This window comes from Triturus cristatus, chromosome 5_2, assembly GCF_964204655.1.
Source record: "Triturus cristatus chromosome 5_2, aTriCri1.1, whole genome shotgun sequence".
Classification (NCBI taxonomy): Eukaryota; Metazoa; Chordata; class Amphibia; order Caudata; family Salamandridae; genus Triturus; species Triturus cristatus.
The window spans coordinates 841,490,152-841,778,509 of NC_140588.1; the positions used below are offsets into that span (position 1 = coordinate 841,490,152).

Below are 288,358 nucleotides of genomic sequence, written 5' to 3' on the forward strand. Positions count from 1 at the left end.
GGTAGCCAGTCTACTAACGAGCAGCGATGTTGAAGAAATGTCATTACCACAAAGTAGTACACAATCAAGTTCAACGCAGGTGCAAACTCAGCAGCCGCAACAAGAACAGCAGCAGCCGCAACAAGAACAGCAGCATCCGCAACAAGAACAGCAGCAGCCACAACAGCCCACCATAGTAGTTGTTGCTCCTGTCGTAGGGGCATTTCAGGAAATCGAGCTTCCTGTAGACAAAGTGGAGCAAATTCAAACCACTGTTTCAGAAGATCTATTGTCTTCCAGACCACCAGGAAGGAAAAGGAGGCTTAGTCCATCATCTTCTTCTTCAAGCCCCGCTTCTGATGATCGTGATGCCACTTGGGTCACACCAGCTCAGTCTGAGAGTGATATACGCCACAAGACAATGCTTCTGAAAAGGAAGGTCCCAGAAGAACTTAGAGTTATGGAGGTAGATGTAGAAGAGGGGGGTGATGATGATGATGTTGATGAAGACGAGCCAGTCATCACGCACATTACTCCCGCCCCAAAGGGATTGGAGACCAACATTCTCACCCTATCCAGAAAGGCTGCTACTGAGCGGGATGTAGCACGGATATCACCAACACAGCTTAAACCACCACTACCTCCAGCTGCCATATTTTCCATGGCCCGGCAGGGACCTACATCCAGCTCAACCATCTCAGTAGGTAGTGGTAGTAAAAGTCACAGTCTAGGTGCACAGGGTCACATTTCAAGCACACCCTCCAGTTCATCTGGTATTGAAAGTGGCACATCCAGCAGTGCCAGAAAGTTCTCCTCCCCAGTTTGGGACTTTTTTTCTGTTAGCACCAAGGAGGAGAACGTTGCTATATGCTCAATTTGTCGTCAAGGTGTTCGGCGTGGTAAGCTTGATACAAACTATGGTACCGGAGGACAAGCAAGTCATCTCAGAATACACCACACTTTCGTGTGGGAGAATCACCTACTTCAGTTAAAAGAGAGTAGAAAAACTCAACTCATTGAAGTTGGTCAGGAAGAATCAGGGAGTGATATTATTGCTGTGGAAGGTGAAGAAGAGGGAGGCATTTCTAGCCCTGTCCCCAGTAGTGCAGTGGTATCGCCCACATCCTCCTCAATAACATCAGAGTGGCACCGCAGTAAGAGTCATACTCTGAGTCAGGCTGAGACACCAAGGCGACCGAGTACCGCAATGAGACAATCTGTGTCGTTGAGCCTAAGTGGGTTAATGAAAACAGCACCACAAAGGAAAGTAATCCAGCCTACCATTGAGAGCATGTTTAGGTTGGAGGGGCAGTTCCAACGCAACCACCCAATGGCACGGTTGTACAATGCGAAGCTGGCTAAAATGTTAGCGTGGACCTTCTTCCTTTTTCATTTGTGGAAGGGGTGGGTTTCCTTGAATTTGTGTCTGCCATCTGCCCTAAATGGAAGGTTCCCAGCCGGTCATATTTCGCAAGAATTGCTGTTCCGGCACTACATCATGGTGTGCTGGAATTGGTTGGACAAGCTTTGCAGCAGAGTGCTGTTCACAATATCCACCTGACAACAGACATGTGGACCAGTTGCCAAGCCACAGATTACATGTGCATCACTGCACACTGGATCTCTTTTGTGGGGGTTAGAGATAAGCTAGCTGCACGAGGTGCTGTTGACACAGCTTCGATTTTTGAAGGTACTCGGAAACATGTAACTGTAGCCATGTCCGCCATGGAGAAATCTCATACGGCTGAAAACATTTTACACGAGTTTCGCAACAAGATTTTTGAATGGGTGCGGCCAAGAGGGCTTGGTATTGGTTTTGTTGCCACAGACAATGGCAGTAATGTACTCAAGGCCATGGCACTTGGTTCCTATTTCAGGGTTCCGTGTTTGGCGCACTGCATAAACATTATAGTTCAAGACTTTCTGAAAAAAGAACCCATAGTCAGCAATTTACTGGCCATCTGCCGAAGAATATGCACTCATTTCAGCCATTCTTTTAAAGCTCGGAAGCAGCTGAGGATCCTCCAACGTGAACATAGAATGCCAGTCAAGGCACTCATCCAGGAGGTGGCAACACGCTGGAACTCCACGATTACATGCTTGATCATCTGTATGAGCAGTACAGGTCACTCCATGAATATGCCTGGAAAAGAAAAGGGGATGCTACTGTTAAAGGCATGAACCTTGAGATGGAGCAATGGAGCCTAATTAAATGCCTGACTGAGATGCCTTGTCCTTTTGAGGTCTTCACACGTGAAGTCAGCAAGGAGGACTGTACAATGGGCCAAGCTATCCCATTATTGCAAATGCTAGAGCATCAGCTGAATAATGTGTCTGAATCATACAAAGGTGTAGAGGACAAAAGGGAAGCTCATGACTTGGTGGAGAGCTTATCCCGTCGCTGAGCTGAAAATGTAAGGATACAAAATAAAATTTTGTCACAAGAACATTACATTTGTGCTACAATTCTGGATCCACGTGCAAAATTTGGACTGAAGACATTCTTTGCTTTTTCCGAGATTGATGTTGCCCGCTACAAAACTTGCATAGCTGAAGCGGCCAGTAAGTTGGAAAACGAACGGCTGCTAATTAAAAGCCTGCAAGATCAACCCACAAGAAGTACTGCAGCAGGCCATGCAGGATCAAGTGCAACTTCGTCGGCTGAGGGCAGTGCATTTGGGTCACAAGACTCACCATCACTATCGACCACAGCAACAATAACTGGATCAGTAGGCGGAGTACAATCATTACACGATTGGTATGTAAAGTTAGGCATTAATAAGCACAGTGCTGATGCACAGAGAAAAGAGCCCGAAACCTTACCAGCAGCAACCCTGAACATTGAGCAGATGGTCCAGGCCTATCTGGACAACCCAACAGAGGTGTACATTGATCAAAACCCATTTCAGTATTGGTATAGGAAAAGGTCTGAATGGCCACAGCTCAGCAGGCTGGCGATAAGCTATCTGGCTTGCCCTGTCGCAAGTGTTTCTTCCAAACGTGTTTTCAGTGCTGCTGGTTCCATTGTAACATTGAGAAGGACAAGTCTATCGCCAAAAAACGTGGAGAGGTTAACAATGATCAAAATGAATCAGCACTTCATACCACCGAATTACACAATACATGAAGCAATGGAGTAAGATGAGGACAGCGGCTCAGGTGACGGAAGTATTGTGTCACATGATTACCTACTACTGGCTGAACCCCCAGAGTTTGAGGACGAGCTATACTTCCCTGACAATTAGGCTTGCACTTACTGTCTTCCTCCCTTTTTTCCTCCTTTGTATGTGTGTCTGTCGTTCCGGTTACAAACTTGTGAATCACAACAAATCCATTACCACCGTCTTCTACTCTTCTAATTTAATATACAAGTTTCAGGTGTCTGCAATTTGACAGTACAGTCCTCTGAATCCAGCTCCTCCGCTCCATCATACTGAATCTCCTGCTCAATTCCATTTTCCTCATGAATGATGATTGGATGATGGTAAATAATACAACAACAAATTCAAACTTTCCTAGTCCTTCCAAAAGAAGAGGACCTTGAATCAGATGACTACTATAGCTATCCTCCTTTCAGAGCCGAGAGAGACTGGCCATTAACTGAAAATAAGATGGAACAGGTAATGATTGATGCCATGCATTGGGCGCAGAGTCACAGACTGAATGATTTAGATTTTGTTGTGTTTGTTGTGCATGAATTTATGTAATTGTGCACTGCCACTAATCAACTTTCTACAGAACACACTAAACTTAACTCAAGGTAAATTCAATTTTCCCCTTCTTGCACATATTACATTTGTACTTCTCCTACAGCTAGGTGATACATTGCTTTTAATTCAATACAGGAAGGGGACTCACTCAATCTGCGCAATGTGTATGATTGACACAACAGCACCGTCCATCATGATGATGGCAAAATAGACGGCCCGTTAACTTAGTATGAGAAGGAACAGGTAATGACAATTAATGGCATGCATTGGACACCTGACTCTGAGCGTTTGGTCTTTGTGTTTTCAATGTTTGTTTGTTGTGCACAAAGTGAAGTCAAAGTGCACTATTAATCTATCTTTCTGTACACACTAAAGAATGACTCAAGTCAGTAATATTTCTACTCTTGTTGTGTAATAAAAATTTTACTTATACTGCAGGCCGATCTTCACAGTCAGTCAGTAAAAGTATCGGAGATGATGATGAAGTCAGGAGGACGTTTCATGAGTGGCATCAAACGTAAAAGCCTAAAGGTAAACACGTCCACAACAACCACAGCAGACCCAAATGTCTGTGTAGAAGTGGAATAGAGTGTAGCGGTGGGATAACTGCGGTGCATTGATTTTACTAACTTAAACTGTAAAATGCTATGTTTGGAATGGATAATGTGCTTTGCGTTTGTCCAACTCTTTAAAAAAAAAAAAGTACTCTAAAGTCTTAACGTAGGATGTGCTACTGCTAAGCACTGTGGGCCTGCTCTCTCCTGTTATTGTTGAAGGTCAATGCTGGAAACAGACTAGAGTAGAGATGATGCATACATGCCACCTCAGAAAGTGTTCTTGTTGCACTACACCATAACTTGTGCATTTGTTTCAACTTTGTTTCTCAATATCCCCTTTGGTTTTCCATCTACAATTACAGGCCGGGCCTTGCCCTATACTTTGGAAAACATTACAAGGCACACTTACCTTACCAATAAATCAAAAAAAATGTTCCAGCCGGGCAGTGGCGAGTGGTGAGGCGACACACCCAAGATTGATGGACGAGAGGAGCAAGAGGAATACCGAGATGCAAATCCAGTCCACATTTTTTACCAGGATAACACAGTAACAGTATCCACTTTCATCTTCTTTTAAATAATTTCATTAATATTTTGTATACAATCTTTACAACAGTGTGTTCTTGGAGTTGTTATTATCATCATTAGGTTTGCTCTGTGTTTACGATTCTTCCCTACCAATATTTAAAATTTCTATTTGCTATCTGTAAAAGTATTAAGGCCGGAACAACAGAACAAGAACTAGAAGTGTATGTAATCCGGGTCTCTCATCATCATGCATGCATTTCCTTTTTCTCCCTTAACATATGGATATGGTAGTCTTCAATGATTGTCGTTTGTTTATCCATGCATACTGTTTTTCTATGTCAAACCTTTCCCAAAAACCCACTCCCCATCCATTCAACAAACCCTAACCCTCTTCACCCGGGCTGTGTGACTTATTGTCGAGGTGTGACTAAATTAAATGTACACCAATACTTCATCACACACTTGCTGGGGCGGATGTGGCGAAAGCAACACTACTTCAATTTCAAGGTAGAGCGATGATCTTCTTCTGCTTGCCCAGTTGCCCACCCATGAGTAGAATATTTCAGAGGTTATTTTATTTAACAAAGGAACATATACCTCAGCATGAATTGCCACCATTGATTGGATTTGTTTGTTGTCATTCCTCATATACAGCACTAACTGTTAGGCTGTAGGCCTAGTCAAGTGACTCGACACAACTATAGTTTGTAACTCTGTCTAGTAGGCTATCCCAACCACCAATATGTTTTGTTGTCAAAACTTTGAGCATATTATTGTTGCTCGGTAAGTTCTGTACTGTACTTCTTTCTACTACTCCTCTAACAGTCTCTGAAAGGCGATTGACTGTCTCCTTTTCTTTTTTTGCAAATGCTGCCGCCCTGCCAGTTTCTACTACTACTACTATACTACCACCACCACCACCCCAATCATGGCATGTATGAAAAAGGAAACCATCTTCACCATGCAGCCATTGCTGTGCCACAGTTGGACATAAACATCAAACACCGGTAAGAGTGAAGTTTGGGGGAGGCAGAATTAATAATGGACATGTTGTCAATGATTTCATTTTCACACACCAGTCCAGATAAAGAATGCATAGACTAGAGGACAGACTGAAAGTACTAGAAGGACAAGTCAATGAGTGAGGTGTGTCGCATCTATCTGTTTGTCTCTTATACAGTCAGCCAATTATTTAAATCAAACACAGGCTATGGGCGGCCATGCACCAGCAAGGGAACAGTGTGATGTAAAACAGTTACCCCACCTACAAAACATTAACAACATTGCATGTAACATAGAAAAATATATTTAATTTACCCTAACAAAAATAAACTAAACCCACAAAAGCTGACCCACCCCCCTCCCTAACCCCAACCAATGTCCATAGGAGAAAAAGTCCGTAACGGCCAAACAAGTTCCCACTCACCCACCCAAACAAGTATTAAAAAAAGGGCAGAACAAGATGACAGGGACTAAGGTGTGGGGAGGGACTCAAGGAGGACACGCATCTGGCCCTCTAAACGGGCGACGCGGCGTCTGAGTGCGCGGCAGTTGCAGCCACAGTGGGGGGGGGCACCGGAGATGGCACTACGGTGACAGCGGGCAGCCGCCAGACGGTGGCGCCGTACCGCTGGAGGGAGGGCGGTGGCTGGGGCCCAGGGCACTGGAGGAGGCTTGAAGAATTGCTGCCGCAGTCTCCTCCTCCTCCTCCTCGGCTAAGACCACCAGCCGCCGGTATTCCCGCTGGATTGCCTCCAGCTTCCAGCGCTGTGCCTTGGCGGCCAACTCCTTGCGGATTAGTTTAGGAGTAGCTGTGTATCAAAAAGAAAAAAACAAGACAATTGTAAAATATACTCTTAGAAAAACAGTAAGACAAGTTAATTATTTATACACATAGTGGCATGGTAGAATAGCACTATAAAGCACAGTAGTACATAACATTTTAAATCTCGCCCGTCCTTCTTACTTCCACCCGTCTTTCACTTTTTAGTTGAACAGTGAGTGCACCAGGTGCTCTTCTCCATAAAACTTTCAAAGCGGAGTTGAAATCAGATAGATGAGGCCATTGGTTACTCAATACTCCTGCTCCTATGCCAATTAAAGGGGATTCTAGTCTTCTAGTTCACTCTTCAAACGTCCCCAACAACTCATACTTACGTACGACATCGGATGGCGGGCAGACTTTGTCCGCCCGCCATCCTCACGCTAAAAAGGGTGGGAGTCCCGTGGGGACAATTAATTTGGATGATGGGCCCGGCACAGTGGCGGGCGCATCCTGTTTTTTTTACATTCTGGTTGGCGTTACCGAAAGCAATGCTAAAAATACATGTTGTGCTGCTTTTCCAAGCACAAAATGATGGGCTCCGCACGGAGCCTGTCACGTTTTGCTTTGAAAGGCAGAGGGGATACCATAGCATAGGTAGGTAGGACCCTCCATGGGGGCCCCCAAGCATACTCTGCAATGTCTGCATGCCTTTCCGTGGCGGACGGCAATGCCGCCACGCAAAGGCATTCCAAAATGCAGATTATATGGCTGGTGGTGTGTTCAGAGAGACACCACCGCCATATTGAACCCTTTTCCGCCTGGTCGACATGTGGGGGGTCTGAATATTTTCTACAGGGATGGCGGGAGGTTTGCCCCTGCGGTGTCGGCAGTGAATACCACCGGCCCGGTGGGGGCAATATGCCCGCCATCCTAATGGGGCCCTAAGTCGCAACTGTACAGAATACATATACATACAGTACACCCTTGCAGTGAGTGTACTGTCAAGTTCAACAATGGTTAAGGATTATGAATCTAACTAACCACCGCCCGCCACTGGTGCTGCCACTCCCCCTAGCGCTCCGTTGCTATCTGCAGCAACTGCCGCATCCTCGCCCTCCGCGTCACCTTCGCTGGCCCCGGCAATGGTGGTCGGTAGTGCGCCTAGAAAGCATTACACATTTATTAGGCGCCACATACATCACTAGTACAAATCAGGTAGTAGTAGAGTAGACACTAATAGTTATATATGATCATTGTAGCCTTTGCTTAATTAGCCCTAGCCATGCTACCATTTTACCTTTGTGTCTTTTATTTTTGCACATGTGACGTTACCTTGCAGCTTCTTGTATAAGACACCTTTGAGCCCACATGACCTGCCTCACACTGCTACTGTCTAGTCTACGCGCTGCGTACAAGCGGTCAACAAAAACATTAACAAGCCACTTTTTTTAGGAAGTACTAGTGTACTGTTGGTCCATATTGCTTATCCATAAATGCTACATTTTGTGGCACGGCTGAGAAATGCTTGTAAGTTGCAATATACTAACGCACACCATTTCAGTTTTTCGCATTACAGACGGAAGAATCCCTTCTACGAACCAGAGCTTCTGAATGATGCAACAACTACCAGTACTAGGTTCTTCTAAGGTGAGGGGTCCCTTCACTCACATCTTCATTTATAAGTTTATATAAACTAAATTCCTAGGGGATGGTGGTGCTGCCTTCCACCACTTTTCAATTATCGTGATTTAATTCCCAACTGTATAAGTGTAACAATGTATATTGTTTTAATGTTATTGATTTTCCGGTTGCTGCTTTTTTTTAATAAAACAATGTAAAGAGCTTTGTTCTTAATTCAAAATAAAAAAATTGAACGTACATAGACTTGGTGGTATTTGGTGTGGGCTAAGTTACACGAGTGAGCAAATTAAAGTAAGGGTGTGCATGTGCATTGCTTCCACGACTGAGAGGTTGGGAGTGTTATGTTCTGGGTTGTCTACTTGTTGGGCATCTTGGGGGAAGGGTTCAGAGACCTAATAGTTATGACAAGACAGTACTATAGTCGAGCAGTGAAATATTGGTGGGTGCTGAATTTCTGATTGAGGTGTGTGAGGAAGGTCCAACCTACCATCACCCACATCCTATTTTCTGGTGCAAATGTCTGTGTATGTGCAAGATCCCTACAACAGTAGTAGTATGTCCTATAGGCTATCATATCAAAATAGTAATAAATCTGGTTGGGCTTTTGTTGCTGTGAATTTTCAAAGCCTCAAGATTAACAAAGACTCAAGATCAATAAGAGTAGAAGTAGTACAAGATGACGACCCAAAGGATTGGACTCAATGGCTCGAGCTACTGGTGAATATGAGTTTTATATTACAACCTTTCACATAAAGAGTGGCACTGGCCAACTGGGCAAGACTAGCTACTACAGTACAGACAGACTGATATTATTAGTAGTAGTAGTAGTACTGAGAGTCATCATAGCGGAGGAAGTGATAAGATTTTTGAAACCGTACAGATCGAAGGATAATTGTTGGTAAAAAAATAGCATTTGGAAACAAACAATAGTTCGTGAAAAATATGGGGCAGTAAAAGTTATGGAATAAGAAATATTATTAAAAACAAGAAGACTTACTGGGGCCAGCAGAGGAGCCCTCATTGGTTTCCTCCTGGTGCTGTTCGGACTGTTCTCCCGCCGAACCCCCACTCCCTGTCTGTCTTCCCCTGGGTGCTGAATGATGAACAGGAAAGATATAAGAAAGAGACAAACATTGATGGATGGTGTCAAACAAATACAATATTTTTCAACAACGGTCAAAAAATACTTATGTAAACAACAATTGCAATAACTAAATTGACCGATCTTATCTGTTCAACAAGTAATATCGGGGGATTCGCAGATCGACTACTTAAGTTAATATTTATCAACAGTAATCCAGTCTTCCATTCGGATTCCAGAATACTAAGTTACAACTAAGCCTAAGTACGACGTACCACCCAACCTAGCCCACCTATTCCAGGCATGCCAATTGTACATTAAGTATGCATTTCCACTTTATTCCTCAACAATGCATAGGGTCAAATCATGGAGGACACATGACTACATTTTTTGTATACACCAAATTTTGGGTTGATTGATTGATGCTGATGTTCTGCTAGTGCTAAGCAAATTACCACCACTCATTGAACAAACTAGAAAAGGTTCTAAACTTCTAATAAAGACTGCCGTACTAGCAGCACGTCACGTAACTGAGGGGGCATCAAGCATACCACTAACAAATTAGAAGCTCATACAAAGTACCCAAACCTAAGTATCAATCCGCACCTATCTGTGACAGGACAAAGTAAGGAATGGACTAGAGTCACTGTAGCATTACGTAACTTAATTTCTCTAAAATAAACTCGTAAAGAATCACGCTAAGCAAGCGCAAACGCAAAGTTGCAAACAAGTAAGATTAGTAGTAGCGCAGAAGAGCACCATTTGTCATAATCACAGAAGACTTTTGAACGTAATTAACCTGGAATGTAGGCAGCAACATTCTAGCTGGTTGGAAGAAAAAAAAGATATTTGCAATATATAACACAGAGCAGAAGAACAGATACAAAGTTGTAATAATTAAATAGGTACTCACCAAGCCCCGGGACCTCCACTCCTAGCAGGTCCAGCAGGTCCTGCTCACGGTCCAGGATGTCGGACCACCGGTGCGTGAGCTGCGCCTGGGTGCGCCGGACCCCAGAGAAGCCCGACACTGCCCAGCGTACCTTCCCCCACCGCTGCCGACGCTCCCGGAGGCCGTACCCGGACCCAGGCCTGCCACCTGCTGCCAGGGTTGAGGGGAGGTGGCGCTGCACAAAGAAAATTAGTGCAGCCAACTTCACCTCCCCAAATAAGGCCCGTGCCTGCGCCCCTTGTGGGCGCCGCCTTCCGCAAGGAAGGCGGTCGCGGCTCTGGCTGCGTCATCCACCAGCCCTACCCTTAGACATGGTTCTGGGGTAAGAAAAGGTAGTAAAATTAAAGAAGTAAAGGAAATAAATAATAGCAGGCAATAGAAAGAAAAAAAGTCGCTAAAAAACAAAAAAAGGAGACAAAAACCAAAAGTATAGAAGCTGGAAAATAGTAAGATAAATAACAAATAAGAAAGATAAAAAAAAAAAGTGGGTTTAAACCAAGGATTGAAAAGATTTGGAGAGGATTGAAAAACAGGCCCCAGAACCATGCCCATTGCGACCACCTGCGCACGTTCGCGCAATATGTTCTCCCCGAGCAAGCAAAAAGCAACGCGATGAAGTAAAAGCGGTCGCGAACAGGAAATATCGACCGCGAACGGGTGCGAACATGCATTGCGCGACCCGGAACAGGAAGTAAGCATCGTGAGAGGGCGGGACAAGTGAAAACAAGATGGCCACGCCCGTGAGCAACCGCATGGGTAAGTTGGCGGCCCGCGATCACGCAAAAAATACCGCGAACAGGCGGGAAAAAAACTTCCGCGTCTTCGTGATATTTCCGGCGTGTTTGCGGAGATTTTTAGAATTTTCGCGATAAATTGCGAAAGTTAATTTCGCAAATTCCGCCCACCCCTAATTAATATATACATGTAATATTAGTCAAGAGGTTTTCATCTTGCATATCTTCCGTATAGTTCTGCCAGCTTTGTGCTCTCATTATTGTCTCATTTCAGAAGGATAATAGTAGGATATTTTAGATATTACTGTGACAGATGTTTGTTTAGTAGCCTCATCAGCAATGGCAAGCATTAACAACTGACGTGTGGATTCCAACGATCACCAGCACAAAGAAGGACTCCATTACACACAGGGACCCCAAATGAACAAATGTGTCTGATATGAAGCTAGCTATCGACAGAATGGAATACCTTGAACACCGCACCCGGCACCTTCATAAGTGAGCATTTGCTATCCAAACGTCACTTGTAAGATGTTGACTTGAAAGATCTGGACTGTTTATAAATCAATGTTTACTCTTAGACACTGATACTGATGTTAATTAATTTGCCTCCCAAAGTGTGAACTTGTGACTTTACCTCCAAGCCAGGGCAGAAGAGTGGTGAGAAGGTTAGTAGCTAAAAATGAAAGAAAAGGATGACAGGTCTGCAGAGAGTGTCTTCAGTGGCAACATGTAGTGCTAAGGAAGCTGAGGGGCACCATGCAGGGGATGGGGGCTCAAGGGGAACAGTAATATATCATACCGGGGTCAATCTTGAAAAAAATCAAGGGTAGCAAAAAAGGTCTGTCTCGCCCTCCTTTCGAAATAATCAGATATTACATAAATGAAAGGTGAATCATTGATCCAAGGCAGGTCAGTGTTTTTACATTTAAAGCTACCACATGAAGCCCCAAGGATTAAGGTAGGGTGAACAAACTGTGAGGTTCCTGGAATGGTTGGGTCCTATATATTAAAGGTCTTGGCTTAAACATATACCATAAAATTCCCGTAGAGTGACACTTACTCACACATTTACATAGAACCACAACTGCCACGCGCACACGTGATCATTCATCTGAGAGCTTTGCAGAGAGGCCAAGGATTGGATGCCGAAGTATTCTGGACACTACCTATATCTAATTTCCTGTTTTCATAATGACTCAACATTCCACAGATTCCCGGACCCAGCCTTCCGTTAAAGCCCACAGCCACAATGGGAGTGGGACATGCACTGGCAAAACTCAGCAGAGAAGAAGGTTGGTGCCTCTACGAGGACACTGACATCTCTTAGGCCATGAGACATTTAACATACATTCAAATCCTGGCACACAAAGTGATCACAGTGTGTCACTTACTCTAGTACCAAAAGACTGGTGGATGGTTTGGGGCCACTATAGTGGAGGAGTAATGAAGGGTTAATCAGTCTGGAGCATCACGCACAGTGGCAAGGTTCTTTTCACAGCTGCCCGGAACAATGCAGCTATCAGTCTGCACTTGGCCTTTGACCTAAAATCGTTTATGACTGATTCTCAGGTGTTGATGAAAAAAATACATTCTTAAAACCCGTACTAAGGAGGTGTTTCAAGCCAACTCAGCACACTCCTCCTTGCTCTCTTGAGCACTTCTTTAACCTCACGCTTGATCATCTGCACGGTGATGTTGGTCATGTCTAGCGCCGGGCACTCCTCCTCTTCTCACCCCTCCTGCTCACGAGGGCATGGTTGCTGCTGCTCGCCCCATGCCCGGTGATTGTGTGGGGGCCTGGTGCAGTCAGCGTTTTAAATAGTTCCATAATGAAGAGAATGCAGCAGATAGTGTATTATTTATTTTCTGAATTTCCAAACTCGGGTTCTTAAATGAGCCTCTACAGTCAAAAATTACCCCCAAGTACTTATACTCGGACACAGTTTTTAAAGCTGGCCCTTCTGTATAGAATGTTGGTGGTGAAGCTCTTCCCCTTGATTCGAGGATGGTTGTCATCTTACTAAGATTACCTCTTAGCCCATGATCCGCAGCATACTGAGCGGTTGTGTTGATGAAACACTGAAGACCAACCTTAGTAGAACTAACAAAAACAACAGTGTCAGCATACAACAAGTGTGAAGCATTACAAGCAGCCACCATAGGTGAATGGGAGTTGAACTTATTTAAGGCAGAAAAAGCTCAGCAACATACAACTTAAATAAAAGCGGAGCCAGTACACAGACTTGTTTTAGGCCATTTCTTGTTGGAAATATTTTGGAAATTGTTTTACCCTTACCCAACCTGATTCTTGTCCAGGTATCTGTGTACTGCAATTACATAGCTCTTAGGAGAAGAGGCGGAATTCCCCAGCGTAGACTCTCTGTACCGCATGAAAAATTGAATGAAAATCGACATAGCACAGGTGTACATTTAAAGAGCGGTACCTGCCTCTTCAATTAATGAGGCCAGCATCTGGATGTTGGTAGTTGTGCAAATTCCCTTAATGAACCCGGTCTGGTGCTTTGGGACCAATGAACTAGTATCAGCCCAGTCTGTTAGTTCTGCTAGCATACATTTTGCAAAATATTTTGCCTCTCTATCCATTAAAGCCATCAACATACCGTTGGAAGGTAAGGTGGTTTGACCAGCTTTATAAACTGGGGCTAACAAAGACATATGCCAGCTATCTGGAATTTCTTGATTAGTGAGGACATACTCAAATAAGGTGACTAAATTATCTGTCTAAAATTGCAAATTGTGCTTGAAAATGGTCAGGTGGAAATTCATTAGTGTCAGGGGCACCATCCCAGTGGCTCCTAGAAATTATTTTCTCCACTCCTAACAAGATTGCTTAGAGTGAGGCATGCCCTTCAAGTTTTAAAAAGCTGCCTTTTGAGCACCCTTTGTTTATTCTGCAGCCCAAACCTATAAAACCTGAAGACTTATCTATGGTGCACACACTTGGTGGGCAGAACGGATCACAAACCTTTGAAAGAGATTTTGACTGAAAGTGCATTGGTGCAGTAGCAAGTAGAATTTGCAGGTGGATAATTTCATTGCAAGAATTCAATTTTAAGGTGGAATACATACCCAGAACTCTGAAAAGTGACAGATTACTTATCAAGATTAATGAATGTGAAAATGCAGGGAGTGGAGGAACCCATTGAGGAACATTTGAGGGAATTGGATGAGTTTGAAGTGTGTGAAGTCACAGAGGGGAGTATAGGTTGTGGGGATTGGATAGATCAAGTGACAAAAAGAGGTGTTGACACAAGTAACAGAACACATTGAGAAAGTATGGGGTGAATGTAAGAAGTTGACTCCATCATGCAGGGGATATTGAGAGGTCAGGAATATGTTAGCAACACATTATGGATTGATGTGGTGAGGCACTAAACTGGTTCCACCTGTGGAGCTGTGGGGTAGGTTGATGAAACTGGCACATCAGGGACACCTGGGCATCAGCAAGATCAGAGAGAAGTTAAGACTCCATTTTTGGTGGCCTGGCCTAAATAAACAGGTTGAAATTGAAATCAAAGAGTTCATGGATTGCAAAGGCAAAGGACATGACCGCCGGTGATAATAAAAGAAACTCAGAGACTGTGAGAGCAAGTAGCCCTAGACATTTCAAATAAACTAATTTTAACACATTGAGGAGCCAAGTTACGTCATTATATTTTTTCATTTACTTTTCAGATGCCTTTTGTTGTGTGAAAGATTACTAATTATGCCCCTTCGGTTTGTAGGGCTAGTGGGCTTGAGTGACTTTCCACATTTACCCAACTTGTACATTTCTCATACTATATTAACAATCCTTCTCATAGTACATCTAATGGGGTTTGGTGCTTTTCCTAGGACATTTTGAAGGTCTGTGAGTCAAAAGAACCCTTGAGGGACATTTTAAGGGTGGACAGCGGTGGCCGCTCCGTTAGGGCATTGGAGCGCCGCCCCACTGCTTTCTCGCAGTGCGAGAAGCTGAAAATAAAATGGTATTTTAAATACCATTTTATTTTCTGCTTCTCGTGCTGCGAGAAAGCAGAAGGCATGGATATGCCTGATTGTGGGTGGGTGAGAGGGTATGCCTGGTTGAGGGCGGGCAAGTGGGCGGGTCGGGGAGAAGTGGCTTGCACTACTCTGAGTGCCCTGACTTCTTGGTCGGCCCTGGGGCCGACCAAAGCAGTCATGCGCACTCTACATTTTCTATACGTAGGCTGCATGCAGCCTACATAGAGAAAATGGCCTGCCTACAGGTGCCCGGTCAGGTGCCGCCCGCGACTCTGCACCAATCACAACGCTGCCATTGCAGCGTTGTGATTGGCTACAGGAGGGGAGGGAGCATACCTGTGCCTGTTCAAGGAGCAGAGGCGGCGCGGGACGGGATCTGTCAGGTAGGTTTTATTTATCTTCATCTTAACCCTGTGCGACCCCCCCCTCCCTCCCTTCTACAAGTTTGCGAGCCGGGACTAAATGGCACACTTCATACTTACAGCGCTACATACATATAAAAAAACTTCTACAGCAAGCGCTATAAAAACGAGTTATATTTTATATGTTTATTGTAGGCCAGGACCGCTGTGTCTGTAACTGAGTGTGGCCATCTGTTTGTGTCGGGGAGAGGAGGTGGCACAAGTAGCTGGCCGTCTGTGCTACTAAGGGATGACCTCATTGGGACGAGTGGTTTGTTTGGAAGATATTTAAATGGCAATTAACTCTGATGTACACCCAGCAGTCCCGCTGCTTTACACTTTTAGTGGCACCGTAGGTTCGGTGTTCGCCAATCGCCACACTCCCTTGATTGGCTCTCAGGGCAGGAAGCTGCTTCTCAGCAGGAGACTGTGCAGATAACACATAGATCCTGAACGGCTGCTGCGAGCAGACATGGGAAAACACACTTATGGGGCGCTCCACTGCAATTACACCAACTTCCTTTTAGACCAGCAGTGACAAGTAATCAAAGCATACTTCTGGGCACCGAGGCTGCACTTTTTGTGTCAGAGCATTCAGTAATTCCATTCACATAGCGCTTAAGTCCACATAATTAACAGCATGGACAATGTTGCTAAGTACATAGGATGTGTGATGGGAGGGCTTGCATTGCATTTGGAGTGAAAGAAGGCCGTCATCCTTTTCCTATTTCTGTTCAGGAAATGTGGCATTTTTATTGGGTGAAATGTGCCTAATTTGAGACTCCTTCCCTAGGTGGTGCACAGCAGCAGCATCATGTCACAATTGATGTGGTTGTACTTGTGTGTGTCTCCGCCATGGTGTGGTGCTGCCGTTGTTGCTGGCCTCATTTATACTGCATAAAAATAGCCTTGTGTTCAGTGAAAGAAAGTTTAAGCCTTACCACTTTCAAATGTCACCAGCCGCCACTGAGGGTGGAATGTTAAGATTTAGTTTACAAGAAGCAGCCGCTGTAGCAAATGGATTTGGATATGTATTACAAGATTGACAGTTTGTAATACACAACCCTCTGTGAATTTAAAAAACATATTTCAACACAGGATGTTATTAGAATTAATTCGTTTTCCTACTTCGCTAAATTGACATCATTTCTGCAAAGTATGAATTTATATTCAGAGCACGCCTAGCCCTGCACAGACTTTCTTGCCCCAGCATCATAATACGTTTAGATACTGAAATGACGAAAGCACACTGTGAAGCGTCACGATTGCTGTTTGTTTTATTAGCATTAAAGGCAATTACACCTTGATACAAGTATTGGTAAGATATGATTAGAATGTCCAGATGCGTTATCTAGATCAAAGTTTTTTATGACTGTAAGCAGATATTTGAGGTAAGTGACAGTCGACGAGAGAGACGAAGAACATGGATTAAGTACCACCCAGGGATACGGTGGCAATGGCACTCCAATGATTCAACTGCATCTTCGATTAGATTTCAGTTATTTGACTAGACAACATTTTAAAGTCAAAGCTGTAAAATGAAAATCTGACAATCTTCAGAAAATTAGAAAGATCATAAACACAGGAGCCTCGATTATGAGTCTTCTTCTGGACTCTGCCTTCTGCCCTTAACTTTGGAGTGCGCATTTTTTTAAATCAATTGTGACTATACAACCTCTCTTTCTTTACATGCAATAAGGAAAAATGTTGCTTTCATATCTATTACAGCGTACAGTGATTCCTCAACGCGAGGTTTAATCTCTAGCAATTTAATTGCATAGCCAGCATCACTTATAGTTTTTCTCAAAAACTCTTCTTCAAAGCTTAATGTTGTAAACTTGAATGATTCAACCATGTGAAAGGTGCATCCAAACACTCCAGTCATTAAAAGGTGGCCTCCTACTCGCAAAAGTGATGACATATTTTTCAGACCGGTGCAGTAGGCGTCCTTGTTGAGGAAAGTCGTTTCCAAACAGTATTCCGTGAGCAGGCAATCGGCTTGAGGAAAGACGTGTGGGGCTAAAGGGTCACTTTTACAGACATCGTGCTCCACAGTATGTTTGATTTTTCTTCTCAACCTCTCTTGAATTTCCATCCAATTGTCACTAAAAATATATATACAGGAAACAATAAATGTATAGCCCATGTTACATCCAAAACCACTTATACTTTCACAAACGTTGACACAGAAATCGAAAATGCGTGAGAAATAAACTAAGTGAGAGTACTATATTCTGTAAGACCGTCTGCAAAGGTTCGGGCCATGCAGGCTTGCGACCTGTGCAGGCATGACTTGCTGCTCTTGATAGTTTACATTTGTTGCTCTGGAGCACAAACATACAGGGCTCTTGACCTCCACTCTAGATAGCTGATCAGACCCTCAAAGCCCATATCCGCATTTGTAGGGGACACAGTGCTACAAATTGCATCGATGATTAGATTGTTTGGTGAAGACTTCATACCAAAAATTAAATAGCAGGAATGAAAGTGTACTGCATTTAGGACATGTCACCCTTATGCACAAATATCCTAAAACATCTTGAACTCTGACCTCTGCAAATGTTTGAAAATCGTTTTATTGCAACCTACAGGATGATATAAGTCTCTCACATGGGAACATATATTATGGACATAAAAACATGTTACAGCTGTATGGTTTTGTGAGGAATTTTCACCAGGATCTGGAGCATCTAATTTTAGGGTCACATTTATCAATCTTTTGAACACAGAATTGCTAATGTTTCTTCACTCTCATTATCCCAGATAATTAAACCTGATCTACTGTGGCTACCTTTCACTTTATATCTCTCTTTGCATACACCTATATGTTAGTTACTATATTATTTTATTATATATATGTATATGTATATATAGATACATATTGAAAGCGTCCTTTCCGCCGAAATGCCGAAGGCGGAAACCACATATATATATGGAGAACCTCACATACACTCCAACAAATCCTTCGGGCACAAAAACGAGCGTGGACCCGATAATTCGCTCTTTGATTTTTTCAGTTTATTGCCATCTAGGCCGCCATGACGCGCTTCGGTCGTACAACGACATTGATCACATGACACAGCCCAGACTGTGCTACCAATATATATATATATTTTTTGTTTCTTTTTTCTCTCTTCTCTCTCCCTTTTCTCTTCTTCTTCCCTCCCTCTTTCGTACTCCATAGTTTTACAACATAATATGATATATATTTATCGACTAGTATCGCTTTTTTTTCTGTAAATTACTTGACTATGTTCTATTTCTCTCTACTGGTTCTTATTTAATATCAATATTGTATTGATGTTATTTTCTCTAAAACTCCCCAAAAAAGTATTCAACAAAAAATATATATATTTATCAATCTTTCAAGCATTACAGTGCAGCAAGACACCTTGCTGTGCTGTGCTGTGTGAAAGTGTGAGAGCAGGAATACGCCATATCAATCCTGCTCTCTCACTGCACTGGTGCACTTGTTGGTGCCTACCGGCAATGAAGGCACCCTTGCTCCATTGCAGGATTATTTTTGTGCAGCAATCATTCCTCTTTCTAAATGGGTTGGAGAATGCAGCATACAATGAAAGATGAAACAACAATGAGAAAAATATATATATTTCCTTCTTGCACCTCCCCATGGAAGGTGTAACATTTAGAAGCATTCCCAGGTTTAATAGTCTTGGTAAATATGGGAATGCACCAAAATCCATGGATGAATGCATGTAATCACCCAGGCTCCTCTCATGGAATGCCTTTCCAGGTCATAGTAACTCAATGCAGTGACCTGGCTGCCTTGCATTACTCCAGATTCACCAAGTCATACAGGGCCACGCAATGTAACTCTCATTCTAGGTTTTGCATCGCCCTGCATCACCTTGCGTGGTGCAAGGGTATCACAAAACATTGACAAATATGCCCCTTATCCTTTACTGACCAGTATTCCTAGTTAATGTTGTTTTTGTACCACCTCTGTCTCAAAGCTTTTGTTACTATTGCCCTCCATTTGGAAAAAAATATGTTCTGCCAAACAAATCCTGGCATTCCAAACGTAGCTGGGATGAAAAGTCAAATATTCCTCTTTGTGGATACGATTTGACGACTTAATAGACAACCAAAATTAATGTGCTTACACATAAACCAATTCAAACAGTTGAGAATGTCATAGCTAAATCTGGAAGGTCTTAGAAAATCCTAGTGTTGTTTCACTAACATAAGCATTATGTTAATGGTATTGTAGTGCTTAAACTCTAAAACACAACATGCATCACTATTTTTAACAAAATATTGTTCTATAATTTACACTGATCAAAATCAGTGATTCCATTCAACAGCTCAGCGCTCGGACATTGGGTAATCCAGGGATTTTATACCAGAGATTTCAGATACACAGATGTCACTGTGCCAATATATTTGCACCCTTTGCTTCTGAGGGCCAAACATTCCACCCAGCCCCACCATGTGATTCAGTCCTTTTTTGATGATTGGGTCACTGCACACTTAACACTTTTTTCCACAAAGGGTATCTAAGCCAAATTTGTGTCCTTTTGCCACCCAGGTCAAAGGTGTTTACCTTTTTCCCCACAGTAAGAATCTAAGGGAAGTGTAATCAAGATTTCTGGACAGAACAGAGAAACAAGGCAAAGAATAGCAACATTTTATTTTTAATCATTGCAGACAAGTACCGTGCATGAAAGCATGTTTTTTTTCTAAGTATAAATGTGATCATCAAAAGGTTTTCTATGCTCAGAATACCATCTCCCCAGCTTTCAGGAACAGACACAAGGTCTTATTTAGGGGTTAGTGACTGGATTAAATTCCATTGTCGTGTAGACCCTATCGGACGACTCGATTATGGCCAGGACAGGACTCCATTTTACCATAAGTCTGATTTTAAAATAGCAGACTTTACCTTCCTAGGTTTTAAAACATGGTGGTCGTTACCTCCCTGAGGAAATGTATAAAGGTCATATCCTTTTGAATCGTAAATGTGTCATATGCCTTTGACCCTAATGCAGTGTGATAACCTCCCTATAGTTACACAAATAAGAATTCCTTATGTGACAGCACTCTGGGACAAGTATCTTTTCCAAGATAAAATAACAGCTATAGCCCAAACAGTGTAATTTGTATTGACATATTTTTACCATATAAGTATTTTTATAAACAAAGAAGACATATGCCATAGCATACAATGCAGAATAATGATATTGACATTGTTTTCAGAATTGTAAGCATAAAAACAAGGTAACATAAACGTAATAACCACCTTGTTGCACTATTCCACACCTGCGTCTTGACTGCCACCACATCACCCACTCCAATGAATGAATGTCATCCCTATGTAGTTTGTCCCTCACCCTACAGGCCTGCATGATTACCCCAGTACCGATGCATCAGCAGGACTGGATCCAGGTAGAGTCCCCGATAGTCCGCCCATCTCTTCCAGATCTTGGGATGTTTATGCGGGCATCCCCTGGCCTTAAGTATTGAAATCTACAATCCCATACAAAAGTTAAGACCATTCTTCCATGCTGACTGAGAAGGTGGGACCAATGCTTTCCATAACCTTGCAATGTCCCTTTTAGCCAATGTCATCCCCAACAACAACAAATGTCTTTTATACATATTACCCCCAACACCCTCCATGATGTGTAGGATTAACAATATTGGTGAGGAGTAGAGCTCACACCCCAACACTTCTGCGAGACAAGCCAGAACCCCTCGCCAGAATCTTGTGAGTACTGCGCAATGCCAAATCGTGTGTATGAGGGATCCTTCCTCCCGACCACATCGTAATCATATCGGGCATGACACTAGACCCACCCTCCATAGCCTGATGTAGTTCACCCGGTGCAAGTATTTTATTGGATGAGACGCAGACAAGTCACTATCACTGCCACCCTAGGGGAGACCAATGCCTCCATCCAATCATCCCCATCCAGTGGGCCAAGATCACTCTCCCATGCTTCTCTAAGTTTGTCTAACATAGTAGAGGTATTTGTCACCAGGGACTGATAGATTTTTGTAATTTTGTGATCTTGTAGATCTCCCATAAATTCCTTGGCTTCAATAGGGCTAAATTCAGGGAGAGCCTCTAACCCTACAATGCCAGGAGAAATGGCATGCCTAAATTGGAGGTATTTATAAAATTGAGTTTTTTACATCTGATACTCTTGCTGGAGGTCTTGGAAGGATTTCAGGATGGAACCTGACATCACATCCCCTAATGAAGAGATTCCTATATTGTCCCACCCACGAAACCCAGGTAGAGCAGCCGGTTGTGGCAGACACCCATTGTGCCACAGTGGGGTTTCCCCGGTCAGCTTGTCCCACCAACCCATCTTACGGAGGGACTGTTTCCACACCTGGAATACCACCCTCATGGCCAGTGGTAGAGAGTTGCACAGGGGTGCCGAGTACAAAATGGTATGATGAGTGGTGTCCCAATGCATCTCCTCTCCACTCATATGCGGGGCCTGTCCTATCTCCATACCACCATTAGTTCAGTATCAGCAAGGGCGATGCCATATAGCACAATTGGACATCTGACGTAGCCAACCCCCCACAGTACGTCAACTGAAAGCAGGTCCGAACTGCCATAGATAGAGAGGGGCATGTGTGACCAAACTTTTATCTCCTCACGTACCCGCGCCCATATCGGAATGATATTTTAGTTGCATGATACGTTTGGCAAGTCCGACAGGAAGACTCCCAGATATTTCACCCCTCCGTAGTTACTTGCACTGCCGAGGCCCAAGGCCCCAATCCTGGGTAGATTTATCGGGATTCATGAAAAGACCTGAAGACTCCCCAAAAATGTGCACAATATGGAACAGCCTCGGTCCCATCTTGTTGATGTCCGTTAAAAAGAATAAGACATCATTGGCATATAATGCAATGCAGTTCGAGAGCCCATGTGCCCACTCAAAACCTGTCACCTGTGCATCTCTCCGCAACCACGCCACTAGGGGCTCCATTGCCAAGGCAAAAAGATATAGTGCCCCTTCCAATAGAAAATGTAAAGGAAGTGGATCCCGCAACGCGCACCGACGCTGTAAGGTCTGTATACAACAATTTAAGATATGACAAAGAGTGCAGGCCCATATTAAGGCAATCTAGGAGCGCAAACAGGTATACCCAACTAAGGGAGTCAAATGTCCCATCCATATCTGCCAGCAACGTAAGCACGGCGGATATTATGGCACCTTGCTCTCTGGGGATAAAACCGGCCTGGTCAGGATGGACCAAGTTAGTTATATGAGATTGAAGGCGATTGGCCAATGCTTTGGCCAATACTTTTGCCTCAACATTCAACAATGACATAGGACGATACGAAACGTGTTGGTCTGGGGGTCGGTCTGGTTTATGAAACATGACCACTTCTGCATGTCTGCAGTCTTGCGAAAGGCAACCTTGTTCTCTCGCTTCCTCAACCACTCTTAGAAAATGGGGCCCCAATTTAGGGAAGTACTTCTTAAAAAACTCGCACAGGAAACCATTGGGACCCGGCGCCTTCTCCAAATTCAAGTCCCCCAGCGCTGTGCTCAGCTCCTCCTCGGTAAGCGGGCGATCCAGCTCCACAAGCACCTCACCGAGAGGGCCTGGGGTGGTAAATTGTCTATAAAGCGGCATGTCATGCCTTCCTGTAAAAGTTCCTTAGGAGTATATAACTCTGCAAAATAACTTGCGAAGCTCTCTGCAATTAGAGAGGGGTCCCTGAGAACCCTTCAATTTGGGCCCAGTATGCTGGGAAGAACCTCGGGGTGTAAAGATCCCTGACACAGTCTATGGAGTAGTTTACTGGACTTGTCGCCCCACTGGTAAATCCTACTGCGGGACGCCAACCACACCAACCGGGCTTCATCCATCAGGAGGTCAGCAAGAGTCTGCCGTGCCAGCACCAGCTGTTGGCGCACCAGACTCCCCCTTCCTCCCTACCATTCCGCTCAAGTTCCATTATGTGGGCCTCTGACCTCAGAAGCGACTCCCTCCGAGCTTGACGTGCTGCTGCGCAAAATTATAAATTGTCTCCCCGTATGGCTGGCTTCATCGCCTCCCACAGGGGTTCAGCCTCTGCTATCGACCCAACATTGATGTCTAAGTATTGCTAGATTGCCTGCCCTGTGTGTTCCCTATATTTCTCATCCTGCAGATTCCAGGGGAAAAGACGCCATAGGAAGGGTTGTTCCACAGGACCCAGCTGTACCATAAGAACGACTGGGGAATGATCTGACAAACCTCTTCGGAGGATCTCTACAGCCCTCTCCCTACTGGCAGCCCCTGATGGCACGAATATATAATCCACTCGGGAGTATGAGTCATGTACCGTCGAAATATAATTGTAACCCTGCTCTTGGCCATGAAGCCACCGCCAGGGATCCGCCCAGCCCAAGCCTATCACCAGGGAGTTCAGTTTGGTAGCGTAATGAACATTGGAGTATCCCCCTGGTCTCCATCTATCTTTGGCCATATCCATCACATTATTCAAGTCCCGCCCTATCATCGCCAACCCGTCCGGTATATTAGCTCACAGAGTTGTAAGGTGCTCATCAAGCACCCAGGGCAATGGCGGGGGGCATACGCACATCCCAATACTAGCTGCTCCTCATAGATAGTGCCCCTGATGAAGACGTACCTCCACTGGGTGTCTGTCCATGCTCGAGAGTGTTTGTAAGGGCTAAAACAACTTGGACTTTCATGTTTAAGCATTGGCGCACTGGATTCACTTCAGGCATAGGTGGATGAGCAAGTCAGACCCTGTAGAACTAAGCCTATAGCCACAGTTTAGGCAACACCACTAGGGTGGTAGAAGATTTTTTGTCCTCACATAACTGGACAAAGTTAGAGTGTGGTGTACTGTATTGGTTTGTATTCACCACTACCACAAAGATTTATACAAAGCCATTAAAATGTGTTGTGTGTCCATCTATGCTCTACTGATTCCTACGCCAAATTTTTAAATGTTATTTCTTTTCTTTCTCTTCTGAAATCAACCTCCTAAAGCAATGGACAAAACACAATTTAGTTGTTTTAATGGAGTGGGGGTATTTTTCTTTGTCTCTAGTGGTGAAGGTCAGTAAAAAAGCATCTATCTGCCCACTAACTAGTTCAGGCAGTTCAATTGCTTACCTCCGACGGCCTGCATCTACCGAAACAAGTTTTATGCTTAAAAATTTAAAGTAAAGCAAACACAAGGAGATGATGGTTGGAGCGCTAAAACCTTTCATACACTCACCCCCAGTCACTATTATATCTGGGTTGAATCCAACATCATCCTTTAGCTCACTTTGCCACCCCAGTTCAGACCCAGCCATATGCAAATCAGACTTGACTCTGTTCCTCATGAGAGCAAAGCAGCCTGAACTGCCAAGCCAGGTCTTCCTGGGACTGGAAACAAGAATCCTGAGACCGTTTTTGGGGTGATACCCACCACCAGCCAGGCTAGCATGAATCTGGTGGGAAAGTGAGCAAGGGTCCACATCTGGGCAAACCCTGCCAACTAAGGGTGAACGCGGAGCACAGATTCTTTTTAGACACTCCACCCAGTCACTATGAAATCTGGGCTGAATTCAACATCATTCTTTAGCTCACTTTGACACCCCAGGTCAGGAAGGAACAGGTTCAAGATTGTAGACCAGGGATCCAGTGAGCAGTGCTTCTTCTCCTTGTAGTTTCAGGCTGGGATCTGAGTAGCTGGGCAGCTCTTTAATTTTTAACCATTGGTCCTGGGCGTCAAGCAGAAGGGCAATACTGACCAATGAGATGCAGGGTGACACCCTCAGGTTTCACCACTTCCTCCAAAGTGTGGCATATTCTTGGCCCAGAAAGCAAGCACTATTCTTCCAAAATCAAAAATGGAGAAACTCTCTCCTGGAGGTTAAGATCTGGCTAAGCAAGCCTCTTTTCTCATCTAATTATTGGTGCTGTGGCAACAAATGATGGATAGAATGCTGAATGAGTCATTCATCCCAGTAAAGTTATTTGGGTTAAATCTATTGTTCTATTGCTCACTCCGCCACCCCAGTTAGGACCCAGCCATATGCAAGTCAGTCTTGACCTTGTTCCTCATGGGAACAGTCCATCCCAAACTGACAAACCGAGTCCTCCCTGGACTAGAAACAAGCATCCTGGGACCTGTTTCGGGGTGACACCCTTCATCAGCCAGGCCAGCTTGAATGCAGTTGCACAATAAGCAAGGGACCCACGTCTGAGCATACCCATCCCACCTAGGGCAAAAAGTATTGCAGCAACAAATGATAGTCAGAATGTTGAATCAATCAAACATTCGCCCCCAGTCAAGAGATCTGGGTTAAATCCATTGTTGTTTTGATCACTACGCCACGCCAGTTTGGACCCAGCCATATGCAAATCAGTCGTGCCGTGTCCCTCATGAGAACAGTCCTGCCCGAACTGCAAAGCTGGGTCCTCCCTCGACCAGAAACAAGCATCCTGGGACCAGTTTCTGGGTAACACCCCTCATCAGCCAGGCTAGCTTAAATCCAGTGGCAAGCAAAAGAAACACATCTGGGCATACCCAGCCCACTTAGGGCAAAAAGTGCTGCAGCAACAAATGATGGGCTGAATAAATCATTCACCCCCAGTCAAGAGATCTGGGTTAAATGTATTGTTCTTTTGCTCATTATGCCACCCACGTGTGGACCCAGTCATATGCAAATCAGTCTTGACCCTGTTCCTCACCCAATTACTGGGGCTTCTGCCTTGCTCTGAGGGTAGAATCTGGGTGTGAATCTGTGTCCAGTCCTAACTGTCATTCCCTCCATGAAGATCACTTTAGCTACCCAGTCCACTTTCTGCCTTTTGCTCTACAATTTGCACATTTCCTCCCACCAGGGGCTTCTTTCGTCCCAGAGCAGGCCACTTTACACCTCATTAGGAAAGATTGGCTCATCCTGGCAGAGACTGGCCAATCAGAGGAGGGCTACTGGAAGGCTGGATTTTAGCTCATCAGAAAAGCAAGTTCTATACCGTCTTTTCTGTGATAGTTATAATAAATCTAACAGTGGTAAGTTGTTGGAGTCATTTTAAGTATCATTTTGATACTTCAAATAATATTTTTAGCTCATGTCTTTCTAAAGTTATGCTTTAATAAAGTATTCCCATGTTAGCATATGAAGCTATTGAACTACAATGGGGAAACAGAATTGGCAAGTTTTCCTCCACCACAGGATATAAAACATCTTTTATAATTTACCTGCTTATAGTTACAAATCACCCTACCCCTGGGGCACCTAGAGGAGAGCAAAAACAACAGTTGATGGACAGAATGCAGAGCAATGTCATACATTCACCCCAGTACAGAGATCTGGGCCTAAATCCATCGTTTTTTTGCTCACCATGACATTCCAGTTTGAACCCAGCCATATGCAAATCAGTCTTGACCCTGTGCCTAATGGGAACAGTCCAGCCCGAACTGCCAAGCCAAGTCCTCCCTGGACTGGATCAAGCATCCTAGGACCGGTTTCGGGGTTTCACCCCTCTTCAGCCAGGATAGCTTTATTCCAGTGGCATGGAGAGCATGGGACTCACGTCTGAGCATACCCGTCCCACTCGGGGTGACAAATGCAAAAACAACAGTTGATGGACAGAATGCAGAACAATGTCATACATTCACCCCAGAACAGAGATCTGGGCCTAAATCCATCAGCCAATCAGAGGAGGGCTACTGGAAGGCTGGATTTTAGCTCATCAGAAAAACAAGTTCTATACCGTCTTTTCTGTGATAGTTATAATAAATCTAACAGTGGTAAGTTGTTGGAGTCATTTTAAGTATCTTTTTGATACTTCAAATAATATTTTTAGCTCATTTCTTTCTAAAGTTATGCTTTAATAAAGTATTCCCATGTTAGCATATGAAGCTATTGAACTACAATGGGGAAACAGAATTGGCAAGTTTTCCTCCACCACGGGATATAAAACATATTTTATAATGTACCTGCTTATAGTTACAAAGCACCCTACCCCTGGGGCACGTAGAGGAGACTCAGGGGTGACTTATATGTGAAACAAGTTTTAGACTTTTGAAGTACCTTTAATTTCAAAGTCAAATTTGCATATAATTTACTTTTAAAAGCAGCCTGCAAGGCAAAGACTGGCTTTAAAAATGATGGCAAGCACTTAAGTGCATTAAATATACTGGGTCTCTAAACCTTCATGCCCTACCATATACTATGGGCTTACATGCACGTTGTCATTCCAATTTAAATTTCACCTAATTACATATAGCTTTTAAAGAGAACTCTGACCCCGGGTCTGGTTAGCAAAGCCCAGGGCACAATCAGAGTCAGTTACCACCCGTTTCAATCTAAAAGGGGGGTGATCAGGGCAAAGGATGACTTTCTCACATGTACAAAATGCTGATTCTTTAAATGTTGGTACAAGGGTATTAGAAACTGTTATTCCGTATAGAGTTTGTATCTCCTGAGTTTGCATAAAAAAATGATTTTCTTTACTTTGTGTGTACTTATTACTATCATGGATTCAGGTTGTGATATTGCTCTGGTATATCCGAGTATTGTAGAAGAGGATTGACAAGGTAATGTTTCACTTACCTACTGGTTATCTTCATTACTCTGAATACCCTTCTTCTCGTACTTACGACTCTTCCCCCTTTTACCTTTCTTCAACATATATTTCCCTATATACTTGGGAAAGCGCAGGAAGGGTTGTGGGCTCCATTTCCTTTTATTACTACTTTGGAAGGAGGGATATGGAGATAAGAAAAGGAGTAGCTTTACTTCATATCTTTTTTGATTGGCTTCAGCTTTGTTATGTGTTGCCAAGGGGGAGACGTAAACATCTCAAGTTGTGAATATTGGTACAAGGAGAAGGGTATTCGGAGTAATGAAGATTTCTGGTTAGTAATTTAATGATTCCTGTCTATAGTCTCCGCCCTCGTGTTACTTGCTGCCACTCTACTCCGTGCTCGTGCCCGCCAGCAAGACATCAACTTTGTGTCAGCTTACCGGCCAGCTTACTTTAACTGCCTTAGACTTTTTTTTGGACTAGAGGCCCAGACCCCCAATTGAATCTGCATTGCCTGCAACACCTACTTTTGCAACTTCAGCCCCTTCAGCTTATGAGGTAGGGCAGCCCAGTGCACATGCAGCAGCCTACGCAAAACCTGCATGCACTCTATGCAGTCTCCTAGCTACTGAGTCAGCCTACCCTGGAACTTCTGGGTTGGGCAGGTATGCAGAGAAGTGTGAGAGCAGTGGAGGTTGTGGTGCTGATGTTGCGCAGGGTCTCGCTGTATTCTTCTTGGTGCGGTGCTCTGCTGCATAGGGAACTGCAATAGTGTGCAAGAGAGGCTCAAAAGCATTTGCTATTACCGCCATCAAGTTAAATAACAGCAACGTTGAGTGAAGTGTGGTATGTGAAGCAGAATACTAGTAGCATTTGATTTAAAATATTCATGAAGGATCATCAAAACCTATGGAAATTAAAAATATCCCCCAGTTGTAAAGTAATAAAGCGAAGAAGCTTAGAGCATTGACCAATATCCATACAATAGGAAGAAATGTAAAAAAAGACAAGAATATTAAGGAAGAGTGACTGTTGCGAGAGTAAAGATAAAATCGTGCTATCATAATTTGACCTCTTAAACTTAAAATCAGGTTAAAACAAAAAATGCAAATCTCTGAATTGATCCTGTTTGCTACAGACGTTCACATGTTGCTTGTCTCTTCAAGTAATTGCCTCAAGAGATATTAAACACGTAGGATGTGTCTCCAATCTAGAAGGAAAAGAGGTTTCATGAGCAGAGCTTTAATCCGTTGTTGTAAGAAAAAAGAATTCGCAGTGCCAAAAATGACCTAACAGTTCAAGGGATAAGATTAGCATCAGATGAAGGGTTGGTCAGAGGTAAAGAAACTACATTTTAAAATAACCTTTGCGGGGCTAACCTATAACCAAATCAAACTGTCCTTCAATGATGGAGTGTGGGGAAACCAAAGGTGAGGTAGGGATTAGTAGAGGCATCTTACAAGTAACCATTCAACAAACTAATTAGTGTATTTAGTTCTATGGGCCACATGTTGCACCATCATAAAAAATGTGGACTATACCGCCAAGAAGTGGCAGCACAGTAAACATCGTTGGACAGAGCTGTCTGTCTGTGCCTGATCCTCGCGTGTGTGCATGCTTTTCCCACAAACATGCACCCGATGGACTCTGTGAAATTCAAAACACCAAGCTTCACTGTGTTTCGCCTCACTGACCAAAGATGGCGGGGGAAAGTGAGGCACAGTCGATGGCTCCAGGTGCGTGCTTGCATGGTTGTACCAAACATTATTGCACAGTATGCATTCCAGGGCCGGTCTTGCTGGAACTTCACGCAACCCCCAGGAAGCGGTGAGGGGGCACGCACAATGACTGCGCAGCAGCCGTCAGCAACCTTGCTGATCAATCCAAATGGAAAAGGTCAAAATTGTGTGAGGAAAAACAAATACCAACACTCACCACGGATATATATTTCTGAATGAATCACAGTACAGTGCAAAGCACTTCCAGGACTCACACACATGGTTGACTGCTCACCCGCTGTGATGATGTAAGTGTGGTGGGAAGTTCTGCGATATCCTTTCCTGGAAGTCCACTTGGCAGGTAGGGGTGGGCGGAATTTGCAAAATTCACTTTTGCAAACAATCGCGAAAATGTTAAAAATCTCTGCAAACACGTGGAAATATCGCGAAGACGCGGACGTTTTTTTCCCGCCCGTTCGCAGTATTTTCTGCGTGATCATGGCTCGCCAACTTACCCATGCAGTTGCTCACGGGCGCGGCCATCTTGTTTTCACTTGTCCAGCCTGCCCGCGTTCGATATGACGTGCCCGCGTCCTCACGCTCTCGCGGTGGAGAATGACATGCTCGAGATCTCAATCATCTCATACTCTCGCGGTGCATGATTGCGAGAAGAAAGACGTGATCGCGCGACGAATAACGTGATCGCGCGACAAATGACGTTAATGCAGGCGCGAGGCAGCGCAAATGGCTACCAACAATCCAACATCTCGTGGAGAACGCGACCGGATCGGGAAAACTTATTGGCGAATGCGGGGATTCAGGTAAGGCGATCGCGCGCACGCGAGAATGTATTTTTTTACAGCACGAGCAAGAAAAAAATTTCCGGTAAGATGCGGATTGCGGAAATTTTGACATTTTTGCTCTCTCCGCGGAACGCGAGAATGTCAAATTATCGCAATTTCCATGAGCGGAACGGAATTTTCGCCCAGGCCACTTGGCAGGACCCTTGTGTTGTGGAAATGAGCGTCAAGTTGTGCTGGGGCATTTCACAGGTGAAACGCGGTCCTTTACTGCTTCGACTGACTGCCGTCTGAAGTCACAGTTCAACATAATATCCATGCTGGCCTGTCATCCCTTATTTGCAGCATTTCACGGCGATAGGCACACCTGGGTAAAGTATTTCGTACAATCAAGGAGTTAGTCAGCAGATCATATCCGTTTAAGGGTTATTGCTTATTTTAAAGTATGGTGTAGTTACTTGTGTAATGCTTCATTTCTTTTATTTACAGTTGGTAATTCTATAGTTGTTGCTGGATACTACCATTGGACATTGTATACACGGTGTTGTAAAGATCTTACTTACTCTGTTTCAGTCAGGATGTTCTACCTACAGTTTTTGTGTCATTTTCTTGTACACAAGTTTCGCGCGCGTGGGAATTATTACAGAAATTTCTATTATGTTTTGGGATTTCCTGAGGCAGTGTGATCTTCCACCTGTACGCAAATTCTTCTTCTAATTTTCACTTATTAGTATGCAAGTTTTTCTGTGCGTGAGAATTTTTTCTGTGATTCTGCTGTGTTAGAAAGTTTCCGTGACAGTGTGAAATCCTACCGGTGGGCACTCTTGTGCATAGAATGTTTCACCTATCTATTGTCACATTGGTTCCATTCGTCTCTGTTAGTGATATGCACGTTTTCCTGTGCATGGGAATTTTACTGTGGTTCTGCTCCATTAAAAGTCTTCTGGTTTTTCTGGTTACACTATGTTTTCCTACTTGTGCGAAAGGTCCTTATTCATAGAATCTTCACCTATTTATTGTCACGTTGGATTTATTTTGATGATTTGTTGATACACTAGTGGGCTGTATTTCATCCATTCATTGCATTTACACTAGATGCCCTTTCTTCAGGGATGACGTGTTGGGTGTAAGCCACCCATTTATTGCATTTACATTAGATGCCCTTTTTTCAGGGACGAAGTGTTGGGTGTAAGCCCCCCATTCATTGCATTTACATTAGCTGCCCTTTCTTCAGGGATGAAGTGTTGGGTCTAAGTCACCCATTCATTGCATTTACATTAGATGATCTTTCTTCAGGGATAACGTGTTGGGTTTAAGCCCCCCATTCATTGCATTTACATTAGATGCCCTTTCTTCAGGGATGAAGTGTTGGGTGTAAGCCACCCATTCATTGCATTTACATTAGATGCCCTTTCTTCAGGTATGACGTGTTGGGTTTAAGGCACCCATTTATTGCTTGTACACTAGATGCCCTCTCCAAGGTATGATGTGTGGGGTGTAGGCCACCCATTGCTTCCTTTTTAGCTTTAGTGGTTTTCGTTTTGGGTGTGAGAGTAGGAGAGTCCTGTGTGGTGTATTGCACTCAGGAGTACCTTGTTTTGTGTTTGATGTTGTGTAAAGGTCACACCTGTGCCAACAGTGGAATGGCCCAACATTCAAAAGGAAAATTCTCTGCCTCTCTGAGCATCTTTTCTCCCGCTAAGGTGAAAGCCCTTTTAGGCAAAATGTAATACATGGATGACCTTTATGTCATGACTAGGCTGTAAACATAGTTTATTTCACAGAAATAAATTCCCACAGTGGGGATCTTATGACTGGTTCACTACCTACTGAGTGAGGTATATCAATAAGCAAAGGCAACAATATGTACAGGGACTGGTGACAGAACTTAAGGTATGTGGTATTAGTATATGGCAAACCCAACCGAAGGCTGTACAAGGTCTAAGGTAATAAATAAAAATAGTATTAATATTACTATTATTATTATTATTAGTAGTAGTAGTAGAGGTAGTATTAGTATTATTATTAGTATTATTAATTACAATTATAATATTAATAATCATACTTGTTATTGTGATTATTATCGTTATTATTATGATTGCTGTTATTATTATTATTATTACCAAAAGGCTGTACAAGGTCCAAGGTGGGAAGTAAAGCTTGGTTCTCAGATTAGAGTTTGATGTTTACTTCATCATGATATGCTGCCCCTTTTTCTTCGGCTCTTTCCTAAATAGAAGCCCTCTACCTGAAATTCCGATATGAGATCCTCCAGATCAAAGCAGTCACAGCTAAGTGGTCATGCCACCCAAGAGTAGGGCCAGAAACCAAATGTCCCCATGTCTGCTAGACTCAGAGGAAGACATTGCACACATATTATTCTGCCCAGCATAGGCCAGCCTCAGAAGGAAATGGATACAGCCTCTGTGTGTGAGACTGATGATTAGGAAACACCTTGAGGCTTTATGAATACTAAAAACTGATAGCTCACAAGCAATTTTCTTAGAAGTCAGCAGATTCTTACTTGGGGTGGGCTATCTACTGAAAAAGAGAGGGTTGAAGCTCTAATTCCTGTACTTCACATATGCATACTAACTTAGAGCAACTTATGTACATTTCATTGACAAACTGCCCATACTGTGATGATGATTAACTTTCAATCATTTGATGAAATAGGTTTACATGTTCTATCATAACAAATTGCTTGGGCTGTTTTAACCGCTCACTATGCACACGCACTTTGCCGAATCCCCATATAAACTCTGATAGAGAAGACAGGATAGTGAATTTTAAATCCAATGGAACTGCTCCTATGTAACTCTACTAAAACAAACTCATTTGGTTGATGTGACTGCTTAACATGCACATGCACTTTATGTAACCCATCTGCAAATATGGATGGCGAAGATAGACTTAAAACATGACATCCCTGACAAAAGTCTTGCACATAATATTCTATAACACATGCATAATTGATCTACTGAATTGAAAATGTTCTTATGTAATCCCGATGTCTTACTGCATTTTAATGTGTTTTATTGCAAATACTATTTCTATGATCCTTTATGGTTTTTTAACCGAAATAAAGATGGTTTGAAATTGAATTGAAATAGAAGCAGGGGTGGGTTCTTGCTGATAGATACTGGGATGTTGTTCCGGATCTAGTGTGCTTAAACTGAGAAGTTCTGTTGCCTTGTTGTTTTCCTTTTCTATATCTCTTTCTCCCCACTATGATTGTATCCTGTCTGTGGTGTGGAATGAGCCAATGGGCCTAGTGAGCTTGTCAGCAAGATACATCAAGGTGCTGGTCATGGCTTTGTAGATGATTTAGCTCATTTTGAAGATGGTGCAGACTGGCAAGGGTAGAGGGAGGTGTTCCACAAGGGTACAAGTGATGGTCCATTATCTTCAGGCAATTTATTAAGCATTGTTCGAAATTGTCTGCTTTTTTGTGGTTAGTGCCATTGTATATGGACTGATGCTGCGTTTTTCTATGACTGTGCACTGGGACACTGCTAACAATGCCCCAGTGCATCTGCCCTAACCCCTAAAACATTGTAAAATTGGCTGACTCATAATTGACATATTAATCTTTCCTATAAGAACATAGTATATGGCGCCAAAAATATACCCATGGCATTGGAAAGTTAAATGTCACTTATGAAACACAGCACTACCTTCTCATCCACTGGTGTGACCAGGCAAATATTACTCCAGGCCTGCTACAGCAACCTGTCAGCGGTAGTTTAAAACTGCAACCTTTCAAAATAAACCATTATTTTGACAGGGGAAAAATGTCCTTTTTAAATATTAATGTCAACCCATGTAGGCCTTGTAACCCATAAGGCAGCATCGAAAAGCGAATATCCCTGAAGAAAGGCAAGCTGACCCATAAAAAAAATAAGGAAAATATCCTAAAAATGAATTCTGGTATCTATAGATTGATTCCAGACAGAATATGATTTAACCACTATTGTTAACTTTCATTAAAAGCCCAACTCAATGTTACAATTGGAGTTTTAATAAATTCTAAGGAAATCTAACATTTAGAAAAATAACTTTTAACCTGCCTGAAGCTCCTCAAGGCTAATTTGCATTTATTCTTCGGTGGTAGCCGGGTGAGTGCTTACCTTTGATGAGGTGTGAAATCTGCTCCTGAAGCAGAGACTATGGCTTGGGAGGTGTTGCTCTTCCCCTGGCAAGAAGACCAGTTGGGTTATACCCAAAACTACATTTATTTCAAAAGGGCCTTCCCTGTCACAAGTAAATGGTAAGTGACACCTGGAAAGGCCCCAGCATTTGCCTGCCAGTCTGGCAGGAGATAAACCCAGTTGAGAAATTGCTGCTTCTGGAACTAGTTTTAACTGACTGAGTAGGAGGGCTTTGTCATTACCCTAACTGCAATTCTAGAAGGACAAACAAGCTTGTTTTGACGGGAGAGGGATTTCGCAATCTTGGATTTAGAGAGTAATGGGCACTGTGGCACTGTTTACAGTAGGGAAAAGGGTAACATTTCAGTAAATAGGGCAAGGTTACCTCTAAGAACTTTCAATCCATTGTTTACGGAGGTCCCAGGAGTTACCCTCACCTACTAGCTAGTGCCACTCATAAATGTATCATCTCCAGGAACCCTCATCTGAACACTTTGTGGACAGGTGGAAGAACAGCAGAGGAGATGACCTGAGTCTGTGACCAGGGAGGAGCCTTGAAGGACTGGACCTCTGTCTACTTGAAGCCAGGACAAAGAAATTCACTTCATATATCAGTTGACTGATCATCTGTGAGACTAAAGGGCTACTAATAGCTGCAATTCTGAATTTCCCAGCTGATCAGTACAAACTGGACATAACCATGACCCTGATGGTGTCCTCTGCTGAGGTGCATCAGGACCCCCAAGTGCTGATCCTGAGGTCTTGGGTCCATTGGCTGTCTTACTGTACTGTTTCCACCACTTCTGAAAACTTGGGACTAGGGCTCCAAAGCATTGGGACAAACATTCTCAGCCTATTTACCAAGATGCTCCCTCAATGGGCTAAGAAATCAGGTCTCTCCCATTCTGAAGTTCTATGCAGCAATACATCTGATTCACTGATCCATTGTTTAGAAGACATCCAGCCACGTTGAACTTAATGTTGGATAGAGGCGCAGCTTTTTTCCAATGGATAGTATCCGATCTCCAAACAAAGACAAGTAAAAAGCTAAAAATCTTGACAGTGAACAGTTGTGAAAGGTTTTCAACCAGTGCAAGGAGTTCGCTGGACATTACATTTTAATTTCTCCCGCTCAGAGCTTGTCCCAACAAAACCAATGGTTTCAGCGGTACCTCACCAAATTACCATTTGACTTTGTGATTTCTTAACACTTCTGACTAGGCCAGACCTAGTTGGTGTATGCAACCTGGCTGGGCACCATCAGGGGCGCCATCAAATTGCACCTAAGTCCCTGTCTACCACGACCATTGAATTCTATTGGTGCTTTGTGCTTTTGGTTGCTGTTTTACTTAAATCTATAAAAAAATAATTTCTGCTCATTGGATTTTTTCCAATTGTTTGTCAATTTGTTCATTCTATTGAATTCTAGTTTTATATGGTGTTGTGTTTTTTTACTTTTTAACTGTTTTGGTTTCAAGTTTTGACCTTGTTTCCATCAGCAGTATGCATGCCGGGCTAGGAAGTTTAGTCTTCTAATGCTAAAATGGAAGTTCCCATTATGGAAAGCAAATTTGGTTAAAGATGTTCCACAATGAAAGGGCAGAAAGAGCTTAATTTGCGTTGAAAAAAAGTCCTTACTGCCCAAAAAATTCCTAAAGATGCTTCTGTTGCCACATAATTCTGGGGTTGCTGAATTCCACAACTCTGTAGTCTTGATGAAACTCATTGCATCTTTTGTACACCACAATGCACTTCATGTTTCTTTGCCTAAAACTTGCAGGTTTTTTCTATCCCTCTTACTACTGCCTTCTCTCTTCCCTAACTCTGTTTCACACTTTAAGTCAAAACCGATGATCTAATATACGTCCTTGTACCCAAAATTAAATCCAAGTGCACGACCCCGGCAACCAGTGTCACATTTTAAGTACTGTTTTCAGTAAATATAATGGGCCTTATAGTAAAACAGTGTCCCTGCAGCTATGGTCCGATTGCTGGGAACTTGGTGGTCCGACCGCAGTGTTACGATTTGGGTAGATTGCTATTGCAAAGACTGCAGCTGCACCACCAACACCACGAGCACACCACAGGTCATGGTTGTGGAAAAGCAGCTGCATATAGGACTGAGGAGTTTAACTGCTGTCTGTATTATGAATTGGATTTTTGACAAGCTGACTGTGGCGGTGGGACTGTGTGGTGGGCTGGCCCCACGTGTTCAGGAAAGAATCAAGACATAGCTGAGTTGAGTTTCATGTAGTATATTAAGTCCTTTGGAAGTATTTACAGCAAGCCCCACCAGGAGCAGCCCACTAGCTGCTCAGCCCATCTTCCAACTGACAACACTCACACCAGACACCAAAGCATTCTACATATCTCACTTCCACTCACATTCTACACAGAACAACCACACTGGCTGAGCAGCTAGTTACAAGGTGAAAGGGAACATAAAGACATAACCTGAGGATACTACATTATCCTCTTCCTCTCGAACTGAAAAACAAATAAAGCCATAACAAAAATGAAATACAACTATACACAGGAGTATACAATGAAGATAAATGTCCATGAACCATAGGATGAATAGAAGAACCACATCACATAAGAGAAAACAGACAGCTCCATGAACCCTAGGATGAATAGAGGAACCACATCACATAAGGGAAAACAGACAACCAAAGGAGGAAAGAAGAATGATAGGATAAAACACACTTACACCATCCTCCTCCTTTAAAAGAGAACAAAAAGCGAAAAAGAAAATAGTGTATGAACAGCTCACATATACCAAGTGAGCAACAACCACATTGAAAGTACAGAGAGAAACGTACCCCAAGACTAAAACACTGTGGGCGGACAGCACCCAAGAAAGTACTCCCCATGTAAGAAAACTGTGGGGAAGGAAACCATGACCCAACACGCCAACCCTCATGTGAGGGACTCATGCTAAAAGAAGTGTAACAACTAGTGTAGTGTGACACTAACACCCAAAAACAGATGCAACCCGAGAAAACAACACACGTGCAGCACAGAGTGGCAAACTAACATACACAATAGCAAAGTGAGGCGCAGTGTGGCTTACACACTAAACACAGCAAGGTGATGCGCGGGGCGGCTTACACACTGAACACAAGGTGAGGCGCAGGGCTACTTACACAAAAAAACTACAACATGACGTTAAAACGTGTAAGTGGGACTAGCACCCAAAAACACACACCCAAAAGAAAGGATGTGCATCAAACCCACATAGTGTAAGGGTTGATGTAAAAACAGAGTTGTCCAACACATGGATTCTAACACCTAGTGTCATATGGGACTAACACCCAAAGACATGTACAGCACAAGAAAACAACACAGGTGCAGCACAGTCAGTTGAAAGTCAGTTGAAACTAAAGCTTTGGGGTGCACACTTATCCCTTTCCTGTCTTTCCAGAAAAAGTTTGATGTGGACCCCTTTCTCCAGGCCCCTCCTTCACAGCAGCATCTTCACTCAGAGGAATACAACAGTGCTTGTGACGATCTACAGGTAATTCCTTTTTGCACCATATAGCCATTGTTTGGACTGCCCACATAGGGGCTGGACTGAGGCAAGGCGTAGGCCGTATTTTTTCACATGTATCATGCATATGTGTGCATTGGACACATGCAGTCTAAATGCTCACACAGGAATCAAGAAATATGGAAATGTAATCACCACTGCCTCAATATCTCCACAACCATACCGCGGGCACATCAGTAAACTCGTAATATGGCGGTCGGAAGACCACTGGCACTGCGGTCTTCTATAGACCGCATCTGCAGCGTTCAAGCGGCCCGACTGTCAAACTCGTAAAAAAGCCCAATGTCTCAGTCTACCATGCATCTGTGGTATTTAGAGGCAGATTGTCCCCAGTTGTAATGGGAAAAGTAAATTTGTAAGTACCAGTATGTTAATATTAATAGCAGAATGGGGTAACATGTAACATGAAACATCACAACTTTTTATTGGGTTCTTTGGAGATTATGGTGTAAGGTCGTTTACCTTAATGTTGAACTTTAAAGTCAGCTCCACAATATTGACTAATAGCGTTTTGTCCATGTAAATAGAAGAGTAGTTAAGAATAATACATCTCTATGTCTCTATGTATGCTTTCCGTGACTACATGTTGTTTGTCAATACAATAAAGTCAATATATTTGCAGGTCAAAATTGTAATTATATGACATGCCTAACTCAGTAAAATAATCTTCTAACCTGTTTGTGACAGTTGCATAAATAGAGTAGCCCTTGTGGGTCTTTCCATTTTTACACATGTGCCTCCAGAGGTAATGAACTCCCAAGTACCCATCCTTCACTGGCAACAAAGCAGTGATGTCTGGGGGATTTTAAAAGTGGTGAGGTGGGACTTTTAGAGACATCTGTAATAAGCGAGTGCAGAGACCAACCCTGACAAAATACTGGAATATGGGGAGAAAGTTTGAAAGAAATGCATACAAATGGTAGAAAGGTTGGACTTGGTCAGAAAATAGGTCAAGAACCAAAATAAAAGTAGCCCCCATTAGTAAATTAGATAGCTTTAAAAGTGGCCCATGTTTGCAAATTGGGGCAGTTTTGAGTTTGTAAAGACATGATGTGTAAGTCTTTTGCAAGGTATAGAAGAATGCATGCATCTATTTGAGCCTGATTGCCCTGTAGGCCAGTCCAACCTGGATTGGTGGATTTTACTTCATACAATTCAATTCAATATTACTTTATTTCGATTTAGTTTTATAAATCATAAAAAGCATACAATAAAAAACAGTCAATAAAATTGGGATTCTTTTTAAATGATATAAGAAGAAGTAAAATTATTCCCAAGATAAAAAGAGGAGTGCTCTAGATTACAAGAGCTTTCAGTAAGCATAGCTATAAAATTTAAAAGTTACACAGTTGTAGAATTATATGAGGTCGATGGCTCTCTTGTCCAAGATCTTTCGGTGATAAAGAATAGATTTAAAAAAACTGACTACTGTGAATGTCAGTAAGATTCCTTCCAACATCTGCAAGAAAAGGAATGCTGGGCGACATTGCCTATGTCCAGTACTCCTCAGAATGGGAACAAGTAGTTTTTTCCTACTTTCTGTAAAAAATTTGCAGAAAAGAATAGTATGTATGGTTGATTGAGCTGACATGTGGCCACAAGGGCAAACTGGTAAGGTTTTGGCCCAGTTGTTCTGAACTGGGAAAGCTATTATTCGGTGAATAATATTCATCCTGAGTCTTACCAATAGATAGCGCTCATGGTTTGTCATGTTTAGGGTAAGGTATGGCTGCAGAGTTGGTACCAATTGGATCATTAGGCTATGAGTGACAGATGGTTTGCTAACTTCACTCAATAGTCTCATCTCCTCCAGGTGGGCAAGTGCTTTGTTTTTTAGGAACTTTCTCGGCACCTCAGATATTGACGAGGGATTGTAGAAATACTTGTCCCAGCCAAAATCATGGAGGAAGGTTGCAATATATCTCAGCCACTTAGACCTATGAACGTTATCCAGGGTTAGACAGTCCAACAGGAGTGATTGAGAAAGGGTAGCTTTATCTGACGTCCATATTTTGCGCCATAGCAAGAGAGGCTCCACTTTAGCTAGGTCCATCAGGTGTACGAGACCCAGTTCTAAGTGGCAAGCGAAGGTACCCATACTTCCCGGGACTGAAAGAAGAGACCTCAAAAAACAGTTTTCGAATTTCTGAATAGTATCTAGATTCACGAAGCCCCATAAACCAGCCCCATACAAAGCCACTGATAAACATTTGGCTTTGTAAATCTGGATGATTTCAATTGGGGCTCTATTGCCCAGTTTCCTGGTAAAGTTGAGGAGGGCTGTAACTGTTCTCAGGAAGAGTAGTCTTCTGGCTTCCACTGCCGCTTTCCATGATAATTTATGGTCCATTGTTATGCCCAAGTATGAGTATGTAAGGGTAGTGGCTATCTTTTGATTGTTCAAATAGATACCCCTCATTTTGTTTGCGTTTGTACGGGACGAGCTTGACCTCATAACAAAGGTTTTAGTTATGTTTATCCTGAGGTCAAGGCTTGCCATGAATGTGGAGTATCTATTCAAATTTTTTTGTAATTCGCATGGGGTGCGTGCCAGTATTACCGAGTCATCTGCATAGAGTAGTGCAGGTATTGGGCGTTTACCTATCATTGGGAGATCCTGGGAACCCTTCAGCATCTCTTTTTCCAGTGCATTGGTGTACAGTGTGAAAAGAAGAGGGGCAAGGACGCATCCTTGTCTGGCTCCCTTTTCTACTGGGAATGAGTCCGTCAGCTCCCCCCCACCCCATAACGAACTCGAGCAGAGGCTTTGGCATAAAGTTCCCTGACATATATAAGTAAATTCAAAGGGACCCCCATGTCAGCCAGTATTACCCATAATTTGGAGTGGGAAACACAGTCAAACGCGGCTGACAAGTCCACGTAGACCATGTATAAGTCTCCCTTTTTAATATGGACATATTTGTCAATCAGGAGAGAAAGGTTTAGAGCCTGCTCTGTTGTACCCAAGCCCTGGCGAAACCCGTATTGTATGTCAGAAATAATCCTGCCTTCATCAGCCCAATCTTGTAGTTGTTCTAGGATGACTCTCCCTGCCATCTTGCCCAGGGAGTCTAATAAAGAGATTGGGCGATAGCAGGATACTGAGTCCCGATCACCTTTCTTAAAGATGGGGACTAATATGGATTTTGACCAAGATGGTAATAAACCCATCTTGCAGGTTGCGTTCAGGACTCTGGTTAAGATGGGGATCCAGAGTTCCATTTGATCTTTAAATAAGTCAATAGGAACTCCGTCTGGGCCCGGTGCCTTCCCATTCTTGCTTGCATTCAAGGCCGAAGCGATCTGCTCCAAACAAAAATGTAGATCAAGAGGGTAATTTGAGGAAGATTCATTTGAGATGTTGGGATTCAGGGTGTATGAGTCCAAGTGTTCAGGTAACTCCTTATCTATCGAAAAAATGTTAGAAAAGTGGAGGACCCAATCTTTTTCCTCAATTGCTACATCTAGCTTAGCGTGATGTGTGTTGTCATTTAAGAAAGGAGACTTTACTACTTGCCAGAAAGCTGTCATGTTTTTTTGAGAACAGGTATCGTGCAATTGTTCCCAAAGCTGAGTTTTTAATTCTTTTTTCCTAATTCTTAAGGCTTGGTTATAAGCTTTCCTAAGTATTGATATCTCGTGTGGTGACCTTGTAGTTTTTCTCAGTGCCGTTTTTAAGTTGGAATATGCGGCTGTACAATCATGGTTGAACCAGCCTTTTTGTTTGTTTGAGGCGTTTTTTCTTTCCACCCACAATGCTTCGTTGATTGCCACAACAATCAATTCGAAGCTTGCAATGACCTCTGAGTTGGTAGAGTGTGGGTTGAGACAAGTCATGATAGATGAATTAGCTTTTACAATCACTTGTTTAGTCACCTCCATAGGCACTACGTTCCCCCATTTGAGGGCATAGCCATTCAATCTAGATAGTGCTAGGCTGTTTTGTGATAGGATGGTTCCCATACCTCTCTTTGGTTTATGAGCCAGAGAAAGAGAGATGCTAAGAGGATAGTGGTCACTGAGCAGGACTAAATGTCTGGTGAAAACTGCCTTTGCGGTCCTCTCAGTGTTTGAAACCAGGATGTAATCTATGGTTGTTAAACATCCTCTCCCGTGAAATGTAGGAGCCAGGATTTGATTTTTTCCATATCTGGCGTTTGCCTGAACCAAATCTAGATCGAATAAGGATTCGTTTAAGTAGTTGCCCAGGGTTGAGTGTCTTAAGTGAGATATTGGATTATCAAATTCATCCACTATACCGCATATGTTTTCATTTCCATTTAGATGGCATGGACCTAGATTGAAATCCCCCCCCCAGATAATCACCGCGTCACTTATTTTCCTCGTTATTCTAGATTTTAGTGTGGATCGCATCTGAGATACCACAATGAGTGTTTGGGCCTCGGGGAGGTTATTATAAAAGTTCACTATAATGAAACTGTCCCCATCATTTAAAGTCAGCCTGAGAATCTGGGCGTTTGGGTCAAGGCTCATGGGGACTACTTTTTTTATATTTAGGAGGTTTGAAATATAAGTTGTTAAACCTCCTTTCGCTCTACCTGAGGTAGAGGGTAGAGCGGAAGAAAAAAAAGTTTTATAACCTGCCATGTGTATTGGTTCGACAGTCCAGGTCTCTCGGAGTGCCAGGATATCAAATCTTGGAGCAAAGTCCATCCATATGTCGTTTTTAGCCTTAGTACGTTGGCCTGCTATATTCCAATAGAGGAATGTTATGCAAGGTTTTGTCTCATGTCCTAGGCATGTCTGAGGGATGAGAGTATAAGATAATTTGGAATTCTGTTCTATATTTAGAATGGGTTGAGTTTTATCCAAGGTTATATGATTATATGATGAATCTATGGATACTGAAGAGGTTTGAACATGCGTTAAGTTGGCATCCTGGGGCATGTACATGTCGGGATTAACAATAGGATTGTCCTCCGTGTTACTGGATGGCACCTTTCGAGGTCTATCAGAATTAGTAATTTCTGCCCCATATAACTTCAGTCAGTCCACTCCTTCTAGGTCTGTAAGTTCAGCATATCGATTATAAAGAGGTAAAGAATAATCGTCCTGTTTACGGCGAGAGGGATACAAACGATACTTCAGAGGTTGGGAAGAAGACCTTGGGTGACCTGATGTATAATGGGGTGGGGTAACGAAAGGTTTTCAGTGTAAATAAGATGGTGTAATGTGGTGGTTGTGGTTCTCTATGAGAGGCCTAGTTGTATTAATCCTATGTTGGTAAGAATAGTTATAATGGTCTCTTTGGTGTAGCAGAGGGGGTCTTGGACAGCATTCTGAGTATTGTGGGATGTACATATCACAATTGCTTTGTCGGTTGTATGGGGGCCTAAGATAGGGATCCTGACGCTGTGGCAAGGGACTTATATGCCTATCCTGATTTTGGGTTAGTAAACTTATATTGTTTTTAACGGGAAAATGTGCTCTAGGATAAAAATAGGTCAGGTCATGTACTTTTATTGAGTTAAAAAATATAAAAGGGGAGTAGCTTAGAATGTGTCTTACAGCTCTTTTGTCTCTAAAGTTGATTGTTATAATGTCACCCATGATATCTTTTTTCCTTCTTCCCAATCAGGAGAGACGCCTAACAAAAAGTATTTCCCCATTCATCTCCGGGGGAAGAGGACATTTTTGTCCGAGCCAAAATATAACTTTATTTTTTAGTTGGGAGTGTTCTTCTCTTTTCCCATCCTCTAGGGGGGGGACTCCAGTTAAGACCACCACCAGAGGGACAGCTTCTGGAGGAAGGTCTACATTACAGTTTGGTAGGGCAGGTAACCTTGCCAAATCTTCAAACTCAGAATTTGTTTCAGTGATTTGCTTCGAGTTTAATTGGATTTTGGGTTTCGGGACCACCTCTAGCTCGTTGTCTTTAAGGGGTACATTATTGCTTATCTTTCGGGAGGGCAGCGTGTGCTGAGGATTTAGTTTTGGCGGAGTAGTCGCTGTAGTTGGTAAGATCATTGAAGGGACTGGTAAAGGCTTTACTAGATCCTTGGTTTCCTTTTTGATCTCCTCAATTGTTTTTTCTAAATTCCCCAGTTGACGAGCTATGACTTTTAATTTTTCTGTTAGTGGTAATATGAGTGATCTAATCATTATCCCAAAATTCTCTAATAGTACGTGGTTTGATGTTTCAGTTTGGGGATTGTGCACATCTAATGTAGGAACTTTTAATGTAGAACTACTTGTTTTAGTAGTTATTGTATTACTTTTGGTCTTAGATTTTTTTAATAGGAGGGCCTTCTTTTTCCTTTTTTTTGATATGTGGTCTTGTGGTCGGGGGGTTACCAAGATCCTAGGTTCGTTTCGCTGTATTTGTGCTGGAGATAGCGAGTCAGTCCTCGAGACATCTTTTTCAAGTAAGGTATTATTCAAGAGGGGGGATGAAATATAAATATCGTCATTGACTAGATCTGGGGGAGGAGTTATATCTCTAAGAAGTAAGGGTGTGCCATCTCCAAAGGAAGCTTCAAAACCATCTCTTTCATAAGGCGTAATACATTGTAAAGAGGTCACTTCCTGTGAGGGAAGATCGAGTAAGCGATTGTTTTTCGCGTATTCCACGGACCGACGTCTCTCAGCCCGTAGGTCCTCTAGAGCTATGACCTTATCTATTTCTATAGTTGGTCTAGTGACAAAGTTGTCCAAAGTCCCTCGTTTAGCAACTCCTCTCCTAAGAGGCTTGTCTTTCAAAGCAGACAAACTCATATTGGGTATTATCTATAGTGCGTCTGCTACTACAGCAAAGGAACCAGTACATACACTGTCAATGATGTATAACAACTATAACACGTGCAATAACGTATAGGAGTATTTTTGTCCGCCAGTCCACTTACGAATCAATGTGGACGCTGAGAGGTGCAGGTATAATCCTTTACACGTCAAAAGAGCCGTGGCCCAGTCCAGTCTCCGTGGTCCTCTGAGGGCCCGCCCTTTGCCCGGCCTTAGCCCGCGCGTGGCCCCGCGACGCGGGGAGTGTGAGCAGTTCAAGTAGCGCCTCCAGGCGCGAGGCTCCGCCTATCTGCTTCCGGGGTGGAAGTGAGGGAGTCTGGGAATTGTGGTCTCGCCTCCGCACAGTGGCCGCAAGGATGGGAATGGCGGCGGCGGGAGGGAGTCCAGGCAGGCAGAGACACACTCAGGTAGGAGGTTTGGTAATCACAGGAGACCAGTCCATTCAAGAACAATGTGAAGCCCGCTCCACCGGGAGTGTGAGCAGTTCAAGTAGCGCCTCCAGGCGCGAGGCTCCGCCTATCTGCTTCCGGGGTGGAAGTGAGGGAGTCTGAGAATTGTGGTCTCGCCTCCGCACAGCGGCCGCGAGGATGGGAATGGCGGCGGCGGGAGGGAGTCCAGGCAGGCAGAGACACACTCAGGTAGGAGGTTTGGTAATCACAGGAGACCAGTCCATTCAAGAACATTTATACAAACTTTTTGTAAATGAAATGAGATCCAAACAGGGCATTTCACAACACAGGTGTCAAGAAAACATAGGAAGAACGTTGTTCTGCTGATCCTCTCAGTCCCTGTGTGGGTTGAATGTGTGGGTTGAATGTAGTACTGAATAGTGCCTTGATGCATGTTGTATATATACTCTGTGCCTCTGTGTTTAGTAAGAATGTCTGATTTTGTGACATTCTTCCTGCTCCTGTTTATCTGGAAGGTTGCACTGTGTGATGTTGTAATGCATATGAAGTTCTTCTGTTCACTTTAATCTGCTGTTGGATGGTTGGCTTACATTCTCTCTCAAATCCCCAACGCCACTTCAATTACAAGCAGCACAGCAGTTATGTAGCATACATTCAATAGGTACAACTGCATTCAAGGAATAAGGGCACCCACCCCCTATGTTGGTAATTGTAGGTAAGTGCCCGTGATTATCCGCTAACTTTCTGGCAGACACCTGATGCCAAATTGACTGAATGTGTGCTGGAATCCAGCTAACCAGGCCCCAGGACCAGTGTTGCTTCCCAAACTGTACCTTGGTATCCACACTTGGCACACCCTGGCCACAGGGTTGCCCCTTATAAAAGGTATCATGGGTACCAAAGGCACTGGGGCCAGGGAAGGTGTCTAATGGCTGGAACACCTATTGTGCCACCCGTAGAGACCATGCATGAACACACACACACACTGCCATTGCAGGCTGCATGTTTCGATACAAAGAAAAGTAAAGAGTCAACATGGCACACATCCCTGTGTGCCATGCATGTAACGCACTGCCTGTGGCCTAGGTAAGTCACCCCTCGAGCAGGGTGCCCTAGACCACAGGTGAGGGTACAGTTGCATGAGCACTGGAGCCCTACAGTGTCTAAGTCCATTATTAGACATTGTAAGTGCAGTAAAGCCATAAAGATTATATGGTCTGGGAGTTGATCATTACAAACTCAACAACTCCATAATGGCTTTACTGGAACCCGGTAAGTTTGGTAGCACACTTCTCAGCACATTAAACCCACACTGATGCCAGTGTGGAGTTTAATGTAAAATACACTCAGAGGGCGTCTTAGAGATGCCCCCTGAAAAACTGCCCTGGTGTGGTTCCTGAATGGATACATGCCATTTGTCACAACCATACTGGTTTCTGGACCCCTGGATAGAGGGCCTCTGGTCTCTGGGTCCAGAAACAAAGCCCATCTTGGGAACAGTTGTCATTTCTCCTCCCCCAGGATGGGCTGGGTCCACAAAGGAGTAGCTTCATAGGTCTGCAGCCTATGTTAGCTGACCCTGCCTTTTCCTGCCCCCAGCAACTGGCACTCATTGGTTCTGACCCCCACTTTAGGTGGGAGAATCAGTGGAAAAGCCAAGGTAGGGATAGAGGTGTGCCAACCTTTGCTAACCCCACCCCTCAGATGGGGGTGGCGAGGTAAAGCACACATCTTAGTCTCCTCCATCTTAAAGATGAGGAGATCCAGCCAACCAGAGACAGGCTTATCCCCCCCACTGGAGGGTAGCATAATAGGGGGTGTACTCACCCTAAGGAAGGGACCTATTGGTCCCAGCCTGCACACCCCAGCAACACCCCTAAATGTAGTATTTAGGGGTGACACTGAACCTTGCCTCCTCAGAATGAAGAAGAACAAAGAAGAAGGACCGAAGAGCTGTGCTAAAAGAGGAAGAAGAGGACGACTACTGCTTTGCTCCCGCTCTAAAGGCCTGTCCTGACTTCTACCTGCACCCTGTGAAACCTCAATGTGTCCAACAGCCAGCATCCACCCAGAACTCAGAGGACCTACCCTGCCCTCCAAAACAGACTCTGTCTCCCGTGAGCACCGGGTTTGCTCAACTTAGGGACCCGGATGCAGGCAGCTCTGCGGTTTTGCACCACTCTGCACTCGATGCCCATGGCCTGAGTTCAAGTGGCCCAACACCACAAGAGGGTCTCCCCAGCAAGCCTGACCTGGGATAGGTTGACCCTGACCTGCCCCGAGCTTCAACCTTAGGTTTAAATCCTCTACATGACGGGACCTCCCGAACGCAACCCGAGCTGCTAAGAACACCAGACGCCTAAAGACACCACTGCACCCGATGCCTCACGGCATTGGGTGGCCCAACTGACAGTGTCATGGCATACCTCAACCCTCCAACTTACCTCTCTTACCAGTGGTAACCCTCAGGAATCCTCGTTGACTGAGCCTACAGCACTTCTTTCGAACAGGAGATCTCCATTCAAACCAACAGGGCTCCTGACGTCTTCTTGGCATCTGGCATCCAGCTGCCTCTGTGACACTGGTGTTGCAGCCCTTTTGCTGAAAGTTGGCATACAATAACAGAATATCGAATAAAAAATAGCAATTGACTCAAATATCGAGCTAAAAATATTGTGGGAGGGTGCGTGGCCAAGATGGCGACTCGATAAGATATGCTGCTCATCCTCTCCTGCTAGCTGCCTGACAAAGCACCGACGCTCTGCTGTATAGAGCAACTGGAGATCACACAACAGAGTCCCACTGAGGTTGCAGAGGCAGCGGTACCTGCGGAGGACGGAATTGCCAGCAATCTTCTCTTAAAGCGCTGCTAATAGCAGAGTGGCGAGGGAAGGCCGCGGCCTGCAGCTGCGTAGGCCTGGCCTCGTAGCAGGGACTGTCGTGCGACTTATGCCAGGGCTCCCGGCAGCAGACCGGGACTCTGAAGCTCATGACTGGAGGCGATAACTGAAGACTGATGCAGCCATGTCACCCAGCCGCTGGTACCCCCGACAAGCATGCTGCCCATGACGGTGCGGCGGACCCGCCATCTTGGGTGAAGCCTAGGGACCAGCAACTGAGGTAGGACCCGGCCGGCGGCGCCACCCACCTGAACTTCGCTGCTGCCACCCGGATCACAGGCAAGTGTCCGCGCGGCGGGGGAAAGCCGCAGTGTATATCGGCACTGAGAGCTGCGGGGAGGGGTATGGCTGCCGATGCGGGGAACGCGGAGCCTCGCAGCATCGAGTCCCGCAAAGAGAAAAAGCTGTGCACACGGCTGGTGACACAGTGCCATTTCTGGGGGCGTGGTGGTCTGCGCTGCAGCGCCCCTGAGACTTGTTGGCTTCATGAGGGGCCACCTGTGGGGACTGTGCATATCCTTGACGGAGCTAGTTGCACCGGTTCCAGACCCCCATTGGGACCGAAGGCCGTGAGGGCTTGGCGACATGTTGTTGGAAACGGCCCGGCGCACCTTGAGGGACTGCGGTCACCGGCCCCCCAGAAGACACACTCTCAATCCCGAGGAGCACGTGGAGACCTAGAGTCTCGCCGCCATAGTACCTTGCTGCCAACGGGAGCTGTGTGTGAGACCTGGCACTCTACCGCTAGAGTGAGTCTCAGGACAACTAGAAGCTGGACGCTGTTGTGCAAAGTTGTACAGCGGACTTTCACTCCAAAGGCCCCCCACCAGCGCAAGACGTGGGGCTCCTGGATGCCTGCTACGGCCTCTCGCCCACACATAGCATGTCCACCTCCCGCAGTAGGAAGGACAAAACCCTCAAGGACCTCTTTGCAAAGGCCCAAAGCGACCAGAAAACTGGAGATACTCCACTGAGCTCGGAGGCGGCCAAATCCATGGGTGCTGAAGGAGGGGAAACGATCACCAAGGCCTACCTTGAATCCCTGTTTGTGACCCTGCGGGAAGATCTGAAAACACTTAAGCAGGACCTCACGGCAGAAATCAAAGAGGTCCGCAGAGACATGGGCGGCATCGGCGAAAGGGTCGTTGAACTGGAGGAAAAGGCTGACAGGCGAGAGGTCGAATCTACAACAAGAAGTTATCCGCATCCACGAACAGCAAGTGGACCTTCAGTCCAACCTTGAGGACTTAGAAAACCACTCTCGATGCCACAATATTAGGTTCCGAGGGGATAAAGCCAATGAAGAGGCGGACAACATCTTCAAATATGCCAGAGAGCTATTCAATCATGTTCTGGGAAACCCGCACGACACGGACATAGCACTAGACAATGCGCACAGGGTGGGACCACTGTGTCAGGGCAAGGCTCCACCGTCCGACATCTTAGTCTGTGTGAAAGATTTTCGAACCAAAGAAGAGATCCTGCGGAAGGCGCGGCAGATGCATCCATTGACATTCTGTGGCCAGACCCCAGACCTGTACCAGGACCTAGCCGCTCTGACACTTCACAAATGAAGGATCTTTCGAACAGTTACCTCATACCTTCACCAACGCTACATCGCATACAGTTGGGGCCACCCGTTTCGCTTGATTTTTCGCATGGATGGCAAACTGTTTCAGCTCCGTTCTCTCGCGGAGGCCTGCCACCTTCTAGGAATACATCCCCCGGCAGACGAGAACAGTGATGAAGGCCCCACACCCGGCACGGATGACTCTAAGCCCTGATGGAAGCAACAGGGCGGGCGACCCTGGCTCAAAAGACCGAATACAGACGAAATTTCCAAAGGCCAGAAAGCAGCGGTGGAGACATTGCCGGCAGAGCTAGCAAAGACAGTCTGGTTGACTTTATCATAATGCACCTAAGTTTCTTGATGGGTCCGCATATGCAAGGTGAGCCTAGCGGGAGGGGGAGGGGACGTCACAGGCCACGACATGTTCCTCATGGAAAGTTCGCTCCGATCATCGGAAGATGATGGACTACAACACGTCTTTTGTTGTTTTTCTAGTTCACTTTTGCCTCTCTTTGTGGGTTTAATTACGGAAATTTTTGGGGAATACTTTGTTGGGTTTCTGGGGTTCCTTGTCCACCCGTTTCTTTTAGATTACATAGGTCCATGCAACCATGGCGCTTCAGCTTCACTTCCCACCACACGCCCCTGTAGTACCAGACCCCAGATCTTGCGCATGCTCGCAGCCTCTCCGAACCCCTAAATGCCTTCTACTACGCTTAAAGTGCTTACCTGGAACGTGCGGGTCCCTAATAACCCTGTGAAATGTAAAGCAGTCCTGTCATGTTTAGAAAATGCAAATGCAGTTATTTGCTTACTACAGGAGACGTGCCTCCTTGCTAGAGACTGCCATTGCCTCAGGTCCCACAGGTTCCCGACTCAACTGTTCTCCTCAGGCCCCACTGAATCAGCTGGCGTAGCCATTTTAGTTGCCCAGAGGTCCGATGGGTAGGTCCTACATAAAGAAGCCGTAATCAAGGGTAGATTGCTCCCTTATTGATTTGCACTGGTACAGCCTGACAGTCACCGTTGGCTCCGTGTACGCCCCCAATGAAGGGCAAGAGCAATTTTTACACACAGTCCTCACTTTAGCAACAGCCACGACGGACCACAGAATCTCTTGGGGGGCGACCTGAACTTAGTTTTCGATAACACCAGGGACAGATCAGGCCAACGTACTACTCAGACAGGGGCGCTGTCGGCGGAGGGGTTAGCCCGCTTTTACGATCTGGGCCTGCGGGACTTGAGGCGCAGCTTTCACCCCCTTAGTCGGGAATACTCCTATTATTCCAATGGACTATCTGCTGGCCTCTGCACCCATACAGGCAATGGCGACAGGGGTGGAGATGGGGGTCGCCTCCCTCTCCGACCACGTGCCAGTCATCGCCACCCTCACCCTCCCACCCACACAACTACCCGCGTGGACGTGGTGACTCCGAGACACCCTTTGACACCAGGTAGGGGTGGTCGACCATATACGACGCTCCATAACTGACTACATCTCCCATAATGCTAATGAGGATACTACTCTCGCTACTCAGTGGGCAGCACTCAAAGCAGTCATAAGGGGGGAATTGATAGCTCTCTCAGCAGCAGAGAACGCAGAGCGCAGGCGCAAGAGGGATGAACTCACCCACAAAAACAGGGAGTTAGAGCAAATGCACCAACGGACGGCAGCACCGCGGGTCTGGCGCCAACTAAAATCCAAGCGGCAGCAACTCGCAGCATTAGACCAAGACAGAGCGGAATTCGCAGCACTTCGGCTACGTCATGCCTACTACAAGGGAGGAGACAGATGCAGACGCCTTCTCACCCAAAAACTGCGTGAGACCCGGCAGAGTGTCCGGGAGATCCAAGGAGGAGATGGTAGGTGAGTCTCGGAGGACCCGGAGATTGCTGAGGCGTTCCGGGAATTTTATGCCCGCCTTTACGCTGTGCGCCGCTGCCTAATTCAGATGGGGCCACCTTCCTTGCGTCTGTGGACCTGCCAGCTCTGACCAGAGCTCAAGCTGACCACCTCGACAGAGACTTTAGGGATGAGGAGGTTGTCGCTGCCATCGCATGCCTCAAACTGGCTAAGGCCCCCGGGCCAAATGGCTTCTCCGCCATTTTTTATAAGACATTTTGTGCCCAGGTTGCACTGCTCCTTACTCAGCTTTTTAATTCATTCGCTGAACCCAGAGCGATCCCTGGAGATATGCTAGAAGCCTCCATAGTAGTTATACCCAAACCAGGGAAAGATAAGACCACTTGCGGGGCCTATCGCCCCATTTCCCTTCTTAATGTTGATCTTAAATTGTACACAGGGATCCTAGCTGCCCGCCTTGTGCCCTACATGCCTGGCCTCATAGACTCGGACCAGGCGGGCTTTATCCCGGAGCGCCAACCTTCAGACAACATGAAACGGGCCTTACACCTCATTGAGAAAGCCATGCGCACACAGGGTGAATACACGATGCTCACTATCGATGCCAAGAAGGCCTTTGATAGGTTCCATTGGCCCTATCTGGAGAAAGTTCTAGCAAGGGTGAGGTTAGGAGAAAGGTTCCGCACATGCATCTTGAATTGCTATAAGTTCCCCACAGCTAGAGTCCGCGTGAATGGTCACACCTCCTCCCGCTTCCCTATAGAAAGGGGCACAAAGCAAGGGTACCCCCTGTCACCCCTTCTTTTCGTGTTCTCTATGGAACCCCTAGCCCAAAGGATCTGCCACAATCCATCGATTGCTGGGATTAAATTTGGCGGTTATACCCACAAGATAAGTCTCTACGCGGATGACGTCCTGATCTCATTGTCCAACCCCAAAATTGCACTGCCAGCTTGTCTAGCAGATCTTGAGACCTTTACATGAGCCTCGGGGTTTAGGGTAAACATGGACAAGTCAGTAGCCCTAGACGTCTCCCTAGCACACTCTACCCACACACACTTACAGGGCCTCCACCCCATTCAATGGGTGAACGACACAATTTCATATTTAGGGATCCAGCTAGCTCCTTCCCTGACGGACATCGTATCGGCTAATTACGCACACCTGAGACAGAAGATCTGCGGGGAGCTTGGCCAGTGGAAACACTATCCTCTCTCCTGGCTTGGCAAAATAGCAGCGGTCAAAATGACCATCCTACCCAAAATCCTCTACCTATTCCGGACTATACCTCTCCGACCGCCCCAAGGGTGGATACGCCAAACGCAATCTGACCTGACACAATTCATATGGAATGGCCACAAACCGCGACTCAAGCAGACATTGTCGTAGCTCCCACCGGAGGAGGGGGGACTTGGGATTCCTGACCTTCGGCTGTATTACCAGGTGGCCAAATTGCGTCATCTAGTCGAGTGGAGTCGATGAGAGTCAGAAAAGCATTGGCTCTTCCAGGACCAGGCAGTGGCAGCCAGACCTTTGCAAGACATCCCCTTCCTCCGGAGGTGACACGGACCTCCCAATTTATACGCATCTCACATCACTCGAGCTACCCTTGAAGCGTGGGATCATACTAACATTAAACACGCTCTCACTATGTTCCCCTCCCCGCTCACACCACTGTTAGACAACCCTGACTTTCAACCCGGGACAGACGCGGTAGCCTTTGCAAACTGGAGAGCCTCGGGTGCCGCTCTCTATGCCATATGTTTGATGCGGATGGGGTTATACCGTTCCAGCAACTCAAGCAGGACTACGGACTGCCTGAAACTGAACGGCTCCGCTATCTCCAGATACGGCATTGGGCGCTTCATACCCAGGTTAAACCGGATGCTAGCAGACACCTTTCTGCCTACGAGAGGTGGCTCATTACCCGCACATTAGACAAAAAATTGATTTCAGATCTGTACAAAATGCTACAAGCCATGAAGGTACATATGTATAACCCTGGTCGAGCGAGATGGGATAAAGAACTAGGGAGAGCATTGAATCACAAAGAAGGGGAAGGGGTGTACTATAGGGCTCGTCACTCAGCATATCACATGGGGCTGATGGACACTCTTAAAAAATTAGTTACCTACTGGTACTATACCCCAGAGCGCCTTCATTTAATAGATCTCACTCAAGGAGCGACGTGCTGGAGGGGCTGTGGAGCTGTGGGTACCCTAGTACACTTGCTATGGGAATGCGTACATCTGCAGTCGTACTGGAATCAGGTCCTGGACGAAGTGGATAAACACTTCGACAAAGAAATACCACGCTTCCCGGCGTATGTTCTCATGGGCCTTCCAAATCCCTTGACCTACCCGCTACAATCCCATAGAGGCCGCTTGATGGCGATTGCTCTAGGCTCTGTAATTCAAAACTTACTTACCACTGGCGCTCCCCCACATACCGACTTTTACAGGCTGGCTATACCGCCTGTGGCATGTCTTGGGAATTGGGAAATTGACTTTGACAATGGCAGGGAAAGGATCCATGTACTCTAAGCTATGGCAGTCTTTCCTGTCTCTTCTAGCTTCCGAATTTAGGGAGGTCACATGTCCCAGATATCTTCGGCTGTTGTGCCTTTCTGCCCCACAGCAGACCGAACAGGAACATATGGGCTCTACTGAGGGGACCCACTTTCATTTGGTGGACAAGGGACAGGGGTGGTGGGTGGAGGGGGGGTAGGGGGGTTTCATAAGGTTCCTTTTATGGTTCTGTATGCAATGTCTCATGATATTTTGATATGCCGTTGATGAGCAGTAGGTGGCCAGTCAGGCTCTATGTTAAGAAAGTGACTATATCAAACAGCGGTTGAAGTATTGCTGAACCTTTTTGTATGTTGAAAATTCAATAAAGAGATCTAAAGCAAAAATATTGTGGGTCAGAAATATTGAGAGACTTTCGAGGTCAAGAATATCGAATTTAGGTAAGTAATATCAATGTTAAAAATATGAAAGTGTAAAATATTATTTACCGGGCCGGCGGTGGCAATCGTTCCGCCATCACAATGAGATTTACCCACCGCCATATTAGGATTGCGGTGGGTATCGCGGCAGACGCAAAGTCCGTCTGCCGTTTTCCATGCTGTGATGCCACCATGGAAAGGCTGGCGGGGATTGGGTTTGGGTGTCCGTTGCAAGCCCCCCTTGTTTGGCGGGGTGTCGCTGCACTGGGGGTACCCATGGTACCCCCCTGCATTTCCAGTCACCAAGTGGCAGGCACTGCATGGTGCCTGCCACGCGGTGCAGGGAAATGCGGTGCAAGCACTTTCTACATTGCGGACGGCACTGCGGCCAACAGCACCGCATGCAATGTTGAAAGCCCAGGATGCGGGCACATCCTAATTGCAGTGGTGGGACCGCCGAATGTCTGGCGGGTGGTCCCAATCACCGCTAAGGTGGTGGGCAGACCTAGTTCGCCCGCCATCGTAATCAGCCCCACAGTTATTAAAAATATACATTTTTTATTAATGTTATGTATTTTAGTACATATTTTATATGTATGTGATGGATTTTTTTTGTATAAGATTTGTATTTTGAATATATGTGTTAAATCTGTAGTAAATATATGTGTTAAATCTGTAGTAGGTATACATTTTTGTAAGTATTTTGTATTTAATTAATTATTATGTAGTTGTTAATTAATGTTAGTTATTTGATGTTTATGTTATGTAATTGTTTATTTTTGTGTGTTGTTTTTACTTGTAAAGGGGTAAAAGGTGGGTATTAAATGCATTTTTTTTAAAGTTGATTATTTGATGTTAATAGTAATAGTTTTTCTTTTAAAAATAATATTTCATTGTGTGTTATTATTCTATAGTTTAATTTAGGTGTGTGTTGTGGATATTATAGTGGTAAAGAATCTGTATTCAACTAATGTTTATTCTTTTTTTAATAGTAGCATTTTTTTTATTGATTATTAATTATGTTCATTATGGAAGTAAATTTAATATAAAATGTTGAAGTGCTTTGTTATTGGTGTGGGGTTATAAGGTAGGAAATAAAATAAATACATTTATTTTTTAAATAATATTTTTGATTGTTAATATTTGCTACTATTAAACAATTCTTGTTTATTAATATATTTATTACTTTATATTATATATTATTTGTAGGTTTTTGTTATATGTAATTAATATTATAATACGTGTTCTTTTTATATGTTTAATTTAATGAATTTTATATTATTAAAATATATATATATATTTTTTCCTACTGTTGCACTCACTGGAGTGGGAATAGTAATTTTTACCCCTCCGCTATCTAACACTTTCCCTACTGTTGCATTCACTGGAGTATGAATAGTAATTTATGACATTCCGCTATTCAACCCTTTCCCTACTGTTGCACTCCTGGAGTGGGAATAGAAATTTTTACCCCTCCGCTTTCCAACATTTTCCCTACTGTTACACTCACTAGAGTTGGAATAGTAAATTGAATTACTCCGCTGTCCAACACTTACCCTACTTTTGCACTCACTGCAGTGGGAATAGTAATTTTTAACCCTCCACTATTCAACAATTTCCCTGCTGTTGCATTCACTGGAGTGGGAATAGTAATTTTTGCTCCTCCGCTATCCAACCTTTTCCCTCCTGTTGCACTCACTGGAGTGGGAATAGTAATTTTTACCCCTCCACTAACCAAAATGTTCCCTTTTGTTGCACTCACTGGAGTTGGAATAGTAAATTGAATTATGCTGCTATCCAACACTTACACTACTTTTGCACTCACAGTAGTAGGAATAGTAATTTCTACACCTCCGCAATTCAACACTTTACCTACTGTTGCACTCTTTGGAGTGGGAATAGTAATTTTTTCCATCCGCTATCCAACACTTTCCCTACTGTTGCTATCACTGGAGTGGGAATAGTAAGTTTTTACCACTCCGCTACCTAACACTTTTCCTACTGTTGCACTCACTGGAGTTATTGGAGTGGGGTTATAAGGTAGGAAATAAAATAAATACATTTATTTTTTAAATAATATTTTTGATTGTTAATATTTGCTACTATTAAACAATTCTTGTTTATTAATATATTTATTACTTTATATTATATATTATTTGTAGGTTTTTGTTATATGTAATTAATATTATAATACGTGTTCTTTTTATATGTTTAATTTAATGAATTTTATATTATTAAAATATATATATATATTTTTTCCTACTGTTGCACTCACTGGAGTGGGAATAGTAATTTTTACCCCTCCGCTATCTAACACTTTCCCTACTGTTGCATTCACTGGAGTATGAATAGTAATTTATGACATTCCGCTATTCAACCCTTTCCCTACTGTTGCACTCCTGGAGTGGGAATAGAAATTTTTACCCCTCCGCTTTCCAACATTTTCCCTACTGTTACACTCACTAGAGTTGGAATAGTAAATTGAATTACTCCGCTGTCCAACACTTACCCTACTTTTGCACTCACTGCAGTGGGAATAGTAATTTTTAACCCTCCACTATTCAACAATTTCCCTGCTGTTGCATTCACTGGAGTGGGAATAGTAATTTTTGCTCCTCCGCTATCCAACCTTTTCCCTCCTGTTGCACTCACTGGAGTGGGAATAGTAATTTTTACCCCTCCACTAACCAAAATGTTCCCTTTTGTTGCACTCACTGGAGTTGGAATAGTAAATTTAATTATGCTGCTATCCAACACTTACACTACTTTAGCACTCACAGTAGTAGGAATAGTAATTTCTACACCTCCGCAATTCAACACTTTACCTACTGTTGCACTCTTTGGAGTGGGAATAGTAATTTTTTCCATCCGCTATCCAACACTTTCCCTACTGTTGCTATCACTTGAGTGGGAATAGTAAGTTTTTACCACTCCGCTACCTAACACTTTTCCTACTGTTGCACTCACTGGAGTTATTGGTGTGGGGTTATAAGGTAGGAAATAAAATAAATACATTTATTTTTTAAATAATATTTTTGATTGTTAATATTTGCTACTATTAAACAATTCTTGTTTATTAATATATTTATTACTTTATATTATATATTATTTGTAGGTTTTTGTTATATGTAATTAATATTATAATACGTGTTCTTTTTATATGTTTAATTTAATGAATTTTATATTATTAAAATATATATGTATATTTCTTCCTACTGTTGCACTCACTGGAGTGGGAATAGTAATTTTTACCCCTCCGCTATCTAACACTTTCCCTACTGTTGCATTCACTGGAGTATGAATAGTAATTTATGACATTCCGCTATTCAACCCTTTCCCTACTGTTGCACTCCTGGAGTGGGAATAGAAATTTTTACCCCTCCGCTTTCCAACATTTTCCCTACTGTTACACTCACTAGAGTTGGAATAGTAAATTGAATTACTCCGCTGTCCAACACTTACCCTACTTTTGCACTCACTGCAGTGGGAATAGTAATTTTTAACCCTCCACTATTCAACAATTTCCCTGCTGTTGCATTCACTGGAGTGGGAATAGTAATTTTTGCTCCTCCGCTATCCAACCTTTTCCCTCCTGTTGCACTCACTGGAGTGGGAATAGTAATTTTTACCCCTCCACTAACCAAAATGTTCCCTTTTGTTGCACTCACTGGAGTTGGAATAGTAAATTTAATTATGCTGCTATCCAACACTTACACTACTTTTGCACTCACAGTAGTAGGAATAGTAATTTCTACACCTCCGCAATTCAACACTTTACCTACTGTTGCACTCTTTGGAGTGGGAATAGTAATTTTTTCCATCCGCTATCCAACACTTTCCCTACTGTTGCTATCACTGGAGTGGGAATAGTAAGTTTTTACCACTCCGCTACCTAACACTTTTCCTACTGTTGCACTCACTGGAGTTGGAATAGTAAATTTAATTATTCCGCTATCCAACCCTTTACCTACTATTGCACTTATTGTATTGAAACCTGCTCTCGCTTCAATGAAGCAAAGACGATTGCTTTTCCACATGGGGAGCAGCATGTTAGCTGCTCCCCATGTGGAAAAGCAATGCCGGCTCCTGCAGGAAGCGGGGAGCCGGCTGGGACCGTGGGGGGATTGGGACCCTCCCACGATCCCCAACGAGATGGCCAGGCCCTGGGGGATGGGGTCCCCGGCGCCAGTAGTGGCCCGGGAGGGGGGCCACGTGGCCCCCCTCCTGAAAATAAATAAATACATCTCCCGGGGCCAAAAGGGGACACAGGAGGGGGTCAAGGCAAAAACAAAACAAAAAAAAAAGGCCATGCCCCAGGGGATGGGGTCTCCGGGGCAAATTATGGCCTCGGGAGGGGGGCCACGCGGCTCCCTTCCCAATTTTTTTTTTTTATATAAAAAAAATACAGATTGGGGGCAGGCCCTGGGGGTTGGGGTCCCCAGGGCCAAAAAATAAGAAAAAAAGGGGGGCTACACAGCCGCCCTTCTTAAAAAAGAAACATTTTAAAAACAACGGGATGGGGAGGAGGCCACGCCCCCTCCTTTCATCACTCTGCAAATGTACCCGCTGGTAGCCCACCAGGAACCTCCAGTATGCGCCAGGGGCTACGTTGCAGAGAGGTGTAATGAGGCCATGCCCCTTTTTACACCTCTCTGCAACGCAGCTCCCTGGCACATACTGGAGGTACCTGGTGGGTTAGTTGGCCGCCAGGGGACCTCAGGATTCAGGGGGACTTAATCCCCCAACTTAAAACACCCCACGGGGCGCGTTTGCACAGTGGTGAAGGTAGGGGGCGGGGCCTGAGGTGATATCTGTGCAAACACGCACTGTGGTGCGTTTTAAGTTGGGGAATTAATTCCTCTTCAATCCTGAGGGTCCCTGGGGACCCAACTAGCCCACCAGGTACCTCCAGTAAGCGCCACGGAGCTGTGTTGCAGAGTGTTGTAAAAAGGGGCGTGGCCTCTGAATACCTCTCTGCAATGCAGCTCCCTGGCGCATACTGGAGGTACCTGGTGGGCTAGTTGGCCCCCGGGGGACCTCAGGATTGAAGAGGATTAATTCCCCAACTTAAAACGTGCCACAGGGCGTGTTTGCACACGTCACCTCAGGTCCTGGTGCCTGGCAACGTACAGGCGTGGACGTGCGCAGATGGGCTTGCCTTAGGCGCGCCTTCGGCATGCCAGCGGCGCGCTCACTGCGCGCGTCTGAGCAGGCATGCTGATTAAGTAGAGGTTCGCGGGGAAAGGGCCCGCCTCCGCCGCCACCGGGAAGTGCGTCACCCTCAGGAGGCCGGACAGTGGTCTGAGAATGCCCTCCACTCAACTGGCACAAGCCGTGGTGGACCGGGTCTAAGACCAGGGTGCAAGTGCAGGGGAGTAGAGAAAATCACGGGGGCAGCGAGAAATGCCAGTAAGATCAGAATTTTCTTAGATGGCACATTAAAATCGGAACAGTGAATGTTTAATCGCACCCACAATAAAAAGGGAGTGGTCGCTCGTGGCCAGCCACCCAACGACTATACTGAGTGTTGCATGCCTCCGTAAATCTTTGTCCCACGGGGTCCTAGGTGCTTGGGCCCACAGCACTTTACAGTAGGCACTATATGTTTAAAAGTGTTTGGTGTGCACAAACACACAGGACTTAAAATGCAATGCAGTTGTTGGGGTTCTAATTAGACTTTTTGCTGCCCGACGGAACACTTTTTAGCAACCTTAAAATAACAAAACATTGATTAGAAAACCAGTGTGTTTCCAAACCTATAATATGACGTTTGCATGCAGCTCCCTGAAACGGTTCATAGATCACTCAGCTATATTAGGACTGTCACTTATAAAATGCAAGTAAGAAAGGGATATCTGACAAAAGCAGTGACTCTTTGAGCTATCTACTTAAAATGCAAATCAGTGATCTGCATGTTACATGATGCGTTTTGAAGCATATAGTTTAATTTGCTATGATACTTCAGAGTCAAAACTGTGACTAGACAAAACGCAGATCTTTTCAGCATGTGCATTAACTCCCCGTTTTAGCCCCAGAAGATAGAAAACATCTCTGCAACAGATGCCTTAATGTCATTAAATATTTTTCGATGCTCCCTGTTTACATTCTCATTTGAAACTTGATGTCGATTGATGTGGGAGAGTTTACAAAAAGAAAAAAAATATATGTATACACTGACCATCGGGCTTTGCTTTTTAAGACTACGCCCCTTGTAACTCCACCCCCCTTTCTGCTGCCCCACCATGAACGTCAATGTATAGGATCCACTGTATTTATTTTTCCATTTCCAGTGTATATATTTGCAGTGGCTATAGAAAACCAGCCCTTTTAATGGCTTTCGTGTGATTTACCTGCCTGACTAGTTCTGCCTCTTTTACATTGTATTTATACGATATAGAAGAATATATGTTAAGCAACAAGTGAAGATAACAGACACATTAAATACATGTAATGCATAAAATAAGTCTGTCCTGCCACCTGTCGGTAAGAGCCAGTGCAGACAATGCTTTGTTGTAAAATCTGCCACGCCCACTTTTGCCACAAGATTTACTCCTGATGAAGGCCTAGTTCTTCCCATCCAGGCAGGAGATCAGGAGTCAGCAGGGCAGCTCAGCAAGGCAAGACCACAGCAAGTCAGAGTCCAGAAAATCAGTAGTCCAGCAGAGTGGCAGTCCTTTCCGCAGCACAGCAGTTCTTCATCCTGGCAGAGTAGTCACAGGTCTGGAAGTGTACTAAGGTCATGGTGTCAGAGGGACAGTACGTATATACAGGAGTGCCTTTGAAGTAGTTGAGACTTTAGAGAAAAGCTTTGAAACGCACATAGTCCCAACCCTTTTTTGCCTGGCTCCAGACTCACTACACAGGGTATGCAATCCTTTTTCTGGGAACAGGAGGCAGTCCCTTTCAAGTGTAAGTTTTAGCTCCTCCCTCCTATCCTGCTCAGGATTGCCTATGTGCATGCAGAGGACCACTCAGTCACACCTACCCTTCCTTTGTGTTTGGCTGTCTGGAGGGAATGCAGGAAGCCATCTGTCACTCACCTCAGACTGGCACAAAGCACCAAGTAGCTAAAGTTGATGAATGCTAACTTTTTAAAAGTATTTATTAGGACAGTGCAATCTATTATACCCACAAGTTACTAGGTACTGTTCTACAAAATAAAGTGGAGGATTTACTTCCACTCACCTTAATCTTCATGATGGGCAGGCAAATGATCTAATAACATCAGTGCATCATTCATGTATAACAAATGACGTAATGACGAAAACACTAATACCTAATTTTTTCATTAATATTCCATCATTTAGTTACAAATTATATCCCTATAACATTATATCTATTATACATGATTCTAGTACAGCAGCACCTAAATGGTTTAACTGGGTTCAATGAGTGCTGACAGGCCTCTTTTGGATGTCTGTTAGCTTGTCAGCTCCGTTGTTGAATAACGTATTACTGTAGGTTTACCTGGTTCCAAACAGGCAGGGGTCCAGGCCCCTGTCCCTGGTCTGGTGCGGACAGGTGCAAACGGGCTTGCCTTTGGCGTGCTGGTGGCCCGCGCTGCACGCATCATTATGCCAACCGCCATTAAATAAAGGGATCACAAAAATATCCCCCAATATACTTATAGTGGTAAATACAAAAATACCCCCAAAAAATATCGTTTGACACTAATATTGAGAACATATATACAATAATATTGTTTTTAAATTATATATATATATATACACATACATATATATATATATATATATATATATATATTCACTGAAAAAACCATGGGTTTCACACACGTTATAGTTAGGAATTAGCATTTAAAAAACCTTAGAAATTCAATGAAAAAACCAAAGGTTTCACACATGTTATAGTTAGCTGGACATTTCACTCGTAAAAAACCATTGAAATTCCCCCGTTATAGTTAGTTCAGCTAACTATAACTCGCGCGCCCGCAATGCACTACTGATGACGTCACATATTACATCACTCATGACATGGTCACTGACATCACTCATGACATCACTGATGACATCTCAAATGACATCACTGATGACATCACTGATGACATCATCCAGTGATTGTGTGTTTTTATGAAAATTATTATTTTTTTTATATTTATGTATATCTCAAGGTCAAAGGAAGAATAAATGGGTATATAAGTGTCTAAATGGATACTTTTTTTTGGATTTTTTTTTGTGTAACTGACTGTTTAAGTGTATCATAGTGAATACATGGCTTACTGAGTAATCTTTAAATATTTAAATATCTGTATCAGTTTCTTACTTTGTGTATAAGTGGCTGCATGGGTTGGTGAGTGGCTACATGAGTGTCTATATAGGTTATTAGTTGGTTTTTTATCACTATGAGTGTCTGAGTTTCTGTATGGTTCGGTGGGGGGTATTACTTAGTGCATAGGTGCATGAATGAGTGACTCACTGTTTGTATGTGTTGAATACAGCATGTGTGCAGGACTGTATGGGTGGATGAGTGTGTGCATGGGTGTGTTAGTGAGTGAATGACTGTCTCAATAGTGTCTTTATGAGTAACTACATATGTTTTAAACTAGTATATGTGACTATTGGTGTATATAAGTGAGTATATGTGAGAGTGAGAGATTGGAAGAGTTCCTGTATGAATAAGTATGTGTTTCTATAAGTGATTGTTTAAAAGAGTAAGTATATGTAAGTTTCTGTAGAAGTAAGTGTGGTGGTGTGTGTATAACTGTATATGCAAGTAAATGGATGATTGATTCTTTATTAGCATGAGTGACTATGTGTGTGAGTTACTCTATGGATGAGTGGCATTGTGTAACGGGATGTACAGGTGTATGAGTACATATGATGAGTGAGTACATGTATGAGTGACTGTAGAGGACTGTTGGTGAATTACTGTATGTGTATGTGGTTCTTAGAATTACTGAATAGGTTGTTGTAACTGATATTGATATGTTCATTATTTTGAACATTTTAGTTTCTATTTTTGAATGTGTGTTTCAATGGTTATATTAGGGGGAGAGGAGGTCTGCCACTCTATCACAAGGACGATGTCATCAGTGATGTCATCAGTGATGTCATTTGAGATGTCATCAGTGATGTCATGAGTGATGTCAGTGACCATGTCATGAGTGATGTAATATGTGACGTCATCAGTAGTGCATTGCGGGCGCGCGAGTTATAGTTAGCTGAACTAACTATAACGGGGGAATTTCAATGGTTTTTTACGAGTGAAATGTCCAGCTAACTATAACATGTGTGAAACCTTTGGTTTTTTCATTGAATATATATATATATATATATATATATATATATATATATATATATATATATATATATATATATGTTTATATATACATATATATATATATATATATATATATATATTCACTGAAAAAACCATAGGTTTCACACACGTTATAGTTAGGAATTAGCATTTAAAAAACCTTAGAAATTTAGTGAAAAAACCATAGGTTTCACACATGTTATAGTTAGCTGGACATTTTACTCGTAAAAAACCAATGAAATTGCCCCGTTATAGTTAGTTCAGCTAACTATAACTCGCGCGCCCGCAATGCACTGCTGATGACGTCACATATTACATCACTCATGACATGGTCAGTGACATCACTCATGACATCACTGATGACATCTCAAATGACATCACTGATGACATCACTGATGACATCATCCAGTGAATGTGTGTTATTCTGAAAATTAAATATGTTTTATATATGTATATCTCATGGACGATGGAAGAATAAATGGGTATATAAGTGTCTAAATGGATGATTTGTTTTTGAAAAATTGATTGTGTAACTGACTGATTAAGTGTATCATAGTGAATACATGGCTTAGTGAGTAATGTTTAAATATGTAAATATCTGTATCAGTCTCTCACTTTGTGTTTAAGTGGCTGCTTGGGTTGGTGAGTAGCTACATGGGTGCCTATTTAGGTTATTAGTTGTTTTTTTGAGTATCAGTCTGAGTGTCTGCATGGTTCGGTGGGGGGTATTACGTAGTGCATCGGTGCATGAATGAGTGACTCACTGTTTGTATGTGTTGAACACAGCATGTGTGCAGGACTGTATGGGTGGATGAGTGTGTGTATGGGTGTGTTAGTGAGTGAATGACTGTCTCAATAGTGTCTTCAGGAGTAACTACATACGTTTTAAACTAGTATATGTGACTATTGGTGTATATATGTGAGTATATGTGAAAGTGAGAGATTGAAAGAGTTCCTGTATGAATAAGTATGTGTTTCTATAAGTGATTGTTTAAAAGACTAAGTATGTGTAAGTTTCCGTAGAAGTAAGTGTGGTGGTGTGTGAATAACTGTATATGCAAGTAAATGTATGTTTGATTCTTTATTAGCATGAGTGACTATGTGTGTGAGTAACTCTATGGATGAGTGGCATTGTGTAACAGGATGTATAGATGTATGAGTACATATGATGAGTGAGTACATGTATGAGTGACTGTATAGGACTGTTGGTGAATGAGTGGATGTGTATGTGGATCTTAGAATTACTGAAGAGGTTGTTGTAACTGGTATTGGTATGTCCATTGTTTTGAAATTTTTAGTCTCTATTTTTGAATGTGTGTATCAAAGCTTATATTAAGGTGAGAGGAGGTCTGCCACTCTATCACAAGGATGATGTCATCAGTGATGTCATCAGTGATGTCATTTGAGATGTCATCAGTGATGTCATGAGTGATGTCACTGACCATGTCATGAGTGATGTAATATGTGACGTCATCAGCAGTGCATTGCGGGCGCGCGAGTTATAGTTAGCTGAACTAACTATAACGGGGCAATTTCATTGGTTTTTTACGAGTAAAATGTCCAGCTAACTATAACATGTGTGAAACCTATGGTTTTTTCACTAAATTTCTAAGGTTTTTTAAATGCTAATTCCTAACTATAACGTGTGTGAAACCTATGGTTTTTTCAGTGAATTTCTAAGGTTTTTTAAATGCTAATTCCTAACTATAACGTGTGTGAAACCCATGGTTTTTTCAGTGAATTTGCAAGGTTTTTTAAATGCTAATTCCTAACTATAACGTGTGTGAAACCCATGGTTTTTTCAGTGAATTTGCAAGGTTTTTTAAATGCTATTTTTTTTTTATATTCTTCATTTTTTTCAAACATATTTTTATTTTAATTTTCTTATCTTTTATAAAGACTATGCTTTAATTTTTAAAATCCTTAAATATTTTTTTTATATATATTTTTTAAAATAAACATGTAAAATTTATTTCCAGATTTTTTTTTTTTTTTTTTTTTTTTATAGTACGCGTACCGTAAGCTCACGGTAAGCGTACGGTTTACGCAACGTCCGTAATCTATCTACGCTGCTTGCGTATAGTTACGCACTTTGCGTAGCCGCGCGTACTGCGCGTGGGACGCGTGCGCGCTTACGCAACACGCGCACGTTACGCGGAAGTGCCGGGAAATGACTGTTATGCGCATGTGCGCAAGCGCGTGTCTTTTTTACGCGCACGCGTACTTTTTGCCGTAAGCGCACCGTAAGCGTACCGTAAGCGTACGGTAGGTCATGTGATCTTGAAACACAACTTTTGATTGGTTGAAACTACTTTCAGTTCTAGAACTCTCCTACACCACACCCATTCCCCTCATTTCTGCTTGTGATCCCTTGGGAGAAGGAGCTGGTTTGTCTTTGGGATACGATGGCAGAACAGCAGAGCTCTTCTGAGAGTGAGGCTAGCACCAGCAGCACTGTCTTGAGGCAGAGAACGAGGAAAGTAAAACCTTCTTATGTTTGGGATTATTTTACTTTTCCAGAAGGCCAGCAAAAGGTGAATGCACCCTTAGTTACTTGCAAGCTGTGTAAGCGTGTACTTTCTAGAGGTAATCCTGACAGGAAGTATTCCTTTGGGAATCACACCATGATGAGGCACCTCAAGGATGTACACAAAAGGACACATGCTCAACTTTTTGGAGGTAACTCTTCAGAAAGACGAGCCAGTACATCCACAGCAGCTCAGCCTGGACCATCACCTGCAGAGCTTACTCCTTCTTCTGCAGCTCAGGTGAGCCCTTCATCTGTGGGGGGAGAATCTCCTTTTGCTGGCCCTCTGGAAATGAACCCTCGATTTCGGAAGGTTGATATTCATTGCACATTTTGTAAAGCTCTAATTTGTTATAGGGAGACCAGTGTTTCCCTAGTGAATAACAAAATAGATCAGCACATTTGTAGCTTTGAATGATTTTCCCATGGTTCCTTTCCTCTGTCCCTGCATGAACACAACGGTTCTTTTAAGAGCCAACCTTATCTTTCATCTTTTTTTTACATTTTTTTTAAAAAACTTTTTTTTTTTTTTTTACCGTACGCGTACGGTAAGCGTACCTTTTTTTTATTTTTTAAAAAAAAACACTAAAAATCATTTATCTCATTACAAAGTCCTTGAGAGACTACAATTTTTATTTTTAACTTACCATACTCACTAAAAAAAATATTTATTCATTTGTTTTTTTAAAAAATAGTTTTTAAAATGGTTGTAGTTTACGAAAATTTTCTATATCGATCTGAAAAAAAAGAAAAAAGTATTAATATTTTTAAAACATTTTATAATACAGTACACATATTTACATTTTTTCCCAAAAAATATTTTTGCCTTATTTTTGCTGTTTTCAGAATATATTGCATTTCACTATAAATTGTGAAAGCAATTGCATTCATCATTTTACAGCGGGCAAAAAAAAATAACAATCTCAAAGATTGTATTAAAAAAGCCCAGAATCTCTTCTCACTTAAACTTATCATTACAGAAATGCATATTATTCTTAAAAAATGTCATCTAAAAACAATACTTTTTTCTTTAAAATACCGTCTGATATTTTTGTTTCAGAAGTACATTCACAATAATATATCTCAAATAACTCCAAAATACATCTGATTTTATTTCCTTTAGGCCAAATAGTATTTTTTATTCTTTCCCTGGAATAAATTTCCAAGGGAAAACCATTAAAATTCTAAAGTTTAATCTGTCCAGATCTCACCGATTCTCTGTAACATTTTGGTTCACGAAAATTTTTCGAATAATTTATTTAGTCCACAATAGAATTGCTTACTTTTCCACATGGCCAAATAGTAATTTTTGAAATTATTTTTGAAAAAATTTCCAGTGGCAGTCCAATAACATTCCAAAATTTAAAATGTGCAGAAGTTACCGATAATCTCTAAATTATTGGTTTTTCAAAATTGCATTAAAAATTTAAAAAGTCCACATTACAATTGGTTATCTTTCCTTTAGGCCAAATGATAATTTTAAAAATCTTTTTTCTACAAAATTGCAATGGTAATCCTGTAAAATGGTAAAATTATTTTGTCCAGATCTTGCCAAGTCTCTCTAAAATTTAGGTTTCAGGAAGATTAGATAGGAATTTGCTAAATCAAAAGGCAAACGTTGTTTGAAAATCAATTGGGAATCATTACACAGTGTCCATCCTTTTTCACATTTTAGATAAACTGTGTAATGTCCAGAAGTAACAGTAGGTCCATCATGGAAAATTATTGCAACAGTTACAAAAGTTTTTCCTGAAATTGATAATTGCTGTCCTGTAAACTTCTTTATTAAAGTATCCAATTTTGATCCATCAGCTCTACATCGTTGCATCATTAAAATTACATACTGTCCGTATTCCCTTAAAATTAATGTTGATAACATGTCAGAATTACACTCACCACATTTCATGCTATGATTAGCATCTTTAACTAAGTTTGCAAAAGTGACTGTTTTACTCTCTGGCAATGTCAAATAAATAAACCTTTCATTATCAACAATAGAACCACTTATATTATAACAATTATCACAACTATGTTCCCATTTATAAGAGAGACCAAAAAAAATGTCAATGGGAACTCCTTCTTCTTCCACTACCTGAAGAAAATACATCAAAAATTCGTGAGCATCTTGCTGTTCATTTTGAGAAAACTGTGTTCGTCCTGAACATACATCTAAAAGTTTTCTAATATCAGTAGCACTTTCTATTTGAGTTTTATCTTTACTCAGCTTTTGAAAAAGGAGACTGAGCTCTGAACAGAATCTTTTTCCCTGATTTATTATTATCTGCTCTTGCAAACTTTCCAGATAAAAAGCAACATTCAGCACTACATTTGCGTAGCAGTTGACACCAGAGCTATTTTCAAAATGACATCCTACAACCTGTTCTTCATTTTCCTTATTCTTTTTGCTTGCAATTACATCACTCCTCTTTTTTTTCCTCTTCTCTACATCTTCATTACAGATATTCTCATTTCTCCTTTTACGAGAAACTACACGTTTCTCCAACACAGGATACTGACCTAAATGAGGAGCATAGCTTCTTCTTAATCTATTATACTCCTTTACACAGTTTGTATCAGCACTAACTTTTGAGTCATCGAAGTCTATCATGAATAAACCTGATAATGTTTTGACTCGTGACAAAGCAACATATGCCATACCTTCTTTGAACACACTAGATCCAATGTTCACAAATGCACAATCTACAGTCAATCCTTGAGACTTGTGAATAGTTACAGCATATGCTAGAGAAAACGGAAACTGCTTCCTACGTACATATAAGTCTTTCACAAGCATGAAACGAACTGAACAACGACAAATGTCTTTAACTTCCTCTATCTGATCAAATTTTATTTTTAACCATTCAATTCCATCTTTTTTCTGATAATTAATAAAACCCACAACTCTTCCCATCGCTCCATTTACTAAGCCTTTTTCAACATCCAAATTTCTCCTTAAAAACACTCTACAGTTCATGCAAACATATAGATTTTTTTCTAATCCTGCTGTTTTGGAGATGTTCTTCTCTAGTGAGTCCAATTTATTTTTCAGTTTGCCTGTTACTGTGACAGTAATTCTTCCATCCTCAATTTTGTCCACTGCTTCCAATTTCATGATCTCTTCCTTTTCCAATTTCAAAAGCTCCTCATTGAATATTGAGCATTCACGTAGAGTTGGCATTAAGCAGATGACACTTTTGTTTTCTGCAATGTTCTTGTATATCTTCTCTGCAACTATTTCTTCCTTTGGAAATAAATTATGTAGCAGCCGAGTCTGTAATGCTTTTTTGCCAGCTTCTGTGAGTAGTCCAATCCTGATATCTTTCAGAATACTTCCATATTCTTCATCGTTTGCTTGCCTCATATTAGTTGTAAGTTCCTTGTACTCAAAGAAGGACCAAATATTTGTATTACCGATGCTTCCCAATGACTTCTTCGTGTCTTCATGTGTCACAGTATTAAACACTGGTTGTCCTTTAACCGGAGTAAGTTGCAAAAGATCCCCAAAAACTATGACGTGTTTTCCACCAAATAACACGTCATAGTCTGTCTTCAAAATTTGCTGCATTCTTAAATGCACAAAGGCAAGCATTAAGTTTGATACCATGCTCACCTCATCAATAATGAGAACTTGCATCTTCTTCAATACTCTTGAAACTTCCAAGCATGCTTCTCCAGTTAGCTTGTTGAATTGTATTTTGTTCTCATGCTCCACTGGTAACATTAGCAAACGATGTAAGGTGATTCCTTTTATGTTATATGCTGCTAACCCAGTTGGAGCAGTAACCACACAAGACAAAGTAGAATCTGTTTTTTGCTGTAGGTAGCTTCTGATGACTTTAATTAGGAAACTTTTTCCAGTGCCAGCTTGTCCGCTTACATACATCCTGATTGGATGAAATGATGTGCATGAGCACTCTTTTTTTTCATGTAGAAATCCGTGATCAATTTTGTTTTTGATCTCTTCATAAATTTGTTGCTGCTCTTGATTCAGTTGTCTTTCCAAATTTTCTAAGTCTATAAATTCTTCTTGAGCTTGATTCATAGCCGTTTCCACTTCATTCATGGCTATTGATGCTTCATTTTCAACGATTGGTTGTCCTAGGGGATCTTGACTGTATGTTCCTGAACTTTGGCTGTCCTGAGAACTGTCTCTAGCAATTTCTGCTGCAATTGTAGTTTCCTGTTCAATTTCTTCATTTAACATTTGCAGATAAGTTGAGAATGTACTGCATTGTATGCTGTCTTTGCAAGCATTAAAAGAATCTTCATAGCTCTGGAATTCTCCCAGTAGTTCATCCTCTGAACGCCATGGTTTAAACAACTGTAAAAGAGCCAAGTAGTAAAATTCTTTCTTGTCGGTAGTGTCGCAACTCAGCTTCCGGTGATTTATCAAACTTCCTTTGGTTTGCTTCACCAAACATCCTTCTTCACCAACGACTTTATATTTTCCATTATTGATGTCTTCTGCAGCTTTCCGTGAATAAATGTAGTTCTGCAGCACTTCATAGAGACACATGTTCTCCAGATGATGACTTCTCTTGGGATAATATGTGTCCAACATGTTTGTTTTCAATATATCTGTACTTTCAGGTTCGAACTGTGCCAAATATTCAATTTCTCCAACAGATTTCAGTACCCGATTTCTCATTGCTGCAAGGCCTAAACTTGCCCAAATTATTCTTCTTGACTTCGAGTAGAGACTTGCAGAAGATAATCTATCTGAACATTCGTAGGATCCAATTTCTCGATGCGATAACATCTTCAAACTGAAACTGTACAGCTTCTTACTGACAGTCTTCTCGTGAGAAATCTCTTCCCACATTTCCTTCAATTCTGTTTTTTCTGATTTCGTAATGTAAGACGTTACATATCGAGCAACAGCAATGGAATTGTCAGCAACATACTGTATATCCATGTTAGCGTTCCACATGGATAAAATGACTGGGTTGTAGTCATTTATATTTTTTGATTCTTCTTTTCTTTTAAGGTTGTAGGTATTCTTAGGTGATTTTCTTGTGATAGTATGTCTCACAGCTGACATAAAACTGTTGACTCTTCCATTTGTAAGAACAGGTCTAGGAAATCCAAATCGACATTTAGTGTAGTATTTTTCTTTGCTCTTGTATTTCCGTCGACAGTATTTTCCACACCGATGACTTTGGAAACGTAGAACTTGCTCCTTTAACTTGTACTCTTCTGTGCTTTTAGGTATAGCACATGTTGCATATTCTTCAATGTAAGATAACACTGCTTCATCAGTATCTGTTCCAAACTTTGGGGCATCCTTGATCCACAGCAGCATATGAATATGAGGAGCACCTCTTGCCTGGTACTCTTTTCTCCAAAAGAAATCCACTACTTCTCCAAGGGGTGGATTTTTTTTATTGCAGATGAAGGACATCATAGCCTCAAATCTATGATTGAAATATCTGCAAACATTAACCGGATCCAATGAGCACAGTTCTCCTGCTGTCTTGTATTCGATGTTTTCAATGTTTGAATTGGCCTCTCGTAGAAAATCCAGTAAATCATCCCAAGCGTACTCGGCGCAGCTTAGGGTAAGGAACCATGTTGGTGTTCCTAAATTGCGTAACATGCATTTTAGTTCACCATGGCGTCGGTACCAATATTCATTTGTCCCACGCTGACAAGCCATCAGATTGATCAGTTGTGTTTCCAAATGATCATCTCGGTGCTGCACTTTCTCCATAAAATCCTTAGCAGACACATTTTGTAAATGTACTCCACTTTTTAAAATGTGATTTACTGCATAAGACAGTGCAGACAAGTCGCTTTCAAATAAAAGATGGAACAAATAAGGGATACTTTGTCGAAATCTGGGATCTTCAGCATATAGTCTTGTAGTCCGATACTCAGAAGCTGGAATCTGTTCCGGACGTTCATCGTATCGTCCTCCTTTTCCTTTAGGAAACAGCTGGGGAAAACATCGAGCTTCCAAGCTCTCCTCCCATACACTCACGGGATTTCCTTTTGCTTTCTTCATCTGAAAGAGATCAATATTGTCTCCCATAACTTCTTTCGAATGGAGAGGATGTATGCTAAAATGTTCATAAATTTCTTCTTCCTTTGACTTGTCCACTTTTTCAATTTGTCCACTTGGTGTTTCTGTATCTCCTTGTAAATCTTCTTCTTCTTCTTCTTCTACTATATAAATTGATTCATACCATTTGTTATTTTTTTTCAAATACAAATTTGCTCTTTGTACTTTCCGCACATCTACCAGCTCCTGCCAAATCTTCTTATTCTTTGTAGGTACACCATTAACCAGAATAATTAATGGTTCAGTTTCCAAAGTATCCGCATCAATAGTTTCCATATTTTTTTTCAAATCCAAGGGCAAATACACCACTCTACCTTTTAAACCTCTCAGTAAATCTGAAGGAGGTAATTTACCAGTTTTGGGCTCCATACGTACTATGGTCTGGAACGGATGAACACATTGAATGAGTATAGACTCATATGTATTTAATTCAGAAAGTTCAGCAGGAATAGCATCCAATTCTAAATTATTATGTACAGCTCTGGTCGGCATTCTATTTTCCTCTAACTTGTTGTAGCAGTATTTACAAATACGCTGATCTTCACCCAATTCAAAACAATTTTCAAGAAATATATATGTTGCAAAATCCATCCACTTATAATTATCTTCATTTTCACTCTTTCTGTAGAGATCAACATTCCTAGTTTGTTTTCTATAATGAGTTCTGCGGCAACAAATACAAGTAACATTTGGTCTTTCATTAGAGACTATTGCAAATTTTGTTATGTGATCATTAAATGTCTTACTTACACAAGGTTCTACATTCTCTTCCACTTCTGCCTCATTTACTGTGTCCTTCTCTGCACTGTTTTGTTCAGGACCAAAGTAACAAAACTGAATTTCATCAACAACCTTCTCTACATCTGATACCGTTCCTCGGAACAGAGCCCTATTCAATTCATTTAACTTTATTGCTGGACTTTTGGCAAAATACAACCGTCTCACAAACTTTCTCATTTCAGTATGATGAACAGCCAGCATCCTAAAATGATGGAAAACACTATTGCACACTTTTCTAGATAGACAAGCAAGAGAATGACCCTGCAAACCAGTATTCTCTCTCACTCTGCATGGATCCAGACTTTGAAGCACCTTAATCTTTTGTTTTACACTTTTTTTACTATATTCTCTTAGAAACTCTCGAAATCTGTCAATAGATTCCTGACGCACAGTGCAAATACTACTACAATTCCAAGTGTACACTGGGGCTTTAGGACGTCTCCCCATTGCCTCATCTGCCATCACTTGTACCTCATCTCTTGGAACCATTATCTCCTTCTCCATTATGCAACCATTTTTTACTTCGTATGAACGACCTCTGGTGTCAACTGCATGCAGCAAACTATTACTTTGAAAATAGCTCTCTTCATTAAAAAAAGGTTCACTACTTGAGCTATGCATCCACTTTCCTAAAAACACTTTACAAAAATTTGTTCTGTTCACTACTCTTTTGCTTTTGCTTTGTGATTTCAGTACATTAACCATTTTATCTAATGTACGCATCCTATTCAAAATTAATATGAATAGTTTCCTTTTTAATTCTAATGCCTTTGCTGCAATGGCTTCAATTTCTTTTTTTCTCTTATAATATTTAGCCTTTTGCTTATATTTCTTTATATCCTTTATCAAATTGGACATAACTCTTCTCTGAAACATTTTTCTACGTATCTCTTTAAATGCTGTTTTTCTGTTTATGTTAAACTTTTCAATTGCAGAAGGTATATTTGCATTAACTAAATCCTCAATTTTTTGCTGTTCTGTAGGTTTTGTTACATTTTTCCGAGAACAGACATTTTGTACATTTTTGTTTGTTTTCAATATTTTGTTTAAGAATTGTCTTTTTTGCTTACCAGAAGATTTTTTCTTTTTCCCAACATCAGCATCTTCTACTAACTTTGGTCCTCCAGTTGTCCTCAAATATAGTTTTTTTTTTAGCGTTTTTTGAACTCGAGATTTTGTAGGCATCTTAAATTTTGTTCACTGTTCTTCAGCAATACCTGCAAAAAAACTAAAAAAAAAATTCTTTATTGTATTTATATATATTACTACATTTCTTTTCACAATAGTCACAAAACGAAATTTCTTTGCCAATTTGAATGCACACAAACTCCTCTTTTTTTTTGGGCAAGTGAAAATCTGTATAACAAACTGTCACATTATGAAACCAAGCTGTTTTTTTTTCAGACCACCACCGTGTGTATTCTCTGTGACTGCCTACACTCCAGCAGGGGCAACCAGCCTTAGTGATGCTGAATGTATTTGCATTACAGACTTAAACCTGAAAACCCCACTCGCTTCTAATTACTGTGCATGACTATACATGGCAAGCACATGGGTGTGTGCTAAACCTCTGCTTCTTCCCCCAAAAATTCGCTCCTCTTTTCCATCTACTGCAACTGTGAAATCACCAGAGCAAGACGCAATACATTTCTGCCTATAATTCTTCTATGCACACAGAGTCATGTTTTCACATTAGTGCCAAAACGAAATTTCTTTGCCAATTTGAAAGCACACTTACTGCTCTTTTTTTTTTCGGGCCAAGTGAAAATCTCTTTTTACACTTTGAAATCACTTTTACAGACTGACACATTCTGAAACCTTTTTTTTTAAATTTATTTAAATGCACATGTCCAAGCTGTTTTTTTTTCAGACCACCACCGTGTGTATTCTCTGTGACTGCCTACACTCCAGCAGGGGCAACCAGCCTTAGTGATGCTGAATGTATTTGCATTACAGACTTAAACCTGAAAACCCCACTCGCTTCTAATTACTGTGCATGACTATACATGGCAAGCACATGGGTGTGTGCTAAACCTCTGCTTCTTCCCCCAAAAATTCGCTCCTCTTTTCCATCTACTGCAACTGTGAAATCACCAGAGCAAGACGCAATACATTTCTGCCTATAATTCTTCTATGCACACAGAGTCATGTTTTCACATTAGTGCCAAAACGAAATTTCTTTGCCAATTTGAAAGCACACTTACTGCTCTTTTTTTTTCGGGGGCAAGTGTATATCTCTTTTTTCAATTTGAAATCACTTTTACAGACTGACACATTCTGAAACCTTTTTTTTTAATTTATTTAAATGCTCATGTCCAAGCAGTTTTTTTTTCAGACCACCACCGTGTGCATTCTCTGTGACTGCCTACACTCCAGCAGGGGCAACCAGCCTTAGTGATGCTGAATGTATTTGCATTACAGACTTAAACCTGAAAACCCCACTCGCTTCTAATTACTGTGCATGACTATACATGGCAAGCACATGGGTGTGTGCTAAACCTCTGCTTCTTCCCCCAAAAATTCGCTCCTCTTTTCCATCTACTGCAACTGTGAAATCACCAGAGCAAGACGCAATACATTTCTGCCTATAATTCTTCTATGCACACAGAGTCATGTTTTCACATTAGTGCCAAAACGAAATTTCTTTGCCAATTTGAAAGCACACTTACTGCTCTTTTTTTTTCGGGGCCAAGTGAAAATCTCTTTTTACACTTTGAAATCACTTTTACAGACTGACACATTCTGAAACCTTTTTTTTTAATTTATTTAAATGCACATGTCCAAGCAGTTTTTTTTTCAGACCACCACCGTGTGCATTCTCTGTGACTGCCTACACTCCAGCAGGGGCAAACAGCCTTAGTGATGCTGAATGTATTTGCATTACAGACTTAAACCTGAAAACCCCACTCGCTTCTAATTACTGTGCATGACTATACATGGCAAGCACATGGGTGTGTGCTAAACCTCTGCTTCTTCCCCCAAAAATTCGCTCCTCTTTTCCATCTACTGCAACTGTGAAATCACCAGAGCAAGACGCAATACATTTCTGCCTATAATTCTTCTATGCACACAGAGTCATGTTTTCACATTAGTGCCAAAACGAAATTTCTTTGCCAATTTGAAAGCACACTTACTGCTCTTTTTTTTTCGGGGGCAAGTGTATATCTCTTTTTTCAATTTGAAATCACTTTTACAGACTGACACATTCTGAAACCTTTTTTTTTAAATTTATTTAAATGCACATGTCCAAGCAGTTTTTTTTTCAGACCACCACCGTGTGTATTCTCTGTGACTGCCTACACTCCAGCAGGGGCAAACAGCCTTAGTGATGCTGAATGTATTTGCATTACAGACTTAAACCTGAAAACCCCACTCGCTTCTAATTACTGTGCATGACTATACATGGCAAGCACATGGGTGTGTGCTAAACCTCTGCTTCTTCCCCCAAAAATTCGCTCCTCTTTTCCATCTACTGCAACTGTGAAATCACCAGAGCAAGACGCAATACATTTCTGCCTATAATTCTTCTATGCACACAGAGTCATGTTTTCACATTAGTGCCAAAACGAAATTTCTTTGCCAATTTGAAAGCACACTTACTGCTCTTTTTTTTTTCGGGCCAAGTGAAAATCTCTTTTTACACTTTGAAATCACTTTTACAGACTGACACATTCTGAAACCTTTTTTTTAAATTTATTTAAATGCACATGTCCAAGCAGTTTTTTTTTCAGACCACCACCGTGTGTATTCTCTGTGACTGCCTACACTCCAGCAGGGGCAAACAGCCTTAGTGATGCTGAATGTATTTGCATTACAGACTTAAACCTGAAAACCCCACTCGCTTCTAATTACTGTGCATGACTATACATGGCAAGCACATGGGTGTGTGCTAAACCTCTGCTTCTTCCCCCAAAAATTCGCTCCTCTTTTCCATCTACTGCAACTGTGAAATCACCAGAGCAAGACGCAATACATTTCTGCCTATAATTCTTCTATGCACACAGAGTCATGTTTTCACATTAGTGCCAAAACGAAATTTCTTTGCCAATTTGAAAGCACACTTACTGCTCTTTTTTTTTTCGGGCCAAGTGAAAATCTCTTTTTACACTTTGAAATCACTTTTACAGACTGACACATTCTGAAACCTTTTTTTTTAAATTTATTTAAATGCACATGTCCAAGCTGTTTTTTTTTCAGACCACCACCGTGTGTATTCTCTGTGACTGCCTACACTCCAGCAGGGGCAACCAGCCTTAGTGATGCTGAATGTATTTGCATTACAGACTTAAACCTGAAAACCCCACTCGCTTCTAATTACTGTGCATGACTATACATGGCAAGCACATGGGTGTGTGCTAAACCTCTGCTTCTTCCCCCAAAAATTCGCTCCTCTTTTCCATCTACTGCAACTGTGAAATCACCAGAGCAAGACGCAATACATTTCTGCCTATAATTCTTCTATGCACACAGAGTCATGTTTTCACATTAGTGCCAAAACGAAATTTCTTTGCCAATTTGAAAGCACACTTACTGCTCTTTTTTTTTCGGGGCCAAGTGAAAATCTCTTTTTACACTTTGAAATCACTTTTACAGACTGAAACATTCTGAAACCTTTTTTTTTAATTTATTTAAATGCACATGTCCAAGCAGTTTTTTTTTCAGACCACCACCGTGTGCATTCTCTGTGACTGCCTACACTCCAGCAGGGGCAAACAGCCTTAGTGATGCTGAATGTATTTGCATTACAGACTTAAACCTGAAAACCCCACTCGCTTCTAATTACTGTGCATGACTATACATGGCAAGCACATGGGTGTGTGCTAAACCTCTGCTTCTTCCCCCAAAAATTCGCTCCTCTTTTCCATCTACTGCAACTGTGAAATCACCAGAGCAAGACGCAATACATTTCTGCCTATAATTCTTCTATGCACACAGAGTCATGTTTTCACATTAGTGCCAAAACGAAATTTCTTTGCCAATTTGAAAGCACACTTACTGCTCTTTTTTTTTCGGGGGCAAGTGTATATCTCTTTTTTCAATTTGAAATCACTTTTACAGACTGACACATTCTGAAACCTTTTTTTTTAAATTTATTTAAATGCACATGTCCAAGCAGTTTTTTTTTCAGACCACCACCGTGTGTATTCTCTGTGACTGCCTACACTCCAGCAGGGGCAAACAGCCTTAGTGATGCTGAATGTATTTGCATTACAGACTTAAACCTGAAAACCCCACTCGCTTCTAATTACTGTGCATGACTATACATGGCAAGCACATGGGTGTGTGCTAAACCTCTGCTTCTTCCCCCAAAAATTCGCTCCTCTTTTCCATCTACTGCAACTGTGAAATCACCAGAGCAAGACGCAATACATTTCTGCCTATAATTCTTCTATGCACACAGAGTCATGTTTTCACATTAGTGCCAAAACGAAATTTCTTTGCCAATTTGAAAGCACACTTACTGCTCTTTTTTTTTTCGGGCCAAGTGAAAATCTCTTTTTACACTTTGAAATCACTTTTACAGACTGACACATTCTGAAACCTTTTTTTTTAATTTATTTAAATGCACATGTCCAAGCAGTTTTTTTTTCAGACCACCACCGTGTGTATTCTCTGTGACTGCCTACACTCCAGCAGGGGCAACCAGCCTTAGTGATGCTGAATGTATTTGCATTACAGACTTAAACCTGAAAACCCCACTCGCTTCTAATTACTGTGCATGACTATACATGGCAAGCACATGGGTGTGTGCTAAACCTCTGCTTCTTCCCCCAAAAATTCGCTCCTCTTTTCCATCTACTGCAACTGTGAAATCACCAGAGCAAGACGCAATACATTTCTGCCTATAATTCTTCTATGCACACAGAGTCATGTTTTCACATTAGTGCCAAAACGAAATTTCTTTGCCAATTTGAAAGCACACTTACTGCTCTTTTTTTTTCGGGGGCAAGTGTATATCTCTTTTTTCAATTTGAAATCACTTTTACAGACTGACACATTCTGAAACCTTTTTTTTTAATTTATTTAAATGCACATGTCCAAGCAGTTTTTTTTTCAGACCACCACCGTGTGCATTCTCTGTGACTGCCTACACTCCAGCAGGGGCAAACAGCCTTAGTGATGCTGAATGTATTTGCATTACAGACTTAAACCTGAAAACCCCACTCGCTTCTAATTACTGTGCATGACTATACATGGCAAGCACATGGGTGTGTGCTAAACCTCTGCTTCTTCCCCCAAAAATTCGCTCCTCTTTTCCATCTACTGCAACTGTGAAATCACCAGAGCAAGACGCAATACATTTCTGCCTATAATTCTTCTATGCACACAGAGTCATGTTTTCACATTAGTGCCAAAACGAAATTTCTTTGCCAATTTGAAAGCACACTTACTGCTCTTTTTTTTTCGGGGGCAAGTGTATATCTCTTTTTTCAATTTGAAATCACTTTTACAGACTGACACATTCTGAAACCTTTTTTTTTAAATTTATTTAAATGCACATGTCCAAGCAGTTTTTTTTTCAGACCACCACCGTGTGTATTCTCTGTGACTGCCTACACTCCAGCAGGGGCAACCAGCCTTAGTGATGCTGAATGTATTTGCATTACAGACTTAAACCTGAAAACCCCACTCGCTTCTAATTACTGTGCATGACTATACATGGCAAGCACATGGGTGTGTGCTAAACCTCTGCTTCTTCCCCCAAAAATTCGCTCCTCTTTTCCATCTACTGCAACTGTGAAATCACCAGAGCAAGACGCAATACATTTCTGCCTATAATTCTTCTATGCACACACAGTCATGTTTTCACATTAGTGCCAAAACGAAATTTCTTTGCCAATTTGAAAGCACACTTACTGCTCTTTTTTTTTCGGGCCAAGTGAAAATCTCTTTTACAGACTGACACATTATGAATCCACCATGTGTAACTACAACAAAAACAATTCCCATTTCTATTATTCATTTCTTAAGTTACCACATACATCCCCTCTCAAACTGTAAACTCACCTTTAAAATTAGTTAGTTGTGAAAGAAATGTGTCACTCAAACAGCAGATTATCAGAGCCAGGATCTCTGTTCTGTACACCTCTCTCCTCTCAGCAGAACCAGATAATGGCAAACTTTCCCTCTATTTTTCCACACATATACATGTAAGTTTCAAATCTCAGTGCTTCCCCCTTTTTTTCAAATGTAATGACACATTTCTATTGGTTGAAAACCAACCCTTTTCCAAAAGTACCCTGCCCCCAACTTGACTTCTGCCTAGTACCCTTCCCCCAACTTGACTTCTGCCTGCTACCATAGCAACAGCTCATGGAACACTGCTGTGTACAGTTAGGTCAGAAGTTCGACACACAATGTTTCAATTCCACAGAGCAAGAGTGCTTGACTTTTCAAACCTAACTGCAAATCCATAGTACTGTTCTTTGGTTACACATTTTTTTGTACCAATACAAAACATGCTTCTATTAATTTTCACATACAGCCTAGTTTTTTTTCTAGAATGGTATGAAACAGCCAATCAGTTCTTTTTGTTTTGTAAAAAATATGTATGCCTCCATTTCCAAACTGTCTTTCTTTTCATATTGCCATTCTACTGAAAGACACCTCCTGAGTGCATCCAGTTCTCCTTTGAAGATGTTCACAGTGTGGATTGTAGGGCACAGCTATGTCTTCTGGAGTGAAAAGTTTGCAGAGAAAACAGATATGGTGAGAGACCTTGCTTTGCCAAATGTAGACATTAAATGGATTGGTCAGAGAGGGTTAAAGTGGCACCAATTGATGCCATTGGTGAAATCCTTCATGCAAATCCAACACCCTGACCTCATAATAGTGCACTGTGGTGGCAATGACCTAGGCACTTTGACTGGGGTAGGTCTGGAAATGCTTATGAAGGACACCTTTGCACAACTGTTTACACTTTTCCCTAAAACTGCCTTTGTGTTTTCCAACATATGCCAAAGGCAAAAATGGAACTGGTCCAATCATTTCTGTCCACAGATTGACAAAGCAAGAAAGCACGTCAACAAATCTGTTTCTGCTTTCCTCCGTGACTATGGTATGGGTGCCATTTACCACAACAACTTGCGTTACGACATGCAAGACATTTATAGAGGAGATGGTGTGCACTTCAATGATGAAGGGAACAGAGTCTTCCTCTTGAACCTTAGACTCTGCATCGGTACTTACTTGTAGGTACCACTAAAAAAATGACTCCATAAACACAACAGCTCTTTTTAGAGCTCCCTAATTTCTAAACTCTTAAATCTGATTTTCATTTATTTATTTTTATTTTTTTTACCGTACGCTTACCGTGAGCTTACCGTACGCGTACCCCGTGATTTTTTTTAAAATCAATAAATGTTTTTTTTGTACTTTTCTGTCCATCTTTGTCCCCCTTACAATTGTTAGGGGGTCTGTAACTCTCCTCATTGCCCCCTTTCCTTGTTTTCACTCTTTTTTTTCAGAGTGAAATACACAAAATGGCGGCCGCCGCTTCCTGGTTTCGGCCGATTCGAATGTTTACTAAGATCTAAGAGCCAATCAGAATCGCGCTCGCGCACGCCACCGTACGCTTACCGTAAGCGTACGGTAAGCGTACCGTAAGCGGGCTTAGATATATATATTGATTTAAAGGCTATTTTCTCAGAATCTACTGAACAGATTTACACCAAACCTACAAAAGGCACTTCCTTGACCTAGGGACTACCTCTCTGCCAAATTTTGAGTAATTCTGTTCAGCCGTTCGGGCTGTAGCTCGTTCTAAAGGTCCTATGGAAAAATGCATGGGAAAAACGCGTTTTGGGACCCCCCTTTTATCTCAGCCCCCGCTTGACGGATCCCCCCGAGACTTTCAGGGTAGGAGCGGAGCGTAGCGCCCCACCTATTTTGAGAAATTCGCGAGGATTCGTCGACCGGCGCCAAAGTTATTCAAAATAGAATGTTGAGGTTTTCCTATGGAAACGTGGTCCTAACTATAACTACCTACTGGCGACCGCCAGTAGGTAATATATATATAAATATGTGTGTATGTGTAAAACTGTAAATAAAATATGTAAATTAAATATGCTTAAGATATATTTAAACATATATATATATATGAGTACAAACGTATTTAAACAGACACACATATCCATATATAAACATATAAAATATAAAACAATTACAAATAATAATAATCATAATATATATTTTTATGCACAATTTACAGAATTATCAAAGAATAAATAATTAATAATAATTAAATATTAATTATAATAAAACTACTTCCGACACTATAGCCTTACACAACCCACAACCCACTACGAGACTAAAAATACAATAAACATTTAAATTAAATTAAAAAACAACTGAAAATGTACAAACTATCTGACAACACATTTGCAATATTTATTCAAACAATTTTAAACATAGACAATTAAAACCTATACTAAAATACATAAAAATTAAACAAATATTATTATTTGTAAACTATATTAAGATTGATATTTTTAACATCAATATTAACAATATAAATATTTTTGTAAACAATGTTACCAAAATAGATATTTTTTACATCAACATTACTTACCTTGGAAAATCGCTGTTATAACCAACGATATTCCTGCATCACTCTATTTGTGGATTACAATATCAAACACCTGGGGCCATATTATCAAGAAAGGCTATAACATTATTGCCGCTTTAGCGGCAGGAAACTGCCGCTAAAGCGGCGATAAGGGGCTCGATAATATGCCCATGTGAATTCCAATAGAAACCCAGGTTTGATGTCCTTCACACCAGAACCTGGGCTTCTATTGGAATTATCAAGGGCATATTATCAAGCCCCTTATCGCCGCTTTAGCAGCAGTTTCCTGCCGCTAAAGTGGCGATAATGTTATCCCCATTCTTGATAATATGGCCCTTGATATGGCTCTGCACTACTCATTCCCGGTCTACTTAAGGCGGTGCAGGGCGCGGACGCGCAGCGGAAAGTTCTGAAAATTGGCCATTGGGTCAGTCAAGTTTTATGTCAGTCACTTTTGCTTGTTGTAACCATCACGCTTTATTTGCATCTTTTAAACAATTGTACATTTTAAATGTGTCGTCCGTATTGATCCCTCGGCAGCACTAACCAGTTTTTGGTAATCAGCCTCAGTCTCCGGTCCGACACGGCTTCTGCCGATTGAGCGGAGGGACGGAAATGTCTTCTACTTCATTTCTGGCAGCTTAGTCCGGAAACGCAGTCAGCGCTCTAGCCTCCGCACCATTCATTCCTGGTCTACTTAAGGCAGTGCAGTGTGTGGACGCGCGCAGCGGTGCACCGGCGGCGTGCCAAAGGCAAGCACATCTGCGGCCGTCCGTGCCAGGCTGCCGCCAGACCGTTGCCGGGAACACCTTTCACCCTGCATTCTCTTACAAATACTGGTGAGTGGTTTTGGAAATGGCAAGGCTATATTATACTAGCCAGGAACTTAAAAATGTTAACAAACTGCCTGAACTATTAGTTCCTCATGGAAGCACAGCTATTAGTAACACAAATGAAATTACATATCTATATAACTCTTTATCTGACAACTCATCTCAAGCACTCTGCAAATCGACCTATTTTAAAGCCCCTAAGCAATTAAAATCTATAGAAGCAATCTATTTTAATGCACGCTCCATCCCAAAACACACCGTGGAAATATGGAGTCTAATGGATTTGGAGTCACCAGATATCTGTTTTATATCAGAATCTTGGTTGCATGAACACTCTTGCAGAGATGTGGTAGTTTCCTTTCCTCCCCAATATAAAATAACCAGGGTAGATAGAAAAGGTAAAAGAGGAGGTGGTCTACTAATTGCCACGACTCCCAGTATGACCATCACCATTTTAAACTCAGTCAGCACAGAACAACTAGAAATATGTATTTTTAGAATCAATGGTTTATCCCAGGTCACCTGGAGAGAGGCCCTAGGACACAGACCTCCTGGCCCGAAAACTTATTTCACATATAAGCTACTAGAGAATATTGCCCCACAAGTGCTAGCCTCAGATCCCTTTCTCCTAATAGGAGATTTTAATTACCATGCGGGGATCTTATCTGATCCTGATACCAATCAGCTTATTACTGATATGAGATCTCTCGGACTTGTACAACTGGTGGATAGGCCCACCCACTCTGCTGGGCATACACTAGATCTAATATTCACAAATTCACCAATTGCTATGGTGGAACCTCCATCCCTACTATTATGGTCAGACCATGAACTTCTGAAATTTATCATCCCTGCCCAGAAAATTAAAAATGAATTAAAAAACAAATCAAAATGGAGAAGGTCATGGCAGAAAGTTACTTGCACCATCTTCTCTACCCATTTTAGCCTTCCACCCATATGCCAAGAAGATAACATTGATCTGGCCGCAACTTCTATTGAGGGGGCCATGACATCTGCATAAATAAAATTGCTCCCTTTACCAAAGTCAAATTCAAACCCAGAACTTCACCCTGGTTCACAGAACAACTGAAGATATTAAAACTTTCCTGTAGGACCGCGAAACGGAAATGGAGGAAAAACTAAAATCAAACTGATCGGGATAAATATAGAAGTATCCATCAGATCTACTTGGAAAGTATTAAACAAGCAACAAATCATTCCTCCAAAACCAAATAGAAAAAGCAGCAAACTCGAACAAGGAGCTATATAACATCTTAAAAGAGTTCACATCGCCCCCAGAACAATCATTGATCCCTATCTCACAGAACTGGGTGAACTCTCTTGCTGAATATTTTGACGACAAAATAAACATAACTCTTTTTCACCTCAAGAAGTTACTAATATTTCCCAAAATAATACTCCTACTCCCCCTAGTCCCTTTTCCACTCTGGAAGAATTTTCCCCATGTAATCTGGAAGATGTGTTTGGAGCCATGAACAAAATTATATCTGGCTCACCTGTGGATCCCATACCTCCGCGCTTCCTTCCAATAATAGCACCTATAATTCTCGACCGCTTGACAGACATATTCAATAACTCGCTGTCACTAGCTGTTGTCCCCAAAATATGGAAGGCCGCCAGAATCAGGCCTATTCTAAAAAAAACACAGCTGACCCAAATCTTCCAATAAACTATCGCCCTATCTCGCTCCTCCCTTACTTTGGGAAGATGGTCAACAGACAGCTCATCGCCCACTTAGAAAATCATGGTCTTCTGGACTTGTCACATTCCGGCTTTAGGGCCGCGCAGAGTACTGAAACAGCACTGGTAGGGGTCACCAAAAACATCAGGCTAGCATTGGACAGAGGACAGCCATCTATCCTCGTTCTGCTAGACCTATTGGCAGCCTTTGACACCATCACCCACAGCATTTTAAATCTAAGACTCTGGGAGATTGGTATCAGAGGGAAAGCCCTCAAATGACTGAGAAGCTATCTAACTGACCGAGTCACTGCTGTTCAGATTTACAACATTGTTTCCAGAAACAGACCCGTAAGGATGGGAGTACCTCAATGCTCTATTCTGAGCCCAACGCTCTTTAATTTTTATGTAACTCCGTTGGCCAAGGTGATCAGATCCTACGGCTTTGATGTTATGTCATATGCCGATGATACTCAGGTTCTGATCACTCTCGGCCCGGACCCTACTGACCCGACAATACGCTTTAAAAACTGTATGACCCACATCAATAGATGGATGAACTCAAACCATCTCCAACTAAATGGAGGAAAAACTGAAATAGTCCTTTTTGGCAAAGCACATGAATACTGGTCCAGTGACTGGTGGTCCCAAACTTTGGGACCCTGCCCAGAGCCAAAACAATTGGTCCAGAACTTAGGCATCCAAATAGACAATAAACTGTCTATGAAAGACCAGGTCAATCACTTGGTTGGTTCCTGTTTCGGCATCATGCGGAACCTAAGTAAAGTTTTTAAATGGCTACTGATTGAAGCTAAGAAACCATTAGTTCAAGGCCTGATCATTAACCACATGGACTATGGCAATGCTTTGCTGTCTTCTATAAACGTAGACCTTCTAACCAGGCGTCCTGCAGAATACGGCTGCTAGACTGGTCCCTCCAGGATCCTCTTAGGCCCCTAATTTAAAACTCATCCACTGGCTCCCTGTCAGAAAACGAACCCGCTTCAAGATTCTCTGCTTAACTCATAAAAACATTTGTGGCAATGATCCAGGTTACTGGAAGAAGAAACTCAGCTGGTATTGCCCATGCAGGGCTTTAAGATCCAGCAATAAATTTCTCCTAACTCCCATTAAAATCCGTGCAACCAGAATGGGAGGGAGATCTTTCTCTTTCCTTGCGCCTACTTTCTGCAACAAGTCGCCCCTGTACCTGTGCACTATCTCAAGTCACAATCACTTCCACAAGGAGCTAAAAACTTGGCTATTCGACTCCTAAATGGCTCTGTTTTAAACTAACATCTGAGCTTCTGCCAGCACCATGAGACCTTCGGGTGATATGCTTGCACTAAATAAATAGTCCTGATTTGATTTGATTTGATATTTCTGCATCTCAATATTTTTTCCTCGATGTTTGTCCAAATGCAAGGTACCAAATATACTGATGGATGCAGAACAAATCACAATGCAGCAAAAACAGATGCAATGCTGGTTTTGTTCTGGAAGACTCAGCACAGATGCTATGTAGACACCAGTGTCCCCCGCAGACCTGAGTCATACTTGTGATGCTGCTCACAGATATCCTCTGCAAGAAACGTTTTAATTGGTTAAAAGACTAGAGAGTGAACTGACACCATGCAGATGCTGAAAAGTTAATGCTACCAGGGAGTATTGGTGTGCCTACAGACCAACGGAATCAATATATATTAGTAACAGTTAATGACATTTGTTAAAACAATGTTATTAGCTTCACAATTGGAGATGTGTCTTTTGCATGCAGACACCATAGAAACTGCAGGATCTTCCCAACACACTCATGGCGGTAAGGCCACCCAACGTCATGCTGCAGCAAACTGGTTTCCTGTATTCATTAAATTACAATGATTTGATAAATGATCTCTCGCCGTGTATGTCATGCGAATTTGGTTTCCATGTAACATTGCCAAACCTAAGCAGATTGTTAGCCAATCAATTGATAATGCTGTAAATGCAACTGCAAGTGGGGGAGCAACGCATGTTGTACGGTTATGGTACCAAATAGCAAGATCCACCAAAATATGCATTTTTCAATATATTCACTCTTATGCCCTCATTACGAGTGACCACTTGGGAAAGGGTTATACGGTGAGATAATTATCACATAGTACACGTTGTGCTCGTTAAAATGATGCATACCTTCCAGAATCTGTTTTAACACACCGATTGGGCATGAGTTGCCTCATCTAAGGGCCTATTTCCCCGACACATTTCAGCAAGTTTGACCTTCCCTAATTTATCAGAGGAAAACTGAGAGTGTGATAATTGTCACACAACTTGTAATCAGAATTTAGCCTTGCACAAGTACTCAGGGCCTTGTGTGGTACAATACAGTAGGCTTTGTTATCAAAAACGGAACAATCTTATTTTAAAAACCAAAGTGTGAAGTCTTCACAACACGTGGTTTCCTGAATTTGTGATGTGCAACAAAAAATGTAATTCCAAAATTAAAATGAATTGGGGAAACGTGAGAAGATTTATGCCATAACTATCATTTCGTTCAAGCACACGTATCCATCCCCTACTTGTATTTTGTCTGGTTTGTCAAGTTATTGGCCATGATTTTTTAATAGTTTTAAACGGAAAGTTTTTACGTAGATTTAATTTCACTATTAATTATTTTAACGTAATAAACCCCTATGTGTAAGACAGCGCTTTGTTGATAGGGAAGGATGTATGCCATTTGCATGTATTATGTCTGTAGCCTTCCTTCTCTTGGAAACTAAGTGCCCCTTTGTACCACTTGACTCTCTCAGGGTAGTGAGGCAATGCAGGCCAAGACCTGATCAGGGGATGTGTTGTGTAATATCAACCAGTTCTAAAGCATACAACAAGCAACACTCCATAAATTATTGTTTACCCGGTGCTTAACCTAAAAAAAGGAAAATTACTTTACTACCCCTTCACTTCTCAATGGCATGAAATAATTTACCAATAATACATGATTGCAGGTGGAAATTCCCATGGCAACATCCTCCAACAGTTCATGCCTAGCATGCCCTGACCCTAAAACCATATTCTTCAAGCATAAACTCTGAGCACAACATAATATGGTGCACTCAGAACAAAGTGAGACATTCTGGCCTTGTCACTGTGCTATCTTAACAATGAAACAGAAACCTATAACCAAAATCTAAAGCATTAATATTGAGCCAAAGCAAGAAGATATAACCTTTCAATTACACCCAATGTAAGGTATCACAGACCATTGTGAAAATTATCATTTCAGCATTGAATATGAAGTGCTGTAAGTCTTTTTTCTACTTTTGCATTGTAACCAGGTAGCCTGTGGACCTCAAAATATATCTTTACACCCTAGAATAGTAAGCCTAGGGACCTAATTATGAGTTTGCCAAACTCATAATCAGGCCCTAGGACTAGAACTCCAAGAATGTCTCAAATAGTATTCTGGACCAATTATTTGACCTCTGGGATTTTCTTTTTCAAAGCAGCATAGCACACAAAGCTAAAGGTATTTCCTATTATTGTTTAATTTTTTATGCACGTTCAGGGCAGACATTTTCTCCCGGATGTCTGGCCACCAAGCACGCACGCACCCACAATGCACTTCCTTGGTGAAACTTGGGGAACCCACAGAGCACTCGTAGCCCCTGTCAGCTCCATGCACATGGCTCCCCTTCTATTTAGCCAATGCTGGAGCTGACTCAGTGGTCCCCATCCTGCGCTGATCACAGGTAGGAATCATCTTGCTGGGTGTGCTTCACCCCCAGACAGTGGCACAGAGTGGGGTAGCAACCATCATTGCTCTCTAGTTTCTTGCCTTCCCGGGGATCTACAGGATTCAGGAGCATGCTGAGGCTCATTTTGCTTCAGTCCTCTATAGTCACTGGGGTAATAGTGACCCTGGGGGCAGCCTCTCAGAAAAGCGAGGCAGCACTCAGGTTTCTCCGTGCAGTGCAGCAGTCTTCAGTCTCCAGGGCACAGGGTGCTCTCCATGGACAAAGGACTATTTAGAGCATGACAGTGATTGTTTTCTTGTCCTTTGGAACCGGTTCTAGGAGTTAATTTAAACTAGAACATGTATATTCAAGGTACACCACCCACTGGGCAATCGTTTTCATGGGTCTTGGCCCTGAGGCTTGAGTGTGGAGATAAAATGCATGCTGGAGCTGACTGGTCTCCTGGGGGACACAGCCTCTCTGTCCCTCAGATCAAAGGAAAGGGCCCAAACGAGTGGTGGGACCTCGATCTGGTTTGCACAGGGTAAGTTGTATTTTACTCCTAAAGGTGCAGTCCACTTACCAAAAGTAGTTTCTTTAGACCGCTTGGGCTGTAAAAGATTCAAATTTTCCATGAGTTTTTTCATTGCTTCCGTCCAGTGAAGGAGAGTTCAGAGCTTGCCTCCTGCCCTCTTATCTTCCTGTCAAGAATCATTCCTCTCTCTGGTTACTAGTGCTATCCTCAGCCAGGGTTATTCCGTAGGTGCATCCCACAGCCCTCAAGGCAGAATACCCTTCCTGCACACTGCAGGGCCCAGTACCTTCACAGCTTCCAGGGCACCTATCTGCTAGCCAGTACCAGGAGCCCCTCTTTGATGAGGGGTACCAAACTTAAGGCCCAATACTCAGATGTCTCCTGTGATACTATCTTTTCTAGGGTGGTACAGCATGGCCACCCCTCTACTGTGTTTAGGGGGCAAGGCCACTGAACTTGGAGAGGTAGACCCACAGAGTCTCTCAGCATTTCAGACAGAGTTCAGGAGTCTGTTGTCTTTCAGGATCCTGTAAAATCATAAATCATTTTCCCTTATCTACCCTGTGCACAGGTTTTTTAATTGGGGAGGACAGTTAGGAAAGAATGTATCTCTGACCAATCCTAGGGTGAGGCATGATCATTGCACCTTAATCTGATACACTCAATTTTAGAGAGCTCTAAAATGGTGATCTCAAGTTGTCTGTTGAAATACATTCCTGAAAGACTGGAGTTGCACCCTTAGGTTTCACAGCTGCTCCTAAGACTCCACATGACAGCCTCCCTTCGTATTGGCTCAGAAGATCTGGCTGCCCTCCTTTGTTCTCATTACGGTGAGTCATCTCAGATCTGGTACAGTGTGAAAAGGTCATTAGCATACAGATTTTCTCCCCACCCTTTTCTCTATCAGGAACAGGTCTAGTCTCTGCTAAATAGCGTTCTAGCTAGCAGAGTAATAATACTGACTCAGCATTGTGATCAAAATTCAGAGTCTGGTGTAGAGAAATATGAAAAACCTAAAGGGCCAAAAGGTGCACAGATGTAACATAAATATGCACTTGGACTCTTCAACATCTCCACAGCAACCTTACCGGGCATATGGAAACACACAGCCATCAGACACCTTCTAAATAAAGCCTCCGCCAACCCTAAAGATCTCAACAATTTTCATCAGATCTCCTTGTTCCACTTCCCTGCCAAAGTACTCACGAAAGTTATCACCCAGCATCTCTCCAAATTCCTGGAACAAAAGCACCTACTGGTCACATCACATTGAGGATTCTGTGCCAACCACAGCCCTGAGACTGTGCTGATCACCCCCACAGATGACATCAGACCACTCCTTGAGTGTGGAGAAACTGTGGCCCTGATACTCCTTGACCTCGACATGGCGTTTGACACGGTCTCCCACAACACCATCATTAACATACTGTGAGAGCCTGGCTCAGTATATGATGTACACTTATGTAAATCGACATCTTGCACTGACCCAGGCAAGCCGTATGGTGATTTTAGTGGTCTTAGATAACCTTAGAAGGCTCTTTAAGTGGTAGCTGTGGAGAGCAGCCTTCAGGCTTAGTCCAGAAGGAGTGTAAAACAGCTTGTTTTACCAGAATACAATCTTACAGGTATTGCTGGTTTGAGCTGGACTATGTATAGAGGGCCCCAAATGTGCCCTGCACGGAGACTATATGGCGCGGGCAAGCGTTCGCACCCTACCCCAATACACAAAGTCCTGTCTGGGATGTGGTCACATCTCCCTCTGATAGGATGCCTATTGCTCTGCCTTCCCGTGCTCAAGCTTGGCTCAGCAGCATGAGGTGAGAATCGTGTCTCTGGTTGGCAGCAGCCAAGTTGCGCTGTCCAGGTCTAGAAGACTGGCACCGGGAACACTGAGGGCCTTCACAGTGGTTTTAATCATAACTCCCACACTGTTTATGGTATGGGTGTATGATTCTAACATGTATGATACCAAACACGACAGGGTTTGTTACAGCCAATTTTGAGATGGTCTCATCGTAAAGCCGCGGTGCACCTTTATATATTATATGGCTGTCTCACTTACAACCCAGGAGAATAAAGTTGTCTGGCTTTTGGGGTGTCCTGCTCATGCAGGGGCACCCTCACACTTAGAAACAAGCACCCTGCCTTCAGGATTGATAAGGCCTGCTGTAGGGGTGACTTATAGGTTTTAAGTGCTGTGACCTTAGATATAGGGGAACCTATATCTTTTGTAACTAGTGCTAGCACTAGCTTACACAGGTTGCGATGGCAGGACTGTAGGGATAGTTTGAATGGTCTCCAATGGGTGACATAATACATGCTTCAGCCTATGGGGGACCTCTGGGGTACCTATGCCCTGGATAGCTTGGTACCATATACTAGGGACTGATAAGGGTACCCAGTATCCAATCTGGGATGTACCTAAGTACTTACTATAACATTTTAGGGGAGAAAACAGGGAGAAGGTGGGTGCCGATTTGCAGGATCCCAGTCAGGCTAGTCATAAACAGCATTACTTCAAGCAAAAATTGAGGGTAACCATAGCAGCAGATCCTACTTTCCTACATACTCTACAACACAGGCATACAGCCCTGATGCACACAGAGCATTCAACTGCCTCCCTTCACCTCTCTACCCAAAGGTGTCGCATGTGGCATAGCACAAGTATCATACCTCAGCCCCACCCTGTTCAACATCTATATGACCTCCCTTGCAGACGTTTTCAGATCCCAGTGTCTCACATAATCTCCTACACAAACAACACTTTATTTCGGCTATACAGCCATCAAAGCAGAATACATATTACAATCCATAAAATATAATTGATTATTCTTACAAAAGTGATGAAGTCAAGTAGAAATATTCAAAACATCAATGAATTAATAAAGAATAGTATAATGCATTCGTATTATAATATTGGCTATCGCCGCCTAATCTACCCAACCCCCCAAGATTGGCATACATAATTTTCAGAATATTTCAGGTCACCTTAGTGGGAATTATAAAAGTATTAAAACCTGTTTTAAAAAAAAAAAAAAAGATAAAAGGAAAACATTAAAATTGTGTTACCTAAACAAAAAGTTTATTGCAATTCTCTAGATGAGGCTATTTGGAAACATAGGACAGTTACTTTATTAGCGAGTAAGCAGCATCTAGTTATGCCCCAGCTCTTTCCCCTTTAAGATACCTCCACGTATGCACCACATCGCAAATGGAAATTTCGAGGTAGCAACTACAAGTAAAGGAAGTGTTTCATATTTAAGTAGCCTAAAGACCTCGACATGGTTTCTAAGCCCACGGTTCCTACAAAGTTGGAGGATCCACTTCGATCTGGGCCTAATATAAGCAGGACAAAAGAGCATTGCGTGGAGTTCTGTTTCTTCGGAGTCAGAGCAATCAGGGCAATCAGCCTTGGTTGCACCCTTCCATCTATTCGTAAATGCACGGAGCGGTAACGTGCCGTGCCTCAATTGTGAATACAATTTTTTAGCCATGAACGGTTGGATGCTATCCAGTGCCAATTCTAATTTGTACTGCTGCTTTAGGTCCAAAAACCTTGATGTCAGTCAGCATGAATTTGTGTTCTTTAAAAGCAAGGACTAGGGACTTTTTCGGGATACTGGGACATGTCTCTTCCAGAGTAAGCCACATATTTTCCCACCCCATAGAGTGGCATAGATTCCTAACATAAAACAGCTATGGTAAATTGGCTGCTCCCAGTATGGACATAACATCCCTCAATTCCTCCCTATAGCTGACCAACTCGGGCATGCTCCTTATGCGACGCCAAAAGAAGAGAGGACGCAGGGCAATTAAATCAGCTATAGGGCCAATACCCAGGTCCATCCTCAATGGGATTAGGGGCGTACTTCTTGGTGGTCCCAGCAACTGCCTGATAAAAATATTCTCTGTAACCAACAAAGTATAAGATGGACTATGTCCCCAGAGTTCAGCTCTGTATAAAGAGGCTCCCCTCACTTGGATTTTGCAGATTTCTGCTGGGGGACCAACCACTTTCTGGGTGCAGTTTTTGTGAACTTTCAATATACCACCCATTGACTGTGTTCATTTCAGATTGGCCTTATTAATTTGAGTCCCCCAATCCATTTTATCATTAAGTGTAATCCCCAGGTATTCAAATATAGATACTCTCTCTAGGGACCTACCCTTCATTTGGGGAAGCAGACAATTAATGGTTTTGGCGTGGAAAACCATATATTTAGTTTTCTGAACATTTATCCCAAAAATTCCTATTCCTGCATAATGCACTAAACTTATCCAATACACGCTGCATACCCATTGATGATTTAGACAGGAGCAGCGTGTCATCAGCAAACATTAAAGTCGGTATTTTATGATTAGCTAGTCTTGGTGAGTCTATATCCTTTATTGCCAAGAGGGTCTCGATTAAGCCATTTAAAAAGAGTGAAAAAAGGGTTGGCGCTAACACGCATCCCTGCCTTACCCCCTTCTCCACAGGAAAAGGAGCAGTCAATTCTCCTTTCTTACCGTATCTTACCCTCGCATACGTGCCTTTGTGTAGGAGCTTCAATAATTGGCAAAGGTAGACCGGTGCTCCTATATCATGGAGAAGACCCCATAACTGGTCACTCCGAACCATATCAAAGGCGGACTTAAGGTCCACGAAAGTTAAATAAAGGCTACCCCCATCCAAAGTTACTATTTTCCAGTGGCTAAATTGCAATCTAAAAATCTGATCGATGGTCGAGGTTTTAGACCTAAATCCTGCTTGTAGCGGGTTTAAAACATTCATCTCGTCCATCCAAGATTGCAATCGCCCCAGGAGAACACGAGCAAATATCTTTTGTGAAACATCAATAAGGCTTATTGGTCGATAATTTGCTGGGTTTAGTGGGGAGCCCTATTTAAAATTTGGGATAATTTCCGCACCAGCCCAAGTCGAAGGGAGTGCCATACCCTGAATGATAGCATTGAATAGTATCTGCAGATAAGGAGCCCACACCACCTGTTCGTTTCTGAACAGGTCACCAGGAATTCTGTCCAAGGCCGGTGCCTTATTAGAAAGTAATTTGCCCAGCGCCATGTTAACTTCCAAAATTGTACAAAGTGGAGGGTCGATATTTGGGGGAATTTGATCTATGTCTACTGACCCATGTACTACAGCTTCATCTAGAGGCATAGAATATAAAACTTTAAAATGTGATCTCCACGCTTCTTCCCCCAGATTTGGTTCAATGGCTGAGTTGCCATCGGAGTGGCCAGTTTTAACCAAATTCCAAAAGCCTCTCATATCTCTAGTGTCCAAAGCTATCTTAATTGCTTCCCATTTTCCTTTCTCCCAAGCTGCTTTTGCTTCAGGAATGGTATTTTTATAGTGAGACCTGTCAATTCTGGTACGGATAGGGTCCTTATTCTTAACCCCAAGTACTAGTGTACGTTTTGCTTCCCTACACGCTTTATTAAACCAAGGGTGTTTAGGTTTAGGATCGTAATTGTTATTATTTCCTTGATTATAAAAGAACTCTACCAACTTTAAAATCATGTCCCGATGATTCATATTTATCATCAACAAGGATTCCTGGCCTTGATGATTTTCGGACACACAAAAAGCAGTTTCTAAGTAAGGAATAGATTGTGTGTACAAAGAGGCCATTTATACATTAGATGTAGCAAAACTCCCCCAACGTACTCTTCTGCCCCCTTCTATTGCAATTAGGTTTGGGGGAGGTTGAATTAACAAACCCTGATCTCTCATGAGTTCGGGATAGGCTATCACAAGTACCAATGGATTGTGGTCACTTTCACATCGAGGATGGACCACAAAATCCTTGATTCTAGACCAATTCTCAACATCTACCAAAATATAATCAATTGTGGAAGCCTGCCCCAATTTATTAAAAGTTGGGTTTCCCAGACTGTCTGAGGAAAATCTACCATTACATGCCCTTAGCAAATAAGTAAGGGTAAGTGAAGTAACTTGAAGAACAAGCGGGGTCCACCCCCTTGTTGGGTAGATATTACAGTCCGGAATTGACCACACAGAGTCTTCTTCACATGTAATGTTAACATTTAAGCCATTAAGAGGTTCGAAGTGACAATTGAAATCCCCCCAACTATTGTATGGACAGATTCTGGTAAAGTAAGAAGAAAAGAGGCCAATGAATCTATAGTCTGTGAAATTTTCCCCAACCTCACTGGGCGAGAATATACATTGATAACAGCCAACTTAAATATATCATCAAAGGAAAGGAGAATGCACCGAATGTCCAGAGATTCCGTATCTAGAACTTTAATTGCACAACCCAAATGAGTAGCCACCCAGATGCAGAGGCCCCCTGAGGGTCTCCCTCTAGGCCCCTGCAAGGCTGGAATACAATATGCGGCGTATCCTATCCTATACAGTGGTTCAATGGACCACGTTTCTTGGAAGAGACAAAGCTCATGGGTGTCAATGTATTCCCCCCAATCAGGGAGTTCCAGCTTGGAAGTAAGACCTGCTATATTCCAAGATAGAACCCTTGTATTCTGCGGGTCTTTTATTTTATCAATCTGTATGTGCGGGGATTCCAACTCCTGCTGTAGCACCTGGCACAGAGTCCTCTCCCATTCCTGTTTTTTTCCCATGTTTTTAGCGGAGCACCCGAGCTTCCAAGGGCCACTGCAAGCTCAAGAGTATTCCTAAGAGGGTAGTCCCCAACCTCAGAACTATCACAATTTGGGGGCACAACTGGCTGGGTGTCTATATCTTCAATTAATACAACTGAAAGATCCAGTCAGTCGACTAGATCTAAACTGCTGTATTTATTACTGACTGGAATATTAAAGGACGGGATTGTTTCAGAATCTCTGCCCATATTTGTCACGTTACCAGTCTGGGCTCTCATTTCCCATTTTTTATAAACTCCTCCCATTCTTTCAATCAGGGGACTAGGGGGATATAAATAACCCAGAGAGACCGTCTGAATGCCGCTAATCTCCCCGAATTGACCCCAATTCAAAATATATTGGACCACCCTAGTGTCCCTAAAATTAATCAGGACACAATCCCCCAGAATATCTTTCCACCTCTGTCCCAGCCAACTAACCCGCCTAACGAATAGGATTTCACACTGTATTAGGGGTGGGAGCGGCCTATGTTTATTTAGCCAAAAAGTAACTTTATTTTTTAATTCTGAATGAGTCTCACCTCTACCTTTTTCTAACTCTGGTACTCCAGATAGAATGACAGTGTAGGGGGTCGAGGCCGGGGGTAGATTGATGCATGTCAGGCTAGGTTTTATTAAACTTCTATTGGAGTGCTGATTATTCCCAGGATCACTTCTACAATTACTGCAAAGATTTTGTTCCACTTGCGGTCCTAAGATTGTTGGCAAGGTCATAGGGTCACGGGCAAAGTCCTCCTCCTTAGATGCCCCATGATGTAACACAACTGGATCTACAGTTTGTTTAGTAGGGGGGCTAGGTTCCATTAAGATTTTAGAAGCTGGAAGGGCAGTGGAGGCAGGTACAATCGCGTGATTGCTTTGGTGTGTGGGAACCTGGTCAGAAATTTTAAAGTTATCCAAGTTGTTAGAAATACTAGCTATTTTACTCCCCCATATATCAACCAGCGATGTAATCTTCTCAATTTGGCTCTTAACCACCTCTAACTCAGATCGTACAAGGATTTCAAAGTGAGTTTTAAGTTCTTTAGCCAAATTTGAAGCTCACATTGGGGGCTCCACTGCAGCTAAGCTATTTCCACCAGTAGTATAGCCCTCTGTCTGGGTCTTTGATGTTATTCTCGATGGGCTATTCACTTGCTTCCCCCCTTTATGAGCTTTTTGTTTCTTCTGGCCACCTTTCCTGATTTCCCCCCGTGTCATGTTTATTTGAATTTCCAGAAAATACTTTTTCAGGTGAGGGCCTTAAATCAGGAGTGGTCGAAGGATTTGCTATTTGAGAGGAATCAAGATCTTCAATTTCCAAGGTTATTAGGGAGTTTGGAATCCTAGGCGTTAGAGACAGCCGTCTTTCAGTGCATTCTATCTCATTAGAGACCGCCCCAATTGCCTGCCGTAATATTTTATCAATGGCAGTCGGTTTCACAATGGGTGTATGCACAGTGGCTTTCTGACGAGTGTTAGGCCTTGTAGGTGGAGAAGTACTGTCTCCCATACTAAATTATAGCTATGCCTCCTTTGTATGGGAGTAGAACAAGAATGATTATTCAAGTGAGTCAAAATAACACACTCCCTACAGTTATATGAGTACTATAACCCAGACATTCACTCTTTCCAAAACCCCTCGGCAAAACTCCAAAGTTCAACAACAATAACCCGATGCCCAAACTTTTATCATGTAAACTCACGGAACCCAACTTATCAGGGGAATGGCCCGGCCCAGCCCAGCCTCGATAAGTCTCAGACGGGCTCAGACGGGCCCGCCCTTGGCCCAGGCTTCGCCCGCACTTCCCGTGCACGTCCCGCGCTGCGGGTGTAGAGGCTGCGCGTTATGCGCTGAGGTGGAGCGGGGTCTCCCCCTCGTCAACGAGTCCCAGAGCAGCTGTGCGAGGCCGCGTTGCACCCTGGGAGATGAAGTTCATAGGGGGGTTTGAACGGTCAAGCAGCGAGCAGCAGCAAAGGACATGTCCAGGAGAGATGTTGGCAGGTGTCAGAACCCGCAGCCAGATTCCACTCAAACACCGGTAGGAGTGCAGAAAGACAGTTACAGGGACCATATTACGAGCACAATTTGGAAAAACAGCATTTGTTCTTTTCTTAGTTTCTTTCTTCTTTTTAGCCAACAAGTGTTTAAGGGTGTACCCCACAACTTCTTCATGGCTGCGGCCAGTCACCTGCATGCATTTTGAGAGTCCCCGGGGGGGTGGCAGAGTAATCAAGCAGCCGAGTGCATCGAGCGGCAACAGCGGCCAAATCTAACTTCTGCGACACTATGACCAACTAAGCCATATTCATGGCAGACAACTGCCTCAAACTAAATTCTGACAAAACTGAAGTACTAATCTTGCTGGTGGCCTGCAGAACTCGGACCTAGCCCCCAACCGACAGACCATGCATGCAATCTCAGTATCATCCTCAACAACCAACTGACCATGAAACAACAAGTCAACACAGTTGCTTCCTTCCTCCAAGGGCAAGCTCATCAGAATCTTCAGATGGATCCCAACCAACACCAGAAAGTCTGTCACTCAGGCTTTCGTCACCAGGCACCTCGACTACGGCAAAACCCTCTAAACAGCATCTCTATCCAGCCCCTCAGATGACTCCTGGCCATACAGAATGTGCTTGCCAGACTAATCCTGAACCTCACCAAACAAACACATCATCCCTACCGGAGAGACCTCCACTGGCTGTCCATCCAGAAGAGATGCCAGTTTAAGATCCTCACAAATACCTATAGAGCCCTCCATGATCTAGGACAACGACTGAGCTTCCACAAACCCTCTTGACACCTGCACTCCTCTTCAATCGCCCTTGCACCCCGCATCCACGCAGCTGTGGCCTCTCCTTTTCCTACATCTCTGTAAAGACCTGGAACATCCTTCCACTCCAGCTCAAAACGGCCCCTTCGCTGACAGACTTCAAACAGAGACTCAAGACCTGACTCTTCAATGGAGACTCAGCTCCCAGATACGTCTAGGGGTGGCAGTGTTGCGCTTTACAAAATTCTGTTTGAGTAATTGATCATTGACTATAAAATTGGTGCTTTAACTGAAGCTCTTGGCCTAATTTTGGAAAAAACTATAACATTTAATAGGTCTAATAGTACTTCCATCATAGATTACATTTTATTGGAAGCCAAGCACTGGGATAAACTCAAAGATTTCCAGGTTGTACTAAGACAAGATAGTGATCATAATGCTCTGCTCCTGACGCTTAAGCCTGGCGCATTTGGTCTAACCAATCCAGAGCTAAACACAGTATTGTCTGTATTACCCCTTACTATATCCAATAATAAGAGAAGGGTTAAATGGGCAATGTGCCTGGAAGGAACGACACGTCTTGCTGAAATTTATCGGATTGCCATCCCGCTAATAAGTGAAATGGGGGGTCCCCTCTCTCCTAAGCAGGCTCCAGACATACATAGAAGGTTAATTACGAGCCTTGGGGAGATATTTTATCCTGTATTTAGGCCCAGGCAATCAAGGCCCAGAACACATCCTTGGTATGACCATGACTGTAAATGCGCAAAGAGGAATATGCTTGTAGCAATTAAATCTAAAGATGGACCTATTATTAAGGCATCTAGATTGCTGTACAAAAAGGAGTTGACCAGGGCTAAGAGTGAGTGGGAGGAATCCAAGTGGAATGATCTAAGAGACGCACTCCTTTCTAAGGATTCTAGGACTTTCTGGGCTATTGCCACCTCAGCATCGAGTGGCGAACGAGAGCTAGGGGTTCCAAACATCGCCCCTCTAGTTTGGGAGGCGCATTTTAAAGAACTATATGCAATTCCGGAGTCAAGGGCATTTCTGTGCCACGATCGGGACAATAGAGCATCTCCTGGGACCTTTGCAGCCTCAGACCCTACACCCGAATATAGCCAGCCTGGACCCTTGGCCCTTCGGACAGGGTTTAGTTTACCGGATCCTCAGGTTAGGACTGAGGGCAACTATCCAGATTCAATTACTTTTAAGGAGGTAGAATCTGTGATTGAGGGTTTGCCCCCAAACAGAGCCCCAGGACTCGATAAGCTCCCGGGGGACCTCTTCCGCTCTCAACCTAAAATTTGGGCCCCATATCTGACTGTTCTGTTTAATGCGGTTCTGACGGGTTCTGCATTGCCAGACACATGGCTAGGGGCTGAGATTGTACCGATCCTTAAGAAGGGTTGCCCACTAGCCCCATCCAATTATAGACCCATCAGCCTATTGGATTCCACTCAAAAATTGTTGGGCCAAATTTTATTGAACAGACTGCTAGACTGGATGGAGGCGAACAAAGTATTGACTCCCCTACAAGCTGGCTTTAGAGCCGGTATATCTACCTTGGACCAGATCTTTCGGCTCCAGGTCCTTTTTTGGAAAACAGCAAGAGTGGAGGGTGGCAGCCTCTACCTTGTTTTTGTGGACCTGCGGGCCGCATTTGATCTGGTCCCTAGGCAGAAACTTTGGATGGTACTGAAGGACTTTGGTCTCCCACCATACCTACTTGATGTGTTGATTCGCCTCCACACAGGGAACTTTGCACAGGTGAGGTGCAGGAAGAATGGGGAACTATCTGCACATTTCCCTGTAACTCGGGGGGTACGACAGGGCTGCGTATTGGCCCCTACATTATTCAGCCTGTACGTCAATGGATTGATTGACGAACTAAATGGTATTAAGGATACTGATGCCCCACGACTGGCTTCTGATCGGGTGCCCGCTTTGATGTTCGCGGACGACACATTGTTGTTATCCCGGACATCATCGGGCATCCAGCGGGTATTGGACGGGTCCGCGACCTTCTGTGCTTCGCGGCGATTGGAGATCAACTTGGGGAAAACCAGGTTTATGATCTTCAATCCCCCGAGGCACACATGCCCAAACCCTGTACTGGGGGGTGTCCCCTTGGAAAGAGTCAAGACCTTCACATACCTGGGGGTCACGCTTACTGAGAACTTTGCCTGGGATGCTCAAGTGGTAAAATCTTCTTTGAGGCTATCTCAGATATCGGGGGGTATTGGTAGACTTCACAGAACTTCTACTTTCAAACCTGTTACTGTGGTACTGTAAAATTTGGAACCACATTGGAGGCAGGCCCCTACCCTGCCGACTTTGGTATCAACAAACCGCAAATGACAAATGCGGTATGTACAAGTGTTTTCGTCATGTTTAACCAATGAATTCACCGTATATATATATAATACTACATATTGAACCCTCGGGTTCCATATTAGAACAGTAGCCATTTTTGTGATTGCCCTCACATAGGCTGTGCGCTAAGGCCATGCCTAGGCCTAAAGGACACGCACACCTTCTGTGACTTCTCTGTGACCTGTGCAAACTGACTCCACTGCCCGAGGTCAGCCCTGTCCGGCCGGTTCCTTTTACTGCGGCCAACTGGGATAAGCATCAGGGCCCGAGGCATCATAAATTCCTTCTTCCCACACGAACCCTGACTAATCTCTTTCACATCTGACTCTGTTTCCTACTTTATGGCTTGTTTTACGAGCAGGAGGTGCCCGTTTTATTGGGGTCTGCTGATATCTGATGAGGGTTCTGAGCCTTGCTGGGTTAAATGATTGAGGGCTGAACGAACTGAAATGTGGGATTGTCATCATGACTCTGCCTTTTCTTTGAAGCCAAAATATGTGAATAACCACTTGTAAAACAGGGGCGGTGTTGCCCAAAGCGGAATATTCTGTATAAAAGAGAAGACTGTTTTTTGTTCTAGAGACTGCCTCATTCAGTTGCTAAGGCTTCTGTGCGACGTAGTCTCACTCATTTGAGTTTAATAAAGATGTCTTTTCATATTTCAGCTTCTTTGCCAAGTTCTTTGTTATATTACTTGCGCCATGAAAATTTGAAGTACCGCAGTTGGCGCCCAACAGCGCGGCATCAATACAAGTGACTATCTGGAGGAGCGATCTTGTCAGAGGACAGAAATCTACTGGGGAGAACAGGACAGAAATCCACTAAGCAGGTACTCTGAGAACCGAGGTTCTGGGGGATTCTTTGTCTCTGCAGCCCAGTATATCTCTGATCTTTCTGACATTGACTCTCCAAAAGATGTCACTCCCGATTAGAACCCTTTTTGGCGTGAGTATTATAAAAGACGTTTGGTTATGTAGAACTTGACAGTTAGAATTTGGATAACCTTTTGATTAGTAAAAATAAGAATTAAGTATAAGTGGGTCGCTCCCAGTCCTTTGGTTCTTTGTCTTTGATTTAGTTATCGCAATTACCAAAGCCGAGGGGTTGGTTTCTTGGTTTGTTGATTTGGTCATTGCAATTACCATACCCAAGGGTCTCGCATATTTGCGAGTGTATTGGTAGAAATAAACCCTTGAAGTTTGAAGCTAGATTAGTGAGCTATAAGATGCCTGATCTTAGCAAGTTTGAAATGTAGCTTTGGAACTGTGAAATTTGTGTTGGCCAACTTTTGGTTTGTATAGGTTTGGATATGCGAATTGCAATTTGTGTAGGTAGGTAATGAGGAGATATTTCTCCATTTGGTTTAGTTGAACGGTGCACGTACGAAAAATACCTTAAGCACCATTTTGATTATAATACTTGCGTTTTCCGCAGTATTTTTGGCATGCCTGTTTGTAAGCTCACATGGAAAAATGTGTTGCTTTTTTGGAAGGTACCATAGTGTGGGAAATATCTGAATAGGTTAGATTTAAAAACATATTTCTTCCTTGGTGATTTTGTACCCCCAGGGAATTAAAATATGACATAATACAAAACAAGGATCCTTCGTTCTGCGCAGTTTTATGAATAAAGATATGCAGAACGATTTTGTTTGGTGTTCTGCTAGGCAAAGCTAGTGAATTGAGCGCATTCACTACTTCTTGGACATGCATCTGTCTGTTGGGCTGTTTATGCAGCCTTTTGGAACACTATTGAGAAGCGTTTCTTGTAAATATGACTTCCAGATAGTATTTTGGTTCAAGTTATAGTCTGTGAGCTGTTCTTTCTTTCTGTCCTGCGTATTGATTTGTAAGTCAACTGTGTGTTTAAATGTCTATGTGGTTTTCTCATTAGTGCAACTTCTGTAAGTAAATTGCGACGGCGCTATTTATGAAAAATGGCTAAAGCGTGCGGTACTGTATGTTTGACCCCTTTCTGTTTATGTCTGAAATGAGCTCAATATGTGTTTGTGGGTCTTCTGATGATTTCAGTCTGTTAAGCAAAATGTTGGTTAATTAATATTAAGAAGAGAAACTTAGAAAAAAAATACAGAAGTGAACCATGTGATGTGCTAAAATAGCTATATGGCGCTCTTTAATTTATAGAATGAGCAATTGTGCACATATACAAAACTGCCGTTAAATGCTTAAAGGATAAAATTAGAAAACACATTCAATAGACATGAATAAGGCCCCAAAAACGAAATTATCTATTTTTGCAAAAATAAAATAAATTTACAGCGTTTTCCTTAGATGCATTGTATTAGATGTTCACAGGCAAACTTTTCAGCTGCAGTATATTTGATAGGAATGTTCATTCAGCCAGCACCTTCCCAGTTGAACACGGGTGGAATTTTGCATAACCGTCCTTTTAAATGAAAGTGGCGCAAAAATGTGACTCGTTTCAAGTTGGGCTTATGCGCTTAGGCTTGTGAGTTAATGTGTCCAAAATGATAGGCAAGAGATGCAGCTTGTTTTTTATACATGGAATTATCACAAAAACGAATAATTGGGATTTTTTTAAAAAAAAGCAAATTATTAATCATGGAAAAATTATTAAAAAAAAAAAAATAAGTGTTTTTCATAATCGTTTTTTGATATTTATAAAGCTTAATACTCATACTATGACCTCCTAGCATTAAAATTTGATTTAAGTTGTGTTGCATCACTAAAATGACAAGCATTCGCGTGTACAATTTTCCCTTGGCGCAGGCGCAAACAAGCTCATTTTTATAAAGTATAAGTTATTATTTCCAATGCCTGACTCATGGGTTATGTAATAGACATTCTGGTAATGCATATTATGCAAGAAAATTGTAGGATATTCATTTTTTAATGCCTGAAATATCAAAGTCGAATTTGGGTAAAAACACTGTTTAAACTGCATTTTCTTTCATTCAGAGTACTTTTTAAAGTGTCTCAGGCTCCAGTAAATACATACATTTAGGTTTGATATATATTTACAGGTTGCGCCTTCTTATGATTCAATGAGTCAATATGCCAGTACAACGGCTCGTTTTAATATCAGGGTTGAAGGTTCTAACTTCAGCTGGGCCTACTGAGAAGTTCATTAATTTAAGGTTGATGAAATATGTACCATTGCATAGGATTGCAACAAGCATTTATTCTAAAAACTGGTATGTGTGTTATTAAGTTTTGTGAATTATTCACAGTACATGTAGTTTAAGAATCTGGGAATAGAGATAATTTTTTTTTAGCGCCTAAAAAGGAGAAATTATTTTCAAAATATAGTAAATTATTGCAAGTTAGGAGGAATTAGGAAGGCCTTCTGGCTTTGACAAATTCTGAGTGGCAGAAGCTGGGGGCTAGGAGAGATGCAGAGGCTGGCTCAAGTTACGCTGCTGCGATGCTATCTTTAGTTTTCCCGTAAACAATGGAGTAGGCTGCCACGTTGACATTTATGACCGTTTAAATTAGGGCCTTGCCTCTGTGGAATGCGGAATGACCTTGCTAAACGGGCCTCTGAAGGTGGGGTTTCTGGTTTCTCCATAAGATCATCAATAAAACTAAAGAACTTAATTCCAAAGGGAAAATATAGAAAAGGGGTTTCTTTGAAAGCCCAAACATCATGTTAAATGCTTTGCAGAACTGATACATTTGTGTCTCGCTCTAAAAAATAGAATGATGCCTGCTATTAGCTCTTATTTAACAGAAAACGAAGTGTTGCATTAAGTCTTAGACAGAAAATAAGATTCTAAAATGTTTAAGGCCACATGCCTAAGTGAGAACGTATTGCCAGTTAAGACTTCTTTTTCACAGTGGAAATTGTATGTGCCAAATTAATATGGAGTGTCATGTAACGATTTTTACTTTCAGAAAGGTAAAACTACGGTTGCTTGATGTTGCCAGGTAACTGACAAGAGGGTAACAGTTAAGTAATGGAAATTTATTTTTGTGTATTTGGTCCTATCATGAATTGTTCTTGCTGGTCCTGTACGTTAGAAGAGAGACAGTAAAGTTATATTTGACAGCAGATTTCTATTGCCTGGTGATCTACTGTCAAAAAGGAGGGTAAGGATTTTAAACCTGACAAATTAAACAGGCCCAAATATTGGGTTTTAGGCTGCAGGTTCACAGTGCATAAAAGTACATGACATGGTGTTGTGTGTCACCGCTTATTTACATATGCTATTGTTTTGTCTATGCTTTTTGTGCTTGATATAAAGCAAGTATATCTGATGGCTTGACGTTTTGTGCGTTTTTATTATTTTTTTATTATTATGCATGTTTTTGTTCTCTTTGTTGCTGCTTTTGATACTATTACAAGTTTACCTGTGTTGTGAGGGGATGGTCATGACGATGCCCATCGCTACGCAACAGTTGGTTGAACTTGTTCTGGTTACTAAATTCCACAGCTAATGATATTTCATGCTGTGAACATGAGAGACAACACTTCACCAGTGCATGTCTATTTGGCTATAATAGTATTGAAGGAAAATAAAAGAGATATACAGGATCGAAGTGTGTCACCTGTAGTTAGTCACGTTACTGCCCCTTCCCTTAAAGGAACAGGCAGCCTTATATTTATGTATCCTTGATTGGACCTAAGGATGAAATTATAGATCTGTGACTCAAGGTGGCCTAATTTCTATATTACATTAGTTTATGATGTTCTGTTTCCTAAGTAGCATTTGGCTCTTGTTCCTAAAAAGAAAAACCAGGTTTTCATTTTTTTTTCCTGAAGAAGGAACTGGAATATTACCTAGGAGTATCGTATATGGTGTAGTCACCAGCGGTAGAGTTAAAATTTGTGTAACTTTGGCCTTTTGTGTATCACCCGTACTCTTGGTGTTGTGTCACATGCCTGACTATCACCCAAGTAACTTATTGTTCTTCCTATAGATTTTTTTTTTCTTTTGTTGCTTCTCCCCTGACCAATGTCGCATCATGCTTAGTTATTGGGGATTTTAGTTGTGTCCTAGTTCCAATTCCCTTTTCCGTATTCCTTTCACCAGTCAGCCCATTTATTATTGTAGGTGTATTGTTCAGGTACACACTTCCAGACTGCATGTTTATGTATAATTCCCTTTTGCATGGCCAGACTGGTTTCCAAGAATTTTCCTTAGGCCTGCTTCAATGTTTTCCAGCTTGACTGTCAGGGTAGCGATAGACTGGTTAACTGACTCAATATTATAGTAAGACAAGTTTTCCATATCAATAGGAGATATCTTACGTTTACCCTTTTGAACATGACGAATTTTCAATGTCTATTTTTAATGTGGTTTTTACCCTTTGGCTCCCTGCTGCTTTAATTTTTGGTGGGATCAGATGTGTTCTAATCATGCAAATATCAGGACCCTCTAGTTCTTGTCTTTTGTTTGCATATTTGACTATTAGCCTGTGTATTGCATATTGCACCTGATGTGAAAGTTTTCTACATGCATATGATAATCTGTACCATGTGATTTCTCTATTGAGATGTTCTAGATAAGGAATTTAGGAACACCTAGATGTAATCATTGAGAAAAAATGTGTTTGCCCCGTTAGACAATGCCACCATATGTGAAGACATCCATTTAGATAGAATTCTCGTGTAGTTATCTGCCCTTAGATGATGGAGGCTCTCACACGGAAACCCAATTGAAAAGATTAGAGACACTGTTTTGCCTACTGTCTTTATATTTGTATTGCTTTTTGAGAATGACAGTATATTCTAGACCAAAATTGTCCCATGGCGTGTGGCCACTCCTTTGAAGATCACAGGCCGCCTGTTTGCAGTCCCCTTGTTATACAACGAACTGTTTAAAGCATCGCACCTGCTTCATCAGAAGGCGTTCAACATCAGAAAAGAAGGAGGAGCTGGTTTTGCCACAGAACCAGAATTTCAGTGCAAAAGAGCGCCTGTCATGTGCTGGTAACCTCTGACAGTGTGCAGTCTCTTGAGCCCCTTGGCCTGAGTTTTTGGCCACACCCCCCCCTTTCCTTTGCCCCAATGGAAGTGCAGTGCACCGGCAGATCCAAGATTGACAAAAGGCACTACATTCTGGTGCCCATGAAAGAGCAGCCTGAGCGTCCTCTGACACCGAATGATGATTGTTGGAGACTGAGAATGGTCCCGGGTCTGCACAAGATGATCTGTGCCCATGACCAATGAAGAGCATATTATTTGTAGTGTCTGCCGCAGAGGAGAGACACAGGTAGACTGCCTTGAGACATTGAGACTTTCGAGTGAGCTGTGGGTGTTTGCCAGGAGGGCACTCCAACTAAGCAGTACTTTTCTCTTGAAAGGCTTGAATGGAGAGGCCCATGCGAAAGAAAACAACAGAAGAAGATTTGATGGACAATAGAAGCCTGCCAGAGAGGCTTTTTGAATGGACTCTGGGCATAGTTGGTTTCACAAGAGGTTTCCGTGTGATTGTATAGACTAGGTGTTAGGAGACTGATTGTTTTTGCTGGCATTGTTTTAAAGTACTATTCTGTTTAGTAAAAGCAGAATAAAGTCAATTTTCTGTGGAAAGAGTATTTTCACCTCAGAGCATTGATGAGGGTCACCACTGTTTCACCTGAACATATAAAATGCATAGGAGCCCTAAAGATGTTAGTAGATAATTTTAGGATTTGCTTTTTGCTTAGGGTTGTAAAAAATTATTATTTCATTTGTAATAGTGGTCACTACTTTCTCCCGTTGCCTATATGTTCTTAATAACGTGTTTTCTAGTGTTTTTTTAAACATGACATTGTCATTTATGGGTGGGATTGTTTTTCTCTACTCAATTGACTTCTGCACCCGCTTGCATATGTCTTTTCCTACTACTGTTTCTTTGCACTCTTTTCACCTTTTAGCTGAACATGAGCAGGTTAAAAGATCAGAATTCGTAAGAAATTCTTTTGTACAGCTTCTGCATCAACAATAGTTAGTAGTGAACATCACTAATTGTTGGGTGTGTGATCTTATGCCACCCACTACAGATAAAGGTATTCCTTATTTTGTCCTGCCATATGAGGCCTATGTGCTACTACATGTGTAAGGAGACGTGTCCCGAGAGAGAGTTGCTAAGTAATAGGATGATGCTACAGCAACATCTTCATGACTTTATGAATATAGACCTGGACTGAGATTAGTATGTGTATAGTTATTGCCTATGTAAGGGCAAAAGGGGGGTCTGTGGTTCTGTAAAATTTGGAACCACATTGGAGGCAGGCCCCTACCCTGCCGACTTTGGTATCAACAAATCGCAAATGACAAATGCGGTATGTACAAGTGTTTTCGTCATGTTTAACCAATGAATTCACTGTATATATATATATAATACTACAAATTGAACACTCGGGTTCCATATTAGAACAGTAGCCATTTTTGTGATTGCCCTCACATAGGCTGTGTGCTAAGGCCATGCCTAGGCCTAAAGGACACGTACACCTTCTGTGACTTCTCTGTGACCTGTGCAAACTGACTCCACTGCCCGAGGTCAGCCCTGTCCGGCCGGTTCCTTTTACTGCGGCCAACTGGGATAAGCATCAGGGCCCGAGGCATCATAAATTCCTTCTTCCCACACGAACCCTGACTAATCTCTTTCACATCTGACTCTGTTTCCTACTTTATGGCTTGTTTTACGAGCAGGAGGTGCCCGTTTTATTGGGGTCTGCTGATATCTGATGAGGGTTCTGAGCCTTGCTGGGTTAAATGATTGAGGGCTGAACGAACTGAAATGTGGGATTGTCATCATGACTCTGCCTTTTCTTTGAAGCCAAAATATGTGAATAACCACTTGTAAAACAGGGGCGGTGTTGCCCAAAGCGGAATATTCTGTATAAAAGAGAAGACTGTTTTTTGTTCTAGAGACTGCCTCATTCAGTTGCTAAGGCTTCTGTGCGACGTAGTCTCACTCATTTGAGTTTAATAAAGATGTCTTTTCATATTTCAGCTTCTTTGCCAAGTTCTTTGTTATATTACTTGCGCCATGAAAATTTGAAGTACCGCAGTTGGCGCCCAACAGCGCGGCATCAATACAAGTGACTATCTGGAGGAGCGATCTTGTCAGAGGACAGAAATCTACTGGGGAGAACAGGACAGAAATCCACTAAGCAGGTACTCTGAGAACCGAGGTTCTGGGGGATTCTTTGTCTCTGCAGCCCAGTATATCTCTGATCTTTCTGACATTGACTCTCCAAAAGATGTCACTCCCGATTAGAACCCTTTTTGGCGTGAGTATTATAAAAGACGTTTGGTTATGTAGAACTTGACAGTTAGAATTTGGATAACCTTTTGATTAGTAAAAATAAGAATTAAGTATAAGTGGGTCGCTCCCAGTCCTTTGGTTCTTTGTCTTTGATTTAGTTATCGCAATTACCAAAGCCGAGGGGTTGGTTTCTTGGTTTGTTGATTTGGTCATTGCAATTACCATACCCAAGGGTCTCGCATATTTGCGAGTGTATTGGTAGAAATAAACCCTTGAAGTTTGAAGCTAGATTAGTGAGCTATAAGATGCCTGATCTTAGCAAGTTTGAAATGTAGCTTTGGAACTGTGAAATTTGTGTTGGCCAACTTTTGGTTTGTATAGGTTTGGATATGCGAATTGCAATTTGTGTAGGTAGGTAATGAGGAGATATTTCTCCATTTGGTTTAGTTGAACGGTGCACGTACGAAAAATACCTTAAGCACCATTTTGATTATAATACTTGCGTTTTCCGCAGTATTTTTGGCATGCCTGTTTGTAAGCTCACATGGAAAAATGTGTTGCTTTTTTGGAAGGTACCATAGTGTGGGAAATATCTGAATAGGTTAGATTTAAAAACATATTTCTTCCTTGGTGATTTTGTACCCCCAGGGAATTAAAATATGACATAATACAAAACAAGGATCCTTCGTTCTGCGCAGTTTTATGAATAAAGATATGCAGAACGATTTTGTTTGGTGTTCTGCTAGGCAAAGCTAGTGAATTGAGCGCATTCACTACTTCTTGGACATGCATCTGTCTGTTGGGCTGTTTATGCAGCCTTTTGGAACACTATTGAGAAGCGTTTCTTGTAAATATGACTTCCAGATAGTATTTTGGTTCAAGTTATAGTCTGTGAGCTGTTCTTTCTTTCTGTCCTGCGTATTGATTTGTAAGTCAACTGTGTGTTTAAATGTCTATGTGGTTTTCTCATTAGTGCAACTTCTGTAAGTAAATTGCGACGGCGCTATTTATGAAAAATGGCTAAAGCGTGCGGTACTGTATGTTTGACCCCTTTCTGTTTATGTCTGAAATGAGCTCAATATGTGTTTGTGGGTCTTCTGATGATTTCAGTCTGTTAAGCAAAATGTTGGTTAATTAATATTAAGAAGAGAAACTTAGAAAAAAAATACAGAAGTGAACCATGTGATGTGCTAAAATAGCTATATGGCGCTCTTTAATTTATAGAATGAGCAATTGTGCACATATACAAAACTGCCGTTAAATGCTTAAAGGATAAAATTAGAAAACACATTCAATAGACATGAATAAGGCCCCAAAAACGAAATTATCTATTTTTGCAAAAATAAAATAAATTTACAGCGTTTTCCTTAGATGCATTGTATTAGATGTTCACAGGCAAACTTTTCAGCTGCAGTATATTTGATAGGAATGTTCATTCAGCCAGCACCTTCCCAGTTGAACACGGGTGGAATTTTGCATAACCGTCCTTTTAAATGAAAGTGGCGCAAAAATGTGACTCGTTTCAAGTTGGGCTTATGCGCTTAGGCTTGTGAGTTAATGTGTCCAAAATGATAGGCAAGAGATGCAGCTTGTTTTTTATACATGGAATTATCACAAAAACGAATAATTGGGATTTTTTTTAAAAAAAGCAAATTATTAATCATGGAAAAATTATTAAAAAAAAAAAAATAAGTGTTTTTCATAATCGTTTTTTGATATTTATAAAGCTTAATACTCATACTATGACCTCCTAGCATTAAAATTTGATTTAAGTTGTGTTGCATCACTAAAATGACAAGCATTCGCGTGTACAATTTTCCCTTGGCGCAGGCGCAAACAAGCTCATTTTTATAAAGTATAAGTTATTATTTCCAATGCCTGACTCATGGGTTATGTAATAGACATTCTGGTAATGCATATTATGCAAGAAAATTGTAGGATATTCATTTTTTAATGCCTGAAATATCAAAGTCGAATTTGGGTAAAAACACTGTTTAAACTGCATTTTCTTTCATTCAGAGTACTTTTTAAAGTGTCTCAGGCTTCAGTAAATACATACATTTAGGTTTGATATATATTTACAGGTTGCGCCTTCTTATGATTCAATGAGTCAATATGCCAGTACAACGGCTCGTTTTAATATCAGGGTTGAAGGTTCTAACTTCAGCTGGGCCTACTGAGAAGTTCATTAATTTAAGGTTGATGAAATATGTACCATTGCATAGGATTGCAACAAGCATTTATTCTAAAAACTGGTATGTGTGTTATTAAGTTTTGTGAATTATTCACAGTACATGTAGTTTAAGAATCTGGGAATAGAGATAATTTTTTTTTAGCGCCTAAAAAGGAGAAATTATTTTCAAAATATAGTAAATTATTGCAAGTTAGGAGGAATTAGGAAGGCCTTCTGGCTTTGACAAATTCTGAGTGGCAGAAGCTGGGGGCTAGGAGAGATGCAGAGGCTGGCTCAAGTTACGCTGCTGCGATGCTATCTTTAGTTTTCCCGTAAACAATGGAGTAGGCTGCCACGTTGACATTTATGACCGTTTAAATTAGGGCCTTGCCTCTGTGGAATGCGGAATGACCTTGCTAAACGGGCCTCTGAAGGTGGGGTTTCTGGTTTCTCCATAAGATCATCAATAAAACTAAAGAACTTAATTCCAAAGGGAAAATATAGAAAAGGGGTTTCTTTGAAAGCCCAAACATCATGTTAAATGCTTTGCAGAACTGATACATTTGTGTCTCGCTCTAAAAAATAGAATGATGCCTGCTATTAGCTCTTATTTAACAGAAAACGAAGTGTTGCATTAAGTCTTAGACAGAAAATAAGATTCTAAAATGTTTAAGGCCACATGCCTAAGTGAGAACGTATTGCCAGTTAAGACTTCTTTTTCACAGTGGAAATTGTATGTGCCAAATTAATATGGAGTGTCATGTAACGATTTTTACTTTCAGAAAGGTAAAACTACGGTTGCTTGATGTTGCCAGGTAACTGACAAGAGGGTAACAGTTAAGTAATGGAAATTTATTTTTGTGTATTTGGTCCTATCATGAATTGTTCTTGCTGGTCCTGTACGTTAGAAGAGAGACAGTAAAGTTATATTTGACAGCAGATTTCTATTGCCTGGTGATCTACTGTCAAAAAGGAGGGTAAGGATTTTAAACCTGACAAATTAAACAGGCCCAAATATTGGGTTTTAGGCTGCAGGTTCACAGTGCATAAAAGTACATGACATGGTGTTGTGTGTCACCGCTTATTTACATATGCTATTGTTTTGTCTATGCTTTTTGTGCTTGATATAAAGCAAGTATATCTGATGGCTTGACGTTTTGTGCGTTTTTATTATTTTTTTATTATTATGCATGTTTTTGTTCTCTTTGTTGCTGCTTTTGATACTATTACAAGTTTACCTGTGTTGTGAGGGGATGGTCATGACGATGCCCATCGCTACGCAACAGTTGGTTGAACTTGTTCTGGTTACTAAATTCCACAGCTAATGATATTTCATGCTGTGAACATGAGAGACAACACTTCACCAGTGCATGTCTATTTGGCTATAATAGTATTGAAGGAAAATAAAAGAGATATACAGGATCGAAGTGTGTCACCTGTAGTTAGTCACGTTACTGCCCCTTCCCTTAAAGGAACAGGCAGCCTTATATTTATGTATCCTTGATTGGACCTAAGGATGAAATTATAGATCTGTGACTCAAGGTGGCCTAATTTCTATATTACATTAGTTTATGATGTTCTGTTTCCTAAGTAGCATTTGGCTCTTGTTCCTAAAAAGAAAAACCAGGTTTTCATTTTTTTTTCCTGAAGAAGGAACTGGAATATTACCTAGGAGTATCGTATATGGTGTAGTCACCAGCGGTAGAGTTAAAATTTGTGTAACTTTGGCCTTTTGTGTATCACCCGTACTCTTGGTGTTGTGTCACATGCCTGACTATCACCCAAGTAACTTATTGTTCTTCCTATAGATTTTTTTTTTCTTTTGTTGCTTCTCCCCTGACCAATGTCGCATCATGCTTAGTTATTGGGGATTTTAGTTGTGTCCTAGTTCCAATTCCCTTTTCCGTATTCCTTTCACCAGTCAGCCCATTTATTATTGTAGGTGTATTGTTCAGGTACACACTTCCAGACTGCATGTTTATGTATAATTCCCTTTTGCATGGCCAGACTGGTTTCCAAGAATTTTCCTTAGGCCTGCTTCAATGTTTTCCAGCTTGACTGTCAGGGTAGCGATAGACTGGTTAACTGACTCAATATTATAGTAAGACAAGTTTTCCATATCAATAGGAGATATCTTACGTTTACCCTTTTGAACATGACGAATTTTCAATGTCTATTTTTAATGTGGTTTTTACCCTTTGGCTCCCTGCTGCTTTAATTTTTGGTGGGATCAGATGTGTTCTAATCATGCAAATATCAGGACCCTCTAGTTCTTGTCTTTTGTTTGCATATTTGACTATTAGCCTGTGTATTGCATATTGCACCTGATGTGAAAGTTTTCTACATGCATATGATAATCTGTACCATGTGATTTCTCTATTGAGATGTTCTAGATAAGGAATTTAGGAACACCTAGATGTAATCATTGAGAAAAAATGTGTTTGCCCCGTTAGACAATGCCACCATATGTGAAGACATCCATTTAGATAGAATTCTCGTGTAGTTATCTGCCCTTAGATGATGGAGGCTCTCACACGGAAACCCAATTGAAAAGATTAGAGACACTGTTTTGCCTACTGTCTTTATATTTGTATTGCTTTTTGAGAATGACAGTATATTCTAGACCAAAATTGTCCCATGGCGTGTGGCCACTCCTTTGAAGATCACAGGCCGCCTGTTTGCAGTCCCCTTGTTATACAACGAACTGTTTAAAGCATCGCACCTGCTTCATCAGAAGGCGTTCAACATCAGAAAAGAAGGAGGAGCTGGTTTTGCCACAGAACCAGAATTTCAGTGCAAAAGAGCGCCTGTCATGTGCTGGTAACCTCTGACAGTGTGCAGTCTCTTGAGCCCCTTGGCCTGAGTTTTTGGCCACACCCCCCCCTTTCCTTTGCCCCAATGGAAGTGCAGTGCACCGGCAGATCCAAGATTGACAAAAGGCACTACATTCTGGTGCCCATGAAAGAGCAGCCTGAGCGTCCTCTGACACCGAATGATGATTGTTGGAGACTGAGAATGGTCCCGGGTCTGCACAAGATGATCTGTGCCCATGACCAATGAAGAGCATATTATTTGTAGTGTCTGCCGCAGAGGAGAGACACAGGTAGACTGCCTTGAGACATTGAGACTTTCGAGTGAGCTGTGGGTGTTTGCCAGGAGGGCACTCCAACTAAGCAGTACTTTTCTCATGAAAGGCTTGAATGGAGAGGCCCATGCGAAAGAAAACAACAGAAGAAGATTTGATGGACAATAGAAGCCTGCCAGAGAGGCTTTTTGAATGGACTCTGGGCATAGTTGGTTTCACAAGAGGTTTCCGTGTGATTGTATAGACTAGGTGTTAGGAGACTGATTGTTTTTGCTGGCATTGTTTTAAAGTACTATTCTGTTTAGTAAAAGCAGAATAAAGTCAATTTTCTGTGGAAAGAGTATTTTCACCTCAGAGCATTGATGAGGGTCACCACTGTTTCACCTGAACATATAAAATGCATAGGAGCCCTAAAGATGTTAGTAGATAATTTTAGGATTTGCTTTTTGCTTAGGGTTGTAAAAAATTATTATTTCATTTGTAATAGTGGTCACTACTTTCTCCCGTTGCCTATATGTTCTTAATAACGTGTTTTCTAGTGTTTTTTTAAACATGACATTGTCATTTATGGGTGGGATTGTTTTTCTCTACTCAATTGACTTCTGCACCCGCTTGCATATGTCTTTTCCTACTACTGTTTCTTTGCACTCTTTTCACCTTTTAGCTGAACATGAGCAGGTTAAAAGATCAGAATTCGTAAGAAATTCTTTTGTACAGCTTCTGCATCAACAATAGTTAGTAGTGAACATCACTAATTGTTGGGTGTGTGATCTTATGCCACCCACTACAGATAAAGGTATTCCTTATTTTGTCCTGCCATATGAGGCCTATGTGCTACTACATGTGTAAGGAGACGTGTCCCGAGAGAGAGTTGCTAAGTAATAGGATGATGCTACAGCAACATCTTCATGACTTTATGAATATAGACCTGGACTGAGATTAGTATGTGTATAGTTATTGCCTATGTAAGGGCAAAAGGGGGGTCTGTGGTTCTGTAAAATTTGGAACCACATTGGAGGCAGGCCCCTACCCTGCCGACTTTGGTATCAACAAATCGCAAATGACAAATGCGGTATGTACAAGTGTTTTCGTCATGTTTAACCAATGAATTCACTGTATATATATATATAATACTACAAATTGAACACTCGGGTTCCATATTAGAACAGTAGCCATTTTTGTGATTGCCCTCACATAGGCTGTGTGCTAAGGCCATGCCTAGGCCTAAAGGACACGTACACCTTCTGTGACTTCTCTGTGACCTGTGCAAACTGACTCCACTGCCCGAGGTCAGCCCTGTCCGGCCGGTTCCTTTTACTGCGGCCAACTGGGATAAGCATCAGGGCCCGAGGCATCATAAATTCCTTCTTCCCACACGAACCCTGACTAATCTCTTTCACATCTGACTCTGTTTCCTACTTTATGGCTTGTTTTACGAGCAGGAGGTGCCCGTTTTATTGGGGTCTGCTGATATCTGATGAGGGTTCTGAGCCTTGCTGGGTTAAATGATTGAGGGCTGAACGAACTGAAATGTGGGATTGTCATCATGACTCTGCCTTTTCTTTGAAGCCAAAATATGTGAATAACCACTTGTAAAACAGGGGCGGTGTTGCCCAAAGCAGAATATTCTGTATAAAAGAGAAGACTGTTTTTTGTTCTAGAGACTGCCTCATTCAGTTGCTAAGGCTTCTGTGCGACGTAGTCTCACTCATTTGAGTTTAATAAAGATGTCTTTTCATATTTCAGCTTCTTTGCCAAGTTCTTTGTTATATTACTTGCGCCATGAAAATTTGAAGTACCGCATTACCCCTGTATTAGAGATCTATAAAACCCAGGTTAGGTCCGCAGCATTGTACGCTGCAGAACTGTGGGGTCATACAAACACATCCAATCTTCGGAGGGTGGAACAAGCCTTCATGCGTGGTCTGGTTGGCCTCCCCCAGAGTACGCCTTAATACCATTACGCTTGGATATGGATTTGGTTCCCGTTAATGACTTGGCTGCTGCACGACCACTGCTCTTTTGGAGAAGGCTCTGGTCTGTTCCTGAGCTTGAATTCTTCAGAGCAGAATTTAGTGCAATCTGGGGGATGCTAAAGTGTAAGAATATTCCCTGGCTACTCCATATAAAGTCTTCCTTTTACCAAATCGGCCTGCCCCAACTTTGGGACACCCCGGATATTAGCTGTATGAGGACTCAAAGGACTGAGATATTGGCAGCTGTCAGACTTTTTAACTCTAATATAATAAGCTGCTCAACTTCTCTGGGCAGGTTGACCTCCGAGTTTCTATTGATGAAAACTGAATCTAAATTGGAAGTATTTCTGGATGTAGTACAGCCTCCACTGGCGAGAAAACTTTATACCCAGTTGAGATATGGTTGCCTCCCAATTGGGGTGTTTACATCAAGCTGGGGAAAATCGATCGAGGCCAACTGCCCAATATGCAAAACATGCAAAGAAGATGTTGTGCACATTTTGTTCTTTTGTCCAGCATACAGCACGACCCGAAAATGCTGGCTTTTCTCTTTGTGCAAAAAATTGGGCCTTAGAAAATGTGTACAAGCTCGCAGAATTCTAACCTACGATACCAACCCACTTATTGTCTATGCAGTTTCCCGTTTTCTATTTGCCATGTGGAGGAGAAGGATGAGTTTTATTAATTCATAGCAATGGCTATCAGTTTTTATTTTTCTATCAACTGATCATGATAACTCATTGTTTAATAATTGTCTTTTAAATTAACATTTTTCTATTTATGATCTTATTTTTGTACTTGTATATATTTTATTGTACTTTTATGGTCTTGCGACCGAAATAAAGTTAAAAAAAACAAACAAAAAAAAACAAACTATACTTTGTTGCAGATTTCACCCATAAGGTACCATACAGTATAGGATACACACTTTTGATTAAAGCACTACAGGTGAAGACTATAAATGCTGTACACACATAATGAGGAGTGCCATGGTCCCTGCTAATTCAAGAAGGGTCCTCTGTGCATTAGGCAGTCCTACTTGATCACTTCACATATGTCATATGCAATCAACCCAGAATATCTTTCCTCAGCTGCACAGCAGCAGACCTTGCTTTACAAAAACAAGCACTGGCAGCTATCACCCACAATCCATTTTAAAAGACCTTACAGCGAGTAATTTTTACTTATTGCAGAGGTCCAAAAAGCAGGTAGTCCAAAAGCAAAAAGCAGGAGGTTAAATAGATCACAACCAATTTTCCAAAACTATGCTTGTAAATTAATATTTTAATAACATACACACAGTACTGTATCTAATCTAAAAAAAATGCACAAATACTGCTACAAAAGAAGTGAATACGAGTAAATGGCCTTCTGGGCTGTCCTACTTAAAGACATTCAGTGACATTTTAAAAATGCTATGAACATTCTATCATTTTCATTATTGGTGTATAGTGCAACCAATCATACTAGTTAAAAGTGCACATTGATTCTATATTTAAATTGTACAGGCTATTCAAACCTTTACAGATCTAGGTTTATGTAACATGAATGATGAATTATGAGCGGTAAAAATATGGTAAGAAACGAAATCATATTCAAATAAAAGACAGAGGGGCAGATTTACAGGCCTCTTGCGACACTTTTATAAAGAGATCCGTCAGTTCATGTAAATCTGCTCCAATTTTAATACAGGGATAAAATATAGTCAACAATTTTTGTGAAGTAAAGAAAGATAGCTCATTTATATCCTCTAAACAAGGGATGGAATCTTCAAGTAGCACAACATACTATTATATTGCAACTTGCGATAGCTAAAAAATTACTTTATTCATACAATACCTGTCGCCTTCAAGTTTACAAGCAGATTTGAAAATATGTGTGTAATCATAAGCTCCAGGATAATTTTTCAGCCATTTCACGAGTTTTTGAAGGCAACGTTGGGAGTAAGTTGTTGCAATGATTTCCTTGAAGTATTTGCTGGCTGAAATGTACTGGTGAACTGTGGCATTGTTATTCATTCCTATGAGAAGATCTCCTTTAACGCCATCTGATTGAAAAGAATTGCAAAATAATTTGTTAGCTGAAAAAGCGGCTTTACAAAGAATAATATTGACACAGTCTACATTATAATCACAGGGTAGCACAATGTATGCATTAGCACACAGAGGGCCTGATTTAGATCTGGCAGACAGGGAACTTCGTCATTAAGGTGACGGATATCCCATCTGCTGAAATATAAATCCCCTTATGTCCTGTTAGGTTTATATTTAGGCGGGACGGATATTCATCATGGTTATGAAGGGTTACCCTGTCCATAAAGATCATTTTAGGGCCAGAGTTTTTAATCCAGTATATTTTAAGTAAAAATATTTTATTTTATATAAGAAAGTCTGAGCATAACTGGTGAATTTGCAAAACACAACATGCTTTTTCAGCGAAGTCAAATCAACATAACACTATACTGGGGTCCTTCAATATTAGCAAGATCCCTGTGTCACTTTGTGGAGCTGTTCCTACTCAGTGACTGCCCATCTATAATTAGAAAACGACTCTTGGAAAACCAATTGAGGTTAGAAATATGCCTACTACACCTCCTGACAAACACCATTCCAGAGTTAAATTTTCTATCAATACGTTACTCTAAAAGTTCCAGCCAGCATATCGTGGTGCTCATCGAGAGTACTCGTTCACTTACCTCATCCAATTTTAATCGAGAGTACTCGTTCACTTCCCTCACCCCATTTTATAAAATACCTGTGGGTCTTTTTACCAGAAATCTGCCAACAAGCCATTAATTCACAAAGGTCCATTTTGTCCAATGGTAGCCATTTCACACCTTGGAAAATTGATTGGCTATAGGGGAGGCAGCCTCTCAGGGCCAGTTTGTGGTGTGACCTTTTATCCGTCAGAGGTGCGAAACCAATATCAACATAATATACACAACATATGTTCCAGCATCTTTTTCCTTAAATACATTTTTTTTTTTTGATATATAATACAAAAGCATTAAAGTGATTTCTCTATCTCTATAATAAGGGCCTTATTACACGTACGGCGGTCTTCAGGACTGCTGTACTCGTGGTGGTGGTCTGACCGTCACCACCACTGCAGGTTCGCCTGCAGTATTTTGAGTACGCTGGTCAGACAACCAAAAGACTGCTTGCTCCACTGGGATCAAGGATACCGCTGCCCGGGCGGTCTGCAACAGGCCTCAGTATGCTGGTGGTGCAGATTCCAAAAAGAACCATTGATGGACAGAATGCAGAACGATGTCATACATTCACCTGAGTACAGAGACCTGGACTTAAATCCATTGTTTTTTTTTGTTCTCCATGCCATTCCAGTTTGGACCCAGCAGTATGCAAATCAGTCTTGTCCCTGCCCCAAATAAGGCAGTCCATCCTGAACTGCCAGGCCAAGTCCTCCCTGGACTTGAAACAAGCATCCTAGGACCGGTTTCAGGCTCTCAGCACTCATGAGTCATGATAGCTTGACTCCAGTGGCATGGAGAGCACGGGGTGGCAAATGCAAAAAGAACAATTGGTGGACAGAATGCAGATTCTGGCACAGCTGAGCATATTATTTCCTACATATCCATTGTGCTTTTCATGGTGGTGGGCCTGCCATGAAAAGGGTGGCGAACATGCAGGAAAGGGGGCCTTAACAGGGTCCCAGGTAGGATCTGGTCCTGGGTGTCTGGAACTGCACCCCCATTTCCTGCACGGTGTGGCATACAGGCCACATCATGTAGAAATGTGCTGCCGGAGCTGTTATGGCAGTAGTCTGCTGTTAAGGCTCTCCTATGAGCCTTGCACAGCCAATGCCATGAGATTGCAGGAGTAACGCCTGCCCACCCCTGATTACATTCAGAATCCGGTGGGGGGGGGTGCAGAACAGGCTTAGTGGTCCTCCTGTAGGCACGCTGTTGGCAGGCCGACAGTATAACCAGCAACCTTGCAATAAGGCTCTAAGTCAACACATGAACAAGATATAACCTTATGTAAAGCTTTTCTATGGAGAAATAGCACCACAGCATTCAACGTGAAATAGCCCTTTGAATCTTTTCACTGCAAAGGCATACCATACCCAAAAATTTGACATGAAGAAGTTCAATCATTTTGAACTTCTTTATTAAGATTAAAAGTAGGCTTTTCAGCATCAATCAAAGTTTTCTTTGGCATGTGCTTGTTGCAGCATTTCAAAACAACAATTCTTGTTTGCAAAGCCAGCCATATTGCTATTTTTTAGACTCACTCATGGAGGTGTATAAATCACACTAAAGAACAGATATGACGTCTGCTGTTCAACCTATGTGTGCATGATCTGGTGAAATGTGACCTTACCTGAAAGTCAGATTTTCCAGAATATATGACGTGATCCCGCAATCAATTACCCCGCATACCATCACCCCACATTTTTTACAACGCGGGTGCAATTACTCCGCAATACCATCTCCCCGCAAACTTTTACCTCGCATATGACTTTACCACGCATGCCATTACAACGCAAATGCATGCGTGGTGAAGGCATAAACTTAGTAAGTAGCGGTCGCCAGTAGATAGTTATAGTTAGGACCGAGTTCCCATAGGAAATCTGAAAATTCTATTTTGAATAACTTTGGCGCCGGTTGACTTATCTTCGTGAAATTTTCAAAACTAATGGGGTGCTCCGCTCAGCTCCTACCCTGAAAGTCTCGGGGTGATTCGTCAAGCGGGGGCTGAGAAAAAAGGGGGGTCCCAAAATGCGTTTTCCCCATGCATTTTCCCATAGGACCTTTAGTCGAAGGTACAGCCCAAACGGCTGAACAGAATTACTTGAAATTTGGCAAAGAGGTAGTGCTAAAGTCAGGAGTGTGCCTTTTTGCTTAAATGGTGTAAATCCGTTCAGTAGTTCCTGAGAAAATCAAAAGTAAAATCATATATATCTGGGCGGAGCCTAACCACACATCTCATCGTGAGATCTGATTGGCTGTCAGCACTTCATCCAAGAAGTGTTGGCAGCCATCTTGGGACCAATATACATTATAGCACCTCATTAAAAAGCATTGCAGTTAATAGAAGGTTTTAAGACTTTAGTTACATTATAAATCATTTGTTGATGGTACCATACTCATTTTAGGAATTGTGGTGTGTTCTAATGTGATTTTACCATGTGAAAAAGCCTTGTGCTGTGATATCATGAATCATGTTTGAGAGAAAACTATGTTCTCATGCTTTTCCCACAGAGGTTTGGAAGGTGATCTATAAGCCTACTGAGAGCATATTTTCTGTAAATTCACATTATCTTTCTCAGTCACGTGAGAATGAAGTCTGACATTCTCAGTAAAACATGTACATCCAACAAGGGCAGAGACTGTCAGTTGATTCCTTTGTGTTCTACTGCAGCTTCCCAGAGTGTTCTAAAGAACAACTAGAGCGCTAATAGTCCTACTTATAACAAACGTATGGCACACCTGAAGCCATCTTGGTTGGAATAAAGTGGTAATTCTTAAAACATTTAATTTAAAAAGGAACAAAATGAGGGGGTTCATTTTGCCATAGAAAGTATGATTAGTGCTGCAGAAAGAAAAATTAGGGCACATTTTGAGTGACTTCTCAAATCCTCTTCTATTTCATTAAAAAATTCTGACATGCAGACTGAAACATGCACTTTCAATACCAGCAGCAGACTTCCCTGGTGAGCAGTAGCTTTACTACAGTGATCTAATAAGCAACTAGAGGGCTAACATTCTGAATTTATGGCAAATTTGTGACACATCTGAATGCCTTCTTGATGGAATCAAAGTAAAAAACTGAAAGTATTTCCTACTGAGGAGACTGTAGTAAATGAGGAAATTAGGAAACATCATAACAAATAAGTCTCCCAAAATGGCCAACAGAGACAGTTGTCAGTTTTAAAGCTTTATTCGACATTTGTCATAAAAGCATTCCCCTATCCCTAATACAATAAATACTATATATAAAAATACATATTAAACATGGAATGTCGAGTTAATAGATAATAAAAATACAAGTACTTCAATTTGTCAAATTTCTTAAAATATAGATTTTTCTATAAATAAAATACAATAATTCATATGGGAGAGTGCAAGATTGAGAATATACATAATTTCATTACGATACGATTGCCATAAGTGAACGAGTACGAATTGACCATGACCAGGCCAAAAATTTTGCTACCCCAACCACAAACAATATGGAACAATCTGTTTCAAGTATCCTTAGGGCTGCGGATTGGCTACGGGTTCCCAAACTAGAGCACACAGGTTTTAACCATTTGCGTCTGGGGGACGAATACAATGGGCAACAGAACAAAAGATGGGAAATGTGCTCAATTTGTTCTTTACAGTGGTGGCAATGTTCATCCCATACTGGGGACCAGCGCTTCTTAAACGCATTCACCGGGAGTGTACCTATGCGAAATTGAAAATAAAGTTTTCTATCAAAGGGTTTTTCAATGATATCCCAAAAAATTTCGCAAGAAGGGTACATTTTTATGTCCAAGAAGCGAGATGTTAGGCTTGTACTTGTGACGTCACTAAACATTGTAAAATATACCATTTCCCAATATAGGTCTTTCAGCTTTGCCTTCGTAGGAAAGCAGGTTACGTCTTTGGTATCCCATAGATGATTCAAATTCATTTTTATAAGGAGTCCCCGGAGCTCCCTTAACCATGGGATAGTATGGAAACGGTCGAATTTAATAACGTCCGTCAGTGCCGCAGCATAATGGCTCAATTCTGGGGTCACCATAATCCGTCTCCAATATAGAAGAGGGCGTAGCCTCGCTATGTCCTCTATTCCTTTTCTTCCCATATCCAATTTTAGTGGGATTATGGGTGTGCTTTGGGGGACCATCACAATACCTCGTAAAAACCTGTTTTCTGCTCGGCCCAGTTCTCTCAAATTAGAAAACCCCCATAGTTCAGAACCATATAAACAAGCCCCTAGTACTTTCATAGAATATGTTTCCAACACACAATTTACTGGCTTTGTCAGTGAGGAGCGATGTTTTAGGGTAATTGCGCCTGCTAGCTGCCTAAACTTCAGCAAAGTTGTGGTTATGTGTGGCTTCCAACTCATTTTTCCTTGGAGAGTGATGCCTAGGTAAGAGAAAGAGTCCACCCTTTCTAGGGGTGTACCTTTATATTTTATTACACCTTTAAAGGTGGACTGCTGGTTGAGGCACATGAATTTTGTTTTGGAGGTGTTCAGTTCAAGGCCCCTCTCGTCGCAAAATATACCAAATGCATCAACCACTTTTTGGAGCCCACTGGGAGTGCGGGAAAGTAGGAGCGTGTCATCTGCGAACATGAGGATAGGTACACGAGAGCCTGCGATTACTGGGGCGTCACTAGCAATCTTCTCTAGATGCTCAACAATGCCGTTTATATAAATTGAGAAGAGAGTCGGTGCTAGGACACACCCTTGCCTCACCCCACGTTCTACCGGAAAGGGATCAGTTACTTCTCCTTGCTTGCCCCACCTTATTCTTGCAAAATTATTTTCGTGGAGACGAACAAGGAGTGTGAGCAATTCCTGGCTTAAGCCCACGTCCGCCAAGGTCTGCCAAAGTTTCTCTCTGGGGACCAAGTCGAAAGCGGCTTTTAGGTCCACAAAAACTGCATACAATGTCCCCTTCTTTAGGGTAACATTTCTCCAGTAGATGGTTAAGAAGTGGAGGACTTGATCAACGCTGCTAGTTAGAGGACGAAATCCAGCTTGGTAAGATGACAAAATATTGCTTTCGTTGATCCATTGCTGCAGTTTATTTTGGACTAATCGGCCCATTAGTTTTTGTGCTGTATCAATCAAACTAATGGGTCTATAATTTTTGGCCAGGGTTCTATCACCTTTTTTAAATATGGGAATGATTTCGGCTCCCTTCCAAGAGGCAGGCACTTTCCCTCCCATTGCCACCGCATTAGCCAGCAATGCAAGGTATGTACACCAGGAATTACGATCCGATAAAAATATATCAGCCGGGATTCCGTCCATGCCTGGAGCTTTGCCCCCGGCCACACAATCCAGTACAATACTCACATCCTTTTCATCAAATATTGGGGATTTGTAAAAGACTTGTGGAGGCGGACAACCAATGGAAAATATGGGATTACAGGCATACTGTGGTTGGAAGTATTCCACCCAATTGCTTTTCGGAACATGGTTCATAGGATGGGGTGCTGTGCCACCCTTATCCCATTTTACTGTGGACCAAAAGCGCTTAGAATCCTTAGAGGCACACGCCTCCTTGAGTTCGCGCCAATAAACCTCATCCCAACGCTTCTTTGCCAATTTTTGGGCCTGTCTATACTGGTTTCTTGCCAACCTTACTGCTGCTGCATTTCCTGTTCTCAGTTCCACGCTAAGGTTGTCTCGTGATATCCTGCAACTCCTGTCATACCATCCTTTACTCTCTTGGACTTTTTTCTTTTTATTTGGGGCTGCTGTTTTAACAAAGAAACTTTGGATTTTTGAAAATAGTTTCTCGTGAGCAGCCATCATGTAGTCTGTAAAATCAGTCCTCCCATAATGGCACTTTATCTTAGATACCTCAGTCGCCACTAATTCCTTTAGAGTCTCTAAGTTGTCAACATCTTCCAAGAGCATACTCCACTTCAGGTGGCGAAGATTGTTTGAGCTTACAAGATCTTGCGTCACCATTTGGTTCCCTCTTGGGAGATCGGACATTTCATGGTAGGGATGGAGTGTCAGGCACAGTGGATTGTGATCACTTTCTATTTTGTCTTTCACTTCCATATCCACCAATTTATCCCAAGCCCTTACATCCAGTATTATATAATCTATTCTGCTGGCTGCTCGACCATTGTCGAATGTGTTTTTCCCCATTAAGTCAGAGGATGCCCGTCCATTTACTGCTCTAAGGCCTCTTGATAGACAAAGACTCTTCAGTTGGATTGCTACTGTGCTCCATTTTCTAATAACTGGGATATCCAGTTGGGGAATTCTCCACTTGGTATCCTCATCTTCGGCCAGTGTCCTATCCTCTTCGCCCAAAGGTTCGAAGGTGGTGTTAAAATCCCCGCCTATTATTACATGGGGAAGCACTGGTAGCATTTCAATATAATGCTCAAGGGTCGTTAGGGTCTCTGATGGTTTACCCCTGCCAACTCCCCTGGAGTAAAGATTGAACAGGGCTAGTTGTTGACCATTTTGCCAGCTAATGTCAAGAGCTAGGATATCATTAGAGGGTATGGACCTTCGTTTAACTGAGCAATTCAATGTTTGTCGTACCCAAATTAACAGGCCCCCAGAGTGTCGACCCACTCGGTTTCTTATGGCTGGGACATAAAAGTTCAGATATCCTTGTCGGAAAATTGGGGTAAGCGCCCAAGTTTCTTGCAACATTATTATATCGTACAGGTCGATAAAATCGACCCAATCTGGGATATTTAGCTTGTTTGCAATGCCAGCTATATTCCAAGAAATAATAGATAATGGCAATATGTCCAGTTGATGCTGGATCTGGTCAATGGCAGAAGTGTATATACGATCTTCAGGTTCTATACCTGGCACTAGGTCACTATTCAATATTGGTGGATTCTCAATTGCCTCTAGTGTTCTTTTTTGTCCCATCCAGACTCCACTTAGATCCTCTTGGGAGGGAGTGGGAGATGTCTTAGAGGCCGGGGTCAATTCATCTAGTACAGGCTCAATAAAAATCAGTGACCTATCATGTCCCTGGTGCAGCTGGAGTTCAGGGGCGACAGGAAGAACACATGCGAGTCAATCACACTCGTTTAGGTCAGATAGCACGGAGTAGTGATTATCCAACCTCAACCCCCACTCGCTTGATGGGTCAGTCCTGGCCCTTCTATTTCCCACAACTGTCCACTTTGTTCTTAATGTGCTAGGTTTAGCTATTAGTCCTCTTCTACTATAGAAGAAATCCAGTGTCAGTGGTATTATTTCTGCTGTTCTAAGTTGTGGAGGGAAGATGTTCCGTAGGACATCAGGTAGAGCTTCAGGACCCTTAAAACTCAAAACCACACAATCCCCTTGAAATTTCTTTGCCTTAGTGCCTATCCACTTAACCCTTCTTGCTGTGAGCAGATCATCAGATAGTTTTACCTTACCCCAAGGGGATATGTGCATATTATTGGTAAGCCACTGCAAAGCCTTATTTCGTAGGGAGTCCGAGGACTCGGTCTGCCCTGTTTTCAACGTTGGTGTGTTTGCGAGTACTAGGATCATGGGGGAGGCTTCAACAATTAATTCAACTGGGCCAGTTTCTGGATTAAGAGTCTCAGTGATAGTATTGCCTACTGGTTGTGCTGTTTCTAATGTTGGGGCAGTATTAGGAGTCTCACCATGTCCAGAGCAGGCTTGATGAATATGGTCAGATGGAATTTGTAGGCCTGTATTTGTAGTACCCCCAAGTGATTTCCCTGCAGCATCTATGTGTTCAAATTTGGATATTATTAGGTTTGATATTTCCCCCATCCCCTCATTGGTTTTTCTTAGGAGGGTCTCTAGTTTATTAACTTTATTAGCTAATTGGTCTACTTTTGATATAAGAGGTTTCATTAGCCCTGATAACTTAGACTCCAGTGCTCCCAACAGAGACAAAAGAGCCCAAATGTAGCCCAAATATCACCCAGATGTATCCCAAGTATAGCCCAATGACAGAATGTCCCAGAGTGTTCTAACGAACAACTAGAGCGCTAACAGTCTTACTTATGACAAAAGTATGGCACACCTGAAGCCATCTTGAATGGGATAAAGGGGTAACACTTAAAACATTTAATTTACAAAGGAACACAATGAGGGGATTCATTTTGCCATAGAAATTATGATTAGTGCTGCAGAAAGAAAAATTAGGGCACATTTTGACTTCTCAAATCCTCTTTTATGTCATAAAAAAATTCTGACATGCAGACTGAAACATGCACTTTGAATACCAGCAGCAGACTTCCCTGGTGAGCAGTAGTTTTACTACAGTGATCTAATGAGCAACTAGAGTGCTAACATTCAGAATTTATGGCAAATGTGTGACACATCTGAATGCCTTCTTGATGGAACCAAAATAAAAAACTGAAAGTATTCCCACTGAGGAGACTGCAGTAAATGAGGAAATTAGGAAACTTCATAACAAATAAATCTCCCAAGATGGCCACCAGAGACAAAAGAGCCCAAATGTAGCCCAAATATCACCCAGATGTAGCCCAAGTATAGCCTAATGACAGAATGTCTCAGAGTGTTCTTAAGAACAAGTAGAGCGCTTACTGTCTTACTTATGACAAAAGTATGGCACACCTGAAGCCATTTTGATTTAAATAAACTGGTAACACTTAAAACATTTAATTTAAAAAGGAACACAATGAGGGGGTTCATTTTGCCATAGAAATTATGATTAGTGCTGAAGAAAGAAAAATTAGGGCACATTTTGAGTGACTTCTCAAATCATCTTCTATTTCATTAAAAAATTCTGATATGCAGACTGAAACATGCACTTTTAATACCAGCAGCATACTTCCGTGGTGAGCAGTAGCTTTACTACAGTGATCTAATTAGCAACTAGAGTGCTAACATTCAGAATTTATGGCAAATATGTGACATATCTGAATACTTTCTTGATGGAATCAAAGTAAAAAACTGAAAGCATTTCCTACTGAGGAGACTGCAGTAAATGAGGAAATTAGGAAACTTCATAACAAATAAATCTCCCAAGATGGCCACCAGACACAAAAGAGCCTAAATGTAGCACAAATATCACCCAGATGTAGCCCACATGTAGCCCAATGACAGAAGTGTGCAAAACACTTATTTTTTGTGTATTTGCAGTTTTATATAGTGCAGACTTGTCAGGTATTGGAATGCTTTACATGAGCATTGGTTACATTGCTGGAGCAGGGTTTTCTGTTCAAACCCGAACATCAGCTTATATTTTTGTATGTCATAATTAAAATTACTAAAGAATAATTACTAGATATTAATTTTGTCGAGTTTTCTGACTAATCAACCTTACTAATGAAAGAATTACACGTGGGAATGCAATTGTATGGCTTAATTAATACGTGAACTAAGTTGGTGAGCTAATTAATAAAATATGTGTGGCTAAAGTGCTATTTGTTATGTGTTTGCGCTCTAAATAATATGCTTTAATGCTTCTTTATGTCGCAAATGGCTAGATAATTACATACACATAAGGGTATTAGTGGGAATTAACACTGTAAAATCATTACGATGTAGTAACGTTGTTTTGTGTTTCTTTTAATTAAGATTGCCCTTTCTGGCCTATTGGAAAATGGCCGATATTTACAGCCTGCATTTGGGTAGATGAAATACGAAGAGAGGCCTCGCTGAATATGGTTGAAAACCTGACCTCGGCCTCTGTCTGTGTTAAAAGTTTCCGTGAGGACAGCAGCTCTGGGCTCATCGCCAGCTATCCTTTGAAGAGAACAGTTGCCACAATGAACATTTTGATAAACTTGCGGTGGCTTCACTACAACTCCGGAGAAGAGCATCCATGAATGTTGCAGATTTAGTTTGTGCTTCCTTCTTCCGTGTTTTTATTTTTGTGATATTCGAGAGCAGAGATTTTTTCTAAATGTTGCGAGCCAACATCCTTTCCTGCTCGCTCTGCTCAACGGACGTTTAGAGCTTGTTTGTAACTTTTAATGTGTAAGTTTTAGTATAAATATTGTTAGACTAGAGAGGGTCTAAGGCCACTTCTTCCCGAACTTATGCTCGAGAGGATCGATGCTGATTGAGAGGACGGCGACACGGGAGACTTTACTGAGAGACCTGTCCTGACCTAATTACGACATTTAGTTAGAATAGGTAACTATGAGAATAATGATTTTGCTATTGAATGAATTTCATTTGAATTAATTTAGATAAAATAACCTTTGTTTGAATTCCAGTGTCGGGTGGTTATTTCTTTGTCAATTTATTGAGATCTCAAATGTGTGTTTATTGTTTAAATCATGACTCAAGACAAATCAATTAGGTTGCATTGACCTCAGTTTAGAGGCAGATTGATTTAGGAGTTCTCTCGTATATTTAGTGTGGATAGAGAAATAGAATGAATGTTGGTGTGATGGGCCCTAGCGTATGATGAGTGTATGTGCGTGTGACTGTGGAATTACTCTGTCCATGGAAGTAGGGAGAATTTATAAGCTCCGATCTGCAGCAGTTTCCTGGTAGCAGTATGATGGTTTTGATTATTGTCTTGATCTAATAGATTGCTTGTACATAGGCTTTTGGATTTATTGATTTATTGATTTATGTTGATATATGTTCTAACATTATATGTTGAAGTCGTCGTATTGAGTTATATGTAGTGTGTACGGCTTCTGGAACGTAGGGAGCTGGTGACGGTTCCGTAGTAGGGCAGAGGGAAGTGAGTGCTGCTCTCGGGAAAGACGGGATTGTTGGCCCTGTATGTATGCAGGGAAAAACGTGTGACAATTGAAGTTGCGCGTCGCATTGTCTGGGTTCGGAATCAGTGACATTGCCGTGTGTTACTACTAGAGATATATTTTCTGTATAAGAGGAGTGTGTATGGTGGCAAAGGTTATCTGTGAAACTCTGGTCTTAAGTCCCAGGGATCCGTAAGGTTCGCCGTTAAAGCTTACTGCTGGAGAAGTAATAGATATTCTCTGAGCTTGTTTGAAGGACTGGGCAGAGGTAAGTGCTGCTTGGTTAACGTGTGTTATAATTCTGTAGTAGGACAGATTGTTTGCTGTTCTCGGGAAAGGCAGGATTCTGTGTAGATGTGCTACATTTTCTGGTATGAAAGTGTGTGAATGTATGGACATTTAGTTAATTGTGAAACTCTTAGGAGCATTCCGGGAGGAAACAGTTAATGGATGCATGTTAGAAGGGCAGAGTAGAGGGATGTGCTACTGTGTCAACGAAAGTAATAATTCCGTGCTAGAGCAGAGGTAAGCGCTGTTCTAGAGAAAATCGGGATTCTTGTGGGAAAGGTCTTTACTATTCTGTGGTTAGCGAAACAGACAATGGAGATGTTTATATGTTGTAACTAATAGATTTTGTAGAATCTGAAACAGAGTCTACTGAGAAGGCTTTGTAAAGGAGGGGTAGACGAGTGACAGGAGACAGGAGTAGAAGCGACTGCAGCGACTACTGACGTCAGAAAGACCGCGCTGTGATTGGACAGTGGGTTAGAACAGTGCTCGCGCTGTGATTGGTGCGTTGGTGTGAGCCGCTCCGGGATTGGAAGGAGAACAGGGTGACGTAGACGCTCCGGGATTGGTGCGTTAGTGTGAGTCGCGCTGTTATTGGACAAAAGATCGTACACTTGCGGAAAGGACTAGAGGGTTGTAGTAAAGGCGAAAATGTATTACCAAACGGAGGAAAAGAAGAAGAAATCCTTGTTCGGTAAAATTAAAAAGTGGTTCGACAAGGATAAGGACATAATGACTAGAGAAGGTGAATTGCTACCTCCGACAAGAACTCCTGCATCCTTCATGGTTGCGAAATATGGGTATCATACCTGTATCTGGTTAGACAATTGGGCTAAGTACACTAAAGAAGATGGTGTTTTAGCATTTCCGGAACATGGTTCATTTAATCTGGCCGTGTTGAGAAACTTACGGGAAAAGATGATGTGTCTAGAGCCTAGACCAAGGCCGACACAGTTTGAGGCATTGGTAGAATGGGAAGATGAGGTGCATGAGCGAGAAAAGCAGAGGAGTGGAGGCAATTATAGGTATATTTTTGGGAGGAAATATGATCGTGAAACTCATCATGATCGAATGAGGAGATGGCGAGATGCTAGTATGTCAGAGGGACTGTATCCTATGAGAACTGTTGAGAAAATGGAAGAGAGGGGAGGTACGGAAAAGGTACCTGGTGCAGAATTGAGGAGGTATGGGGCTAATGATTATGAGGACGAAGTCTTGGATGACATGATTTACAAGAGACCACCTCCATATAGACCAGAACCAGAGGTGAGAACACCAGATGCTACTCCCATAAGAGATACTTTGCGAATTGTTAAAACAGAAATTGCGACACCTGATCTGAAAAGTGGTAGCTCTTTCACAGAAAGGGAAAAAGAGAGAGAGCGAGAGAGAGAAAATGCAGTCGGGAATGAGAAAACAAGGGAATTAGCCAGAACCACATCTGAGTTGACTGAGAGAATTAGGGAATTGACAAAGAATCTAGAAGCTGTTACAGTTCCTGTAACCATAGGTCCGGTTATGCCTATTTTTGATAAGCAAAGAATGGGTGAAAATGGCTTTGACAGTTCCCTATGTAGGAAATGGTTTGGTTGGTTCTTTGGAAGAGTCAGGAATGATGACGGGAGAAAATCATTTGAGACAGTTGAGACATGACACATGTAGTGGAGAGTCAAATGTACAGCCTAATTCAGGATTGAATACTGGTTGTCTAGGAGGATCAATTTTGGAACCACAGAGGATGGCAGAGAAAGCTGGTACAGTGAAAAGGTCTACAGAAATAACGGCTGAGGATTTGAATGATTGGTTGAAAGTTCTCCAAAAGAAGGATAAAGAGTCTCAGGCAATTGATGTAGCTAGGTTGCGCATAGAACTGGAGGAAATCATTGCGGGAACAATTCCTACAGAAATGTTGAAAAATCATCATGATGGTGAGTTGTTATTCATGTGCAAGAGTATTACATGGAGGGCTAAGAGTACATATGACAGGTTAAGAGGAATAGCGAGTGAAATGGGAGTTGACATGGACAAGGTAAAAGCTTTACAGAAGTCTTACAGAGTGGATTTTTCGGATAAGGACATCGAGAATCTGAATGATGTTGGCAGAACAGGGCAGATTAAGGAAATGATTTCCTTATTGCGAAAATGGGGTGATGTGGAAAAGTGGAAGGATAGATGGTACAAGAAAAGAGAAGATTCCGTGGACAGGACTTACTCAGCATTTCCTATGAGAGAAAAAGAAAAAACAGTGGATACTTATCCTATGAGAGAGATTCCTGGAGGAGGATATGTACATGTCCCATGGACTAGACAGGATATTTTGTCATTTACGAATGATTTCCCTCGATTGAGAGAAAAGCCCGTCGAGTGATATAGGCAGGTAGATAGGTTTGTGAAATTGTCAAATTTGGATTGACCTGAATAGTCTGTTTGATATAATTGTTCCAGCAGACTTGTGGGCAGAGTGTAAAATAGTTGTAGATTGGCCTGCTAAAGAATACCCGAGGGATCAGAGAACAGGAGCTCCAGACCCGGAGGTTATGAGAAAATATGAACAGGTTATTGTGTTTCTGAAGAATAAAGTACCCCCTAAGGAGACAGATTGGGTTAAGATAGAACACATCAGGAAGCAAAAGAATCAGTTCATGCTTTCTATGAAAGGCTGATACTGGCTTTTAAACAGTTCAGTGGAGATGAACACCTGGGTGATAAGGATTTGAGTCATTTTGTATACAGATTTGTATATGGCTTGAGACCTGAAATCAGTGAAATGAATCGTGAGCACACAGTTGATTGGCAGAGTAAGAAGATTGATGAGATCTTGAGACATGCGAAATACTTCAGTGATGAAATTGAGGCAAAGCAAAGAAAGCTGAAGGAGAAAGCAATGTGGGCACAGGTGAAAGTTGCAGAAAGACAAGAAGCACAGCTGGTTGAACAAGCAAATAATCCAGGAAATAGGCCTAGATATGGTACAGGAAAAGGAAAGGGGAATTTAGAAGAGGCCAAAAAGAAGTTCCCGTGTCACAACTGTGGACAATTGGGGCATTGGAGATCCGAGTGTACGAATCCACCATTAGTGAGTAATGAGAATAAATCATTGAATCAACAGGTGCAGAACGAGGGGTGTAATCATCAGCAGCAACAGCAGAAGGTTGTCAAACAGCAGCATCAGGAGCCAAAACCGCCCTTGCCGCAGAATAGAGGGTCCCAGAAATATAACCAGGACTCAGGATTCTACAATGATGAGCGGGTAAACAAACCGAGACGTTCAAACCCAGTACAGCAATACTGGTTAAAGAATGAGGGGAGTGAGTCTGAAGGGGACTATTGACGGTGCCGAAGAGAGGAGGAAGAGTGCATACTTGGAGCAACTCTAGAAATAGACCAGGCAGGACCATTTGTAGATGGGAAAATAAATGGGGAAAGTGTTACTTTTTTGGTAGACACAGGAGCGACGAGATAAACTGTCAGGTCAGCAGATATAAGAAATCTTCCTCTCTCGGACGAAGCAATCCAAGTGGTTGGTGTAGCTAATACAAAGATTAAGACACATCTTACTGAACCAGTAAGGGTAAGAATAGGGAAATTTTCAGATATGCACAGGTTTGTGGTGTGCGACACCAGTCCAGTGAACTTGTTAGGTAGGGACTTATTGTGTAAAATGAATTGCACAATTTTTTGTACTCCGGATGGAATAGCTTTTGAGACACCAGATGAGGATGTCTTATACAGGATGACTCTCGATAATAGAGAAAGTGAGATTGTTGGAACATATGCTGTGTTTAATCCAGATGATTTGCCTCAAGAGTTGAGAAACACAGTAAAAGCAGCAGTTTGGGATTTTACTGGAGAAGATGTGGGATTGATGAATAATGTAGATCCAGTAAAGATTACAGTGAAAGAGGGAATCACTTATCCTAATATCCCGCAGTACAGATTGACACCAGAGATAATTGAAGGAATAACACCTATAATAGATAAGATGATTCAGCAAGGTGTTTTGAGAGAGTTTCTGAGTAGCCCATGTAATTCACCAATAATGGGGCTGAAGAAACCTAATGGGAAGTTCAGGATTGTACAAGATTTGAGAAAGGTTAACAAAATTGTGGTATCATGCTGTCCCATTGTGCCAAATCCATCAGTGATTTTGTATCAGATCCCTCATGATGCTGAATGGTACACAGTAATTGATTTGTGTCATGCTTTCTTTTCAATTCCATTGCATCATGACAGCCAGCCGATTTTTGCATTTTGGTTTGGACAGCGTATTTTGGCATGGTGCCGTATCCCACAGGGGTATACAGAGAGTCCTTCAATTTTCAATCAGTTGTTGAAAAAGTCTTTGGAGAGTTTGATCATGCCTGAAAGCTCAGTACTAGTACAGTATATAGATGACCTACTTGTGGCATCGAAGACACGTGAGGCTTGTGAGGTAGATACCATAGCTTTACTGAATCATCTGGCAGATGGAGGGTTAAAGGTATCTCCAGCCAAATTGCAATTTTGTAAGAAAGAAGTACATTATCTTGGTCACAATATTGAGAAAGGTTTGAGAAAAGTGACCAATGACAGGATCAAAATTATCAGAGGAATGAGAGCCCCAATGACCCAGAGAGAAGTGAGAATGTTTCTGGGAATGGTGGGTTATTGTCGTCAGTGGATAAGTAATTTTTCCTTGATAGCAAAGCCACTGATTAAATTGACCAAAAGTGAAGTGAAAGACCCATTGGAATTGAATGCAGAACAAATGGCAGCATTCGAAGAATTAAAGAGCAGATTATGTGAAGCTCCTGCTCTGGGAATGCCAGACTATGAGAAGGAGTTCGAACTGTACTGTAGTGAGAGAAATGGATGTGCACTTTCAGTGTTAATCCAGAAACATGGACGTCTGAGGAGGCCAATTGCATATTATAATCAACACTTCACCCAGTAGCTGTTGGTTTGCCAGGTTGCCTGAAAGCAGTAGCTGCTACATGCAGAAGTTTGGAACAGAGTGAGGGTATAATAATGGGATATCCTGTACGGGTATTCGTACCTCATGATGTGGCAATTCTTTTGACGAGAAGCAGAACTCAATATATGTCACATAGTCGGCTGACTAAATATGAGAAAATCATTCTGGGAGCATCAAATGTGACTCTTGAGAGATGTGCGAATGTGAATCCAGCGACACTGTTGCCAGATGCTGAAAATGTGAATGTGAGAGATGATGTTGATCATGATTGTTTGGATGTGCTTGATTACTGCACAAAACCGAGACAGACATAAGAGATCTGCCACTGTCTGAGAGTGATCATGTGTTGTTTATGGATGGATCATGTCTGAGAACAGAGGAAGGTGTGCTGAGTGCAGCATATGCGGTGTGCAAGGTTTCAGAAGTTATGGAAGCTTCGTCTTTGAAAGGAGTTAGATCTGCTCAAGTAGCTGAATTGGTGGCATTGACAAAAGCCTGCAAGATTGGGAAGAATTTGAGAGTGACTGTGATGACTGATAGTCAGTACGGATTTGGAGTGGTTCATGATTTTGGCCAGCTCTGGCTACAAAGAGGTTTCTTGACGTCGAGTGGAACTCCTATAAAGAATGCTGAAGTGATTGGGAAATTGCGTGAGGCGATACAGCTGCCTAAAGAACTAGCAGTTGTAAAATGTGCTGGACAGGGAGATGATTTTGTTACTCTTGGTAATCGCTTTGCAAATGACATCGCACAGTATTGTGCAAAGAACAATCATTCGATTAACAAGGGAAGAGAAAAGGAAATGTCTTTTTGTTCTGTGATGTTTACTAATGTCCTGGAAACCTGGGATGAGGTGAAACCGTTGCAGGATGAAGTAGGAGATGAGGAAATGAGAGATTGGATCAAAGCAGGGTGTGCTCCAAGGGAAAAAGATCATGTTTGGATCTATAGAGATGGAAGACCAGTTATGCCAAATTCCATGTTGTCAACAATGGCAAGAATGTATAATGGCCAGGGACACCTGGGGAGGGACGCTATGATTAGGTCTTTTAAACAGATCTGGTACAATGCAAAGTTCAGGCTGATTGCAGAGAGCATCTGTCAAAGATGTTTGATTTGTCAGCAATTCAATACTGGAAAGAAAACAGTGGTGAGCCTAGGAACAATAGGCAGAGAAGGAGGTCCTTTTACCAGAATGCAAATAGATTTCATTGAAATGCCACAGGTCAATAGATTGAGGTATGTTCTAGTGGTAGTCTGTTTGTTCTCAAGGTGGGTGGAAGCCTATCCGACTAGGAGAAATGATGGAATAACAGTGGCCAAGTTACTGTTGAGAGAATTGATTCCTAGGTACGGGTTCCCAGTGACAATTGAGTCAGACAGAGGGGGACACTTCTACAATGAGCTCATGGGTTTAATTTGTGAAGCATTGAGCATACAGCAGAAGGTACATTGTGCATACAGGCCAGAGGCTTCTGGTGTTGTTGAGCAGATGAACGGCACAATCAAAAACAGAATCGGTAAGATGTGTTTAGCCACTGGAATGAAATGGCCTGATGTCTTGCCTCTAGTACTAATGACTATTAGATCTACTCCAGACAGAACTATAGGGATGAGTCCACATGAAATATTGATGGGGCGAGCAATGAGACATGCATTCGTGCCTGTCAACAAGTTGATGACAATAACTGATGACATGATTTTGGATTACTGTAAAGGCCTGGCTGACGCAGTTCATTATGTGTTTCACCAGGTTGGAGAAGACGCCACTACACTTGAAAAGAAGCAAGCCCATGATCTGAGTCCAGGGGACTGGGTGAGAATAAAAGTGCACAGAAGAAGAAATTGCTTGGTTCCAAGGTGGGGAAGGCCAAGACAAGTCATCCTGACTACAACGACTGCTGTGAAGTGTGCTGGAGTGAAGAATTGGGTTCATGCAAGTCATACTCTGAGAGTTCCAAACCCAAAGGATGGGACTGGGAAGGAGTACTTTGAAGAGTCAGATTCCAGTGATGATGATGACACTGAAACAGTGAGAAGAAAAAAGAATCCTGAAAGGGGGGAAAGAGAGTCAGAAAGAGAGTCAGGTGATTCTTTTTTCTTACCAAGAGAGGCTTCAAGAGGAGCTTTGAGAACCTCAGGAGAAAGTTCAGATTCTGGAAGGGTGCCTGAAGTTTCGACAAGCAGTGAAAAAGAGAAAGAGAAAGAAAGAAAAGAAAAGAGTAATTCCACAGAGACTACACCTGAGTCAAATGAAGAGATTGAGAATCCACCTGAGATTACTCCTGAAGAAGTAGGGTCAGAAGAAGATAGAGAGGGACAGATTGCGGAAGACCCCCGAGGAGGTGTAGGGAAGATACCTGATAAGCTAGGTGAAGGGACAAGTAGACAGCAAGAAGATTGCGTGTCGGAGATCCGAGGAGGGACAGTAGCAGGGAAATCTCAATCGGTGGAGAAGAAGTCTGTGGGAAAAGAGAAAATCGTTGATGAACCAGAGGCAAATGAGACAGAATCGGATGAGAGTGAGAATGAGAAACCAGATGGTCGAGTTCTGAGAAAGAGAACTTGGATTGGAGAAAGAAATAATAGAGAAGTGAAACAGAAAAGGAGTGTAAAGGGAGATCTTTGGCCTAACAAGATAAAGAGGCTGAGGTATCGACTGACACGAGCAAATTCATCGAAAGCTGAACAGGTGAATGAGGTGTCGTGTCAGAATCAAGCAAAAGAGGAAGAACAAAGGAAATCAAAGGAACCAGAGGAGATTAAGAGAATCAGAAAGCCCAACCAGAAGTATAGGTCACCGGAATGGACGTATGTGGCATTGTCTGAAGAAGAAGAGGCAGAAAGTCAAGGAAATCCAGAGGGGGCCTTACGGGAAGTGGTTGAGGAGGAGAAAACTGTTGGAGTCCTGAAAGTTATCTTGACTGACATTGGAGAAGAGTCAGATGCTCAGGATATTGAAGATCTGATACAGTTTGATGTTGCTGAAGAAGAAGTGAAAAGTGATGAAAATCCAAATTGAGTGAACTAGAGAAGTCACTTGGAGAAGAGTGAAGGAGAAGAAAACTAAAAATTAACTAGGGATTCAGTAGTGGAGTAGTAGAGGCTAAGTCAAAAGACACAGCTAAAGTAGTAAAATGGCTAACACAGAAAATAATCAAAATAGATGTACCTTCTTGAAAAGATGATGTAGAATGTGCTGCTGCTGTACAGGATTATTAATGCTATTATAGAGTGTGCTTGCTTTATTAGTTACTTTTAGAGTTACAATAGACACCTTTGGAATACAAACTGAGAATATGACTAATATAGGGAAGAGTCCACAGAAAGTAGTACCAACTAGAATTAGTAACATACACATACATAAGGATAGGTCGATTAATGATTTTTCTAGTAATGTTTTTTCAAAATTATTGTACGAATACGTAAAGACAATGGAAGTAAGGGATTGCTACGTCTGTATGCAATTGCCTGCATCCGTTTCAGAGGGAGTTACTTATCATCATCTTCCAGCTACGTATGGGATTTCATGTAGTGTGTTAAGTAGTGTTTTCTATTTGTTAGGGAAAATAGATTATGAGATGTCTAATAAGGATAACATTATTGGGCAATTGTCTATGAATAAGAAATTGAATCCTGCTAAAGAAGCTAACATTTTTGGTGAGATTTTTATTGAAACAGAAGAATTAACATTAGATTATATTTTTAGAAACAATTTAACTTGTAGTTTGAAAGAAGAAGAGAAAGCTTTCCTGGACATGGTAGAGAAAAGGAGAGTGAGCATGCATGAAAAGGCAGGAGGATATAAAATGAGTGAGACAGTGTGGGACATTGAGATGGGAAAGGAGTTGAAAAATGGGGCCAGTCCAACTTTGGCTTTAGATGCACCACAGAAGGGTAAACTATGCATTACTAGAAGGAAATCCCAATATGATAATTATTTTGTTGGAACTAGTGAGTGTCATGATACATACTTTACTGCAACGGGATGGGGATTCAAGGGAGGAGAAGATCCAGTTTTCCCGGGAGTGTATTATATTTGTGGGAATAAGGCTTAATACAGGTTGCCTGACCATTGGTATGGCACATGTTATGTTGGCCTGGTCTTTCCAAAGATTTTTCATATGGATAGAATAGAAGATGCAGAACAAATTAATTTACTAACACGCTTTAAGAGAGAAACTTGGTCAGAAATTGTAGGAGATGTCTTTGGAGCTTTGATTCCAGCAGTGGGAATTTCATTAAATGCATATGGAATCCGGAAGTTGTCAACAGTGGTGGATCGCTTATCGACAAGCACCGCTGGAGGGTTTCTATTGGTGAATACAGAGATGGTTGCCTTACGCGCCATGTCTATGCAAAATCGACTTGCCCTTGATATTCTATTGGCCAAGGAGGGTGGAGTCTGTGGAATGCTGAAAGTTCAACATTGTTGCACTTACATTCCTGATGAAAGTAAAGATCTAAAGGTCTATATCAAAAATATTACTGATTTGCGCGAAGAATTAGTACCACTGGAAGCTGAAAGTATCTGGACTAAAATGGCTAATAAGATAATTGCTGTTAAGAATTTTATTGCTAAGATAGGTAGTACCATTTTTGGTAAAATATTATTTCTGTTGACATGTGTGATTGTTGCTTTATTGATTCTTAGATTAGGGTGTTTATGTTGTAGAAATAGGAGGAGTAAAAAGAAATTAGTAAAAGAAAATACTGAAAAGAGACAAAAGAGGTCAAAAAGAGACCCACAAGAAATAGAATTAGAAGAATTTAGAGAGAGCATGTACTTAGAAACGAAAAGAGATGATGAAAGAGAAACTGGTGTGTAGCATTAATACAGAAAAGAAATTTGCATTTCTCCTAAGAAAGGGAATTACATTTTTTGGGTTGGGTTTTTGTGGTGATAATATATCACCAAAGGGGGGATTGCTGGAGCAGGGTTTTCTGTTCAAACCCGAACATCAGCTTATATTTTTGTATGTCATAATTAAAATTACTAAAGAATAATTACTAGATAATAATTTTGTCGAGTTTTCTGACTAATCAACCTTACTAATGAAAGAATTACACGTGGGAATGCAATTGTATGGCTTAATTAATACGTGAACTAAGTTGGTGAGCTAATTAATAAAATATGTTTGGCTAAAGTGCTATTTGTTATGTGTTTGCGCTCTAAATAATATGCTTTAATGCTTCTTTATGTCGCAAATGGCTAGATAATTACATACACATAAGGGTATTAGTGGGAATTAACACTGTAAAATCATTACGATGTAGTAACGTTGTTTTGTGTTTCTTTTAATTAAGATTGTCCTTTCTGGCCTATTGGAAAATGGCCGATATTTACAGCCTGCATTTGGGTAGATGAAATACGAAGAGAGGCCTCGCTGAATATGGTTGAAAACATGACCTCGGCCTCTGTCTGTGTTAAAATTTTCCGTGAGGACAGCAGCTCTGGGCTCATCGCCAGCTATCCTTGGAAGAGAACAGTTGCCACAATGAACATTTTGATAAACTTGCGGTGGCTTCACTATAACTCCGGAGAAGAGCATCCATGAATGTTGCAGATTTAGTTTGTGCTTTTATTTTTGTGATATTCGAGAGCGGAGGTTTTTTCTAAATGTTGCGAGCCAACATCCTTTCCTGCTCGCTCTGCTCAACGGACGTTTAGAGCTTGTTTGTAACTTTTAATGTGTAAGTTTTAGTATAAATATTGTTAGACTAGAGAGGGTCTAAGGCCACTTCTTCCTGAACTTATGCTCGAGAGGATCGATGCTGATTGAGAGGACGGCGACTCGGGAGACTTTACTGAGAGACCTGTCCTGACCTAATTACGACATTTAGTTAGAATAGGTAACTATGAGAATAATGATTTTGCTATTGAATGACTTTCATTTGAATTAATTTAGATAAAATAACCTTTGTTTGAATTCCAGTGTCGGGTGGTTATTTCTTTGTCAATTTATTGAGATCTCAAATGTGTTCTTATTGTTTAAATCATGACTCAAGACAAATCAATTAGGTTGCATTGACCTCAGTTTAGAGGCAGATTTATTTAGGAGTTCTCTCGTATATTTAGTGTGGATAGAGAAATAGAATGAATGTTGGTGTGATGGGCCCTAGCGTATGATGAGTGTATGTGCGTGTGACTGTGGAATTACTCTGTCCATGGAAGTAGGGAGAATTTATAAGCTCCGATCTGCAGCACAAGATCACACAAGATCAAATTCATTTTGGTTGTAGACATGGGGAGATTCAGTGATTTGACCACAATCACAGAATGTTGAGCTGAAGCAGAAACTCCAACCTGGTTCCCCAGTTGCAAAGTCTGCAACTCTGGAAGTAACACCACATCCTCTCGCCAAGGTGCATCATTTAATCAAGTGGTCAACTGGATAAAAAAACATAAAGATTACAAATAATTTAAAAGTTACTTGTCGCTATTTGAAAACTCAGAAAATATGTCCTCATTTTAGTTTTTAAGAGCACTAACCATAATTTTGATGCAAATAAGACCCTCTCATATATGTAATTTCTAAAGGAAATACTCTAGGTATTACAGTTTTGATTACATCAACATGACGTCAGGCGTTCCACACTTTTGTAATAAATATAGAATGTTAGCAATCTAGTTGTTAATTGGGATACTGTTGAGAGGCAGAGGCCAGGGGCACGGACTCTGAAAATTGAAGGCAGGTAGGAGAGTGCAGAGGCAACAATTTGACCACACTGAGCAGGCAGGAAGGGCAGTGGCAGCACAACAGACTATGGAGGGCAGTGGAAAGGGGGGCAGGGGCAACAAACCAACAATACAGGACTGGCAAGAGAGGCTCTGGCAATATAATAGACCATTGTGGGCAGAAGGAAGAGGCAGTGGTAGTACAACCATACATGCCAACAGACCCGTTTCAGCCAGGAAACGTCCAATGTTTTTAATCTCAAATGGGCTTTATTTGATCTGTCTCCTGTCTACAATCTCCTCTTTTTCAATGTAACTCAAAGGGGAAAATCAATACCCCAGTTTTTTTTCAAAATCTCCCTCTTACCAAGTTCAAAATGTTCGCAAGTATGGTACATTGAATCATGGTAGGCAGGAGGAATTGGGGTAGGGACATGGACTCGGATAACAGAGGACAGGAGGGACATGGAGAGGTGCACCAAACTGACCCTACAGGGCAGGCATCAGGGTTTGCAGCAGCACAATACACCACACAGCGCATGCGGGACGGGAGTGCAGCACAACAATCCATAGAAAACAATAGGGAGGGGACAGGACCATGCACATGGACAACAGAGAACAGATGGGAAAGAGGCAATGGTAGCTAGCTGACCATAATGGACAGACAGGAGAGAAAGCTGCAGCATCACAGACCATAAAGGGCAGGAGGGACGGATCAGGGGCATTACAATGGAACAGACAAGCCAGGAGGGAGGGAATAGGGGGTCTGCACATGGAAACAGAGGGCTGGGGGCAAGGTGGCAGGGCAGGAGCAGCAAGATGACCATGGAGGTCAGGCAGGATGGGCACTAGAAACAAGACACACCATGGAGAGCAACAATGAGACTATGGTGGCATACACACAGACCATGGAGGGAAGGTGGGAGGGGGTCAGGGGAAGCTAGCTGACCACACAGGGAAGGTGGGAGGGGCCATGGCAGCACAGAAGACCATGCATGGCAAGCGGGAGGGTTAGTGGCAGCACAATGGCTATGATGGGCAAGAAGGAGGGTGCAGGGGCATGACAAAAGGACCATGGAGGATAGAAGGGAGGGTCAGGACCTGGGCACAGACAAGAGAGTTCAGGGGAAGGGGCCTCACAACAGACCGCGCGGGGCAGGCAGGAGGAGCAGTTGCAGCACAACAGATCAGGGAGGGCAGAAGGGTCTGGCAGTAAAATGGACCATGGAGGACAGGAGGAAGGGGATAGGGGCATGGCATGTGGACAGGCAGGGTAGAGATTGCAGGGACTGGTTACAGTCATCTGACAATGCTAGGCAGGTGGGAGGGGAGTGGCAGCTCAACAGAACACTCAGAGTAGATAGGAGTGGCAGGTCCATGGAACATAGTGGGCAAAATGGATGGAGCAGGGGCATGCACAAAGACATCGGAGGGCAAGGGAAAGGAGAATAGGGGCAGCAAGCTAAGCACAGAGGCTAAGCAGGAGGTCAATGATGGGCCATAGAATTGGGCAATGGAGGGCAGGAGGAGTGGACTGGTACATCATGCTAAATGGAGGGCAGTGGCAGCACATCAGATCATGCATGGCAGGAGGGAGGAGGCTAGTCCATGGATTCAGACAACAGAGGATAGGGAGGAGGTGGATGGGGCAGCAAGCTAACTGTTCAGAGAAGGTGGGTATTAGGAACTTTATTGTTTTTAAAATGTGTGTCTGTGCGAACTACTTAAAATATGAACAAGTATGCAGCATAATCTCACTTTTATTCAGGAAGAAGAGGACGTTTGTGACTGTGACTCCGGGCTCACTTGGCAGAAACACCCCCATCGCAAAATGTAATGCCCGTGAAAAGGGTAGGTGGACGCAGTGGTATATAGAACATAGTCCTGAGAGCACGATTGAAAATGAAAACTAGATGTAGTATATAAACTATGCACCAAAAAGTGTGATATAAGATGAACCGGGGCGTGAAATATAATATGCAATACATTGTGCGCAATGACAGATTCATTGGAGAGCGCGAGATAGCACAGGCACTAGCGCGTGCTATGCGATATGCGCCTTGGAGTGTAATATGCACAGGGCAGTGTTGTGTAACATAACTAGTCTCTAAAGTTGTAATATAAAATATGTGCTGGGGAGTGTAACGTTGCATATGCGCTGTGACAAAGATATGGATCCCAGATTGTAATATGTATGGCATAGCGCTGTGCGTTATAACATACACATTGAGGAAGGCACATTAGATGGGGCAATATAACCCGTGCGAAGGCAAGTGTGGCATGACATATTCACGGGGTGGTGTTACAGTGCACATGGGCTAGAGAGTGTCATAGCATACGCACTAGCTGGTGGAATACAACACAGAGGTGTGAGGCAATCGGCGGGCACTGGTGGGTGTAACACAGCATTGGGCTCAGCCAGGAGCACGCAGTGACTCTCAAGTGAGGTTTGTCTCCTTTCCAGAGAGTAAAATAAAAAGTATTACACATCCGGCAGTGGATGTGTTTTTTATTAACCGTGAGGGGGGTTTCTTGCATAGTTTTGTCAAATTTTGTTGAATCCCCTTTGAATGGCTTGGTGTGCGTGTATATTAAATGTGCCCGTCAATAGCTACCCATGTTTGTATAAATAAACGACAAGGGTGTCTACTTGGAGAGTACCCACCGGCGGGGGCGCCGGGATTAGGCACGGTAGGGCGTCAGACACGTCAGAGCTTCACTAGCGGTGTAAATACATTCCATGTGGATTCATTCTATGCATAGTCGCCTTTTAACTAATATCACGCAAATCGTCATGGTGATAGGTACATACGGTTTATCCAGCATGTCCTAGGTGTTTCTATAAATATATATATTTTTAAAATAATAAAAAACAAAGGCCGGCCCCGGGGTGTTGGGGTCCCCGGATCCATAAGTGGCCTGAGGAGGGGGGCAACGCAGCCCCCTCCTAAAGAATTTTTTTTAAAAAAGGCCATGACCCGGGGGTTGGGGTCCCCGGGGCCGATTAAGGCCTTGGGAGGGCCAAATTAATTTTTTTCAACAAAAAAAATTAGGGTGCAGGCCCTTGGGGATGGGGTCCCCAGGGCCAGTAAATTAGAAAAAGAAGGGGGGGCCACACAGCCCTCCTTCTTAAGAAAATAAAATAAATAAAAGACCGACATCACGCTGGAGGCCACGCCCCTCCTTGCAGCACTCTGCAAACGCACCCCCTGGCCAGTTGTAAGTTGGGGAATTAATTCCCCTTCAATACTGAGGGTCCCTGAGGGCCAACTAGCCCAACAGGTATCTCCAGTGTGCGCCAGGGAGCTGTGTCGCAGACAGGTGTTCTGAGGCCACGCCCCTTTTTACACCTCTATGCAACGCAGCTCTGTGGCGCTTACTGGAGGTACCTAGTGGGCTAGTTTGACCCTAGGGACCCTTAGGATTCAAGGGGACTTAATCTCTCAACTTAGAACGGCCACAGGGCGCGTTTGCACAGTGGTGAAGGGAGGGGACGGGGCCTGAGGTGACGTGTGCAAACACGCCCTGTGGCGCGTTTTAAGTTGGGAAATAATTCCCTTTCAATCCTGAGGGACCCTGGGGGCCAACTAGCCCACCAGATGCTTCCAGTAAGTGCCACTCCTCTGCGTTGCAGAGAGGTGGTGCAGGCCATGCCCCTTTTTACACCTCTCTGCAATGGCGCTTACTGGACGTACCTAGTGGGCTATTTTGCCCCTAGGGATCCTCAGGATTCAAATGAACGTAATCTCCCAACTATAAACGGCCACAGGGCGTGCTTACACAGTGGTGAAGGGAGGGGACGGGGCCTGAGTTAACGTGTGCAAACAAGCCCTGTGGCACGTTTTAAGTTGGGGAAATAATTCCCCTTCAATCCTGAGGGACCCTGGGGGCCAACTAGCCCACCTTGTGCTTCCAGTAAGCACCATGCCGGTGCGTTGCAGAGAGGTGGTCTAGGCCGTGCCCCTTTTTACATCTCTCTGCAACGCAGCTCTGTGGTGCTTACTGGAGGTACCTAGTGGTCTAGTTGGACCCTAGGGACCCTCTGGATTCAAGGGCACTTAATCTCCCAACTTAAAACGGCCACAGGGCGTGTTTACACAGTGGGGAAGTGAGGGGACGGGGCCTGAGGTGACGTGTGCAAACACGCCCTGTGGCGCATATTAAGAGGTAGTTTTAATCCCCTGCCCTATTATATACTAGGGGCTTACAGAGGAGGTCATGCTGATCACAGGGGGACCCCAACGCATAGTGTTCCCTAGTGTATGTAGGTGTTTTCACTGTATTCTGAGTGTCTTTTAACATAGCACTGGCTCTAGGACTGGTTAGTCAGACTCAGTTACCACCAGTATCCGTCTGAAAAAGTTGAGGGTACAGGAGGATTTTGCAACAAGGCTTCTTTCTGCTCTTCTGTTTGTTCTTTCTGCACGTTATCCTTCTTCCTGCACTTTTCTTCGTCTTTAAGGACTTCTGTTGCTTCTTTCTGCATTTCTTTTTATTCTTTCTGAGCGTTTTTTCTTCTTTCTTCACATGTCCTATCTCTGTAGGCATAGTTAGAAATTAGCATTTAAAAAACATTTGAAATTCACTGAAAAAACCATAGGTTTCAGGCACGTTATAGTTCGGAATTAGCATTTAATAAACCTTAGAAATTCACTGAAAAAACCATAGGTTTCAGGGGCGTTATAGTTAGCTGGACTTTTCACTCGTACAAAACCATTGAAATTCCCCCGTTATAGTTAGTTCAGCTAACTATAACTCGCGCGCCCGCAAAGCACTGCTGATGACGTCACATATTACATCACTCATGACATGGTCAGTGACATCACTCATGCCCATCTGATGAAAAGCACTCTAACAGCAGCGAGAGGTCGCAGACCTTCGTTCAGTTCGAACGGCACCCGACATGCCGAATCCATTCACAGATGATCCATCATTCATACGCCTGACGCGTTTCGAAGTAGGTAACTTCTTTTTCAAAGGCAATGACGGTCAAAGAGGTGCTTGGTTTGACACCGACCAGGTTGTGAACGAGCCCGCCTGCTGAGGCCCATACAAGGGCTTTGAAGATTTTTCCGACAGATTTAATAATGTGCACCCATTCAGGGAAACTAATCAGTCTGCCACTACAAAGCCCAGGATGCTTTGCGTACACTCGCAAACGGAGCAGCCCTCCAGGGGGCGTTACCGTAATGGACTACTTAAGAAACTGGGCGGTGTCAAACCAAGTACCTCTTTGACCGTCATTGCCTTTGAAAAAGAAGTTACCTACTTCGAAACGCGTCAGGCGTATGAATGATGGATCAGCTGTGAATGGATTTGGCATGTCGGGTGCCGTTCGAACTTAACGAAGGTCTGCGACCTCTCGCTGCTGTTAGAGTGCTTTTCACCGGATGGGCAATCCTTGAGCATAACATATATATACATATATATATATATATTATATATATATATATATATATGTATATATATATTCACTGAAAAAACCAGAGGTTTCACACACGTTATAGTTAGCTGGACATTTTACTCGCAAAAAAACAATGAAATTCCCCCGTTATAGTTAGTTCAGCTAACTATAACTCGCGCGCCCGCAATCCACTGCTGATGACGTCACTCATTACATCACTCATGACATGGTCAGTGACATCACTGATGACATCACTGATGACATCTCAAATGACATCACTGATGACATCACTAATGACATCATCTAGTGAGTATGTGTTTTAGAAAAATTTGAATATGTTTAATATATATAGGGAAAGGCCTGTTTAAGAATGAGTGGGTGTACAAGTGTGTAAATGGATGATTTTCTGTGGTGCATAACATGATTCTTTAAGTTAGTCATTAAATGTATCTTACTGCAGACTAGTGAGTAAACGGTGTAAATGTATGTATGTGTCTGTATGTTGGTGTATAAGTGGCTGCATGGTTTTGAGAACAGCTATATGAGTGTCTATATGAGTTATTGACTGCTTGTGTGAGTATCTGTATGGGTTCATAAGTGTTTGTGTGGGTAGGATGTGTGTGACTCTGGATATAGATGTGTGAGTGGGTGATTCTATGGGTGCATGGTTTTAAGAGTGCATCTGTGTTGAACTGTATAGTTGGGTGAGTGTATGTATGGGTGTGTTAGGGATTGCATGTATATCTCAATGGTAGATGTGTGACTAACTACATATGTGAAAGGCAGTATATATGCGTGTAAGAGTATATAAGTGGGTATATGTAAGAGTGTGTGATTGTGAGAGTGGCTGTATGGATGAGTGTGTGCTTGCATAAATGATTGTATAAGAGCGTAAGAATGTGATACTATTTTTATGAGTAAGTGAACTTGAGTGTGTTTCACTGCCTAGGTGAGTAAATGGGAGTGTGATTATTTGCATGATTGAGTAAGTGTGAGAGCATCTCTATGGATGATTTGTAGTGTGTGAGTGTCTATTTATGTGTGTGTATAAATTCATATGACACTTTTGTATGAAGTGACTGTAAGTATGAGTGACTGTACAGGTGAGTGAGTGGAGGTGTATGTTGACCTAAGAGTTAATAATTGGGTATGTAGTTATCGGTATTGCAGTATGTATGGTTTTGAGAATAGAACTCTTAAATTTTTTGTCGGTGTTTCAAAGGTTATATTATTGTGTGAGAAGATGTGCTACTCTATCACACGGATGATGTCATCAGTGATGTCATCAGTGATGTCATTTGAGATGTCATCAGTGATGTCATCAGTGATGTCACTGACCATGTCATGAGTGATGTAATATGTGACGTCATCAGCAGTGGATTGCGGGCGCGCGAGTTATAGTTAGCTGAACTAACTATAACGGGTGAATTTCATTGGTTTTTTGCGAGTAAAATGTCCAGCTAACTATAACGTGTGTGAAACCTCTGGTTTTTTCAGTGAATTTGCAAGGTTTTTTAAATGCTAATTCCTAACTATAACGTGTGTGAAACCTATGGTTTTTTCAGTGAATTTCAATGGTTTTTTAAATGCTAATTTTTTTTTTTTTTTTTATATTTTTGAAATATTTCTTTTTAAAAAACTTCCATATGTATACATTTATATATTATCTGTATCCTTTTATTTGGTGTGGCTTTTTTTTTTAAAAGTTTTTTTTAATTTAAAGTTGAACAGCATAGTTAATATCTTCTATTAAGTTATGTCCACTTTTTTTTTTTTTATATAAATTCTTGGGGTGCGCGCTCAGAGTGCGCACCTAGTACATTTGCGTACATTTTTCAGGAATTCCGGCGTACGTTATTTACGTACGCATACATACGTATTACTGCGCGCCCGGAGCGCGCACCTAGTACGCATGCGTACGTACGCACGCTTACGTTCGTCGTACGTACTCCACGCGGTATACTTCCGTATACGCGTAGAGTACTCGCGCTGACGTTTACGCATACGCGCGTGCTGCGTATGCGCATTACGTACGCGCATAGTACATAAGCGCATGCGCGCATACGCGTTCGCGCATGCGTAATTGTACCGTGCGCGCATGGAGCTTGCTCGGTGCGCGCACGTCGGGATATGTGATGAATAAAACAACACTTCTAATTGGTTTTCATTACTTTCAGTTTCAGATTGTTTCAACACCACACCCAATCCCCTCTTGGCAAGTCATGTGATCCAGAAACATCACTTTTCATTGGTTCAAAGTACTTTCAGTTCCAGATTCTTCCAAAATCACACCCACCCCCCTCATTGTTAGTTCTGATTCCCTAGGAGAAGGAGCTAATCTGTGTGTTGAGATACAATGGCAGAGCAGCAGCCTCCTTCTGAGAGTGAGCAGGACACTCTTGAGAGACAGAGGCAGAGGAAGCAGAAAAACTCCTTTATATGGCAGTTTTTCACTTTTCCTGAGGGACAAAAGAAGGTGAATGCACCAAAGGTCACCTGCAAACTGTGTCAGTGCGTCTTGTCACGTGGGAATCCTAACAAGAAGTATTCTTTTAGTATTCATACTATGACAAGACACGTTGAGAAAATGCATCCAGTGACTTTTCGTCGAGCTTCTGGAGCAAACCCTCCACCTGCTCAACTGACGACATCTGCAGCAGCTCAGCCGAGCACATCTTCGGCAGCTCAGGCAAGCACTTCTTCTGCAGTGGTGCCTTCACCTTCTACCACACCTCTGGATAATCGTCCTTGGTTTTTGAGGATGAGTACTCACTGCATGGATTGTGGTCGTCTTATTACTTTGGGTGAGAGCAGTATTGATCTCATTCAAAGAAAATTTGAGGAGCATCCTTGCGAGAGGCCATAATTTTCTTATTTTTTTTTTTTTCGTTTTTCTCTTCCTCTGTCCCTACATTAACTCAAAGGCTCTTTTTAGAGCCACCTAAAATCAAAACACCACAACTTGTTTTTTACAATCTATTTCTTTTTTTTTTTTTTTTAGAGTGCGCGCACCCAGCGCGCACCCAATGGGTTTTATAAAAAAAAAAAAAAAAACATTTTTTTTCACCTTTACTAAACCATCAGGAACTCCTTGAGAAAGAGAAGGGAGTGGCAAAGTAATTAAAAAAGAGATGGTGTACATTTCACAGATGAACGTAAGACAGTTTTCCTATTAAACTTTAAACTCTGCATCAGTATTTATGTATAGGTACCCAAAAAACATAATAGCTCATTTTAGTGCTGCATTTGAATTGCCTGTATTTACAAGGAGAGGAAAAGACACACAGAGAGGCTTATCCTCTCCTTGTAAATATGGAGGAGCAGCCTGCGCCACTAGTACGTCAAGAAAATTGACGTAGTGGTGGCGCAGGTGGCTTGTAAATGTGCCCCAGAGATGTTAAGGAAATTAAGGGTGAAACAGAAACATCAAGAGTGACAGATACAGACACAGAGAGCAAACAACTGAGAAGGAGTAAGGCAGTTAAAAAGACTAAGACATGTGGATACAGAAAAAGAAACATGGATGACAAATTAGTGATGGAGGTAGTAAAGGTAGGGGAGTAGTATAGAAGGAGTGAGGAAGTTACAAAAGAGTAGTAAAGCAGGAAGAGAGAGTGAGAAGAGAAATGAGAAAAGTAGAGTAAGGACAGGTGAAGAAAAGGAAGCATGAAACGAAACCAGTGACACATACAGATATGTTAAACTTACCTGACCATCAAAATAAATAATTTAGAATTAAATGTTTTTATTTAATTGCAAAGATAACTGAATAACATCTTCTAAATTTTCTTTCTAGTTCTGTAAAAAAGAAAAAAAGTATTAATATTCAACAATACACTTTATTAAACAGTACATGTTTTTTCATATTTAGCAAAGCAATTTTTTGCCCTTTTTTTGCTGTTTTCAGAATGTTTTGATTTTCACTGAAAATAGTGAAATCAATTGTATTCATCATTTAACAGCGGGCAAAAAAAAAAACAATCTGAAAGATTGTTTAAAAAAGCCCCAAATGTATCCTCACTAAAACATACCTTAATAGAAATGTTAAAAACACCTTTTAAGAACAATAACAATTTCTAAAAAATAACGTCTGTAAACCTTGTTGCAAAAGAACATTTTCCAAAATAATATCTGTCAAAGAAGTCCACAATTGTTTGTTTTACCTTTCCTTACGGCCAAATGATAAGTTTAAAATCTCTTTTGAGCGAAATATCCAATTAAGATAAACTGTGTAATGACCAGAAGTTATAGAAGGCCCATCATGAAAAATTATTGCAACTGCAACAAAAAATTTTCCAGATATTGATAATTGTTGTCCTGTAAACTTCTTTATTAAAGTGTCCAGTTTTGTTCCATCAGCTCTACAACGTTGCATCATTAAAATTACATACTGTCCATATTTCTTTAAAAATAACGTTGATAACATGTCTGAGGAAGGATGTTTGGTGAAGCAAACAAAAGGAAGTTTGATAAATCACAGGAAGCTGAGTTGCGACACTACTGACAAAAAGGAATTTTACTACTTGGCTCTTTTACAGCTGTTTAAACCATGGCGTACAGAGGATGAACTACTGGGAGAATTTCAAAGCTATGAAGATTCATTTAATGCTTGCAAAGACAGCATACAATGCAGTACATTCACAACTTATCTGCAAATGTTAAATGAAGAAATTGAACAGGAAACTACAATTGCAGCAGAAGTAGCTAGAGACAGTTCTCAAGACAGCCAAAGTTCAGGAACACTCAGTCAAGATCCCCTAGGACAACTAATCATTGAAAATGAAGCATCAATAGCCATGAATGAAGTGGAAACGGCTATGAATCAAGCTCAAGAAGAATTTATAGACTTACAAAATTTGGAAAGACAACTGAATGAAGAGCAGCAACAAATTTATGAAGAGATCAGAAGCAAAATTGATCACGGATTTCTACATGAAAAAAAAGAGTGCTCATGCACATCATTTCATCCAATCAGGATGTATGTAAGCGGACAAGCTGGAACTGGAAAACGTTTCCTAATAAAAGTCATCAGAAGCTACCTACAGCAAAAAACGGATTCTACTTTGTCTTGTGTGGTTACTGCTCCAACTGGGTTAGCAGCATATAACATAAAAGGAATCACCTTACATCGTTTGCTAATGTTACCAGTGGAGCATGAGAACAAAATACAATACAACAAGCTAACTGGAGAAGCATGCTTGGAAGTTTCAAGAGTATTGAAGAAGATGCAAGTTCTCATTATTGATGAGGTGAGCATGGTATCAAACTTAATGATTGCCTTTGTGCATTTAAGAATGCAGCAAATTCTAAGGACAGACTATGACGTGTTATTTGGTGGAAAACATGTCATAGTTTTTGGGGACCTTCTACAACTTACTCCAGTTAAAGGACAACCAGTGTTTAATACTGTGACACATGAAGACACAAAGAAGTCATTGGGAAGCATCGGTAATGCAAATATTTGGTCCTTCTTTGAGTACAAGGAACTTACTACTAATATGAGGCAAGCAAACGATGAAGAATATTGAAGTATTCTGAAAGATATCAGAATTGGACTACTCACAGAAGTTGGCAAAAAAGCATTACAGAGTCGGCTGCTACATAATTTATTTCCAAAGGAAGAAATAGTTGTAGAGAAGATATACAAGAACATTGCAGAAAAGAAAAGTGTCATCTGCTTAATGCCAACTCTACGTGAATGCTCACTATTTAATGAGGAGCTTTTGAAATTGGAAAAAAAAAGATATCAGGAAATTGGAAGCAGTGGACAAAATTGAGGATGGAAGAATTACTATCACATTAACAGGCACACTGAAAAATAAATTGGATTCACTAGAGAAGAACATTTCCAAAACAGCTGGATTAGAAAAAAATCTATATGTTTGCATGAACTGTAGAGTATTTTTAAGGAGAAATTTGGATGTTGAAAAAGGTTTAGTTAATGGAGCTATGGGAACAGTTGTGGGTTTTATTAATTATCAGAAAAAAGATGGAATTGAATGTTTAAAAATAAAATTTGATCAGATAGAAGAAGTTAAAGACTATTGTCGTTGTTCAGTTCGTTTCATGCTTGTGAAAGACTTATATGTACGTAGGAAGCAGTTTCCGTTTTCTCTAGCATATGCTGTAACTATTCACAAGTCTCAAGGATTGACTGTAGATTGTGCTTTTGTGAACATTGGTTCAACTGTGTTCAAAGAAGGTATGGCTTATGTAGCTTTGTCACGAGTGAAAACATTATCTGGTTTATTTATGATAGACTTTGATGACTCAAAAGTTAGTGCTGATACAAATTGTGTAAAGGAGTATAATAGATTAAGAAGAACCTATGCTCCTCATTTAGGTCAGTATCCTGTGTTGGAGAAACGTGTAGTTTCTCGTAAAAGGAGAAATGAGAATATCTGTAATGAAGATGTAGAGAGGAGGAAAAAAAAGAGGAGTGATGTAATTGCAAGCAAAAAGAAAAAGGAAAATGAAGAAGAGGTTGTAGGATGTCATTTTGAAAATAGCTCTGGTGTCAACTGCTACGCTAATGTAGTGCTGAATGTTGCATTTTATCTGGAAAGTGTGCAAGAGCAGATAATAGTAAATCAGAGAAAAAGATTCTGTTCTGAGTTGAGTCTCCTTTTTCAAAAGCTGAGTAATGATAAAACTCAAATAGAAAGTGCTACTGAAATTAGAAAACTTTTAGATGTATGTTCAGGACGAACACAGTTTTCTCAAAATGTACAGCAAGACGCACAGGAATTCTTGATGTTTTTTCTTCAGGTACTGGAAGAAGAAGGGGTTCCCATTCAAAATATGTTTGGTGTCTCTTATAAATTGGAACATAGTTGTGAAAACTGTTACAATACATGTGGCTCTAATGTTGATTCTGAAAGGTTTATTTATTTAACATTGCCAGAAAGTAAAACAGTCACTTTTGCTAAATTAGTTAAAGATGCTAATCATAGCATGGAATGCGGTGAGTGTCAATCTGAAATGTTTTCAACGTTAATTTTAAAGGAATACGGACAGTATGTAATTTTAATGATGCAACGATGTAGAGCTGATGGTTCAAAATTGGATACTTTAATAAAGAAGTTTACAGGACAGCAATTATCAATTTCAGGAAAAACTTTTGTAACAGTTGCAATAATTTTCCATGAAGGACCTACTGTTACTTCTGGACATTACACAGTTTATCTTAAATGTGAAAAAGGCTGGACACTGTGTAATGATTCCCAATTGATTTTCAAGCAATGTTTGCCTTTTGATTTAGCAAATTCCTATCTAATCTTCCTGAAACCTAAATTTTAGAGAGACTTGGCAAGATCTGTACAAAACAATTTTACCATTTTATTGGATTACCATTGGAATTTTCAAAAAAAATGATTTTACAAATTATCATTTGGCCTAATGGAAAGGTAACCAATTGTAATGTGGACTTTTTAAATTTTTAAAGAAACTTTGGAAAACCAAAAATTTAGACAAAATCGGTAACATCTGCACAATTTAAATTTTGGAATGTTATTGGATTGCCATTGGAAATTTATTCGAAAAAGATTTTTAAAATTACTATTTGGCCATGAGGAAAGGTAATCAATTGTATTGTGGACTTATTTAATTATTAATTCATCTTTTTCGGAAACCAAAATGTTACAGAGAATCGGTGAGATCTGTACAATTTAAACTTTAGAATTTTATTGGATTAACATTGAAAATTTAATCAAAAAAGGATTTTAAAATTACTATTTGGCCTAAAGGAAATAGAACCAGATGTATTGTGGAGTTATTTGAGATATATTTTTGTGATTATACTTCTGAAACAAAAATGTCAGACGGTATTTTAAAGAAATAAGTATTGATATTAGATGATATTTTTTAAGAATATTATGCATTTCTATAATGTTATGTTTAAGTAAAAAGAGATTCTGGGCTTTTTTAAAACAATCTTTGAGATTGTTATTTTTTTTTTGCCCGCTGTTAAATGATGAATGCAATTGCTTTCACAATTTATAGTGAAATGCAATATATTCTGAAAACAGCAAAAAAAAGGCAAACATTTTTTGGGGAAAATATGTAAATATGTGTACTGTATTATAAAATGTTTTATTAAATATTAATACTTTTTTCTTTTTTTTCAGATTGAGATAGAACATTTTCGAAAACTTGAACCATTTTTAAAGCAATTAAAATTAAATTTAAATTAATAAATAATTTTTTGAGTGGGTATGGTAAGTCAAAAATGTCATGGTCCCTTTTTTCCACTTCTCCACAATCACATTTTCAGTTTATCATTGTAGTCTCTCAAGGACCTTGTAATGTGATAATTGATTTTTAGTGTTTTTAAAAAAAAAAAAAAAATTACGCGTACCGTACGCGTACGGTAAAAAAAAAATAAAAAAAAGTTTAAAAAAAAATTTAAAAAAAAGTTGAAAGGTAAGGTTGGCTCTTAAAAGAGCCGTTGTGTTCATGCAGGGACAGAGGAAAGAAAGAATGGGAATATTAGTCGTTACGACAAATGTGGTGATCTATTAAATTGTTCACTAGGGCAACACTGGTCTCCCTATGACAAATTAGATCATGACAAGTGGCGCACTGAACTAAAACCCTCGCAAACCGATGGTTGATTTCCAGAGGACGAGAAAAAGGAGATGCTCCCCCCACAGATGAAGGGCTCAGCTGACCTGCCGAAGATGGACTCGGCCCTGCAGATGATGGACCAGGCTGAGCTGCTGTGGATGTGCTTGGTTGACTTACTGAAGGGTTACCTTCAGTATGTCGAGCAAATGTCCTACCGTGCACATCTTGAAGGTGTCTCAACATGGTGTGATTCCCGAAGGAATACTTCTTGTTGGGATTCCCTCTTGAAAGTACACGGCCACAAAGCTTACAAGTCACTAAGGGTGCATTTACCTTTTTCTTGCCCTCTGGAAAAGAAAAATACTCCCATATGAAAGAGCTCTTTTGTTTCCTCCTTCTCTGCCTCAAGGTAGTGCTGCTAGCCTCACTCTCAGAAGAGTTCTGCTGTTCTGCCATCGTATCACAAAGACAACTCAGCTCCTTCTCCTAAGGGATCACAAGCAGAAATGAGGGGAATGGGTGTGGTGAGAGTTCTAGAACTGAAAGTAGTTTCAACCAATCAAAAGTTGTGTTTCATGATCACATGACCCACCGTGCGCGTACGTTACGCTTAGGGAGCGCTTACGGTAAAAGTACGCATGCGCGTAAAAAAGACACGCGCACGCGCGCATGCGCAAAACAGGCACGTCCCTTCACTTCCGCGTAACATGCGCGTGCAGCGTACGCGTTACGCGCTGTGCGCGCGTGACGTACATCTACGCAAATTGCGTAAATGAACGCAAACAGCGTAGAAATCTAACGTTATGAAAGCACGATGTGTGCTTACCGTACGCGCACGTTAAAAAAATAATTTAAAAAAAAAAAAAAAGGGGAAAAAAACCAATATGTTATACTAATAAATCTTACCTGTTTAGTTTAAAAAAATGGTTAAAAAAAAAATATATTGTAGAATTTTTAAAATTTAACCATAGTCTTTAAAAAAGGATAGAAAATTAAAATAAAAATATGTTAAAAAAATTGAAACAAAATAAGAATTAGCATTTAAAAAACCTTGCAAATTTACTGAAAAAACCATGGGTTTCACACACGCTATAGTTAGGAATTAGCATTTAAAAAACCTTGCAAATTCACTGAAAAAACCATGGGTTTCACACACGTTATAGTTAGGAATTAGCATTTAAAAAACCTTAGAAATTCAATGAAAAAACCTAAGGTTTCACACATGTTATAGTTAGCTGGACATTTCACTCGTAAAAAACCAATGAAATTCCCCCGTTATAGTTAGTTCAGCTAACTATAACTCGCGCGCCCGCAATGCACTACTGATGACGTCACATATTACATCACTCATGACATGGTCACTGACATCACTGATGACATCATCCAGTGAATGTGTGTTTTTCTGAAAATTAAATATGTTTTATATATGTATATCTCAAGGTCAATGGAAGAATAAATGGGTATATAAGTGTCTAAATGGATGCTTTGTTTTTGAAAAAATTATTGTGTAACTGACTGATTAAGTGTATCATAGTGAATACATGGCTTACTGAGTAATGTTTAAATATGAAAATATCTGTATCAGTCTCTCACTTTGTGTATAAGTGACTGCATGGGTTGGTGAGTAGCTTCATGGGTGTCTATATAGGTTATTAGTTGTTTTTTTGAGTATCAGTCTGAGTGTCTGTATGGTTCAGTGGGGGGTATTATGTAGTGCATAGGTGCATGAATGAGTGATTCACTCTTTGTATGTGTTGAAGACAGCATGTGTGCAGGACTGTATGGGTGGATGAGTGTGTGAATGGGTGTGTTAGTGAGTGAATGACTGTCTCAATAGTGTCTTTATGAGTAACTACATATGTTTTAAACTAGTATATGTGACTATTGGTGTATATAAGTGAGTATATGTGAGAGTGAGAGATTGAAAGAGTTCCTGTATGAATAAGTATGTGTTTCTATAAGTGATTGTTTATAAGCCTAAGTATGTGTAAGTGTCCGTAGAAGTAAGTGTGGTGGTGTGTGTATAACTGTATAAGCTAATAAATGTATGTTTGTTTCTTTATTAGCATGAGTGAGTATGTGTGAGTAACTCTATGGATGAGTGGCATTGTGTAACAGGATGTATAGTATTGTATTGTATTGTATTGTCATTTATATAGCGCGGTTGCTGCCCAAGGGCGTCCAAGCGCTGAAACATCAGACAGAACTGAATATGGCGGAAGGGTTTTAAAGTTCGGTGGACCTCGCAAACAAGTAGGTTTTCAATTGTTTGCGGAAGGAGAGTAGGTTTGAATTAGTCCGGAGGTATAAAGGGAGTGAGTTCCACATCTTAGAGGCGTTTAAGGAGAACATCCTGCCTCCGGACCTAGCTCTCCTGACTCTGGGTACCACAGCCAGGAAGGCCTCCGTAGATCTAAGGTTTCTGTTAGGGTGGTATTGCGTGATTAGATTATCGATGATGGCTGGGCCCGACTTCCAGAAAGCCCGGTGGGCAATACAGAGAGCCTTGAATGCCACTCTTTGTCTCACTGGAAGCCAGTGTAGACTGTTCATTGCAGGTTTTGCTGACTGAGTCCGCGGAATCTGTAACAGGGTGCGGGCCGCACAGTTTTGTACCACCTGTAACTTACGCAGGGTCTTCTCTGGGGCTCCAACATACAGGGCATTGTTCGAGTCTAGCCGGGATAGAATCAGGCCCTGTATTGCCACTTGTTTAGCATCCATTGGTAGGAGAGGGAGAACTTTCCTTAATGTTCTTAGTAGGCCAAAGCATGTGGCAGATAGTTTGGTGGCCTGAGTGGAGAAGGAAAGGGTTTTGTCAAGCCAAACTCCTAGGCTTTTTACGCTGTCCTTGGGAGTTGGGGGTGTACCCAAACAGGAAGGCCAGAGGGGGATGAGAGACACTGGGGATGCTGAGCCCAGGAGCATGAGCTCAGTTTTGTCTCCATTAAGTTTTAAGGAGGAGAGTGTCATCCACTCCTTAACATCCTCGAGACATTTCAGCAGACCTCCTGACGATTGTTTGGTACCCTCTTGTGCCAATGAGACCACTAGCTGGGTATCGTCGGCATACGATACAATTTTAATACCGTGTGGTTTGACGATCCCAGCCAGTGGCCCCATGTATACATTAAACAACGCAGGGCTCAATGAGGAGCCCTGCGGTACTCCACAGATCAGCGATTTACTGGGTGATAGTGAATCTCCGTCAAAGATCTGGAAAGATCTGTTGTTAAGGAAAGACTCAAACCATCTCAAAGCATCGCCTGTGACACCAATGTTGCACAGGCGGTTCAACAAGGTGGCGTGGCTCACCGTGTCGAAAGCCGCGCTTAGATCAAGGAGGATCACTGCCACTGATCCTCCCTGATCTAATATCTTTCGCGACTCTTCGATAATTGTAAGCAAGGCTGTTTCAGTGCCGTGCTTAGGCCTAAAACCTGTCTGGGTTAGGTCCAGGAGCAGATTGTTTTCCAGAAATTGTACTAGTTGGATATTTATGTGCTTCTCCAGCACCTTACTTACCCAGGGGAGTAAGGAGATTGGGCGGTAGCTAGAATGGTCTTCTGGATTGAGGGTGGGTTTTTTTAGCAACGCCCAAACCATGGCTCTCTTCCATCCGGTGGGTACAGTGCAGGAGGCGATGGAAGAGTTGAGTAGATCTAGTACCACGGGAAGTATAGAATGGCTAGCCTGGAGTAGTGTCTCCGGAGGGGCCGGGTCACAGGGGGAGCCAGATTTAACTAGCCGTGCCAGTTTTTGAAGGGTGTCCAGGTCTAGTAGAGAGAAGCGTTCCAGAGTAGACTGGTCTGAGGGGGGGGCAGTGCTCAAAAGAGCATGGTTGGAAGTTCCTAAGTTATTGGCTACTGTCGGAAAGGAAGAGTATATTTGAGAGACTTTGTTCTGAAAGAAATCTGCTAACTCGTTACACTGTTCCGGCGTTTTTGTCAGGAGAGGGGCAGTGTTTCCTTTGGTGCAATTTTTTACTATATGGAAAATCTCCTTGGGTTTTGAATTGGCTGCTGTAATTTTGTCAGCAAAGTTAGAGGCCTGCGCCGCCCTGATCCCATTTCTATAGGTTTTGATTGCCTCTTTATATTGGGATTTTTTTTCAGGGTGGAAATCAAGTCGCCAGGCTCTCTCTTTTTTTCCTACATATGATGAGTGAGTGCATGTATGAGTGACTGTATAGGACTGTTGGTGAATGAGTGGATGTGTATTTGGTTCTTAGAATTACTTAAGAGGTTCTTGTAACTGGTATTGGTATGTCCATTGTTTTGAAAATTTCAGTCTCTATTTTTGAATGTGTGTATCAAAGGTTATATTAGGGGAAGAGGAGGTCTGCCACTCTATCACAAGGATGATGTCATCAGTGATGTCATCAGTGATGTCATTTGAGATGTCATCAGTGATGTCATGAGTGATGTCAGTGACCATGTCATGAGTGATGTATATGTGACGTCATCAGTAGTGCATTGCGGGCGCGCGAGTTATAGTTAGCTGAACTAACTATAACGGGGGAATTTCATTGTTTTTTTATGAGTGAAATGTCCAGCTAACTATAACATGTGTGAAACCTTTGGTTTTTTCATTGAATATATATATATATATATGTATGCCTATATAATATATCTACTTATATGTATGAATATGTTTATATATATATATATATATATATATATATATATATATATATATATATATATATTATCTACTGGCAGTCGCCAGTAAATAGTTATAGTTAGGACCATGTTTCCATAGGAAATCTGAAAATTCTATTTTGAATAACTTTGGCGCCGGTTGACCAATCCTTGCGAAATTTTCAAAACTAATGGGGCGCTCCGTTCAGCTCCTACCCTGAAAGTCTCGGGGTGAATCGTCAAGCGGGGGCCAAGAAAAAAGGGGGGTCCCAAAACGCGTTTTCCCAATGCATTTTCCCATAGGACCTTTAGACACAGCTACAGCCCGAACGGCTGAACAGAATTACTTGAAATTTGGCCGAGAGGTAGCCATAAGGTCAAGGAAGTGCCTTTTGCAGGTCTGGTTTAAATCTGTTCAGTATTTCTTGAGAAAATAGCATTTAAAAGCATATCAATATCTATACGCGCGTACCGTGCGCGCACTGAGCAAGCCCTGTGCGCGCACCCTGCCGTGCGCGAGCGTAATTCTGATTGGTTGTTACATGTTAGTAAACATTCGAATCGGTCGAAATCAGGAAGTGTCGGCCGCCATTTTGTCTGTTGCACTAAAAAGGAAAGTGGAGACCGTGAAGAGGGGGCAGGGTAGGGAGTTGTAGACCCCCTAGTCATTGTCAGGGGGGCACAGTAGGACCACGAAGGGCAAAAAAAAGATTTAAATTTTTTAAAAAACATCGCGAGGTACGCGCACTCTACGCGTACCCGAAAAAACCTAAAAAACATAACGAGGTGCGCGCACCCAGCGCGCACCCGAAAAAAAACATTATAAAAAAAAGTAATAAAAATCACTTTGAAGTGTTTCGATATTAGGTGGCTCTAAAGAGCCCTTGTGTTCATTGAGTGTTTTTCGGTACCTACAAGTAAGTACCGATGCAGAGTCTAAAGTTCAAGAGGAAGACTCTGTTCCCTTCATCATTGAAATGTACACCATCTCCTCTATAAATGTCTTGCATGTTGTAACGCAAGTTGTTGTGGTGTATAGAACCCATACCATAGTCTCTGAGGAAAGCAGAAACAGACTTATTGACGTGCTTTCTTGCTTTGTCAATCTGTGGACAAAATTGGTTGGACCAGTTCCACTTTTGCCTTTGGCATATGTTAGAATATACAAAGGCAGGTTGAGGAAAAAGCGACATCAATTGCACAAAGGTGAACTTAATAAGCATTTCCACACCTAACCCAGTTAAAGTGCCTAGGTCATTTTCACCACAGTGCACAATAATAAGGTTAGGCTGTGGGAGATGTAGAAAGGTTTTCACCAAAGGCATTCATTGGTGCCACTTTAACCCTCTCTGACCAATCCATTTAATGTCTACATTTGGCAAAGCAAGGTCTCTCACCATACCTCTTTTTTCTGCAAATTTTTCACTCCAGAAGACATAGCTATGACCTACGATCCACACTGTGAACATGTTTCAAGGAGATCTGGATGCACTCAGAAGGTGTCTTTCAGTAGAATGGCAATATGAAAAGAAACACAGTTGGAAAATGGAGGCATACATACTTTATTTTGATAAAAAGAACTCATTGGCTGATTTAAACCATTTTACAGTTAAAACTAGGCTGTATGTTTAAATTTTTAAAAGCATGTTTTGGATTGGTACAGAAAAATGTGTTCCCACTGAACATTACTTTGGATTTGCTGTTAGGTTTGAAAAGTCAAGCACTCTTGCTGTTTTGATTTGAAACAATGTCTGCTGAACTTCTGACCTCTCTGCTCACACCAGTGTTCCATGAGCTGTTGCTATGGTAGCAGGCAGAAGTCATGTTGGGGGAAGGGATGATTTGCAAAGGGGTTGAAAGTTGCAACCAATAGAAATGTGTGATTCCATTTGAAAAAATGTGGGAAGGACTGTGATTTTACATTAACATGTATATGTGGGAAAAAAGAGAGGGGAAAATTGCCATTTACTGGTTCTGCAGAGAGGAGAGAGGTGTAGAGCTCTGAGATTCTGGCTCTGATAATCTGCTGTTTGAGTCCCACATTTCTTTCTCAGCTAATTAATTTTAAAGGTGAGTTATGAGTTTGAGAGGGGAAGTATGTGGTGTATTTTGATATAAATAATAGAATTCTCATTCTTGTTTTTAAGTTGTGTTTTACATTTTGTGATTTAGGAGAAATGTAACTGTCTAGAACTAGTAAGATATTATGGAGTATGTCTTCACTGTAAGTTAAGGTGTAGTGGTATTAGTGAGGAATATTGTTTTGTGAATAGAATGACATCATGAGTCTGTCCGCACACAGGATTTTTTTACAGAGATTTAATTTGTGTTGCTTTTGTTCTGTTAGCCTTGCACTCGCAGAAAAGGGGTAGTTTGTTATGTTAAAGTGTGATGGTTAGTATTCAGCAGAAATCATTTACTGATCAGTGAGAGGTGAATGCAAACACATTTGAAAATACTATGGTACATTTTCCTACCACTTTAAAAGTTGTGTTTAACATTGTATGTAAAGGAAGATATTTAAGTGGCTTGAACATGTTATATATTATGGAGTATGACTTCATTATAAGTTAATGTGTACTGGTATCACTCAGGAATACTGTTTTCTACCTAGAATCATACCATGAGACAGTGAGCACATAGGAAATGTAAAGAGAGTTTTCATTCTGGTTGGTCTTGCTCTATTACCCTTGCACTCGCAGGAAAGGGGCAGCTTGTTTTTTTGTAACACTCTAGTCTAATCAGTCACCCTGTAACACATGGTCATGGTCTCAAGGAGCTGTTAGGACATGTGCTCCTTTCTGCCTGTCTAAACTAGAAGGAACATGTGTCAGTCTGTTACAGTAATTATCACTTGCTCTACCCCAGTAGTAAATGTGCTTTCAAATTGCCAAAGGAAATATCGCTTTCTGTCTAGAATGAGAGCATGAGTCTGTGTGCATACAGGAATTGTTGTTAGCGTTTTAATTTGTGTTGCTGTTGATCAGAAAAACTTGCACATTCAGGAAAGGCTCAGCTTGTTTTCTTCCAATGTGTTGGTTAGCAATCAGCAGAAACCAGTATCTCAAAAATGTGATGCAAATGCAAACACGTTTGAAAATAGCATGGTAGATTATTCATCAATTCTTGCAATGGCTGAGGTGGTTCCTACATGTTGAAAACTCCAATTAACCCTTACCACACATGTACTCTTACACACATGTCTGTACTCTTCATGCAGTTGTGGGAGACTCTATGCAGATGTCTGTTGCAGCTGACAATACACAGTCTCCAGAAACACACTCTTTGCACACACGCAGCAGCTTCTGCTACACTCCCATGTGTATTAGTCAGCTCTGTGTGCTGTTTCAGATAGCAGTGTGTAACGCAAACAGATTCAAAATCACCAAGGCTCATTTCCTTTGCTCTAGTCTAAGCAGTCACCCTGTAACACATGGTCATGGTCTCAAGGAGCTGTTAGGACATGTGCTCCTTTCTGTCTGTCTAAACTAGAAGGAACATGTGTCAGTCTGTTACAGTAATTATCACTTGCTCTACCCCAGTAGTAAATGTGCTTTCAAATTGCCAAAGGAAATATCGCTTTCTGCCTAGAATCAGACCATGAGTCTGTGTGGACACAGGAATCGTTGTCAGAGACTTAATTCATGTTTCTTCTATTTTGTAAGAGTTTGACTCGTAGCAAAGGATCAGCTCCTGTGATAGGATTTGAAAAGTTTTTTTAAAAAAAATGTAATGAATTTAAATTACATAAAGGTATTTTTTTTTAGTTTTTTGCAGGTATTGGTGAGTGTTAGAACCGGCGGTCTCTAGTTGGCAGAGGTATACACTTCTGACAAATAGGGGCCAACCAACTCTAGTCAGGGCAAGGGGATTACACACTCAGATAACCCCTGCTACCCCCTTGGTAGCTTGGCAGAGCAGACAGGCTTATCTCAGAGGCAGTGTGTTAAGCATTTATGACCACATACAGTAATAGAGTGAATACACTACAGATGGACACGACACAGAAGTTATTATAAAAATAGTATTTTTATATAAGGCTTAGCACAAGACCAAATAACGACAAAAATATACCACAGTCTTAATAATACTCTTTGGAAGGAAAAATAATAGTTCAAATAAGGTTTCTTCTTGGCAAATAGTTCTTTAGCAACGTATTCTTCTGAGCACAGTCTTTGGCAACAATGTAACCCCCACAGGAGTCACACGACGTCGAGTCTACAAGATTCCCAAGGTTCGGCGTCGACCGCGAGGAGCGCTACGTCAAGCCTGGAGTCGCAACAGACCCCACAAGTACAGTACCTTGAGAAACGAAGAAAACGATGATCCACGGCGTCGAGATGTCGGCGTCGAGGTCGGCGTCGATCGTGCCTCGGAGTCGGGCCAATCCACAGCGGCGTCGAGGGATGTCGGGCCGGAGCAGCGCTCACGGCGTCGAGACGGGCGTCGAGTCGATGCAATCAGCAGCGGCGTCGGGACGGGGTCGCTTGGAGGCAGAGCCGATACTCACTCCTCACTGGCGTCGATACCGGCGTCGAGACGGGGTCACTTGGAGCCGGGGCCGATACCCACTGCTCACTGGCGTTGCTGCTGGCGTCGAGACTGCAGATTTTCCCTTGTGTACTGGAAACAACACTTTCCAGCAATTCAGCAATTCCGTAGATGGTGAAGTCCTTTGGCCCTGTGACTTCAACAGGAGACTGGCACTCTTCCAGTCCTTGGAGATTTTCTAGCAAGTGTTCAGAGAGTACACACCAAGTTCCTCTCTCCTTGTTCCTTGGCAAAAATAAAGAAGCAGCTTTCAGGTTCCTCCACAGCAAAACAGCACTCTGGCAGAAAGGGGAGGCAAGTCCTTAGATCAGCAGGCTTCTTGTCCTTGGTACAGGTTTCCTTGTCAGAAGTGATCTGAGTTCTTGGTTCAGGGGTCCTTCTCTTATACCCCTTTTTCCCTTTGTTCCCTTTGTCCAAGCAGGGAGATTCCCACCATCTCAGGTTTGTTGTGGGTGTTGCTAGGCAGAGGCACCTGGCCTATTCACTGAGCAGGGCAGAGTCCTCAGCCGCCCAGCAGGAGGCGGAGCCAGTATTGTCACTGGTAGGAGCAGGGCTATCAGTCGCCCAGCAGGAGGCGGGGCCAGTATTGTGTCAGGCAGGGCAGGCTACTCTTCCCTCACTCTACGTGTAAACGCCCCATTCACCCCACACTGACTCACTCAGACCTCTGGAGCCACTCAGCCCCTGACACACACACCAAACCAGCAGAGACCGGTAGATAGTTGGACAAGAAAATAGCCACTTTCTAAAAGTGCTATTTTCAAACATAGAATTTAAAAACCATCCATCCTAAAGGGTGTGTTATTAAATTCTGAGTTCAGGGATACTAAACTCGACTTGCTACCATGCTCCCTGAGTCAGATAGATTATAATGGAGTTAATAATCAGTCTGCCCAGTCTGGCCTATTGGAGGCAGGTAGCCCTTCAATAGTGAAAAACGAAAATGGCTGTAATTCACTATTAGGTCATGCCACACACATCAGGGCATGACCTACCTTTTACCAACAATGCACCCTGCCCTAGGGCCTACCATAGAGGTGTCTGAAATGTGGCAAAGGGAAGGTTTAGAGACTGGTAAGTAGGTTTCCTTACCAAGTCGACATGGCAGTCAGGGACTGCACGCAGGCGCCGCGGTGGCAGGCCTGAGACACATTTTGCACGCTGCTTCTGTGGGTGGCACAACCAGTGCTGCAAGCCCACCAGCAGCAGTTAACTTACACGCCCTTGGCACGCGCAGTGCACTACACTAGGGTCTGAACAGTAAGTCAACCAAGCCAATCATGGTAACACCAATCAACGTAACAATTTAGCATAGGGAGCACTTGCACTGTGGCACTGATCAGCAGTGGCACAGTGCCCAAAGCAATAATCCAGCAAAAACATCGTAAACAGAGGAGGCAAACAGAAAAAAATGGAGGAGAGACTCATGCCAATGATGCCAGGTCTAACACGTGTCCCCTCCAGCTGAAATGTGGGGAGAACTACCCTTCACCCAGGGAGTCCTCATCACTAAGGCGGAAAAATCTGGACAGACCATCAGCATTGGCGTGATCTGTACCAGGGCGGTGTTCCACCGTAAAGTCCATCCCCTGTAGGGAAATGGACCACCTCAACAGCTTTGGGTTCTCACCCCTCATCTGCATTAACCATCTGAGGGGCCTGTGGTCCGTCTGAACCCGGAAGTGAGACCCAAACAAGTAGGGTCTTAGCTTCTTCAGCGCCCAGACCACAGCAAATGCCTCACGCTCTATCGCACTCCACCTTTGTTCCCTGGGAAGTAACCTCCGGCTGATGAAGGCTACAGGTAAGTCTCGGCCCTCCTCATTCATCTGTGCTAGAACAGCCCCCACACCATGCTCTGAAGCGTCCGTCTGGACAATGAATTCTTTTGAAAAGTCGGGTGCCTGGAGGACCGGTGCTGTACACATTGCAGTTTTCAGGGTGTCAAAGGCTTTCTGACAGGCGTCAGTCCAGATCACAAGTCTCGGCTGCTTCCTGGAAGTCAGCGAGGTCAAGGGGTGCACAATGTTGCCATACCCCTTGACGAACCTCCTGTAGTAACCCGTGAGACCCAAGAAGGCTCTCACCTGAGTCTGGGTTTTGGGCGGTTCCCAAGCCAGGATGGTATCTATCTTGGGTTGCAGGGGGGCCACCTTGCCGCTCCCTACTTGGTGCCCCAAGTACACCACTGAACCCTGCCCAATCTGGCACTTACTAGCCTTGATTGTGAGGCCTGCTCTGCGCAGGGCCAACAACACTTCCTGGAGGTGGCGCAAGTGTTCCTCCCAGCTGGCGCTGAACACTGCTATATCGTCCAGGTAGGCGGCGCTGAAATCTTCCAGCCCGGCCAATACCTGGTTAACCAACCTCTGGAATGTGGCAGGGGCATTCTTCATCCCAAAGGGCATCACACGGAACTGGTAGTGCCCATCTGGTGTGGAGAATGCAGACCTCTCTTTTGCCCCATCAGTCAAGGCGATCTGCCAGTACCCAGACGTTAGATCAAACGTACTAAGGTACCGGGCAGCCCCCAACCGATCGATGAGCTCATCAGCTCTGGGGATGGGGTGCGCGTCAGTCTTGGTGACCGAATTGAGTCCTCGGTAATCCACACAGAACCGAAGTTCTGGTGAAGCACCAGGTGCTGCAGCCTTTGGGACCAAGACCACTGGGCTGGCCCAAGGACTGCTAGAGGACTCAACCACCCCTAAGGCAAACATCTTGGAGACCTCCTCCTTGATGTATGCTCTGACCTTGTCAGTCACCCTGTAGGCCTTGTGCCTCACAGGAGTGCTGTCCCCGGTGTCCACATCATGGACACACCACTGAGTGACACCAGGGATTAAGGAGAACAGATCAGGGAATTGTACCAACAGATGGCGACAATCTTGCTGCTGCTCAGGGGTCAGTGTGTCAGAGAGGACAACACCATCCACTGACCCATCTTTTTCTTTTGCACACAGGAGGTCAGGAAGAGGCTCACTCTCCTCCTCCATCCCAGCATCTGTGGCAAGGAGCATGCCCACTTCGGACCTTTCTAAGTGGGGCTTTAACCGGTTGACATGCAGGACCCTTAAGGGGTTCCTGGGAGATTTCAAGTCCACCAAGTAGGTGACATCGCTCTTCTTCTCCACAACCTCAAATGGTCCAGTCCACCTGTCCTTGAGCGCACAAGGTTCCACAGGGGCCATGACCCAAACTTTCTGACCAGGTTGAAGCTCAACCAGAGTGGCATTCTGATCGTACCACCGCTTCATCTCTTCCTGGCTGGCCTCCAGATTTGCCTGAGCAAGATCTCTGAAGCGCCGAGTCTGGTTCCTAAAGGCCAGCATGTAACTATATACATCCTGGGGAGGTTTCCTGGGAGATTGCTCCCAGCCTTCTTTGACCAGACTCAAAGGTCCTCTTACCGGGTGACCATACAGGAGCTCAAAGGGGCTGAACCCTAGAGACTTCTGTGGCACCTCACGGTAAGCAAACAGCAGGCATGGCAAGAGGACGTCCCATTTACGCCTCATTGGTTCTTCAAGACCCATGATCATGCCTTTTAGGGTCCGGTTGAATCTCTCAACCAGCCCATTACCTTGAGGGTGGTAAGGAGTGGTAAACTTGTAGGTTACCCCACACTCCTTCCACAGAGACTTCATATAATTCGAAATGAAGTTGGTGCCTCGGTCTGACACCACCTCTCTGGGGAACCCCATGCGGGAGAAAACACCCATCAGTGCCCGTCCCACCACGGGGGCCGTCACTGTTCGGAGAGGGATGGCTTCCGGGTACCGGGTGGCATGGTCCACCAAGACCAGGATAAACCTGTTGCCCATGGCTGTCTTGGGGTCCAGTGGCCCCACAATGTCAATTCCCACTCGCTCAAAGGGGGTACTGACGACGGGAAAAGGTTGGAGGGGAGCCTTCTGCTTCCGCCCACTTTTCCCACTTGCCTGGCAAGTCTGACAGGTCCTACAATGGATATCTGAATCCCTTCTCATCTGAGGCCAATAAAAATGGGTGACAAGCCTGTCATAGGTCTTGTCCTGCCCCAGATGTCCAGCTAACGGAACGTCATGAGCCAACCCCAGTAGGAAGGCTCTGAAGCGCTGGGGTACCACCAGCACACGGGCTGACCCAGGTTCAGCAGCCTTAGGCTCGCTATACAGGAGGTCGTTCTCCCAGTAGACCCAATGTGATCCTGACTGATCACCTGTCGTTTGGGCTGAGGCCTGCTGCCTCATACCCACAAGAGAAGGGCACACTTTCTGCTCAGCACAAAATTCCTCCCTGGAGGGACCACCATCCTGCTGCCAATGGGTCAGCTCGGGCAGGTCTCCCAGTTCGGCCACTTGTTCTCCTGTCGGTTCCAGGGCATCCCCCTCAGGGTCTGCTCCCTCCTGGACCGCGGGAACGATGGGGGACGGTTTCCCGCGCCCCCTGCCCCTTCTCTTCACGGTTGGGACCTGGGCCATACTTTCAGGCTCCAGGGCCCCATCAACACCCTTACTGACTGACATGGACCGGGTGGTCGCACACACCCACTCAGGCAGACCCAACATTTCCAGATGCGCTTTTCTCTCCACCTTAGCCCAAGGGGAGTCCTCCAAATCATTGCCCAAGAGACAATCAACAGGCATGGCGGGCCTCACAGCAACCTGAAGAGTACCTGAGACCCCCCCCCACTCAAAAGGAACTTGAGCTACCTCACACTTACTCTGTGAGTTGTCAGCAGCTACAACGGGGTAGAATGCATGAGGGATCACCTGCTCTCTGGACACCAAGTGACACTTGACAGCTGTCACACTCGCTCCGGTGTCTCTGAGAGCTTCCACCCTATGGCCATTAATGGTCACCCACTGCCTATATTTCTTAGTGTTACTAGGCAGAGGGGTTGGAGGGACCATTTCCACGTCTCCTAAAGAGACCAGGGACATTTCTGCGGGACCCCACCCACCGGGGGCACCCATCTCCTCCCCTCCCAGGGCTACACTCGCTACCTGACGAGGGGGTGCACGCGGCGGTGCATTCGAATCCTTCATGGGACACTGGGGATCATAATAACGGTGTCCCACCTGCTTACAGGCATAGCAGGTCATGGGGCCCCTGTGAACAGGTTTACCTGTCGGGGCCTCTGGTTTCTTTACAGGGGGAGGCTGGGAACCCTTCCCTTGGTTCCCTTGGGGACTACTTTGGGGCCCTTTCTGAAACTCCCTCTGTTTACCCCTGTCCCCCCCACTCTTCTGCTGGGGACCCTGCCCACCCTTGGCTGAGTCTCCCACTGGACCCTTGTGGACCCTGGTACTGACCCAGCGGTCCGCCTCCTCAGCCAGTTTTCTAGGGTTAGATAGCTTGCTGTCAACAAGGTGCTGGCGTAGCTCTGGAAAACAGTTATTAGACAAGTGCTCCCAAGCAAACAAATCATAAAGAGCATCATAACTATCAACCTTGCTACCCTTTATCCAACCATCCATGGTTCTGCAGAAAAAAGACACATATTCAACCCACGTAGTACCAGGCAACTTCTTACATTCTCTAAAGGTTTGTCTGTACTTTTCTGGAGTTAAGCCATATCTCAGCATTAAAGCATCTTTCATATGAGTATAAGACATCCTATCCTCAGCAGGAAGGCTCAACAAGGTATCTCTCCCCTCGTTTGTAAAGCGGCTCCACAACCCTGTTCCCCAATCCTTCTCAGGGACCCGGTGGGCCAACAATGCTAACTCATATGCTTTAAACCATTGGCTAATATCTTCATTCTTACTGTAATCCTTGATCACATCTTTCGGAAAATAAAACCTACTTTCTGCAGGCACAGATGGAGTGCTGCCACCAGAGGGATTCAACTCTAAACTCTTAGTTTTAAGCTCCATCTCCCTCACCATCTTCTCACGTTCAAACGCTAATTTCTCTCTCTCAAAATCTAATCTTTTGCTCTCCATTTCAGCTTCTCTCTTGCTTCTTGCATTCTCTAATTCCAACTGCCCTCCTAATTTAAGTTTCGCCATTTCCAACTTGTACCCCCTCTCCTTCTCCCTGTCTTCTAATTCTTCGGGGGAAAGGCTCCTAGAGGACGCACTACTGCCTGGAGATGACACTGGCCCACCTGTGGGCTCTTCCTCTTCCTCTTCTTCTTCCTCTTCCGGTACCACCACCGGATCAGAGGGATTTCTGGCCTCTAACCAGGCCTTCAGCGCTTTGAGGAAGCCCTCTTTCTTGGAGACACCTGTGGTAGGAACTTTAAACTGCTTGCAAAATCCTTTTAGATCTTTTAGCGTGTAGGAATCTATCTTCTCCTTATCGAATTCCCCCACAACATTCTCCACAGGTGTAGTAGCTCCGGCATTCTCCATGGTCAAAACTGGCAGTGTTTAAGAAAATAAGCTCCAGGAAAGCGGAGAACAAAAATAGAATATCCTACCAAACAGACTGTGGCTGCGTTATGGTCTGCTTTCACTATGTAGCGTACACTAATCACTGCACATGAGTCATAAATGCAAAGTTCAAATCCTCACCGCTGACCACCAATGTTAGAACCGGCGGTCTCTAGTTGGCAGAGGTATACACTTCTGACAAATAGGGGCCAACCAACTCTAGTCAGGGCAAGGGGATTACACACTCAGATAACCCCTGCTACCCCCTTGGTAGCTTGGCAGAGCAGACAGGCTTATCTCAGAGGCAGTGTGTTAAGCATTTATGACCACATACAGTAATAGAGTGAATACACTACAGATGGACACGACACAGAAGTTATTATAAAAATAGTATTTTTATATAAGGCTTAGCACAAGACCAAATAACGACAAAAATATACCACAGTCTTAATAATACTCTTTGGAAGGAAAAATAATAGTTCAAATAAGGTTTCTTCTTGGCAAATAGTTCTTTAGCAACGTATTCTTCTGAGCACAGTCTTTGGCAACAATGTAACCCCCACAGGAGTCACACGACGTCGAGTCTACAAGATTCCCAAGGTTCGGCGTCGACCGCGAGGAGCGCTACGTCAAGCCTGGAGTCGCAACAGACCCCACAAGTACAGTACCTTGAGAAACGAAGAAAACGATGATCCACGGCGTCGAGATGTCGGCGTCGAGGTCGGCGTCGATCGTGCCTCGGAGTCGGGCCAATCCACAGCGGCGTCGAGGGATGTCGGGCCGGAGCAGCGCTCACGGCGTCGAGACGGGCGTCGAGTCGATGCAATCAGCAGCGGCGTCGGGACGGGGTCGCTTGGAGGCAGAGCCGATACTCACTCCTCACTGGCGTCGATACCGGCGTCGAGACGGGGTCACTTGGAGCCGGGGCCGATACCCACTGCTCACTGGCGTTGCTGCTGGCGTCGAGACTGCAGATTTTCCCTTGTGTACTGGAAACAACACTTTCCAGCAATTCAGCAATTCCGTAGATGGTGAAGTCCTTTGGCCCTGTGACTTCAACAGGAGACTGGCACTCTTCCAGTCCTTGGAGATTTTCTAGCAAGTGTTCAGAGAGTACACACCAAGTTCCTCTCTCCTTGTTCCTTGGCAAAAATAAAGAAGCAGCTTTCAGGTTCCTCCACAGCAAAACAGCACTCTGGCAGAAAGGGGAGGCAAGTCCTTAGATCAGCAGGCTTCTTGTCCTTGGTACAGGTTTCCTTGTCAGAAGTGATCTGAGTTCTTGGTTCAGGGGTCCTTCTCTTATACCCCTTTTTCCCTTTGTTCCCTTTGTCCAAGCAGGGAGATTCCCACCATCTCAGGTTTGTTGTGGGTGTTGCTAGGCAGAGGCACCTGGCCTATTCACTGAGCAGGGCAGAGTCCTCAGCCGCCCAGCAGGAGGCGGAGCCAGTATTGTCACTGGTAGGAGCAGGGCTATCAGTCGCCCAGCAGGAGGCGGGGCCAGTATTGTGTCAGGCAGGGCAGGCTACTCTTCCCTCACTCTACGTGTAAACGCCCCATTCACCCCACACTGACTCACTCAGACCTCTGGAGCCACTCAGCCCCTGACACACACACCAAACCAGCAGAGACCGGTAGATAGTTGGACAAGAAAATAGCCACTTTCTAAAAGTGCTATTTTCAAACATAGAATTTAAAAACCATCCATCCTAAAGGGTGTGTTATTAAATTCTGAGTTCAGGGATACTAAACTCGACTTGCTACCATGCTCCCTGAGTCAGATAGATTATAATGGAGTTAATAATCAGTCTGCCCAGTCTGGCCTATTGGAGGCAGGTAGCCCTTCAATAGTGAAAAACGAAAATGGCTGTAATTCACTATTAGGTCATGCCACACACATCAGGGCATGACCTACCTTTTACCAACAATGCACCCTGCCCTAGGGCCTACCATAGAGGTGTCTGAAATGTGGCAAAGGGAAGGTTTAGAGACTGGTAAGTAGGTTTCCTTACCAAGTCGACATGGCAGTCAGGGACTGCACGCAGGCGCCGCGGTGGCAGGCCTGAGACACATTTTGCACGCTGCTTCTGTGGGTGGCACAACCAGTGCTGCAAGCCCACCAGCAGCAGTTAACTTACACGCCCTTGGCACGCGCAGTGCACTACACTAGGGTCTGAACAGTAAGTCAACCAAGCCAATCATGGTAACACCAATCAACGTAACAATTTAGCATAGGGAGCACTTGCACTGTGGCACTGATCAGCAGTGGCACAGTGCCCAAAGCAATAATCCAGCAAAAACATCGTAAACAGAGGAGGCAAACAGAAAAAAATGGAGGAGAGACTCATGCCAATGATGCCAGGTCTAACAGTGAGCAACAGTGAAAAAATATAAAGATGCCTATAAAGTCAAGAAAAACAAAAGAAAAGAAACAACAACTATATTTGAAGACGACTGATAAAAAAAAATAGGAGGCGAAGCACGTGTTGGAAAACAGAAAAAGTCTTCTGGTAAGCAAACTAAAGATTTTTTTTAAAAATAAAAACAAAACAACAACAGAGTCGACATAAGATAGTGCAGACAAGTCGCTTTCAAATAAAAGATGGAACAAATAAGGAATACTTTGTCGAAATCTGGGATCTTTTGCATATAGTCTTGTAGTCCGATACTCAGAAGCTGGAATCTGTTTTGGACGTTCATCGTATCGTCCTCCTTTTCCTTTAGGAAACAGCTGGGGAAAACATCGAGCTTCCAAGCTCTCCTCCTATACACTCACGGAAGTTCCTTTTGCTTTCCTCATCTGAAACAGATCAATATTGTCTCCCATAACTTCTTTTGAATGGAGAGGATGTATGCTAAAATGTTCATAAATTTCTTCTTCCTTTGACTTGTCCACTTTTTCAATTTGTCCAGTTGGTGTTTCTGTGTCTTCTTGTAAATCTTCTTCTTCTTCTTCTATATAAATTGATTCATACCATTTGTTATTCCTTTTCAAATACAAATTTGCTCTTTGTACTTTCCGTACATCTACCAGCTCCTGCCAAATCTTCTTATTCTTTGTAGGTACACCATTAACCAGAATAACTAATGGTTCAGTTTCCAAAGTATCTGTATCAATAGTTTCCATATTTTTTTTCAAATCCAAGGGCAAATACACCACTCTACCTTTTAAACCTCTCAGTAAATCTGAAGGAGGTAATTTACCAGTTTTGGGCTCCATACGTACTATGGTCTGGAACGGATGAACACATTGAATAAGTATAGACTCATATGTATTTAATTCAGAAAGTTCGGCAGGAATAGCATCCAATTCTAAATTATTATGTACAGCTCTGGTTGGCATTCTATTTTCCTCTAACTTGTTGTAACAGTATTTACAAATACGCTGATCTTCACCCAATTCAAAACAACTTTCAAGAAATATATATGTGGCAAAATCCTTCCACTTATAATTATCTTCATTTTCACTCTTTCTGTAGAGATCAACATTCCTAGTTTGTTTTCTATAATGAGTTCTGCGGCAAAAAATACAAGTTATATTTGGTCTTTCATTAGAGATTATTGCAAATTTTGTTATGTGATCATTAAATGTTTTACTTACAGAGGGTTCTACATTCTCTTCCACTTCTTCCTCATTTACTGTGTCCTTTTCTGCACTGTCATGTCAAAGTAACAAAACTGAATTTCATCAACAACCTTCTCTACATCTGATACCGATCCACGAAACAGAGCCCTATTCAATTCATCTAACTTTATTGCTGGACTTTTAGCAAAATGCAACCGTCTCACAAACGTTCTCATTTCAGTATGATGAACAGCCAGCATCCTAAAATGATGGAAAACACTATTACACACTTTTCTAGATAGACAAGCCAGAGAATGACCCTGCAAACCAGTATTCTCTCTCACTCTGCATGGATCTAGACTTTGAAGCACCTTAATCTTCTGTTTTACACTTTTTTTACTATATTCTCTTAGAAACTCACGAAATTTATCAATAGATTCCTGACGCACATTGCAAATACTACTACAATTCCAAGTGTACACTGGGGCTTTAGGACGTCTCCCCATAGCCTCATCCGCCATCACTTGTACCTCATCTCTTGGAACCATTATCTCCTTCTCCATTATGCAACCATTTTTCACTTCATAAGCACGACCTCTGGTGTCAACTGCATGCAGCAAACTATTACTTTGAAAATAACTCTCTTCATTAAAAAAAGGTTCACTACTTGAACTATGCATCCATTTTCCTAAAAACACTTAACAAAAGTTTGTTCTTTTCACTACTCTTTTCCTTTTGCTTTGTGATTTCAGTACATTAACCATTTTATCTAATGTACGCATCCCATTCAAAATTAAAATGAATAGTTTCCTTTTTAATTCTAATGCCTTTGCTGCAATGGCTTCAATTTCTTTTTTTCTCTTGTAATATTTTGCCTTTTTCTTATATTTCTTCACATCCTTTATCAAATTGGACATAACTTCTCTGAAACATTTTTCTACGTATCTCTTTAAACGCTGTTTTTCTGTTTAAGTTAATCTTTGTTATTGCAGAAGGTATATTTGCATTAACTAAATTCTCAATTTTTTCCTGTTCTTTTCTATTGAAAACATTCTTTCCAGTACAGACATTTTGTACATTTTTCCTTTTTTTGAAGATGTTCTTTAAAAAATCTTTTGTCTGCTTACCAGAAGACTTTATCTTTTTCCCAACATGAGCATCTCCAACTAACTTAGGTCCTCCAGTTGTCTTCAAATATAGTTTTTTTTGTGGTTTTTCGTTACTCTGGATTTTGTAGGCATCTTAAATTTTGTTCACTGCTCTTCAGCAATACCTGAAAAAAACTAAAAAAAAATTCCTTTTTTATATTTAAATATATTACTACATTTTTTATGATCTTTTCAAATCTTAAAATACTAAGTACCCCTTTCCTAGAAGTGAAAACCACAACAACACATTCACACATTAAATATCTAAAAACAATTCCTGTGTGCACACAGAGTCATGCTTTGAAATTAGGCAAAAAACGAAATTTCTTTGCCAATTGGAAAGCACACATTCTACTACTTTTTTGGCAAGTAATAAGTACTTTTACAGTCTGACACATTTTGAATCCACTTTTCAGATTCTGATAAAAGCACATGTCCAAACTGCTTTTTGAGACCAGCACCATGTGTAACCTGGGTGACTGACTACACTCCAGCAAGGGCAACCAGCCTTAGTGATGCTGAATGTATTTGCATTACTGACTGCAACCTCAAACCCCACTCGGTTGTGAATACTGTGCATGATTCCACAGGATAAGCAGCTGGGTGTGTGCTAAGAGTCTGCTTCTGCATAACAAAAATAGCTCCCCCTTTCCATCTAATGCAAATGTAAAATCACCAGAGCAATACCAAACAGATTTCTGAGACCAGCAACATGTGTAACCTGGGTGACTGAATACACTCCAGCAAGGGCAACCAGCCTTACTGATGCTCAATGTATTTGCATTACTGACTGCAACCTCAAACCCTAAAAGTATTCCTCATATATACCACTACACCTTAATTTATGGTGAAAACATAGTCCATATTATTTTACATGTTTTTATTTGCATTATTAAGTGCAACCTCAAACCCCACTCAGTTATGAATACTGTGCATAATTCCACAGGATAAGCAGCTGGGTGTGTGCTAAAAGTCTGCTTCTGCATAAAAAAATAGCTCCCCCTTTCCTACTAATGCAACTGTAAAATTACCAGAGCATAACGCAATAAATCTCTGCCTGTAATTCCTCTTTGCACACAGAGTCATGTTTTCATATTAGTCTGAAAACGTAATTTCTTTGCCAATTTGAAACCACACTTACTACTCTTTTTTTTGGCAAGTGATAAATACTTTTACAGTCTGACACATTTTAAATCCACTTTTCAGATTCTTAAAAAAGCACATGTCCAAACTGCTTTTTCAGACCAGCAACATGTGTAACCTGGGTAACTGACTACACTCCAGCAAGGGCAACCAGCCTTAGTGATGCTGAATGTATTTGCATTACTGACTGCAATCTCAAACCCCACTCGGTTGTGAATACTGTGCATGATTCCACAGGATAAGCAGCTGGCTGTGTGCTAAGAGTCTGCTTCTGCACAAAAAAATAGCTCCCCCTTTACATCTAATGCAAATGTAAAATCACCAGAGCAATACGCAATAAATCTCTGCCTGTAATTCCTCTTTGCACACAGAGTCATGTTTTCATATTAGTCAAAAAACAAAATTTCTTTGCCAATTTGAAAGCACACTTACTACTCTTTTTTTTGGCAAATGATAAGTACTTCTACAGTCTGACACATTATGAATCCACTTTTCAGATTCTTAAAAAAGCACATGTCCAAACAACATTTTCAGACCAGCAACATGTGTAACCTGGGTGACTGAGTACACTCCAGCAAGGGCAACCAGCCTTAGTGAAGCTGAATGTATTTGCATTACTGACTGCAACCTCAAACCCCACTCGGTTGTGAATACTGTGCATGATTCCATAGGATAAGCAGCTGGTTGTGTGCTAAGAGTCTGCTTCTGCATAAAAAAATAACACCCCCTTTCCATCTAATGCAAATGTAAAATCACCAGAGCAATACCAAACAGCTTTCTGAGACCAGCAACATGTGTAACCTGGGTGACTGACTACACTCCAGCAAGGGCAACCAGCATTAGTGATGCTGAATGTATTTGCATTACTAAGTGCAACCTCAAACCCCACTCGGTTGTGAATACTGTGCATGATTCCACAGGATAAGCAGCTGGGTGTGTGCTAAAAGTCTGCTTCTGCATAAAAAAATAGCTCCCCCTTAACATCTAATGCAAATGTTAAATCACCAGAGCATAACGCAATACATCTCTGCCTGTAATTCCTCTTTGCACACAGAGTCATGTTTTCATATTAGTCTGAAAACGTAATTTCTTTGCCAATTTGAAACCACACTTACTACTCTTTTTTTTGGCAAGTGATAAATACTTTTACAGTCTGACACATTTTAAATCCACTTTTCAGATTCTTAAAAAAGCACATGTCCAAACTGCTTTTTCAGACCAGCAACATGTGTAACCTGGGTGACTGACTACACTCCAGCAAGGGCAACCAGCCTTAGTGATGCTGAATGTATTTGCATTACTAAGTGCAACCTCAAACCCCACTTGGTTGTGAATACTGTTCATGATTCCACAGGATAAGCAGCTGGGTGTGTGCTAAGAGTCTGCTTCTACATAAAAAAAATGCTCCCCCTTTACATCTAATGCAAATGTAAAATCACCAGAGCAATACGCAATAAATCTCTGCCTGTAATTCCTATTTGCACATAGAGTCATGTTTTCATATTAGTCACAAAACGAAATTTCTTTGCCAATTTGAAAGCACACTTACTACTCTTTTTTTAGGCAAGTGATAAATACATTTACAGTCTGACACATTTTAAATCCACTTTTCAGATTCTTAAAAAAGCACATGTCCAAACAACATTTTCAGACCAGCAACATGTGTAACCTGGGTGACTGACTACACTCCAGCAAGGGCAACCAGCCTTAGTGATGCTGAATGTATTTGCATTACTGACTGAAACCTCAAACCCCACTCGGTTGTGATTACTATGCATGATTCCACAGGATATGCAGCTGGCTGTGTGCTAAGAGTCTGCTTCTGCAGAAAAAAATACCTCCCCCTTTCCATCTAATGCAAATGTAAAATCACCAGAGCAATACCAAACAGCTTTCTGAGACCAACAACATGTGTAGCTTGGGTGACTGACTACACTCCAGCAAGGGCAACCAGCCTTAGTGATGCTGAATGTATTTGCATTACTGACTGCAACCTCAAACCCCACTCGGTTGTGAATACTGTGCATTATTCCACAGGATAAGCAGCTGGCTGTGTGCTAAGAGTCTGCTTCTGCACAAAAAAATAGCTCCCCCTTTCCATCTAATGCAAATGTAAAATCACCAGAGCAATACGCAATAAATCTCTGCCTGTAATTCCTATTTGCACATAGAGTCATGTTTTCATATTAGTCAAAAAACAAAATTTCTTTGCCAATTTCAAAGCACACTTACTACTCTTTTTTTTGGCAAGTGATAAGTACTTTTACAGTCTAACACATTATGAATCCACTTTTCAGATTCTTAAAAAAGCACATGTCCAAACAACATTTTCAGACCAGCAACATGTGTAACCTGGGTGACTGACTACACTCCAGCAAGGGCAACCAGCCTTAGTGATGCTGAATGTATTTGCATTACTGACTGAAACCTCAAACCCCACTCGGTTGTGAATACTATGCATGATTCCACAGGATATGCAGCTGGCTGTGTGCTAAGAGTCTGCTTCTGCAGAAAAAAATACCTCCCCCTTTCCATCTAATGCAAATGTAAAATCACCAGAGCAATACCAAACAGCTTTCTGAGACCAACAACATGTGTAGCTTGGGTGACTGACTACTAAGGGTGGGCGTAGTTCGCAAAGTAGCACTTCGCGAAGCTACGCAAAGTGAAGTTCGCACTACGCGAGCTACGCGTAGCACTTCGCGAACTGCGAAGTAACATGTTCGCACTGTGCAAGATGTTGTTTTCAATGATTGCACAGTGCGGACAAGCAACCGGCACTGTGCAATCATTGAAAATGGCATCTTGCACAGTGCGAGCTGTAGTTTTCTGCTGCTCGAGTAGATTTTTCCTCGAGCTGCAGCTTTCTCAACGCGAACTGGTAGTTTCTCATCGCGAGCGGTCGCGAGCATACGCGACCCCTCGCAATGAGAAACCTGACCTTCTCGCGTTGGGAATCTCGCCGGGAGGTTTATTTTCCATGCTCGCGATCGCGAACAAGGAAAAAGTCTCGCCAGGATGTCATTTTGCTTGCTCGCGGTCGCCAACTTGACGTTGAGGACCGCGAGCAAGCAAAAAATGACCGCAGCACTACGCAACACTACGCTACGCGTGTTCGCACTGTGCTACGTGCAGTTCGCGTAGTGCGAAGTAGCGCGAACTTCGCAAACTACGCGAGCGTAGCGTAGTGCTTCGCCCAGGCCTACTGACTACACTCCAGCAAGGGCAACCAGCCTTACTGATGCTGAATGTATTTGCATTACTGAGTGCAACCTCAAACCCTTAAAGTATTCCTTATTTATACCAGTACACCTTAATTTATCGTGAAAACATAGTCCATATTATTTTACATGTTCCTCACATTTAAATTTCTCCCAAAACAGAAAATGATAAACACAAGTTCAACAAAAGGAATTCCAATTCTATTATTAATTTCTTAATTTACCATATACATCCCCTCTCAAACTCTAAACTCACCTTTAAAATTAGTTAGTTGTGAAAGAAATGTGGCACTCAAACAGCAGATTATCAGAGCCAGGATCTCTGTTCTGTACACCTCTCTCCTCTCAGCAGAACCAGATAATGGCAAACTTTCCCTCTCTTTTTCCACACATATACATGTAAGTTTCAAATCTCAGTGCTTCCCCCTTTTTTTCAAATGTAATCACACATTTCTATTGGTTGAAAACCAACCCTTTTCCAAAAGTACCCTTCCCCCAGCTTGACTTCTGCCTAGTACCCTTCCCCCAACTTGACTTCTGCCTGCTACCATAGCAACAGCTCTTGAAACACTGCTGTGCAGAGTTAGGTCAGAAGTTCACCAAACAATGTTTCATTTCCAAAGAGCAGAAGTGCTTGACTTTTCAAACCTAACAGCAAATCCATAGTACTGTTCTTTGGTAACACATTTTTCTGTACCAATACAAAACATGCTTCTATAAATTTACACATACAGCCTAGTTTTTATTCTAGAATGGTATGAAACAGCCAATTAGTTTAAAAAAAATAAATAAATATGTATGCCTCCATTTCCAAACTGTCTTTCATTTCTTTTTACCATTCTACTGAATTACACCTCCTGAGTGCATCCAGTTCTCCTTTGAAGATGTTCACAGTGTGGATTGTAGGGCACAGCTATGTCTTCTGGAGTGAAAAGTATGCAGAGAAAACAGGTATGGTGAGAGACCTTGCTTTGCCAAATGTAGACATTAAATGGATTGGTCAGAGAGGGTTAAAGTGGCACCAATTGATGCCATTGGTGAAATCCTTCATGCAAATCCAACACCCTGACCTCATAATTGTGCACTGTGGTGGCAATAACCTAGGCACTTTGACTGGGGTAGGTCTGGAAATGCTTATGAAGGAGACCTTTGCACAACTGTTTTCACTTTTCCCTAAAGCTGCCTTTGTGTTTTCTAACATATGCCAAAGGCAAAAATGGAACTGGTCCAATCATTTCTGTCCACAGATTGACAAAGCAAGAAAGCACGTCAACAAATCTGTTTCTGCTTTCCTGCGAGACTATGGTATGGGTTCCATTTACCACAACAACTTGCGTTACGACATGCAAGACATTTATAGAGGAGATAGTGTGCACTTCAATGATGAAGGGAACAGAGTCTTCCTCTTGAACCTTAGACTCTGCATCGGTACTTACTTGTAGGCACCAATAAAAAATCACTTCATAAACACAACGGCTCTTTTTAGAGCCCCCTAATATCTAAACGCTTAAATCTGCATTTCATTTCTTTTTTTTCTTTTTTTTTTACCGTACGCGTACGGTGAGCTTACCGTACGCGTACCCCGCGATTTTTTTTAAAATTAATAAATGTTTTTTTTGTACTTTTCTGTCCTTCTTTGACCCCCTTTTAAATGTTATGGGGTCTGTAACTCTATTCCTTGCCCCCTTTTCAAGTTATCACCCTTTTTTTCCTGAGTGAAACACACAAAATGGCGGCCGCCGCTTCCTGGTTTCGACCGATTCGAATGTTTACTAAGATCTAAGAGCCAATCAGAATCGCGCTCGCGCACGTCACCGTACGCGTACGGTAAGCGCACCGTAAGCGCACCGTAAGCTGGCTCAGATATATATATTGATTTAAAGGCTATTTTCTCAGAATCTACTGAACAGATTTACACCAAACCTACAAAAGGCACTTCCTTGACCTGAGGACTACCTCTCTGCCAAATTTCATTAAATTCTGTTCAGCCGTTCGGGCTGTAGCTCTGTCTAAAGGTCCTATGGAAAAATGCATGGGAAAAACGCGTTTTGGGACCCCCCTTTTATCCCAGCCCCCGCTTTACGAATCCCCCCGAGACTTTCAGGGTAGGAGCGGAGCTCAACGTCTCACCTATTTTGAAAATTTCGCGAGGATTCGTCGACCGGCGCCAAAGTTCTTCAAAATAGAATGTTGCGGATTTCCTATAGTAAGAGGGTCCTAACTATAACTACCTACTGGCGACCGCCAGTAGGTAATATATATATTTTAAATATATTAAAAGGAATTATTTCTTTAAATAGTTATATTCTGCTTGCTGCAGGTTTCGTGTGGATATATATATATATATATTTTACCTACTGGCAGTCGCCAGCAGGTAGTTATAGTTAGGACCTATTATCCATAGGAAATTCGTAACTTTTTTTTCCAAATAACTTTGGCGCCAGATGACAAATCTTCGCGAAATTTTCAAAACTGGTGGGGCGCTCCGGTCAGCTCCTATCCTGAAAGTTTGGGGGTGATTTGTTAAGCGGGGCTGAGAAAAAAGGGGGGTCTCAAACATGTTTTCTCTATGTTATTTCGCATAGGAAATTTTGGAACAGGCTACAGCCTGAACTGCTAAACGGAATTACACCAAATTTTGCAAAAGGGTAGACCTTGGCTCAAAAAGAGACCTTTTTTTTAAATGGTGTAAATCCGTTCAGTAGTTCCTGAGAAAATCAAAAAATAGAGGTCAAAAAATCAATTTCTCAAAGGAAACTTCAGACACAGTTATAGCGAAAACTGCTAAATGGAATTACACCAAATTTGCCCAAAAAGTACTGCTTGGCGCAGAAAGCGACCTTCTTAAAAATGGTTTAAATCCGTTCAGTAGTTTTTGAGATATTAAAGTAAAAATAAATAGAGATATGTGGGCAGAGCCTAACCAACAGCACAAGCTTGGCTCTTAGTGGCTGCCAGCACTTCATACCAGGAAGTGTTGGCAGCCATCTTGGGCCTCGCATCAAGTGAAAATGAATATAATTGCCACCAACAGCAGCAGTTGGGATTAATTTGCTGCTGATATTAGCTTGTTCCTGTTAGCTCCTCCATGTAACCCAGGGCCGTTTCTACCATTAGGCTTTATGCAGTCAGCTGTAGTTTTCCAATCCGAGCGCAGGCAGGGCTGACTAAGCAGCCGTCCTCCTCCCGCTTTGAGACCCCAAGACTAACCAGAGCAGGCTGCTCTTCACAGCGGAGCAACCAGCATCAGTATTGTGTGGTTTTATAGTATTTCTGAGGAGCTCTCTGCACGCTGGAAGGCTCCTCGACTTGGACTAGCGACCCCTTTTCCCGTCCTTCCCACCCCAAAACCAACACTAGGAGGAAGAAGAAGGAGTGGCAGATGAAGAAACACGAGAGAGAGTACTAATTTCGTGTGCATCTATTTCAGGTTGAAGATGCAGAGAACTCTAGAGGGCAAAGGGTAATATGCACTACTTCATGGACAAGGGCGGCAGCAACAGCTCTGCGGGATAGAATGTTCGGGGACACGGGGTACTGAGGGTGGTAAAGTGACGGTGGCGGTATATTGACAGGTCCCCTACTGAGGTGGGTGGTATACCGAGGGCAAGGGTGTGCAATGTGCTTTGTATCAAGGGCGAGCTCGGCCAAATGGAATGTAAGGAGTATGATGTATAGAGAGGGTCGTTCAGCAAGGGGGGCGGAACACTAAAGGTGGTATACGGAGGGTGGTATACTGGGTAAGTGTATTCCGAGGGGGCGGTATACCGAGAGAATCGTGGAGCATCTTCCTTACAAGGTTATGAGTATAACAAGAGGCGCTATACTAAAGGCTGTATAGTGAGTGAGGGTGTAGTAAGGAGTGTAACGAGGCACGGTTTAAGAGGGCATGGCATTCATGCGAGGTAACTATGAAGCCGAGCAGTGAGGAGCAGTATATATAGAGGCAGCATTGCAGTGGTCTCGTTTAGCGATGTATACTATATATACAACAGTGCTGCTCCGAGAGACAGTACACGAAGTGTGTACTGAGAAGCATTATATAGCAGAAGGGTGCCGTTCGCGGTTGCTTGAAGGGGCGGTTTGCTGAGGGACCGTTACCTATATGCTGGATTGGATAGGCTACATTGGGCACGGACTTCACCAGTGACATGAGAAGGCACAGCAGAGTGGAGGGCATCTGGGGACGTTAGCGGCGGTGTCCGGTGACAGGAGGTGTGGGGGGTTGGGGGCTGGGCAGAGAGAGCCCTGGCAAGGACTGGGAGCTATAGAATGCGAGAGGGTCCATTTGGCTGAATCCCCTGTATTTTCTGTAGTGCTGTATGCGTTTGACGGCGGCTACAAGGCGTTTGTGCCTCATATTTCACATTCCCATGTAAGGGAGAGGACCAAGGCATAGTCACCGAGTGCTGTCACCACCGAGAAGAGACAGCAATCAGTGACTGAACACCGTCTCTCTAGACCGCCGGCCCTTCAGTGCAGTTAACATATCTTTTTAGAGCCCACCATTCACACGGTGAGACAGCGTATTTCTTATTAGACTGCCCCCAATTTACACTGGTCTCGAACAGTCTAATGTAATTTTATTTTAAGGCAGTGGCGCCAGTACATCAGTCAGCACCGTCCCTTTAAGGTCTGCTCAATCGGTACTCTGCCATTCCCCCCCCCACCACCCTCGAAGCAGTCTATGAGACATCTGGATCTGTTTAATCTCACTTGCTCACTCAGGATCTGACTTAATTCAAAGATGCTGATCTCTCTTCACACCCTACGGTCATCAAGCTACAGACTCATCTCGCCTTAAACTTAGCTTCATTCTTTCATTGAAACAAACAAGTCTCGTTCACCAGTACCAAGCGTGTGAGTGGGTCTTCAAAAGCAGGGCTAAAGAGCACCAGCAGGGACGTGGGCTTTCCCGGCTGGACAAGTGGATTACCCACTGGGCTCCATCGCCAGAGGGTTGGGTGTGGGTAAGGTGTTGCTTGAAGAGGGCAGTATCTTCATTGCTTCTGAGGTGCAACAAAGAGGGCGGGAGCTTGCCGGGTGTGGGTGAAGATAGAGTTGCTCATCCCAGTGTATGAAGAGCACACGTGGTGTCATGTCTTTTCCCTGCATTTGTTGGCATTCAGCTTCTTGATGTTACTCCTGTGAGTGGCTTTTAGCTCCCTGAAATCTTTCCAAACGTGCGTGAGGGTGCTCGAGTTTACCACTTCATGAGTAATACCCATCGTTGAGGAGGGTAGGTGTGTTGGTACTCTGACCGAGGGAATTCTGCCACACTTCTAAGGACCCATGACCAGTGGAGAAGTGGTATAAAGGGCGGCCTATAGGGCTTCGGTGTGAGGTGGCTGTCAACATTCAGCTTCCCTCATCAAGGGGTTGCTGTGTGAACATCTTTTGGGCACCTGGGGTTGGAGAGAGAGGCCATAGGCACTTGTGACTGTACAAGGCATTGGATGATAGATGCCAATTCCCCGCTGCTCTTAAAACCCGTTGCCACTCGCCCCTGTAGATGACTTGCCGGATGCCCCTGCCTGAAGAGGCAGACACTGACCACCTCACCTGTGCAGCAGGTCTCTCAGCCCCCAGGCCCATCCAAGGCCCAACCAGACCGACGCTGCTCCCCTTCACAGCACAGCTCACCCACTCAGAGAACACACCTACAACTCCCTCCCTCCCCTCACCCAGACCCTTGGACATACAGGCACTGGTGATTAGCACAGCACATGGCCCGTCCTACCCACAGTGCACTGCAGACAGTCATTTTCCGAGCAGGTGTGCACCGCCATTGTGTGCGAGGTGCCTATATGTAATACCCGGGCATTATAGCGTTAAGTAGAAATCCCACCACTAAATGTGTTGTTGCATGGGCTGGTCCGTCTGCCCCTATGTCTGCTAATTCTACCGATACATCAAAGGCTTGAACGACCCGGGTCCTAGTACCCACCCAACTTTAACGTGCCAGAGGTATCTGCCATCTGCACCATTGAGCCCTTCTTACACCACGGTCCCTGCCCCCGCCACTGACCGCTGTCAGAGAAAATAACCTGATGCTCCAGTCCAACCATTCCAAACTCACCTCACCAGCACCTCCCTAGTGGCACCAGAGAGTGCTAGGTGCATGCAGGATGCACCCCTGACACCTGCCTGCAATAATGCGCACTGCTTGCGCAACTGACCCCCTCACTGCTGTCCCATTCGCCTCCCCACTTGAGGGTTGCCTGCTGTTCTCACCGCCGGTGCACCTCCCCTCGGTGCTGTTCATACGGTCATTTGTTCATAACTGCCTTTAAACTCGAGGTTGCGGATGACAGGCCCGGGCTGGAGGCGAGGCCACGACTGAGTGAGTTGTATCCAGAAGTACAGCGGCAATTTTACAGGAGTTTCTTTTAGGGGGAAGAGAGCCGGGGGAGAAATGCAGTGTACACTATAATCCACCACATCCCTAGGTAAGAGTTAGGGCCCCAGGCCCTCATGCAGTTGCATAAATGACAAGGATAGATAGTAATCATGTCTGGAACTGGCCCAGGACACGTGCGCCTGGCCCCTTCCAATAGCAGGGTCACCTGACCAGTGATACCTGTGATGGATTGGTGTGGGGTGACTCACTCCGGTGAGCGTGGAAGCGAGGAGTGGCTGGTGGAAACACATTATTTTACAAACACTAGACGGTGGTCAGCCAGTCACCACACCCTCTTGCAAGGGTGCCGTTCACTACACCCTTTTGGAAGGGTGCAGTGGGAGGTGAGGTGGTGCCCACCCCTCCCTCTTCCTCCGATGCAGTCACGGCTCCTCTATCCTCAGTCGCGTGGCATGTGCACTCTGGGCAGACTCTGTCCGCACCTCGCCGAGATGTCTACTGTTTTGGCACGTCAGAGGCTGCGCCTGTTCCAAGGCCCTGCTGAAAGAAGCCTATGATGATATGAGATGACATATCACAGAGTGGAGTCTGGGCTGTGAGAGTTTAAGGCACAGTCTGATACCCAGAGGCCTGGCAGACAGTGGGGAAATGGTCAAATGTTGTTTCTCCACATGCTGGTGACGAGAGGCTGGAAGAGGCCGGGTGGGGTCAGTCACTCCTCAGTGATGCCTGATTTGTGACGGACCATGCTAAGGACTCTGCCTCAGCCGTTTCAGAATTATCTAGATTTTCTTTATATACCGTTCTGGAACTCCCTACGCCCATCTACAATGCTGCTTATAAACCTGGGTGGGCAACAGACTGCTCACAGAGAGCCCCCCCATGTAGTCGTTGTATAGGCACACAAGCCCATAATCCTTTTTACCCCATGAATAGAGAGGTCTGGGAGCTGCAGTCACCCAGCAACCTGATCCCATGAGCCCCGCCACATATTTCTTGCCCCCAGTCAGTGCGAAGTGACAAATGCACGGACTGTTTGGAAGCGAAAGCCCCGGGGGGCGATATGTCATGCTACATAAAATCACAGCCAAGGCCAGGCTCTTCTCACGTCTGTGCTTTCGGGTTCCGGGGAATTAATGTACTGTTCTGCAGAATTTATGGTCAGGGAGCGATTGAGTCGAATGAGGGGTTTAGGCCTTGTGCGATGTGCTTAATGGGGGTGGGGACTCACGTAATTCCACTACAGATTTAAGCATTCTTATAAGATGTGGTTATGTGTTTTACGGATATTTCACAACGGCAGGATGTGGCCTTCGGGCAGCTTTACAGCACTCTGAGACACTCAGTACCTGCGCTGCCTACTGTTTTCAAGCTGGGGGTGAGTACGAAGTTTTGAAAAAGATGAGGGCATCTGTACACAGGTGTGCGTGAGCTCCATGCCGGGGCCATTGCACTCCCTCCATGAATGCACGAGTGCCATCCATGTATGAAGGCCTGGCTGTGGAATCATTCATTAATTCATTGTTTTATGGCCTTATTGTTATTTGTAGTTGTGCTGCCATGACCAGTAACACTGAAATTAAAGTGCATGACATTGTGGTGGGATGACGGGCTTAGCAAGTCACACATTGTCCTTAAAAGTAAATCATGACACAATTAAAACTAATCCTGTGCACTCTGTGGTTGAAGTTAGCAGTCTCAGCCAGGTCTTGATAGAATACTGGGTTTTTTGTGCTCCTGAATGTCAACAAGTATTTATTTAACTACTTTTCAATATAAAGCTATTACTGAAATAAACAGAAAGTTTTTTTTCTGTAGACAAATAGGGAATTTATGCAATAGGTGTCATATAGACCTTGGCAGCGGTGTAAGTCCTCCGAAAACAGGCTATAAGTGCCAGTGGTAGAACTTTATTTTTTAACTTTACAAGCCCAGAGGCTGAGCCATGGGAATTCTAGAGCCCTAACGAGAAGCCTTGAACCTAGAACTGTGAGAAGTTCCAAACATGACATGCACCAGGAAGAAGGCAGCTGGGGCCTGTGTACATAGAGGCAGCTCTCATAGTGGGTGCAGTTTGCTCATAATATTTTAATTTCTCCCTTTCGTTTTATTATATAAACAAACCAGTGTACTGATAGGTCGGATGGTATAATGCCCACTAGCACAGAGTAGTACAATGACCTGCCTAATGAATGGCCTTATAAGACAGGGAGCTATTTGTGACACCCTTCGATTGCTGGGAGCGCAGGGATGGTGTCCTAAAAGGGACTGCAGACCTCCATCTCAGCGTATCTTTCTGAGAATAGAAAACCTTTTTAAAAGCAGCCCCTGCACCTTAATAACTTTAATTATGCATTCCAATATTTTTAAAGATAATAGTCACCATACCGTAGCTACCACTCCTTTTAGGGTCAAAAGTTTGTGAATTGTACCGCTATATATATATATGGAAATGTTATCTTCTTCATGACAAACTTTTTTTAAATTTATGTTATTAAACATGTTTCCTAGGCTTTTGCAATATGCGTATTCAAATTGTTTTTATACATTTTTTTACCTTTTCCTGTAAGAGAGAAAAGGTTTTGAAATAAAAAGAAATGTTCCCATGTGGGAAGACATAAATGGAGAAAAGGCCCCTAGACCACTGTCTCTTGCCTCTGAGACCGCTCACCACCATTCCAGAAGGGGAGGCTGTCCTCCTTCGCAAAGCAGTTACCCCTCTGTATGAGGGAATAGGACACTTTACAATGCAAACATTTACAACGAGGCATTTACAACACCATTTTTACATCCCAACATCTTTTACACAAAGGATTTTCCAACGCATGCCATCACAACGCATTTTTAGAAACTACATTTACAACACATTCCATTACAACGCATATCACTACAACGCATACCATTACATCCCATAATACTTTTGGGGTAACTGCGGGGTAAGTTTTGGATAGTGTAAGGGTAAAATTGCTATTCCCACTCCAGTGAGTGCAATAGTAGGGTAAGTATTGGATAGTGTAGGGGTAACATTTACTATTGCCACTCCAGTGAGTGCAACAGTAGGGTAAGTGTTGGATAGTGTAGGGTTAAAAACTTACTATTCTACTATTCCCATGTACCCCCAAACCCATACCCACCCTAAAACTTAAAAAAAATCCATCACTTACCTTTGAGTGTGTTGTAAAGGCATGTGTTGTAATGGCATGCCCCCTGGTGCATTATAAGTTGGAAAATTAATTCCCCTTGAATACTGAGGGTCCCTGGGGGGCAACTAGCCCACCAGGTACCTCCAGTATACACCAGGGCGCTCCGTTGCAGAGAGGTGGGCCAGGCCATGCCCCCTTTTAACCTCTCTGCAATGCAGCTCTGTGGCGCTTACTGGAGGTACCTGGTTGGCTAGTTAGTTAGACCCCAGGGACCGTCAGGATTCAAGGGGACTAAATTCCCCAACTGAAAACGGCCACAGGGTGTGTTTGCACACATAGCGTGTTTTAAGAGGTACTTTTAATCCTCCTGCCCTATTATGTACTAGGGCCTTAAAGAGGAGGTCATGCTAATCACAGGGGTACCCCAACGAATAGTGTTCCCTAGTGTATGTAGGTGTTTTCACTGTAGTCTTTTAGCATAGCACTGGCTCTAGGCCTGGTTAGTCAGAGTTAGTTACCACCAGTACCCGTCTGAAAAAGTTGTGGGCACAGGATGATTTTGCAACAAGGCCTCTTTCTGCTCCTCTGTTGGTTCTTTCTGCACATGTCTTGCTTCTTCCTGCACTTTTCCATCTTTGTGGACTTCTGTTGCTTCGTTCTGCAATTCTTTTGCTTCTTTCTGTGCGTTTTTTCTTCTTTCTTCATATGTCCTACCTCTGTAGGCATAGTTAGAAACTAGCATTTGAAAAACCTTTGAAATTCACTGAAAAAAACATAGGTTTCAGGCACGTTATAGTTAGAAATTAGCATTTAAAAAAACCTTTGAAAATCACTGAAAAAAACATAGGTTTCAGGCATGTTATAGTTAGAAATTACCATTTAGAAAACCTTAGAAATTCACTGAAAAAACCATAGGTTTCCGGGATGTTATAGTTAGAAATTAGCATTTAAAAAACCATAGAAATTCACTGAAAATACCATAGGTTTCAGGGGCGTTATAGGTAGTTGTACATTTCACTCATACAAAACCCGTGAAATTCCCCCGTTATGGTTAGTTCAGCTAACTATAACTCGCGCCCCCGCAATGCACTGCTGATGACGTCTCATATTACATCACTCATGACATGGTCAGGGACATCACTGATGACATCACTGATGACATCTCAAATGACATCACTGATGACATCACTGATGATAGCATCCATGTGATAATTTGATGCATCTTCTAACACCCTAATATAACCTTTGATACACCCACTCTAAATTACAGACTGCCATTCTCAAACCCATAGACACTCCAACACCAATAACTACATACCCCCTCACAGATTCTTAGGTCTACACATACATCCACTCACTCACTCGTACTGTCACTCATACTTACAGTCACTCAGTACAGGACTATCATATGCACTCATACACCTATATAGACACTCACATGCCACCACTCATCCATAGAGGTACTCAGGCACCTAGTCAGTCATGCAAATAATTAATCACACTCCCATTTATTCACCTATACAGTTATACACACACCAGCTCACTTACTCATACAAATACTAGCACATTCTTAAGCTCTTTTACAATCACTGATACAAGCACACACTCATCCATACAGCCACTCTCACAATCACACACTCTCACTTATAGCCATTTATGTACTCAATCACACATATATACTGCTTTTCACATATGTAGTTACTCACACATATACCACTGAGATATACATTCACTCACTAACACACCCATACACACACTCAACCACCCATACAATCCATCACAGATGCACTCTTTATACCATGCACACAGTGAATCACCCACTCACACATCTATTCAGAGTCCCACACACCCACCCACACAAACACTCAGGCACCCATACAGATACTCAGACAACAAATCAATAACCCGTGTAGACACTCATGTAGCTATTCACAAACCCATGCAGTCGCTTACACACCAACAGACACACGGATACAGACATTCACTCAGTTTACTCACTAACCCATGCATTCAGAAAGATACGTTTAATCACTCACTTATAGAGTCAGTCACGCACCTACTAAATCAACCATTCAGACACTTATACACCCACTCATTCGTCAATACTCCTTTCCCTATATATATTAAACATATTTAAACTTTACAGAAACACAGTCACTGGATGATGTCATGAGTGATATCAGTGATGTCATTTGAGATGTCATGAGTGATGTAATATGTGACGTTATCAGCAGTGCATTGCGGGGGCGCAAGTTATAGTTTGCTGAACTAACTAACACGGGGGAATTTCACGGGTTTTGTACGAGTGAAATATCCAACTAACTATAATGCCCCTGAAACCTATGTTTTTTTCAGTGAATTTCTATGGTTTTTTAAATGCTAATTTCTAACTATAACATCCCTGAAACCTATGTTTTGTTCAGTCAATATCTATATATATATATATATAGAGAGAGAGAGTGATAGATAGATAGATAGATAATTTTTAATTTTTTTAAATTACACTTGGCACCCTAAAAACGAACCCACCCTGATCCTTCAAAATTCCCCTGCACCCCAAAATCCCAACCCACCCTTACCCCTAAAAATACACCTGTACTCCAAAACCCAAACAAATCCTGAACCCTAAAAATACACCAAAACCCAATCCTATCCGACCACTAAAAATATCCCTGCACCCCAAAACCTAAACCCACCCTGACCCCTAAAAATATCCCTGCACCCCAAAACCTAAACCCACCCTGACCCCTAAAAATACCCCAGCACCCCAAAACCACCATAAACCCTAACCTCCCTGAACCCAAAAATACCTCCTGCACCCCAAAACCCAAACCCACACTAAACCCTAAAAATGCCCCTTTACCCCAAAACCTTAATACCCCTAAACCCTAAAAATATCTCCTGCTCCCCGAAACCCAAACTCACCCTGAACCCTAAAAATATCTCCTTCACCGCAAAACCCAAACCCACCCTAAACCCTAAAAATGCCCCTGTACCCCAAAACCTTAATACCCCCTAAAGCCTAGAAATTCCTCAGTAACCCAAACCCACAATGAATCCTAAAAATATCTCCTTTACCCCCAAACCCACCCTAAACCCTAAAAATGGCCCGTACCCCAAAACCTTAATCCCCCTAATCCATAAAAATACCTCAGCACCCCAAAACCCAAACCCACCTTGATCCCTAAAAATATCTCCAGCACCCCAAACTCACCCTGAACCCTAAAAATATCTCTTTCATCCCAAAACCCAAACCCACCCTAAACAATAAAAATGCCCCTGTACCCCAAAACCTTAATACCCCCTAAACCCTGAAAATACCTCAGCACCCCAAAACCCAAACCCACCCTGAACCCTAAAAATATCTCCTTTACCCCAAAACCCAAACCCACCATAAACCCTAAACATGCCCCTGTACCCCAAAACCTAAATACTCCCTAAACCTTAAAAATAACCAAGCACCCCAAAACCCAATCCCACCCTATACCCTAAAATTACACTGTGCACCCCATAACCCAACCCCACCCTTAACCCTTAAAATACCCCTTAACCCCAAAATGTATACCCCTACACCCCAAAACCAAACCATATACTTACCTTAAACTTAAATATAAAAAAACATATGATTTTACTATTCATGCATTTACAACGAACTTCATTGTAAACGCATGCATGGTAAAAGCATATAAAATGTAATGCCATGCGTTATAATGGTATTGCGGGGTAAAGGTACTTGATTTATCATGACGCATGTAACAAATCTTTATTTAATGTAACACAACATCATAGCACATTTTGAAGAACTATAACATAGTATTTGATTAATGCATTTATAAACAAGAAACACGCGTTACAAAGCGACTAGCTTTTACCACATGGTTGTAACAACATGTGGATCTTTACCACGAATAGCCGTTACCGCGCATGGTTTTACAATGCATATGCCTTTACTACTCATGTCTTTACAACATATTAACATTGTAAAGATATGAATGGTAAGGTGATATGCATGGTACTGGTGGTAAGGGCTTATGCTGTAGTAAAGGCACCATTGTGGTAAAGGCTATTGACATTGTTAGAGGAGCGAAGAGACTCTTCCGCTTCCCCTTTTGGATAAACATGACCTGCGCCACACATCAGCCTTCAGGAGCTGCTTGCCTCATCATGAGGTAAGTGGGATTGTAAAGAGGGGCGTGGGACTGTGACGTTTCTGGGACGGCGCCATTGCGGGTCCGTGTTTAGGGCTCTTGGCTGGGTGTTGATTTTTTAGGGCAAGGAGCCAGGGTGAGGGTTGTGTCAGGGGCCGGTTTTAGAATTTAGGGCTGGGGCCTGGTTTTTCTTTCTTAGGGCTAGGGACCAAGGGGGTGCACCAGGATCAGGTTTTAGGGATCAGGGCTGGTTTGGGGTATTTTTTTAAAGGACTAGGGGCCAGAGGGGTATTGCGCCAGGGTCCCATTTTAGGACTCAGGGCAGGGGCCGGGTTTTGTGGGGGACCTGGGTATAAGGAAGGGTTGCACCCGAGGCCTCTTTTTGGGCTCGGGCTGGGATCATGGAAAAACGTAACTACGCATATGTCTTTAACATTCGCACTTCAACAATAAAATGTGTTGTAAAAGCATGCGTGGTAAAGGCATAATCATTGTTAAAATATGCGTGGTAAAGGTATTAGCTTTGCAACAGCTCTGTTGAAATGGCAGGTGTTACAACACCAAGGATTATATTAGAGGGGCAGACCTCCAGACATTTCAAGGTGTCAACCTCTGTTGGAAAGTGGATTAGTAGTAGTGGCAAATATGCATCTACCACTGGTAATAATGCCACTAACACAATATAGGTTTTAGAATAGGTCTCAGAACAGTATTCCTATGCTCAACCTTGGGAAATTGGCTGTGAGCAGTCAGGCTTAACCTCAAAGACAGTTATGTAAAGCATTTAAAAACACAAATTCAGTAAATAATTAATACACAACACATAATAAAAATCAAACACCAATTTACAAAAACAAAATATTTTTATCTTTACAAATGACAAGAAGAACAAAAAACTCCAATGTAGGGAACCAGAGATATGAATTTTGAAAGATTTTGCACAGTATAGCACATAGAAGCCTATATCGCCTATTGGGACATCTGCACACGCTAGATCGAGACAAAGTCAAAGTATAAGGTCGACCCTGATGGAGCCCTGGGCGACTACCCCTCACGGATCGTCTTGGTCAAAGTTTTACCTTCTGATGTAGACATGTTTCTGGAACTTTTCTTCTCGGGATCCTTCAAAGCTCTCAGCCAGGTCGATTTCTGTGAGGGTTCGCCGGCTTGCTTTACAACGAGCTCCCGGTAAAACTTATGGAAGTCTGACCTCCGGAGCTTTCTAGCAGGATGAACCAGAGATCCAATATGGCTAGCGGTTGAAGGCGGGCAGCATGACTCTCATGGTGGGTCCAGGTCACCTTTTCTACATACGGACTTAGAAACTTTTATGGAGATTTTTCACCTGCGGTACCTTGATGCTCTTCACCAAGCCGGATTTGGTGGGGGTTCACCAACTTGGGTTTTGACCAACTCCCAGTCAAAATCTGGAAGTTGGACCTCTGGAGCTTTTCAGGGGGACGAACGTGGAGGACAGGCCAGCTCACGGTTGAGGTTCGCCGGCTTGACTGGCCAGGTCGAGTCCGTCCACTTACAGAGCTTTTTTCAAAGGTGCTACAAAGTTCTTAAAACTTCTGGAACTTCTTCCTGGAATTGCTTTGAGGGACCCAATGTGTCCAAAACTTACTCCTAGGGTCTGGTAGCTCCAAGATAGTCCTCGAAAGTTTGAGACTTCAATTCACACAGTCCACTTAGACAAAACCCTTACAAATCCACTGGTAGTACTCCAGGCTGGGAATTCTTCGGTGGTGATCGTCCAGGTGTACTCTGTTAACATGTAGCTTGCAAGGAATCTACTCATTTAGTCCTTTTGAAGCAGATTTGATCCCCAGGGCTGTAGTTCCAGATTATGCTAACACAACAACAAATGTCGAGCAGGAGGGTCCTAGGGAAGTTTAAAGACCTGCAAAGGATTATATACCCAAATGGTATCAGACAAAAAACAAGTACAAAATCCTTGGGTCTATTTTGTGCAGAATATTGGTGAATACAAGTATTGTAAGCCACAGACTATAACACACAGACCTAGCTGTGGGAAATTCCCTTTTCAGGACGAAATCCCTCACTCACCAAAGATGACATGCTTCATCATATGGAAATCTCCTCTCAAAGGAAAAACCTTGTTCTTTTGAGGGATACAACCCGCTCTCTGAGAGGGAGGAGCTCAGGGATGTTTTAAATTTCTACTTTCTTAGGATATTCTAAATCCACATGTGATGAGCAAAATAGTGTGAGTGAGGGCGCAGCACAAAGAAAATACTAAATGTGCAAGAAGTGCAAATAAAATTAGCTAGTGGGTGCAGAATATGCGTTTTATTCGGGAGCACCCTCTGCCAGGATCAAAAACAGTGCACCAGCGACATGGATTTAAGTCGTAGTGGTATGGTGGAATGTAGTGGTCAACATGTTTCAGCCTAAAATGTCGGGCGAGGTTTTCTTCACGACCTTTCTCGATGCTGCTGCTACAGTGCTCAAGTGAATAAACAAAAAAAGATATAAGAACCAGAATCGTTCATGGTCCAACTGCTCTGGAAGGTGAATTTACCTAATGGAAACAGAACCATTTAATCAAATCTGTGCAACCTGTGGGAAGGTAGTATAACTAATGGCTTCAATCTACCATAAGTTAAAAAATGGAAACAAGAGAAACTCTTACCGGCTTTTGCTGGGCAAGGAACACCACCTCAACCTGGCAACAGCTCAGGATGGGGGCACCGATCTAGAGGAAGAACAATAGTGGTGCAACTGTTATTTATACAGAATGTACTACCCATAGTCATTTAGCAGTGTGCCTAAATCATAAAAACTAGGGCATTAATAAGGTACTAGGAGCAAACAATGAAGGAAAACCTGATGGAGTACATAGACTGTGCCAGGCGTCTAGCGTTAGTTGCATATCAATGATTAGATTAGGGTGTAGTTAATGCCCTTGGTCAGACAAGTCAATTCACTCTGACACACGGAGCGCATGCTGCATATGCGCAGCTTAGTATGTATACTTCTATTGTCTCCTATACGTACTTCAAAGGCAATCTCTAAGATTGCACACACAAGACTGAGGAACACTTGACATAGGTCGTGATAATGTACAGGGGTTGTGATGAATCGCACTTCCCTTGTACTTTCAAGGCATTTGTTGTGCTGTTCTGACACTCAAACTACAGATCCCAGCATGCCCAGCACGTGAGGCACATGCGCAACTTTGGACATGTTTCTGAAATTCAACTAATTCCTGCTGGATGTATGAAATAGAGATTAAGCAACAAGACAAAGGAACACTCGACATGGGTCGTGATATTGTACAGGGGTTGTGATGACTGGCACTTCCCTTGTTCTTTTGAAGCATTGGCAGTGCCGTTCTGAAACTCAAACTACAGATCCCAGTATGCCCAACACGTGAGGTGCATGCGCGACTTTCTACATGTTCCCGATATTTAACTTATTTCTGATGGATATATTTAATACTTCTTAGATGGCCGAAACTTAATTATAATTGATTGTGCACTAAAGAGCCTGATAATAATAGCCTACCTACGGTATATAATGTTGTTTTCCTGACACTCCGTTCAGCAATGGCACATGCGCGGGGAACTAGCACCAGTTCACCAGCGCCTGCGCGCTATCGTTTGAAGCAAGGGTTCCCCACACCTGTTTTTGATCTAGATCTGGGCACTACAAAAGCGAGCACTCTGGCCACAGACACTCGCCTCCGGTTGCAGGCTCATTCTGAGCACAGGGTATCGACGGAGAGGTGAGTGTCGTGGCGGGGCTCTGCCCCATTGAACTTGGTGGCTTTTGATTGTAAGTTTTGCCACTCCATTTAAGATTATAATATTCATGTCTCCCCATGTCTTTGCATGGTCTCAATTAGTAAAGGGTTGAAGCGATAATGGATTCTCTTATGGTCGCTTACTCTTTGGCCTGGCAGGTCTGTTACTTTGCCTTGGCAAAGTGTAAATTGCTAGATGTTCCATACTTTTTACACCACATGTGCAGCCCGATTGTATATGCACACGTGTGAGGTTCTAATCATTGAGATACAACTAACGCTAGACGCCTGGCACAGCCTATGTACTCCATCAGGTTTTCCTTCATTTTTTGCTCCTAGTTCCTTATGACTACCCTAGTTTTTATGATTTAGGCACACTGCTAATAGATTTTGAGTAGTACATACTGTATAAATAACAGTTGCACCACTATTCTTCTTCCCTCTAGAGCGGTGCCCCCAACCTGAGCTGTCGCCAGGTTGAGGTGGAGTTCCTTGCCCAGCAAAAGCAGGTAAGTGTTTCTCTTGTTCCCATTTTTTCACTTATAGTAGATTGAAGCTATTAGTTATACTACCTGCCCACAGGTTGCACAACTTTGATTAAATGGTTCTGTTTCCATTAGGTAAATTCACCTTCCGGAGTAGTTGGACCATGAACGATTCTGGTTCTTGTATCATTTTTTTGTTAATTCACTTGAGTACTGTAGCAGCAGCATCCGTATAGGTCCTGAAGAAAGTCTCGCTCGACTCAGGGGCATTTTAGGCTGAAACATGTTGACCACTACCTTCCACCATACCACTGCAGCTTAAATCCATTTCGCGGGTGCATTGTTTTTAATCCTGGCAGAGGGTGCTCCCGAATAAAACGTATATTCTGCGCCCACTAGCTCGTTTTATTTGCACTTCTTGCACATTTTGTATTTTCTTTGCACTGCGCCCTCGCTCACGCTAGGTTGCTCATCACATGTGGATTTAGAATATCCTCAGAAAGTAGAAATCTAAAACATCCCTGAGTTCCTCCCTCTCAGAGAGGGGGTTGTAGCCCTCAAAGGAAATAGGTTTTTCCTTTGAGAGGAGAATCCCATATGATGAAGCATGTCACCTTTGGTGAGTGAGGGATTTCATCCTGAAAAGGGAATTTCCCACAGCTAGGTCTGTGTTTTATAGTCTGTGGCTTACAAATCTTGTATTCACCAATATTCTGCACGAAATAGACCTAAGGATTTTGTACGTGTTTTTTGTTCCAGATTGTGCAACAGGCACAGTTACTCAGAGTGCAGGGCCTGGTTGGTGCAAATCAATCTTCCAGCATGGACAATTCTTCTTCCTTTAAACTCAAGCAGCAGATCTGAGCGGCACCGCCCCTCTCAGATACTTATTCAGTGTTCTCTGGGGTCACACCAAAGGGCACTCCTGTCCACTGAGGTGCAGGTCAACACCCCAGAGCATGACCATTTCCTCCAAAGTGTGGCACAATGGTCTCCCAGAAGGCACTATTCTCCAGAATTCAATATGGCTGAAGTCTCAGCAGGGAGGCAAGAGCTGGCTAAACCAACCTCTGGCTCATCTCTATCGACTCCCTCCCCCAGGCATCCGCACATTCCTTCCTTAAGCCTGCCATCTGGCTGGGTTCGGAGGGTAGGGGAGTTAATTAAACTGGTTTCTTCTGCTTGTCTCCTCCTTCATTGAAGATCATTTTTAACCCCTCCCCCTTGCTCCATCATTCCTATGCAGCAGAACCCTCTCTTCCCAGAATGACTCTTTGATCCCCAGAGCTACTTATCACCTCATCAACTCAGCCTGGCTAATCCACTTAACTCTGACCAATCAGGGCAGATCACTAGAAGTATGAATTTCGGCTTACAGACAAGAAAGTCTTATAACTTCTTGTCTGTACATTTTAGGATACATTTAAGAATAGCATATTGTTGGATTTATCAATACCATTCTAGTGGTAGGCCTTGAATGATATATGTTTCCTGGTGGGAATTATTAATTAATAACTTCTTGCTATGTTAACCTATGTGGCTGGAGATCGGCAATAGGGAAAATGACGTGGGCAATTTCTCCAACACCAGGACTTATAAAACATCTTTTGTAAGGAGCCTGCCTATATCTACAGGACCCTTCTCCCCTGTAACACCTAAGGGAGACTTTAGGGATTCAGAATATGTAAAAGTATTGCAGATCTTCACTCCACAGTGCTCTTGGCACAAAAGTTGATTTTGGGAAGCACCTTGCTACACTGGGTGAAGTGAAATGTACAATTTCACTATCTCCAAGGCATATAAAACCAATTTTATAGGGGTCCTCCTTACAAGTACCTGACCTCCCACTACTGGAACATCTAGGAGAAACCCTGGGGGTACATAATATGCCAAGAAATATTGTAGTTTATTAATTTCTAAGTGTCCCAAACATGAAAGTCGAGTCTGGTCACATATATACATGTTAAAAGCAGTACTGCAACATATGGCTGCTTTTAAACTGAACTCAGGCCTCAGGAGTGCTGCTGGCCTCTAAACTGCCATACCCTAATATATACGAGGGACTTACAGACAGTTTTGAGCCCTTTGCCCTATTATGTACCAGGGCCTTAAAGGGGACGCCATGCCACTCATAGGGTTACCCTAAACCATAATGTACCCTAGTGTATGTAGGTATTTTCACTGTATTCTAAGTGTGTTTACAGCATATCACTGGCCGTGGGCCTGGTTAGGAAGAGCTCCGGGAAAGTTAAAGTCAGTTACCACCAGCACTCTCAGCAGAAAATGTGAGTGCCCAGGGCACAGGATGACTTTGCAACATATCCCCCCACAAATGAAAGGTGATGGGTTCTGAACCTACACCCTGGTTATCCACATCAGCTAAGTGGAAAAACCTTGAAAGTCTATCAGCATTGGCATGAGCAACCCTAGGTATGTGTTCCACTGTAAAGTCCATTCCCTGTAGGGAAAAAGACCACCTTAACAGCTTTGGATTCTCCCCTCTCATCTGCATGAGCCATTTGAGGTGCCTGTGGGCAGTTTGAACACGAAAGTGAGGCCCAAGCAAATATGGTCTCAACTTTTTCATGGACCAAACCACAGCAAAAGCCTCTCTCTCAATAGCACTCCAGCCCTCTTCTCTGGGAAGAATTTGCCTGCTAATAAAGGCAACTGGCTGATCAAGGCCATATTAATTTAACTGTTACAGCACTGCCCCATTCCCTTATTCTGAATCATCTGTTTGAACCATACCTTCGTTGGTGTAGTTAGTGGTCAGCAGCACTGGTGCTAAACACATAGCAGCTTTCAGAGTGTTTGGGGCCTCTTCTTAGAAGTCAGTTTTGTTAGGTGCCACACAATGATCCCATAATTTTGAACAAACCTTGTATAGTACTCAGTCAGTCCAAGAAATGCCCTGACCTGAGTGACAGGAGTTGTACAATCCAAACTAGTTTGAATTTTGGCCTAGAGAGGCTGTTAATGGCCTCCACCCATCAAGCGGCCCAGGTACACCACAGAACTCTGCCCTATTTGGCACGTATTTGCCTTTATATTCAGGCCTGCCTTCTGCATTACTTGAAGCACTTCCCTCATTTGGCTTAAGTGCCCCCCCAGGTAGAACTGTATACAGCTATATCATCCAGATAACCTGCACTGAACTGCTCTAACCCAAACAAGACCCTGTTCACCATCCTTTGGAAGGTGACAGATGTATTCTGTAAGCCAAAGGGCATTTCCTTGAATGTGTTACTGAGCTCACCAGCTCTATGTATAGGGTGAGCATCAGTATTTGTGACTGCAACCAGTCCTCTGTAGTCCACAGAGAACCTTAACTCTTTTGGTCCCCTCGGGGATTAGGTTTGGCTCCAGCACCACTGGACTGGCCCATAGACTGTCAGGCAGTTAAATTACCCCAAACTACTGCATTTCAGCTACCTCTGCCTTAAAGCTGGCTCTGGTTAGATAACCTGTACAGTTTGTTTTTGGCAGGTAGGCTGTCAACAGTATCAATGTGGTTTGAAGATAACAGGCCAGCAAACTGCTCTAGCACCTGCTTACAGTCCCTGTGCTGCTGTTCTGTCAATTTGTGAAGGAGTATAACCCCCTCCACTGACCCACCTTGCACATTATAGGAGAGGAGGTCAGGCACTGGCTCAGTTTCCTCCTCCACTCATCAGTGACCAGTAACATGGTCATATCTGCCCTGTGATGGTGGGGTTTTAATTTGTTTGAATGCAGGGTCCTATGAGGCAAACCAGGTAGGTAACCCCACCCTTCTTTTCTAAGATAGGAGAGGGCCCACTCCATTTGTTATGGAGGACCATGGTAGCCACGGTGTCCAACAACCACCCAAAATGTCCTGGAATATAGTCATGAAGAACAAAAGAGAATGCCAATGCTGACGGTTGTTTATACTGCTTGACTGTAGAAGAAAAATAGAACAACTACGTCTTAACTAATTAATAGTATTTTATTCAGACTTGATCTAATTTTTTATCATACAAAATGGATAATTTTCTGAAAATATACTGGTCTGGACAAACAATAAAGATTCAAATAGTAAATAAAGAAAGAAGAATGTAACAACAAATGGCAGTTCATATATTTGCACCAGTAAAATACACACTACATTCTTCTTTCTTTATTTACTATTTGAATCTTTATTGTTTGTCCAGACCAGTATATTTTCAGAAAAGTATCCATTTTGTATGATAAAAAATTAGATCAAGTCTGAATAAAATACTATTAATTAGTAAAGACGTAGTTGTTCTATTTTTCTTCTACAGTCAAGCAGAATAAACAACCGTCAGCATTGGCATCCTCTTTTGTTCTTCAGGTTTATAGGCTCAGCCTTGCTGACTAGAGCCACACCCATTCTTGTTCTTAGTACTGGAATATAGTCAGGCATAGTAGCTTTCTGATCATACCAGTTCTTCTTGAGCTCCTGGCTAGCCTCCAGTTGCCTGCTTGCCTTGTACATGTACTCTACCATTCCAGACCTCAGGCCTAGCACATAATCAAGCACATTGTCCTTTGCTTCTTTAAGAGGCTTCTCCAAAGACTATCTCAGCAGGCACAATGGCCCCTTCACAGGGTGTCCAAACAACAACTCAAACGAACTAAAACCAACCCCTTTTTGTGGAACCTACATGTATGCAAATAGTAGGCATAGGAGGAGAACACCCCATCTCCTCCTGAGTTTCTCAGACAACCCATTGATCATACCCATCTGGGCCCTGTTAAATCTCTCCACCATACCATTTGTCTAAACTGCCATGCCCTATTATATACTAGGGACTTAAAGGTAGTTTTGATCCCTGTGTTCTATTATGTACTAGGGCCTTATAGGTTTGGTCATGCGAATCATAGGAGTACCCTAACCCGTAGTGTACCCTAGTGCATGTAGGTATTTTCCATGTATTCTAAGTGTGTTTTCAGCATAGCACTGGCCCTGGGCCTGGTTAAGCAGAGTCCAGCAACAGTCAGATTCAGTTCCCACCAGAACCTGGCAGAACAAAATGGGGGAGCCCAGGGCACAGGATGACTTTGCAGCAACCTTTAATGATCCTTACATTCGAAAGCTCAATCAACGGCAGGCATATATATTTTTATTTTAAGGATTGGGTGGATGCAGACCCATCTGTTTCATAGTTTTGGCATATGGGACAGCAGAGAGGAGGGATAACACAATTTATTCTGTCCTCCATGTGTAGCAGAAAGACTGCCTATTACCTTGAGGATGTTGTTGCAGTGCAGTGCCAATATGGGAAAACCATGCACCATATTATGTTTCTCTCTTTTGTTCTGGTAGGTGTTTTGACCCTGGGATAGAAAGCTAGATGTAAATTCCCCAGTGTGGGGAATTGGGAAAAGGAATTGGGTAAGTTGCTGGATCATATTGGCATCAACCCCCTCCCCCTCACAGCACCAGACAGTATTTGAGGGGGAACACAAGGAGATGCTAGACGGATTGCTGAAACTTTTCTACACTCACCCCCAGTCACTGACCTGGGATGAATCCATCATCATTCTTTAGCTCACTTTGTCACCCCACTTAAGAGCCAGCAATATTTAAATCAATCTTGACCCTGTTCCTCATGGGAAAAGTCCACTCCGATTGGCCAAGCCATGTCTTCCCTGGACCTGAAACAAGCATCCTGGAACCGGTTTCGGGGTAACCCACCTTATCAGCCAGGCTAGCTTGAATCCAGTGGCAAAGTGAGCAAGGGACCCATGTCTGAGTATAACCTGCCAACCTAGGACTAATAAAGCAAAAACAAAGAGAAGCTGGGCGGAGCGCTGAAATGTTTCAGACACTCACCCCCGGTCACAGATTTGGGTTGAATCCATCATCATTCTTTACCTCACTTCGCCACCCTGGTTCAGAGCAAGCCATATGCAAATCAGTCTTGACCCTGTTCCTCATGGGAGCAGTAAAGCCTGCGCTGCAAAGAAACGTCTAGCCTGGACCAGAAAATGCATCCTGGGATTGATTTTGTGGTAACATCCCTCATCAGCCAGGCTAGCTTGAATATAGTGGCAAAGAAAGCAAGGGACCCACGCCTGGGCATACCCTGCCAACTTAGGGCAAACAAAGCAAACGCAAGAAATGCTGGACGGAGCAATGAAACTTTTCGGACACTCACCTCATGTCACAGATATAGGTTGAATCCATCATCATTCTTTAACTGACTTCGCCACCCCAGTTCAGACCCAGCCATATGCAAATTGGTCTTGACCCTGTTGCTCATGGGAACAGTCCAGCCCGAACTGCCAAGCAAGGTCTTCCTGGGACCAGAAACAAGCATCGTGGGACCGGTTTGGGGGGAGGCAAAATAACAGACGTATAGTCAAATTTATAGCTAAAGCAACCCCAATATTATGGTGTCATGGATGTATGCATGTTTTCTTTAGGTGTGGTAGTGAGTCAGATAATTTACTGTAGTGCTAATATACAAAATTACAGATACATTAAATGAGATTAAGCAGAATTTTTCAAGAAATGTAAACCTGGTTTAGCTCTATTTCCTTAGCAAAGAATGCACCCTTTCATCTAGAATAGACCTGAAGATGCATTTTGAACTAAGAATATAGTGCTAAATTCAACAGAACATCAACAGCAGCAGCCATCAGCCACTCACGCTCACTAAATTTGTTATTTCTGTGCTTCTGCAGTAGGATTTGTTTTGTGCCAAATGACTCACAACTATGCAAACATGGAATTTCAAATAATGTATCATCAAAAAAGTAATGCAACATTACTGAAATTCACTGATTACTCCAGTCAAAATTTCTCCCAGGCCTATTTTTCTTACCAAAAATCCCCTGCAAACCTAAAAGTATGGGTCAAAAATATGTTTTTTTCCATATTTATGTAACATTGGGACTTCAGGCCAGTGGCTGAAAGCCTACCATCTTATGTTTTGACACTTCTCTCTCATTGAAATGCTGTGTGGATGGACCTAACAATGCTGCAGGATCCTAAAAAAATGATATCCATATGAGACATCATTGACACTATGTTGACTTCACATGCTCCTGGATGTGACTGGTTCCTATTGTGGGTGATTGAGTGAGCCACTCAAGCAGGGTACCTTATTAATTGGGAGAATGGTGGAAATGTGGGATATAGGAAAATTGTGTAACCCCTATAGATTCCAGAGCATTCCCTCATACAAGTTGGACTCCTTCACTAGTTTGATGTCTGCAGGGTATTCTGTGTAATACAACATAGTGCGATTCACAAAAGTCTAAACACTCTGGACTCATCTGGTTGTCTAGTTTTCAGAAATGCTGGATTTGTTCATTTGCCAACTAAGACTAGGCCCAAATACTGCAACTATCTTGCTCACCAGAATGGATGAACTTGAAAGAGAAAATGTTAATGTTTCTTTGTGTGTTTAGGGACTTTCCTGTTACAGGTGATTGGCCAACACATACATGGGGGTACTGTTTTGTACTGGGATAGGTTTGAGAATGTTGGGTGGTAGGACTTTTTTGGATCTCTTTAGGTTCCAGAACTTTCCTTCCACAAAATGAGAAAAATCGAAGATTTGTATCCAAAGTTTGGTTCTTGAAGGATATTCTATGTAAGAAAACAGAGTATCATTCAACCAAGTCACACCACCCTTGGCTCTGCTTTGGCTTGGCTTTGGCTAAGCTTCAGAAATGTGCGAGTTTGGTAGATTTCACAGGCTGCAAGCCAAACCCAAGCATAAATACTTCAGATACCTACTTCACTAGAATGGATAAAATTGAAAGTACAATCTTGACCTTTCCTTGTGCTGTTTGGGGCCATTTCTGTTGCAGGTGATAGGCCCAACCACACAAGTAGAGTGGTGCCATTTGAGCCCTGGAACTTGGAAGTACCCATATTATCATGATAAGTTTGGGAACACTGGGACACAAGACTTTTGTGGATCCTTTTTGGATGTAGCCCAGTGTGTAAGAAAGAAGACTTGTTGCAAAATGCCTTCTGATTCGCTTGATATATTTAGAAACCACAATTTCAAACTGGAACAAATGACTACTCTTCCTAAACTCATCATCTTGGGTACATTTTCAAAAAAATACGTTTCCTTCATCTGGATTATGGTCTGGATTGACAGTGCTGCTGTTGCCAGACCTGTTTTTGTGAGAAAACTCACATGTTAGGAGCCAGAAGTACATGTTTTGATTGGGCAGAACTTCTGTGTTTCCACATAAATAATGCTTCCATGCCACATAGATGTGATCATTTAGTTTATAGATCCAGCTGCCTGAGGTTGAAACTTTAAGGGCACACTTTGGATTTCTAGTTCTGGATGGAACTGTCACCTCACCTTTTAACATATTTGAATATTATTCTACAGTTTTTTTCTTTCACACAGTGCATTTGCATTCACATAGTATTTACTTGTAATACTTCTCATTATCATGCAACATTCTTTAAAAGCCCTACAGGTTACTGAATCAAAACTTGAGTTTGAAGGGGTGTGTTTAGGGTGCCCCTTCCTAATACTGATTGACATTGGTATGCATGAATGTTTTGCTACCAAATTCTGGTTGCAAAACATTAATTTTTTAAGACACCTTATGGGTGGTGGTAACCATTTACAAATATGAAGGGGTCCCCAATGAACTTCTTCACCTCTGTAAATGTTAATACAAATATTTTTTTAAAGCACAGACCACTACCTACTCTTTAAACAATTAAACTTTAACATTTCATTTTTTTCTGTTCCTTTAAGGAAGAAAGGCTGTATTAAAAAGTAATTACAGACATGGTGGTCTGCTGACCCCAGCAGGCCACCAACCCTGTGATGGCTGCAATTCCTAATGGGTCACAAACTGCAATCTACCTCATTAATATTCATGAAGTAGGTCTATTGCGACCCCATTTAGAATCACTATTTCCAGCTTTTAGGCTTATGTACAATAGAAATTGCTATTTCCTAATTGGGATTCTCAAAGAATCGCAATTTGGAAATCGCTATCCCTAAATTCTGTATAATGGACCGTGGTGCCTGTAGCTAATTTCCTGGGTCACTTGACTAGGTGTAGCTGGCAGTTGGTCTTTATGTATTGCTGCCAGACAGTGAGACAAAGTGGTAATAGGTGTTGCCAGGATGCGCCATTCCTGACTTGATGAGGGGGAGGAGCTGTAATGTACCACATTCGCGCATTACAATGGCTCAGCCTGAGCACATTTACAAAGGGTTTGACACTAGTCTTGTGTGCCTCCAGATATGCTGAGTACTGAGGAAATTCCAAACATCTTTGTGGTGGAAACATCCAGACCTTCTCTTATTTCAAAGCTGGAACCAGGTATAAATATTAGACCTTCAGTCCCAACTCTTCAGTACACCTCTGGACCTGTGGAAGACTCTGAAGGACTACTCTGCTGCTCCGCAAGAAGGAGTGCTACTTTGCTGCCCTACTGCCCTGCAGACAGAGTGACAAGGACTGGATCTGCATCTTGAAACCAGGACCACTATAGTAACTCCAAGGGCTAGTTGGCTGGCCTCAGGGACAGAAAAGGCTCAAACCACCTTGAACCCATCACCTGGATTTTGCCTGATGTGAGTCTTGCCCTTCGCCCCCCCCCCAAGGGCGCCATTCAAGTCTTGGAATCTTGTAACTAGTCCCCTTAACACGGATGCAAACCCCAAAAACCTTGGAGGCATCTGCGTGCTACTTAATTTTAACAATCCATCAGTATCATGATCCCTTTTGTTTCAACTTCATAGAACTCCACCTAAGAGCACCCAATTCATAGCACTCCCTTTTGCACCCTTTTACATAGCTCCCTGTCAAATGGGTTTAGAGCCAACACTATACCCTATACCCTAGGGAAGATGAAGAAAACTCTACCCTCCTGGGTAATCCAGGTCTACCCTTGTGAATAGATTCACCCCTCTTTCAGGCATGGATCCCTGTGACTAACTACCTTTACGGTCCTATCTCATTGGACATCTTACCGCCTGAAACCCAAGAACTTCCTAGGACTGATAAACGGGGGATAGGGCAGGCCAGCACACAAGTTTTAGCATCTTTGAATGTGGCGGGCATAACTAACAAGCTGGGCGATAAAGAATGGGTAAAAATCTGGCAGGAATAGTACTTAATCTCCCTGCAGGAAACCTAATTTTGTAAGCGGTTACCATTCTTTTCAAACAAGTGCAACTCCGTCACTCTCAGGAAGGTCCAAGGGGGGTCTATTAACACTAATCTCAAATACGCCGTCCATTAAACCAAAGAAGTTTGTAGAAAAGAGCCCGATTTTTCACTTTCTCTCCCTCGAGTTGGTTAACCAAGGTTCTTGGTTTTGAATAAACTTCTACAATAATAACTTTGGGCCTAATATGCACCTGGCCGTAGATGAGATAAACAGGGAATTGGAGGAGGTATTAAAGAAAAAAAATATAAAAGAACCCATACACATCATCTGGTTGGGATATTTTATTATCCACCTTTGTAAGTTTAACCTAGAGAATGTATGCAGCCTTGAGGACCTTTTGGGTAATCCGATTTATCACTGTTCCCATTCTATTTATGGTAACATGCTTAATTGGACCCTCTCGGCCAGGAACATGGTGATTCTGAATAAGTACTCCTCCTCCTCGGATGCCCTATTAAAATCCTTCTGTCAATGATCATGAAACAACTATAGATTTTATCCGGTTTCAAATCGCCTTTTCAATAGCTGTATCCGTGTTGACGCCCAATTCACGACCTTGTGTGATTGCGCTATTGTATCTTGTGAGCTAGGGTCCACCCACAGAGAAGTGGTAGCCAACGGGAAATAGGTCCTCCATTATTAGCAAGGATGAATGGTTATCAATTAAAGTGGGCCAAAATTGACAAACCTAAACATTTCTTTGAAACAGTTAGTAACTCCCTTGATAGCATTGAAAACTGTTTGGATTTAAATATTTCCCCCAATGTACTGGTATTAGGTTTCGCTGAACTATTAGAACAGATAAAAAGGGTGCTAACACGGTATAAGTCCGAAAAATCCCAAAGGGCTAAGGGCTGGTTTGACTCACCCTGTTCAAAGTCGAGGAAGGCCCTGGTAGAAGCACTGTGGTTACAACCCAGAGATGCAACACTAATTGCCTTTCTGCGTAGCAGGTATAAATTGGCAGGAAGATCTAGGGAGAGGACAACAAGGGAGGCGATCTGGGCCAGATTAGAGCATGCCTCAGTAACGGGAAATAGCAAAGAGTTTTGGAAGACAATAAACGCGCCCTACTTTAAGACTCAAAGTGATCTTACTATAGACACCTATGTAGTGAAGATAATTGGGTGGCACAATATTTAAGTATTATTTCTCCTACTATGTCCCTCCCCACCTCACCTGATCCAACAGGCACTACCCTTCAAGAAAAGTTAGTATTCTCTCTTGTAGAGGTGAAGTGTGGACTGGAAAAGCGCCGGGCCCGACCCGGGTCCCAATAGATTTTTTTCGGGAGATGCAAGAATGGTGGGTGCCCCTCTTGGCAAAAGTTTTTAATAAGATTGCGCTAATAGGCCCTCCACCCTCATGGAAGACGGACGTAATTGTGCCATTTTATAAAAAGGGCGATAAGGAAAATTCTAAAAATGACAGACCTTTTTCCATTTATCCCTTATAGACACAACAGGCAAACTGATGGGTTGCCTCCTCCTGACTAGGCTTGAGTTTTGGGCATAAGAAAAGAACCTTTTAATGCAGACCCAGTATGGATTCTAACAGGGGAAGGGCACTGTTGACCAGTGACTGAACCTCTCGCTCATCATAGACAAATATACCAGAGCTAAGGGTGGGAAACTCTATCTCGCTTTTATGGATTTAGCCACATCATTTGACTGTGTGTCCCACACAAAGCTCTGGGATATTATGGTAGAGATGGAAATTGACCAGCCCCTTATTGGTTTTATTCGCCAACTATATTCCTTTTTTTCTTTTTTTAAGTTGGGGTAGTGTACATATACTGCTTGGCTTTTATTTATTTATTTTTATTTTTTTATTTTTTATATTTTTAAATTTTATTTAAATCAGCATTGATAATTTCATCCTTACAATCAAAGAACATTTATCATTACATAAACAATATACAACAAAAAAACAAGGATAGAGCAGTCAGACCCAGTTAATTATTGGGGCCCAAAGTGCAAACCCAAATTCCTTTTTTCTTCTACCTTTAAGTTTATACATAGCAATTTCCAAATTATATAGGGATAGTAATTTAGCCTTCCAAGTAAAAAAAGACGGTACATCCGGACTAAGCCATTAGGAGGTGATACATAAACGAAAGATGGACATACATAGAAACAAAAACCCCTTCTCGGGGTTGAGCGTTTTCTGATATTTACCCCAAACTCATATCCAAATAGCACTAATTGAGGTGTAATGTCAACAGAGACTCCAAGACCTAAGTTCAAAAAGCATTTTACCTCATTTAACAGGGGGGCTAGTACCAGACAGTCAAAGAGCATATGCACCAGATCGGCTGCCCTCAGAGCGCATCTAGGACAAACATCCCCCCGTTTGGTTCCCCATTTAGCTATCTTCGCTGGGGAGTAGTATAGATCAAAAATAGCCATATAACATTGGCTTTTGAAGCTGCCTGAAAAAAGAACAGTGTCAGCTAAATTCAGTACTAATTGTAAATCAACACCTACTATCCCCAGCCTTCTATCCCAGCGTTGCTCAAAGTAAACAAGGTCATCCTGTTGGGTTGTGGTTATAATTTTGGAAATTTGAGAGATCTTACATCGTCCCCTTATACATTCCAAGATCAGGTTCTTTTCCAAGCTAATCTGGCCTCTTAAAACACGTTTATCTAAGAAGCTCCGAATTTGGAGATGTTTAAAAAAATCCGAGCGTTGCAGCCCGAACTTCTCTTGAAGTTCACAAAAGGACATCAATTGATTATTTAAGAAGAGGTCCCCAATAGTTCTAATCCCCTGAGTATTCCATCTCCGCATAGTTGAATCACAAAAAATTATGGGGAGTTTCCCTACTATTCCTAGAGGCATATAGCGATTATATTCCTTTAAGGTAAAATGTTTACGGATTTTACACCAAACTACAGCGGCAGCCCCAAAAACCTTAAAACGGGTTCTTTTGTAGTAACTGGGCTCGAAAAATTTAGAGAATAAATACCTAGCTTCAGGCCCCATAATAAGTTCGTATATAGAGGGAGAAGCAGCAGGATCTATATACGCCTGGGTACCAAAAAACAAGATCCCCATGTGCTGGAGCATCGCCTCCCAATAATAGAACTGAAATTGGGGAATATTTAGTCCCCCCCTAGCTCTTGGTACATTAAGTTTTTTGAAAGCTCTTCTTGTCCTCTTATATCCCCATATAAAACGAGAACACATTCTTTCTATCCTCATAAAAATTGAATTGGGAAGCAGAAGTGGAATCGTGCGAAATAGATAAAGGAACTTCGGAAAAACAACCATCTTAATAACGTTGCACCTACCATATAAAGATAAGTGTAAATAATCCAGGTTTTCTAAAATTTTATTGGATGTGGTTAGAATTGGGTCAAAGTCTAAATTAACAATAGTCTGGACCTTCGTAGCAATTTTAACACCCAAATAGAGAGCCTCTGTAACTGTATTAACACCTGTAAGAACATCAGTACCAGTAAAGAGAACTTGTGTCTTGTGTAAATTCAGTTTGTAGCCTGACACAGCACCAAATTCCGATGTCAAAATTTCAATGCGTCTCATCGCTTTAACCACATCCGCCGTAACGACAGCCACATCGTCTGCATAGGCTAGAACTTTAATAGATTCTTGCTTGGGTTTAACTGAAACGATCTCTGGATCAGTCTCGATTTTAATCAACAGAGGCTCAATATAAAGAGCAAAGAGAAGGGGGGAGCAAGGGCAGCCCTGCCGAGTGCCCCTATATACCTTAAACTCCCCAGAATACTTCCCAGAAATATGAATTGTGGCAGCAGGGCAGATATAAAGGGCTTGCACTGCTTTAATAAAGGAAGGTGGGAAGCCCTTCCAATGGAGAACTGCCCATAAAAATTCCCAGGAGACCCTGTCGAATGCCTTCTCGGCATCCAACAGAGCCACCCCTATTGAAGCTTCGGAAACCTGGGCCCAATCCAAAAGGGATATTATTCTGCGAACATGATCGGTAGTACCTCTACCCGCTACAAACCCGTGCTGGCGTTGTGAGACTAAAAGTGCTATAACCTTCCCTAATCTTCTAGCAATGATCTTAGAAAAAATCTTACTGTCTGAGTTGATTAAAGTGATTGGTCGATATGAGGCCGGTTCAAGCGCATCCTTCCCTGTCTTAGACCATGAATCAGGTACTATACCATTAAATGCCTGCTGGAATAATGATAATAGCGAATTCCGAAGTTCAGCCTGAAAGAGAATATAAAACTCCAAAGGGATCATGTCTGGCCCCATTGCTTTGCCCCGGGGTAAAAATGCCATCGCCAATTTGATTTCCTCCCAAGTTATGGGGGTGGAAAAAATCTCCTTCTGAGCCGAACCTAAGCCTACAGAAGGGGTTCCCCCCAGGTAATCCCTCGGATCTATAGTGTTTTCGTTCACATATAATTTCTAGTAAAAATTTTTGAATACCTCGCGAACACCAGCCTCCGACTCTTGTAGTGACCCGTCTATGTCTTTAATTTTATCGATCTTGCTTTGCATCTGTTTTTGGCGTAGTCTATTGGCCAATACCTTCCCCACCTGTTCCCCGTATTCAAAGCATTCCCTTCGAAAAGTCTGGTATTTAGCTGCCGATTCATCGGCATATTGCTTAAAAATTAAAGATCTCTGTTTAGCAAGATTATTTTGTGATACAGAGACATCCAACCTATTTTTAATCTTCTGGGCTAACTCGCATTCCATTAAACTTAGCTCTAAAATACGTTGTTCAAATTTGTGTCTCAGAATATTGCGCCTCTGTATCACAAATCTCAGAGTTTCCCCCCTTATACCGGCCTTAAAAGTATCCCAAACAACTATGTCTGAAGCCGAGTTTTTATTAACTAAAAAGAAACCTGGGATCCAAGACTTAATATGATCCCGATATTCCTCATCTGCTAATAGCTTCCTATCAAAGGTTAAGAAGATCATACATTTCGGGTTCATCCAAGTTAGGCCCATATATAGTACATATAGTTAATACCTCCATATTGCCAAACAATGCCTCAATAATCACCCACCTACCTCTTTTATCCTCCTTATATTTCTTACAGGACAAAACCCCCATTTTACAAAGAATTGCCACACCCCTAGTGTTTGAAGACTGTTTTGAACATGCAATTATCTCCATCCCCATTCTTTTAAGCCACGCTCTATTGGCCCAGGCAATATGCGTCTCCTGTAGGCAGAGTATGTCCCAGGAGAGACCTCTAGCAATATTTGCCAGAACCTGCCTTTTTTTTAAATCATTCAGACCACATATATTTAGAGTACATAATGATAGTGTTTTCATTTTATGCTTTCACATTTTACTTTTAAGCCATTGAACCTGCTACAAATGTAGGCCTTACCACATAACAATTAGACATCACTATTTTACTACTTTTTCCATAAGAGATAACCTTTTGATTCAGATAAAATAGCACTAAAACAAACATCAATGCTGATTTTTCTTTACACCCCCATCACCACCCCTTACACAACCCCCCAACACCACCCCAACCCCCACCCCATCCTGTTTCCCCCCTCCCAACCCTACCCATGAAGCACAGGGACAATGGTCCCAATAAATGATGAGTTGAGCTGCCCACCTTTCCCCCCCCCCCGCGGCCCCTATGTCACATTAGGAATGAAGCCAATCCAGTCCTATCTTATCGTATATCAGCCACAAAAAAAAAGGAAAAAAAAAACAACGTTTTACATCTCAGTCAATCATGTTCAATATCCCTGAAGGATAATAGAGCCAGATACAATTTAAACTTCCATAAGTCCTGGATTCACAGTCCATAGAGAGGAAAAGAAAAAAGAATGAACTATAACTTATACAAAAATTCCTTAGCAGTACATTCTTCCGTGAACACTGATGACCGTCCCTTAACAACAACTTTGAGCTTGGCCGGATTTTGTAAAAAAACCTGTGCTCTTTTTCCTGAAACCTCTCGCTCATCATAGACAAATATACCAGAGCTAAGGGTGGGAAACTCTATCTCGCTTTTATGGATTTATCCACATCATTTGACTGCGTGTCCCACACAAAGCTCAGGGATATTATGGTAGAGATGGAAATTGACCAGCCCCTTATTAATTTTATTCGCCAACTATATTCCAACGCCTCTGCCTCTGTCCGGCATGGGAAGAAGGGGGAGTGCACCCGTCCTTTTAAGATGTTAAGATGGGTACGGCAAGGTTGCGTCCTCGCACCATTTCTTTTCTCAATCTATACAAATGGTGCAGAGGAGGCCCTGGCAGGCGCAACCTTGGATGTCCCTGAATTTGACTCTCATCAACTTCCCATTTTGACATATGCTGATTATGCCGTATTGATTTCTAGAACAGGTTTGGGTCTTCAACGTCTCATAACAGCAAATGCAGTTTACAAGTATACGTTGGACCTAAAAGTTAACCAGGCAAAGTCTTTTATAATAATTGCAGGGGCAAGGAAAAAAGACAAAATACCATACTTCCAGATGGACTCACAAAAACGGTGGTCAACTCCTTCCCAGATATACTTTTCGATAAAGATCAAACATGGACACAGCTGGTTGAAGGAAGTGTCATCGCCATGGAGAAGTGTTTAGGGGCCTTAAAATCATTTTCTGCAGGTTGAGCGCAAGACTATTTGGCCCTATAAAAAAGATCTATCACACCAAGGCAGTATCGGCTGCAACCTATGGGGCAGGCGTATGGGGTATGGCGCTCATTGAACCACTTCAAATAATTAAAAATAACTTTTTCAAATCACTAACTTCTCTTCCACAATCTTATTCAAATCATGTCTTGCATTTAGACTTGGCCCTTCCACACATTACTGATTCAATCTGCTTGGCCCCGCTCCTGCTGTGGCTATCGATCTGGCGCAGGGATACTGTCCCCCTAAACCAAAAGATTATAAGGGACACCCTAAAATTGGAGAATCATACCAAGATCAGATGGCTGAATTACGTTGAGTGAGGACTTACCGCCTTAGGCTTAATAGACCTTTTAAAGGATCCAACGACATGTAAAAAGTTTACAAGGCAGAAGCTGGTTGAGACCTTTAAGCTGATGGCCAAATATAATCGCAAAGAGACAAATTATGGCTTGCAGATTGTTCAGATGTACCAATAAATACACCCAATGGTAGAGGGATACTTATTTTATTTAGCTGTGGTCCCATTCTCACAACATAAGTTTATCCTTCTGAAATTTCGTTTGAATCTGATACCGTTGATGCTAGGGAGAAGATTCAAGCCCTCCGACCTGTCCTTGTGCCATTGTGATCTTAAATCACCTCAAAATGACTTGCATTTGGTATTATTCTGTACTTTGTATACTCAAGAAAGAAAGAAAAAGATTCTAAAGAAGCACAATTTCTGACTATGCTGGGTTGCACTATATTTTTTAAAATCTTTGCCCTTGCCCAATCCATTTTTCTGTTTTTCTGTAGCATCCTTTTTATGGGCATGCATGTGGAAAAGGAAATATGCAGATCGTTAATGAATTAAGAGGATGTTTTTATTGTTCATCTTGTTAAATTATGTCATAACTTCTATTGTTAACGCTTATTTTTATGAAGCTAAGTGCACATTTATTTGGGCATGCTCTATGAATTTCACTGGGTTCGTTTTTTTTTTACAATTTGAATTATGATTGGATGTGATCTCTGTATCACTGTTTTGCATGCACTTTTATGATCTGAATTAAGAAAGATTGAATAAAGTTTTCTGAATGATTGAAGTGGATTACTCAGAATAATTTGTTATCATTCAATTTTCTTTTTGTGGTCCATTGGCAAATAACTGTAGTTTTTTATCAGTTGTGTAATGTGTTAGAATGATTGCTATTTGATGTCGGTCAGGCATGTATGATTTGAGTGAATGGTAGTTTGAGGGAGTTGGTTTAGGGGTTATTGTGCTTCTGAGGTTTCTTTAAGAACTGTTTGCACATCAATGATTATATTTTACCCTGTATGTTTCTCTTTGTATATAAATTGTATACAAATGAATATTTGATTACAGGCTACTAGGTTATTTAAAAAATGAATGGACAATAAAAAATGCCATCCTCTATCCAGAGAAAAAAGGATTTATTATGAGTACAATACCCTGGGCTGTTTTTGTCATGCTTTCGACATTTATATAGATTGTCATAAATATAATCTACAAATTGTGTTACCTGGCAGGTTTTTGTCTGTTTTTGTTGACCGGCAGCTTGACACAGACCCTGGCATTACAGCCATGTAGCTCCTCGGAGCCACTGCTGTGCGGCACAGTTCTCACTGTAGGACCTTGCACTGCTTGCCATCTTGTTGCACAATGCCGCCACAAACAGGACCTCACATCACAGCCTGCACTTAAAGTACTTTGTTCAATGGTCCTAACTTGGTCACTGTATCCGGTCCACGCTCCATAGTGTTTGGCCTGAACTTGTAACTTTGTCTCCAGTGCAACTAGATAACTAGAGATGCCATTGTGTGCTTTTAAACATTGTTTTAGCTTTGATAGTAAACAGTGGATATCTCTGGTTCTATCGAATGGATTTTCTGTCATTTTGGTCTCAAATAATTTAATATATTTTGCTCTATCTTTCTAAATTGGTGGGATTTCTCTTGTGTTGTGTTTTCACTTTATTACTGTTTGATCTGCTGCATGAATACTCTACACATTGTCTCTAAGTCAAGCCTTGCTGTTTCTGCCAGGCTACCAGAGGTTTAAACACAGGTAAATGTAGGGTTTGCTTGTGTTTCACCCTGACAGAGATTGTGGTTGTGTTTGAGTAGGTCTTTACCGCCTCAACCAGCATCCCAATTTCCAACACCGAGGCAGTGATTTTAAATGATGATGTAGGAGTTTTCAATATGGTACAGAATAGGAAGGGGGAACACGTGGAGTACCAGAAGCAGTATAAGAGGAACCATAAATATGTTAAAGATATCAGGTGGTAGCCGGTGATGAATGTAAGCCCTGGAGAAATTACAGGAGAGGTGAAGGAATCTAATTTCCATTGAACAGTGTGATCCCTCATAGAAGAGGAACAACAAAAACACAGTATATAACAACTGCTCTTAGAATCTATATTGTGTGAAGCACTGAATCCAGGATTTAAAATCACATAGTGTTCGAGGGGAAGGAGACAGATGAGACATATTGACAGCAAGTTTACAGGAGTTCTGGCAAATATCTTGCAACAGATGCCACAAGGGCTGCCTCATTGTTCAGAGGTTTGCTCCAGCTGGAAGATCTATGTTGATTCTGGAAACTATTACGAGGCACCTTAAGTTTTTAAAATCACTCTTTATTGTTCTACATTTTTTCATAACACGTGCATATCTTTTGTGAAATTACTTGTGCCATGTCATGCGGAATTCAGAGCATTTATTACATATAAAAAACAACTACTTGCAAGCAAGTGGTGCCCAGGTTCAACGGTCACAGTATTAGGTATCATGTGTTGGGGATCTAACCACACCCGTTACCATGAGAGATGAAGGGGCACAACACAGAGGAACATTCTAGGGCTTCCCTGCCCATAAAATAGTCTCCTGTACCGCGATGTACCTCATATGTTGAGACTGTGATGACAAAGCATCATGGTGTTCCCTACTCTACATTTTATTTGCAAGCTCTCGGAGAAATATGTGTTAATGTCTAGTCCGATTCTGCAATGTTTTCTGCGGTTCCCCATGGAATGAATTGAATTAAATGAAAAGGGATTTAAAAAGCACTCTTAACCCACAGTATTTAGGGCGCTGAACCTATGGAATTCCAAAGCCTTATCCAGAATCCCCCCGAAAAGGAAAAAGAAGGATACAGCCCTAAGCTACAAAAAACAGAAAAAAAAGTAAATGAAGGACCAACTAATCTAATGAATTCAGAAGTATAAGCCTAAAATGTGAAGAACCAGGTTTTTAAATGTTTGCAAAAGGAGATGGAGTCAGTATTAGCATTGAATTTAGGCAAGGCATGTTTTGCAACTGCCACAGAAAGGGACTGAGCGCCCCATCTTACCTTTCCGAATGTCAGAACTAGAACTTTCTTGCAAAGGTTGATCTCAATTGCCTGGCCAGGCTGAACCAATAAACGGTTACCCTGATTGCTAATGCTCCCTTATCAAGATGCACTTTATTCAATGTCTTGAAGATCACATACATTCCAATTGGCAGCCAGTGAAGATTTGGACGACCTTCTTTCACAAAAAGATGTTGAAGGATGTTGAGGATGAGCCATGCAGTTGCATTTTGCACCATCTGAAGTTTGATCAGCGAGTAGCTATTGATATTCAGATACAAGGCATTGCAATAGCCTAGATGTGAGGTGAACAACATGATAACCACTCAGGAATAAAAGGAAAGAAAAGGAAAGAAATTAAGAGAAGTATACAATAATACACCAACTTTTTTGACAGAATCCACAGGGTAGGGACCACATACCTCTGGCTACCAATGTTCTGATCAGGTAGAATGCTGGGCTTCAAAGACCATCTCTTTGGTTTTATCAGCATTTAGCTTAAGGAAGTTCTCCTCCATCCAGTGACTCACCCCCAGCATACAGTGTATACAACTTTCAGCTGTTTTAAAAAGATTATCAGTGAAGCACACAATGATCTGAAAACCTAGAAACCAAACCAAACCATAGCTCCAGATTACTTAGTCATAATTTTAATGATGATGTACGCTCTGCACTATCCAACCCACAGCGATTCTTGTTTTAGGTAGCACACATTCTATTAATCTAATTGTATTATTATATTTCTACTGCCTTGATATTAATCCTACTAAGCAGCACTCTGGGCTGAACATCACTCTAAGAACTGCTATGCCAACCATAGTATTGACTATTAATTTCAAGTATTCCTTGATCTGTGTGCAATAATAGACAAAGGGCCCGATTCACAAAGGTAAAGTGAGGAGAAAGTCTTCTTTACGACTTTCGGCATTAACAAAGTAGTCACTGAAAGTCATAAAGTTCAATTTTAGGTATTCACAAAGGGCATTTATGAGTAGTACAGCATGTACATGGTACACAAGTGGAAAAGTGCACATCACAGAGGTCCAGCGAATAAAGAACTAGACTGCTAACCTAGCATTCAGAATGCATCATCTATGGGCGCCATCATGAATGCGGATTTTTACTTTGTATAACGTGTGTAGATTGGGTTGGCACCAGTAAACTCTGCAACAGGGCGGGTGTGGAAATTTTGCCTAACTCCACACTCCAAGTGGAGCTTAGAGTGGAAAAACTCAACAAACTCTGCAGACAGAGAGGAGTTTACAAATCACCTTGAAATATAAGGAAAGTGTAAGGCTTGGCAAAATGGGTTATTTTGCCAAGTTGAGTTGGTGGTTTAAAACTGCATTCAGGCTGCAATGGCAAACCTGGGACACGTTTTATGGGGCTACTAAAATGGGTGGCACAATGAGTGTTGCAGGCTCAGTAATAGAATTTAATTAACAGACCCTGGGTATATGGTGTACCACTTTACTAGGGAAATACATTAAATGTGCCAATCAGGTGTAAGCCAATTCTACCATGTGTAAAGATGAGAGTACAAGCACTTTAGTGTTGGGTGACAGGAAATGTGCATAAAGTCTTAAAGCCAACAAAAATACATTTGGCATATTACGAGTGTGAGGGCAAAAATGGTTAAAAGAAGACCAGCCTAAGGCTGACAGGTCTAATACGTGTTCCCCGCAGCTTAAAGTGAGTACAACCACCCTAACGTCTGGGAGTTCTCTTCACTAAGGCAAATAAACCTGCGCATATCAGGATTGGAGTGGTCGGAGCCAGGACGGTGTTCTTAATGACTTACTGGCCCTAAATGCACATGTTATAAGCTCCATGGCAATGGAAAACATCAGTAGTGATAATGGGCACACCTTTACGTCATCTCCACCAATTCCCCAGCATTGGGAGTCTGTGCATCCAGTGTGTACTTGCTGTGGTGCTTGTACATAGGGAGACTATCTAGTTCTGTTTTTTCATGGACCAACATGCTCTTTTTTAAGACCTGCAAACATGTAGGACCAATATATGGCAACAAAGACCTTCCCAGTGTCCTGTGATACCACTACTGATATCAGCTCTGTTCGAACTGTCATCCTTAGGGTGTATACCCCCAAACCTTTTGCTTTTGACCGACACGTTTTGCTGAATCTTTTTGTTGGCCATAGGATTCGGAGCCCTGCTCATCAGTGCTAAAGAGCATGTGTTTCTTACCTAAACATGTGTGTGAATGGTATATAAAGATTGGCATATTTAATGTACCTATATGTCTCTTTTAACGTAATATTGCATATACCCAGGGCCAGTAAGTTAAATGTTACTAGTGGGCTTGCAGTACTAATTATGCCACCCACAGAAGTAGTCTTTCAAACCTGCCTCAGGCCTGCCATTACAATGCGTGTGAATGCTTAGAATTACTTTTGCCTAATAAAAGCATTTATGTATTTCCAGTTGTTGGTGCCTTATTTTCTCTTTTTTAAATTATTCACACATGATACCTGTATATGTATTATTATTCTTTTTTTCTTTAAGTTTTGTAAAGTGTTGCATGTCTTCTTTCAATTTATTCATAGAACAGAAAGAGATCAAGAAGTTAAGAATGTTACTCAAGGGCAATGGTCATTTGAGCCTCAGCATCGAGGGTGAACCTTTTATAGTGTTTTTAGGTCTCGCCTGAGCCAGCGCTTTAGTGCTGCTCTGGCGAGAGCTATAGAAAACGGGGATTTGGAAGTGCAAACGAGTGCTTTTCAGGCCCCCAACTACAGTGCATGTGCGCCGGGCGCGCGCACCATTTGGCAGCCTGCGTGTACATTTTGCGGGCGCTTTGATGTTCTCAGTGAGCCGCGCGGCCACTGAGAACATCAAAGCGCCCGCGAAAGTGCACACCATTTGCCAGCCTGTGCCTCTCTCCCCTTAGACAGCGCGACCTACCCCCTCCCTTATCCCACTTCTTGTCTTCAATTAAAGACCAGATAAAACATGGCAAGAACGTACGAGATATCGTTCGGCAGAGAAGCGCGGAGGTATTTACAAGTGGGGGTTGAGCAACTATCATTTGAGTAAGACTTGAGCAGGTCTCAAAATTGAGCTCGTTTTGTGGAGAACAACAGTCCGTCCGATTTACAAGAATGTCACTATTGCTAAACTAACATTATGTCACTTTACCTGCAGTGTGTTTTACAAGGCCACCTCTCCTTCTGTGCGAGTTAATGGAGTCAGACAAACCTACTAATTAGTGTATGTACAGTATCTTCTTAAAACGCTTATACCGTGTCTCTTTTTATAAAGTATGATAAAACAAGTATGCCGCATCTGTCTGTTAAGATACTCAGTGAATATGCTTCAATAGCCCATTTGGGATGTATGGTTGTGTGATTCATCTACTCTAAGAAAGGCCTCAGTTTTAAGAAACGTTCACAAAGATGGGGCGTTCATTTCAGCAGCGATATTACTTATTCCTAAATTTCACACTTCAGTCTGTGTGTTTTATGATGATACACATCAATCACAGACTAACTGGCACTTATTATCAAAGCCACTGGAATTTACGCTGCAGTTGAGGACCAAATTATAAGGCAAGGTGAATAAATTATCCAGTAACAGGCAAATTATGCGGCATAATGCGGCAGAGTCTACACTACTTTGTGATTTTAAGCCACATTGATATTGTCGGGTAAAGACGTTTCACGTCATTAGTACCACTTTTACGCATGGCTGCAGGAGTCGGCCACCTGAATATGACTTATGAATCTTTGAAAGGTGTCTGCCACCGTGCAGTCCCATGTGAGGTGTTATTTTAAGAAACCTGCGAATCGTTTTAGCTAGGAACAGAAATGTTTAAATCTGCTAATTATGTAGCAGATGGTGTTTTGTGTGGCAAGTGCATCAAATTTATAATTATGCATGAAATTTCAGAGCCGCAGAATTGCATAATTCCAGTCATCCTGCTTCTCCTAGTCCATTTCCGGTTATGTCCACAAGTAATGCACCTACAACCTCTGCTTACTTCCTTTCACAGTTCCCTTGGATTTATTTCTCTTAGAGTTACTGTTTTCCTTCATGAATCAGGTGGAAAGTGTTGGAAACTGATGGCATGTATCAAGCATCTGTCTGTTAAGATACTCAGTGAATATGCTTCAATAGCCCGTTTGGGATGTATGGTTGTGTGATTCATCTACTCTAAGAAAGGCCTCAGTTTTAAGAAACGTTCACAAAGATGAACTGCATCGACCTTTTTTCCCAAAGCCAGCTACTTTAGGCAACCAATGTGAATGTGTGTGTATATGTGTTTTAACGTGTGTGTGTTACAAATAACTATTATTTTTTCACCACTCAGTCACAAGTGAGGTGCACCTGAACTACTAGAAAAATATATCACGGCTGATGTGCCAAATAATGTAGTTCCGCGTTATGGTGATGTGTTTAAAAAGTCAAACAACATTAATACAAATAATGGTGTTGTTTATTATATGCTTCTTTATTCTTACAGATACCCATTGGGTTTTTGAGACTACAAGGGGCCATTGCCCCTCTTTTCTGACCTGCAAAATTGTGCATGTTGGTTTTTGAGAAAATAGGCATACAATATATATAAACAAGCATTTGCAATGCAATAGGTCTCGCATTTGCGAGAGTTTGAGCTATTAGCATTGTAAATGACAGTGCCTTTTATTTATGTTTTAAAAAAAAAAAACTTAAATAAAAAGCATTGTCATTTACAATGCCAATAGCTCAAACTCGTATAAATGCGAGACCTATTGCATTGCAAATGCTTGTTAAATCACTATGCCTTTTTTCAAGTTTTACAAAAACTGATTGAGATGAAATTATTCTGTCAGAGGCATTTTCTCCTCAAAACACTTTTACTTGTTGGTATCACTCAATATACCCAAAAAGACATTTTGTGTAATTTACATAACTGTTGATAGTTTTCCTAAAATTGTGCAAAAGTGTGCTGTAGAAAAGTACATTCTTCACACATTCCCTGTAACGGTTGCTGTCGAATTTGTGCTCTCGGTAACATAATTTACTGCAGTTAGTGTTGTGAGGAATACATGTGTTGCTGCTCAATAGTTTCTGCCAATCTCCTCAGGTCGCTCCTGTTCAAGTTAAGCTATCAGTAAAATAATGGTGCTGTCATAACATATTTCTGCCCCTGGTTAATGCGAGTGACATTATGTTAGAGTGCTGCTCAGTGCGTATTTATTGCCATCATGATGATGCTTAATGAGTCAGTGTTTACCAAGATTCTCAGTGAGGCGTACAAGTGACATCAGAGTGCAGAATAAAAGAGGTGTTGACAGTACATAATATTGCTGAGGTCCACTAGATTTTCCTAGTAGATACAGCTACTGCTATATGTTTCCCGCCTGTAACACAAGGGGGCTCTCAGTAAATGTTGCAAGTTTCATCAGAGTAATATAAACTAGTAGTTTTCAGAAGCACTGCTGAACACTGGATGCTGTAAGTTACAAAACAAATAGTTCAGTAAAAAAACAACAGTACTGGATATTGGCAATAGAGAGGGAAGAGCAAAAGTGGCAGGTACCTCACTGATGGGGGAATTTTTACATTTTTAAAGTAGCGCATGGGTTAGAGATGTACTTGGACCTAATCCCAGTCTGGTTAGATAGGAAACAATATCATCAATTTAGAGTAGGGACTCTCCCTTTAAAGTATTTTACTGTAAAATGGTCAAGCTCTGATACTGGTAACTGCTGACGAGGCGGAGACTGTGCCACATGTGCTCTTTTCATGCCCGGCCTATTCCCAGCTTTGCTAGGCTTGGCTGGCACCTGTATGCAGACTAATGCGAACTTTGTGTCACCGCTCTGCCTCGAGGATACTAAGGGCCTCATTTATGAGAAGTGTTGCATCGCTGCGACAAAGCAGTGCTGCAACACTTCTCAGTGTGCCCTCCTTGCGACACGATGGATGGGACATATTTACTGTATGACTCATCATGTCGCAAGGAATTCCAGATACGTCAGCAAAACTGACGCATTGCTGGAGTTGTGTCGGAAGCGTAATGCAACTCCAGCAATGCAGGGGGAGGGCTATGATTATAGCACTGCATCACCCTTATGCCTCCTATTGGGCAGGCAGAAGGATTTGACACAATGGCGTGCTAGAAATGGCGCACCAAAATCTTATAGATTTCAATGCACCACTTCTACGAGGCTTCAATACGGGGAACACCCACCCTGCTTACATTATACCTGACGCAGGTATAATGTAGGACAGGGGTCTACAAAGTGATACATCTGCCTAGATGCATCACTTTGTAAATAGGGTGCAACATGGTGCATCTTTACTCCGCCAGTGCGTCACAAAAAGTGACGCACCGCGGCAAAAAAGTGTTGCAAGGGCTCTTAAATAAGCCCCTAAGAATGGATCCTCCTGCACTGTATTTCTTGGCGGGATGTTGACAAAAAGAAGACTTGCTATCAAATGATGATGATGTTCCTTATTAATTAATTGTCAAAAGCTGATATTATCAATTTGCTATTGCTTTGAACTGTATATAATTATGTGTATAAATATAACATGTTGTTTATTAACTGCAGTGATGGAAACCTTTTATGGCTTTGCCTAAATAAAGTGTTTTTTAACTGAACTGAATAAAACAAGTAACAAAAAAGGTTTGTTTAATGGACGTGCCACTAACGCCACACTCACTGTTCAGATGGTGCAGTCTGTAACAGAAGAGTGCTGCTGCTTAGAGAACTAGATCAGAAACACTGGGACATTACTGATACATGGATAGCCTCAAACGCTCAGGCCACCAACAACTCCTGCCACCAGTGATATAAAGCTACAGTTCCCTGAGTGCTGGCACTACAAGATGATGCTGGGGGAGTAAGAACGATGGGAGTGGCGCTTACACCATGGGATGAAAACGGGAAATAGAATACAGCACAGATGTGGGTGACTTTCAAAGTGCGCTCTAAGTGCCAGGTGGTTTTTGCACTCAATCTCTCAACAATCTACTAAGCACTAACATCATAAATACTGTTATTGCTACTGGCTTTAATAGCATGGCCTTTAAAGCCCTACGCACCATGCAGGCTTTAGTGCATTAACATGTGCTCTATCTCTAGCCACATTACGGGCCACATTCTTTCAACATTATCCTGATGCCCTGCAAAACAATGTGCCAAATGGACCTCATAAAGAAAGGAGATACCTTTGTTATTGCTAAAGCGTGAGTATTCATTTGTGCCACAACCCTCGCTCATCCAATATGCAGCAAACAAAATCGTAAAAATTACTTAAGCTTTCCCAGTTTTTTATACTTCTCTATGAGAAGATTCATGGTTCCTGACTGACTCCTCAGTTTTCATTGGGTATTTAAGCACTGAGACTGATTACAAATTATACACTCTAACTTCATCTCAAATATGTTACATCAGTCAAATCTGTATTAGGAAATATGATTAGCCGACTGAAGGCCGTACCTCATCAAGGGCCAGAGGGACAAAAAATTCAGTCTGCAATTTCCTAATTATGAATTTTTGTGAATTGCAATAAGGAAATCGCAAACAGTTATGTACAGTATTGTCTCAGACACTGTTTGGGATTTCCAATAGGTCACAAATGGACCTACCTCATCAATATTCCTGAGGCAGGTCGCAATTTGCGACCCATTGGAAACAGCTATAATTACAGGGATGGAGGCCTGCTGGTGTCAGCAGACTACCATGTCTCAAGTCTATGATTGTGTAATGCAGCCCTTGTAGACCCCCCTCCGTTTGCGAATGGGTTTCTGCCTCTTCTACAAAGTTGGTAAATATTACACAAAAGAGACCTAGGCAGCGGACTTGTAACAAAGCACCTCACAGCATATACTGAAAGCCTATTACGGACATAAAACGTGCACACTTCTCAGCACCCGTTGCCTTTTGGTGCCACTGTTTAAAGATTTTTCACATAGAGCAGTGCACCGAAAATGTTAATCTGTTTGCAGCCCTGAAGAAGTTCTCTTGGTTTGTTTGCCGCTTAAGAACGAAAGGCGTTGGCTGCTGTTTGAAGTGAAATACCATTTGGATTTTTCAAATATAAATGAAAAAGAAAACAGACTTACATGTGTCTTTTTCTCGGTGCACTGCTCTATGAGAAAAGTCGGTAAATAGGAATGTTTTGCGACCGCATTTCGTTAGCAAAACATTCATACATACCACTGCTATTAGGCATTAGAATGGGATGCCCTAAACATGACCGTTCCTAATATCGAATCGCAAAAGCAAAATGCAATTTGGTAACAAGCTAACGAGTTGCATCTTTTCTTTTGTACATGACACAATGCATTTTCCGGTTGCAAACAGTCCAGTGGGCTGATTGCGACCTATAAAATGTTCTCACATCTGGCCCATAGTGAGTCCTGGGGCCGTCTCACAAGACATTTTAATTTGGCTCTGTGTCATGTTCTTTGTGGTAAGTTAAGGTGGTATTTGCCCCAAACACATTTTAACACCAAATGAAAACCGGATTCTGGAGGCAGTGATTACATGAAGTTAATGCACTCAAAATGATTAAATGATTGAGCTAAGGAAAGACTAAGGGCCTCCTTCAGGGCATTTCAGTTCATTGTGCGCTGGGCAGTAACTCATTTTACCATATATCATAATTATGGGCTTTGTATTAATATCGGCTGGTCAAACTTGACATATAAACGGGGGGAAATGGCCGGCAGTGACAGGAACAAGAGCGCTTTCTTGAGCTAAATGTCACATTAAAAGGGCTATTTGTAATGAGGGCCTAGGTATGGAAAATAAGTCCGCTTGTAGCTGTGCAAAGGTGTACTTACATGTGGTGAAAGCTCTTTCCAATAATTCTAGTCCTTTGATCACTGTGTCTTCAGCGAATGGACAGTCAAGGCGAAAATATAAATTGAACGTAAAATCTGGATCAAAATACTGCTCATAGGTACTTTTGGGCATTGAATCAGCAGCCATTCTGGAACAAAAAATCGTGTGACTTTGCGATGGGTTGTTATGGCTGAGTTTTTCTTTATTGAATTGCTAGTTCCTTTTATAGTCATCAGTTACAAAATAAGCTCATAAATATGTGGGCAAACTGAGCATGTGATTATGAGAATAATATTTTCGCTTCCGGCTTCCAGATGACTCACTGTTTGTGTACCGGTTAACCTCACTCACTCCAATCCCCTGACGCGCCGAGTTACTATGGCATGTCTCTCTAGACTAGGCTTTCTCCACAGATGGAGATAACCATTGCATTTGTAAGCATTTCGACAACGTGAAGTTCCTTTACATGTGTAAGATGTGCGGTATTCTCCTCTGGTGTGCTGCTCGTGATGTGGCATGTTTTGTGAGGTGAGCAGGAGAAGGAGTATGTCAATGATGGAATGTTGAGGGAGAATGAAAAGGGGGGGCTCTTGGCCCCCCCGCCTGCATGGCGGTGCGGCGACCTCCCCCGGACCTCTCGGTGGTGGGGGCGTGTCCACTGGGGCGCGCCCCACCACCGATTGGCTGTTGACGTGACCCGGATGTCGCTAATCGACATCCGGGTCGGAGGGGACGGGGGGCGGCCCACTGGGGTGGGATAAAGAGGTGGGGAGCGCCCAGGTGACCCCCTTGTTGCCTGGACGCTCCCACACACACCGGACGTGCCCCGGCGCTCAGGGCGCTTAATTTTCCCTTTTTGCCTGGACGCTCCCACACACACCGGACGTGCCCCGGCGCTCAGGGCGCTTAATTTTCTCTCTTTGTTTCCTCCCCTTGTAGGTGCGGCGATTCGGGTGAGGCTTTCTAATTTCCCGCGTGTGGAGGAAGGCAGCTGATCCGGCTCCTGCATTTGGATTTACCGGATTGCGGAGCGCGAACGCGGACGTCGCGGAGAGACGGCTTCTGGAGTTCATGGTTAGAAGCGGCGCCGGGGTTTACACGGAGGTAGAAGGACACTTGCTGGCATATTCCTGTAAGTACGCGTCACGGTGCAGGACAGGCTGCCAGCGCCACCGGAGCGTTTACACTGAACAGGGGGTGTGTTCAGTACAGTGGGTGGCCTCGCAGTCGAGCGCGCGCGTGTGCGGTGCTTTGGGACGGTAGAACGAGGGGCAATTAAGGAACGAGGGAAGCGCGGGCATTTTCTCTAAATAGGGAAGGCAGGCATTTTTGAAAGCAGGCATCAAAGCAAAGGGGCGTGTTGTGAACACGGGTTGTGTGCACCTGGGGCTTGTTTTTGACTGTGGTGTTCAGGACAATTTTGAAAGCGTGAGTCACTGCCTGCTGATTGTTTTAGCTTGTGATATTGCAGGTCCCCAGGAGGCAAAGGTTCTTTTCCCAGCAGTGCCTCACAACAGCCTGTGAATTTCCTTTGGTTAACCTTGTGCTACCAAAATTGTGCTATAACCACGGTGGGGGGCACAGCTAAGGCCACGGGAGGGGTGGCTAAGGAAGGTCCAAGCTAGCTGTAGCCAATTGCCTGTTAGGTTGCTGTGGGAGGTAATTAAAGTTTAGGCTACATACCTTTGTTTGAACGTGGTGCAGTCCGTTTTCACCGGCTGGTTGTATTTAATACTAGCATGTATTAATGCATTTTCTATTTTAGGCACATTAACGCGGTATCCTATATCTCACGTAGCGAGCGGAGTGGTGGACGTCAGTGTGGTCGCGGCCGAAATTCCGCCTGGAAGTGCGCCGGATCCTGAACGGTAAGAGGAGAGCGGGGGGCTCGCATTGCATTGCTTCTGGTAGCCGCCGGGTGGGTCTACGTTAGAGTTTACTCACCCCTGACAAACCGGATAAGCCGGGGCGTTGCGGTTACGGTTGCATGGTGCTTACAGCCCCCTGTATATCCTCCATCTGGTGAAGGTAATAAGCGTACTTACGCCTGTATTAGGGTATCAGTGCAGGGCGGTGCACCCAAGTCATGGCGGGGCCAATGGGTGGTGAAGGGGGGTCCAGGATGGAGGCTATGTTGCAGGCCATGATGCAGGAGATGAACAGCATCAATAGGAGATTGAGTAAGGTGGATGAATTGGAGGCCCGCATGAATGAAAGGTTTACTGACACCCCAGTTTCCTCTGGCAGGCCCGCGCGGCAGCGGAAGGCACCCTTGTCCAGAGGGGATTTTGTTAGCCCGCCCAAGACGTCCAAGGCTAAGAAGCGAAGGCGCAGCGCCCCAGCTCCAGTGGTACCGGTTTCGATCCCACCCGCGGTTTCGGTACCCCTTGTACCTGATCCAGTACCCCTTGTACCTGTCCCGGCACCCGTTACCTCGGCCCCTGCCATGCTGCCGGCGCTACCTCCTGTGGGGCATACTACCCCGCTCGTACTACCGCTCCCAGTGCCGGGTCTGCCGCCACCGGTCTCTCCTTTGCCTACTATGCCAGTGCCACCGGCTATGCCCCTCGGGGTGCCCGTAGTCCCAGCAGATAGCCCGGTCTCGGTCCCGCCTGAATTGGTATCTCAGATAGCGGCTTTATTACCTTGGCTAAAAAAGGGGGGTGTGTTACCAGCGACGTCAGATCATGCAGCAGAGGCAGCACAGTTGGTAGAAAAGATTAAATCAGCAGCGGCAGCGGATAGAGCTGCGGTTCCCCCCTCTTCTTCACTTGCAGGTTCCAGCCCCGCCCTACCGAAGGCAGATGGTGGTCAACCGGCCGCGGCGCAGGAAAATGGTAAGGAGGTGGCACTGCCTCTCTTGGGCGATGGGTCATTGCCCTCTAGGAGTGAGAATTTGGCACAACACGTGTCCCAGGCAACGAAGGAATTGATTTGGGCGGGAAAATATGTTTACATTTTTTCATTGCTACTGGATCACAGGGAGATGGAACAGGCAAAGACACTAAAAGAGTGGATGCATCCAAGTGAGTGGAGGGCACAGTGTTCTAGATTTAGGGTAGAGGAGTCTTTGCTCAATTGGGTTAGGGCCTTTGCAGTGTTCACGACCATAATGGCCGAACGGCCTCCTAATGTGCAGGCGCCATTGGCTTGCTACCAGAGTAGGATTGTGGGGTGGAGCGAGCAGTACCCGGGGGATGCCTGGAAGGAATATGATGTCAATTTCAGGAAAGCTAAGGAATTTGATGCATCATTGGCATGGGATAAGGTGGACTCTGTGTCATGGCATAGGCAGTTTTCAGGGAGCTCTGCCCCACTTCAGTCCCCCACGGTGGTCAGGGGGTACTCCACCAGACCTCAACACCCCTTTCGGGCGGCTCAGGGGAGTGAGGTCCCGGGTAGGGGTAGGGGGGGGGGAGGGTTTGAGAGGAAAGGGGTGTGTTGGGACTTTAATAAGCGCACTTGCACGAGGGCCACGGGCACCTGTAAATTCAGGCATGCATGTTCGATCTGCGGTCATCCCTCCCACCCCGAGTCATCTTGCAGGTCCAAGCAGGGCAACCACAGTCAGAGGGGGAGGGGGAAGCCAGTGTAGTGCAGATATTCGGGATATCCCAACCCCTATAGATGTTTTGGCAATGATCCCTTGGTTGAACAGGTACCCGAATCACACAGCGGCCACTCTACTGCAGGAAGGTTTTTCTCAAGGTTTTAGGATCCCGGCGGGGGGCTACACAGGTAGCGCACATTGCAGGAACCAACTGTCGGTGCAACATAACCCCGCAGTGGTGGCTGCTAAAAGTAGCAAGGAACTGTCCCTGGGTAGGATCGCTGGCCCTTTCCAGCAGGTGCCTGTCCCTGATTTTGTGTGTTCTCCACTAGGGGTAGTGCCCAAAAAAGAGAAAGGGGAGTTCAGATTGATCCACAACCTATCGGCACCTAGAGGTGCGTCACTGAATGATGCGATTGATGAGGGGATTTGTAGTGTAAAGTATGCTTCATTTGACCAGGCAGTGGACTTGTTGCGGGCACTGGGGCCAGGGGCGTTGATGGCAAAATCAGACATAGAATCTGCCTTCCGCCTCCTCCCAGTCCATCCTCTGGACCACCATCTCTTAGGTTTTACGTTCGATGGCAAGTTCTATATGGATAAATGTATGCCCATGGGCTGTTCCATCTCATGTGCTTACTTCGAGGCGTTTAGCTCATTTTTGGAATGGGTCATGAGAGAGGTCACGGGCCACCGGCAGGTGATGCATTATTTGGACGATTTCCTTTTCCTAGGTGCGGCGGGATCTCAGGAGTGTGCCTGGGCGTTGCAGGAATTTTGTGTGCTCATGCGGGCTTTTGGGGTCCCGCTAGCGCCGGGGAAGACGGTTGGCCCGTCCACCTGTTTGGAATTTCTTGGTATCGAAATTGATTCATTGGAAGGATGCTTCAGGTTACCCATGGCTAAGGTATCTAGCTTTAGAGCAGCCCTACGACAGTGCTTACGCAAAGACAAGGTTACATTGCAACAGCTACAGGAGGTGGTGGGGCAATTGAATTTTGCGCTTCGGGTCATCCCAATGGCACGCCCTTTTTCACGCTCTATTGCCCAAGCTATGAAAGGGCTACGGGAGAAACAACACCGCACGAGGTTGTCATCTGAGGTTCGCCAGGATATGCTTATTTGGATGGCATTTCTGGAGGATTTTAATGGCAGAGTAGTGTGGCCGGGTCCTCCCTCCACATCGGCGGAATTGGGCTTATGGACGGATGCTGCTGGGGGTACCGGCTTTGGCGCCATTCTGGGTACCAGGTGGGTCGCCCAGCGGTGGCCAGCGGAATGGAGAACACAGGGACTGACTACAAATATTGGCTTTCTGGAGCTCTTTCCGATCTGGGTAGCATTGATGGTCTGGCCAGAACACTTACGCGACCAATCCGTGGTGTTCTGATCGGATAACATGACGGTTGTGGAATGCATAAATCAGCAGGGGGCACGCTGTCCATTCATACTCCGTTTACTGAAGGAGATTGTCTTGCAATGCTTAAAATGGAATGTGGTTTTCAGAGCTAAGCATGTCCCTGGGGATCTCGTGACCTCCCGCCTTCCAAAGAAACCACGTCTATGTGCTGTGTCCGGGGGTGGTGCGGTTACAGGGGGAGGGTGGTAGCCAGTCACTGACCATGTGTGAAATACAGCTGTGATGGGTCGAGGAGTGGAGTTTGCGAGTTAGAGCTGGCTGGATGCTCATTAAAGTGGGAATCAAGGAGTGGAGGTGGGAAATTTCTAAGTAAACTGCAATTTTACCTGTAAGCCTTGCCCAGCACCCCGGTCCGTCGCGGCAAGTGCCGATTGCACGGAGGGAGACTACTGGGACTCAGAATTCCTCACTTCCGGTTCACTTGGGCTTCCGGCTGGTGAGCGGGCTATTGTTCAGGCACAGAGAGCCTACTTATTCCATGACCGGCGCCATAGCACAGTCGGATGCGGTTGACACTGCAGACTACGCGCTATCTTTTAACAAGTAATTTTATTTCATTACACTATCGCTTTTAGCATTGTAACTTTGTTTTTAAAAAGTGGGAATCAAGGAGTGAAGGTGGGAAATTTCTAAGTAAACTGCAAATTTACCTGTAAGCCTCGCCCAGCACCCTGGTCCGCCACGGCAAGTGCTGATTGCACGGAGGGTGACTACTGGGACTCAGAATTTCTCACTTCCGGTTCACTTGGGCTTCCGGCTGGTGAGCGGGCTAATGTTCAGGCACAGTGAGCCTATTTAACAATATGCTGAGGCGAACGTACAGCAGACGCGCGCAGCGGGCGCGCCGGCGGCGCACCGAAGGCAAGCCCGTCTGCGCCCGTCCGCGCCTGTACCGAGCCTAGGGCCAGAACCGCTGGAACTGATGATAGAAAAACTGGAAGAATTGTATATACATACAAAGAGCTACAAGAGCTGGGTAACATAGCAGGTAACCACCACTGCAGACGTCTAGATCCTATGGATGAAGTCAAGCATTGTGATTGCTGTAAAATGCCCTTTCATTTCGCCAGAATAGGCAAATTTGAGCCACAGATCTACACTGCTATCAATAAAACGAGAGTCGCGGTTTTCAGGACAGTACTAATAAATGCAAGATCCTTAATAAAACACAATACAGAGATTGCTGAATTGTTGGATACACATCACCTGGATGTGGCCTTTATTACGGAAACATGGGCTGATGGAGCATCTGACCCAGATATTGCTTTAGCATTACCACCTGGCTATACTGCCACCAGAGCTGATAGAATAGGGAGAAGGGGGGGGAGGGGGGGGCTTGCCATCCTATGTAGAGAGGAGCTTCATGTCCACAGCTCGATTGTGGGTAACTCCTCAGATTGTGAAATGCTTCTATTTCAAATAACACTCACAAAGAACTACACATTCAGAGGCCTTTTACTGTACAGACCTCCCAAGGCGAGGGCCCCTCTGCTATCAATCTTAAGCCCAATTCTAGAATCAAGTCTGCAAGGATCAGACTTCACAATCCTAGGGGACTTTAATTATCATCTTGAAAAAGTAACGGACATCAATACTGCCGAATTGCTCGATGCAATGTCTGGACTCTCCCTGGACCAGATCGGTAATCAAGGTACTCATGTGGCAGGATACACACTGGATGGGATTTTCTCCTCCAACCCTAACCTTAAAATTACAGAGCTATTACCCGTTATTACCCGTTACATGGTCAGACAATAAAGCCATCATATTTTCTATTACCGTCAGTCAGGTACAGCTTGGCTTATCCAAAGGCCAGAGGTCAGTTATATACCAAGACTGGGCAAAAATCAACACACAGCTGCTACAGGAGACACTCATCAGGACCAGACCTGAATCTGGGCCCGACAGTAATCAGCTAGCCGACAGGATCTCCTCTTGGATAAAGACAGCGGTAAAAATGGCAGTCCCTACTAAATGCTTTATTCCAAAACGGAAAAAGCCATCAGAACCTTGGTTCTCTGGTAAACTCAGGGCACAGAAACAAACATGTAGGAGGGCCGAGAGAAAATGGAGAGCTAACTACGATCTAAACTTAAAAAATGACTATGTTCAAACACTAACTGAGTACAAAAAACTTGTGATCAAGGAAAAGTGTAATTATTTTACAAGCAAAATCAAAGAGACGATGAACTCCAGTAAGGAACTCTTCGCGACAATTAAAAAATTAGCAGGTCCCTCACCCAGGAATCAACTGGAAGGCAGCACTGATTTCTGCAATAACTTAGGAAAGTTCTTTGTGGACAAAGTTGCTATAGTATTTGAACTATTCAAAACAAACCACTCCATTTCAAGTTCAGATAACTGCCCTAACCCAGAACTAGATACATCAAATCCCAAAATAGACTTCCGTTTCACGGTCCCTACAGTAGAACAGACACACCAGGTGGTAAAAACCTTAAAGTCTGGCAACCCAACGAATCCTTGCCCGCCAAAAATAATGCACTTATTTCCAGACATACTTAGTGAGCAGCTACACGGCCTGTTCTCGGAGATAATCCATTCAGGAGTGTTTCTGGATGCCTGGAAAATCGCAGCAGTAAATCCTTTACTAAAAAAAAGTACCCTGGACCCTAAAGACCTCAGCAGCTATAGGCCAATCTCCAGAATACCTTTCCCAGCATAGGTACTGGAGAAGCTGATTAACCAACAACTAAAGGATCTCGTACTCTCCAGGAACTACCTGGATAACTCACAATATGGTTTCAGAGAACAGCACGGTACCGAGACAGCATTGGCGATGGCAACGGAAGGTCTCAGGAATGCCATAGACACAGGAGGGAAGGCCGCCTTGATCTTGTTAGATCTATCGGCGGCTTTCGACACCGTGAACCACGATATCCTCCTGGCACGCCTGGACGAACTAGGGATTCAAGACTCTGCTCGCCAGCTGATGGCGTCCTTTCGGAGAGATAGATCTTTCACAATGACCTTGGGAGAATACGCTTCTAACCCTTTCATGGCGTCATGTGGGGTACCTCAGGGCTCGGCGCTAAGCCCTACTCTCTTTTACATTTACGTTGCTCCTTTAGCCTCAGTCATCAGAAACTTCGGTTTCACACCAGTCTCTTATGCCGATGACACTCAAATAGTGGTATCAGTATCTGGCAATATAGAGGAATCAGTAGATCGCTTTAGGAACTGCATGACTCAAATCAATCATTGGATGCGGTGAAAAAAACGAGATCATGCTGCTAGGTACTATGGCCGATCTCTGGTCTCCTGACTGGTGGCCTGACACTCTGGGCGACTACCCTCTCCCAGTGAGGAAAGTCAAAAATCTTGGATTCATTTTCGACGATAAACTGACTTTTAATGCCCAGACAAATAAGGTGTCATCCTCCATTTGGCATACTTTGAAATTGATCAGAAGAATATGTCCATTTATTCCTCTGGACTCACGGAAAACTGTGGTCACAGCGCTTGCCTTGTCTACACTGGACTATGGCAATGCCTTATACACAGGCATCCAAACTCAATACCTTACCGAACTGCAACGCCTCCAGAACGCGGCAGCAAGATTGGTATTGGACATCCCTAGATTTGAATCAGTCTCTAATAAGCTAAAGGACTTACATTTGCTTCCCGTGGACAAGAGGATACAATTTAAATCCTTGTGCCTGGCTTATAAGGCACTCCACGGCTCAGGATCACATTTCCTGAGAACTAAATTCCATGGTATGTCCCAGGTAGAAGTCTCAGATCCTCCAACACTAAACTCGTCCAAGTACCCAAATTCAGGCAGAACAGATGGGGAGGAAGAAGTTTTCTGCTGAGGACTACCAACCTATGGAACCTCCTGCCCATTAACATAAAAAACAGCCCTACACTCTTCGCCTTTACAAAGGTCATCAAGACATGGCTATACCCCTGCTAATCATCCTCGCAGAATCTCCTTGCATCCAACTTTAGCGCCAAGACGCCTTCGGGCATTCGTGCGCTCTACAAATGTAAAATGCAAATCAATCAAATCAAATCAAATATGCTCTCTTCTAACAACTTACCTCCTGTATTGAGAGCGTGATTAATGGATCTTCACACTGGCTGCGAGGATGGGATCTCTCTCAGCTTGAGGGTGCTGAGCACCTCAACGGCCTGAGGAGGACTGCGTTGGTGTGTGTTAATACGCGATATGCAGTTTGACAGTCAAGTGGTGATTACATTTGGAACAGACAAACCTGTTTAACTTTAAAGGAAAATGGGGATAGGCACACCTGCACAATACGTTGCCTGTCAAAATGGTGATCGCACACCTGAATGATACCTTGTCATCTGAAAGGTGGTGTTTAAATGGTGTTGGGTAGATCTGTTTAGTGAAGTACACTGACTGTCTTCATTTATAAGAATTGAGGAAACAAGGATTATTTTCAGTAACACAGTTGAGTTCAGTGTACTAAAATACAGAATGTCACTACTCCTCAATTTATTTTAGTAGGCCTGGTAAACTCACAGTCAAGTGGGGCAAGTAGAAGAAATGTTTTGGAAACTATGCAAGGGTGTGCTGCACTTATCTTAGTGCAGAGAGAAACATGCTTGTTTGTTGCACTGTCTGGAGGAAGAGGGGCAGGAGGTACTTGAAAACTTCTCAGATTTAGGCCCTGAGGACCGCAATTTGAATAAATATAAAGTTAGCATTCACAAACTTGATAAACATTTACCGAAAGCTAGCACCATTATGGAGAGGTATCATTTTGGGTTGAGGGCACAAAGTTAAGGTAAGACCGTTGAAGAATTTCTTACCAGCTTCAGGAAGCTTGCTTCTACATGCAAATTTGGAGCAGTTCTGGAAGAGAGAATAAGAAACCATTTTTTGGTTAAAGTGTAGTAGTGAAAAAATACATGAGAATTGTGGCTCAATGTTGAACCACCAGTTGATTAAGTGAATATAGTGGCAAAAAGAGTGGAACACTTGGTAGAATGTGTAAAGGAATTGAACATTACAAAGAAAGTAGAACAAAAGGAGGAAAAAATGAGTTCTGATGTGAGTCTGATTGATAAGAGAAAGGTGGAAAACCTCCACTACTATTCTGATGTTTTTAAATGAAGCTTTTAAAAAGAAAGGTTTCCCTAATTCGTTCTTGTCTGATGATGGGCTTCAGTTTTGTTCAAGAGAGTTTGAGAGATTAAAAAAAATAGATGGACAGTACACAAAAAGCGTTCAGTGTATCATCCTGCGACAAATGATGCCATTGAAAGATTGAATACAACTCTCAAGGAGAGTATACAATTGGCCACAGCAAATGGACTGGATTGGAAACAAACCCTACAGGATAAGATCACTTCATATAGAATGACTCCTCACTCATTGACAGGAAGTATTCAATTTGAATTATTTAAAGGGAGGTCACCAAATACACTGTTATGTATCAGGTGGGTGCTGTGGAACCAAGGTATGAAGAAGAACATGACGGTGGGAAATTGGAGAGAAAGAGAGAAACTAAACCAAGAAATGAGGAAAAAAACTGTATGACGAGCAAAAAAGAATAAGGGAACTGTTGGTTGGGGGGTGATTTAGTAAAAATAAAGGCACCAGTGGGCTGTGCACCATGGTCAAAAAACCCAAGGGTACACAAACTCATAAAGCTGTTTAAAAATGCAGTGACAATTGATGATGGTAGGGTGTGGAATATAAGTCACATTGTGATTGTGAAAACTATAGTAAATGAAGAAGTGCCCAAGAGTATGAGTGAAAACATATATTCTCCAAGTCAAATTGGGGAGATAGGCCAATACCGTAGCTCACACCAAGGGACATATAAGTTACAAAGGAAAAGTATGAGAACAAAGAAATGTCCAGAATATCTTAAGTATTTTGTAGACATGTAACTTTTGTTGCGCTTTCATCAAAAGTTTTCTTGAATTGTTCAAACATGTATATAATAAGTTCATGTATGAGATTGATTCTTTCCGTGAACTATTAGTTATATGATGACATTTTATAAATAGATCAATATAGAGACTGCAATGGATATTGTAAACAAGTGGAGATGTGTGGTATTCTCCTATTGTGTGAAGCTCATGATGTGACATGTTCTGTACGGAAAAACACAATTCATTTTAAACTAGGTTATTCTGGTCCAGATAACTTGGGAGGTATCATTAAATGATGTGGCATAAATGATTCTGTACCACCAGTATATCGAATTAATAAACACCACTGACACCAAAAATACTGAAAATATGTTCTCCATGTATTATTATTCATATAGTGCAGAAGAACACACTGTTTCACATCACAGACCCAGGACTGTTTATGCAACATAACTAATAATAATAAATATAAATGAATGCCATATACAAAAGTGGTCATATAGAACGTGATTAAACATAGCAAACAATTGGTAATATACAAAAAACACAAAAGTCACTCACTGGGGTGTCCGTTTAAAACTATTGGGTTGGTTCTGATATAGCCTTACTGCTTAGAATGTCGCACACATAGAATGAGGAAAAATCTAGGAGAAATAAGGATATTTCTCCTCGTTGCACCATTCTAATGCCGCTCCTGGGGTGGCATTAGACACTGACACAATCCCAGGTTTACGATTCCTCGAAAATCTGGGAATGCCTCAGATTCCATGGGTATTGCGTGGGGACACCCACATCAACACCCATGGAAATTTGTGAAAGGGACACATATTAAGAGTCATATATTTACAAGGCCATGAAAAGCCATGCACAGTGGATTTGCGGGGTCTTTCAGCTATGCTGCCGCACATTGCGCCATCAGAGCTTCCAAGAAGGGATGCTCCAGCAGTGCAAATGTGCTGCTAGGGCCTTGTAAATAAGGTGTCAAATTGGGTAAACATTAAAAACCATACATGACATAAAAAGCAAATGCAAAGACAGCAACAACGGATTCTTTGCCACTGGGGCCAAACGCAGGCCTCAGGTAACATTGGTGGTCAGCGGTGTCACAATCGGAGTCCAGCCAGTCTTCAGCATTGAGCGAGACTTATCCCGTCAAGTCTTGAGTAAGTTCCAGCACTGCTCTGATCACTCTGTCCATCCCGCTTTGGTAGTGAAAGCCTCTGTCCTGTATTAGATCATATTCTAAATTAGACTAGCTCCCAACACTCTAGGAACCCAACCCCTACTCCTCAATATCTTAGGCTGTACACAGCAGGGGTTGGCCAGAAGGCCTGGCCTCACTGTTGGGCACTGTGCCCAACCCTCCACTGGCACCAAACCCATGCTGTGCATTACCTTTGGGCATGACACAAGGGGAGTGGCTGGATGGCATGGCCTCAGTGCCAGACTCTGCACCTAACCCCCAGTAGACAGCGAACACCTGCTGTGAACATCCTCTGGCTGTACGAAGTGGGGGTCCAGTGCGTATGCATCCAATCATCCATAGCATCCTTCTGTGGGCACCCAACCACCAAATTTAGAAGCTATTAAGTGACTGAGAAGATTTGTTGGGTGAGGAAACACATGTGGAAAAGGACATGCTGTACTTATACAGACTATTTTAGCCCCCTTAAAAATCCCTCAATTTGCTAAGTACTGGTACATTCCATCACAGTTTTTACCTGCTGGTTATATCCCTGCATCAACACCTAAATGGTCTTTTCAGGCAATGCTTACAATTCAACAACGCTTATTGCTTTAAAATTGCTCTCTGCATTCTTTTTGTCTTCAAGTCTGTAGTGAACCTGCAGCTGAAAACTGGAGAGTTAAACTGAGAGGCTGCTGTTGGTGTAGAGAGTAAATATTTCACTGTGAATTTCAGAATGTTCTAATGACATGTGATTTTAGAAATGAGATTTATGGTTGGCTAGATTATGCGCCTAAGCCAGGCAGAAACCACATTTCTAACAACATGGATAAGAAATATATTTTCGAACTCACAAAAAATGTGTCCTGTTTTTAGCTCAAACCAAAGGAAATGATAGACAGAGTGTTGTACATTGCAAGCACTCACCCCCAGTCAACTGACCTGGGTTTAATCCATCACCGTTCTTTAGCCCACTCTGCCACCCCAGTTCAAACATGGCCATATGCAAATCAGTCTGACCCTGTGCCTCATGGGAGCAGTCCAGCCCGAACTGCCAAGTCATGTCTTCCCTGGACCGGAAACAAGCTTCCTAGGACCGGTTTCTGGCATTTCAGCCGTCTTCAGCCAGGCTTGCTTGAATCCAGTGGCAAAGTGAGCAAGGGACTCACGTCTGAGCATACCCTGCCAATTTATGGCGAACAAAGCAAAAACCAAAGGAAATGATGGACGGAGTGTTGAACATTGCAAGCACTCACCCCCAGTCAACTGATCTGGGTTTAATCCATCACCGTTCTTTAGCCCACTTTGCCACCCCAGTTCAGACATGGCCATATGCAAATCAGTCTGACCCTGTGCCTCATGGGATCAGTCCAGCCCGAACTGCCAAGCCATGTCTTCCCTGGACCGGAAACAAGCTATCTAGGAACGGTTTCTGGCATTACAGCCGTCTTCAGCCAGGCTTGCTTGAATCCAGTGGCAAAGGGAGCAAGGGACTCACGTCTGAGCATACCCTGCCAACTTATGGCGAACAAAGCAAAAACCAAAGGAAATGATGGACGGAGTGTTGAACATTGCAAGCACTCACCCCCAGTCAACTGATCTGGGTTTAATCCATCACCGTTCTTTAGCCCACTCTGCCACCCCAGTTCAGACATGGCCATATGCAAATCAGTCTGACCCTGTGCCTCATGGGAACAGTCCAGCCCAAACTGCCAAGCCATGTCTTCCCTGGACCGGAAACAAGCTTCCTAGGACCGGTTTCTGGCATTTCAGCCGCCTTCAGCCAGGCTTGCTTTACTCCAGTGGCAAAGTGAGCAAGGGACTCACGTCTGAGCATACCCTGCCAACTTATGGCGAACAAAGCAAAAACCAAAGGAAATTATGGACGGAGTGTTGAACATTGCAAGCACTCACCCCCAGTCAACCGATCTGGGTTTAATCCATCACCGTTCTTTAGCCCACTCTGCCACCCCAGTTCAGACATGGCCATATGCAAATCCGTCTGACCCTGTGCCTCATGGGAACAGTCCAGCCCGAACTGCCAAGCCATGTCTTCCCTGGACCGGAAACAAGCTTCCTAGGACCGGTTTCTGGCATTTCAGCCGTCTTCAGCCAGGCTTGCTTGAATCCAGTGGCAAAGTGAGCAAGGGACTCACGTCTGAGCATACCCTGCAAACTTATGGCGAACAAAGCAAAAACCAAAGGAAATGATGGACGGAGTGTTGAACATTGCAAGCACTCACCCCCAGTCAACTGATCTGGGTTTAATCCATCACCGTTCTTTAGCCCACTCTGCCACCCCAGTTCAGACATGGCCATATGCAAATCAGTCTGACCCTGTGCCTCATGGGAACAGTCCAGCCCGAACTGCCAAGCCATGTCTTCCCTGGGCCGGAAACAAGCTTCCTAGGCCCGTTTTCTGGCATTTCAGCCGTCTTCAGCCAGGCTTGCTTGAATCCAGTGGCAAAGTGAGCAAGGGACTCACGTCTGAGCATACCCTGCCAACTTATGGCGAACAAAGCAAAAACCAAAGGAAATGATGGACGGAGTGTTGAACATTGCAAGCACTCACCCCCAGTCAACTGATCTGGGTTTAATCCATCACCGTTCTTTAGCCCACTCTGCCACCCCAGTTCAGACATGGCCATATGCAAATCAGTCTGACCCTGTGCCTCATGGGAACAGTCCAGCCCGAACTGCCAAGCCATGTCTTCCCTGGACCGGAAACAAGCTTCCTAGGACCGGTTTCTGGCATTTCAGCCGTCTTCAGCCAGGCTTGCTTGAATCCAGTGGCAAAGTGAGCAAGGGACTCACGTCTGAGCATACCCTGCCAACTTATGGCGAACAAAGCAAAAACCAAAGGAAATTATGGACGGAGTGTTGAACATTGCAAGCACTCACCCCCAGTCAACTGATCTGGTTTTAATCCATCACCGTTCTTTAGCCCACTCTGCCACCCCAGTTCAGACATGGCCATATGCAAATCAGTCTGACCCTGTGCCTCATGGGAACAGTCCAGCCCGAACTGCCAAGCCATGTCTTCCCTGGACCGGAAACAAGCTTCCTAGGACCGGTTTCTGGCATTTCAGCCGTCTTCAGCCAGGCTTGCTTGAATCCAGTGGCAAAGTGAGCAAGGGACTCACGTCTGAGCATACCCTGCCAACTTATGGCGAACAAAGCAAAAACCAAAGGAAATGATGGACGGAGTGTTGAACATTGCAAGCACTCACCCCCAGTCAACTGATCTGGGTTTAATCCATCACCGTTCTTTAGCCCACTCTGCCACCCCAGTTCAGACATGGCCATATGCAAATCAGTCTGACCCTGTGCCTCATGGGAACAGTCCAGCCCGAACTGCCAAGCCATGTCTTCCCTGGACCGGAAACAAGCTTCCCAGGACCGGTTTCTGGCATTTCAGCCATCTTCAGCCAGGCTTGCTTGAATCCAGTGGCAAAGTGAGCAAGGGACTCACGTCTGAGCATACCCTGCCAACTTATGGCGAACAAAGCAAAAACCAAAGGAAATGATGGACGGAGTGTTGAACATTGCAAGCACTCACCCCCAGTCAACTGATCTGGGTTTAATCCATCACCGTTCTTTAGCCCACTCTGCCAGCCCAGTTCAGACATGGCCGGTCCTAGGAAGCTTGTTTCCGGTCCAGGGAAGACATGGCTTGGCAGTTCGGTCTGGACTGTTCCCATGAGACACAGGGTCAGACTGATTTGCATATGGCCATGACTGAACTGGGGTGGCAGAGTGGGCTAAAGAACAGTGATGGATTAAACCCAGATCAGTTGACTGGGGGTGAGTGCTTACAATGTTTCAACACTCCGTCCATCATTCCCTTTGGTTTTGCTTTGATCGCCGTAAGTTGGCAGGGTATGCTCAGACGTGAGTCCCTTGCTCACTTTGCCACTGGATTCAAGCAAGCCTGGCTGAAGACGGCTGAAATGCCAGAAACCGGTCCTAAGAAGCTTGTTTCCGGTCCAGGGAAGACATGGCTTGGCAGTTCGGGCTGGACTGTTCCCATGAAGCACAGGGTCAGACTGATTTGCAAATGGCCATGACTGAACTGGGGTGGCAGAGTGGGCTAAAGAACGGTGATGGATTAAACCCAGATCAGTTGACTGGGGGTGAGTGCTTGCAATGTTTCAACACTCCATCCATCATTCCTCTTGGTTTTGCTTTGTTCGCCGTAAGTTGGCAGGGTATGCTCAGACGTGAGTCCCTTGCTCACTTTGCCACTGGATTCAAGCAAGCCTGGCTGAAGACGGCTGAAATGCCAGAAACCGGTCCTAGGAAGCTTGTTTCCGGTCCAGGGAAGACATGGCTTGGCAGTTTGGGCTGGACTGTTCCCTTGAGGCACAGGGTCAGATTGATTTGCATATGGCCATGACTGAACTGGGGTGGCAGAGTGGGCTAATGAACGGTGATGGATTAAACCCAGATCAGTTGACTGGGGGTGAGTGCTTGCAATGTTTCAACACTCCGTCCATCATTCCCTTTGGTTTTGCTTTGTTCGCCGTAAGTTGGCAGGGTATGCTCAGACGTGAGTCCCTTGCTCACTTTGCCACTGGATTCAAGCAAGCCTGGCTGAAGACGGCTGAAATGCCAGAAACCGGTCCTAGGAAGCTTGTTTCCGGTCCAGGGAAGACATGGCTTGGCAGTTCGGGCTGGACTGTTCCCTTGAGGCACAGGGTCAGACTGATTTGCATATGGCCATGACTGAACTGGGGTGGCAGAGTGGGCTAAAGAACGGTGATGGATTAAACCCAGATCAGTTGATTGGGGGTGAGTGCTTGCAATGTTTCAACACTCCGTCCATCATTCCCTTTGGTTTTGCTTTGTTCACCGTAAGTTGGCAGGGTATGCTCAGACGTGAGTCCCTTGCTCACTTTGCCACTGGATTCAAGCAAGCCTGGCTGAAGACGGCTGAAATGCCAGAAACCCGTCCTAGGAAGCTTGTTTCCGGTCCAGGGAAGACATGGCTTGGCAGTTCGGGCTGGACTGTTCCCATGAGGCACAGGGTCAGACTGATTTGCATATGGCCATGACTGAACTGGGGTGGCAGAGTGGGCTAAAGAACGGTGATGGATTAAACCCAGATCAGTTGACTAGGGGTGAGTGCTTGCAATATTTCAACACTCCGTCCATCATTCCCTTTGGTTTTGCTTTGTTCGCCGTAAGTTGGCAGGGAATGCTCAGACGTGAGTCCCTTGCTCACTTTGCCACTGGATTCAAGCAAGCCTGGCTGAAGACGGCTGAAATGCCAGAAACCGGTCCTAGGAAGCTTGTTTCCGGTCCAGGGAAGACATGGCTTGGCAGTTCGGGCTGGACTGTTCCCATGAGGCACAGGGTCAGACTGATTTGCATATGGCCATGACTGAACTGGGGTGGCAGAGTGGGCTAAAGAACGGTGATGGATTAAACCCAGATCAGTTGACTGGGGGTGAGTGCTTGCAATGTTTCAACACTCCGTCCATCATTCCCTTTGGTTTTGCTACTGTTTTTAGCTCACCATAATTTTTAAGACAAAGTGGACTTCCTCATGTTATCAATTTTTAAAGGAAATGCTTTAAGTTACACAGCTTTGATTCTTTCAAGACGACGTTTAGGTGTGCCACACCTTTGGAATATATATATAGAATGTTTGGACACTAATTGTTCATTAGAACACACTGGTGAAGCTTCAGTAAAACAATAGTGAGTCAACAGCGGAGCAAGACCCCTGAACTTTTGATCAGGATAATTCTCTCCCAGCGCACAGCTCCACCGTGAGTGCCAGTGGCCCTAGCGCCGCCGCTGACTGTTGTTCGAGACACCGATCCTGTCTCTTATTTTCAGCTTCTATATCCAGTTTGCCTATTTTCCTTATTTCTCCTTTGTTTGCCTGTTGCCTGCTGCCCTTGTTTCTCTTCTGTCTGCTTGTTTCCTGCTGTACCTGCCTTTTGTTTCACCTTTTCCTTAGTCCCCTTTTTTTAACCTCTCTTCTCTTTTTCCTTTCTCTGCGCCTTTTTTCTCCCACTGCCCCAGCAGCCACTCCCCCTCCAGCCTGCTCCCGCTCCCCAGCTGTCCCGCCCTCCCCGACCCCTACCTAATGGCAGCTGTAGTGCAGCTGTGCAGCAGCCACCATGCCACAGCAGTGCCACTGGATCGCCAAAGGCGTGCCAAAGGCAAGTCCATCTGCACCCGTCTGCAACCTGACTGCAACCAGTGCCAGGGACCATGGTCCTCCTACCCACCAGTGTTATAGCTACTCGGCTCTCTACTCACTCAACATCGGCAAGAACAGCAACAGCAAGCTCTCTTTGCCTATCAACACCCACGGACCCTTCACCTGCCGACACTGCCAACACTCTTTCCCTGAGACGCAGGACCCACCTCCACCCTCCAGCAACAACTCAATTGCACCCCAAACCCTTCAATGCATACTCCTCAACATCCACTCAATACACACACATGCCATGGAAATCGGGAACCTCCTTGACAGCACCACCCCTGACGTCGCCTTCCTTACCGAAACCTGGACAATCGCAGCCTCAGGACCTGACATCGCAATCGCCATCCTGAAGGCTACAAGCTCTCTCAGAAGGACCGTCCCAACCGCCCTGGAGGAGGCATTGCATTCGCTCACTAGTCCAACCTCCGACTGAGCAGCTACACAAATGGGCCCACAGAACTGATGATACACCTCCACTTCAAGATACAGACCAACCTGACCACCACCCTCCAAGGCACCCTCATCTACAGACCCCCCGGAACACACGCACCTTTCTCCAACTCCATCTCTGATATCATCACAGCGCAAGCCATCACCTCCACCAACTACACCTTGCTGGGAGACCTCAACTTTCACCTCGACAACCACCAAGACCCCTACTCTACCTCCATCCTGGATAACCTCCTCAACAACAAACTCAAGCATATTGTACCACAAACCACACACTCAGCAGGACACTCCCTCAATCCCATCTTCACAGCAGGAAACTCCATCACCTTCAGCCACACCTCTGAACTTCCATGGATGGACCATTGCTGCGTCCACTTCACCTTCAAAACTAACATCACCCCCAAATGTCCACACTAGCTCAAGGGAAGAAATTGGAATGACAACCAGCTAACCACCTCCCACAGCAGCTACGGTCCCACTGCCTTGGATGACAACTCAACCATCGCCGCCTGCACCCTACACAACTGGATCACCCCTCAAGAAAACTTTCACCCACATGTCAAGAGAGCCAGCTGATTCTCCACTGAACTCTGAGAATCTAGACAAACCGGCAGATGCCTCGAAAGATGGAGGAACTCCATAACCACAGCAGACCTCAACAACTTCAAAGCAGCCACCGCCACCCACCTCAAGCTCATCAGGTACTCAAGGAAGAAAGCACTTCAGGACGGAATCTCCACCCATGCTCACAATAGCAAGGAACTCTTCAGCATCATCAAAGAGTTCGCCCAACCCAACAGTAAGACACCTGACATCCCACCCTCCCAGTACGTCTGCAACAGACTCAGCGCCTTCTTCCATCACAAAATCAAGAACATGTATGATAACTTCAAAGATGATAACCTACACGTGGAACCTACACCCACAGCTCCCTACACCAAGCAGCTGACACTTGACAGCTGGACCTCCCTCACCATTGAAGACACCATGCAGACTATGAACCCACAGACGCCTGACCCACCACATCTTCCACAGAGAGGTAGACATCACCCCAAAGGTTTGACGAATCATTAACCACTCCTTTGAGACCACCTCCTTCCCTGACACCTGGAAACACACTGAGATCAACCCCCTCCTGTAAAAACCCTCGGTGGACCCCACCAACCTCAAGAACTTCAGACCGATCTCCTTACTCCCGTACTCGGCAAAAGTAATTGAAAAAGTCATCAACAAGTTGGCATCTTTGTAAAAGACCTCGGCGGTCTCCCAATCTCTCACTGCCCAATGCAGACGACTGAGGCTACACTGAGCCTCACAAACATCATATCAGCCCCCCAGAAAGAGCATCATTTGTTCCGCACTCACCTGGTGCGAATAGGCACGAACACAGCCCGAGTGGTGGACGGGGCTCGGACGGTCCTGGTGGCGCTGGAGAAATCCATCAAGCGGTTCTCTTTCTCTGCCCGAGCCGCTGCTGAGCTGCTGGTGGTGCTAGCACTGTGGCATGCGTGGCTCTCGGCGTGGGAAGGCACCAAAAACAGTATGCCTCCCAAATCTGTACATACTGCTAGTGATCGGAGCGGAGATGCTGGACAATCAACTACAACAGCAACAGCGGTCACCATGGCGGTATGCCCTCCCGCATGCCCCAAGGGTTCCAAAACCATTCTTGCATGTGGTCCCAAAAATGCCCCTAAAGGAAGTAAGGGTGTGGAGGCTAATGCTAATAAGAGCAATGTTAATGAGGAGAAGGGGAGAAAAATTGACTCTCCCCTCCAAAAGGCAATTACTGAGTTCTTCCCTCCCACAACGGTAGCCCCCAAAGGACAAAAGAGTACCATCAATGAGGTAGAAGGGGACGGGGAGCAGAGCACCACTCCATAATTCAATCTAAGAAGCCGAACCCCAATGATGATGCCAATATTTCGAGGGGTGAGCCTGAACCAGAACAAGCGGATCATAGGTCAGGGAAAGAGACTCCCTTAGCCACCCTAGTTCAGAAGGGTCGGGCTAGAGCAGGGTGCTATCCTGTAGGAGGAAGTATCTCAGACTGCAGAGCGCTATGTGATCACACCAAAGCCTTCAGGCCCCCCACCTTTAAATAGGGCGGGGCTAGAGACAAAGAAGGCAGGAAGGGAAACCTCAGGGGAAGCAAGGATCGGCAGGGCAATGATGGTCCGAAGAAACAAGGAAGTCTTGCCCTAAAGTGGGATTACTCTGCCACGCATTAGGAATACGAGGAGCCCTACTCGGCAGTGAGAAAGGGGCATAGTAGTCAAGAGCTTGAGGAACCGACCCTGAGATTGATATACGACTCGATAAAACAACATCAGGAAGAAACACGAAGAGATGGCAAAGAAACCCGCCTGGTGAAAAAGAAGTAATAGGGGGCGGTCAGAAAGGTAGCGAAAGCTTGTTCCAAAATGGGTGAAAGTATTATAGCAGAAGAGCTGGATTGAAAAATTAAGTAGCGAAAAGGCAAGAACAAACTGCAGCCTAGGGTGCACAGATAGCGGACATACAATGGAAGCTTGAGGATTATGAAAATCGGCAAAGATGCAATAATCTAAGGATCCTGGGTAGGTATAGAAGGAGGTGACATCAGAGACTATGTTCTAAAACTGATGAAAGGGGCTTTCCCGGAGCGCCAACAGTGGAATTGAGACCTGGAAGTCCAACGGGTCCACTGCGACCCTCTTATGCTCAAAACCCCAGGCAGACACACCCAGGGGGGATGCAACAACCAAGAGCCATCATAGTATACTTCGGAAATTTTGTATTGCGTGAAGCAATATTCCTCAAAGCACACCCAGACTTCAGACGCTCATATGAAGGACAGTCATTTTTCACTCGACCCGACTTCTGTCATGTGACGGTGGAAAGACGTTGGCGCATGAGACAGCTGATCCAACCTTGTCAAGCGCAGGGGGCAGAGGCATATTTGTCATATCCAGCCCATTTGAAAATAATCCACAAAAACTAAGAATTTTCACATCTGAAATAAAGGCAAAGGAATACTTGGATGAAAAGCGAGAATAGAAACTGAATGTGAGCAACAAAATAAATGTTTCACTGTCACAATGAAAGGATGAAATGGTGAAGAGAGGCTCTACCTAGAATGATAAGGGCATCGGAGGGTGGGGGGGGGGGACACAGGCACCATCACCCAGACCTTACTTTGTCTGTTTGTCTCACTAACTGGGTGGAGGGGAGGGAAGGGTCTAAGTGGGAAAGGAGGGTTTTTGGGGAGCGGGGAAGGGGGAGGGAAGGGGGAAGGATAGTTAAGGGAGGAAATAGTTCACAACAAGCACAAGGAAGATTCCAGATAAAAGGTGAAACTGGTTGTTGGGAAAGGAAGAATAATAATAGGGTATCTAATGAAGGGAGGCGGCATCTTGTGGATGTAGGGAGAAAAAACACTATGCTTATGAATCTAAGTTTAGCCTCAGTTAATATTTGTGGCTTAAATGACCCTGTCAAACAATGTAGTTATGCAAAAGACTTGACAATGCTGCAGTCTGATATTGTCTGTCTCTAGGAGACGTATTTTATGGGGGCGGAAAGAAAAGTCTTAGATCAGTTAGGCTACCAATTTGTAGCACACACCACACATGGCACTAAAACTAAGGGGATTGCCATTCTAATTTGGGTAAAAGAGATTGGCTGTAAGAAGCAATTGGCTGATAAATGCGGGCGCTGGGTTATCGCAGAGCTACATATGTCTACATTTTCATTTACCCTTTGCTCAATATATGGGTCAACGGGGGATGAGCCCGAGGTTTTTGCATTTTTGGATATGGAATTAGCTGGATGGCTGACCCCGATTATAATGTGTGGGGACCTGAATATCAATGGGATTGTGGTGCGGTGGAGCAGTAGTCCAGGATCATATAAAGGTCAGAAGCCCAGGGTCTATAGGGCTGTGTCCCACTTAGTGGAAGGAAAAAGGGTTACTAGATGCATGGAGAGAAGTAAAAATGGCAAAACCTGATTCTAGAAGTACCTATTTTTCGGCTCCCAAAGAACAGCTGCTCGGTTGGACTTTTTTCTTGTCTCTCAAGGTCTAATTGCGAAATGCCATATTGTCTCTAGTCTAACCCTCTAGTCCTGGGGATATCACAGGTCGTGGGGGAGAGGGCACAAAATAATTGGTCTTTTGAAAGGGGATTGTTAGTGGATGAAGGTTATATCACCCACATGAAAAAATGGATAGAAGAGTTCCTGGGATACAATACAGGAAGTGCCTGACCCGGTCTGGTATGGGATACTCTGAAGGCAGGTATCTGCGGAGAGACACTAAGGGGGATATTCTCAAGGAAGTGGCGGTGAGAGGCGTTAGCCTCCTTGGCTTAACGCCTCTCACTGCCACTTTGGAAATGCGAGGCTGCACCCTGTTCTCAAGAATGTGGTTCAGCTTGGCGTTTCCCCCTGCGATTGCGCTAAGTTTCATGACTTAGCGCCAATGCAGACATCTTTGCACCAGAGTGCAAGGGTGTCTGTGTGCAGGGGAGGGTTGTTTGTGTATAGGAAGGTGCCCCTTCCTGCACATAAACAATCCTAAAATACAATTTTGTAACTTTCATTTGTGCTGCTTCGTGCAGCACACATCATTTTTGAAAAGGTTTGTTCATGTATGGCAGGGGACACCTTACTGTACATGAATAAACCATGGCATTTAGCTTTTTCCATGTGTGTTGTACAAGGCAGCACATATGGAAAAAGCAAAAACAAGGAGAAATAAAGCATTTCTCCTCGTTTTGCCAACTTAAGATCAGGATGTTTCTGGACTTAAATTTGGTGCTGCCACCTATTATCCCCGCCATTGATAATAGGTGGCAGCGTCGATTACAATCTGGTTGCGGTGATACGCCCACCACAACACCCACTGCACGCCCCTTTCATGCTAAATTTAGCGTGAAAGGGGCCTTCTTCTCAAGGCAACATTAAGCCACTTAATGTGGCTTGAAGCCACGTTAAGTGGCTGAACGCTGGCTTGAGAATAAAGTGCTGACACTATCGCCACGGGGACATCAGAAAAAGTGACGTTCCTGTGGTGATAGGGGCTTGAGAATATGCCCCTGCATTTTAGTTTATACCGCTCTACAAAACAATGTCAGCAATTAACCCAAAGAGGCTTGAAACAAGCCACGTCCACACAACGATGAGAGCGAGAGGCAGTATCCGGGATCACAGGGCTGTGAAGGAGGCGTGAGAGGCCCGGAGACCGCAGTGCAGCAGAGGCCGAGCGCCCAGACGGCACGGAGGGGCTTTTGGGGGCGCAAGACCTGGAGTGTGGGCGCTAGACCTGGAGTGTGGACGCTGCACCGGCAGGGAGGGGCTCTGGGAGCTGCATCGTCAGGAACTCTGTGAGCGCTAGATCTGGAGTGTAGGCGCTACACCTGCTGAGAGGATAGTGTGGTCCTCGCGGCTGAAGGCGGAATCTCCTGGAAATCGGGCAGTTTTGCAGCTACACTGGTCCTAGAACACAGTAATTCAGCTGGTGAGTGCAGCGATAGTCGGGAGTGGCCGAACTGATCCTGACTCTGGGGAGCTCCCTCGTTGGCTATCAGGTGCACAGCCGGGCGGGATGGTCCAGAGGAGGTGCAGCCCTCCAGTGTGCAACCGGAGGCGAGAGACAAATACAAGTGGGGTACCTGACACCAGTGGGGGTCCCCTGGACCAGCGGTGCTCCTGGTGGGGGAGGAGAGGAGGACTGGTCCTTCGGTCCACAAAACCAGCCACTCTAAAGCCCAAGACAGGACACAGCAGACATGCCATGGCGGGAAAGTCTGGCGGCGATACAGCCCTGAGTGGGGGAAAAAAAGCAAAGACAACAACAAGGGGGCTGGGAGCGTAGGTGCATGCAGAGGGAAAGTGAAGTTGGAGTTTCACCCCTTGGCCTATAAAGCGAAGCCCCAGGCCGGATCAGTGATTGTGCTCCTTCGGGCCGGTTGCAGAGAGAACGAGTGGCTGTGTGATTGTTGTCAGGATACTCTGGGAGCAAAAAGGTGAGGGGATCTGCAAGTGGGCAGATTGCAGACAGGTGGGCACAGACTTCCCTGAAGTACTAAAAGAGCCCTGTTTGTCTGAGGGGGCAATTTACCGGCCGTCAATCCTGCCACAATCTTGCCGCCACTGCCACAGAGTCCTGCCGCCAGCGCCGCCATTCCGGGACTCTATTACCCGGCACCACCACATGCGGCGCACATACCAACCATGCCCACAGCAAGCGCCAGAAGGCGCATATAAGGAGTACAGGGCTCCCGCGTCGCGGGACGCGAGCGGGCAGCGCTGGGCGGAGCCTGTGGCCGGAAGTGGCTGGGCCGGACCGCCCCCCTTGGTTTGAAAATCGCACCTAAAGAGAAGTAACTGGAAGTGAGGGGTTTTGCATAGGGGTCAGGCAACGAAGAAGCAGGAGTGACTAACCACTACAACTGCAAGTCCTACCATTTACTACGCCAACGTAAGCTGTTTCTTTGGGCTTGTTGTTTTTGTTAGTATTCAGAAAGCCCCCACAATTTTAGCCAACACCACAGAGCTTAGTATGGGCAAATAAACCGTAAAAGCCTTATGCCATGCCCCCCATGGTTCCTCCCCCCAACTTCTTCCCCGGACGTCAATCGATCGGATGTTACAAAGGGCGATAGGAGTGATGGCCACAGAAATCCAGCTAACTGAGGGCCGACTGTCTATAACTCCGGACCTTCCCCTGGCCTTGTCACCATCTAACCTTTCCCTTCCCCTTGAAAGGGGTGACAGTAATCAAAGTCAGGTTTCTACGCCTAAGTCGCCTGTTCCAATTATAGAAGCTACATGTAGGGCAACTACTAGAAGTAAAGGGTGCACTAAAACCCCCGCTAACTCAAGTGCGGCCAATCATTATCCTCAATCTAAGAATGTGGGGGGCAAAAAGAGGAAAATAAACGATGGAACCGCTGTGTCGGTAGTAGCCGATCAGAGAGTTTGTGAACCTCCAATTCATATGGATCTATCGCCTCCTGCATGGGCTGCTTCATTTTCCAACATACTATTCAATCAAATCAGCGGGCTTCTAAAAGAGGAATTTGCTCTAATCCATGCCTGTTTGGACACCATGTCTAAAACCTGCACATGCACAGACTCGGCTCATCCAAATCCATCACTCCCAGCCAACACACATGGGAGAAATACGGCTCCATCTTTGTGCACTAGTCTGGGAAATACATCTGCTGAGAAAAGCAGAGGGGAAGGTTTTACAGCCTATACTGCAGATAAGGAGTCAGCAATTTCTAGCAATGTAACAGCCTGTATTACTGAGGCAAAGGCAGACGGTCTCATTCGTCGTAAGGAGATTGCCAGAGTTCCGGGAGTAGCCCCCACACCTCATGGTCATCAAGGCCAAGAGCTACCTCTTATTAATCTGCCTCCTGCTAGTGTACCATATGTACTAGTCCTTGCTGGTGTGCCCTCACTGGGTGAAGATAAAACTGAAACTCATTTGGAACTTAAACACAAATGCCTCCATTTGCTTGGCAGACAATATCAGTTTCCTTATGCCAAAGCAGTTGATATTTTGATGACTCGAAGGGTGAAGTGGATTGGCAATCGGGCTAAGGACATTAGTGGTGATTGTGTAGTTGTCAATTTTAGGAATCCCCACTTGGTACAACAAGTTTTATACCTGAGTTATGGGGATTCTACCATCAGACTTCTTCCCCTCACTTATTTTTACATCCATGGTTTTGCTTGTGGTACAGGAGTTGGGTCACATTATGGCACTATGGTATGGCCTTCTCATCGATCTGGGAGGGGCCTGGTGGTAGGCTTGCAACAGCCCCAACCATGTAACTTACCCCTCTTTAACAGATTTGAGAGCTTGGAGGAGGTGGATTACTCTTGATCCCAGGGCCCCCTTGTAGCAACGCTGGGCCAGCAACGTTCGAAGTCAACATAGTGAGGGCAGTGGGAAAATTGAAGATTGTCATTGATAGTGGAAGGGCAGCGTGCAAGTTTCCATCTACCCTTGAGCAGACAGAAAATTGCGTAGTAACTGCAGTGCCGGTTGGTCCTTCTCTTAATCAAAATTCTTTAAATAATCCTGTGGTCCCGCCCACGAGGGAACTAGTTATGAAGGCCTCAGCTGACAACCAGACCTCTCTCCATAGAATTAAGTTACTATCCTGGAATGTGGCTGGTATCAAAAACAAACTTCATTGCCCAGAATGAGGAGTCATTGTAGATTCTTGTGACATATGCTTATTTCAAGAAACATGGGCTATAGACCACCCTGTTCGTAGAGGCTTTCCATATCCCTGCCATTGCTGGAACTAGGGGCAGGCCTTCAGGTGGACTCAGGATTTGGGTGGGATGCCATCTGAGTTGCGATGTTAGGCAAGTAGACTCACATAGTCCAGACATCCTTTGCCTTATATTATCTTTTTCTAACAATCTTACATATTTTTTAATGAACATTTATTCTAGGCCTGTTAAGACGGGTAAGGAGTCCCCTGCACTAGCACACCTAGGAGATCTCCTCTCGGATATCCCCGTGGATGCCGCGATAATTCAGGGAGGCGATTTGAACTGCCAGTTTGAGCCCCTACTGGAATCTGGGGATTTGGACAGCGCAGAAGAGGATGATATATGGGATATTCTGGAGCCCAACATCCTTCGGATCAGAGCATGGTCCCCCTTAGCTCTTCAAATTAAAGCGCTAACTCTCAGATATTCATTGAGAGCATGCAATGGGCGCTTTCCCTTAGATTCCCCAGGTAGTTTTACCTACAATAGGCTGGGCCACTCCTCAATCCTAGACTATATACTTCTGGAGACCAAAGTATGGTCGTTAGCCTCTGATTTTAGTGTTATACCACATGAGGATAGTGACCATAATGCGCTGATGGTAAATCTTGCAATCTCCCCCGGGGCTGAACACAGCCCGGATCATATCGACCAAGACGATGGGCTTCTCCTTAGTAACAATAGGAAGAGAGTAAAGTGGCCATGGTTAGAGAATTCCCAGGAAAAAATGGCAACACTATACAGGGAGTTTATCCCAGACCTGGAGGCTATGTTAGAATATGTGCACTATGATATCTCAGTACCCCATGTGAGTAAGGTTGCTGAAATCAATCGCAAAGCTTTCCTGAGACTGAAAGATGTCTTCTGGAAGGAATGTCGTAGGACTGGTGCCCACAAACCACGGCAATCTTGGTTTGATTCCAATTGCAGGTAAATGAAAAGTGCCCTGATAGAGGCTATAAAATCAAAGTGTAGTCCTACCATAAAAATGGCAAGGCTTGTCTATAAAAACACCATTAATGCTGCTAAAATCTCGTGGTTAGAAGAACAGTGGGCAAATCTCAAACAGGCACTGGAAAATAAAGACTCAAAATCTTTCTGGAATAAAGTAAGCTCAGGGACTGCAAGAGGACAGGGTGCTCTTGAACCTAATACAGCGGCAGAAAAGTGGGAAGCCCATTACAAACTCCTATATGCACAAAGTCCTGATGAATGCACTGGTCAGGGGCAGGACACTATAGTCCTCCCAGAAACAGATTTAGATAGCACAAAGATCACCTTGAAGGAAGTGTATAATTCCTTAGACAGAATAGTCCCAGGGAAAGCAGCTGGCCTTGATAAGGTTCCTGGCGACTTGTGTCGGGCTGAACCTAAGATCTGGGACCCTTATTTATGGATAGTTTTTAATGCCATTCTGGAAGGGATGGATCCCCCTGAGACTTGGCTGGGTGCAGAGGTGATACCAATATTCAAAAAGGGTTCGCCTCTTCACCCAATCAACTACAGACCGATCAGCTTGATCGACGTCTCTCAGAAGGTGTTTGCCAGGATTATTTTGGATCGCCTACAATTGTGGATGGTGGACAATGATATCCTCTACCCCTTCCAGGCGGGGTTCAGGGCCAAAATGTCAATCGTAGACCAGATTTTCAGGCTGCAGCTCCTCTTTTGGAACACAGTAACGATGGGGGGCGGCAGTCTGTATCTGGTCTTCGTTGACCTTAAAAACGCCTTCGACTTGGTTCCCAGAGAGGCACTATGGAAGGTGCTCAAAGAGTTGGGACTTCCGTCCTATCTCTTACTCCTACTTAGGAAATTACACACAGGCACCTTCGCCCAAATTAGATTTGGTAAGAACGGGGAACACACTAATCGCATTCCGGTTAATACGGGAGTGAGGCAAGGATGCGTGTTAGCCCCAACACTGTTTTGCATCTTCATTAATGGCTTAGTGGATGTTATAAATAAATGCCAGAACATCGATGCCCCTAAGCTAGCTAACAAGAGTATACCAGCAATGATGTTTGCAGACGACACCTTGCATCTCTCAAAATCCCCCATGGGCCTGCAAAAAATCCTGGATGCCTTCTGCGAATTTTGTAGGGGTAGGGGTTTAGAAATCAATATACTAAAAACAAAATTTATGGTTTTTAACCCCAGCAAGAATGTCCGCTCTAATCTCAGCATGAATGGTGTACCGTTAGAAAGGGTATCCGAATTTGATTACCTGGGTCTTACCATAAATGAAAATATGACATGGAAACCCCAAGTGGCCAGATCTAATCTGAAATTAATACAGACAGCTGGGGGTTTGGCTAAACATTGTAGAAAGTCATTCTACAAACCCCTGACCCCGGCTATAGAGATTTATAAGACGCAGGCCAGAAGCTCAGCTCTTTACGGGGCTGAACTATGGGGGCACTCCAACCTTAGGCCAATTACACATACCGAAAATAATTTTCTGAGGCAATTGACAGGGCTTCCATGGACCTCCTCTCTGTTGCCCTTGTATATGGATCTGAGGGTGAGACCTATCGCACAAGAAATTGCAAGGCGTCCGCTTCTGTATTGGCGATGTCTGTGGGCAACAAACGAGCTGGCGGAGTACAGAGCAGAATTACAAGAGGTACTCAGCCTATCTGGGGCAGGGAAGCTTCCTTGGCTTATGCATATCAAGAAAAGCTTAAATGAGATAGGCTGTTCCGAGCTATGGTCAAGTTCTCTAATTGCCCACACCAGGGTGACGCGAACATATTTATCCACCATGTACTGGAAGGCGAAAATTGATAAGATCTCAGCGGACCCCAAGATTGGCTCTGTAACTCGCCAGTTCCTGGATATAAAAGCCATTTACCAACTAGAGCCGTGCTTGGACTTTATATGTCCAACCATTGCCAGGAAACTCTATTTGCAGTTTTGTCATGGTTGTCTCCCCCTGCATTCATTTGTTAATAAATGGTCTAAGGATGTTCCCATGGCCTGCCCTGCCTGTGGTCTAGCTGAGGAAACAGAACTGCAAGTTTTTTTTGTTTGCCAAGGCTACTCTAAGATCAGAAGAAGAGAATTACAGCAATTATGTAAGAATCTTGGTGCTATCTATTGCATAGATGTGTTTAGGCTTTTAAAACATGACACCAGAATGCATATAGTATTTGCTACCTCACGATTTCTTGCTGCAATGTGGTGGGCTCGTCTGCAATTTTTAAAACCTTAATGACATTTATTTTTTATCTGTGGTCATTGACAAATTGTGAAAGATCTTTTTATTTTATAAATGTATTTTACTCTTTAAAATATTCCTGCCAAAATCTTTTTTTAATCGTTGACATGAAATGCTGTCTTTTATGGTTTCATAACCGAAATAAAGATTTTCTACTAATTAACCGAATTATATCAAAGATTGAGAGCAATTGAAGAAGATCAAGTAAGGGCACTAGAAACGGGAGAGGATAATTAGGGTATATGGAATAGGCTTGCCTTAGCTAAAGCAGCAATAGGCGATGTGGTTGTAGCTAAGGTAACTGAGAAGTATATGATACAAAGGAAGGAATGGTATGAATGTAGTGAGGGGGCCGGGCGTATATTGGCTATCCGCACCAGACAGAAGAACTTACAGAACAAGATAATAGTAATTAAGAGTGAACATGGGAACCTGGTTAGCATAGTCCAGGGATTCCGAGGGGAATTTCGTAGGTTTTACATGAAACTGTATGACTCTGAGAAGGACAGTGGCAACAGCGGTGATAATGCAATCAGGGAATATATAGCCTCTGAGGATTGGGAGAAATTCTACTTGGAGGACCAGGAAGATGTGGCCTCTGCCTTTTCATCTTATGAAATATTTAAAGCACTCAGCAAGCTTGCAGCATGGAAAGATACGGGCCCAGACCGAATCCCGCTTGAGTTTTATAAAATCTTCTGGTCCTCTCTTGAGTGAGACTTCTCAAAGATGCTCTGTCAGGTACAAATGGGGGAGCCTCACTCAGAAACTTGGGCACAAGCTAACATAGTTGTTCTTTTTAAGCGGGTAAGTCACCCACAGATCCAGGTTCATATCGACCAATCATTTTGATGAACATGGATACCAAAATATATTCTAAGGTCCTGGCAAATCACCTGAGTCCAGTTATTGGCCGAGTCATCTCACCCCGACAGCACAGATTTATACCTGGCAGGGGTACCACAGATCCTTTTAGAAGAGTTATTACACTCTTCGATGCAGCGTCTGTCTCAGTAAACCCTATGGCACCTATACTCTTAGATGCAGAGAAAGCATTTGATAGGGTCTACTTGGACTTTCTGTGGGCAGTCCTCAAGCGGTTGGGGGTTGGAAGGGATTTTATCAAAGCCGTAGGAGTATTGTGTGTGTCTCCCACAGCTAGATTGGTATTGGCGGGAGGGCAAACGTAGGAATTTAAGATAAAAAGAGGAACCAGACAGGGGTGTCTCTGCTCCACATTACTTTTTGCTTGCTATATTGATCCCCTAATCCGCAGAATCAATGCTATACCAAGGATAAAACCTATAGGCCTTCATAGGCTAGACACTAAGATCTTGGGTACGCAGATGATTTAATGATTACTACACCAACACCTGACTCAGCATTGGCTGAAATAGCAAAAAGAAACGGCAATGTATTTTAGGGGTAAATATATCATTTAATATTTGGGAAATCGTAGAGCTGAATATTGCCCCGGTCATTCAGAATGGATCGCAGGACTTAGCCCGGCTCAACAATCTCCATTTATCATTGGTAGGTGGATGCAATGTGGTGAAAATGATTTTTCTGCCTAAAGTTTTATTTTTTTCAGATCGATACCCTTGATAGTTGAGACAGTGTGGTTTAGAAAGTTAGACAGGTTGGTAAATAGATTTATATGGGCATACGGCAGGAAAAGGTGAGCCAAAGAGAAAGCAGGAATGTGGGTCCCAGACTTTAGATTATATCATCTAGCATCAACCCTGCAATACATGTGTGCATTAGTGGGGGGAGACTCCTTTGACCCTTTGAACCAGGGAAGGGTATCAGATATCTATGATTTATTGGTGGGGAAAGACGCTAAAAACTTGTACTTAATGTTTATCAAGCCTAGTTATTAAAAGGGGTTGAGATTTAAAACTTCATCAGCTGCAGGTCAGGTGTGGAAGACAATAAAAAGAAAGACAGGGATAGAGAGAATAAATCAATATACCCCATCATATATGAATCCATCATTACCAATAGTTTTTCATGATAGCATTATGAAACAATGGAAAGACTTAGGGGTAGACGTGGTTGGGGATTTAGTCAATGTAACTAGATTCAGGTCATTCTCAGAGTACAGGATAGATATGGTGTAGACAGGAAAGATTTTTTTAAATATTTACAGATACGTAGCTACTGGGGGAAGAAAACGGGGGGTCCAAATAGGTTATCCAAGAATGTCATGATCGATAGGTTAAGGGATGAAGATGGAAGCACCATCAGTAGAATCTATAGTGAGTTGATTGCCATGCAGCCAGATGACTTAGAGAGGCAGGCTGAAAAATGGGTTCAAAGGATTGCAGTAGAAGGATCCGGCTTCCTTGATTTTTTCAAACAAGGGACATAATATACTCGGCTCTTCAAAACTGCAGGCACAACACTTTAAAACAATTTTAGATTTGTATTACACACCAGACAAAATAGCAAAATGGGGGGGGGTGGGGGCTGTGGCAATTTGCTGTCCCCGCTGCGGAGCAATTATTGCAGATGTTGTGCACATGTTCTCGACCTGCCCCCAGCTAGATGCTCTTAAAAACGGTATAGAACAGTTTTTAGAGCTAACCCTGAAGGTGAATGTGGTTTTAGCCCCAAAAATAATGCTACTGGGGTTAGTAGCACAGGGTCAGATGGTGCCCAACCATACTTCATGTTTTTGGCAATTGCAGTGGTTAAAATCTGTATTGCCACAGCATGGCTAGACCCAGTGGCCCCATCTTTCTCGCAATGGCTTGCTCGGCTTCTCTCCACCTTTAATCTGGAGACAGGAATCTATGGAAAAAAAAGGCCAAAAGGCTCAAAAAATGAGGAAAATAATATGGGCTCCAGTCTATCGGTGAAAGTCAGTGGTGGGGGATCCCTGAAAGAATAATGAACTGAAATTTTGTTTATGGAAAATAGTGCTGCTACAGTTTTACCCCAATGTCTTTCTTTTTTTAATAATAACAGTTTAAAAAAAATATATAATATTTATGTATGAAAGCTATGCTACTATTTAATGTATAAGTTCTTATCCCAATGTATATTTTATCACTATGGAATCTTTCATAATAACTATCTGTATATGTATTTGTTTATGTGCCCTACCTAAAAATATCTCAAAATAAAAGAAAAAAGAAAAAAAGAAAAAGCCATCAACAGTCAGCGCGCCTACTTCATAGAAGAAAACAACGTTGTCAACTCCTCTCAATCAGGCTCCAAGAAGAAGCACAGCACTGAAACTGTCCTTCTTGCTGTGACAGACGTCATCCGCTCCCTCCTCGACAGCGGAGAGACTGTGGCCCTCATCTTACTGGACCTCTCCACAGCCTTCAACATGATATCACACCACACCCTAGCCCACAGAATCCACAAAACAGGAATCCGGAACAAAGCCCTCGACTGGATAGGCTCATTCCTCTGCGACAGAACGCAGCAGGTCAGACTCCCTCCCTTCCTCTCGGATCCCACACCGACCACCTGTGAGTCCTCCAAGGATCATCCATCAGCCCCACCCTGTTCAACATCTACATGGCCCCTCTCACATCCACCATCAGGTCACATGTACTCAACATCTTATCGTATGCAGATGACACCCAACTCATTCTCTTCCTATCCAACGAACCCAACCTCTTCAAACACAACTTCTAAGAAGGAATGGAAGCAGTCACCGGGTACATGAAGAACAGCTGCCTACTACTAAACTTGGACAAAACCAAAGTACTCCTCATAGGTCCACATACCAACGCCTGGAATTACACCTGGTGGCCCTTCACGCTCAGGAACCAACCTTCCCCCACTGACCACATGCGAAACCTCGGAATCTTCATGGACTCTGAACTCAAAATGAACAGGCAAATCAATGCTGTCACCTCTTCCTGTTTCTACACCTTCTACAAAAGACAATGAACTGGATTCCCCTCAAACACAGAAAAACCATCACCCACACCTTCATCAGCAGCAGACTGGACTACGGCAACACACAGTATGCCAGAATCAACATGAACCTCACCCGCAAACTCCAGAAGGTCTAGAACACCTCCACCAGACTAGTCCTCAACCTACCATGCCTCTGCCACATCACACAACACCTGCGGACATTATGCTGGCTTCTCGCCGAGAAGAGAATCACCTTCAAGCTTCTCATCCACACCCACAAAGCCCTTCACAACACTGGACCCACCCACATGAACCACTGCTTCTCGTTCCACGCACCCCAAAGACCCCTCCGCTCAGCCCGGCTCTCCCTGGTGGTAGTGCCGCGCATCAAGAAGACCAGAACTGGAGGTCGTTCCTTCTCCTTTCTTGCGGCCAATGCATGGAACTCCCTCCCTCTCCACCTCCGACAGACACCAACACTCTCCAAGTTCTTGAAGGACCTCAAAACATGGCTCTTCGACCAATCATGGTGAACAACTAGGAGCTGTGTGCCCCCCTAGCGCCTTGAGACCCTTCAGGTGAGCAGTTGCACATTATCAACCTATTGATAGATTGATTGAACAGTCTGCTGGTGTTGGACGTATACTAGATTTTTTCCATCATTGATCAAAAATATATTTTAGAATTTACACTAAATATGTCCTGATTTTAACTTTTGAGATCACTATCCAAAATTTCCATCACCAAAAGAAGCCACTCATTTTGTTCATTTAGTTCAGTTTTTTCTGCAAGAAATGCTTTCAGTTTTGCAGCTGTTATTCCATTAAGATGACTTTCAGGTATGCCACGCTTCTGTCATAAATATAGAATGTTAGCACTCCTGAACAGTGGTGAAGCTCCAGTAGTATACTGGGTACTGGAGAACTTTTTACTTAGAAAATCAGACTTTAGTCTCACACGGGTAGGGTAGATAGTGTGAACCTTTGGAAAATATGCACTCATTTAAACTTCTGGTGCAACGTCCATAATTTCTATGATAAAATCATGAGAGAAATAGCTTTTTTTCACAAACATAGTTTCTCAAACCCCAGGAGAAGGGAAGCTTCTTTCACAAGGCAATCCGTTATCACACTTTATATGTTCTCCTTTTTGAAACCCCCAAAACCTTGCATTGACTGCAATGCATTTAATCGAGGACCATGTCCCAAAGTCTTGCAGTCACTGACACAGTATGCTGTCCATGTTGTGACCTGGCAATCTAGTGGATGTCCCTTTGCCCCCTCCCCACATGTTCCTGATGTATACTTGTATTTCTATTTGTATGTATTGATTTTAGGTTTAAATTGTAAAAAAAATTTAGGCCAGAGTCCCCTGCTTTTAGTAATGACTCAATCGGACCATTGATTGATTGACTCATTCCAGTAATGATTCAGTGCGGGACTGAAAAGCTAAAAATAGGTTAAGAACTGCTGACATACAGCATAGTGCTACTGAGTGTACATGTGTGGTTGCATAGCATAAAAGTAGCATCCGTCCTATAGGCAAGTGTGGTTGTGTATGTTGAAATGTATATGGTGCAACATTTACAAATTGTTAATGTTTTTTCTGCAGGTAGTCACCCAATTTAAAGAAGGTAAATGCTGAGTGCACCTGAGATGGGTTGCAGGGGTATGTTTCAAAATAAGTTGTGACTTAATTATCGTCCTACTGGAAAATATCCGTGAGACAGCCAGAGGCTCTGTTGATAATAGAATATCCACCAGTGGATAACTTTGCATGTGCGCATGTTAAATAGTTATAATGCAACACTATATGCACATTCTTTGTAGCAAGGGCATTTATCTAGTGTGACTGTATCAGGTGTGAATGTTTTTTTCCACAACTTCACTGGAGAGTTTGATGCATTGTAGATTGCTGAATGATGCAGAATGAAGAGAAGTCACATTTAGAGGTGTTTTATCTCACATTAGTGTTGTAAGTATGACCCTAAGGTTGAATGGCAGTGTGCCTATCTGAGGCAGCTGTGTTGTGTAATTTACGAAAATACACAGGGTTCTTCATATTGCTAGGAAGAAGGTATATTTTCAGTGGCCCACTGGTGTTGCATGTAGAAATATTTAAATGGACTGGCTGCAGGGCCTGGCACCTGGCCAGGCACTTAACCCAACCCCGCTGTGGCTCAACCTACATTTTCTTCTACTTTTTTTTCCATTTTGTGGGTACCACAATGCTAGCATGATGCCCACCATGTAAGCTTGTACCCCTTGGTACTGTACTTCCATGCCAGTTTCCTCAGTAAAGCTTCCAATGGGTGATAAAGTTCTACAGCAGCTCCCAGTTTTTTTTATTTTAATCTCTGGGTCATCACTAAGAGCCCCCCACCCCAACAAGCACTTGAAGATCTTGGTGACCGTACTTTGACCATTTATGCCTATTTTAAAACACATTTTCATGCCACATAAGAAAGATAAATATGGACTTTGCACCGCACAAACTCAGTGCTAACTCGACTCTCCACTATGTCTATTGAGTCGGATGTTTATCTCAAACTTAGGCCAAAATTGTAAATTCAACAATATATCAATGACAATGACGCAGATTTTTGCCCCTGAGGAATGGCAGAGAAGAGACATTTTGCAAACCAATAAGTTTTAAAAGCAAATTAGTAAAGTTCAATCTCAAAATTGAATCAGTAAAGCCTAAAGCAATTGTCACAACATGAATGAATGTATTCCCAACCATTTAATTTGGACTGTTATTAAAGACAGCACATGCAAAATTAGATAAAATGCCATTCCCATAAAGGGCAAACTCGTTAATACTAATCTAAGGTCGCGGATAAGTAGGGGAATTTAGAAGTAGCAATAGCCAGCAAATACAGCACTGAAAATATGACCAAATAAAGTTTCGATCAATAAAATGGGAAATGTACTAGTTCTGGAAAGTAAGTCTATGGGCTGAAATATTAGGAGCATATGGTCTTGAGATGTGGACAAGGGCAAGTCTAACTAACTGAAGCCAAAGCGTACAATTAAATCATCAAATTCACGAGAAGATACATTTCCCTCAATTCCTACCATAATAAGAACTAATCAAATATCAGCTACCCTTTGCACTAGGTTTTAGCCTCCTTCTCGTAGGTAATACAATGTTAGAATCTTCCATCATAGCGACCTACACAATATCTCGCAAAGGAGTATCCACCTCTTCTTCTTCCCATCCCATACAGGTGCTTAGAAACATTCATTAACAAATTAATTGCAACAAACATGGCATTTAGAGAGTAATCTAAAAATATTACATTTTTTATGAGAATATGGTGACTCTGGTGCCTGAAACAAAAGGAAAGTTAGGTACACGAAAGAAAAATATAATGTTCCCTTTGAAATGTAGTTGAGCACGTAGGCTCACTCATGTCACTCTTAGTATGCAGATCTCAGTTATAGCTTAGCTGAATAAATAAGGACAGGAGGCTGATCATGATCCAAGATGGCAGGCTTCTACTAGAGCTCCCAGGCTACCTGATGCTCCACAGTGATTATTGGCTGGCTCAGGGCTCCTTACTCCTGTCGTGAGAGCCAACACAGTACAGCGGGGGCTCCCCCAGACCCATAGAGGCTGCCCTGCAGAGGTGCACACTCAGGACGGGACGGCCCTCCTTTTGCAGCTGGGTGCAGCCTGTGAAGCAGCAGATCTTGCTGAGCTTCGTGCAACCTTGGAGACACAAGCGGAAGCGTGACAGGCAGTGCACTGGTCAATGCACGCTCATAAAAGTGGCAGAATTGCTTCCCTGTTGTTCTTTGGCCCATACCCCTGATCTTCACTGACATCCCCCTGCACAGAAATCATTGTATTGTCCATCAGCCTTGGGGACTTAACCTGGAGAATGCAGAATGTCCCCTGCAGGGCCCTTGTTGGTATGTTGATCAAAGCAACCTGTGGAGCATGCACTGACACCTAAAAGAACCATTCTGCCCAGCTTTAGGGTGCTGAGGCCGGTTGTGGACATGTGAGTACTGCAGCCTGCACCTAGTTGGATCCGCCTGCTGGTGGCAGCCTGCCATTCTGGTACAGTGCATGCCATACATCAATTTGATGCTTGGTGGCCATTCCTCTTCCCTACCTGGAGGCGGATCCATCAGGCAGTGGCAGCAGTGACTCGAACGCTATGGCAACGCTGTGTCTCACCCTTGCCGCTACTCACCTCGCTGGACGCGGCTGGGGGGACTACAGCTCCCATCACCCTCTGCTCCTGGCCTACGCATTCCGCGTCACTTCCTGATACCAGTGCGCCCGGAGGCGCTACTTAACCGGCAGGCTCCCTCCGCGTCGCGTGACGCGCGCGGGCGGCGCCGGGAGAAGCCCAGGACAAGGGCGGGACCGTCTGTGGCCATCCAGGGCCGGAGGAGGCCGGGCTGGGCCACACCCCTAAATCGCTGGTACTGATGTGTTGGACACCAAACAGGTACTGTGATTGAATAGCACCGTCACCCACCACCTCTGGTGCTATTGGACTGGGACTGGGTAGTGCCTATTGATTGTCTTTTTCCTGCATTAGCCGCCCTACTTTTGTAGGGCATTTTCAAGTCTAGAACCCCCCTTCTACTTTCTTGTTGGTTCCTGATTTATACATTTGTTGCTTATTGTATACCCGACCGGGGTTTGTGTTGTCCTGCCTCACGGCCTGGCCCTATTATTACTAATGCCAACACGTTCAGGTAAAAGCCTGAGGGGAAACGGGGGGTCATGGCTGGAACCATGGACCAGTTTATTACCCGTGTGGCCAATGTCATCGACAAAGAAATATCTATGGCTGAGCGGCGGCTATCTGGAAGCCCATTTGGCGACAGACGTTCTTCGATCGGCCCGATAGCCCAGATACCTTCACCGGAACATGCTTTGGTCCCACTTTCGCACCCTCTTGGCCCCTCTCCTCCGGACCATCCTCGTGTGGCAGCTTTGAGAGCCAATATAGAAGGGCTTGAAAATTTGTCAGATACGGCACTTAATGCCCAAAGCCCAGTGACACCAGTTGTAGTATCAAGTAAGCCTGCTACTGCTATTTCCCGTTTGACTGTCCCCACCATCCCCCCAACTATACCTAACCATAAATCTATCATGGTACAGGCGGATATCCACCCTGCCCCCCTTAAATCTAGAAAACTTACCACCTTACAGAAAAATAGATTTTCTAGAATTGGTAAAAACAAGAGGCTGGTGGCTGTTAGGAGGGGCTGCCTCCCTAAGGTTACAGGTGGGGAATCCAGTTTATTTCAGGTAGATAGGGAAGAGGGCACCGTTGAGGGGAATGCAACTCTTGCCGTTAATACTCAAAATGTCGGTAGTTTAGAGCCCCCTCCATCAGATTCACTCCTGGCAAAAAAAATGGAGGAAATAATGAAATCCCTACTTTTGCCAATATTAGACAAAATCAGAGGCCTATCCGAGCGAATGGATAAAATGGAGCAGACAACCCTAGATAATTTTTTCTCATTAAAATCTTTTATAAAAATGCAGTTAAAAACTAGGGATGACAGCCTGGGTAGGGGCTCTGATAAGAAGGCGACGTCTACTGTCCGACATAATTTAGCTCCTACAGTTGATAATCCAGTAGTCTTGGAGGCGACTGATCACAATTTGTTCTCTACGGCGATTGCCAATGGCAATTCCAGTGCCATCGGCCTGTCCTCCGTTAAGCCGGCTGAGAAGCCTAAATCTCCCAATGCTACATCCGACACTTTGGGCAAAAAAACTGCTGGTCCCCCGGCATTGGCTAGCATAGGTGAGAATAATTCTACTAGCTCTGCTACATCCTCAACCACGGAACCATCAGAAAATGCAAAAGCTCATGTGTTGTATTCAGGTGAGGCCCCTCCTGGCGGGAGAAACGCTACTATTATTAATCTTCCCCCTGAGTGCAAGCCCTATGTAGTCGTTTTGACAGGGGTTCCCGCCCTTAGTCCAGGCAAGAAAGAGTCCTATGCCGAACTGTTTAATAAGACCCTTTTTTGGCTCAAAGAGAACAGACCTCTGCCCGAGCTTTGGGGGGGCAGGATACTACACGTACGTAGAGTTAGCTGGATTGGCTCTAGGGAAAAAGTTATTTCTGGCGATTGTATTATACTGAATTTCGAAGATCCAAAGATTGCCAGCTTTATATGTAGTGGCGCTACAAAGGAACATAGTCTAGTAGGAAGCCTGGGTTCAATTGGCACTTGTGACCTCAGCTATTTTTATCCACTAATTTCGCCAAGGCAGACCGGTTCTGATTTAAGGGATGGTTGGGTCCGTAGACATATTGGTGGTTGTAGCTCCCAATCCAGTATATTTAATAATGGCCCTGGGCACTTGCAGGGTCGAATGTGGAAGGGTAATTGACAGGTAATTTCCCCCATTTGTGAGTTACTCGCTGAACCATCTGGGGAACCTTTATTGGAAAGTGTACCCCTTGGAGAGCTACAGGTGAACTCTCCAATCACTATCCTTCCTCCTCCCAGCCCTATGCTTAGGGTATACCCTCATGCGTTGTCCCAACCTAGCGGGGAGACGCCTGTTGAAAATCTCCCAACTTTGTCCACTGTGGTAACACCTGTCGACCAGGAGGATATTTTCACGGATTGTACTCCCTCAACAGAAGACTTGGTTTCGGAGTATGGAGAGACTACCAACAACCCCTTGAAGGTCGTAAGCTGGAATATTGCTGGCTTAACCCGAAATATAAGTATCCCAGACTGGAACACATTTATTGAATCTTTTTCGATCTGCTTGTTCCAGGAAACCTGGTGCATGGATCCACAACATAAGCTGGGATACACTACTTATTTTGCACCAGCTGTCCGACCGATTGGAGGCAAAGGGCGCCCCTCCGGTGGACTGTTAATTTGGGTAAGCACTTCCTTGCGATACTCTATTAAAAGTATAGCTACCAATTCCCCAGACCTCTTGAGACTAACTGTAAGATGCCCGTCTGGTGGAGGAGTGCTTGAAATATTCAATATCTATGTTAGGAGTACTAGAGGTGGTCTATCTACTCTAGCCCCATCTGGTATTGATGAGGAACTCAAGCGCTGTGGTCCAGATTCCTATGTCTTATTAGCTGGGGATTTTAATTGCACATTCGAACCTCTTGCCCTGGAAGATGTGCTGGGCATTGGTGAGGATGATGCAAGGAGAGGCATTCCCCCATTGTCTATCTCGCCTATTAGAAAGTGGACCCAAAATGCGATAGACCTTAATGCTCTTTGCCTGGAGCATGGTCTTAGAGCAACAAATGGCAGATCCAAATCGGACCAAACTGGGGCACATACGTATAATAGAATAGGGCATTCCTCTAGAATTGACTACATTATGTTGAATTTTCGGTTGTGGTCTTTTCTGTTGGACATGGAGGTTTGGCCTTCTATTGATAGTGACCATAATCCCCTAATCCTGTCTCTGTCCCAACCTTGGAAGGGCTGGTCTCCTCCCCAAACCCCTCATGTATGGAAAACAACCCATGAAGTGCGCCCCGCCAATTGCGGGAGGCGCCTGAAATGGAAAAATATTGTTGACAATGAGGCCAAGATGTCGGAGGTGCATTCTGTGATGGCTAATATCATACTCTATCTAGATTCCCCCTCATTCAGTGTGCAAGAGGTACCCACAATCTTTGAACAAACCACAAAGGCTATAGGTGAACTATTTATAGCCCCAAATGTTGGGAAGAGGGCCAACAAGGGTGGCGACAGGAAGGGTCCTGCTGGGTGGTTTTCAGCCGCATGCCGTTTGGCCAAGCGTGACCTTTTAATGGCAGTTAAATCCAAGACTAGAGCGCGAATTTGTGCTGCGAGGGGTAACTATAGGAGGGTACTATTAAAGGCAAAGTCAGATTGGGAAGACCAGTTTTGGTGTGACCTGAAGGCTGCAAGTCTTAGGAAGGACGCCAAGGGTTTCTGGGATTTACTTAGAAACAGAGAAAGACCTGTGGATACTCTGATCACCTGCAATGTTCCCGAGAGTGCGTGGGTTTCCCATTTTTCCCAACTTTATTCAATGACCCCGGACCAGGTTGAAAGCCTGAGAATATGCCTCCCCTACGATTATTCTCAATCTATGGATGAGATTATGTTTACACCCAAGGAAGTGGTGGAGGCGATTACTTCCCTTACGCCCAATAAAGCTGCTGGTCCGGATGGGATCCCAGGAGACTTGCTACGCATCAATCCTGAGGAATGGGGAAAACTCATCTCCGCACTATTGAATGTCAGCCTCAGTGGGGCCGCCCTGCCGACCTCTTGGAAGGGCGCTGAGGTCGTTCCTATTTTCAAAAAAGGATGCCGTAACGACCCAGCTAACTATCGCCCAATAAGCCTGCTAGATACCTCACAAAAAGTGGCAGGAAAAGTGGTTTTGGCAAGGTTATTACAATGGGTAGAGGAAAAGGGCATTCTCTCGGACTTCCAGGCTGGTTTTAGATCAGGCACGGGGACAATAGAGCAATCTTTTCGCCTTTTAATGTTATACTGGAAGGTGGTTCTACTGGGCAAAGGCAGTCTGTATCTTGCTTTTATTGATCTACGGACTGCCTTTGACCTAGTTCCCCGTAGCCAACTATGGAGTGTGCTCATCGAACAGGGTATTCCACCTTATTTGCTGAGCTTGTTGATAAACCTCCATTCCGAAAACTTTGCCCAGATCAAGTGGGTAAATCAGGGTCAAAAAACACCCCGTATTCCAGTAAATAGAGGGGTACGCCAGGGTTGAGTTCTTGCCCCCACTCTGTTTTCATTGTATGTCAACGGAGTGGTGGAGCACCTGCTACAACATCCTGCAGATGCACCAACCTTGGCTGGTAGAAGAATCCCTACCCTTCTATTTGCGGACGACACCCTCCTGATTTCTAAAACCTCGGTGGGTTTGCAGAGTCTATTATCCAACTTCAAGTCTTTTTGTGATGTGAGAGGGTTAGTTATTAATACAGCTAAGACCAAGTATTTGGTCCTTAACCCCCCGAAAAGGTTGGCTAAACCTCCATCTTTAGACTCTGTTACCCTCGAAAGAGTGTCAGAATTTGACTATCTTGGTATCCGCCTCTGCGACTCCATGAGATGGAAGTGCCATCATCAAAAAATGTTGCTGACCCACAAGAGGGTGGTGGGTGCCTTGCTTAAGGAACATCGTGCCTCATCATTGAAACCCATTGCTCCTGTCCTTGATATATCTAGGGCAAGGGGGGTCAGCGCAGCTCTTTATGGGGCAGAACTCTGGGGCGTCCATAATGTTGACCAATTGTCCCGTTCAGAAAATAAATTCCATAAAGATCTCATGGGGCTCCCTTATAGTACCCCAACTCTTCCATTGCTCTTGGACCTGGGCACCCGGCCAATTAGCGATCAGGCTAGGCTCCGCCCTCTCCTTTTATGGGCGCGCATATGGAGAACACCTGAACTATCTAGCTATGCGGAGGGCCTTAATGAGGTGCTGGGGTTAACAGGCTGGTCCAAGATCTTTTGGCTGAGGGAGGTTAAGCGTCTCCTTGTTTGCCTTGGTCTTGGCGAGGCCTGGTCCAATAGAACAGCACCACCTAAGTCTGTGCTAAAAAAGATTTATTGGAGTTGGGTGGCGGGTACCAGAAGCAGTAATGCCAATCTGTGCAGGTCCTCTCTGGATTTTCTTTTGGTCAAAGAAATTTACTTCTGTGAACCTTACCTGGATGTTATCTCTAATCGTAAAGACAGGGCCCTATATTTCCAATTTAGAATAGGTTTACTCCCTGTAGGAGAATTAACTTCCAGGTGGAAAGTCCCACTTCAAACAACTTCCCTCTGTCCATTTTGTGATAAGCGGTCTGAGTCTGTCCCTCACTTTTTGTTTGAATGTCCCGCTTATGCAGCCCCCCGGAGTAGGTGGTTAAAACCGCTTTGTAGAGAACTTGGTACCAGACATTGCATAGAAGCCTTACGAATATTAAAAAATGATCCAAGGCCCCTCTTTGCTTGTGGTTTAGCCAAGTTCTTAGGCTGGGCTTGGCGTATTAGGTCATCTAGGCTTTTGTTTGTTGTTTAATCTGTTTTTTAATTTGTGTTTTTAGCTAATTTATTGGCTTTAGTAGTAGCATGAACTGTTTAAATATTCTCCATTGCTCTGCTTCCCTTTTATCCTTTTATTGTACAATGCTGATGTTCTGCTTTTTAAGATATATTTTTATCGAAATAAAGCCTCTTTGACTGACTGACTGGCTTGGTGGCTGTCTGGGCTCCCTTGGGCCATGGAGCCCAGTGCTGCAGAGGTATAGTGATTTAGTTGCTCTGGTGGGTTGTAGATTCCAAGTGTATCTGCTCACTATGGACATATCCAAGAGGCCCTGGCCCCATGTACAGTGGCCTAGTATCTGATTTCTTCTGGCCTGTTGGGCCTCTGCAATTTGTTTCTCTTCTGGGCTGCAATGTTTTAATGCCCAGAGGGAAGACCACCCGGCAACTCTTGTTCATGGACAAGCCAAACTGTGACGCCATCTGGTGGCCATGTTAAACATCAAGCTGGAGACCAGCACGAAGGAGCTCACCAGCATTAAGGCCACCATGGACTCAATGCATGCCACTACCACTTCGGAGACCGCCACGCTGATCTGTGTTGCTTCAACATGCGACTTATCATTACTGACTGCAGAGTGGAGACCTTGGATGATTGTATGACAGTGTTGGACACCAACCCTGACATTGGAAGTGAAGTATGGAATCTCCTCCAGAATCTTATGGACATAGAAGATCCTAGCTGCTGCAGTGAGTTATGCCCACTTCCATGGTGTGTCAGAGGGGCTGGAGGTGAAGGACATGTCAGGATTCCTGCAACTTCCCTCTCAGAACTCACAGTACTCAACTTTTTCACACCCCTTGAATTCCAAAGGTCTCACCGGATCCAATTCAGGGGTGACTGTCACCACAATGCCCCCAGGTTGATTATTGCATGCTTTCTCCACCACCAACAAGCACGGAAGAATCATTGTTGCAGCCAAACGGCAGAACTGCCCCTTCCATCATAATGACTCCACGATCAATGTAGCTGCCGATTTCTCACTTAACACAGTTGTGTGCCAGAAGAAATTATTGATGCTCCAGTCACTGCTAGGTAACCTGAAAATCTGATACAGCTTGTTGGAACTAGACACAACGTATCTCACTATCAACGGGAAGTAAGCGGGAGGAGCTGGGACAGTATTTTTTTGCATTCTCAGATATGGACATGAATGCACACGTGCATGCCCGACTCCTCCCCCTGGGTCGACCCACCTTTGCTGACCTACAGTAGGAGTCGACCTCTATCTCACCTGAGACTGGACTCTGTCCATAAAATATGGGAGGGTAGATGAAGCAGGTCGATGCAGAAGCAGTTGACAGATGTCTGTGTTAATGCTTTCACTTTCTATACCCACGTGCAAACTGGTAGGTTCTTTCTCTCTGCACCCATTGTAAGAGTTACCTGCTGCTTTGGTAGAAGGGACGTTCGCTATGTCAGACTGTCATGAGTCCCTTCTAGGGTGACGTTGTGGGTTTGTAACATGGGGAAGTGAGGGGCTCCTTCACTTTGGAAGGCTGTCTCGAGTGAACAACTGATTGACCTATCACAACTGATTGACCTCTCACTTTCTCCCTCGCAGAGTTGTACTGGGATACCTTAGCTGTACTAGGTGAATACAAATATGAAGGTGCGTGTGAAGGAGCTAGTGATTTGTTTAATGCGAGCCATCCCAAACGTTATCCATGACTCCCAAATAGGTTTCATGGCTGGCTGCTCTTCTGGCAAAAACATGCACCTTATGGTTAAGGTTCTTTTGCATGTCTTTGAAAATAAGAACGATAAACTCCTCCTGTCTTTAGACTCCAGAAAGGTTTTTGATAGGGTGGAATGGGGAAACATATTCCAGTTGCTAGACAGAGCTCAACTGAGTTTCAGCTTTTTGGCAAAGGTTAAGTTGCTTTAGACATCCCCCATTGGGATGTGGAACAGGTTGATTGCACTTTTCATGTACCTTCTTCATACTTCAGTGGATGAGGCAGGGGTGCCCTCTGTCCCCTCACCTGTTTTAAATAGCATTTGAGCCCTTAACAGGTACCATCTGCCAATTTGCCCTTATCTGGGCTATCAATAACACAACAGGTTAATGCAAGATACTACTTTATGCTGCTGACATTTTCCTGTCCTTGAGTGACCCCAAGGGATTCGGTTCAACATCTTATCACCTTGATTATTGATTTTTCAATCTCCCCCGGGATACAGGATTAATGAGACTAAGTGTGAGACACTTCCATAAACACCCTCTGATGCCTGAATTGACGGGTTTGAAGTATTTCGGCCCTACTGATCAACAAGGGCCTCTCTATGGGGGGCAGGATAAGGTTCAGCTTCTTCTAGCCCACATGGAGCAGGACTTTGCTTGATGGTCTGCTCTTCAGGTCTTCCTGGTTGGGACAGTCTTGATGGTAAACTTGGTTACGCCACCCCTGGTTCAATTATGTTTTCGGCATGCTGCCGCTTCAGATCTCAGCTTCTCTGTTCTGCACCATTAACAGATGCATTAAGTTGTTTATAAGGGCAGGCCTTCGCCTGCTGGATATGGCAATGTACTACCTTGCACACAATCTTTCCCAGCAGGCTTCCCTCCTGTATGTTTACACAGTGGGCCTCCTGGGAACGCAGTGATACCAAAGGGGATGATGGACTGAGCGTTTGAGCACATCAAACACTCACCCCCAGTCAACTGATCTGGGTTTAATCCATCATCATTCTTTAGCTCACTCCACCACCCCAGTTCAGACATGGCCATATGCAAATCAGTCTGACCCTGTGCCTCATGGGAACATTTCAGCCCGAACTGCCAAGCCATGTCTTCCCTGGTCCAGAAACAAGCATCCTGGGATCGGTTTCGGGTTCATAACCCTCACCAGCCAGGCTATCTTAAATCCAGTGGCAAAGTGAGCAAGGGACCCATGTCTGGGCATACCCTGCCAACTTAGGGTGAACAAAGCGATACCAAAGGGGATGATGGACGGAGCGTTTGAGCAAATCAACACTCACCCCCAGTCAACTGATCTGGGTTTAATCCATCATAATTCTTTAGCTCACTCCACCACCCCAGTTAAGACATGGCCATATGCAAATCAGTCTGACCCTGTGTCTCATGGGAACAGTCCAGCCCGAACTGCCAAGCCATGTCTTCCCTGGACCAGAAACAAGCATCCTGGGACTGGTTTCGTGTTCATAACCCTCATCAGCCAGGCTATTTTGAATCCAGTGAAAAAGTGAGCAAGGGACCCAGGTCTGGGCATACCCTGCCAACTTAGGGCGAACAAAGCGATACCAAAGGGGATGATGGAAGGAGCTTTTGAGCAAATCAAACACTTTCCCCCAGTCAACTGATCTGGGATTAATCCATCGTCATTCTTTAGCTCACTCCACCACCCCAGTTAAGACATGGCCATATGCAAATCAGTCTGACCCTGTGCCTCATGGGAACATTCTAGCCCGAACTGCCAAGCCATGTCTTCCCTGGTCCGGAAACAAGCATCCTGGGACCGGTTTTGGGTTCATAACCCTCATCAGCCAGGCTATCTTGAATCCAGTGGCAAAGTGAGCAAGGGACCCACATCTGGGCATACCCTGCCAACTTAGGGCGAAAAAAGCGATACCAAAGGAGATGATGGCCGGAGAGTTTGAGCAAATCAAACACTCACCCCCAGTCAAGTGATCTGGGTTTAATCCATCATCATTCTTTAGCTCACTCCACCACCCCAGTTCAGACATGGCCATATGCAAATCAGTCTGACCCTGTGCCTCATGGGAACAGTCTAGCCCGAACTGCCAAGCCATGTCTTCCCTGGACCGGAAACACGCATCCTGGGACCGGTTTCGGGTTCATAACCCTCATCAGCCAGGCTATCTTGAATCCAGTGGCAAAGTGAGCAAGGGACCCACAACTGGGCTTACCCTGCCAACTTAGGGCGAACAAAGCGATACCAAAGGGGATGATGGACAGAACGCACCATGGCACATGCCCCGAGGGTTTGGGATCCTGTACAATGCGCAGAAGGCAAAGTTCCCCATTGCCACCCGACTTTGCAGGCTATTTTGGTGACATGTTAGAAGTCGCATCAGCTCCTGGGAGTTCAGCCCACAGTCTACAAGGGGGTGCTGTTGTGGGATAATGTGAGCATTACTGTTGCATGACTCCCTTTTACCTGGGATCTTTGGGCAGAACGAGGGATTCACTCAGTTGGAGACCGATTGGAGGACAACTCATTTTTTTCATATGAGGGGCTTAATTCACCAGTCCAACTACCCCAGTTGCAGCTTTGGCATTACTGGTAGTTGAGACACTACCTTGTGGCTCTTCTGGGACAAGATCCTATCCATCTCCCCCATGCTGGATTGCCACTGATTGTGGGGTTTATCTAAGTGGACCATCCCTAATTTGTATCAAATCTTTATTGACAATATTTACTGTTAGGGCACCCACCTCATTAAGGGTCTACAGGCTGGAGCATCTAGGCACAGATTATTCAGACAAGGACTGGTGTTGGATTGACATGATCATACCCCAAGAGAGGTCATCTGAAGTATTCCTATTTCAAGATTCTCCATAATTGGTAGCGGACGTCTTATAGACTGTGCAAAGCTTGGCTCCTGCCGATTGATGCCTGTTGACACTGCTCCTCTGCTGCATGTGAATTGTTCCATGTCTCATCATCCTGCCAGGAGCAGGTACCCTATTGGAGCTCAATGTATAAGACCCTCAACTCCACTAGCTTCATTTCCTTTCAGGACTTTTCCAAGGTGGCTCTGTTGCATGATTTCACAGATGTAGATGACATGTCCTCCCATTGGTGACAGTGGCTGTCGACTGCTCTAATTGTGGCCAAGATTTGGATACTATGACAATGGCGTTCCCCCTACCCAGGAGTGGTCCAAGACTTGTACCAGTTTGCCACATATGAAAGGTGAATCTATAAGCTCCAGAATCGCTTACATGTCTTTGAGAAGGTGCAGGTACATTTTTACATTACACTTTGCCAGATGCCAAGTTTGTGCTGATGGAGGCATGCAAGTGGAGAGGTGTGGTGCAGCGGCCAGGGCAGCTGACTTTGGAGCACAGGGGTCACGGTTCGAACCCCGGCTCCGGCGGCAGCTCAGCTCAGCACCATGTGATTCTGGGCAATAGATCACTTAATTTCCACGACGGCCCTCAGCGACTTGAGACCTGTAAGGGTGAGTAGCTTGCACTTTACAAAAACGGATTAACATTAACATGCTTCTCAGCAGTTTCACTGGAAGTTGGGGTCCCTTGCTTTTCCTTCTCCTGGGGTACAGGTGTTGGTTACCTGACATGGGTTGGTACACTGGTTCTGTTAGGGGCTCTGCTTTTGCTGGCTCTGCCCACTGATGCTCTGGGGGAGGGCCACAATGGCTGTTGGGACTTGCGTGTGTGTCCTGATGCATAGTGGCATGGTTGTATATGGTCTGGTGTTGCTGGGCTGATGTGTGGGTGCAATGAAGCAGGCTGGTTGGATGCCCTCCTTCCCAGGGCTATGGTGAGAGTGCTGACTTTTTAGGCACCGCATTTGTCAGGAGGGTTCTTCTTGACACTGTATATGCTCTCATATTCATGGATTATGTTTGATTTTCACCTGTTTGTTCTGCTGCTTTCCCCAAAGATTGCTATTGTATTATTTCTAATGTACATGTTATTGAATACTGACAGTTTAAAAATCTGAATGAAGAAATGTTCAAGAAAAAAAATAATTGAAAACATATAAATATCGTGATTCATTAAATATAACTGTAAAATAACATGTTTGAGGAAGATTAAGTTTAGATTTAGCTTGGATATAAACATCCCCAGTATGGGAACTCAGACTAACTAAGGCAATCATGAGAACAACAAAAACCATTGATCCGACAATAGCTAGTTATCTACGTGGATTTGATGATGGAATCACCATGGTTGATCTTAACTCAGAAAGCAAAAGCAAACTCAAAAATAGAAAATATTGAACACTTCTTCTTGCTTCTACTAGTGTAAATCGTCAAACTGCTGAATTATTCATGATGAATGCGTTAAAAGTAATCCCTAACCCTATGTCAATGTCTACTCATATGATTTCCATAATCATTTGCTGAATCCGGGGCCCTAAAATTCATCTCAGATATTAATGTAAAATTTCATACACCCATAGGTGTCAGTTGACTCTAGCTACGTCAAAATCAAAATGTAGTCAAAGTAAAAATGTGGCAGCTTAGATTATGGAGGTTTCTCAACAACAGTTGATCATCAATCTTATGTATTCTTCACTTTCACAAAGTCCACCCATTCAGGAGTTAAATACCTTTGATTTGTTTGACCTTGTGACTACTGGCTGCTAAATGCCACCGTCGTTTTGCTCACTAGTCTCTGTCTACTCTTTGATGATATCCAGAATCCATTCTCCAAGGACAGAAACTCTCTGCCTTTCTCCACTCCTTGGTCATCATTTATTTCTTGCCTCTCCCTGATCACACTGCTTATCCATTCTATAGGCTCAGGGTCTGCATTTATGGCTCTTTCAGTTTGGGTCACAGTTGCTACTCGTGGCCCGTTCATCACACCCCAACATTTGTTTCACATTGACTTTGAGACACTTGTGTGCACTGTTCTTCACCCCCTGAGCTCTCTGGTTTGGTCTATGCTGCTCAGGAGTGAGCAACACCACTTTTTTTCCATCTTGTCTGAATCTCTGTGTGTATGATGCATACGACCAGTTTGGAAGGCCTCCACATTTAACAGCCATGTTTACGATCCGAATTACTTTTTGGGACCCACGCAATTGAGGATCCAGGCATGATTTTCACACATGCTTCTTCATCAGGACTTAGGTCATGGCAGCGGTCTTGCTTTAGAAGAGAGTTGCCAATTCAACCTGGTGAGAGAACACACAACATCATCAAGGCCTTTACAGTTGTCAAGAGTCATATCATCTGTAAAATTTACAAGCACAGTTGCAGGGACCATGGAAAGTCCAATGGCTTTGCCTGTGAGAATTTCATGGGGGGGGGGGGTGAAGTCCCAGAATACTCCTCTGACTCATGTGTCCCAATGGAAGAGCATCAGGCTACTTCAGAGATGTGGATGCATACACTTAAGCAAGATAAGACTAACACGTCCCATTTATCTGCTCCACTATGCAAGACTTCTCAGGTCTCTTAGTACAGTGAAACCTCTGATCCACCTGTCAAGCTGCACACAAAGGTTTCATCACATCCTTCTTAAAGAGACTGCCTCAGGGGGGCGTGCCCAAGATGACTACACAGTGAGACGTGGGTTCCATCTCTCCGTCCCGACCCAGGTGATTTTTCCTTGCTGCCCTACAAATGAGATCCCGGGGCGAGGATGGGGCGGAGATACAGAATACCCGAAGAGAGCAGAGCAACAGGACTGTACAGAGATGCAAGAGGAGCATCATGCGTTGGGGCAGAGATGGAGCTGCACACCCCAAGTCACGGGAGAGATGTGCTTGTGACACAGGAGGGGCCAAGGCAATTCCCCAAGCCGGGCTGCCAGAGATGTAAGCTTAACGCTCGCATGATTTGGGGTTGGAAGAGGCCCGATGAACCAACATGGCACTTGACTTTTGAAGCAACATGGCCTCCGGCGACGAAGCCTACACAAGCTGGGCCCAGTGAAGATGGCTGGAAACTGGACCTGGCCACTACTGGATTGACGATACATGCCACTGGGTCCCACAACCGAATCACAATGGGACCGGAGCCAGTAGTGGACTAGCGTGACATCGACACATCAGCCAACCTAAGTGAAAGCAGCCCGCACCCGCAGACAGCCACGAAGACTGGGCCCGGAGAAATTGAGTGAATTAGACTAGTGAGAATGCTGATGCCATAGGGGTGGCACGGAGAACAGCCATAACCTACCACTTACATACGAATCTGGGGCCCCACAATTAAATCTAGCGAGACCCGAACCTGGAAGCAAACCAGTACATCACTACTCACAAGTCAAACAAAGCGGCCTCCCACGGCCGGAGTGAACACTAGCTGGGCCTGGAGAGATTCAAGGAGGGGATCAGAGGAAGAGCTGGTAACACCTGTGCTCATCCGAAACTGGCAGCAAAAAGATCGCCAAAGCTGAAACAGCTGGAGCAACCCCACACACAGGTGAGATCCCAAAGATAGCTGGGAGACACGCTACGGATCTGCGCAAGGAGCAGATCCTCAACAGCGCCCAGGAGCTCATCGCCCCCAAGAAATCATAGAAGGTGAGCTCCAAGACGATACAAAGACCAGCGGATGGCCCCACAGTGAGCAATACCCCAGTCCCCAAACACATGTGCAGAGACATAGCACTTAGGACCTAAACAAGCTACAGTTTCCAGGGGACCCAGTGGGCAGCTCTCCCAAGACACGAGGCCACATTCCAATGTAGGCAACACAAAATACCTACCAACCTAAAAGGGAGCTCTGGTGAGGGCCAGACTCCTAATGTCAGAACTGGTGAATATTGTTGGGTTCCTCGGGAGCAGTACCTTCAAGAAGTCCACCTTCCAGTAGCTTTGACTCAACCTTAATTGCACTGAGGATCAAAGTGGCTAGACGGGGGGAAAGGATTTGGGAAGGGTACTGCGGGGTAGGAGACCTGGAATGAGACGTTGTCCTCAATTAGCTTTCCTGACATACCGTTTGAACTCTTGAGCTAAACTAGCATGGTTAAATAACATTAACATACCTGTAAAGAAAAGCAGGTTACTTATGAAACCGTCGTCACTTCTTCACATGGAATGGAATAGCTGCTCCTCTAATTCTCAAAACAAAATATAATAATCTAGACTCTGATTAATCCCCTGCGTGCATAAACACTATGTTACAAAGCGAATCACACTTTCATATAAAAGAGTCTATTAGCTTTTGTCACACTGTCTCTTTCCGAAATTATGATTTGCATATAACACTGTTAAGAATCACAGTGCTATTTCCAACAAGCGTTCCATTAATGCACAGCAGGTTTCAAATGCAAAGTTCGTTTCAACCTGTAATGCGAATATTATCTATGCAAATGCCCAAGAAAGCGCTTCAGGGCGATGTGCCACGTTCAGTTTGCAAATGTTCAAGAAAGCGCCTCAGCGAGTTGTGCTAAAGTCAATATACAAATGCCCAAGAAGCGCTTCAGCATGATGTGCCCCATTCCAATATATAAATACCCAAAAAGCGCTGTAGCGCGATGTGCTAATCTTCAATATGCAAATGCCCAAAAAACGTGCTTCAGCGCGATGTGCTACATTCCACTATGCAAATGCCCAATAAGTTCTTCAGCGCGATGTGCCAAAGTCCATTAAACAAATGCCCAATAAATCTCTTCGACGAAGAGAGCTTGAGTCAAAATGCAAATATCAGCATATTGCTCCTCTAAACAAAATGGAACGATCCTACCTGTTGGTGGTCAAGGGAAGGATATACAACCTGAATTAAGTCGTCAAAGATCTTCTCACTGAAACTGGAGATCTGCTTATGCTGCTTCTCTCACTCAGAGTTCTCAATGACCAGCAAAGAGAACACGGTGTGGCCCCTATTTAAAGGATTTCTTAAGAAGTTTTCAGATGACAGCTCTCACACGTAAACTACTGGAGCTGAGAAGGGCAAATAGACCTTGGGCAGCAGACTATGAGTTTGAAGTCTGCAACAGTCTATAACAAGCATTGGTATAAACAAGTGACCTTTCAAACAATAAGCACTGGCAAAACCAATAAACAAGCACGGTTAAAGTAATTAGAAAATCAAGTCTGTGACAAGCATTGCTATAAACAAGTGACAATGCGAACAATAAGCACTGGCAAAACCAATAAACAAGCACTGGTAAAAGCAATAGGAAAAATCATGACAGTCCACCCCATCAAAAATGCTTAAACTCCCGTTACATAAGAGCCTCCGGATGTTGGGTGTGAAATTTACATAACAACCTTGGTGCATGAATAGCGTCACTTGGTTCCCAAGAGTCCTCATCTGGACCATAGCCTTTCAAGGAAATTAGGTACCATAGTTTTCCTTTTATGCACTTACTACCTTTTGTACTTCTTACCTTGTATTCTTCATGATCTCCGACAATGAGAGGCGGTGGACAAGTTTGTTGTTTGTTCTATGCGGGTTTCAACAATGAAGTATGAAATACAGGATAGATTTTTATGGCCCTTGGCAATTTCAATTTAATCGCTAGTGGGTTACCACATTTTTCAATTTCAAATAGCCTAATAAATCGGGGATGGAATTTATATTTCCTCTTAAATTGAAAATTTCTCGTAGAGAGCCAGACAAAATCTCCAGGCTTGTATTTTGGTCCTAATTTTCTCTTCCTATCAGCAAATCTTTTGTAGTCTGCTTTTGCTTTCTGTAAATTACATTGTAAATGTTTCATTATAGTAACCATTCCTTGTAACCTTGCATTCAAAGAGGTTATATTAGTCTGAGGTTGTGCTAACAGTAGTGGAGCTTAATGTGGGTGACAGCCATGATTTGCGAAAAACGGTGACATGTTTGTTGTAGCATGCTTTAGATTATTATAAGCGAATTCTGCTTCCCAAAGAAAATTCACCTATGAGCCGTGTTGTTTAAATAAATAGAATCGTAAATATTTCTTTAGTGTCTGATTTACCTGTTCTGTTTGGCCTTACGATTTGGGGTGGAAACTCGTGGACATGTTTCTTTTTATTTGAAATATTTTGCACCAAGCTTTCCATACCTTTGATGTGAATTGAGCGCCTCCATCAGAAGTTATAGTTCGAGTCAAATCATGTAATCTTACAGTCACTAATTGAGTTACAGTTTGCATTTTCTCAAAAAGCAATACAATAAGCAATCTTTAAAAGTCTATCAACCACTACTAAAATGGTAGTTTTCCCTTGATCTTTAGGTAAGTCAGTAATAAAGTTCATGGATATATCTTCCCAAGATGCATTGGCGTAGGAAGAGGCTGAAGTAACCCTTTTTTAGCGCCATGTTCTCCTTTAGCTTGAGCACAAATATCAAATTGTTTTACATATTGGAGAACATCTTTTCTCCATGTAGGCCACCTGAAATGTCTTTGGAAAAGCTCTTGAGCCTTTGCTATCCCAGGATGTCCAGGTAATGGTTTTGTGTGACACCTTGAAGAACTTGTCTTTGTAATGGTTTTGATGGAATGTATAACAATGTTTTTTGAAACGGCACTCCTTGAATGATAGTTCTATCCTTGTCTTTTTGTTGCCACAATAGAACTTGGTTTAACGACATACTTTTTTGAATGTCTTTAAAAATTGTTCAGAGATTGTAACTACAATAATTTGTTCTTTAGGAATGATGGAAGGTGGTGTGCCTTCCTTTTCTTTTTTCCTCTAATGTTTCGCATTAAGATAAGGCATCTGCTTTATTATTTATTTAGCTTGGTCTGAAAGTTATATTAAAGTTGAATTCTGCAAAAAATAAGGTTCAACGTAACTGTTGCAGTGTCAAAGCACTAGCACATTGCAAAAATTGGAGATTACAATGGACTGTGTAGACAGTCACAATATGTTTTGCACCCAAGAGATAATGGAGCCATTCTTTAAAGGTGAGATGAATAGCCAATAACTCTTTCTCTGCCACTGTATATTTCATTTCAGCAGGTACAATGTTTTTTTATAGGAATGCAATGGGTGTAATTGGTTATCTCGTTTATCCTTTTGAGAAAGAATTGCCCCAATTGCAGTATCAGAAGCATCCGCTTCAATAATGAAAGGCTGGTTGATATCTGGATGACTTAGAATCAGGGCTGTCGTGAATGCTGTTTTAAGGGTTTATAAGCTGGATTTTGTTTCTGCAGTCCATTGAAATGGAACATGTTTCCTTAACAATTTTGTTAAAGGGCTTGCTTTGGTTGAAAACTGTTTGATAAAGCGACGATAACAATTTGCAAATCCTAAGAATCGTTGGATATCCTTAACTGAAGTTAATTCTGGCTAATCTAATATTGCTTGCACCTTTCTGGGTCCCATTGTGATGCCGGGAGGTGACAATATAAAAGCTAAAAATTCCACTTGGTAAGTATGGAATTCGCACTTCAATAAGTTGCGAAAAAGACCATGTTGGCGCAGGGTAGTTAATACAAGTTTGACATGTTTTTCATGTTCCAGGATAGATTGTGAATAGATTAATAGGTAATCTATGTAGGCAATGAAAAACCTGTCAAAAAATCTCTTAAGACATCATTAATAAAAAACTTGAAACGCCGCAGGGGCATTGCATAGACCTAAGGGCATCACGCAATATTCAAACAAGCCAAAGCAAGTTCAAAAAGTGGTCTTCCATTCGTCTCTGGCTCGAACACGTACAAGATGGTATGTATGCTCCTTTCAGATCCAACTTGGTGTAAATAGTTGCAGATCTTACTTGGTCCAAAAGAAGAGAATAAGCGGCAAAGGATATCGATTTTTAATGGTAATGTTATTTGACGCGATATAATCTATGCACATGCGTAATTCCCCATTACTTTTCAGGCACAAAGAAGAGAGGAGAAGCTGCTGGAGACTTAGAGGGTCGGATGAAACCAGTCTTTAAAAATTTGTCTAAATATTCCCTGAGATGTTGGTTCTCCTGCTCAGTAAACGTGTAGATCCTACTACAAGGAATTTTAGCACCAGGTACCAGATCTATTTCACAGTCATATGTTCTGTGAGGTAAAAGGGTCTCAGCACTGTGTTTGCAGAATACATCTCAAAAATTGTCATTTATCGCAGGTACTTCTATGTTTTGCTCTGCAGCCGTAGCGATATAATGAGCAGTTGTTTTACTATGCTCCTGTACCTTGGTTTTGGACATGGTTTCTTTTGAATGTAAGCATTCCTGTTGACACCAATCTGATTGAAATGTAACACTTCTCTTAGCCCAGTCTATAGTGGGATTATGGTCTGTCAATCAAGGCATCCCATCTTTGCACACACTAGAGGGCCCAACATAAAAGAACTACTAACCAAGCCCAAACAGGGCAATGTTGTCACTAGATACCGTGGTATGCAACCGTGTTATAACTGTAGTAACTGTAACAACGCAATCAAAGGAAATTCTTTACATCACCCCATGAAGGGTCACAACATTAAACTAAGGGTCAACGCCACATGCAACAGTATGAATGTCATCTATTTACTCAAGTGTCCATGTGGCCGCTGCTATGTGGAACACACGGAACGCAAGCTAAGAATAAGAATCTTGGAGCATAAGAGTAATATGAAGTACCAGGTTTTTATATAATCCAGCGGTGCAGGGGAACACACCCTAAGACTTCGGGTTCTTCCTGTTTCAGACCCAGAGAAACACAGAGTCTTCTCGGTGAAGTCAAAGATCGCTTTTATTGGCTGCAGACCAATCACAGGTATCCGAGAAGTACAGTCACTATGTATGTTCTCAGGAGACTGCTCCTTAGCCAGGAACCCATCTTCTCTTATATACAAAATATTATGCTCTGGGCAACACCGCCCTTCTGCTGCAGTTGGTCATTCACATATCTTACTTTAAAGGACAAGCAGAGTCATGATTACAATCCCACATTTCAGTTTGTCAAACCCATCATTGTTTACCCAGCAATGCTCAGATCCCTCATCAGATATCAGCAGACCCTAATAAAACCGGGCACCTCCTCCTCATAAACAAGCCATAAAGTAGGAAGCAGAAACAGGTGTGAAAGAGATTTAGGCAGGGCTCGTGCGGAATGAAGTACTTTATGATGTGTCAGACCCTGACGATAATCGCATTTGGCCGCGGGAATGAGCAACTGGCCGGACAAGCCCGACCTCGGGCAGCCGGGTCAGTTTGCACGGGTCACGAAGAAGTCACTTGAAGGTGTACGTGTCTTTTCGGGCCTATGCAAGGGCTTCATGTATTGCCTATGTGAGGGCAACAAAAACAGCCATTGTACAAAATGGAAGTCAGGGGTTCGACATTAAAGTCATGCCTGCAGTGTAAATATTGCCTCTACATGTTGTGAATACTTAAGCGTACCGCATTTATAGTACGCGGTTTACTGGCAAAGGAAGAGACATGGTTGGGCTATGTATTAAACAGGGTACCGAATTTTCAGAGTACCACAGACCCTCCTTTTGCCCTTACATGGGCAATAACCATTCTCCTGTTAATCCGAATCCAGGTCTATATTCACGAAGTCATGGAGATGTTGCTGTAGCATCATCTTATTGCTCAGCTCGTCTTTTGATACATGTCTCCTCATACACGATGTGTTCGCAGGTGCGCATTGCATACACAGACAGAGCAAGAACAGAACTGCTAAGACCGTTCCAATGACTACTAGAATTTTCCAACCCCAGGCCGATACCAGTCCCCAGAGCCATCCCATCAATGACCAATCTCCTTTATCCACATGGATGGACTCGGAGATACTGTGTAGTTTTGAAATGGCCTGGAAGACTGTCGGAGCGTTATCTGGTATGAAAATACAACAACTTGATTGGATCACTCTGCATACTCCACCACGGTCGGCAAGTATGACATCTAAAACCATACGGTTCTGCAGCATCATAAGGCGGTCCGCTTGCAGCTCAGCTGTCAAATTACCAAGGGCACCACCCGTCACATTAATGGTGGACTCAACCACGCGGACCAGTTGTCTTAGGTTTCTACTATTGACCATTGGTCCCCAAAACGGCAGGAAACCCAAAAAGAAGTCTGCTGCTTCCTGACCAGCAGTATCTTCCTGACTTACAATGCCTCTTGCAACTCTTGTTTTGTGGTAATCCGAGGCGGCGGTAAACGTTGGTGGCAACAAGTTCGCAACATAACATACGCCCGAGAGATCCGGGGGCAACCATGTGTATGCTCGATCGTGACAGACGAAGTATGTACCTTGGGCAGCCAAAAATGCAGGGGAAGACTGTGATGGTAAAGTGTATGTTTCGGCACAGTCACTCTTCCCTAGTTGCGCTCTTGGAATCAGACCATTGCCTTGTAAGCAAAACCGACCCATGTGGGGTACTACCCAAATTGGAGATGGATTTGCACGTTGTTTTTCGCCCAGACTAATCCTGTATCCCGATGCATTCCAGCCCACATATGCTCGCAATTCGTCCTTAGGAATGGATGTGTAAGCATCAATATCCCTACGCATATCTGCAACCCCTCTTATCAGGGCTTTGTTGTTTGAGCTAGGTTTAGTGGAACGTGGTGCTCTCGGGGAATAAGTTTCGAGGGCATAGAGGAACATAGTCTGGAACACCCATGATGACCCATTGTAGCTAAACGGCAGCACCAAATATGGGATGCCCTTGTCAATGTTATGTGGCATTAAGCCGCACACCCAGCAATTCGTCTTATTTATAACTAACTGGTGTTGATGCAGGAGTTGGATGAACGAGTTGTTTACAAACTCTGAACGTCTAGCTTGTTCAGGTTCGGGCAAGGGGTGAAAAGAGTGTAAAGAAACATTAGGAGGAGGTATGGGTTGCATAGTGGATGTAGGCAATACTTGGAAAGATAGTAATATGGATCCTGCAGAACATATTATCAAACTAAACAAGGTAAATAAACATAACACTATAAAACGTTTACTTTTTACCACTCTGCACATTTTGATCTTAAAAGTCACTTCCTCAGCAAGTCTCCCCGCATTGAAAAACTCCATCCTCTAATCGTGCTGTTCGCGGCGGTTGGGTGTCTTCTGCTAAGGAATACGCCTGATGGTCTAGAGGAACGCCCTGGACCAACCAGAGCCGTTGACCTAGCGTCTCCGGCTTGTATCCCAAAGTCTTGGCACCGCGACCCTACAGCTGAACCCGGATGGTGGTTCGGAAAAAAAAAATCAAAAAAAAAATCTTCAGATGGGAAAGCTGCAGTATCGAAATTGGCAAAGAAAGGAAGGTTTTTATTTGTCCATAGATCTTGACCTCAAGTTGTATTTATTTTTCCCAGGTACTGTCTGGTCCTGAAATAAAAGTTCAGGTTCGGAAGTGTCTAGTCGAATTGACGGAGGCACAGTCTCTTGCAAAATGTCATCGCAGTCTTGTTCAGACATCGTCCCCTTTACGCAAGCATCGATAAAAGTAATAAAACGAGGTACAGTCTCTGTTTCTGAGTCAGCGATCCCCTCCTGGACCCACTGGTCGTAAGGTAAGGGCAAAGGAATCCGTTTGCAGTGGGCTCAATGTACCCAATTCTTTTTCCCCTTCACTCGAACCGCTGATCTTGTCGAGAGAAGGACGAGATGGGTACCGGTCCAGCGGGGCTCATCGTTACTTTTCCGCTGGAAATTTTTCACCAGCACCCAGGAGCCAGGATTGATAGGGTGTCCTGGTGTCTCAGAGACCTGAGGCAGAGTACCGTGAACCTGTTGGTGTAAGACACGCAATTTAGCCGTCAATTCATACAAATAGTCAAGCAGTACTGGGTGTTCAATTTCGCTAAATTTAGTTGGTCTTGGCACGCCCCAAATATTGGCCGGACGGCCAAAGATGATTTCATAGGGACTAAGCCCCACTCTTGAATGGACAGTCATTCTCGTGGATAGGAGTGCTAGGGGCAAAGCGTCTGGCCATTTAAGACCAGAGCTTGCTTGTATTTTAGCCAACTTAAGCTTGAGGGTGCCATTGTAGCACTCCACTAGTCCAGCCGATTGGGGGTGATTTGCAGCAAGGAACTTTTGCCTAATACCTAATCCTTCACACACATTCTTCATCATGCAACCAACAAACTCACTCCCATTATCACTCCAGACCATTCTCGGCATTCCAAACCTAGGGAAAAACTCTTTTACAAG

General features: G+C 43.2%; 1 protein-coding gene across 1 annotated transcript; it reads right to left on the reverse strand.

Annotated features, from left to right (window-relative positions):
- Positions 1 to 16,615: 16,615 nt before the first annotated feature.
- Positions 16,616 to 227,698, reverse strand: LOC146829331 (indolethylamine N-methyltransferase-like). The gene is made up of 3 exons (XM_085607985.1): positions 227,500 to 227,698; positions 118,591 to 118,798; positions 16,616 to 17,461 (listed from the first exon to the last, which is right to left on the reverse strand). The coding sequence occupies exons 1-3, from the start codon at positions 227,645 to 227,647 to the stop codon at positions 17,023 to 17,025; spliced, it is 795 nt and encodes a 264-aa protein (XP_085464111.1). The 5' UTR covers positions 227,648 to 227,698; the 3' UTR covers positions 16,616 to 17,022.
- Between the last annotated feature and the right edge of the window lie 60,660 nt (positions 227,699 to 288,358).

What these genes read in the sequence shown, in the direction of transcription:
- LOC146829331 (XM_085607985.1), bottom strand. Translation starts at nt 227,647, where the DNA reads ATGGCTGCTGATTCAATGCCCAAAAGTACCTATGAGCAGTATTTTGAT. An exon ending in GGAAAGAGCTTTCACCACAT is followed by an intron (nt 118,799 to 227,499) that starts GTAAGTACACCT and finishes CTTTTCAATCAG; the next exon opens with ATGGCGTTAAAGGAGATCTT. An exon ending in TGTAAACTTGAAGGCGACAG is followed by an intron (nt 17,462 to 118,590) that starts GTATTGTATGAA and finishes ATATATTTTTAG; the next exon opens with TGACAATTGGATGGAAATTC.